The 284,332-nt window shown below is 54.1% G+C and overlaps 3 protein-coding genes across 3 annotated transcripts in view; 1 reads left to right on the forward strand and 2 right to left on the reverse strand.

Moving 5' to 3' along the window:
• Positions 1–834: 834 nt before the first annotated feature.
• On the reverse strand, positions 835–149,394 carry Celsr1 (cadherin EGF LAG seven-pass G-type receptor 1). The gene is made up of 34 exons (XM_004650392.2): positions 145,812–149,394; positions 83,752–84,390; positions 64,318–64,540; positions 62,686–62,801; positions 60,344–60,432; positions 43,435–43,592; positions 42,130–42,293; positions 41,545–41,670; positions 38,923–39,089; positions 33,524–33,709; positions 32,495–32,608; positions 31,593–31,767; positions 30,775–30,916; positions 29,587–29,707; positions 26,614–26,797; positions 26,187–26,288; positions 25,480–25,574; positions 24,844–25,053; positions 24,270–24,453; positions 22,725–22,868; positions 21,113–21,317; positions 20,283–20,450; positions 18,125–18,251; positions 17,225–17,425; positions 9,070–9,244; positions 5,802–5,914; positions 5,367–5,446; positions 3,748–3,874; positions 3,219–3,344; positions 2,714–2,808; positions 2,347–2,450; positions 2,010–2,159; positions 1,374–1,607; positions 835–1,100 (listed from the first exon to the last, which is right to left on the reverse strand). Exons 1-34 carry the CDS (start codon positions 149,392–149,394, stop codon positions 835–837), a joined length of 9,093 nt encoding a protein of 3,030 aa, XP_004650449.2.
• Positions 149,395–191,546: 42,152 nt separating this feature from the next.
• Positions 191,547–278,942, forward strand: Gramd4 (GRAM domain containing 4). Its single transcript, XM_045153181.1, has 19 exons — positions 191,547–191,601; positions 228,660–228,870; positions 237,659–237,779; positions 256,752–256,872; positions 261,756–261,829; positions 263,649–263,781; positions 264,380–264,405; positions 264,837–264,928; positions 266,450–266,541; positions 267,614–267,662; positions 268,551–268,622; positions 268,998–269,041; positions 269,108–269,217; positions 271,700–271,854; positions 274,158–274,302; positions 275,072–275,165; positions 275,834–275,918; positions 276,944–277,012; positions 277,366–278,942. Exons 1-19 carry the CDS (start codon positions 191,573–191,575, stop codon positions 277,468–277,470), a joined length of 1,827 nt encoding a protein of 608 aa, XP_045009116.1. The 5' UTR covers positions 191,547–191,572; the 3' UTR covers positions 277,471–278,942.
• A 2,965-nt stretch (positions 278,943–281,907) lies between these two features.
• The window catches only part of Cerk (ceramide kinase), a 45,857-nt gene continuing 43,432 nt past the window's right edge, over positions 281,908–284,332 (reverse strand). Inside the window, exon 13 of the mRNA XM_004650641.2 lies at positions 281,908–283,928. Coding sequence (XP_004650698.2) covers positions 283,856–283,928 — 73 coding nt within the window. The 3' untranslated portion in view covers positions 281,908–283,855. The remainder of the gene's footprint in view (positions 283,929–284,332) is intronic.

Raw genomic sequence — 284,332 nt, forward strand, 5'->3', positions numbered from 1 at the left:
GTTGATGCATTCCACATTCAAGCACAACCATGTAATCTTCCGTAGGCAGAGCAGCGAGACCATTCCACAACCCTCCCTGTGTCAACAGTCAGCACAACGCACAACACACAGCTTCTCATCTCCAAGTCGGGGCAGATCTGTAAGTGTTTACACACATCTCAGCATAGCAGAGCAATTCCCTTTCAGACACAGGGTCCCTTTCAAAGGGCTGTGAGGCTGCTGACCATGGCCCAGTACTGCAGGGAGATGTCCACGTGGGTGGCCTGACCTTGGTCTGGGCCTAGCATCCCTGACCCTTGGTGAGCCTAGCCTGGAGACTGTAGCCAAGGCCAGCTCAGGCTCTGGCTTTTGTGCTGGGCCCCTCCTGGACAGGGCCACAGCATGACTGGGGCTCTGCCTGCAGTCTGAGGACAGAACAGTGCTGGCCCGAAGTCCGTGACTCCCTCGAGACGTGCCTGCAGCTTTGACACTTGTCACAGGGACTGATGGACCCTGAGCCCCAAGAGGGGTCGAGGGTTTCACGTGTGGACTTCCTGCGTGGAGCTCACACACGGGGCCGGCTTGGCTCTACAGCAGCAGCCCCACAGCCTCCAGGTCTGAGGGCTTGACAGCTGGCTGACGGCCGTGACGGTGCCTCACGATTTCCTGATGATTCAAATTGAAGTTTCGTTACTGCCTCTGTGTGTGGGAAGAATTACCAGGTGGGTGGAGGGTCAGTGAGGGCAGTGGCTGGGTGGGGTCCAGAAAGTGGTGCAAGGGCACCCCCCCACACAGGGAGGCCATGGGCTCCAGGGGCCTCATACAGGAGGCTGAGGCCCTGGAAACCGACGCTACTTACTCGGAGTCGGAGCCGTTGGCCTGGGCGCTCCCTGTGCGCACGTTCATGGCCATGCCATTGAGATGCTCACGGCCAGCCTCCCTCCGCGGGGTCTTGATGGTGATGACGCAGTCAGCGGTTCGGACCCCATCACCAGAGCCCAGGGAGGATGTGCGTGAGGACGCGGGGCTCTGCTCACAGTCAGCCAGCTTCTCCCGCAGCCGGCACTTCAAAGGCTGCTCAGGCAGCGGGGGTGGGTAGGTGACTTTGTTTTTCAAGATGCCTAGGAAGAGAGATGCGGCTGTCACGTCCCTCGAGGCGGCCACTGGTGCAGCAGGCTCAGTGAGGGATGGATGGTCCTGGTGGCTTGGCCAGTGTCCTTCCTTCCTGGTTCTCAAAGGCGGCTGGGCTGACCTGCCCAGGTGTCCCCCCCCCCCACCCGCCGTATCCTCCAGAAGGTCTTGCCCCTTGCAGGACTGCACCCCACGTTGTTCCCCCCTCTGGACAAAGGTTTGCTCCAGGGACAGCAGGAACCCCCACCACCACCACCAGGTACCTTTTCTTTGCTCTGGGGGCTGGCTGCTAAACACGGCTGCAGACTTGGCCAGGACCCCACTCTCTGGGTCGGGGGTCCGGTTGCCACAGTGGTTGACTTGCTCCTGCCGGTGCAGCTCCACGCTGACCCTGGTCTCCACTTTCAGGTGGGGCTCAGTGTCCGGCTCCTCACTGTCACTTCCAGCTAGGCTCTCCTCCGGCCAGCCAGCTGGGATGTGGTTAGCTAGAGCATCCGCTAAGATACGAGAATGACGCTTAGCCCGGCCTCTCTGTGACCACACACCTACACTGTCCAAGGTCTGGTGGACTCAGAGTGTCTTTCACCCTCTGCTCTCTGATCTGAGGGCTGGCAGGGCTGTACCCTGATAGGGACAGTCCTGACACTGGCAGTCTCCCACTGGAATCCCACCGCTGTACCCAACGCTGGGAGCCACGTGCTGGCTGCCCTTTGTCAGTCTTGCCTGGCCCTTGAGCGAATGTAGAGAAATTCAGAGTTCCAGCTTCTGCCCAGCAGATGGCATGGGAGGGGCATGACTTTCTGGAGCCTGAACTCCCTCTGAGCTGTCCTGTGTGTCTGGGCGGGTCCTGGAGGCAGAGGCCGCTAGCCATGTCACAGCCTAACCTGCCCGTTGCTCACCTTTGGGGGTGCTATGAACGGGGCCCCCAGAGGGGTCCCACTTGTCCTCAGCCTCCGCAGCGTCGTCCTCACTGTCTGACGAGTGTGATGACGCGTACGAGCTGCTCTGGTCGTCCAGGGACAGCTCACTGTCCGAATCGGAGTCTGGGCCTACGGGGCGGGGGCCAGAGGGGACAAGGAGCGCTCAGGCCCACGGCCACTGGCCCTTGGGCATGACGAGGCCACCAACATTTCCTCCCGGGTGTGTTTTCCAGTGCCCTAGTAGACAGGGATGGGGAAGGGTGGGGGCCAACCAAAAATGGTCAGGGGCTCCAATGCCCGCCAGGGTAAACCATACCATGGGGCTTCTTGGAGCTCCTAGGGATGAAGGACGAATCTGGCTCCCCGTGGCCACCACGTGCTGGCCCAGAGGACACACTGAGCTTCTGGACTCCTTCATCCCTAGATCGAAGGGAAACGGGGGCTCAGGACTATCTCTCCAAGACAGTGATGGGCCATAATGTCACAGAGCACCCACCACAGCAGGTCACACACGGCTCTGGAAGATTCCCTACATCCACCTCAACCATACTCTAATTAATAGCACAGAAGAAACAGCCTCCCAGCACATGGGGGAAAGGCTGCTTAACCCAAGCAGCAGGACTCACACCCAGGGCAGCTGGCCACCCCGCCCCCTAAGAGCACCACGAGCATGGCCGCCTGACCTGGTGGTGCTGTCCAGCGAGGCCGTAGACTCCCCCAGGGCCGTGCGCAGCATGTCCGGCCCTTCGCTGTACGTGTGGTTGCAGTTGAGGGAACGCTACGGGAAGCAGAGGGTCGCTGGTGAGCACAGGCCTGCGTGACGGCTGCAGAGGTCTCTGTCCCCTCACTGTCCCCGGGCTGGCACCGACTCAGCCCATGCATGATGTGGAAGGGGCCACGCAGGGACCCTGTGCTGCACCCGCACCCCTGAGCCTGGCCCGCACGGTCGTCACGGCCCCTGTCCTAGTTCCAGTTCCTCCACACCTCGCGTGTGGGACTGTGTTGGAAAGAGACCCCGCTGGACCGATCTGCTCATGTTCCCAGAAGACATTAGGATCCCTGTGACGCCATGGATGGCTCTGAGACATGAAGACTGCAGACCCCATGTTTGGCCCTCAAAGCCCCTCCCCCCGCCCGTGAGCAGTGTCGCCGGTTCCCAGGGTTAGAGCGGTCCCTTCCGCCGCCTACCGTCAGCAGAGTGGCCCTCGTGGTGGCCGAGTCGTCCAGGTGCAGCCGCTTCCCAGCCAGCACGGCCCTCAGGCGCTTCCGCACCTCTCTGTGGAGCACACAGTGGAACAGGAGGACGAAGACGCCCTGGAAGGAGGTGGGCGGTGGGGCGCCGTGACTCTCAGGCCCCGACACTGAAACTCCAGGCACAGGGCTGCCAGTGACAAGGCCCATCCCAGGCTTCCCCTCCTGGGGCTGCTGTCTGCTTGCCAGGAAAGACTCGGGAACTGAGACTCTTGGCCAGGGCAGCAAGTAGGTAGCCTTGGTGTGAATTTAAAGGGCCACCTCCCTCTGGGTCACCAGCAGGCTTTGGGCCAGCCTTCAGTGGCAGAGCGGAGCGGCCCAGCCTTGTCCTACCTGAGCCATGGCAAGGCCCCGGCAGACACGGGCCCCGAGGCCGGGTGGGGAAGGGCCGGGCCAGGTGGGGAGCGCCGCTCCGTGGCAGGCAGGACCCCGCACACAGGCCGCAGTGGTCCCGCGGGACACCTACCTGCAAGCAGCTGAAGGCCGCGAAGAGGTAGTGAAAGCTGAGGGCGTCGCTGTTCACGGCCAGCAGCCCCAGCAGCCAGGTGGCGCTGACGAGCAGCAGCAGGAGGAAGGCGGTCCTCAACAGGGAGCTGTGGGAGAGCGGGTGACCGCGGCTCTCCTCCCGTCTCTCTGTCCACGCACACGTGCGTCCATCCGTCCACCCTCCACATCCACCTGCCATCCCACACCCACTCACCCGCTTGTCCAGTACTCGTCCAACTGACCCACCCATCTAACCAACTGCCCACATCCCTGCTTCAACAAGAAACATGCCAGGCAGAAGTCATGCTGCTGGGAGTGGGGGCAGGAGAGGACAGTCGAAGCACAAGCTGACCGGGCGTGGGGCGCGCGCCTTGAACCCCAGCACTCGGGAGGCAGAGGTAGGAAGATCACCGTGGGTTCGAGGCCACCCTGAGACTCCATAGTGAATTCCAGGGCAGCCTGGGCTACAGTGAGACCCTACCTCAGAAAAACAAAAACCAAGCTAATAAATGGGCCAGTACCCATAGCACTACCTAACATGACCCAGGTCTGCCCTGGTATCTGCTGTACGAGGCTGAGCTACTGTTGTGAAGTGAGAAAGTGAGAGAACACCAGAGAGGCCGGTGGGGGGGTCAGCGCCTATGTGAGGGCACATGTATGTGCGTGTGTGTGTGTGTATAAACTCGTGTGCCACAGGCAGTAACTTTCCTGCTCTGCGCCTCAGTCTCCCCACTGCTAAAAGAGGACAACATCCCCTGGTCGGGCTGTGGAGGGGCTCTGTGTCCATCTGAGTGAGAGTCAGGGAGGGACCTGGAGACAGAAGGACCAGCTAGCCATCGCCTTTGGGCCTGGCATCTGCCTACCCTCTTTGCCTTTCCACTTCAGAACCTGCTCCCTTCTCTCGGCTGGGAGGCTGGTACACTTCTGCTGCCCCAGGGTCCTCCTCCACCATCCCTTCACCTCCCCCTGGCCTGGTTTCCTGTCTGCCAGCCCCTGGCCACCTCAAAGACACCCTCTGTCACCCTCCCCTGACCCTCTTGCCCCTGGATACTCTGTTGGTCCTATCATTGCTCCCTTGCTCCTTCGGGGCATGGTGGTCCTCTCTCTCTCTCTCTCTGCACCCCTAGGATCCTGGACATCCCCTTCTAGGCTGCACTCTCTCACTAGGGGTTCCCTCCACTACTAAGGCCCAAGCATCACTGACACTATCAACCCATTGCAGCCACCTGCTTGATTCTACCCCAACACGGACCACGTGTCTGATTCGCAGCATGGGCCCCTTTCTTTCCCACTCCATCCCTTTTCTCCAGTTCCTGTGGCCCGGCCTGTCCCAGAGCCTGAATGTCCTGCCCCCCCCCCAGCTAATTCAGCGGGGTGCCTTGCAGATACACGCCAGTAGCACCCCTGCAGGTCCTGGGGTGGCCCTACCCCGGGCTAGCCCACCTCCCTGGTGGGTGAGCAGGGCAACAGGCTCTGCTGAATGCATACTCTGGGCATTTGACAGGGAGGGGGAGGGAGGGTCCCGGGGTCCAGCTGAAAGACTGGTTGGATAGCTCAGCACTAAGTCCCACCCACAGGCCAGGTTCAGCCCCAACTTACACAACCCCTTTTCTTTCATAATAATGGTGCTTTCTTTGGCAGGAAACCTTTGCAGACAGGACAAAAATGGCCGTGTTGATCTGGAAAGCAACAGTGAGAGCGTTAGGGCGCAGACTCTTCACCTGGGCCTCGCTGTTGTCTCAAGTCAGATGCTGCTGCGGGCCCGCATCTGCGGCTGGTCACGAGGCCTCAGCCCAGGACGACCCGGCCGGCTTCCGGGCTGTCTGTGCACGGAGGCTTCCTAGTGCATGTAAGGCATGCCCCTGGGATCTGAGGATAAGACTGCAAAGCAAGCTGCAAGCTCCAGTGGCCATTACACAAGGTGAGTGCTTCTTGCCCAGCCTGGCCACCCTGCTGACCCCATCCAACTTGTCCTGGGCCACCTGTGTCCCTGTGTTCTGAGAATGAGAGGTCTGGGAAGACCCTAACACTTACTATTACAACCATTCCGACGGGGCCAGCAAAGCTCCAGATCAGCGTGTCGTGAAGGGACAGCCAGCAGAAGTCGGGGTTTCCGTAGCCCTGTGGGTCCAGGCCAACTGCCAGTCCTGCACAAACCAGTGAGGCAGAGGATGGTGTGAGCCACAGGCCTGGATGAACACCCACCTACCCACCCTGGAGGAGAGCTAAGGCCAGCCAGGCCAGGCCCCAGGGCCATCCTCCTCACATCAAGGAGGCTGAAATGCCAGCGAGCTCCTCAGCTAACCAGAGGCTGGCTACTCCCTGCCACCTGGACAGCAGTAGCCTCACCCACCACGAGGGAGTCCTGCCAAGGAGGGCCAGAGACGCGGGCTGCGGTGGAGGAGCAGGAACAGGGACAGCGTTCACTGAGGAGGGCCAGATGGCCAACCCCACTGACCCAGGGGGCAGGGGAGAAGCGGCTGCCCGGGACAGTGGGTGGATATCTGTGCACACACGGATGGCACATACACGGACGGGCGTTCACACACTCAACTGCCCATCTGCATCACACTTGGGATTGCTGTGCACATGGGCATCCTTGTGTCACCCAGGAGCAACAATTTCTGTAATGACTGGGTGGTGACAAGCTAGATGGCTAGGTGAGGACCACCTGTTCGCACAGCACCAGAAAGGGGAAGTTTGAGGGAATGTCTTCAGTGCTGATCTTGTTTAAGACAAACGGGTGGTCTGGCCACTCGGGTGTACCCTGCTGGCTCCTTCCTGTAGCTTCCTTGACTCAAGCCTAGATTGTTTCAACCCCTGCTGTCCCTACTTAAATCTTTAAAAGATTATGTTCTCTGCTGCTTAAAATCATCCAATAGGGATCTGGGAAGATGGCTCAGAGATTAAAGACATTTTTTTTTTCTTTTTGGTTTTTTGAGGTAGGGTCTCACTCTAGCCCAGGCTGGCCTGGAATTCACTCTGTCGTCTCAGGGTGGCCTTGAACTCATGGCAATCCTCCTACCTCTGCCTCCGGAGTGCTGGGATTAAAGGTGTGTGCCACCACGCCCAGCTCTTTTTTTTTTTTTTTCCACAAAACCTGCTGGCCCAGGTTCCATTCTCAAGCCACCCATGTAAACCAAACACAAAAAGTGGCCAAGGGCTGGAGAGATAGCTTAGTGGTTAAGGTGCTTGCCTGCAAAGCCAAGAACCTAGGTTCAATTCCCCAGGATCCACACAAGCAAGATGCACAAGGTGTCACATGTGTCTAGTCTAGAGTTTGTTTGCAGTGGCTGGAGGCCCTGGCGTGCCCATTCTTTCTCTCTCTCTCTGCCTCTTTTTTTTTCTCTCTCTCTCAAATACATAAATAAAAAATAAGATACTTCTTTAAAAAGTGGTCAAGTGTCATTTGTTTATAATGGCAAGATGCCCTGGGTGACAATACACATAAAAATATATGCGCAAGTAAATAAATATATATATATATATATATATTTTTTTTGGTTTTTCGAGGTAGGGTCTCACTCTGGTCCAGGCTGACCTGGAATTAACTCTGTAGTCTCAGGGTGGCCTTGAACTCATGGCGATCCTCCTACCTCTGCCTCCCGAGTGCTGGGATTAAAGGCGTGCGCCACCACGCCCGGCTTAAATAAATATTTTTAATTTGTAAAAGTAATTAAAATGTACCCTTTGATAACTTCCCACCACTCAGTGAGTGGCCTCAGGGGACTGTGCAGTGAGACCCTGGGAGGCTGGAGCCCAGGCAGCGCCCCAGCACTTGGCTCTAAGGACGTCCCAGCTTGCACACTCTGCGCAGGCGCTGGCACCCCACCACTACACATCCTGGCCCTCCAGGTCAGGAACAAGTGGCATTTTCTCTGAGGAGCCCCCTGCCCTGCTCCAGGTGACAGCAGGTCTCCCTGTTCACCCTCGCACCTCAAGCTCACTGCCCCCTTCTATGCAGATTGTCACCTGACCCTGGAGCCAGGTGGGCCTCTGTTGAGCAGCCCTCTGTCGTGAAGGGGAGATTCCCTGAGGACCAAGGCCTGGCCACCCTCTGGCTGTTCTGACCCCAGGCTGACAAGAGGCTGGGCATAAAGGGGCACTCAGCCAGTGGGCGAGCGAATCAATGAGAGAAAGTGAGTGCGCCCAGGTCCTGCAAGGTGCCTGGGCAGCTGAGACTTGCAGGGACTGAAAACTGAGTGTAGAAAAAGGCCCAGAGGTGGGGCTGGGGTCACCCTGATATAAGACAGCCTGACAAGGTGGCTGTCACAGACCCAGAACTTCATCCACCTGAGGTCCTTGAGCATTTGCAAAACCAAACAAAACTTTTTAAAGCAAGTTATTAATATGGACTGTCTGGATCTGGGCTGTGATGCCTTCAGGAGGCAATGGTATTTCCCATGTGCAACCTGACAGAGACCATAAGGAGACCTCTGAGTGAGACCCCAAGACGGCGTCTACATCAAGAAGCTCATAAACGCATTCCAGGGAGTGTTCCTCATTCAGTATTCCCAGCATGATACCTGACCCACACCAAGATATCCGTCTCAAGAGATAGGAAGGTGGCTGCCGGGGGGGGGGGGGGGGGGCATCTGACACACATCACGGTCGCCAGCCTCTGTGTCTCCACATGAAAGTGCAAACATCCCCCCCCCCCCCGCATCCCTTGCAGTGAGAGGATGTGTCACATCTGAACCCTGGGGCCCCAGGCTTCTGTGAGGGAGCGCAGAGGGCAGTCAGTCACCAGTGACATTGCAGACACTGGTGACAGCAGCCTCCTGAGTACCTCTGCCCTCAAGCTGTCTGGTCCCTGCAAGCCAGCGGCTGCCAGGAAGGGGTTTTAGTTCTTCCTGGTGAGAATAGAAGTGGGATCTTCCTCAATAGGAAGCAAACAGCGGCTTTCTGATATTTAACGAAGTGTGCTGACAAAGTTTGTGTGGACAGGTGGTCCTCACCGAGCTTGTTATCCAATCATTAGAATAGATGTATTCACTCACCCACCCACCCCCTACCCACTCACCTCACTCACCTATCCATCCCCCCATGCATCTACCCACTCCCCCACTGGCCCACCCACCCATCCGCCCCCCACTTAACTGCCCACCCCCCATCCACTAACCCACCCTCCCATTTGTCAGCCCACCTCCCTGTGCAGAAAGCATCGCCTGGGTGGGCCCAGAGCAGCTGCCCATGTGTGCACAGGCCAACATGCAGGGCCAGGAGAGAGGGAAGGACGGCCGGCCCAGGGAAGTCTGTCTTTCTGCAGAGCACCCCGTCAGGGCTGCCTGCGTGTCCTCACCTGTGACGACGGCCGGGATGCCCCAGCCCACCACGTGGTAAAACCTCATGGGGCCCGCGTCGATGTTGCGCACCTCGGTCAGCATGCGGTACACGTGCAGGTTCTCCACTAGGGTCCAGGCGAAGGTGCTCATGGAGACATAGTGCAGGAGGATGGCCACCACTGTGCACAGGAACTGGTGGACAGAGGTCAGGGCTCAGAACACCCCCCCCAGGGCGCTGGGACCCAGAGAGGGGGCTTGGTGGTGGGGGACAGGATGCCAAATGGGCACCGAATCAGGCCACTCAGCAACAGGTGGGTCTCTTGAGTGGGTAAAAGGCAGCGAAGCAAGTGCTTTGCTTCCCCCACGTGACCCACCAGGAGTGGCCGAGTGCCAGCGAGCAGAGCAGCTACTGCTACCAACGTGGATGGTAGAGGAAGGCACCTGGGGGCTGTGCCCGAGGCCTCCTCCTCAGCCTGAGGCCCCGCCTTGAGTGCATACCGCTCAGGGACAACAGGTGGGCAGAGCACCTAATTTTGTTGAGAAGTTAGAAATATGTATTTTTGTAAGATGGCTCCAAATTTAAAAATATTAGCATCCAATTGAATTAAAAAAAACCAGGGCTGGGGAAATGGCTTAGCGGGTAAGGCGTTTGACTATAAAGCCTAAGGACCCCAGTTCGATTGCCAGGACCCATGTAAGCCAGATGCACAAGAGGGCGAATGCATCTGGAGTTCGTTTGCGGTGGCTGGAGGCTCTGGCATGACCATTCTCTCTCACTGCCTCTTCCTCTCTCTTAAATAAACAAAGTATTAAAAAAAAACACCATGGGGGGAGCCACATCCCTGATACTGAAAACTTAAAACAGGGGTAGTGATGAGTCCTAGGGGTGTAACATCTGCTGATGTCTGGAAAAATGTATATACTATGCTTATCAAACTGCCCAGTAAGCACTTCTTTTAATATTTATACCCTTATATTAACACTACTCTCACTTTGGGTAGAGAATCTTCTCTTTTCATATGGCAGTGACTTTGGGATGACTCAGAAGGTATCACAATGCTGGAAAGAAGTGACTGGAGTACTGAGTAACATCTTGATCACATCTTCCAAGGCTCAGGGTCTAATGCGGAAGAGGTGGCGGAAAGAATGTTAAGAGCCAAAGGAAGGGCAGGACTCTGTACAATATGCTCCCTCCAGACACAAAATGGCCTGGATATCCATGACCTCACAGTGCCTGACACTACATACACAAGACCATCATAAGAGGAGGAAAAGATCATGACATCAAAATAAAAGAGAGACTGACTGAGATGGGGAGGGGATATGATGGAGAATGGAGTTTCAAAGGGGAAAGTGGGGGGGGTAAGGGTATTACCATGGGATACTTTTTATAATCATGGAAAATATTAATAAATATTGAGAAAAAACCCAGTGCTATGGAGGTGTGTCTGCTCAGGCTGTGGCCTGTGGAATGAAGGGAGCTCCCGCAGCGACCTCACTGTCCTGTAGGAACAAGGACTTTATATTTTCTGCTGATGTAAGAACCGGGGGGAGGGGGGAACGTGGGGCTGTTTGCTCTGTCAAATGTCAAGTGCTGGGAAGCAGACCCTCAGCACCCACAGGTGGCTAAGGGAGAGCTGCCTTCCTCTGAGGGTGCTGAGCCAGCTGGGTAAGCCATTCCTTTCTGTCTGGACACAGGGGCAGGGCCTGGCCCTGAAGAGAGGCAGGGTGGGAAGGGCCGCTCTTCTCCCAGTGTCCAGCCCCTGCAGCCATTGGTGTTCCGGGATGAGACCTGTGATGATGTGGCCCAGAGCAGCTTCTGGGAGGACCTGTCCCAACCAGGACGCCCGGCCAACCAGCCGTAAGATGGCGACAGGTGGAGTAGGAGATGGGTGCACTAAAGGGGGACAAAGAGGAAGGCCCTCACCCCACCCTCAGGTGAGCACCCCTCAGCCACCTCCCAGTTGGGCCATGCCCACAGCTGACTTCGCCTGACCACACCCGCAGACACCCGCTCTGGCCCCACTCTCAGCCGGGCCCTACCCTGGCAAGTGCTCTGCGGCCGTCTATCAAGGCCAGCTTCCGGGGAGGGGCCTCATTTTCTTCCCCAGGGAAAAATCTCCCCAGCAGGTGCTCAGGAGGAGAGCCACCTCCCGACCCCATCCTCCACCGCCGGTGTTCAGGAACCTGGTCACTCCACCCTGAGGGGAGGTCACCAGAGCACAGGCTGGAGGGAACCCTGATGCTCCCAGGTCAGCCAGAGCTGGAGGGGACACAGATCACCATGGCCAGGTGCTCGCCGTGAATCAAGCCCTTGCGTGTGTGAGGGACCCTTGAACATTGACGCCTGTCACATGCAGCATGAAGCAGAGCCAGGGCAGAAGGAAAAACAAGGCATGGCTGGGACATGGCCTTGGCTGGTGTCAGGAAGCTCTGCGAGGGGCGAGTCTGGGCTGGGTGAGCCCGCACCGTGTGCCCGTTTCCTGAGTGGAAAGCTCTGGCTGGGTTAGAGGAAGGGGCGAGAAGGCTGGCTGGCTTGTTGCTGTAAGTAATGCAAATATAAACCTCACAATCACCACTGGAAAGGAAAGTACTAGAAATACAGCTTCTGAGATTTGGAAAGGCGTGAGCTCTTCTCCACGGAATGTTTTCCCAAGCACAGAAAAGACAACAGGGGCAACAGTAAATCATTTCAGCCTGTCAGGCTTCGGAGAGATGAAGAACCTCGCCCAGAGGTAGCACTGTGAATTTGGGGGGGGGGGTGGGGAAACCCAAACTATAAAAGCCAGGCACAACGCCCAAGCTCCTAGAACGACCCCCCTTCTGTTCTGTGTGCGTAAGCCTAGTCTGTGCCCACCGGGCCGGGGGAGCTCCACCAGGCCGGCGCTGAGTCCCGGGCGAGCCGATGGCCTCTCGGTGTGTCGCACACTGTACTTAGCTGACCAGACGGCCCGCGGCAGCTGGCTCTGCTCACCCTCGCTGCCCACCCTCAGAAGCACGCTTGCAGAGTCTCATCCGAACCTCGTAGTCTCCAGTGTGTTCCAAACATGCATGTGGGGGAAAGGGTAGGCCTGAAAAAGTGCTGTCCTGATTTGTGGGTGCCGGGAAGTAGGGCCACCCCTCAGGAGACCACGCCAGTATCTGGCCTTAAGAAACAGCAGGGACTTTTGGTCCCCACCCACAGCACATAGGCCCAGGACTTCGGTGGCTCTGCATGGAAGCCACTTGGTTCATCAGTGGAAAATCTCAAGGTCAGCCAGGGACATCCTATCTGGGAGGGAGGAGAGCCCATTGTGTCTCCTAAGGGGGGGGTGTCTAGCCCCACTCAGGGGGTTGGGAGGGGTCCCACTGCTTGGTGAGCTCATCTTCCCCTTCCTTCTTCCCAAAGGTTGCCCCCTCCCTAGCTGTAAGCCCAGACTCCATGTCTGCGTTCTGTGCTCTGTGGCCCCAGCGGATGTTTGGCTGCATAGGACGCCACCACTACGGTTGGTGTCCCTGCTGGCCGCTGCACCCTGGGCTGCCCTTAAAGCCACCCAGCCCCGCCTGCTGCTCTCCTCCAGCTTGCTGCTTTCGCTGCCACTCTGGTCCTGGACTTACCTACCTGGCCTGGGAGGAGCACACCTCTCTGGCTCCCTGCCAGCCCCTGTTCCACCCTCACATCTGACCTCCACCTGTCCGCACTGGCGCCGAGCTCTCCAGGGTGCCATACCACTTACAACCGGAAGATGGTGCTCTCCGGAGCTGCTCTGACCTCTTCTGGCCCTGATCTGGATCCCTTCCACTGGGTAGAAAGGCGATCTCTCAGCCTTGCCCTGAGCCCAACACGGCTCCCACCAGCCAGCAAGGGCAGCGTGGGCAGTGTTCTTGAGTCTGAATCTTTACATTTAATCTAAAGTGGTGTCTCTGTACCCAAGGGGTCTGCATCCAAGAGCATCAAACATTTGGGGAAAACGGCCTATATTGAAGGGTACATTCCCATGTCACTCTGTAAACAGTATAGTAGTCTATTTACAGAGCATTTGCATTGTGTTGGGACCAAGGAAGCTAGGGATGATGAAGGGTGCGTGGGAGAAAGCGCGGTTACATGTTGGTGCTACGCCGCCTGACACAGGGACGGGAGCATCTTCTAGAACAGTTCCTCGTGGGTATGGAGGGGCAGCGGCAGTGGTATTCCGTGGGAGCCCAGGGCAAGGCTGAAGCGACAGCCGTGGAAGTATGGGCGCGAGCAGCTGACCTTTCATCTCCCTAGGCCACCAGAGCCACTGTTTAGCAATGGGCTTCACACACGCACGCACGCACGCAGGCACACGCACACGCACATGCACACAGGCACATGCACACTCAGACCTGCAGTAGATTTGGGGCAGACAACCCACTAGGTATGGACAGATTGGGCCCTAACCTCTCAACGTTCAAAGTCTGTGTTGCGGGGAAGATCCATCCTCAGGCTCACAGGGAGGCAGCAGGAAGGGCCAAGTGCCCACCTCCACCTTGGGCAGCGAACTGGCTAAGTGTGGCTTCCTTCACCTTGAAAAAGCCACACTCCCCCTCCCAGCTTTGGGGATATTAATAAACGGATCATGGACTTGAGGCTTCCAGCACAGTCCCCATAGGGAACAGAGCTGACCCTGCCCGCGATCATCCAGTGGGCAGGACCCCTCATGTTGTAAAAGTCCCCCCGTACATGGAAAATCCCTTGCCACCAACTGGGAATGCCCAAAGCTGTGGCCACTGTCCTGGTGTGGGTTTTAGCCTTCCGTGCAGTCATGGTCACTGACAAGGACACTGGCACTGTCAAGAGCAGAAGCAAAGTGGACCTGTGCTGCCTCCTCCTTTCTCTCTGGGGCCACCTCGCTGGCCATAGCCTGTCCCTCCCTCCTGGGCTCCTCCACACCTCCCAGGCAAATATGTCACAACTGCTAGCAGCCTATAAAAACTTGGCCAGCCTCCTCTCCTTCTAGCCCCTGACACATGGTCCCTCTGAGGCTCCCCTGACCCCTTCTGCTCCTTTGTAAGTTATGTTTAGACACACCGGCTGGTGCCCAGGAATGCAGCCAACTGCCTACATGGTATTTCCAGTGGCAGCGGCTACCCTGCCGAACTCCCCGAACTGGTCACGTGATGCACCTCTGCTGTTTTAGATTTTTTTCTGTGCAATCAACTACGTCATGCATCCAATTTAGTAACGGTTCTGTTTATCTTCCAACTTTCACGTCTTTATTTCCTTCTGCATGTGGCACTTGGCAGACCCCCGAGGACCCAGGTGGCTAGTGTGGCAGCCAGGCAGGTTTCTGCCACGAGGGATCACAGCACCCTGAACTCGGGCTATCGACCCTGGTGGTACAGTGTGTCTGTGCGCCGGACCATGACTAGGTTACAGTCCTCTATTTCCAGCTTGTTCAAAGTTGTTCACTCTTTTCTTTCTAATCATGAATGGATATAAATTATATTTTAAAAAGTTTTGGGGCTGGGGAGATGACTCAGTGGTTAAAGGAGCATGCTTTCAAAAAGTTTCAGGCTAGAGAGATGGCTTAATGGTGAAAGCACTTGTGTGCGTAGCCTAAGGACTAGGTTTAATTTCCCAGTACTCATATAAGCCAGATGCCCAAGGTGGCACATGTGTCTGGAGTTCATTTGTAATAGCTAGAGGCCCTGGCACAGCCATTCTTTATCTGCCTTTTTCTCACAGATGAACAAATTAAATTAAAAACATTTTCAACACCTTATAAAAATTCCTTAAATGTACTAGTGATGAGAATGCCATTTGTAAATTTTTGTAAGCTGCTAAATTGCCTTTGCATCCCTAAAACACACGCAGCTGGGCACCATCGTTTATGTAGACACAGATGCCAGTTATTCAGTAGTGCGAGGGCTGTTCAAGATGCCCACATCTTAGATGCTTCGGTGAAACAGATTTATTTTTTCTAGGAATGCACCATTCCCTCCAGGTTTCCATTGCGATAGCCTGGAACATTCACGCTGCACACATCTCATTTGTTCAGCTCCAGTCATTGTCAGCTGTGCGTCTGTTCTTAACTCCATCATCCTCATTAGGGAGCTTCCTTTTAGGTAACAACTTACAACAGTGTTTAGTCTTCTTTCTTATGCACATGCAAGTGCCAAAGGATGACCTCAGGGTCTCTCAGTAGTCCGGATCTCACTGGGTCTCTGCCAGCCCCGTGCTGGGATTACAGGCATGTATCGCCACACCCAACTTTCCCCATGGGTTCAGAGGTCAAACTCAGGACCTCATACTGACTGAGCTATCATCTCAACTTTATTTAGCTTCTATCTTTACTGTCTATTTAATTGATTTCTACTTTCTTCTATCCACTTTTTCTGAGCTTTGATGTTCCCTCTGGAAGTTGGTCTGCCCGTTTCTATCAGCACCCTGACCCCAGCTCACACCCATAGTGTGCTTTAACCACATCCTGAGAGTTCTCATGTGATTTTTCACTAGCATGTGTTCACTGGGATTCCTGGCAATTTTCCCTGAACTTGTGAAATGAACTTGTGTTGTTCATAGGTATATTTTGGGTTCATTTTACGAGTTACCTAAAATTATACCTGGCTTCCCCAAGCCCCCATCTGAGTGGCTTCTCATCATCCTGTGGCTGCCCTCTGTCCCTGGTGTGGCTGTTTATTCTCGGTCATCTCCAAGCTGATCTTCGGAGGCCCTTGGGTTCAGGCTGGTGTCTACCTGTCACAGCCCCTCGCATGACTCTCCATGTTTAAGACTCATGGATGTGCCCACGGGTCATCTTTACTTCAGGGGCAAGTCCACTGCTCACCTTCTCCCACACTAGTTCTGCCTAGACAGGCCTTGCTGGCAAAGACTGAGGGCGCTTGCTGGCCATGGACCCAGCTGTGTGGGTGCAGGACAGGCTTCTCCTTGCTCTACTGTGCTCACATCCTGCAGCCCTGGATGCCCAGGCTCTGCACGCCAACAGCCTCCCACTCAGGAAGTTCTCCACCATGGTCAGAGTACGGCCTCAGCCTCTTGGGGATGAGCCCTCTTCTGCTAAAGAGCCAGGTGGTGACGAGCTGGGCCTTGGTCCCCAGGCCCACATGGGACCCCCGTGTGCACAGCAAGCTTCTTTATGGCAGCTGGAAGCAGTGGCTCTGGAGACACGGGGCAGGCACTTGACACTACTGGTGTGTTACTATTGGAGGCCACAGTTGAGTCCCCATTCCACCCTGCAAATGCCAGCTAACAAACCGGAGGGCACAGAAGAGGCCCCTGGCTGGCTCCCGCTGCTTCAACAGTTCATGTCTGTGTTGTCCCTCCCCGAGGACCTGGTCCCCAGGTCAGAGGGCACAGAAGCTCAGAGAGGAGACCATGGGTCTGGGAACGGGTGGCTTGATCACCACTGCATGGCCAGACAGCTCATTGTTGTTCATGTGGCTATGGCCCCTATGAGCTCCCAGGACCTCTATGAACTCCCTGGACCCTCCAGGAGTGGTCAGGACTTCTGTGGGCCTCCAGGAACTCCCCCAAATCTTACAAGAGTCCTGCAAGTGTCCATGACACTTCAGGAGCCTCTGTAACAAGCCATGGGCTTGCACAGTACCCTAGGACTCCATATAATGCCCAACGATCCTTCATAGCACCCCTAGATTTAATCAGAGGTTTCCTTTCTCCTCTCCTCCCCCTTTCTCCAGTTTGCTCTTTTCTCTATGGGCCCAGGAACCTCCTCCAGCTCTCGGCTTCTCCCTTCCTCCTGGGAAAGCCCAGGGCCATGGCCAGCATGGGAAAAGCAAAGCGCAGGGAGCTGTGCACTGGACACTTGTCAGTCAGTGGAGTCTCCAGTTTCTTCTGGCCATGAAAGCTTCCTTACAGCTCAGGAACTCTGGGATTTGGCAATGACTATGACCTCTAATGGAACCACTGGTGTGGAGGTCAGGAAGGTAGGACTCAATGCGTACTGGGCCTCCAGACTTGACTCCCATAGGTGCCCTTGGAGAGAAGATCCCATTGGAGCACAAAGCTACCTGCTTGGCTTAAGAGCCCAGCTTGCCATGGGCGATCCTGACACTATACTGAACTGCAGTAGCAGGGAACGGCCCCCTCACCAGCCCTAACAAGGCCAGCAGGACAGCTGCTGGGCACCAGCCTCCCTGGGGACAGTGCACAGGATGCCCATGGCCAGGGAAGGAGCCGTGTGGTCTCACCGGGTTCTCTGTCTGGTTGATCCCGACCATGAAGATGAGCTGGGAGAAGAAGAGCGCCCCGGTAAGGTTCTTGTGGATGCTGTGAAGGTTGGAGTGCAGGGTCCGGACCACGGAGAGCAGCACGAAGGCCAGCAGCAGGGCCACCAGGGACAAGGACAAGGCGGCATAGGTGATGATCTTCAGGGGCAGGACCTCCCCATGCTGCAGGCAGGCGAGTGAGAGACAGAGGTCAGGGTGTGCAGAGCTCCGGTCGAGCATTTGCATGACAGCAACACAATGTGATTGGCTGTTAGATGATCGAAGGTGGGAGGAACTAATGCGACTGGGGTGTGGTTCTCAGTGGGGTCACTGAATGGCTGCTCTGGGGTGCTGAGAGAGCTCTGCAGTGGATGGCGGTGACAGCTGTGTGACAGTGGGCTACACTAATAAAGCCACAAACTGCACTGCACTTGCATGGCAAATTCCTGCAATGTGCATTTTACCACACTAAAAACCATAGATGGGGCTGGGGAGATGGCTCAGTGGCTAAAGGCACTTGCCTGCAAAGCCTAAGGACCCAAGTTCAATTCCCCAGATCCCACGTAAGCCAGATGCATAGGGTGGCGCATGCATCTGGGAATCGTTTGCAGTGGCTAGGGGCCCTGGTCCTCTCCCTCTCTCTCTCTAGTTAATAAATAAATAAAAAATTTAAAATGGGACTTGCCACCTCCCCAGCTCCCTGCAACCCTTTCAAGTGTTTTCCTATAGACCTCCTCAGCCATTCCCAGAACAGAGCTTTCAATCGTGCATTCGGTTTGTTCAATAAGCCATGAGCAAGACGGGGTCCACAGAGGTGGTGGTTGGGGACTAGGCTGGATTCCAAGTTGCCACAGGAAGTAGTCCCCAGTCCAAAGGGCCCACCTCACGCCGGGAGATGTCCATGAGCACCGCACAGCTGGCCGCGTGGCTGCACTGGCACGTGACGTGGGTCCGGTTCCTAGACAGGAGCTCACAGCCCTTGGCCGACCACCCTCCGGTCCCACCGATGCTGCAGACAAGAGAGAGAAAGGGGCTAAGCTGGCTCCACCAATGAGATGTGCCACCCGTGCCTCGCACCACACTGAGGATGAGGGCAGGCGTCCTCATAGCCCCCGACACCAGGTGAACATCCTCCCTCCCCTTTCATGGCTGGTTCCGGCTCTCGCGAGCACCTCTTCAGTTCAAGTTTTATATCAAACGGCAGAGAACCCCAAAGAGAGTACATCCCGCAGCCATGGGCCCTGTGGCCAGAGGCGGCAGCCGAGGCGGGATAGCCGCTTTGTTCTGACCCTGAGGGTGTCAGGACACAGTGTAGAGCTTCTCTTCACAACCTCTTTCATGTTCACGTTGCACAACGTTGTATAGGAGCGGCCTGGAAGCCAGGGCCCAATTAGTGGTCCTGTTCCACTGATGGGAAACTCCAGATAACCAGCTCTTACAAGGGCCCTGCCCTCCCCAGCTCTGGGAAAGTCCTGTAACCCCTCTGATCCTCAGTTTATTCATCTGTAAAATGGGGTGTAAGGCCTGGTGAGCTTGCCAGGAGCATTCAGATCTGGGGATAATGGCCGAGACACAAAGCAGGGGCAGATCACTAGAGCCATAGCTAATTGCCAGGATTCAAACAAACGATGAGGGACAGACAGACGTGCCCAGCAGCCTCAGGGCCCACACGCCAGACGCCAACGCCTCCCTCAGGGTGGAAGGGGCCCTTTACTCTCCCTTTTGTGAGCCAAGGGTCTATTATGCCCGAGACACTGTGCCGCTTGCTTATTAACTAGAACTTGGAAAGCTGGCAGGGATACACGCTCTCGCCACTCAGCTGAGCATGCACCTTGGCACCCAGCTCATCCCCCGGGCTATGAGCATACCTTCAATCCACAGGGACCCTGACATGGGGGAGGCCCCCGTGGTAGGATCTCCCAGATGCACAACATTTGGGCCCAGCTCCAGGTATGGGGAGCAGGCAGTGTCCCCTGCCACCCGTCCTAGGCTGCCCTTGCTGTGAGAGACTGTGGACCAAGCCTGGTACCAAGGACTGTTCGGGGATCTGCCTATTCCACCCCATTGCCTTCTACATAATGAGAGCAAAAGAGGGAAGAAAGCCTCGAGGGAGGAAATGCCCTGCGGCGCCAGGGCAGCACCTCACACAACCCCTGCGGCCAAAAGGACACGTGCCATGACCCCACAGGCCTCGGCTACAGGGAGGCGACCAGCCTGTGAGCCCAGCCTCTTAACCTCACAGGGGGAACCCGTGTGCGTCATATGACACCTCCGACAGCCCCAAAACCAGTCACACAAACCTTGCTTGGAACCCTGGGACCAGAACGTCTGTGAGGGCCAGTCTCTGCTTCCCGCCTCCCGCGTGCGTGCGTGCGTGCGTGCGTGTGTGTGTGTGTGTGTGTGTGTGTGTGTGTGTGAGAGAGAGAGAGAGAGAGAGAGAGAGAGAGAGAGAGACCCCAGAACTGGCCCGCATCTTGTCTGTCAGAAAATTGGATGCTCATGTTGGCCAGCAGAAAGGGGGTTCTGCAAGCAAGCAGTTCATCTCTGTTACAGCTTTCTGGAGGGATCCCCGTATGTGACTGTGTGTGTGTGTGTGTGTGTGTGCATGTCTGTTTTTGTATGTCATGTGCACAATGTATGCAGATCCACGTTTCATGTGTATGTCTATGTGCACATTAACATGTCAATCTCCAGATACCAGTGTGCTCACTTATGTGCACACATATCTCCACGCACGTCTCACATATGTACGTACATACCTGACTTAGTGCATATATGCACATGTCTGGGTGTCTATGTGTCACTGTGTGTATGCCTGACTCCCCCATGTGCACAAGGCTATGTGCACGTGTGCCTGCATGTGGGATGCCTGCTGACACTGCTAGGGTCCCTTCACGGAAGGGGAGAAGGCTCATACACCGTGAGGGCTGGAAGAGCAGCAGCAGACCTGAAGGCAGGCCATGCGCTCTGCCCCGCGGGCCCTCAGAGCTCACACAGCGCCTGTGGCGGAGGAGCGCCAGGCCCCAGGTGTCACGCTTACTCGAGGGAGTGGTTCCAGAGCACGCAGACGGGCTTGCTTCGCTCCTCTGTCTCCAACAGGGCAAACTCCACCAGGATGGGCCTCTCCAGGGGGCTCGGGAGGGGAGCTCCCTCACTGTACAGCACGGCGCTCACCACTGGGGTGTTGATGACAGGCCGGTTAGGCAGCCTGTGGCAGAGAAGCAAGATCGAGGGACAAACACGATTAGGTCACATTCCTTCACGACCTGAGGCACAGGCTGGGAGCTGAGTCCAAAGCTCGGCCCTCACTAGGACTGGGCCGCAGCGCCAGTGGTCTCAGGGTGCAGGGGGCCGCGTCACCGCAGAGAAAGGGGACTTCAGAAGCTTAGAGAGAAGGCACAACACGTGTGTCCAAGGATGCTAGCCATGGTGTGCTTTAGCTGACACCGGAACAATGATGTGCCAGCGCAGGGAGCCCAGTGAAGTGACCACAGCGTGACCCCTCTCAGGGACACGAAGCTCCTCGGGCAGCACACACTGTGTCAGCATACCGGCTACAAGCCCTTGACATCGGGCCTGTGGTGGGCAGAGATTCCCACAGGGACCCCCATGACAGCCCGCCGTTGGGATGGGGGAGGCATGACAGGTCCCCAGAGACACAGGTGTGGCAAGTGTGGGGCACTGCGGACAAGTGTGAGGGCTGTCACAGTGGGCCACACCCCAGGGCACGGCACGCCCCGCGTTCCCAGAACCCCTGCTCAGGGGCGAGGCATAATGCTACTGGGAGGCGGTGGGTAATGGGGGCTTTGCCTCGTGGAGGCCTCCGGGCCCCGGGAAAGGACTCCCCACCGTCCCTGCACGGGGCCTCACCGGAGGCTGCGGCGGTCAGGGTCGTAGTGCTCAGGCAGCAGCTGGCCCAGCGTCCGGTAAACAACGACCAAGGCGACAGCAAACTGACCGGGCTCGTCGGGGTGCCTCCTCCGCCGGCTCACTGCAGCCTCCCTCTTGGCCTGGGGCTCCAGGCGCGCGGTCTGCGGGGTGCTCCTCCAGCCGGCCGGCCTCGCCACGGGGCCCTCTGCAATGTGACATGGGCAGCGGGGCTTCAGGCCCGGAGCCTGCATCCCATCGGATGGCTTCCACTGGGAGCGGAGGCTCTTCAGGTCAGACGTCCAACACAGAAGTGCCCTACACTCTAGAAATTCCACCTCTGCGTAAGCGCAGAAGGACTGAACACAGGATCTGAAGAGAAGTCTGTGCACTCACATTCAAACTCACAGACAGAATGTGGGTGGTGGTCACTGCGGGTGGAGGAGTCAGTGTTTAGGGCATTAGTTTCAGATTTGGGGGCGAAGAGTTGGGGAGAGAAATCACCGTGAATGTAGCCATGCCATGGCCCAGGCCACCTGAAGTGGTAAAGAAGTGATTTCACCACAGCTCTATCAAAAGAATTAACGGGTAGCCTGGAGAGACGGTTTAGTGGTTAAAGTGTTTGTCTGTAAAGCCCAAGGATCTAGGTTCAATTCCCCAGTATCCAGATGCACAAGGTGTCACATACGTCTGGAGTTCGTTTGCAGTGGCTAGAGGCCCTGGCGTGCTCATTCTCTCTCTCTACCTGCCTCTCTCTCTCTCAAAATAAAGTTAAAAAAGAAAGAAAGAAAGAAGTAGCAGGCACTGTGCAGTGGGTGGCTGGTGCCCATCAGCCCCCACGCTGCCTGGCACACCAGGGGCTGTGCTAGGGGGATGTCTGGTGGGCCTGAGCCCGGTGCTTTCTTCCTTCATGCCAAAAGTGCACATGTTTCCAGCTGCACATGAGAAAGACCATGTGTAGACCACACACAGTTCTATGCATTTGGGGGTGGCCACGCCTGAAGTGTCTTGCCACTGCTTGAAGCAATGATGATGGAGGTCTCATTGTCCCAGATTCTGAGCTAGGTCGGGGAGGAGGCAAGAGGAGGGAAACTGCCATATTCCCTAGGTCAGGATGCCAACTGGTGAGTGTGGCACTGAGCATCAGGCCTGGTGTTCCAGCAGGTAAGTACCACACTGGACAGACACCATGCGGGCTGGTGGCAGTCCCCAGGAAAGGGAGGTAGGCACCGAGCTCCTTCCATAAGGAAGCTCCATGTTTAGCTGGGTTCCCGCATCAGCGCAGACACGGGACATATCCATGTGCACAGGGAACTGTGTGTGTGTGTGTGTGTGTGTGTGTGTGTGTGTGTGTGTGTGTGCACGCACACATTCACTTCTATGGGTATCCATAAAAATGTGTAGACAGCATGAACCGTGGAAAGCTGGACGCATAGCTTGGCCTGGCCCTGCATCAGCGATACCTCTGTTGGCGGGATCAAGATGCCTCAACGCGCCTGGCAGTGGCTTGCTCACTGCGTCTTCCTCAGTGCACCCCCGAGACCTTGTGGAGGTCACCCACACCCTGGAAGGGTGGGGACATCCCAGACATCAAGGGGCTTCTAGGTGGCTTTACCTTTTTTCTCAGCTGGCTTGAAGGTGTCAGCTGGGAAAGACACGGAGGATTCCAGTTCCCTTGGGAGCTTCTCCTGGATGTCTTCAAACCGTGGTACCCTGGCACCCGTGAAGTTAAACTTGTTGAAGATGTCCACTGCAAGAACTGGGGGACAGTGCCTTTAATTACTCCTGGCTGCCTGAGGTTGAGCCCCCATCCCAACTACAGGCTGTCATGGCTGATACATGTGGGTACTTCTGTCCATTTCTTGAACCCACACTGTCTTCAAAATGACCACTATGCCATTCCAACGTGGACCATTGTCATTAGAACAGAACCTACTTCTATCTTTCCAAGTCCTTTAGACCGACTGAAAGTTACACAGCAGAACGTCTGAGGATGACGTGAGACCCTGCGGTGGCAAGCGCGTATGGTGGCACCCAGCATGGTTCTGCCCTCCTCTGAAGGTTGGCATCTGAGGGGAAGGCCGGCAGTGTGGGTGTGACCCCGAGCAGGCACAGCAACGGCCCTACCCGTGGGCCACATACCTCCCCTGACAAGCTGTCACAGAGACAGAGACAGAGAAACAGCAGCTCCTGCTCTGCCTGCAGAGCCACCTTTGAGGCCTCCTTAGATGGCATGCAGCCAGGCCACCCTTGGTTGGTGCTGGCCACCACAGCTTGGGGGCCTGGGCACAGTGAGGCAGCGCCATGCCTGCACAAGCCGGGGTCCTCCACAGCACCTTGACTTGCTCAGGCTCCCCGCTAGGACGGGGCCCCTCACGTTCCCTGCAGGAGTGAAGGGAGGGGTGGGAGGAAGAGAGACCTGCAGCATGGGGGGACCCTGAGGGGCAACGTGGCTTCACACACGGTTGAAGTGGGAACCCTGCCAGTGGGATGGGGACCCCCAGGGTCATGGGGACTTTTGTCAGCTTTGTCTGGACAAAGTGGGACTGGTTTTCCCATCCTGGGTTACTTCTAAAGGAACCAGGTCTGCTACACCCCCAAAGCCAAAACAGCGTGTGTCCCTATGTCTGGGGTGACAAGTGCCACAAGCAGTTGGCTGGCCGGCTGGCCGCTACGGTGTACTGACCCAGGATGGCCCCTGCAGCTCCCACTGCTGTCCAGGTACCTGTCAAGGGTGGGGAAGCCTGTGACCACCCTCCCCTCATGGCCCTTTTGTGTCCACCCTCCTCTGTGGTGAGCACAGGACACTCTGCTGTCTTGGGCAGGCTGCGCTGTGGAAAGTCCCCAGCATCCAGCGCTGCTGGATCCTCCACACCGGGGTGTCTGGAAGGCCTGCCGGAGCCCACAGGCCACAGCGCAGCCCCTCCACAGAAGAGCCCAGGAGTAACACGTGAATGATAGCCCGGCCCTAAAGCCCCATCACTACAGGTGATGTATCCCATTTTACAGGTAAGAACATGGAGACTCATTTGTCTAGAGTGTCAGGGTTGGGCCAGTTCCCTTCCCATCGCGCCTCCCAGGGTCAACTCCTGGCCCACATGCCCAGTGGCCCTGGGGTCCTGCCCTTAGGCACCTCTCCCAGCCGGCTCGCAGCCCTTACTCATGTTGGCAGAGACGATGACAAAGGGCCTCAGGTAGGTCCTCCTCACGTTGCGCGCCACGTTGCTGAAGTAAGCCTCGAAGCGTCTCAGCAGCTGCGCCGCCCCGCCCTCGCTCCGCTGGATCTGCTCCCACGCGGCCCGAGTGGCCGGGGCCAGGAGGGCACTGCCCGTGTGGACAACAGCCTGGCCCGACAGACAGACAGACAGATGGTGCTCAGCGCCACAGAAGCCTGGTCATGTGATGGAAGCAAACTGGCTTCTAGAGAGTTGGCCAGGATCCAGCAAGGCCAGGGGCAGGAAGAAGTTCGGGGTTGGGGGAGTCAATCTCAAAGGCCAAAGGCTCTGCCAGGAGGGTGCCCTGCTGGGGCCTCACGTGCACACCTACCCACAGGTACCAAGCGGGAGGACAGGCAGGGTCTCCCTGGCTTGTCAGACCCTGGGCCCCATAGTAAACCAGGCAGAGGTCTGCCTGCTTCTCACTTGAAGAGTTTCCATGCCCACAGCAAACACCACAGCTTGCACCGCCTAAGCCCCGGCTCCTCACCAGGCTGGGCTGCAGGTCTGCCCTCCTACCTCGTGGAAGTCCGCGTCGCGAGTGGCTGCCAGATCGAAGCCCTGCTGGTGGCTCTCGTGCTGCAAGATGTGGGCCAACAGCTGGTAGGCCGTGCGCACGTCATTGCCGAAGAGCGCTTTGCTGTGCCGCGTGGCGTTCTGCAGCGCCCTCACCAGCCGCAGGGACCTGTCGCCGTCCATCCACGTCTCGTTGCGGCTCAGCTTCTCATTCTGGAACAAGGGAGGGAATGGCATCGTTTGCAAACAGATTTTAGTGGCTTTAGTCCTTCTTGTCCTTCAGAAAATCTCTACTTTCTAGTGACATCCCAGATAGGGCCTGGGGTTGACAATGGTGGCAAGAAATGGGAAGATCTGCTGAGCCAAAGTGTGTGGACAAGACACCATGCACTCAAGGCAAGCAACAAGACCCGGGTCAACGAGTGTGCAGAACCAGAGGCCAGAGCCAGGCCCTAGGAGCCAGGAAGCACATGTACTTGTGTCCAGCTTGGAGGCTAGCCTGCCCCTCCCCTGGCCCTCAGTGCCCCTCCCCAGCAGACCTCTGTCTTCAGACTCACAGTCCCACAAGAGGCCTGCCTGATTCAAACTCAATCCCCACACCGCACACTCTGAAAACACATCTGCGAGGCTACGACCTACCACGGCCTTGAGGTCCAGGAAGGATCCAGCGGTACAGTTGAAGAGCTCTGGGGGCAGCCAGCCCTTCTCCCCGCTGCAGTGCCGAATTGCATTTCCTAGGGAACGAGAACGCGCGTGTGTGTGTGCGCGTGTGCGTGTGTGCAGTGTGTGTGTTAAGTGTGGACAAACTCCTGGTCTGCCCCATCCCAGATAATCTTAGTCGATTCTAGCAGGGCCAGGCAGGTCCACAGCTCTGAGGCCAACACACCCTCCTGTCTCCAATGCCAGTGGCCACGTCCCGGCTGCTCTGGCATTTAAAGCCATGCTCTATGGGTGTCCAGCAATACAAGCAAACATTTGGGCCAGTCTCTGGGGAAAGAATTCCTTGCCACCCCTTCCAGCACAGACACCAGTACTGCTCCATTTTACAGTGAACGCAATGCTAAAAACAGAAGAGCGACTTGTCTGGTGCAGGCAGGAGGAGCAGAGCCCCGAGTGCGCCCAGGCCGGACAGAAGCACGCTGCTACCAGCCGTTTCCGCCCGTCAGGCTCCTCATGTGCTTTGCCACTTTACTACTCAGGAAAACTATCTTATTTCTCCCAACACTTTAAATAAAGACTTGTAAAAACTATAAGCCAAGAGTTTCGACACCCAGGTCACTTTGCAGGAAGAAAGCCATCACCAGTGCAATTTCATTCCCCAAGCATGCCCTGGCCATGGCACTCACCCACAGATCCCTTGGGACATGGTACAGCTGCTGGCTGCCCAAACTTGGTCTGTGGCCACCAGATGCCAGCCTCAAATGCTCTGGGACACCCATTGTAGATCACTGGGGACACAGAAAAGAGGCTGCTCAGCCCAGCACACTGCGCCCATAAGTGCACAAGCACACATTCCTCTTGCACACGAGGCCCCTCTAAGAGTGAGCCCCTTACATCTACCACTGGTGCAAGAACAGGATCTGGCCCAGTGCCTCATGGAGGCACCTGGGTTTCTAGAAGGCCAAGAGAACTCAGCACATGAGGCTCCTAGGGCTTCCCCAAACCCCAGGCATGTGCAGAAACATGCACACACACACACACACACACACACGGATACACGCACACAGTCTGTCCTGCAGTGTGACTACAGAGGGGCCAAGGGATAACAAAGACCTTCACAGCCCAGGGAGGTGACCTCGGCGAAGGGGTTGTCACAGCGGTTACACTGGCGGCCAATCACGCCAGGCTTGCAGGAGCACTGCCCGGTGTCCATGGCGCAGGCGCGGCTGTGCGAGCCGTGGGGAAAGCAGTCGCAGGGTAGGCAGGCATCCCGGGCCGGGGGCTTGTAGTAATTCTCCTGGAAAAGCCAGAGGTGGCACTGGTGACGTGGGTGCAGAGGAGGCCTGCCTCTTGCAGGGTAATCTTGTGTGACGTGTGCCCTAAGGCACGTGGCGCCCCCAGCCTGACCACTGGACACTCACTGCTGTGCAAGCCCATGGCTCTAACCTAGGGGGGTTACTTCCCAGGGACCCGGCCATGATGCCAGACCCAGGGAGGTACATTTTCACAGAAAGCACCTCTCCCCTTCTTAGCACATCCCATCGCTGCATATTTACTCTTAAAAGAATCAGTTGCAAGTGGAGGTTAGCATGTCAGGGTGGACTGGACCTTGCAGTCTTTGCAATAATTGTGATGAATTCGCTGAGGGTGGTACAGGCCTACAATGCCCTAAGCAGAGTGTTGAGGCCTAGTCTACACATCAGAGCCCTGTCTCAAATAAAAATGAAAACAGGGAACTAGGGAGGAAGCTAGAAGCCATGTATGCATCCACGCTGGGGCCATCCCAGGGAGGCCAAGAGCACGCGCCTCAAGTTCCCAAACAGCTGCTGCTTTCTGGCTATACAACCCCTGGGGGTCCACTCGGCTTCCCCAGGCCTAAGTGTGGTCCCCACCCCCAACACTGGGAAGTGGAACTGCCTTTGACAGGCAGACTGAGGGGCTAACATTCAGGGTCTTGTGTCAAAACAGGGCAGAGAAACCCCAGCAGAAGGACTCCGACTGCAGCAACAGTCCTGGCAGGGAGCCAGTAATCACAACTAGGAGACGCAAGTGGTTGGGAACTTCTAAGCTACTTCTTGAGATTCCTATATTTTTTTCCAGTACTAGGAGTGGGGTCAGTGCCTCGCACAGTGTACTCTTGGAAGGCGTTCTAACTCCGAACTGTACCACAGTCCTTAAAAAAATTATTTTGAGATAGGACTCCCTCCCTGGCTCAGCCTGGCCTTGAACTTGTGATCTTCTTACCTCAGCCTCCTGAGTGTTGGAACAAGTGAGTAATACCTAACAAACTAAGCCAGTTATGTCTGACTTCCATGCGTGTGGAGAGAGTGGCAGTGTTTCTTCGTGTCGTTGTGAAGGTTGGCTCTAGCTTGTGTTTTTATGTTTTGTTTGTTTTTCTTGCTTGTTTTGGGGCGGGGCCTCACTCTCGCCCGGGCTGACCTGGGGCTGACGCTGCAGCTCTGGCTTTGAACTCATAGCAATCAGCTACCTCAGCCTCCTCAGCGCAGGGGTTAGAGGCATGCACCAGCATGCTGGCTTGCCCTCGCTTTTGATGGGACAAAAGCTGCATGCATGCTACCTCCAAACACGGCGCACACCACGTCCTTTCTCCTGCCACGCGCAGGCACTATGTGCCCCATCTTGCCATGGCCAACCCTGATGCAGAGCCATTTCAATCCAACACAGTTTCAAGACTCAAGACCTGCTGAACTGCTGGGACCACAGCCATGGAGCGCTTCAGGCATGACTGACACTGGGAAGCCTCACGGGGCGCAGGGTGACAGTCTCTCTCCCTGACAGCACAGGACCTTGCCAGCGTTGAGTGGCTACTGTTACCTCAGATCTGGAACTGGGTTTCCTCCACTGACAAATCTGAAGGTATGTGACAGTCCCTGAGGTTGAGGTGGTGGGGCTTCCAGTAATTTTGACCGAGCACACGTGAACAGGGACCCTGTGCTACACCCATGCTAGGGCTGGACCCCCAGACAAGAGCATGACTTCAGCTCTTAATTACTATTATTATTATTGTTTTGGTGGCACTGGGGAACCAAACCCAGGGCCCTACACATGCTAAGTGTGTGAGCTCTACCTCTGAGCCACATCCCTAACTCTCAATAGTTTTAAAACTTTTGTTATCATTGACTGTCAGCTTGGTAAAAGACCAGGACAGGGCTGGAGAGATTGCTTAGTGGTTAAGGCACTTGCCTGCAAAGTCTAAGGACTCAGGTTCGATTCCCCAGTACTCACATAAAGCCAGATACACAAGATGGTACATGTGTCTGGAATCCATTTGCAGTGGCTGGGGGCCCTGGTGTGCCCATTCTCTCTCTCTCCCTATCTGCCTCTCTTTCTCTCTCTCAAATAAACAAGTAAACAGACAAATCAGTACACAAAGTGAAAAAATCACCAGGACAGTGGCTAACTAGGAAACCATGGTTGCTGCTGAGAAGAAGATGGGCTCATCTTCACAGAAGCTGCTCTAGCTTGTTACCCACTGGGTGTTTGCCTGAAGACAGACACTGCGTGGATGCTAGATCCCATGGTGGGGCGGTCTGAACCAGTTTAGATGTAAGACGCAGTCTTGATGTATTCACAGAGCATGGACAAGTGGTCCAACATTTACACTCGTGTGCATGTGTATGTGTGTGTGTGTGTGGAGATAGATAAAGTATGTACACAGGCATGCGTGTACTTATATAGGGGTATATGTGAGTCCATGCAGATGTGTATGAAAATGCATACCAGACGGCTAGAGAGATTGCTTAGTAGTTAAGGCCTGCAAAGCCTAAGGACCCAGGTTCAATTTCCCAGTACCCATGTAAAGCCAGATGCACAAAGTGGTACATGTATCTGGAGTTGGCTAGAGGTCTTGGCAGGCCCATTTTTTCCTCTCTCTCCCCCTCACTCCCTCTTTGCAAATAAATAAACAATTTTTTAATGTATGATAGATGGCTGGATGCATGCATATGTGCATACAGGTACAAGTGTTTGTATGTGGAGCTCTGCATACTTGAGCACGCACGATCACTTTCCTGGCCTCAGACTCAGGGTGGGTTGGGACTGGCTGGTCTCCACAGGGAGCCTCACCTTGCACTGACACTGGCCACTGGTCTTGTTGCAGTCAGGATCGAAGCCTTGGCTGACGGCGCAGTGGCAAGGGCCACACACAGGGTTCCCCCACCAGCCTCTGGGGCACGGAAGGTCAACTCTGATGGGAAAAGAAGATGGCAGATGGGAGGTTTCTGGAACTGTGCTTCTTGGGCAGAGCAGTTGGCTAGAAGCTGGGTAGAGAGAGTCGACCTCCCCCAACTCCTCTCCCTTGCTGGCTCAGTTTCTCCCCTGTTGGCTCCCACATTTAAACCCTGACCTTATCGAGACACTTAGACTTCTATGCCCTATTCCCAATCTTTAGGGGCCACAATCCAGCCAGATTCTATCTCAAAAATGTTATGTTAGGCCTGGAGAGATGGCTTGGCGGTTAAGGCGCTTGCCTGTGAAGCCTAAGGACCCATGTTTGACTCTCCAGATCCCACATAAGCAAGATGTACAAAGGTGAGGCAAGCACAAGGTCGCACATGCCCATCAGGTGGTACAAGCACCTAGAGTTTGATTACAGTGGCTGAGGCCCTGGCATGCCAATTCTCTCTCTCTCTCTCTAAAAAACTTTTTAATTAAATTAAATTAAACATAGCACACAGAGTCCTGAGCTCACTGCCCAGGCAATCTTCTCCCAGGGGGTGCAGATGTCTGACAGGCAACAGGAGACTGGACAGCGGCTTTGACTGCCCAGTTCTCCTGAACGCTAACCATGGCCTCCATGGGTGCGTCCTTTGCCCAGACGTGATGCATCCTCTCGTCAACAAGGCACAGCCACATGCCAAACGCTGTGAATGAGGGGCTGGGTAAGACCAGCCCTGCCCCACTGAGCTGCTGCAAACGCCAGCAGATCCTGACCACAAGTGCCCGATGGCAGGGGCCAAGGCTCCCTATGAGGAACCTACCCGTTTTCCATATCTCACAGGCCTGCTTCCTGGGGTGCAGTGGCAGCCCCAGAGACATGAGATGTGCTGTGGCTTTCTAGGGGAACGCCCACTGAGATCAGGACAAATATGAGAGAAGATAATAGCTGCTCTCATTCCCCATATGTGTGTCTCAGAGAAGAGGAAGGGGAGGTCTGGGGAAGGGAGGAGAAGGGAGGAGAAAGAAGTGGGGCAGGAGGAGGAGGAGGAGGAGGGCCACAGGAGGGCCGCGGGGCTGCGCAGGGGGCTCGCCTACTTGTTCTCGCAGTACTGCCCGTAGTGGCCAGGCCCGCACTCGCATGCGTAGCCTCGTGGGGTGCTGGGGGAGCGCACGCAGGCTGACACATGCTTGCAGGGGTTCAGGAGACACGCGTCCACGCACTTTCTCCCAAAGTACCCTGCGGGGACAAGGCCACCATTACTCCACATTCCACTGCTTCTTGAGGGTGACAGCTTCTGCCACTGGACAGAGGAAGTGGAAGGCCTGGTTCCAGGTCACAGGAAGCTGACGTTCAAGGACTGGGGACACCTGCCTAGGGAGGAGTGCGGGCAGGGATCCTGGCTGCCTACAAGACGCGTGGGAAGCGGGCGCCAGCAGCTCATGGCTTCAGCATCTCCCACATTCAGAAGTGACCAGGGAAAGCCTAAGTTTAAAAATGCGCCATTTCCCACCAATTCTTTCATTCATCTCACCACACCACGGCATTAAACTCTAGAATATTCCCTAGGCTGACTCAGAAGAGGTGCAGGAGTCTGTTTTAAGAGGCGAAATCTTTTTGGGCCAGGGAAGTAGAATGCGACAGGGTCTAACTGTAGCCCCGGCAGGCCTGGAACTCTCCGTGTAGCCCAGGCTTGCTCAAATTCATAGCAACCCTGCTGCTTCGGCCTCCCAAGCACTGGGATTATAGGTGTGGGCGATGATACCCATCTGACAGACCCACTTATGGCAGAGCAATCCAGGGCCCCCTCGTCCTACTGCGTGAGCCAGGGAAGCCACCACACGGACTCAGCTCCCCCCGCTGCACCGTAAGCACTGAGGGTCCCTCCACCCCGCGTCCAGGCTGAGAGCCCCACCTTTGTCACAGACACAGGAATAGCTGTCCCAGGAGTTGTGGCAGCGGCTGTGCGGAGGGCAGGGGCTGGAAGCGCATGGGTCCTCCACATCACAGCCATCCTTCACCCTGACCTTGAGGGCATCATTCATGTTCAGGGTGGCGATGTTGGTCGAAGTCTCCCCCATCCTCACTCCCTGCATTAAAAAGTAGGGACAGGGCTGGAGAGATGGCTTAGCAGTTAAGCGCTTGCCTGTGAAGCTTAAGGACCCCGGTTCGAGGCTTGATTCCCCAGGATCCACGTTAGCCAGGAGCACAAGGGGGCGCATGCATTTGGAGTTCATTTGCAGTGGCTGGAGGCCCTGGAGTACCCATTCTCTCTCCCTCTTTCTGCCTTTTTCTCTGTCTGTCATTCTCAAATAAATAAACAAAAAAGTAGGGACAGCCAGACTCAGTCCCAGGGCAATGAGTGGGGTGGGATGAACCCCAAAGGTTAAGTGGGTGCTCTCTCTATCCTTTGTAAAACACTCCATAGGCTGAACTGGGTGGACAACTCTTGCCCCATGGCCAGGGGAGAGACATGAGCACTGTTGGGTTATGCAGGGGGACCAGCAGCAAAAACTAAACTTGAGGGTCAAGCCCTGTGTAGGGCTCAGGGAGGGAGATATGGCCAATGTGCTGCCTCAGCAGCCAGGAGGACCAGGTGGCCTTGGCAGAAGCCAGAGGTGGCACTCCAGGGCGTGTGGTGGAACCGGGAAGCCTTGGCATGAGGGGAGCTGTGGGGAGGGTAGGCATAAGGAGGAAACAGGAGTTAAGGTTGGGATGCCTACTAGATGGACTGTTGCTGTACTAAGCCAACGCGCCTCCCAGTGCAGCCTTGGCAGCCGAGCCAACCAGCAGGGGTGTGCCCTGGGCATGCCCTACCTGCAGGCAGCCCCGGAAACCGCTGCGCACGGAGACCTTGTCTTCAGACACGCCCCCGACCACGATGCTCCGCATCTTCAACCCCGGAAGCTGGTTCCCGATCTGCACCGTGCTCTGCGTGGAGAGAATGGGGAGGGCATGCTGGGCACATCTTTCTGTGGGGAAGCATGTGCTGAAGGCCAAAGCAGGGTGGTAGCTCAGCCTTCTGGGGCACAGGAGGCTGATGCACAGGGCACAGGACCCAGAAAGCCAGTGGGAAGATGTGGGCAACCCTGATGTGCCGTGATGGGCACAGCACCACAGAAGTGCAGGAGTCTGGGCCAGTGAGGAGGCTGTGAGTAAAAACGGTACGTCGGCACGGGGGATCTGGCTATGGGTGAAGACAGTGCGTTGGCACGGGGGATCTGGGCGGCCGGTGGCTCCCAGCCCCAACAAGGCGCATGTATTCTCTGCTATGAATCCTCAGAATGCGCACAAGGCAAGCGGAGACTCTAAGGATCTGGTCGGTCCCTAAGTACGCGGGCCTCTCTAAAGCGCCTCACGTTACCTGACTGGGAATGGCAGGAGACCCAGCACAGCTCAGGGAGCATTGTGTCTGGAGCCAGCTGCCACCAGGGCAGGCGTGGCTCTATGTCCCCCAGCACCTTCAGGACCTGGGCCCCGCCCACTGTCCCCCTATCCTGGCCTGGAGCACTTTTATCTCTGCCTGCACAGAGACACCGTGCTAAGCACAGAGTTGTTGCTCAAGCCAGCCTTGCTAAGAGGAAGCCCATCGCCATGGTGGGAACTCACACGGGCGGAGTCCAGCTCCCAAACGCAGTAGCTAACCATCCTGTGTGGTAGAGGGGACACAGGTGTGGTGTCCTTAGCATATAGGGAGAGGTGGGGGGACCCAAACTGAGGGGCCCCTGCAAGCACCTCTCCAAATCCACAGGGCTCCAGCGGGCCCTGGCTTGCTGAGGGATCGCTCTGCTTTTCCGTGGCCTCATGACAGTCTATTCCACACAGAGGGCGCAAGCGCCCACGCACCTGATCCATCCCGTAGTCCAAGGTCATGACTGCCAGGTACTTGATGTCCTTGCCCTCTTTAGCGCTCTTCAGTTCTATTAACAGATGATGCCACTCCCCGTCGGTCACACGGGACCTGGACAGCTGCATGGATGCCACGTCAGAGGGACCATGGGACACCTCAAATTGGACATAACTATTCAGGATCTGCAGGGCAGAGAGAGTCACCTACTGGTTGGTTCAATGACACCAACGTGGAAAACATTCTGCAGGGACCAAGAGCACAGCCACACAAACAGATTCACATGGCATCAGACTGAAAATGGCCTTAAAAACTGGGAGCCAGGCATGGGGATGTGTGCCTCTAGTCAAGCACTTGCGAGACAAGGAAGGAAGATGTGAGTGCGAGGCAAGCCTGGTCTACACGGAAAGTTCCAGTCTAGCCTAGACTCTGCAGTGAGGCTATCTCAAGGAAAGAAAAACAGACATGGCTGGGGTGTAGCTCGGTGACAGAGCGCTGCCTACCACACGAGAAGACCTAGCTCGATCCTCAGCACTGGGAAGAGAGAAGGCTAGGCACGGTTTCTATTGTCAGATCTGATCCTTCATGTTAATAATATGCATGCAAAAGCAGGAATGGGCACTGGACTGGCCTGTCTGGGGCAATGTTCTAAGTTGATGCAGCCAGGGGTCAGGGAGATGGCTCAGCAGTCAAAGGAACTTGCTTGCAAAGCCTGCTGCTGGTTCAACTTCCCAGTGCCGACATAAAGCCAGATGCACAAAGTGGCTCATGTATCTGGAGTTTGTGCACAGTGGCAAGAGGCCCTGGCATGCCTATACATACACACACACACACTCTCTCTCTCTCCCCCTTAAATAAATAAATATTTAAGCTAATGCATTTGGGATAATAATTTGTCTTAGCAAGAGACAGGCACGGGTGTTGAAATGACCCTTCTCCTGGGCCACTCTTCCTGCCACTCAGCCTGCCAGCAAGAGGTCTGGTCACAGTCCCTGGGCCCCCCACCCCCCGGAGCTGCCCTAGGCCACACTCAGTCTCAGGGCTGCTCCTGCTGGCTCACGGTGGCCGTTTTTCCTAAAGGTCAGCCATGACCGAATCACCTGGATCCAAAACAGCCAGTGTGATGTGTTCCGACAGAGAAACACCCACAGAGAAATGCCGCCCTGGGCAGAAGGGTGCATCCAAGTTCCACCCAGAGTGAGCTTCCTGGGGCCTATTAACTTGTGGGATTACAGCTAGTGAGAGAAGCACAATGACAGCTGAAATGATCCCTGACACAGATGCCTCCAGCGGCTCCGAGTGGCCACACTGGAAAACACAGCTGGGCCCTGGCCCGGGTGAGAGGGGCAAGTGGAGGGCAGAGGGAAGCTTCTGCCCAGGCCCTAGCCTCTGCCTGCCTCCTGCCAACACTAACAGATCTGTCAAGGGGCCCTGACTCCTGGCCTCTAATGGGGAGCTTGAGATGAGGTGGCCCTGGGCGTCTGTCCCCTCCCCACTCTCTGATTTGAGCCCTGCCCCATGCCGGCCTTTCCAGAGAGGTGGGGTAGGAGGAGTTCTCTGGCTGTCCCAGGAGCAGGTACCAAGTGAACCCCACGGTCTGGACAGCACAGCCTCTGGTGTTGGCACCCCCACGCCCTCTTATGCAGTAGGGGAACTCGGTGCAGACACGTCTAGGATCCATTTCTCCTGTGACTATGCCCAACCTTCTCCAACCCCCAACCAGGAACGAAGGCCAAGGGCCTCCAGGCACGGGGAATGGAAAAAACAAGACACACCCAGGAGAACACAACGTGGGGACAGCACAGGGGACAAGCGCCAGTTCCAGGAGGAAACCCACCACCCCTAGAGCTGTTATCCTGGGACAGCAGTACTAAGCGTCTGATGGGGCCAGGACCCCAGGGAGAGAGGTGAGGTGAACACAGGGCAGCAAGTGCACAGGAGGCAGGGGAGCCGCGGGCTCGTGCTGGGTAGCGATAGTGAGTGGACTGTGGGGAGGAAGCCATGGGCTCCCGGGTCATTTCACACACTCACACATGCACACACGCACACACACACAGGCACCATGCATACACACACGCACACGCACACACACACACAGGCACCATGCATACACACACGCACACACACACACACACACACACACACAGAGGCACCATGAATACACACATGTACATGCACACACACACACGCACAGACATGTAGGCACCATGCATACACACACACACACACACACAGGCACCATGAATACACACACGCACACGCACACACACACACGCACAGACATGTAGGCACCATGCATACACACACACACACACACACACACAGGCACCATGAATACACACACGCACACACACACACACACACGCACAGACATGTAGGCACCATGCATACACACACACACACACACACACACAGGCACCATGAATACACACACGCACACACACACACACACGCACAGACATGTAGGCACCATGCATACACACACACACACACACACACACACACAGGCACCATGAATACACACACGCACACGCACACACACACACGCACAGACATGTAGGCACCATGCATACACACACACACACACACACACACAGGCACCATGAATACACACACGCACACACACACACACACACGCACAGACATGTAGGCACCATGCATACACACACACACACACACACACACAGGCACCATGAATACACACACGCACACACACGCACACACACGCACAGACATGTAGGCACCATGCATACACACACACACACACACACACACAGGCACCATGAATACACACACGCACATGCACACACACACGCACAGACATGTAGGCACTGTGCATACACACACACACACACACGTAGGCACCATGCATACACACACGCACACGCACACACACGCACAGACATGTAGGCACCGTGCATACACACACACACACACACACACACACACACACAGACATGTAGGCACCATGCATACACAAACACACACAGATGGACAAACATACACACACAGAGACATGTACACAGATGTATACACATGTGCACACATGGAGGCATGAACGCATGCATAACGACATACACAGACACATGTGCCCAGAGATCACACACACAGAGTTACACACAACATGCTCTCTCTCTCTCTCACACACACACACACACACATGAAAGCAGACAGAAGCATATGCAGGAACATGCGCATAGAGATCACACACAGAGATACATACAACATGCTCACACAGACACACACAGAGGCAGACCCAAGAACATGCAGGGACATGGATACACATGCATGTGCTCACATATACATACTTGAAACAAGCCTGGAAGGAACAAAGAAACTACTGTTCCTAAGTTTCTGCAAATCAAGGCATTGCCCCTGTTTGGGAACCATTCCCCTAGCCATCCCCTGACTGCCGAGTCCTCTAGACCACCAACTCTGGGGGCCACACATCTGGGAGAATTAGGTCTAAAGAGAGGGTGAGCATCCTTCACCAAGCCACCAATGAAGAGGGCAAAGGCATCCCAGTGAGGGAGCCCTGGGAGCTCCTCACAAAGCGGTAACTCCTCGCTTCCCAGTGGAGCACTCTGCCTTCACTGACCTAAGTGGAGACTGTTTGTGATGCAAGAGGGGTGAGAGTGAGGTGCCTTAAAGCTTATTATTAAACTCTTATCTGCAGGCTGCATGATGGCTCAGTGTCAGGCACTGCCACGCATAGGCTGGAGCCCTAAGGAGAGGGGCCTGAGCTTCCAGACAGGGCTAAGGATCCCCAGGCTAAAGGAGGCCACTTCCTCTCCAAACCCAGCACACCTGAACTTAGGCTCTGCCCATAGCCCTGTAACCTTTGGCCAGCTGCCTAGGAAACTCCTTACCAGCCTTCCCACAGTCCTAAGACCCTAGATCATCTGACCCCGCCCTCCCATTGCCTATGTGCTGGAATGAATGTCCCCATATGCGAATTAGGCATCAGAAATGAACTTGGTGCGTCCAGTTGCCTTAGGACCCTTCCCTCCACCTTCAGATGCTTATAAACCCATTTCACTGACAATAAACTGAGAGAGCTGTTCAACTTTCTTCTGGGAGTGTTTCTATCATCATGCGCTCACCTACACCTGGGGTGCCTGGATGCCTTTGGAGGGTCCAGGGTTCAGGTCACTGTTTGGGCGCCAGCTGTGGGTTCCTGGATTCTTGCTCCAGGGGCTGGCCACAGTTCCCCCCAAAAGGCATCCAGGCAACCGGGGGTGGGTGAGCGTGTGACGAGAGAAAAGTGGTTAAAGGCAGTCACTTGCAATCCTGTTGGCCCAAGGTCAATTCCTCAACACCCACATAAAGCCAGACACAAAGTAACACACATGTCTCTAACTCTAATATGCCCTCATCAATGAGAGATGGAGCTGGAAGAATCCAGAAGCTCATGAGCCAACTAGACTGGCACATACTCAATGGCAAAAACAAACAAAACAAAGATGGCTTAGCGGTTAAGGCGCTTGCCTGCAAAGCCTAAGGACCCACGTTCTACTCTCTAGATGCCACATTAGCCAGACACACAAAGGTAGGGCAAGCGCAAGGTCACACAAGACCTCTAGGTGGCGCAAGCATCTGGAGTTTGGTTGTAGTGGCTGAGGCCCTGGTGCACCAATTCTCTCTAAGATAAAACAATAATAATAAACTTTAAAGAAAACCAAAGGAGATCCTGTCTCAAACAAGATGAAAGAAGAGGACAAATGTCCTGAGGCTGTCCTCAAACATCTGCATGTGAGCCATGGCGTATATGTACACACACACACGCACGCGCGCGCGCACACACACACACACACACACACACACACACACACACACACACACACACCTTATCCAGTGCTTCAAATGAACCTCACAGAAAAGACCTGAAAATGAGAGCTCGCATGCTGTAACAGGTCCTCAGCAGCCGCTCGGCAGCACGCCTCCGAGACGCGGCAGAGGGAAGCCTGCTGGGTCAGCACGGGCTGGCTCCAGGTTGACGCCGTGGAGGCCCATTCCTTTCACTTGCTACAGCCTCCACTTCCGCTCTGAAAGGCTAACTGCCCAGACAAGAGGGTGCACCCTGGGTGGGTTCCACGGGTTGTGTGCTCCACGCACCGGCAGTGGGAAGGGAAGCAGATGCAGGACAGGCGCCCCATGGGCGAGCCGCGGCTGCCCATGACCCTGTGCTTCCCTGCTGTGCGGGGGGCACGGCGGCGCCGCAGCTCAAGAGAGACGCTCGTGTTTCCCTCCCGCGCTGTTACTGGCAGCACAGGGAAGGCACAGGAGGAGGCGGGTGACAGGTGCCCTTCTGAGGCATCCTGGGAGCCCCGGTACCGAGTTCTGTCTCTGAGGTGTCCGTGTCCCCCAGGGATGCGTAGATGACTTTGGTCCCGCTCACCTGGAGAAGAAGCTTGGAGGACACACCAGCAGTGGCCTCCATCAGCACGCCACCCTCCTTGCGTGTCCGGAACATGAGTCCCAGGTACCAAGGCACAGAAATGGTGATGTCCAGGTCACTCCAGGATACGACACTCTCGCCACTGAAGCGCTGGGGGTGTGGCATGACTGTGGACAAAGATCGAAGACCTCAGCACGCCCCCAAATCAGGTGACCTCTGAGCATCTTTTTCAGCGGCCATGGAGGGTGTCAGGCCTAGGGGAATCCTGGGCCTTTTCCTTTTAACTCAAATGTCACTCTTAGGTTTATGTCTGGGCCCGGTCTTGTAACCCAGAAGTGGAGTGTTTAGATTACTACTGTGGGAGCCGTGCCACCTCAACCCTGGTGTGGCAAGCGGCTCTCCAGAGGGCGAGAAGAGCAGCAGGAGGTGGCTCTGCGGGGCTGAGGGCCTGGGACAGGTGCAAGGTTCAGCTAGGAGAACGAGTGTGGAGACCTAGAGTAAGTGGGGCCATGCATGTTCATGTGCACACACCACAGCAGGCAGTTGTGGTTTCGGGGGTTTCCACGCTTGGGGTGCCTGCCACCTGCCGCAGTGAGGCGGGGAGGCTCCGGAACCCAGGCCGCCCTGTCTCTACTTCCAATAGACTGAAGAGCTCTGGCTGGCCAAGGGTGACTCGGTGGGGGAGGGGGGGCTATGGAGGTGGGGATGAGGGACAAGCAGCCTCAATGGCCTGTAAACACTGACAACCCCGGGGGCAGGACAAAGCCCAAGACATGGTATGATAGAAGGTCAGACCCCACGCCAGGCCAATGACACACAGTCAGCAGTTGTCCTGAAGTCGCACCCTGGACCCAGCTGAGACTTAACAGCGGCACTGTCACCTTGGTGACCACAGCAACCCCACACTCGGCAGCCAGGGTAGTTCAGCCTTCTGAGCAGCGGCATCTATTTCCCGCTCACGTGAGCCCAAAGTGGACGGCTGCGCTCTCTGGCACAGGAACTCTGTGATTGGGCCAGCCACGCTGGGCACAGTGGGCACACAGGCCACTCGACGCCATGCAGTAAAATTTCTGGCACTTCTGGCATAGCAGAGGGGCCTGACCCTGTTGAAGGTCGCCCACAAAGCAGCGGGTCCCAGTGTCCGCTGTCCCAGCGCTCACAACGGCTGAGGCAGACAGCCGACTGACCGTGCGGTCCTCTGTCTGCTTCTGTGTCCCACTGGCCTCCTCAGAGCAGACATGGCTACCTCGCTCTACAGGGTGCACGGTAGGTAAGGTGAGAACACGTGGTTTTCTAGGGACTCAGCTCATCAGCCCAGGCAGCCCCAGGCAGGGCGAGGGCAGAGGCCCCCCCGCCCAGTGGACTGGGGCCAGTGGGTGGCTTCTGTGTGAGACTCCTTAGAGCCTCCACTTTGCTGATAGGCGCTGGGAATCTTGGGAGATGGGCAGCCACATATGATCTGGCTCCACCCTCCCCTTCTGGCTTCTCTTCAATTTTGTGTCAGTGATCACAAAAATGAGGGTGCCAGGGCTGGAAAGACTGCTGAATCAGAAAAGTGCTTGCTTGCAAGTGCGAGGACCCCAGTCCAAAACTCAGAACCCACATTAAAAAAAATGTCTGCCGGGCGTGGTGACGCATGATTATAATTCCAGCTCTGGGGAAGGAGAGACGGATCCCTGAGGCTCGCCAGACAGGCAGTCTAGCTTGATTGGTAAGTAAGACCTTGTTTAAAAAGAAGGTCGACAGCACCTCAGTTTGTCCTCTGGGCTACACATGTGCACTTGTCCACATATGAACACATACATGCAGATTTAAAAATAGAAAAATAAAAGAAGGCCGGGCGTGGTGGTGCACGCCTTTAATCCTAGCACTTGGGAGGCAGAGGTAGGAGGATTGCTGTGAGTTCAAGACCACCCTGAGATGACATAGTGAGTTCCAGGTCAGACCCTACCTCGGAAAACCAAAAAAAGAAAAAGAAAGAGGGTGAACGCTATGGCGGTTTGAGTATAAAAAGTCCCCCAGAGCCTCGTGTGTCTGCGATTGAGTCTCATACTCAACCCCCAGCTGGCGGAGCCTTGGGGAGGTGGTCTTGGTGGGTAACCCAGCCCCACCTGCAGGGCTGGCCAGCTCGCTCTTGCTTATGAAGTCAGGAGCGGGCTGTCTGATCTGCCATGCTCTGAGCTACCACGACGCAGCTTCCCTTTGAGACTGAGCTAGGGATAAGCCCTTTCCTTCCGACTAGAAGCAACTCCTGGTCGGGTGTGGCGTCCCGGCGACAAGAAGGTGACTGCTTCAGCAATTTCCCGCCGTGTGCTAACCGCTCCCGCCCCCCACAGCTGTCACCGCACACAGATGGGGTGGGGGCTGGCCTGTCCTTCACACCACAACGAGGTCCAAACAGCAGCATCTGACAGGAGGTGCGCCCTTGGGCGAGGCTGGAGCGCTGTGCCACGGGGCGCCGATGCACCGCCACAGCCCCCTTGCTCTTCTGACCCTCGAGGCCACCTGCCGGCACGCCCTGCAGACACGGTTCCAGGCCCTGTGCCCTCCGCTCAAGCCTCTCGGCCCACAACCCACCGGGCTGCTATGGTGGGCGGGGCGGGCACGGAGCCCGGCTCTCACCTTGCTCGCAGTTCTTCCCTCCGAAGCGGAGCGGGCACGTGCAGAGGTACGTGTTCCACCTGTTCACACAGGTGCCCCCATTCTGGCACGAGGCCCCTTCACAGAAGTCCCTCTGAGCGGCACAGCCTGCAGGACAGAGGGCGAAGCCTGGCCTCGGTTCGAGGGGTATGGGGGATCCTCCCTTGAGGAAATTCCCTGGGCTCCTCGCACTGACCCCACTGTGAGCAAAAGTAGTTGGAGTCAGCCATCTTAGAACATGCTGGCCATGGTCACAGCCCCCCGGGGTGGCTGGGATGCTCTGCTCCACCCATATCTGAGACAAGGTCTCCAGACCACCTCAGCATCTGGCCTGTCATCCGGCAGCACACTCAAGACCCTGGGACTGCGTGTGACCCAGTCCGGCCATTACAGGCCCAGCAGGAAGCACGCAGCAACCCGCAGCATGCTGGGAATCAGTGCATCCAGCATCCCACTTCCCGTGCACTCCCCGGAGGCACCCACGGCTGGTACATTTCCGAAGACTTCCCAGGAGGTGAAAGTGGCAGGTATCTTACCTGTCCCGTACAACCAAGCAGCCTCACGTACCTGCCCGGGTGCCATTGTTGGCAATGAATGAGGCCATGTCCACGTTCCTGCCATCGACAGACAGGTTCCTCATGCAGCCCACAAATTGCCGGCTATGCACGGGGAAGTCTTCTGGAAGGTTGGGGACTCCACCCAGGAGCAGAGGGCCGGTCAGATCCAGGGACCTGGGGAGGCAAAACCGTCCTCAGGCATGAATCTCGGGCTGGTGACCAGAGATCGGAATAAAAGATGGCCCTGTTTCTGGGCCACCAGTGGCTCCTCAGGACCTCTGTGTACCTCGTTTTCCTCATATTGCATTATCTCCTGACAAATGGGCTATTTGGGGATAACCACCTATTGAATCCCACCTATTTGCAGGTCTAGCCCAATTGCAGTTGGATGGGGAGGGAAGCATGCCGTGTGCCTCTGCCCCCCAGAGAAGAAATGCAAAGAACAGAACTCTGGCTCCAGCAGGGGCAGCTGAAGGCTCTGGCACTCTGGACCTGAGGCTGATTACCCAGAGGCGGGGCCTAGGGGAAAGGGTCCCCACCGTTAATCAGATCACAGGGAAACATCAATTGATCTGAACCCGACCTTCAAGGGGCACTCAGGGCCATGTACAGCGTGCCTGTAATCCTAGCGTTAGGGATGTTGAGGTGGGAGGATTACAAGTTCCAGGTCAACCCAGCCACAGAGGGAGGCCCTAGTGCACAACACAACCAACTGATGCTGCACAGCCCGCCAAACACCAACAGCCTGTAGCCTGCGGGAGCGCGTACTTGCCTCCTAAGGGCTGGCATCTAAAAGAACATGTGAGCCTGTTCACTGCATGTCTGTGTTGGAATTTCAGCCTTTAGGCTATCAAGGACATATGGCTGCTTCCATCTCAAGGAGTTCAGGGGTCAAGGGACAGACGACCCCAGGGAAACAAGGCTGGGACGGCTTCTGGATCAACAGGTCACCATCACAGCCTTGGGCTCGACTGACCTCTCCCGTGACAGGCTCTTGCTCGACAGCCTACGCTGGCTTGGAACTTCCTACATGGTACTGTTTGTCCCCAAACTCCAGGTCCCTAGGTCTCAGCTTCAGGATTATAGGTATGCACCACCATACCTGGCCTGACAAACACTGCTAAGGGAATTTAGTTTAGAAGGTTCTATGGATGGAAACTGCCCATCCATGGGGGGTGAGGGAGCAGATGTCAGCCTACGTGGGGGATTCTAAGATACCCTGCATCAACCTGCCCTGGGTGGGCCCGTGTGACCCTTGTTTGGAGCAGGGCCTGGGTGGGGGGCAGAAGTCTGCAGGTCCCTCCAGGAGGCTCACTTCTTAGAGCCGCTCTGCGTGCCCCGGGCAGCACAGCTGTAGTTCCCAACGTAGCTTCCAAAGTGCACGGCCACGGCCGCATCACAGTCGTCCACGGTCACCACGGCCACCTTCTCTCCCGACGGCCCGTGGGGCAGGCCCAGGCGGCCGATGTTGGGCTGTGGGAACAGAAAGGGCAGACCGGGTCAGCTCTGGCTCTCTCCACACCCCGGGCGGGTGTCCTGGCGGTGCAGACCAATTGTGCAGGGTGCTCAGTCCACAAGGGATGAGAAACCCCGGGCTTCACTCTTTTTATTTGTTTGTTTGTTTTCTGAGGTAGGGTCTCGCTCTAGCTCAGGCTGACCTGGAATTCCCTATGTAGTCTCAGGTGGCCTCAACCTCACGGCGATCCTTCCACCTCTGCCTCCCGAGTGCTGGGATTAAAGGCGTGCGCCACCATGCCCGCCCCTGCCTACGCCTCATCCTATGTCAACCCCCCCCCCCCAGATCTACGGCATGGTTTGCAGGAAGGCCTCCACAGAACACAGGCCTTGTCCAGGAGCTCAGAAGAATGGGACCTTGTTGGAAGCGGGGTTGAGTGAATGAGTTAAGAGAAGCCCAAGGTGGAGTGGGGGGAGGGGGAAGAGCCTGAGCCAAGATGACTGAGGGGCATAAGAAAAAGACAAGGCTCCTGCCTTTAATCCCAGCCCTCGGGAGGCAGAGGTAGGAGGATCACCATGAGTTCGAGGCCACCCTGAGATTACATAGTGAATTCCAGTATGGGCTAGAGCAAGACCCTCCTCGAAAAATCAAACAAAACAAAACAAACGCAAGGACTTAGGAGCTCTAAGCAGAGACAAGGCTGCACTGACTGACTATAAGCCAAGCATGCCGTGAATCACAGCGGCAGCTCAGGAGCAGCTCAGAGATGGTAGGTCACCCCTGTCAGAGTGAAGATAAGGCCCCTTGACCCCACCTAGTCAGGCTGCAGCCCAGCCATCCCCTGCACCCAAGCACTTTAGCATCTGCTCTGGCCTCACTCTCAGATGGCCTGCTTGCTCCCTTCTCTGGCCTGAGGTCAACCTCCTCTGCGCCCTCAGAGCAGAGCCACCCCCCAGGAGCCTTGGCCCCTCAGCCCCTCTCACAGCTTCACACCTCTACACCTCCTCTGGCCCCGCTACTGCCTTGAAGCAGGGGCAATGCCTCGCGCCCCCTCCAGTTTGCTGTGGCTGCCAGCCAGGGACAGCCTCTTTTTCCAGAAGTCCCCATGATCTCAGGCTGCCCCTGAACACACCAACTGTTCACCCAAACAATCCTTGACATCCTTCTAGCAGGAAAAGCAGAGCTGACTAGCATCCATGCCAGACTGGGTATATAGTCCAAAGTCAGCCTGAAAAACATAGTGAGGTCACATCCCACATCTCAAAGAAAAAAAGGAAAGAAGAAGAAAAAAAAAAAAAACTAAGCTAAACACAGTGTGCCTTCACTTGCTAATGCTGGGATCCGTTCGTGTTATAATGATGCAACTGTGTGCTTCTCTATACTATTGTAAACAGCTATAAAACAAGACTGTAATTAAATCATCTTCAATGTGTTTTAATAGGGAATGACTGTACTTTATTCAAAAAGAACTCTCAATTTTTTTTTTTTTCCACAGGAACAAAGCCTTTGTTTGGTGAGAATACTGAGCTGCAGGCAGGACGTGGAGCTGCTGGTCAAGCTGTGTGTCCCCAAGGGTCTATGCACCCACGCAGCCTCCCCTGGAGTTGTGCCCTGCGCAACCCTGACGTGTGGCCACCCCAGGCAAAGCTTCCACACCAACTCCTCCAACCAAGGCCCATGGAAATAGCTGCTCTGGGTATAACAGTCAGGGCTTAAGATGGGGACACCTGTCCCGTCTGTTACAATGACTGTACCCCACAAACCCTTCTGAGGTAACTCAGGAGGCGAAGGTAGCTCAGGTAACCTGGATGATCTTTCACATCACCAGTGAAATCACAGTGTTTGATAATCCATTTCCGCAGAGAGTCCACCTCTGCCTCAAGCAGTAGTTAGATGGCTATGGAAAATCATCTGGTTTCTCTCTCTCAATAGCAGCAGCCTGCTTAGGAAAACACGTGAGGTGCCCATTAGGGGTGCTTAAATGTTAGGTGCCATCCCGAGAAAGAGGGACCATCCCCAGGCTGCGTGAGCCCCATATTATCTCCACAGCTTGTAATTTACATTTCTGGGGCTGGGTGTGAGACTTTCAGAGGATGGATGTAAACAGCCTTTACAGGCTGGAGGCTTTAATGAAACTAAGCTGCTATTTACAAAACTACAGTTGTTGAGTACAGCTGCTTTAATCAGCAGCTCAGCGCTACAGGGTTCAAGTGCAAGAAAGATGGGGAAATAAACCCAGGTTATGTCCAGAGCAGCTCCTGCTGATGTGGGGCATCTCTTGCCAATCCCTGACTCCAGTCTGGGGCTGGGGAATCAGAGCAGACAGCTGGGTCTTGGGTACCAGCCACCGATGACCGCCACCCAGCACACACTCTTCCATCCCTCTCCCAGACAGGTGTATAAGTGATGGCCTTTTGGACAAAGATCTAAGCCCTTGTGGGTCATGGGCAGGAAGGAACTGGGTGAGGAGAGACGATTCAAGGTGAGGGCGGGAAAAGCCCTGGGCTAGGGCTGGAGCGGCCAGGGACAGCAATCTCAGAGTCCCGCCTTGGCTCCTTGAAATGGGCCAGTCATCCACCAACAAGGATGGGAAAGGCAACGGGTGGCAGGAAAGCCATGCAAGAGGTGACCAGGATGCACACGGAGCTCCCCAGTCCAAACAAAGGGCACAGTGTGCCATTCCCAGGGAATCTGGGGACTCAGATCACAACATGTTCACACACATTTATGGCAGCGCTCATCACAATTTTGGCAACACACTGTGGCCTATTACCCACTGGACTATTACTCTGCCATTAAAGGGAGTGACACGCTTTCACTCTACAACCTGGATGAAGCCTGGGGCTTGTGCTGGGTGCAAGGCCCACATACTACATGATACCATGCAGTCCCGGTGCCCCGAAGAGAGGCAGATGGGTGGATGCCAGGGCTGGGGAGAGGTTGGGAGTGACTGCTGATCACTAAGGAATGTCCCTTGGAGCGTGAGCATTCCAGAATGTTCACAGGTAGTGGCTGCCACACAAGCTGTGAGTGCACACACTGCCACCTCCATGGATCTCACCTCAGCAGGGACTGGTGCTGAGTACTCTCGAGCAACCCCACTGTGCTCTACCTGGACAACCCCGTCCCGCTATCACCTGTGACTGAAACCAGGTCACAAGTTTATTTGGCGGCTGCGAGTGTGAGACGTGGTGGGAAAGATGAAGGTTCTCCACGAGGGCCTGTGAACTATGTGGAGAACTGCACAGGCGACTTGAATCAGGAAGAGTTTAAGGAAGACAGGGAGGGGCTGGAGAGATGACTCGGTGGTTAAGGCTCTTGCTTGCTTGCTAAACCTGAGGAGCCAGGTTTGATTCCCCAGTGCCCACGTAAGCACGTGTGCACAGGTGGCACATGCATTTGGGGTCCATTTGCAGTAGCTGGAGGCCCTGACACCCCCATTCTCTCTCTCTGCCTCTTTCTCCCATAAACAAATGAATAAAATGAAGCAGACAGGATAGAGGTTGAGGGTTTAGCACAGTAGCAGAGCCTGTGGGTTTCAGCCTCAGCACCACCACAACAAAAACCAATAGTTTTTAAGTGGGGGGTAGCCAAGGCACGATGGTGCATGCCTGTAATCCCAAAATTAGGATGGTAAGGACAGGATGATCAGAAGTTCAAGGTCACCCTCAACTACATAGTGAGTTTAAGGCCATCCTGGGTTATATGAAACCCTTTCTCAAAACAAAACAAGAAAAGAAAAGCAGAAGATAAAATGTGTCATGGTTGGGCTGGAGAGATGGCTTAGCAGTTAAGCGCTTGCCCATGAAGCCTAAGGACCCCAGTTCAAGGCTTGATTCCCCAGGACCCACGTTAGCCAGATGCACAAGGGGGCGCATGCGCCTGGAGTTTGTTTGCAGTGGCTGGAGGCCCTGGTGTGCCCGTTCTCTCTCTCTTTCTCTCTCTCTCTTTCTCTCTGCCTCTCTCTCTCTGTCTGTCGCTCTCAAATAAATAAATAAAAAATTTAAAAAACTTAAAAAAAAGTGTCATGATTGAAGCCAACATGCAGAATGAAAAGCCACCAGAGTACAGTGCCCAGTGCCTAGCCTGCTTCCAAACTAAAGAAAGAGACAGCAATTTAAGCAAACTGTTCAGAGACTGGCATCTGGGGCCATTTTAGGTAAGGAATGACACGGAGCAAGACAGAATGAACTGCTTTCTAACGTTTTCAGAGTGGGTTTTAAACTCTGACACATATTTACACAAAAGAGCAACACTGTCTGATTAAAAAGTCAGTTTTGGGGCTGGGGCTTAGTGGTTAAGAGCTTGCCTGTGAAGCCTAAGGACCCCAGTTCGAGGCTCAATTCCCTAGGAACCATGTTAGCCAGATGCACAAGGGGGCGCACACGTCTGGAGTTCGTTTGCAGTGGCTGGAGGCCCTGGCGCGCCCATTCTCTCTCCCTCTCTCTCTCTCTCTCTTTCTCTGCATCTTTCTCTCTGTCTGTCACTGTCACATAAATAAATAAAAATGAACAACAAAAAAGGGGCAGTTCCAGAAATCCAAATGTCGCATGTTCTCTCTTGCATGTGGATCCTAGCTACAGATGATTGGACTTCCATGTGAGTAGGAAGAAAACTCAGTAGCCAAGGCCAGTAAACTAGAAAAGAAAGATAAAGAGAAGAGAAAGGAAGGGAGGAGGGTACTTAATAGGGTGGTATTGTATATATGTAAGTAGAAGAATAGATTAATGGGGGTGAAAAGGCCCAAAGTGAGGTCAGGGAAAGAGATTGAGTAAAGGAAAGGTGGAGGGAGGGCTAATCAAAATCTAAGAGGATATAAATAAATGATATGGAATCCTACTTTTTTGGACAATGGAACCGTCAGGAGCCATAGATTGTTGCTAGACAATATTCTGTGCCAGGGATGGGATACCTTCCAGTGAGTTGTTGGCCAGGGAGGTCCCTGATACCCCCAAAACATTATAGACCATTGCCGAGGCTCTTGGTTTCCCACCAGGAATAGATGGTAAGACCCTATTGCTGAAGACTCCACATGCTTGGGCTGCAAGACCACTGAGAAATCCTGCTGGAACTGAGCTGAGAACCTCCTCCATGTAGACCAGCTGACAGAAAGCTATAAGAAGCCATTCTGCATGCAGTTCAATAGGAGAAAGAAATCACCAGTGAAGATACTCAACAGTGGACCCTGTAAGCCTTATATTTGGCCAGCCAGGCCAAATGAGCCAATGGGTGCAATAGTGGCACATCTGTCATGGTGGAAACCAACTACCCTCTAATTGGACTGGAGGCCTGCTCCATGGGAGGGAATACATCCCTGATACTGAAAACTTAAAACAGGGGTAGTCATGAGCCCTAGGGGTATAACATCTGCTGCTGTCTGGCTAAATGTATATACTAAGCTTATCAAACTGCTCAGTAAACACTTCTCTTAGTTTTCATACCCTTATATTAATGCTACTCTCACTTTTGGTAGATAATCTTCTCTTTTCAGACGGCAGTGATCTTGGGACAACTCAGAAGATATCATGGTGCTGGAAAGAAGTGACCAGAGTGCTCATTACTGTAATATCTCTATCACACCTTCCAAGGCTCAGGGTCCATTGCAGAAGAGGTGGAGGAAAGAATGTAAGAGCCAAAGGAATGGCAGGACTCCTTACAACATGCTCCCTCCAGACATAAAATGGCCTGGATGTCCATGACCTCATAGTGCTTGACACTACCTACACAAGATCATCATAAGAGGAGGAAAAGATGATGACATCAAAATAAAAGAGAGACTGATTGAGATGGGGAGGGGATATGATGGAGAATGGAGTTTCAAAGGGTAAAGTGGGGGGAGGGAAGGTATTACCATGGGATATTTTTATAATCATGGAAGTTGTTAATAACAATTTGAAAAGTAAATAAATAAAAATAAAAAGGGGCAGTTTCTGACCTTTTCTCTGTCTTATATAGAAGGGTGCCAGATATGAGATACGTGGAGGACCTGCTTTCCCAGGCTTGGCTGTCTTGTGTGGTAGAAGGGGACACACAGCCAGACCTGGAGGACCCCCACCCATCCACCAGGTGCCCTTCATGGAGGCCATTGAGCCCCATGCCTTGCCCAGGGGACAGAAAGCTCAGCCATGGCCAGGTTGGACATTCAGGAGCTCCGCCCTTGGGGTCTGTTCCCCTGGCCCTCGCCAGCACAGGCTGCTCTGAGAACCTCCTGGGGCAGGTGGAGATCAAAGTGATCAGGACCACCATGGGCGCTCTTCCCTCAAAGAACTGCCAAGGACCACTGTCCATTTCAAGGTGAGGCCCCTGCCAGGCCCAAACTCTGCAAATCTGTGCATGTTGGGATTCCTTAGGCCAAAGCATCACTAGGCTGGTCCCTTGTCATTTTTCTTCAGCTTATTTTCTTCCCAGTGTGGGGACCCTCCCCACTGGCTTCCACTCAGATGTCCCAAGTGGCTGCTGGGAGCTTTTGTGCACACACAAAAGCCTTTGGTCCTCCGATGTACTCACATTTCTGCAGCCTTTTAACCTGCTGCAGACAATTCTGTGTGGGAAGGCTGATGGGGGTTCAGTTTCAGCTCCAGGGGGCGGAGCAGGGAGCCCGTGAAACCAGACACCGGGAAGGCGAGGCTCAGACGTGAATGGATTCACACTCAGTGTCAGAAATGATTAACCTACGATCATATCAAAGAATTCACAGATGGCTGGATCTCAGGAATGCTTGCAAGGAGCCAAAATGTGGTGCTGTCATTTCTCAGACACTGAGGTTCAGACCTGAATGCTGACGACCACCCTGGAAGACCCCGAAGCAGCTCTGGCCCCCAAGTCCAGCAGCCCCGCAGCCCACCTCTCTGATTAAATTAGGGAAATCAGTGGGCGGAGTCTGAAGAGAACCGCAAACTGGCGTCAGGATTTAAGCCCCTCACTCCTGGGGTGGCTGCCACCAGACCACAAAGTCCCACAGTTGGGACCTCACCTGCTCTGTACAGCAAAGAATTCCCATAGTGCGGGTCAACTGGTGAGCCAGCAGCATGCCTGCCTTGGCACCGCTGTGCCACAGGTACTCCATATTGGGGAAGCCAAAGAAGCTTCTCCACATGCCCGGCTTCTCCACAGAAGGACTGCCTAGACCTTTCCAGAACCTAGCCCAGGGCAGGGTCTCTCCACCAAGGCAAAGCTGCCCACTGCTGAGTGGCCTGGGACCAGGAGGTGTCTCTGCAGCCATAGTGCAGCCCCGAGTGACCCTGCCACATCTGCCTGTACCCTCAGTAGTAGCTTCCACATCTAGAGTCTCCTCCATCAGTGCAGGTGGGTGGCGCACCTGGGACCAACCCTCTGAGCTCAGCCACACAACGAGGCAACCTGGGATACCAGAAAGTGCTTTGGGAATGAGAGAGGCAGACCAACCCTTGTCTCTCAGAACTCCCCTCCTTCCAGCAAGCAGGGACACCTGCGAGAAATGTGCCCACTCACACTCTCTATCCAGTACATACGAACACCCCCACCTCTAGCCCGCACACACGCTCATCCTGCATGATACTTTTTTTTCCCCTCAATCTTTATTAACATTTTCCATGATTATAAAAAATAGCCCAAGGTAATACCCTCCCTCCCCCCACTTCTGCATGATACTCTTCACGCTCCCTGATTTATATATACTCACACTTGCAATGCACACCCATTCAGGCTCATCTTCCCGGGCACACTCATGTCCACTCACACGCATATGCACACACACTCGCCAGACCTCACCCTTTGTGCACACATGCACAGATCCCTACACGCTCTTTCACCCACACCCACTCGTCACAAAGCCTGGCCCACTCCTGCTGGGCCCTAACTGGCCACTCTCTTGCAAGCCCTGCCAACTGCCCCCCAGAGCAGCCCCTTTCTTCTTGGTCAGCAGGCTATGGAGCGCCGATAGGCTCAAATCTGTGTGGTGTTGAACTGGTGGGGAAAGCATGAGCGTGCTGGGAAAAACAGAGTGTGGAAGAGCAGGACAACGGTAGCCAGACAGCTTGTAACAAGTCTGGAATGACGTGTCTGAGGGCCACTGACATGAATGGATGAGAGACGCTGGGGACACGGCTTCGTCCAACCCCCCAGCACCCTATTGCATAACTTCGTGCTTCAGTTCCCTCATCTTCCAGAGCCATGAAGACCACATGGGCTTACACGTAGGCACCAGGAGGGATTTGGCCCCAGTGCTGGGGTGGGTTACCAAGGCCAGGCCAGCCCAGAAAAAGAACAAGGTGGCCACAGTATCCTACTCCACAGTATCCTGCACCTCAAGGTGCCAGAGTGAACGGAGGGGTGGGCTACATGCGGGTGAGGGAGACAGAGGGTGGAGGGAGAGTGGCCACTCACCTGAAGGGACACACCCGAGTGACAGTCTCCCACGGCTTCCCACACCTGAGTTACAGAGCGCAAGGCCCAAGGGGGCGTGGTGCTACAGCATGTGACTCTCCGCCACCCGACCAGCCTGGGCTTAGGAAAGGCAGCCAGGTCTCCTATCTCCCAGCCCTGCCACCTGCCAGCAGTCCGGGAGCGTCCTGCCACCTGTTGAAGCCCCGCTCGGCAGCTCCACAGAGGGGCACCCTGTCACCTCTCTCACGGGGCTCGCTGGCCACTCTAGGCTCCTCCGCTGGCTTTTATTACCCACTGTGCTAGGCTTCAAGGTAGGCATCTAACATTCCAAGGCCGAGATGGAGGATAAGCGTGGTTTCAGACATCGCCCTATGGCCCAGGGGGATCAGGGAATGCACCTGAATGGAAGTGTCGCTACTCGATATTTGCGGAATACCGTGTGGGCCAGAGGGGAGCGCGCTGCGTGAGCAGGAAACACTGCCGGAAAGAAACAGCCCATTCACACTCCAGGCTCCTGGGTTCCTGCACAATGAAAGCTTTTATCGTAACCAAACGCCTGGGGTGCCCGCCCATAGGCTCATATTAAACACTGCACTCCCCGACTGTTGGCGAGAGGACCTGTGCAGTGGGAGGCTAAAATAACAGCTCACTTCGCTTTGCCTTGGTCATAAAAAAAGGTTGTATGTATTTCACAATGCTCAATTAACTTCATAGGAACTCGGCTTCTTTATCCTGCTTAGTCTTCAAACCTAATGATTTGTTTAGACAGAAAATGTAAAAGATGAAAACCAAGATTGGTTCCTATGCCACTGGCCCAGACGGCTGCTGCTCCCCGATAACTCAGGCATGTAGATAACGACACGGAAGCGGGCACAGGGGCGCAAACCCACCTGAATTCACAGCCCTTATCCCAAGAATGCCGCCATGCCACTCTGATCCAAGGCCACAATAGTGCCTCTCACACCACGTGTCCTCATGTTGCCTTGGGACTGTTGCCTCAGTTGATTTCTGTGGCCTAGAGGCTGGCGTGGCCGCATGGCTGAGGCAGTGACATCAGAAGGTCTGGGCAGCAGCTGTGCATACAAGTTGAACTTACTGGATGCTGAAAACATATGGCAGCCATGTGAACAGATGAGCTAACCTACCAGAGGATGACAGTCCCACAGCCCACCCGTGGCGAGGCTATTCACGGGCCCTGCTGGACTGCGCTGGCCTGAGGACTCAGCGGCCAAGCACAGCAGCACGAGGAACGGTTAGCCTGATGGGTTTGACGCTGTGCTCTGGGGTGGTGCACGGTCCCATGGGTGCTGCCCATAGGCCTCACTCTAGTCCAGGCTGACCTGGGCTTCACTCTGTAGTCTCAGGGTGGCCTCGAACTCACGGCGATCCTCCTACCTCTGCCTCCTGAGTGCTGGGATTAAAGGCGTGCACCACCATGCCCGACTGTCTTTTCTTTTTGGAATAAGCGGTGCTACCCTTCAGAAAAATAATGTAACTGGATGTGCATTGTGTGTGTGTGTTCATGTAGGCACATATATGTGTGCAGGCCCATGTGTTCATGGAGGCCAGTGGATACCCTCAGGTGTCATTCTTTGGGAAAACCATCACCATCCACGTTTTTGAGCCAGTTTCTCACTGGCCTGCAGCTTACCCTGTAGGCTAGACTTGGGTGGCCAGTGATTCCCAGGCATCCACCTCTCTCTACTCCCCAGCATTTGGACTGCAAGTGTGTGCCACCATGCCCAAATTTTACTATTCACATGGATTCTGGGGATCAAACTCTGGCCCTGAGCTACCTCCCAGCAGCCCCAGCCATATGTACCTTTCAAAGTTCTTGTCATTGCTATGGTATGGTGACAAACGCAATCCCAGCACTCAGAAGGCAGAGGCAGAAGGATGGAGTTTAAGGCCAGACTGAGTTACATAGAGAGATCGGGTCTCAAAAGAGAAAAAAAAATATATCTAATTTGCCATAGCTTTGTAAAGAGTAACAGAGTGAGAGAGAGAGCCTCACACCTTCGCTCACTTTCCAAACCACAGCGTGATATCACCACCGGGTACAAACACTAAAGGAATCGCCTGTTCTCTTACAGCCTGACCCCTCCCCTGACAGCCCCTCCCACTCGCGGACACCCCTCTACCGAACCATCACTTTGCTCTGTTAAGGTTATGCTAATGGGCACTCTCTTGAGGTTGGAGGCTCCATTTTTCCATGCAGCCTCATTCTGTCCCTGTGGTTAGCAGTGTCCACAGAACACTGCCTGTCACTGCTCAGTGGTGCTTCCTGTCCTGTGACAGAGAGACCCCCGAGTTCCTGCATTCGGCCACTGAAGACCCGGGGCTGTGTTCAGCTTGGGGTCACTGAGTCCAGCTTCCCCATGAGCTTGAGTCACCGCTATACTCAGGGTGGGGGGTACTGGGTGGGCGTTTTCTCTGTTTTGAGGAGAGGGGTGAATTTTGGCGAAAGCCCTTGCTTTTCTCATAAAAACACACTCTGTACCAAGACACTCAGGCCATCTCTGGGACAGAAGGAAGCTATGTCAGACCAGGAGAGGCCCAAGCACGGCCCCTTCTGCAGTAGATAGCTTGACCCAGAAGACTGCACAGGCTTCATTCAGCACTGCGTGGCCAGCATGGGAATGCCCACTATGATGCAGTGGTGTCCCTGGGCCGGACGTCCCCAAAGGCCGAGCATCCCCAGAGACGACCTGTCTGCCTGCCGCTGCCCTCGTGATGTCCAGCCCCAGCCTCAGCTTCTCTCTGTTGCCACCTTAGCTGGTGCAGCTAACTCCCTTATCCCTACCAGAGGCTCCCAAAAGGATAGCCCCACTGTGAGTACATTTGGCAAGAATGAAGACTTTTGGGTCTTTACTAGTGCTGGGCTCCCATGGCATCTCACGGCTAGTGGCCAAGGACACTGTAGGACACAGCCTACTCTCCCACAGAGTCATCAAACCCCAGATGTCAGTCATGTCGGGTGGAGCAACCCCACTGGCCCATCTCACCTCCTATGAACAGCTTTTTCACACAAAACCTCCCCATAGACTTGACAACCCATCCCGACCTACTCTCACCCTGAGCACGTGCCGTGCCCCGTCAGAATGCTCCAACCGTGTGCCCAAGTCTGGCAGACAACCCTCCCCACACACCCATGCTTCACCACTGGGCTAGGAGTCATCCCGGGAACTGTCTGGAATATGCCCATGGTGCCCTGGCCAAGGCAGGCAGGAGAATCCTATTAAATGGCTCCTCCTGGACATGTCTACACCCTCAGCTCCTGGTAAGGCTTGTTGAGACATGCGGTGTAGACATAATCCTTTGCAGGACACTAAAAGTGCTCAGGGGAAACTAACTAAAGAAATAAATAAAATAAAGCAAAAGCCAGACGTGGTGGCTCACGTCTTTAGCCCCAGCACTCGGGAGGCAGAGGTAGGAGGATGACTGTGAGTTCGAGGCCACCCTGAGGCTACATAGTGAATTCCAGGTCAGCCTGGACCAGAGTGGGACCCCACCTCGCAAAACAACAATCACCACAACAAAGTGCTCAGGCAGGCCTCCTGTCCAGTGGCAGCGCGCATAGTCCCTCTATCCCAAAGCCTGTCCCCTCTGGGAAGAGCAGCCAGATGCCACTGCAGGGCTAGAACACAGGAATGCGCCTCTCCCGCCCCACGAACACACGCGATGCGGAAGGGCGCCGTGATGGTGGGACAACAGACGAAGAAAGAAACCCAAAGCTAAAGCCCGGTTTGCAAGCGCGAAGAAGTAATTTCCAAACGCTTGGCAGTGAAAATCTCTATGAGGCATGGACGGTGGAAACGTCTGACCACCCTTCCCTAAGCCTCATCCAGAATGCGCAGGTCAGTATGTGGCGACCATAGCCTCCCCCCACCGACCTCCAGCCCCCCCACAAACCCCTCCCCAGCCAAAACTTAGAGCGGCAGCTGCCCAGGCAAAGCCTTCGCTGGAACATCATGCTCTTTGGTTTCGCTGAAGGTAAATTTGATCAGTAGATCCTCTCACTTAAAATGTCACCCATGCCGGGCGTGGTGGCACACGCCTTCAGTCCCAGCACTCGGGAGGCAGAGGTAGGAGGATTGCAGACAGTTCGAGGCCACCCTGAAGACTACATAGTGAATTCCAGGTCAGCCTGAGCTAGAATGAGACCCTACCTTAAAAAACAACAAAAAAATGTCATTCAGCCAAAAGAAAAAGCCTGTCCTCACTGGGGAGGTCGGTAGAAAAGTTGCTGGTCTCTGTGTGGCTTCAGTCCACGGGGTACCGAATCGGAGGTTGAAGGGAAAGTGGGGCATGGAGGCTACCTTCAGCTGGCCGTGTCCCTCACTGGCCATGGTCACCGCTGCCCTCCTCAAAACGGATTCTAACCACGGTGCTTTCCTCCCAGGTCCACCTGCCCTCAGCCCTTGTCCCTTCAGGATTGAAGGCCATGTGGCTTCTCTGCCATCTGTCTGAGACCTGTTCTCCTGCGGCTGTCCCATACCTGGCCCAGCCCTTTGTAAACAAACCCTCCTGGATCATCCTGCTTGTGTGGGCCACCTGCTTACCCTGCGGACCCACACGATAAAGCAGCCTGGTGATTCTGAGGACCCCACAGGCCAACAGACCTGGAAAGGGTCCCTAGAAATTTCCCATGCAGTGCACAGCTACTCTGTCAGGCCCACCTGGAACCAAGCCCGGGGAGAGTGTGCTGAGGGGGACGGCTCTCCCCATTCAGGCGGTGGTGATTCCAAACTCATGTTCTCTTGTGTGTGTGTGTTATGCATGTGTGTATGCATGTGGCATACATGTGGTGGAGATGTACATGCATGTAGAGGCCAGAGGTTGGTATTGAGTGTTCCTCAGTCACTCTCCACCTTTTTTTGTGTGTTGTTGTTAGTTTGTTTCTGGATTTTCAAGGTACAGCTTTGCTCTAGCCTAGGCTGACCTGGAATTCACTATGTAGTCTTAGGGTGGCCTTGAACTCAGAGATTCTCTTACTTCTGCCTCTCTAGTGCTAGGATTAAAGAGGTGCACCACCATGTCTGGCCTACCTTGTTATTATTATTATTTTGAGACAGGGTCTCTCACTGAAACCTGGAGTTCACACACTCAGCTAGACTAGCTTTCCAAGTGCTGGGATTACAAATGTGTGCCATCATGCCCGGCTCAAAGCTTACTAAAACCTACTTGTACAATACTAAGGCCCAGGCGCCCATCTGCATCTGCCTGCCCGGGCTGGGATTACACGCGCACCATTATGCGTGTTCTAGGGATCAACTTTATCCACTGAGCCATTTCTGCAGTCCCTACATTTTCCAAGTAGCCCCCCAACACCAAACCCGGATGGGGTGAGCAGAGCGAGCTAAATGTGTGCCAGAGGAAAGAGGCTGGCGCAGCCGGTGGGGAGGGGTGTGGAGAAGAGCGCCCCTCAGTTCTGAACTCAGTGTCCACCTTCAGGGCACAGCTCTGGGCCCGCCCTGCCCATCATCCTGCCCCTTCCCGCAGGCTCCTGCCTCTTGGCAGAGCCATCTTCGTCACTCTACCTTTGCTACCAGAGGGTCAAAACAGAGAGGGCGAGGGTGATAATGCAGAGGTTGAAAGACTGACTCACCCTGGCAGGTCAATTTCAGTCTTTTTTTTTTTTGAGGTAGGGTCTCACTCTAGCCCAGGCTGACCTGGAATTCACTATGTAGTCTCAGGCTGGCCTTGAACTCGTGGCGATCCTCCTACTTCTGCCTCCTGAGTGCTGGGGTTAAAGGCGTGTGCCACCACGCCCGGCTGGCTCGTCTTTGTTTCTTATAGTTAGGCGTGTCCTGACCCCAGGTTGCTCTCCTTCTATCCCAGAACACTCCCAGCCTGAAGCTCCAAAGCACATCCACCCCCACACCTGGACGGGGAAGGGCCGCCAGCTCAGAGGCAGAAGCAGGTAGAAACCACAGGGCTCTCCACAGACAGATGCATGTAACCTGTTGTGTGGCCTGATCAACTCACACAATGCAGGCTTAAAGATATAAGGGAGACTGGTTGGTTTCCTCCCTAAAGTGCCCTCTGGCAAGTGAGGGGGACAGCTAAGCAGAGGCCTAATCCTGCACTCAGGACTCTGTTTGTTCACTGGGGGCTGCTGAAAGGACCCCACCCTGAGAACGGAAGCCTGGGTTCTAGCGACCCGCTTCCACTCCCATCCTCCAGCACGGGGAGTCTCTCTCTGCCCCAGGATGTTCGGGGTGACCACGCACAAAACAAGTGAAGTTCTCTGAGCCGCCTCCAGTGTGGGATACGCAGCCCCGTGTGGTGCTCCCCGGTTCACGGCCAAGGCCCAGGAAGGGGAATTAGCAACTGGACGAACAGGCCAATGCTGGGCAGTGCTTTGGGTCTGTATTCAATTATGTGGTCACAGCAGGTGGATGCACCAGCGCTCTGATGGAAGCCAAGACCAGCTCAACCCCCAGCAGCACCCCCTTCCACCAGCTTGTGTCTCCCACACAGGCAGGAAGGAAAGGGTCTCTGGACGTCCCAGACCCGCCTGTGGACCCTCCCGACAGGCCAGTGTTCCCTGGAAGCTCACACCACCAGGAGTGTCCACCTTGGGAGTGAGGGCCTAGATGGCTGGAGGAGCACCGAGGGAGGGCCAGGGGCTGGAGCTAAGTGTGGCCAGGGGGCAAGCTGATGTTTCTGAAAAGTGGCAATGTGTGCCTGGACGCAGGGGCCAGCAGCAGTATTCCTGCAGGGGGTCATCTGTCCTGCTGTCCCCTCAGAGGAGCGCACCACTGCCACCCGGATGAAAGCCAGGGCACATGTAGGTGTGAAACTATGGCTCCTCGTCCACCAGGCTCCTGGAGCTCTGCTGCCTACAGGAGTCCTCACTGGCTTCGCTGTCCAGATGGAGTGGACAGAGCAAGTGGGGTGTCTTGTGTGTTGTCTGGGATGCTGACTGAAACAGACTTGGGCCCCAATGTCACACTGAACAGTCACAAGCTCAAGGGGGCTATGCCCCTTGCCATTGGCCACAGAGAACCAGCCTGTGCTCCAGGGGCTTCCAGGGCTCCAGACACAGGAGCTCAGCCCTCCCCTGCGGGCCAGGGTGCACAGCTATCCCTTGCCGGTGTGGAGGGAGAGTGGCTTCAGGCTGCACCTCCTTTTTTTTGTGGGGGGGAAGAGGTTTATTTTGGCTTACAGGCTCGAGGGGAAGCTCCATGCTGGCAGGGAAAACGATGGCATGAGCAGAGAGTGGACATCATCCCCTAGCCAACATAAAGTGGACAATAGCAACAGGAGGGTGTGCCAAACACTGGCATGGGGAAATTGTTTATAACACCCATAAGCCCGCCCCCAACAATCCACTCCCTCCAGGAGGCTTTAACTTACAAATCTCCATCAGCTGGGAACCTAGCATTCAGAACACCTTAGTTTATGGGGAACACCTACGTCAAACCACCACAGACAAGTTCTCCTCTAATGAATAGTACCAGCGCATATTGGTGGAGGTCAAAGGCCAACGAAGACCAAGTCAGGCGGCACCTTCTGTGGGGCAAGAGTAGGATGCGAACCCTGTGAGGGAGTGTTCATGTGGGGGGGCATCCTGGGGAACACCCCAAAGAAAGAGAGCTGAGACAGAACAAGGCCCTCAGGTGGCCCCTGGGGAAGATATGCCATACTGATTACAACAATGGAGCAGAGCCTCGAGCCCCAGGAAGAGAGCTGGGAGCTACCTCCATTCCACTGTTTCTCATGGGGCCACTGGAGGATGTGCAGAGGGCACCTTTGACACTGGTAATTAGTGCCCCTCACCTACAAGGGTCACCACTTCAGACTCAAGGCTCTGAAACAGAAAGAACACTGCGACTGACAGAGGCTCCTTCTCCTCTCTTGAGGCAGAGGGACAGTAACGACGGACAACAAGAATGAGAGGGAAAAGACAAGGACAGCCCAGTGCCCTGAGGCCCCAGAGGCAGGAGATGGATGCCATCCCAGGGAACCAAAGGCCTGAAATACAGTGGATGGAAAGTTTGGAAAATGCCTTCTCCATGGAGCGGCTCTTACAGGAGCCCCTCACTTCTCATCTAGTTATTCCATCCTAGACCTGGACCTTGGGAAGCCTGAGAGAGCTATAGGTGACCTCGGTGAGAAGTGGGAGAGATCAATGCAGACCCTTGGGGTGGGGGTGGGGGAGGAAGCTACAGCCCTGTACCCCAGGGAGAGGAAGAGTGGTTTGGGAGAGCCCAGCAAAGGGTGGGTTTCACAACCCACCCTCACCTCCACAGCAAAGCTGATGTTTCCTCATAGCCCTGCCTTCAGCGAGCTCCCCTGGGGAAGGCCCCGGCCTCCGGTCCCAGCCCAGGACCAGTGGGCAGCTCTGACTATGCCTGACCAGCCAGGAATGGCAGCCAGCAAGGACTCTAGCTCCTACCTTGTTGTAGTAATGCACCAGCACCGAGTGCCACCGACCGTCACTCACGCCTCCAGGAACCTGCGGGGTCACGGTTGTCGACGTCTCGCCTGTGCGGTAGGAGGGAGACCCCGAGAGAAACAGGTTAGTGGGGCTGGATGGGGGCTTCAGACGAGGCTTTGAGGCTACATGACAGACAAGCTACTCAGAAACTTGCCCAGCCACCACTGTTGGCCCCTGTCCACATGGAGGGCCCCAACTAGAAAGGCATTACGGTTCTCAGAAGCCCTCTCCTACTCAGGGCGTGGAAAGCACTCCAGTCCCCTGTGTGGCTTTTTCTGTATGCTCCCCAAAGGCTTTCCGAGTGCTAGAGCAAGGCACCCTGTGCCAGGCCCCAGCCACAGAGTACTGTTTCCCCAGTGACTCCTGCCTGAGCTTTCCCATTCGTACTATAGAAACAATCCTTGTTCAACTCTTCTAAATATGGCAAGTGCAAAACAGGACACTGAAGGGACACTCCTCAGTGAAATCTGCAGCCTCGTGCCTCCTGGGGTCAGTTGCAGGGTTCCCCCACCCCCTGTTCTGTGCACTGCATGACACAGGCCCCAGCACCAAAACCCACACAGACTGTCTCCTCCTGAGCCACTCTATGACCCACTCCATGTTTTCAGGGCCCTTGTGACCACAGCACACAGTGGGTTGTTGCTGCTTGTGTATCTTGGCTTTGAGGTGTTTAAGTCATTTCTTTTTCAGGAGTTCTTGTTCTTTGGGGCCCAGGTGGTGCTGGACACTGTCTTTTCTGAGCCTCCTAAGGGGATGGGGGTGGCTTTGTGCACAGCCCTGGCTAAGCAATAGCTGGGAAGAAGGCACTTCATATACCAACAGGACAGGGTCAGCTGAAGCCAGGGCCCAGGCAGGGAGTGCCAAGGCCGGGGATCTCTCAGGACACTCTGGAAAGGAGGAATGTGGCTCATGGATGCATGCCTGGGGAAGGCAGGAGCCTGGCAGGCTGTGCCGCTTCCCTTGCCACCATGGAGACGTGTTAGGAGTGTTCCCATTTCTTCATTCCATATGGAAAACCAGGTCCCAACTTCAGATCTTGTACACATGGACACTGGGGCCAAGGCTCTGGGGCAAAGAACACCTCTGGGCCACCTGGGTGAGCTTCTAGGTAAAGGACAGGTTGGCATTTTCACCCCCGGATCATCTGCTACAATTGCCTGAAAGGAATCCCCTAAGGCCCACTGCTGAAGGCTTGGTCCCCAGCCAGTGGTACTACTGGAAGGTGCTAGAACATTCAGGAAGCAGGGCCTATTGTGAGGAAGTTGGCTCACTGTGGGCATGACCTTAAGGGGGACCTTGGGACCCCAGCCTCTTTTCTTGATTCCTGTGGTAAGCAGTCTCCTCCACTAGATGCTCCAGTCATGACACTGCTGTGCTCTGTCCCACCAGCAACAAACCAATTCCCCCATGGACTGAAGCCAAAATAAACCCCTCTGCTTTTTAAGTTCTTTGTCTCAGGTAGTTCGTTACAGTGACAGAAAGTTGACTAATACACTGGGTCAGGTAAGCATCATTGAGAATCCAGTGTGGCTGCATAGCTTTGCCTAACACCAAGATGATATATTTAATGGAGATACATATATATATTTGGTTTTTTGAGGTAGGATCTCACTCTAGCCCAGGCTGGCTTAGAGTTCACTATGTAGTCTCAGGGTGACCTCAAACTCATGGCAATCCTGCCACCGCTGCCTCCTGAGAGCTGAAATTAAAGGTGTGTGCCACCGTGCCCACCTTGGATTTTTCTTTCTTTCTTTCTTTCTTTCTTTCTTTCTTTCTTTCTTTCTTTCTTTCTTTCTCTCTTTCTTTCTCTCTTTTTTTGAGGTAAGGTCTCACTCTAGCCCAGGCTGACCTGGAACTCACTCTCTAGTCTCAGGCTGGACTTGAACTCACAGCAATCCTCCTACCTCTGTCTTCTGAGTGCTAGGATTAAAGGTGTATGCCACCGTGCCAGGCAGGATTTATCATTTTTAAGTTACAGGACCGGTGGGGGGAGGGGCTGAATGGTAGAATCCAGACCTAGGATGCAAAAGGCTGTGGGGTTGACTCCCAGCAGGAAAACATTAAGCTACAGGCACACTGCACTTTACTTAGTGTTCCCCAACTCTGGGAAACGGAAGCTGTGTCCTGTTTTCAGCCCAAGATACACCTCTGCAGTGAACGTCTTTATGCACTTTGGTCTCAGCCAGAGGGCAGACTCTTGGACATAAACAGTCAGGGCTGGCAGGGCAAGCTGCTTGGAGGCGGACAAGCCTGAAGGTGACTTCATGCCCAAGCACCGGAGCCACGCCCGGAGGTCCCACCTGCCGAGAAGGTGAGCTGCACCTGCTCCTCCACGATCTCCAGGGCGATGAAGTCGTGCTTCTCGTTGAAGCGGCCGTTGTAAAGCAGCAGAGCGTTCCTGTCCTGGGTGGCAAACCTGCCAAGCGGAAGGGAGCATGTCACACAGCCAGGACCCCCAGGGCCACCAGGATGCCCAGGAGTGACAAAGCCAGCCAAGGAGGTCGAGTCATGGGGCTGGGATTCAACAAAGACTCTCAGGCTGGAGAGATGGCTTAGCAGTTAAGGCGCTTGCCTGCAAAACCAAAGGATCCTGGTTCAATTCCCCAGGACCCATGTAAGCCAGATGCACAAGGAGGTGCATGTGTCTGGAGTTTGTTTGCAGAGGCTGGAGGCCCTGGCATGCCCAGTCTCTCTGTCTCTCTCTTTAAATAAAATAAAATATATTTAAAAAAAAAGAAGGGCTCTTGATGCTGCAGAGATGATTGCTGAGGGTTAAAGAAGGGCTTGTAGGAGAGACCCAGCTACTGTGTGCCACCCAATTCTCTGCTGTAGTTTTCACTTCCGTGTGTGGCCATTTGGTCTGAGTCGGGAGCTGCTTTCTGTGCCCAGGTTCACCAGCCCTGCCCGGCGTCCTCCCCGCCTCGCCCCCACAGCAAGCACTGGAGACAGAGAACTGGAGAAGGGGCCCGAGGCTGAGGAGACAGTGGGGACGACGTGAGTCCGATGAGGAAAGATGGAAACAGAAACCGAGGCTTGGAGGGGCCGGGGGAGAAGGCGTAGAGAACAAAGAGGGGATGAGAGGCGGCTGGGAATGGGGCCACTTGGGAGCCCAAGCGCTTGGCAAACAGAAACTAGAAAGAGGAGAGCGGCCGTGACAGAAGCCACCTGAAACAAAGACGACGAGACTGGACTGGGCGACTCCCGGCGGCAAGAGGCTTCTGGGGTTTCTGCCCCAGGGCCACCACGAGCCTGGGGGACACTGATCTTCCATGAACATTCTGGGGAGACTTGCTCTGACTCTGTATTTGAAGTCAGACATGTCTAAGGGATTATCGTCTATAAACTCATCCTGTAGTTGAATCTTGCAAACCGAAATGTGATAAGCAAACAGATACCACACTGGGTTTTTCAGACATTAATTAAACATTCTTATTTTTCACTTGTTCTCTGTGCTAGGAACCAGCAAAGTTTCCTTGTTGGCTTCTAGCGTGTTCTGGCCTCCAAGCTCACCCTCCGCACCCTCTGGCACTGTCGGCCAGCTTCCGCGAGGCATCCTCCCTCCCTCCCGCAGCTCACTGGCTTCCGAAGGGCGAGCTGAGGCCCCGCCCACAGCCAGACAGAGGTCAGCCCCTTCCAAACTCAAGCCTTCAGCTCACGGCTTGTCACCTGCTACTGATGCCCTGACAAGAGACACCAGGCCACAGGGGATGTAGAGTGGTCAGGCCAGCATCCATGGCCAGGACCTGGGCCGCCCACCCTCAGAAGGCCGAGTATAAACGCTCTGCTGTCTCAGGCTGCAATTATCGCCAGTTTCCAGCATGGCCCGGGGCCCACCACTGAGCAGGTGGTCCTGCAGCCATCCGGTGCCTAGAAGGATGGGGACACAGACTGGACGCCTGGCCCAGGGGCACCCGCCACCCCGCCGCACTTACGCGAGGGAGACGGTGAAGTGGAAGCGCTGCCTCAGGCCTCGGAAGGTGACGAAGGACTGCGGCGGGAAGCTCCTGGTACTGACCTCACAGTAGGGACGCTCGTACTCGCCGGGCGGGCACACGCAGTGGAAGCCGCCGATGAGCAGGTTCACGCACGTGCCCCCGTTCTTGCACACTCCGCTGGCGCAGCGGCCGGAGCGGACATTCACCTGGCAGTGCTCCCCTGGGGATGAGAGCCAGAGGAGGTCACGCAAGGTCGAGGGACAGCCAGCAGGCTGGGGAGACCCCCCGAGCCACGTAGTTGGCTGCTGATGAAAGTCACCAGCTACAGATCCACAGGAGCTGGTCCCCACAGCACCATCCCTGCCTGAGACCCAACGACAGTCAGTCATGGGGCTTCCCTAGCGTGTCCCTGCGGAGGTCCCCTCTGCTGAGTATGTCTGGGTCAAGTCCCTGGTCTGCTGCCCTAACTCCAGTGGGCAAGATTGCTCAGCTGTTGGCACTCGGAGCTCCCAATCCTGACACACTCTGTGGGCTGTGCCTGACTCCCCCTTCCAAGGGGACAGCCTAGAAAGTGGCCAGAGGGCTTTCTACCTCTCCCTATGCCCACACCATGTCAGAGCTTCACCAAGACTCAGGAGCACACCACGGTACTCTGGGCGGGGGGCCTGGGCGGTGCCCACCTTTCCCGATGCCTCACACAAAAGTTCCTTGCACAGTATGACCAACGGCCAGCGCTGGATCCTCAGCGCTTCTGCAATCACCTCTGTGTCTCCCACAGCTCACAGCTTCTGTGGTAGACACTCCTTTACTGTGGGGCGATCCCCACCGTTGAATCCCTCCTACAACAAAAGGTTCTAGAAGCCTTCACCAGGAGCTGGTCTAAGAAGTCTGAAGCCTACCTTTCTCTCTAAGGTCCCAGAGCAGAAAGGATCCAAATTTCGTTCACTAGGAAGGTCCTGGGCTCCCTGGCAGGAGATGCCCTCAGTCTGGGCTATGGTTTGGTTGAGCAATGCCCACCCCTCAGCCCCCAGTGCACAAGGGTCTGACACCTGCCCCTTCCACCTCTGATATGCAAGAACATGCCAGCCAAGCCCTGACAGGCCTTCCAAGTTCCTAACACCCACCCTGACAACATTCTTTTCCAGTTACTGGTTTTTTGATTTTAGGGAGGGGATCAAGGGAAAAACAGGGCTTTTTTGAGATAGGATCTCATTTTGTAGTCCAGGCAAGCCTGGAACTTATCAGCCTCTTGCCTAAGTGTTGGGATTACAGGTGTGCACCACCACACTCAGCTCCTAGCTACGCATTTTTAAGTGGATGTATTTTATTTTATTTTTTTAAAGTTTTTATTTATTTTTTAAAGTTTTTATTTATTTATTTATTTTAAGAGAGAGAGAGAGTGAGAGGGAAAAAAAGGGCAGATAGAGAGAGAGAATGGATGTGCCAGGGTCTTCAGACACTGCAAATAAACTCTGGAAGCATACACAACATTTTGCATCCAGCTTTCATGGGTCCTGGGGAATCGAACCTGGGTTACTTGGTTTTGCAGGCTAGCACCTTAACTGCTGAGCCAAGTGGATGCATTTAAAATAACAACGTCACATCCACCTACTCTAAACACCTGCGCAGGTGAGTGCGCATGAAGATCTCGTCGTCACAGCTTCACGACTTACTGCAGAAGATGACCTGAGCCGCCCGGCCCGGCTGGCACTCCCGGATCTTTGGGGGTTTCCTGTCCCCTGGTGATGGATGGATAGGCAGTTTATAGTTTTTGTTCATGGTAGTAACTTGCCAATAAACGTTTTTGTGTGTAAACTTTCATGTTTTGAAATCTTCTAGAGAAAACTCCCTCTCGATGCTGGGTCAAAGTTAGGCGTGATGACATTTTAGGACACATTTCTGGATTGTCCCTTCAAAGTGCTGGCACAAACCTACAATGCCACTAGTGAGGAGCAGCCCTAGCGGGAGGTGTCCAGGCCTCTGGGAACTGTGCTTGGTGGTGGTGGGGGGGGTTAACATCTGGCTGTAGGAGTGGGCTGGGGCTCGAGGAACTGGATGCAAGAGTGGGGCGTTATCAGCTGGTCCAATGCTCTCTTGGCTTCCCTTCACCATGCAAAGCCATCAGCCAGGCTGAGACCCAGCCAGGTCCTCACCAGAGACAGTCAGGTCAGAGGCACCCAATGTTGGACTTTCAGCCTACAGAGAGGTGAGCTAAACAAACCCTTTTCCCTTATAAAGCACCCAGGTTTGGGTGTTTTATTACAGCAACACAAGTCCCATGTCTTAACTGCCTGGGCAGATGCTTCAGGACAAGAGGCCAAACAACAGACAGGTATTTCCTACGGCTTGAAGGCTGGCAGTCCACGATCAAGGTGGCAGCTAACTCCACTTGTGGCACAGGTGCTCAGCCTGGCATGCAGAGGGCAGCCTTACGGTTGTGGGCTCATACGGCAGGAGGAAGAGACGGAAAGGAGAAGGCAAACGCTAACTCATGTCCCTTCCTGTCAGGACACTAATCCCACCCTGACAGGTCACTTTAACCTTAGTTCTCCTCTCACAAACATGCTCCACCAGAACTAGGGCCACAACACGCAGGCCTCGGTGAGGCATGGAGCTCGTTCCACAGCGAGCGCAGAGAAGACAGGGCCTTTGAGAAGACTGGATAAGGATGGCACTGACTTTCATTGCCAACCTTTCTAAATGGAAAGGGGGACTCTGAGGTCACTGAGGAAGAAGCCGCCCTGAAGCCCTAGTGTCCCTCCAGGACCGAGGCTCGGGGACACTGGCTGCTGATGGCTCACAGCTGACAGCCCCTTTAATGTCCCTGAGCCCAGGAAGCTACCTCACCCAATGTGACAATGCCTCTTCTTGCCAAAAAACATGTTTTTTACAAGCTTCCTTATTTTAAGACTTTCTAGGGAAAATCCCTCACAGTGCTGGGTCAAAGCATGGTGCAGTCCAGGGGTCCCTGGTCCAGTTTGGAGGAGCCCGTGTGAAAGGGCGCGTTTGTGATCACATGTCAACCAGCAGAGACAAGCAGGCTCCTGACAAAGCCAAGGTCAGCCTTCTCCTCTCTCAGTCCTACCTAGGCTAAAGTACCCGGCTGAGGCCTCAGGGAACCTGGCTCAGCAAAGGTGATTCCAGCGTGAGCCTCCCGAAGACAGAGGGGAGGGCAGTGATGGCTGACCTGCCCGGGAGCGCCACGACTGTGTAGGGCCAACATCCCAGTGCCACAGGGGCTCAGGGGGTACAGGGGGCGACTTGGGCCACAGTGCATTCTTGTTCACTCATCTGTCTTTCCCTGGTGGGGTGGCCCCCAGGGAAGCAGGAACAGAGAGTGCAGCAACCACACAGCCCTCACCCTCACCCCAGTTCTAACCCTCACCCCAGTTCTAGCACGATGGATGCTTCTCATCTTGCCCCCACTCCCGGTTTCCAGGGTTCCACCTGCCAGAGCACTGGCCTTGCCACCCTGCAGCTCTGTGCGTGCACACACAACCTCTCAAACACACTTACACACTTGAACTGTCCCCCCCACGCACACAGTCCCCCCACTCTCACCCATAATTCACATATTACACACACACACACACACACACACACACACGCACACACACGCGCGCCATCACATACACACCTGCTCACTCATAGCATCACCTACATGCACACACCCTGGCTCACAAGCTCGCACTGCCACACGCTCACATGTACATATTTGTTAGTATATTTTCACACACAATGCTCACACTCATGGTGTTAGACAGTCTCATTCTTATACACACATTCACACACCTGTTCCTGCACACTCTACTTCAGAGACCCTGTCATACGTGTACCTCTTTGCACATCACACACACACACACACACACACACACACACACACACACACACGCAGCGTCCTCTATAGCCCTTGTGGGTCTCAAGCACTAATCTGAAGTTTTTAGCTTAAGATCTATTTCTCCTCCTTCAGACACTTCAGATTCTGTCATTTCTACTTAAAAAGTATGAGACACGGGAGTGTTTGGTTCACAGTGTTCTGTTAGCCTGTCAGTGGTCAAACACAGCACTTTCTGGAAGAACAAAGCATCCCTGAAAGGCTTCTGGCTGTGTGCTCACCAAAGCGTGAAGATAAATAAAGGGAGGTTCAGCCCGCCTCCCCTCAGCTCTGGCCTGGGGAGTCCTGGAGCGGCTCCCAGGAGCGTTCAAACGGCCAGGTGAAGAGACAACTGGGCCCTGCCTTGCCCGGCCCCCGGCTTCCTGTCCTGCTGGAATGCGGGACTCCTCATCCCGCTGCTCCGGGTCCTGGATGACTTCCCTCTAGTGTGCTCACCGCATCCCAGTGAGGCCACAGCTTGTGCCCACGTGGACAGGATTTGGGGAACTGCTACTTAACCCACAGCATTGCCATTGGCATACAGTGTCCTCTGCAAACACAGGGCCCCGAGACAATGCTGGACCTTTCTCCACGGACACCACTGCCCAAGATGACTTCCCTGGTTGTAATCCTCCCCTCAGGGGAAGGTCCTCCGGAAGAGTCTCCTCCCTTTTCAGCCAGAAGGAGGAACATCTCGGGAATGCAGGGGACCCCCTCCCTTGCCCACACACCCCGAAGCTCCCCAGCTCCCTCCCAACTACCCACTCCTCCCCCATTGTCTCCAGGCGCCTCCAGCCCAGACTGCTCCCCAGCCTGCTTCTCTGAGTTTTCCATCTAGGGTGGGGTTCCAAAATCTACCCCAGGAAGAAGTCCTTGCGCTTAGAGCCACCAGCACCCTCTGTTTTTCGTCCCTCAGTGCTCCCCTGCCATCTTCCTCAGTCAAGTGCTCCCCTAGTGGGCTCTGTACTTGTTCCACTGCCCCTCAAGCCCACTGGTCCGCCAGGGACAGTGTAGACGGCTTCTCACAACGCTGGTCTCTGGCCACGCCAGACCCCCTGTTGCACAAAGATGCCACCTACGACACGCCTGGCCCAGCTCCTCACACCTGTGGACGCCACACTGGCCTCAACGTCTCCTCCACCCAGGGCACCAGGACCCAGCGCGTCACCACTGCAGCCGTCCGTGGTCGGCAGTGATGGGACCCAATGGTGGCCACCCCAGGCACCCTCCCCTTATCTCTAGAGGCTACCCTGTGTCCCTTCCTGAACCTGTACTTGTCTGTGGCTCACCCCACAAAGTTTCACTGCCTCCTAAGTGGGTCCAGGACACAGAACCCCCCCTACTGTGGGCGGGTGGGGTGCAAAGGAGACAGCCACAAAGTGTGTGTTGGGACCAAGTCTGAGAACATAGGGCACACAGTGGGTGCCTTGTGTGTGAGGGCTCTGCACAGGCGCCCACGGTGGGGGGGGGGGCGTTGGAGCAAAGCCAGGTACGCAGCTGAGTGCTTGTGGGATGAAGTCATGCAGTGCCTGGGCTCCTCGGATGGAGGCAATGATTCACACTGGAACCTAATCCATGCAGTTACAAAACCGACATAACTCATCTACTGGATCCAACCCATGTGGGAAGATTCTGGCACGATGGAAAATTAACGTTACAGTTAAATGTGCCATTTTTAAATTAAAAATATTTTTATTTAGGTGTATGAGAGAGAGACAGGCAGAGAGAGAGAGAGGGAGGGAGGGAGGGAGAGAACGGGCACATTAAGGCCTCCAGACACCGCCAACGAACTCTAGATACTTGCGCCACTTTGTGCATCTGGCTTTACGGGGTGCTGGGGAATCAAACCCAGGTTGTTAGACTTTGCAGGCAAGCACCTTAACCACCGAGCCATCTCTCCAGCCCCCAAACATGCTACTTTCATGTAAGGCAGTGTGAACTGTGATCACTGTGCTTCAGGTGAACAGGGCCAGACCGGGATGGAGCCGCATCTGCGGCTTCTGGGACTTCCCCTCAGGCTGACTCCAGGTCCCAAGGGCTCCGCGCAGGGGCTGCCCTGAGGTCCACACGTGAACGTGAACATGAACATGAACGTGAACGTGCCCGCCGTGGCCGCCACTCCGCTCCTTGTGCTGCTCTGCCACGTGGTGAGTACGCAGTCCCCAGGGGACAAGGGTTACCGGGTTGCAGGTGACCACTGTTGCTAACCGGACCACGCAAACTGGAGAAGACATGAGCTGTGTCTCTCTCATAAATGATTTGTGTCAAACTTGTTAAGTCCTGTGTCCTCAGTTTTCTCCTATCACAATGCAAGGTACTGTTTTTGAAAGACAGGGGACAGGATTTCTATTAATAGCCTAGGCTGGCCTGAAACTCTCCGTCCCCTGCCACAGCCTTTTGAGTAGTGCCATGACAAGCATGCACCACCACGCCCAACAAGAGACGTACTATATATATGTAAATGAAGTTTTAAATTCTTTTGAGGTAGGGTCTCACTCTAGCCCAGGCTGACCTGGAACTCGTTCCATACTTCCAAGCTGCCCTCGAACGCAGTGATCTTCCTGCCTCCACCTCGCTAGTGCTGGGATTAGAGGTGTGTACCACCATGCCCAGCTGACACTATTTTCCAGCAGCGAGAGGGGCAGGGAGAGAAAGCATGGGCATGGCAGGCCTCTTACACTGCAAACAAGTTCCAAACACACACACCGCATTGTGTGCCTGGCTTCACGTGGCTGCTGGGAAATCGAACTCCAGCTGACAGGTTCTACAAGCAAACACCTTGAACCACTGAGCCATCTCCCCAGCTCAAGAGACACTACCTTAATGAGATGAGTCTTGTAGCAGCTGATTAGTATTTCAGGATTTCACTCTGCCCCTTTCAAAGATGTCTCATCCAAACTGGCATTCCCCTTAACATCATGGTGTTTGGGAGTTAAGCGCTTGCTGAGTCGCTCTCAGCCCTGGAGGACGCCCCACCACCCCCCGCATCCCCACTACGGCTGCCTCTCTACACACGCGGAGGGTAAAGTTTGCCCTCCCGGGCAACCCGAGCTCTGAGCTCAAGAATGCAGGACGCACACCGCAGAGACTGCCGAGAAGCGACCCTGGCGAGCCTCAGCCCTAGGAGCGATGGCAGAGGCAAAGAACCCACAGAAATGCTGGAAAGGCTCTGCAGAGAAACAGTGTTCACACAACGCTCAGGCCCAGGAGTCAGGGCCAGTCGGGGCCCAGGCCTCATGCATGTTCCCTTCACTGAGCAGCTGCCCCATGCTGGTGTGAGGAAGGGACGCTGCTCTGTCTGCCCAGACGCCGAAACTGGCATAGTCAAAACCTGAGAAGAGTTGGGAGATGGCTTAGCAGTTAAAGGTGCTTGCTTACAAAGCCTGATTGATGGTGCCAGCTCAGTTCCCTAGTATCCACGTGAAGCCAGATACATAAAGTGGTGCATGCATCTGGAGTGCATTTGCAGTGGCAAGGGGCCCTGGTTCCCTGATACACTCTCTCCACCTCTCTTCACAAATAAATATATAAAAACATTCCAAAAAATAACCTAAGAACAGCTCCGGCTTCGCAGGGCTTCAGCAAATGGCTTACTTGTCACAGGTGGAAGCCAGGCAACGGGCGGGGCAGCCAAATGGCTTTGACTTCATGAAGGTTCTAGCAGGAGGTCCCATGGCAGAGGGCTGCAGACCCAGGGAAGCCAGAAGAGATGGAAACACGTTAGGTCTGGGAGAAGAGGTGGGGGTCTGAACTGGGGAGCTGTGAGCCCAACTTCCACCAGCTACTCGCGGGAGGCGGCGAAGAGAGAGCTGCTTGGCCCGGCCAGAGAGGGCACGGCGCACCGAGCGTCAGGAGGGCAAGGAGGGAGGGTGTGCCTACTACAGGGGAAGGGTGGGTGAAGGTTTGCCAACTTAAGTTTATAAGTAAATAAAGAAAATTCTCTTTTTATTTAAGAAAGACCTAAGGGCTTTAAGCTAGAAAAACTAGAATTTCCAGAGGTATCAAGATTTGGACTCAAGGCACACATGGCACTTTCTGAAGCCTGAGGCTTAAGTGGAATTAAGGATCAGTGGGAAAGGCAGAGAGCGCAGCTGGGACGGCAGGAGAGGAAGAACCCTGGGGACACAAACGCAGGACGACCCGTACAAAGCCAGGTCTTCACCACAGAGACCCTCAAGCCAGTCTGAAGCCCCAGCCGAGCCCACAGACGGGAGCGTCAGGTTCAGAAAGGAGTCACGTGTCCTTACAAAGAAGATGTGACCGCAGTGCATCTCAGTGCAGAAGGCCACCACCATGGGAAGACAATGCGGGCTGTGGGAGGGAGGGTGCGGCCGAAGTGAGGGAACACTGCGCGCGTCTGCCCACCCTTCCCTGCTCCCTCGTTCCCCGTATCCTTCCGCTCACTCGCCCACCCACCTACCTTTCTACCCACGCATCCACTCAATCACCCACTTAGCCAACCATCCTCCATCCATCCATCTTCTACCTAGTCATCCACCTATCCAGTCACTCATTACTTCACCGCCCAACTACCGTCTCGTTATGTGTCCCTCCATCTGATTGTTGGCCATTCATCTACCTACCTAAGAATCACCCATCTAACTTTCCATCCAGCTATCCATCCCTCCACCACTCATCCATTATCTAACCATCCATCTAATGCAGTGCGGGCATGGGCCACTTTTAGGCACTGTAGTTATGATAGTACACAAACAGCTACGTTCTCCTGTGTAGTTTCCATCTGGATTCAACATGTCAAAAATTCCAAGTCTTGGAGCAGATGGGGAAAGTTCAGGGAAAGCTGAGAAGGGTGGGGGTGGTGAGCCTATGGGGCTCAGGTAGAGGAGTCCACCAAGACACCAGCCGTGGGTACAACTGAGAGTGAGTCTTGACCTGGGCCATTCATTGCCCTCCCCACAGGCTCCCCCATACCTGAGAAAGAACATCCAGCCCTCACATGCACACACCCATGAACAGCCGTGTGCACCCGTGCACACACACGGAGCAGCTGAGGCAAAGCCCCGCCCCTCTCCTGGGCTGCCACATAGCAGCCGCACCAGCAAGGCGCCACCTCACCCAGGGTTCCGAGTGGCCTATGGCAGAGGGCCACAGGACAGAAGCCAACAGGGGCCCTTAGTTCAGCAACAAAGCTTCAGAAGAGGGCATCCCACAGGCCTGTTCTGCAAAGCAACTGTTTAGACAAACAGACGGACACACAGACAGGCACAGGCACGCACGTACACACAGAGCTCGTGGGCCATATGGCTGCACCAGAGCCCCCGTGGCCCTGACTGATGCCCTCTGTGTCTGCCTGTCACTAGGGTCACAAGTGAAGGCTCAGGAAACACTTTGAGCACTGTGGCCGTAGCCCCCCCCCCACCCCGCCAGTCCACACGCAGCCTCCCTACCAGGCAGGTCTCAATGTGTGTTTGAACAGATGAGTAAACGCCGGCGCAGAGTGTAAGAAGTTGTGCTAGAGCACACAGCAGTGAGGAGAGGGAAGTGTGAAGCCCACACCTGCCCCAGTGTCCCTACAGAGCCTGAAGTGACCAGCCCAGGGGGCATCAGCATCCAAGCCCGGGCCCCTCCAAATGCACCATAGGAGGGACCCACTCTAGGGAGTCCACTGTATAGGGCCTCAGCCTCTCCCACCAGCCCCCAAGGAACCACCACTACGGACAGAGATTCACTGAACAAGGAACCAAACAGCGACTCAGTTTCCCTGGCCATAACTCCATCCTGAAGGCAGAGGTTCCTGTTTCTTCAGCGGGAGGGTGGTGGGGAGCATCCCCAGCTCCTGAACTGCTTCTGCTGGGCCGGTGAATGGACTTACTCTGCAAAGGTCCTGGACTGCCGTGGTCCCTCTGGGCCCTGCCCCACCCCCAAGGCCCTCTCCCCTCCCTCAGTCAGTCCAGACCTCTCGCTCTGCTCTCCCTCCCCCTGGGGACAGGTGGGTTTTGTTTGACTTTCTCACCTCCTGGTAAAGGAGCCCAGTTTCCCTGAGCCACACCCCCAGGCAGCCCAGCGCCTCCCCACCTGGACAGGTTAGCAGGAAGCTTGGTTTCAGTTTAAGTTTGCGCTCCCCACCCCACCCCCACCTTAAAGGGAGGGAAGGTGGGAGTGGGAAGTCCCAGGAGAGGCCAGAACCCCGAGCTTGACTGCTTTCCTCCTGCACATGACTTCATTGTCTTTGAGGCAAATTCCCAGAACTCCAGACACACCCATTTTTAAAACATAAATTAAAAAACGCATTCCAGTGGCAAAGAATCAGGTCCCACCCACCTTGTGACTACTGAGAGGAGCCACCTGCTCCTGAGCCTGAGGGAAAGGGGTGTTGAACTCTTTCCCCTGGATGCAAAGCAGCTGCAAAGAGAGGGTCCACTATTGCAGTGACATTTGGGACAATGTCCGTTTCCCCCCACCCCCAGAAGGGCCACCTCCCCATCCTTGCAGCCTTTGTGGAGAGGGGAGACAAGAAAATAACCCTCTACCTGCAGGAGTGCTAGGTGTGCGGATTCCACATTCGGGGATTCTCCTCACTCAGCAAAATGTGATTGTTTTTTAAGGTCTGGAGACTGGCTGCTGGGGAGACAGCTCAGTGGTTAAAGACGCTTGCTTGCAAAGCCTGCTGGTCCAGGTTCAATTATGCAACATCCACAGAAATCCAGATACAGAAAGTGACACAAGTATCTGGTGTTCCTTTGCAGCAGCAAGAGACCCTGGTGCACACACATGAGCCAGTAAACAAATGCTAAAAAGATCTCGAGGTGACCCTGGGCAACCACATGCAATGAAACTTTAAACACAATCTATCTAATATTGCTGGTTGGTCAGCAGAGCAGAGAGGCAGAAGTGTGTGCACAGAGATGCAGACAGAGAGGGAAGAGGAGAGACGGGAAAAAGGGGAGAGAGGAGGTGAGACCTGGAAACAGAGATGAGACAGAGGAACAGAATGAGAGGGGGCGCGGAGACAGAGACTGGAAGGCCTTTGTTCCGTGAGAGTGGGGTCTGGCTGGCAGTAAGTACACAGGCCCAGGTTCTCCACAGACAGAACTGTCCAGGTCAGGCCAGGCCACAGACACAGGGTCAGTCTTTCGCTCTCTTTATCTCTTTCTGTTGTGTTCTTTCTTTTTTAAAAGGTTTTATTTATTTATTTATTTGAGAGAGAAGCAGAGAGAGGGAAAATGGACACATCAAGGCCTACAGCCACCGCAAACGAACTCCAAATGCGTGTGACACCTTGTGCATCTTGCTTCCGTGGGTCCTGGGAAATGGAACCCAGGTCCTTTGGCTTTGCAGGCAAGCGCCTTAACCGCTCAGCCAGCTCTACAGCCCCTGTTGTGCTCTTTCTGAGCACAGAAGAGAACCCTAGGGAACAGACAACTGGAGCCAGTGCCAGGGACCCCACAGTGGCTGCATGCCCAGCCCCATCTGAGATGAGACCCCTGCCTGAGACATCCGTCCGTCCGTCATGGCACAGCCCTTTCTGAGCAGTGGCATGGCCAGGAGCTCCTCCTCAGAATAGGGAATGTGCAGTCAGGCCCCCGGACCTCGGTGCCGTCACCCTTCCTGGGGTTAAGTGTGACCCTTCCCTGCCCAAGGGCAGGACATAGGGACTTTTTCGGAAGTAGAAGCTGGAGGACATGTTCCTGAGATCCTCTGGGGTCACCACATCTCCAGCAACCCTTGATGGCCTAAGCCCCACAGTAGCCCACGAAATAGCAGGGCAATTGAACCCTGACTGCTCAGTCACTCCCTTCATCAATTAGAGTTTACTGAGCACCCAGTAGGTACCAAACACATAGTAGGTGCTGGGCACCCATGGGGCCAGAATGATGAGCTAGAAATCGACCACCTTGCCTGGAGGCCTGAGAACAGGACCTTATGCTATGAAAGGCTTCTGTCGATGTGCTATTTTGAGGATCATAATGGGGAAGTCACCCTGAAATGGGGAGGTGTCAAAGTCACCACAGGGTCCTGTACCAGGCAGGTGGGACATCCAAGTCTGGGATGGAAGGGCAGGGGCAGAAGCTGTCATGGGTTGAGAAAGGGGCAATGTAGATGGCTCCTGAGGCCCGGAGGAAAGCAGATTTCCCTGGGCTTCCTAGCGGAGGCGGTTCTGCCCATGTGCGTAGCTCGGGACCTGGTCCCCACTCCCGGGCTCCAGAAGTCCATTCTTGCTGAGCTCCAGCCCTCCAGCCCATCAAGGCTCCAAATGCAGATGCCCACTACCAATATGAGCCCGACTCAAAGCAAAGAAGGAAACCCCTGGGAGCTACATGTTTTAGATTTCAGATTTTAGGATGGGGTGGGTGGAATCTTTGCATAGACCTAATTGAGATCTTGGGGATGGGTCCCAAGTCTGAACAGAAAATTCACTGATGTTTCAAAGATACCTCTTACCCATAGCCTTAAGGTAATTTTATACAAAATCTTCAGCACACCTGCATCTTGACTGCAACCTGTCACGTGGGGCAAGTGTGGAATCTCCCACTTGTGGTGTCATGTTGGTGCCTACAAAGTTTTGGATTTTGGAACATTTTGGATTGCAATATTTGGCTTAGTGATGTTCAACCTGAGCTATGTTAGGAGCAGCCAAGGCAGCTACGAGAAGCCCGGAGGAGAATATGCGGTTCAATCTGAGGACCACCCTGGCCCCCCAGTGATGGGTCAGCTGTGCCTGACGGGGTCAGCTTGAGGACCATCCTGGCCCAGGTGCTCATTCTGTTCATTCTCAGGCCCCACTTTGGGAAAAAAAATTCACGAAGAATAGGAGGTTCCTGGCTGGATTTACCTCCACCTGGGCCTCTGAAGACATGATCTACTGGAAAGCCAGGTCCGCCAGAAATGCATCAATACTTTCGCTTTGTGACAACACAGTAGAGGCCAGGTAGGTACCACAGCCAATGTTCAAGGAAAGGGGGGCTCCAGAGAAAGGGACACGCCAACCACCCCCGAGTCTGAGAAGTGCACTGTCCACAGAACATTCTGGAGCTCCTGCCTCGGAGGCTTAATTACAGGCTGGGCAATGATTCTCACTTGCCTGGTGATTAACCCTCAGGCTTAATGACCAAATTCAGGTTTGCTGGGAACAGCTAGCTCGCAGACCAGCGCGGTCTGTCCTATAAGCTGGGGGGTCCTGGGCTTGCAGACGTCATTCTACAAGGCCCCAGAGCAGCTCAGCAGACCTCACACAACAGTGCTAAAGTTTTGGATAGAAGCACTCGGTGGGTTAGTGTCATCCATGGTGATGGGACACCCACACTCTATCCCCGTCAGGACCTAGAGCTAGAGTGACATTTTTTTAAAAAATTTTTTTTTCATTTTATTTATTTACTTATTTGAGAGCAACAGACACAGGGAGAAAGACAGATAGAGGGAGAGAGAAATGGGCGTGCCAGGGCCTCCAGCCACTGCAAACGAACTCCAGATGTGTGCGCCCCCTTGTGCATCTGGCTAACGTGGGACCTGGGGAACCGAGCCTCGAACCGGGGTCCTTAGGCTTCACAGGCAAGCGCTTAACCGCTAAGCCATCTCTCCAGCCCTAGAGTGACATTTGTATTGACACCAGGACCAGAGAAAGTCTGGGTTGCGGGAAAGCCAGATGCTGTGGCAGGTGACTACAATTCCAGCACACCTACTGTGAGAAAGGCAATGGAGACAGCACAGTCTTCTGGAAGCTGCAGACCAGCTAGCCTTGCAGGAGCAGTGGTGAGCAACGGGAGACCCTGCCCAAGTGGGGGGAGGGTTAAGACTGACACCCGAATTGTCTTCTGACCTCCATACATCCCCCCCCCCCATGAACACACACATACAAAAAATTATTCCCACAGACAGGTGACTAAATTCTTTCACCAAAACCCCTGAGGACCCTGAGGCGTAGGGGTCACGTCCTGAGGAGCTGGTGTCAAGCTCAAAGCTGGCACCACCGGGGTCCTCGAAGCACCGCCTCACACTGTCACACCCCTCCTGACGAGCACCAGCATGACTCCAAGTCCAGGGTCGGACAGCAAGGCCCAGGGCGGGGCCAGGGCTCTGTGCCCGCGCAGTGGAGAGAGCACCGTTAGCCGGGGTCTGCTGAAAAACGCTCTCCACCGGACAGGCAGCCTAGGGGTCAAGAACGAACTTGACCGTAACCAAGCAGTCCCGTCACGAGCACCTCCAGGAGGGACACCTGGGCGAACTTTACCAGCAAGTGGCTGCCCCTTTCTTTCCAGAACCTGAGACATCTGAGCCAAGCTCCTCACGATACCAGAGCTGTCATTCAGGAATGTACCCCAGGGGAGACGCTGACCTATGATGATTAGTTACCTGCTCCTAGGTCTCCCTAAGGTATAGGTAAGAGGGGGAGCCGCCCGGGAACGCCCAGGAGCCTGCAGCAGTGAGCTCCAGCTCACCCCCGAGCCTGGCTGGCTGCAGGCCTGCAACACAGGTAGAAGGGAAGGGGGGCCCTCCGCGCCCCAGGAAGGACGGCAGGAGACGGGCAGCGGTCCTGGCCCTTTCGGCTCAGCACCGAAGAAGCAAAGGTGTCACTGTGGCCACAGACTATGACGAGTGGCCGGCTTGAGGACACATCTCTGAGCACACAGGGACGGGCAGCTCTCCCCTGCCTCGCTGCCCCGGCACAGCACCTCCTGGGCGCCCGTGCCACGCACACTGTGGGCTCACGCTCTGGCTGACAACACGTGCCAGCATCTGCCCTCAAGGAGCGTTCAGTGCACAGGGGAGGAGGTGGCCAGTGCCGAGGGTGGGGGCAGGGGACACTCGGGAAGACATGGGGAAGAGCACACTGGAGATGAAGCGGGAGAAGCCAGTGACACGGAGTGTGGGGAGCAGTGGGACCACGGCGACTCGGACCCCGGGGGCCACAGCCCTCGCAGCGAGCAACCGGACTTTACGCCAGGGCGCCTGGCAGCCCAAGGAGGCCGGGTCTGGCCCTGAAGACACCTGGTGCACATTTCACCGGGTCATGTTGGTGCTGTGAGGAAGGATCGTAGGGGCCGCAGGGAGACCAGTAAGGAAAACGTCTACGCGCCACGGCTGCACTGTGGGGACGGACTCGTCAGGGCATGGTGAGGGTTCAGCACAGAGGTCAGCATGAATGAGACGCCCAGTGGGGCTGCAGCACTAGTTGGGGTGCTCCTCTCTGGAGCAGTGCTGAAAGCTGACCTGTCCAGGCTGAAGGACAGATAAATGCACATCAGATCCCAGCTTTGCACCCCAGTGTTGACAAGTGTGCGATGGGATGGTGACGGTCCCAACTCACAGGCTTTGTAGGCCTGTGGGAGAGGCTCCGCCGGGACACACCATGTCAGGCACAGCCGTCAGAGTCACCGCTTCTGCGGGCAGCGAGTGAGCACAGGTGTTCAGCTGGGGAGCCAATGTGCGTAGCGCAGGAAAAAGACTCAAACCCAAGCCTGGCCTTACCGGGAAGAAAGGAAACCCTCCCGTCCACTTTCAGGAAGGACTAATAGCAGAGGAAACCTGTCCCCAGGGCCAGGACCACCTGTCCAACTCACTTCACCTTTGACCCCTAGTGCCCAGCACAAAGGCTACTTTTTACCAAGGGCTGTTGAATAAATAAGAAAGGGATGGATAATCTGGCTCCTCGCTCTCAAGGGGCTCCAGGGCTGTCAAGCCAGGTGCCCAGTGTGAGCGTCCTCAACTCAGAAGTGTGCAGGACAGCGATAGAAGCACGGCCTGCTGGGCCTGGCCACTTGGTGTTTGGGGGCCTGTCCTGTGCATTGTAGGGTGCTGAGCAGCACTCCTGGCCTCCTCCCTCAGGCACTTCATCCCAAGTGACAACCTAAATTACCCATGACCCCCAAGGGGCAAAATTCATACCCAAGACCATCCAACAAAATGCTTTTATGTTTGTAGCTCCGTTTCTTGAGTGGATGCGAGGATATTAGTAGAATCATCTAGAACAGTCGCCAGCACAACAAAGTGCTCAGAAAGCGTGACCACTGCTGTCCCGAGTGACACAGACAAGAGGACAAGTGACTCCACCCAAGGGGAAAGCCAAGATGTGAAGAAGCAGGGCACATGAGGAGCTTAAGAGCACAACCACCATTGAGGTGCGGAACAATCTTCCAGAGCCTTCCCAGAGCAGGGAATAGTGGGTCTGCGGAAGAGCCATACGATGGACACATGGGCCGGGAACTACACTCAGACAGAGGGACTAAGGATGACAAAGGCAGGAGGCAGGACAGTAAAGCCAGTGTGAATCAGAGGAGCGAGGAGCGAGCCCACTGTAAGGCGTTTAACAAAACCTAAAACTGTAGCGTTCCCCAATGAAGATGGAGCACAGCAGCACGGAGGCAAGCGAGCCTGCTCGCCCAGTTACATCTGTGGGGTTGAGAAGTCGGGACAGTCCCCAGTACACATGCAGTCTGTGCTTTATGTCTTTCTGTGTCCTTCCTTCCAGGTATGGGACAGTTGCTGGCTCCAACCGCAGTCCCAGCGCAGCGCTGGATTTGCAGGGACATGCCGTGAAGCCGGCGAGCTGTCAGAAGTGCTTTCCCCGGGAATCAAACTCCGTGAGCTTTTCCTGAAATAACTGACGCCTTCCTTCTGCAGGCTCTTGCTGAGCCCCCTGTCCCCCACACAGGAAGCCAGGGGTTCATAGCACCACTTGGGCCAATTCCAACCTCTCCACGGAGAGGCCCAGAGCTCGGCTTACCGGGCAGCAAGTAATAAAAGCTGCATGACGACAGAACCTCTTTCATCGTGAATAAATGAGCACAATTACCTCCCCGCAGAAAAGCCAGCGCTTCAAAGGCAGAAAGGAGGGAAGGGGAGGAAGAGGATGGAGGAGAAGTAATCAGTCTTAATTAGTTTTATCTCAAGGGAAGTATGTATGATTCTTTCAGTACCCAAAGAGATTCAAATTAGCTCCTGCCAGTCACCGTGTCTCGAGGTTCTCATTGAAATGACAGATGTGGCCAGTTCTCATCATCACCCTTCTAGACATGACTCTGCCAGGGAAGAAGAAATTTGAGAGCCTCAGAAGTCAGTGGCTGCACCAGATGGGTCAACCATCTTTCAGAAGATCCGAGGGTCCACGGGTCCCAAGTGGCTTCAGTTATCTGCCACAGCACAATATCCCGCTCACCACAGCCTGTATATCTCCGGCCCTCTGCGTGGCACCTAGTCTTGACACTCTGTTAGATGCCACCCTACTGGTGAGGGTGGTGGTTGGAAGGGTCCCCTTGACTAGTGAAGATAAACATTTTGACTCGGGTCACCCACATGCACAGGCAGGGTGAGGTCTGACTGGGATCCCAGGGATGGCACACAGTAGGCACTCAGTACAAATTTGTGGCAATGGGTAAGATGAAGACTGCACACTTGCCCACCCTGCAGGGTACCGACCCTACTCACGACAGAGGTCTTGGCCTCTCAGTCTGAAGCAGAATCGGCAAAGGGCCCCGTGGCAAGGAGGCCAGCCATGAGGTGGGCTGGCACATCCTATTGGGCATCTCAGAGGAGAGACCATCTTGGTAGACACTGAAGAGACTCCAAACTCATCAAAGCTGAAAATAAGAGGCTTCTGAGAGCTCAGTACTAAACAAGACCCCTCCAACACCCACGTAACACTGCAGAAGGGGGGGGCAGAATGTAAGAGCCATGGGGGGTACTTTGGGAAACATCCTCTAGACACGAGCTGACTGGTGCATTCATGACTTCACAGTCACTACCCCCACAAGACCTGCACGGTTCTAAATCCAACATGTTGACATGAGGACAGAGGACAAAAGGAATGACATACTGAAACAGAGGGAGGACAGCGAGGAAGGAGAAGGGCGCTCCCGGGAACGGGGGGGGGGGGGGGCGGGGGGCGGGGAGGGAGGGAGGAGCTAATGGGATGGGAACATGATCAAGTTACACCATCTTTATGTATTAAGTTCTCAATAGAAAAAAAAGAAAGAGATGCCATGGCTGAAGATTGGGGGACAGGAAGGGACACGGCAGTCATGTGTTGAAAGTGGCATAGAACAGACCCCACTACTCAGAGCAGGGGGAGGGGAGGGAAGAGGAGCCCCCCCCCCAGCATCTTAGGTGTGGGTGGACGGCCGAGGCTCTTCCGCGCCTCTGTCTTCCTTCCTTCTCACCCTGGCGGACTCAGGTGAGCCAAGAATGAGACAGCAGGAAGAGCTGCCCACATCCCACTGGCAGCCAGCCACAGTGGGCGGGGGGGGGGGGCACCGAACACAAGTAAGCAAGCAAACATCTTTCTCTATCCCAGATAACCAACCCGGTACGCAGACGGGCCAGGCTAGCCCAGCCACTGATCTCGTAAACTGCACAAGCTGCCCTGGGTTCCCGCCTCTTGGGATGCACAAAATCCTAGGCACTGCCCTTCCCCTCTCACTCCAAGCCTGGCTGTGCTCTCTCTTCCTGCCCCCAAACACCTGCTAATGCCTCCAGGCCTTGAAGTAAGCTCCAAGACTCCCGTTATGAGCCTGGTAAGATGCCTGCTCTCACGGAGAGCGATTCTGCGGGTGTTTACCCTAAAGTCGTTAATCAGGGATGGAAGGATCTCAAAGTCATCTCCGGTGTACAGCAAGTTCCACCTAATCCTCAGGGGGAGTTCTAACAGGAGAACACGGAACTGGTTTCCAATTTGGCTACAATTGTATGTAACAGGCCATCGTTGGCCAGAAGGAAATTTGTGGGTGCAAAGTAGTATTTTTTTAATATTTATTTATTTGAGAGAGGGAAAGAGGCAGACACACACACGCACACACAGAGAGAGAGAGAGAGAGAGAGAGAGAGAGAGAGAATGGGCATGCCAGGTCCTCCAGCCACTGCAAACTAACTGCAGACACATGTGTTCCCTTGTGCATCTGGCTTACGTGGGTCCTGGAGAGTCGAACCAGGATCCTTTGGCTTTGCAGGCAAAGGCCTTAACTGTTAAGCCATCTCTCCAGCCACAAAGTAGTGTTCTTAACCTCTCTTGCCTGGCTCTTTGTTTTGCAAGCAATCACCGGCTGCATCGAGAGCGGTGGGTGTCTGCAGTTGTCAGGTGCACGGGGTAAGAGCACCTCAGAGGCAGAGAAGGTGAGTCACCCGCCACGGCGACAATGAGGCATGAAGAATACTGGCAACTGCTTCAGAGCTCAACGGTTAGAGGCTCCATTCTGCTATTTTGGGACAGCTGAAATGTGGATGAAGGGCTGTAACTGTAACTCCACGTATAACCAGCACTCAGGGGACAGGCATAAGGGTCACTATGATTTCAAAGCCAGCCTGGGCTACAGTGCAAGACCCTGTCTCAAAACAAAACAGCCATCTGCTGAGAAGCCACACAAGGTGCCCGGTGAGTCTAGTTACCGCAAGCGGGTCTCACCCACAGTCCCCTCCACGGCAGGTGCATGCACCGAGGAGGAAGATCGACAGCGAGTGGCGTGCTGCATGCCCAGAGCTGACGCCTGCACCCAGCCCCTGTCCTCTGACCGCTTCTCTCAGGACAGCCTCACTCGAGGGCACTGGGAGCCTCTGGATAGGGCAGCACTGAGCCCCTGGCATCTGCCCAAGGTGCCCTGGACACGTACCTGTGAAGTCCTGCAGGCACTCACACGAGTAGCCGCCCTCGCGGCTCCGGCACCGGCCGTTGGCTCCGCACGGGCTGGAGTAGCAGAGGTCGATCTCGGTCTCGCAGTAGTCGCCGGTGAACCCGGGCGGGCAGCGGCAGCGAAGGCCGGTGATGGGGTGGATGGGCCGGAAGAGCACGGTGGTGGAGCTGATGAAGGGCGCCGAGCTGTCGAAGCGGAGCACCGACACGCACTTCATGTAGTTCTCGCACGGCTCGCGCAGGCAGATGTTGTCGTCGAAGGGCAGCACGCGCTGCGCCGAGATGGTGGTCAGCAGGGTCCGGTTCAGGTAGATCTGCTCCTGCAGGTCCTCGGACGGGAAGAAGCGACCGCGAGCGCCCCCAGGCAGCAGCGCAGAGAAGGTCACGTTCAGGATGTTGGAGCTGACATCTGTGTCGTTTTGGATGTTGAAGACGAAGATGTCATCCTTGGTGGTGGACAGCACTGTGGCCACCCCTTCCACGAAGAGGGACAGCAGCGGGGACAGGAACTTCTCCTGAGACATGTTCTCCAGGCGGACAGTGATGCTGTTGGTCAGCATGTCGTCTGTGATGATGGTGACGCGCAGCGTGCAGAGGGCTGTGACAGTGTGGACGCCGTCTGTGGGGCACAAGGAGACCTGGCGTCACTAGAATGCTCACAGCAGCCGTGTCTCCTGCAACCACGCCCCAGGAGCAGCCTCAGATACACTCAGCAAAGGAGGTCAACTGGGTACCCCCATTCCCACTCCCCACCCACTCCTTCCCTAACCCCACTCTCCTCCCTTTCTTTGCTGCCCACATCCAGCTTCCCAAAGAACAGCTCCCAGCATGCCTCTCTCTTGCAGAAACCACCAATGGTCCCAAACCACAGAATAGGACAGAATAGGACATGACCACCATAGGTCAACCCCTCACCACACAGGGCGCCCCAGCTCACAAACTTCACTCCAGCCAGAGGAGATTCAAAGGCCTGGCTTTCCCCTCTGCTCCACCTCAGCCATCTGGACATCCATCCCACCTCCACCTCCCCTCTATCACAGTTCTTTCCACCACCCCCATCGAGTTCAAACCCTACCGTGTTCAGCAGGCCCACACCGGTGCCACCAGGGAACAGCCCCACCCATCACGCCATGTGTAATAGGTAAGTTTTGGTGTCAACTTGATCTGTTTACGAATCCACAGACATTCCTCTTGAGTGGGTCTATGAGGCTGCTTCCAGGAAGAATTAATTTAAGGAGGAAGTTCTTCCCCTCGGGTGAACCCTTCTCCCAGAGGGGGCCTTTATCTAAGGAAGCTCTGGGAGGAAAGAATCCCTTCCTCCCACCTGGCTGCCGGGGTTGCTGGCTGCCTTCCGGCGTGCACTGGAGACCAGCGCAGACTGAAGAGCAGGGCTCTCCACGACGCCTCCTGGCCTTCCGTGCTGGGTTGGGACTGCTGAGGCAGCCAGCCTCATGCACTGAGCAGCTACGAGGATCCTTGACTCTTGGGCCTGCAAACTGCTATTGTTGAACTACTGTAAGCTAATCCAATAAATTCCCAATAAATTTCCCAATAAATTCATTCGATTGTTTCTGTTCCTCTAGAGAACCCTGATTAATATACCGCGTCACTGTCTGATGTCTCTCAGCCCTACCCAACCCATTGTTACACATCAGCATGTAGGGTGCTTGGTCAACACTGCTTTTACAAGGCCCACAGAGGTGGGGACAGGGCACTGTTGGTAAGGCGCTGGCAGCGCAAGTGTGAGAGCCTGAATTTGAATCCCAGACCCATGGAACATGCCAGGCGTAATGGCATGTGCTTAGAACCACAGTGCTGGAGAGGCAGTAACTGGATCTCTGCGGCTCACTGGCTAGCTAGTGTAGTCAATTCGGAGCTCCAGGTTCAGAGAAAGACCCTGCCTTAAAGAATAAGGTAGCGAGCTGGGTGTGGCGACACACACCTTTAATCCCAGAACTTGGGAGGATCGCTGTGAGTTCGAGGCCAGCCTGAGACTACATATGAATTCCAGGTCAGCCTGGACTAGAGTGAGACCCTACCTTGAAAGACCAAACCAAGCAAACAAAACAAAGAATACGGTAGAGAGCTACTAAGGAAGACCCTGATGTCAACCGCTAGCCGACACACACTGTGTGCTCACCCTCACACACGTGTACACACACATGCTGCATGCCCACCCTCACACACATGTACACACATACTGCCACCCTCACACACATGTTCACACACACACACTGTATGAATCATGCGACTTGTCCATATGGTGAAAAAAGGTAACTCTCCACAGTGACAAATAAGTCCAAGCCCTTTGGCCACCACAAGCCCGAGGTTCCACAGCACCGTCCCCATCCCCATTTGACGTGTGAAGAAACTGAGGCACAAGGAGGGCAAGTTCGCATTCAGGAGCCCAGCTGCCCTGGGAGGAGACCCAAGTTTCCCTGCAATAACCTCAGATGCTTGGCAGGTGGCAGCCAGGCATGGAGGCCAGCTCCCAGCTCCCGTCAGTTCTCTGGAGAACCTGAGGCTGAATGAGGAAGTGGCGCGGGTGCGGCCTTGATGTGGGAGGGCAGCCCGCATCCCACTGAACCCCCACACGTCTCCAGAGGTGAGGTGGCATCAGCCCAGGGCACCTGCAGCTCAGAACAAAGGGCCAGGGAAGGTACCAGGAATGAACGAGGATCTGCAAACATAATGAAGATTGGGTACGTAGGAGACCTCAGGGAGGCATCTGCTTCTCCTTCCTATTCACAGGTGGAAGTTATACCCTGGCCCCTCCCAAGCCTTGGCCAGTCCAGAGATTGCTTCATCCCATACAGCGTTCCAAAGGACATGGCAGAAGAGATATCTGGACTCCTGGTTCAGGCCCCACGAGGACCAGAAGCGTCTGCCTCTTTCCTTGCTGTGTCCAGCCACCACACGGGAGCGGCCATGTGGCCCTACGCACATGGGAGAGGTCCCACACTGGGGAGGACAAGCCACGATGGTACACAGCTCCAGATAACCAATGGCCAGGAACAGCCCCCGCCAGGCTTCTGCCGCTGGAGATAGCCGAGTGGAGGGCCCAGACCTCGCAAAGCAGGGACAAGCCACCCTGTGAGCCAGCTCACGATGAGGACAAACAGGTCACCCAGAGTGGGGAAACAGTACGTTCTGGGCTAGCTACGCGGACAATATACACTTACAAGCCGTTGACTCAGGGAGACAGTGGCTCAGGAACTTTTATTTTTGTGTTAGGGATTAACACAGGGCCTTGTGCACCCTAGGCAAGTGCTCTACCCCTGCGTTACCCCCAGCCCAGCCCCAAACTTTATAGTAATGTACTTAACCGCATAGCCTAGTAGGCTCAAAACATCTGCACAGGCTGAGTTCCCTGTCCATAAAGCTGGGATATGTTTTGATTTTTAGATTTTCCCCCCAGATTTTGTAATATTTACACATTTGTAATATGATATCCTCGTGTAATGGGTTGACTATAAAATGTCCCCTGGAGTGTCATATGTCTGTGACTAAACATCACACTTAGTTCCCGCCTGGTGTGGCCTTTGGGAGGTGGAGGTGCTCCAGGAGGTGTCACCTTGGGGCTCACTAGCCCAGCCCCCCTGCGTTCAAAGCTGGCGCCCGACTTCCCTCTGGTGCTACGTGATGATGTGAGTCAGCTTCCTGCTCCTGCCACGCATCCCCCGCCACGACGAAGCTGTCCTCTAAACGCGGCTGGAAAAGTAAACCCTTTCTTCCCGTAAGTGGCTTCTGGTAGGGATGTGTCCCAGTAACAGGAAGGTAAGTGCTCTACTTAGGGAGGGAGCCGAGTCTCACCATGAAAGTTACGTTTCTTGTTCACCCCTTACGCAGAGCCTGCAGGGATGTTAGACCGTATTTCGGGGTGTGGCTGGGTGCTTACATTTCTCGCTCACCCGTACACAGAGCCTGCAGTGATGTCAGACCATATTTCGGGGTGTGGCTGAATGCTTACATTTCTTGCTCACCCTTACACAGAGCCTGCAGTGATGTTAGACCGTATTTTGGGGTGCGGCTGGATGCCGGCTCCTACCTGTCACACAGGTCAGGTGTGTGATTTTCCCACTCATGGCACTCAAAAGGAACCAGTCTTTGGAGTGCTCTGGATTTCAGATTTCTGGGTCAGGCAGTTCAGCCTGTATTTTATTGCCATGGACTAAATTGTGTCTCCCAAAGTTCCTACATCACAGCCACGGGCCCGGAATGGCAGCATTTGGAGGTCACGAGAGCGGGGCTCTGCAGTACAGTTAGTGTCCTCGTAGGAACTCCAGACAGCCTGGTTCCCTCAAGGTGAAGACATGGAGAAAGGAGCCACCAACCAGCCCCCAGCCTGCCAGCACCCTGACCTCAAGCACGTGTGTGCCGTGTAAGCCGAGTCAGTGGTCACCTGCTCTGGCAGGCCTTGATGACAGGCTCGGAGTTAATCAGGGTGCCAAGTCACATGGCAAACAACCTGAAAATAAGTCTATGCCTGCCTTAGGCATTGGTCATTAGACACTAGTTTGCTATATTCCTCTCTTTATTCTTTTTCTAAGAATAAATCTAAAAATTCAGGGCTGGGCAGATAGCTGAGTTGGTAAAATGCTCATCTTGCAAGCATGAGGACCTGAGTTTGAGCCCCAGCGCCTGCTTTATAAAAAGCTATGTGTGGGGCTGGAGAGATGGCTTAGTGGTTAAGGCATTTGCCTGCAAAGCCAAAGGACCTTGGTTCGATTCCCCAGGACCCACATAAGCCAGATGCACAGGTGGAACATGTGTGTGGAGTTTATTTGCAGTGCCTGGAGGCCCAGGGGCACCCATTCCTTCTCTCTCTGATAAATAAACAAGTAAATACCCAAGGATTGAGAACTTGTAAGTCTTTTGCTAGAACAGTCCCCAGAACTCGAGGGCTAACTGCCCTCACACATGGCTGGAGGAGGTGGGCAGGGACGGAGGAACCTGCTGCCAGCTCTTCCTCCCCGCCAGTGGCACACGGAAAAGGTTCTGTTTTCCACAAGCAATGTTTCTGTAGCTGTTTGATTTGGTTTTCTTTATAAGGCCTATCATAATAATTCAGGGAGTATAGTATTTGTTTCTTGGTGGCAGCCACCATGACACGCCCTTTACCACACAGGGAAGTGTTTATGCTGGCCCCATGTTAAAGCTATTCACATGTTAATCTAAAAGCCCACATCTTTTCTGGGTACATTGGGCTAAGCCCTCCCACAGGCAGCTCAAGAGGGCACGGCACAGAAGAATACCTGGGAACAAGGAGCCACAGTCTAGGGACACATTTCCTCAATCGGGGACAAGGCAATGCCATGCCCGCAGGAGACAGCATTGGGTATTAGCTCCTGGCCTAGAGAACCCAGTCCACGCCTCCACGTTCAAGGTGCGGCCGTCCGGGGCACCCCAAGACATGGAGGATTGGTTTGGCCACAGTGATCTGAGCTGAGTTTCTCAGCCAGCCAACCTGCAAGTGACCAAGCCTTCAGGACAAACCAAAATAAATGCCTGTCACCAAGGTTGTCACCACTGAAAGGAAGGGACACTCCGCGGTTACAGCTGGGCTAACAGGGCCGATCCCAATACCACGACCTTAGGCAAAGAAGACACTCTGTCTTGTTTTTGCTGCGTGACTTGTGTGTGGCCGACGCTCATGCATGTGCTGACACAGCGCCCTGTGGGCTCACCTAGCGCCACCGGAGAACAGCATCAGGCGTCCCCCATCCCATCAGTTACCCGCTTGTTTTGCCCTTGGAAGAAGTCTCTTACTGATTCAGGGACTTTCATCAAAAACCCCGTAATTCCAATCTCCATTCCCCACAGGGCTGGGGTTACAGACGTGTGAGGCTATGCCCAGCTGTTTACGTGGGTTCTGGAGATTCAAAGTCAGATGGTCTTAGGTCCCCTCGGGCCCTCACACTTGTACAGGAAGTGCACTTAGCCACTGAGCCATCTCTCCAGCCCCAAGAAAACACTTTTTAAAAAACCTTATTTTATTTTATTTTTACTTATTTATTGAGAGAGAGAGAGAATATGGGTGTGCCAGGGACTCCAGCTCCTGCAAACAACCTCCAGATACATGTACCACCATGTGCATCTGGCTTATATGGGTTCTTAGGAGTCGAACCTAGGTCCTTGGGCTTCGCAGGCAAATGCTTTAACCGCTAAGCCATCTCTTTATCCCCAAGAAAACGCTTTTAACAAAACAAAGCCCATAGACACATGAGTGCAGAGAGATTTAGCAAGGGTACTCTGTGTGGACGCTAGTTCTGTCAGCATCATTGGCTTTGTTTTACGTAAACCCTTTGCTTTAGAGCAAAATGTTTAAATAACCCCTTTGTCTTACCTTGCAGACGTGAAGTTCCCAACCACAGACCCACTTTCTCTACCATCAGCACTGGTGCCTTAGGAGGCACAGTTGCTGTTGACAAGCCAACGGTACCTATTAGCTGCAGCCCACACTGTCCTCAGGCTCCTGTGGACTCAGCCCACTGGTCTTCTCCTGTCCCAGGCCCCCATCCAGTTGTCACCGGGATTCTAGGTGACATTCAGGTGTCCAATCTCCTTGGGTCCTCTCATGCGCTCTGTGTCCCAGAACAGTGCAGGACCCGCTGCTGCCATGGGCCCAGCAGCGCCCTCAAGCAGCCCAGCTCAACTTCTGCAGCCTTCCTCGGGAGACATGAGTCACTGCACCATCCTACACAGCAGGAAGGGGCAGAACGGCTGGCAGTTCAAGCACGAGGCTGCAGGATGCCCACCAGAAGGGGCTTTCAAAGCGTGAGAGAAACTTCTAGGTCTTGGGGAGGGTGGAGGATGTCCTTGGGTCCTTGGACCTGGATCAGACAGCAGTGGATGGTGGGTGTCCATAACCATGTACCCAGTGGCAGGACCAGCCCTTGGGACACTGGGGGGAGAGGTCACACCAAGGGAGAGGTCACACTATAGCCTCCAAGGAGCGGTGCTCTTCCCAGGGTAGAAAGGGACAGGGAACAGAGGTACCTCTGAGACCCAGTGGCAGGAGACCCCACTGAGGGTGGCAAGCAGAGCGACCCCAGGAGGCTCAGGGAGGTGGGTCTCCCAGGATCCCAGGAGGGTTAGAGTCCCTGCCCTCACCCCAAAGTGGACAGGAGGAGCCTTTTGGGTACCAGTGCAGGAGAGACGGAGAGCAAGCCCAGCAAGTCAAGGGGAAGGCACGGGCCTGTGCAGGGGCTGCTGTGACCACGTGACGAGTGAATGGGGACTAGAGTACGTGCCTGTCCTCTTGGCTACTTTTGGGTAGGGCCAGTTTCCATGCTCCTCTATAATCCCAGAACTTGGCAGGCTTAAACAGGAGGATTGCCACTAGTTTATGGCCCACCTGGCTACATAGCAAGATTTTGTCTCATTAGATAGATAGATAGATAGATAGATAGATAGATAGATAGATAGGCAGACAGACAATAGGGCTGGAGAGATAGCCCAGCAGTTAAGAGTATCACTGCACAAGCACAAGGGCCTGAGAATTGCAGACTTCAGATCTCCAGGTCCCATGTAAAGCAGCCAGACGTGGTCATGCGCCCCTGCGGGAACACCCCAGTCCCACGGGGGCAGGGCCAGAGACCCGAGAATCTTCAAAATCTAGCAAGCTCTGGAATTAGTCACAGGAAACCCCAGCTTGAAAGAAGACCAGGAAGAAGAGTGGTGGAGGTGGGGCGCCCAACGTTTGAAACAGCTGAGGTGATGCCATCTTGTCCTTATCAGGCCCTGACTCCATTTTGTGCCTGTCCGGGCCCCTGTCAGCCGCTGTCCTCCCCAGGCCGCCTCGCCCACACTGGCAGCACAGTCAGGGCTTTTCCTGACCCTGACCCTGACCATGGCCCTGACATAATAAACCCAAGGTAACTCCAGCAAGCAGAACCAAAATAAGCACAGGTGCACAATCCAAACAACGGCTGTTCCAAGGCTACCCCAGCCTACATCTGGCATTGATGTCACTTTGGTTCTTGCCTTTAGAAATGCTGTGCCCTTGGGCTTTGAGGCCGAGCGTTCTTTTCTGGCATTTGCCCCTCTCAGCTGCTGGCTTAATAAAAAGGACCCTCGACTAGCCTAAGAAGCACCGTGGTCTGGGATTCTCTCGCGTGAACAACAGCTTCCCTCAGGCCGACACCGGCGAGCTGCCCTCCCGCCCCCACCACGGGTGACCGCATGGGCCCTGCCGCAACACACACACGCGTGCAGAAAAAAATTAAAAGCAGTCATTCATAAATAAATGAACAAACACATAAAACAAAACCCGGGCTGGGAAATGGCCACACAAGTGCGAGAACATATTCAGACCCTCAGCATCCGCGAAGGGGGGTGCAGATTTGGCTCAGGGGAATAGCTCTTGCCTAGCAAGCACAAGGCCCTGGGTTCAGTCCCCAGCGCCCCGAAAGTAAAGAAAAGAAATCCTACACTCACATAGGTGTCGGGCGTGAAGGAGGTGGACACAGGTGGATGCCGGGGCAGCTGGCCAGCTAGACCAGCGGCATCAGTGAGCTCTGGGCCCAGGAAGAGATTCTGCCTCAGTAGGTAAGTGGGAGAGCAACAGAGGAAGACATCCAACACCCGCCTCTGGCCTCTACATGCATTTGTACTTGTTTGCATGTGCGCCCACACACAACTGTGCCCATACGCTGCACATGCATGTACAAACAGCCAAAGGAGGCGTCAGTCACTGACCGACAGGTTGTGTCCACCACAGAGCCATCTTTGCACTCGCCGTGACCCCATCTGCAGGCCACTGCCATGGGCCCCACATTCTGAGGCTCCTGGACATGAACTGGGGAGGCACCATCCAATCCAGGGCAAATGGGAATTGTGGGGTGGGAGGAGGTCGAGGCCACAGAGGTGGAAGGTCACCTGGCTGCTGTTGGCCTCATGCGTTCTTGATGTGAGGCACTGGGTGTGACCAAGGAGACATGTCCTCACCAGTACAGATGGAGTCCCTCACCAGCGTGGACACCAAGGCACAGAGAGCTGAGCAAGCCCAGCAGAGCCATTCCAGCCATGAGCAGCAGGCCCAGATTCAAAGGCCCCACCCAGGGTGGGCACAGTGGACAGAAGTCCAGGAAGAACACAGCGCTGCCTGCTGGCGACTCAGAGAAGGAGCGGCCAGCTCTGCCTCACCACACACTGGAGCCGTGGGGACTATCCAGCAAGATGGCGCCATGGGCAGCTTGAGTGGGAGCTGGTGCCAGGGGGAGTCAAGGCCATTTTAACACTGGCTCACGCATCTGTCACCTCTGGGGGCAGGGCCTCATCCCTCTCCCATCACTCACTCTTGATGGCCTTGGCAGGTTGCAACCGAGCCTGAGCTCCTGTCCCCAGCTCCTGCCTCTCAAAGACCCTCACCACATCAAGCGGAAACCACACCTCCAGTTCCATGCCCAGCGAGGTGACTGGGTGTGGTTCTCTGCACAGGTTCCCAGAGTGGGAACCTGGGTGCGGCTGTTGTTTGAGGCCAGACTGAGGCCAAGCAGCAGGTAGGATGAGTGGCTCCTGCCCTGAGGACAGTCTGGCTTCTCTTTTCTGTGCAACAAAGGCTGAGCAGCCCAGGGCTCAGGGCTCAGTGACAGGGGCCTTCAGGGAGGGGCTGTGCTCTGACTGAACAGGAGCCAGCACAGTGGCTGGTGATGGCGCTGCTTCTGCTGCCCCTCTGTGGGAGTGGAAGTGGCCTTCCAACTCAGGACAAAGCCACGGGCCAGCCGCTCCACACACGCAGTCCTGAGAGCCTGGCCCACCTGTCCTAGGATGGGAGCACATTAGCTCACCTTGCATCCCGTGCTGCAAGCGTGATCGGCAAGCACTCGGCCTGCCTGAGACACTGGGAGCCCACCGGCAGTGCCCACCCAGCTCTGCTTCCTAACCCCATCCCTGCGTCACGAGAGCATCCACTAACATAAATCCTCGTTCCAATGCAAAAGCAGAGACTGGGCAGATGGCTCACCACGCTGAGTCAGATCCCGGGCACCCACATAAACTAACAAAATAAGGTAGTGTGAGGCTGAGGACATCCAGCCCCAACCTTTGACCTATACACACACATGCACGCACAACACATGCAGAAACACACACACAGACCCCCCAAAAAACACTCCAGACCACATGGGAAGCTTGCTCAGCACTCATCACTACTGTTGATTTTAAGAAAACAGACCTATCTGGTGTCTAGAAGGACAATGCTTTACCCCTGAAGGTGTCAGAGGCAACTCTGTACATGTCCAAGACATGTCTCCAACAAAAGGGGTGCAGAGCAACCGAGGAAGACCCCTGACCTCTGGCTTACAATCAGCACATACATACAGATACACATATGCACACAAACACGTGCATACACACCCATGCACACACACACATATACTCAAATACTACAATTCTAAAAACTCTTCAAATAAACATTTCACTTGCCTCATTGCTTCATTCTGTTTCCAAGATATTTTTATTTATTTATTTTTATTATTGGTATTCTTCTTCTTCTTTTTTTTTTTTTTTTTTTTTTTGAGGTAGGGCCTCACTTTAGCGCGGGCTGACCTGGAATACTCTATGTAGTCTCAGGGTGGCCTCGGACTCACGGTGATCCTCCTACCTCTGCCTCCCAAGTGATGAGATTAAAGGTGTGCACCACCATGCCCATCTTTCCAAAATACTTTTAAAAAATTGTGCAAACTGAGCACAGTGGTGATAATCCCAGCACTCAGGAGGCAGATGCAGGAGGACTGCTGTGAGTTCAATGCCAGCCTGGGGCTACAGAGTGAGTTCCAGGTCACCTTGGGCTAGAGTGAGACCCTATCTTGAAAAAAGCAAGCAAAAACATTGTGCATGCATGCGCACGTGTGTATGCGCCCACACCGCTGTGCGCCTGTGGAGGTCAGAGGACAACTTTTGGATCTATCCTGGCCATTCCCCCTCATTTGAGGCAGGGCTTCTCCCTGGATGTCACTCTGTTTGCTACTGCTATCCTTTCCTGTTGCACTGGCTGCAAATTTTGGGGAAATTCTCCTGCCTCCACCTCCCATTTCTGAGAATTGAACCCCCAAGGCACATTTTTAACCTAGCTTCCTTCCTCCTCTTTGGAACTGTGAAATGGTGGCGATGACGAGGAATTATCCTCATACAAGTCTGAGGGAAAAACTATGACCCCAGACTGTCAGTGTCGAGACAGACCTTGAAGAGACTCAGCCTCGGGCAGCACAGGAACCAAGGGACCAGGGAAGCTCCCGACCCTGTGGCGGAGTACAGAGGGACCCGGGTCCTCACGCCTGGGGAAACAAGCCCCAGGCAGGTGAGACCCGCCGAGGCCACCCACACGAGGTCCTCTGAGGAGCCAAATGCCACAGGCCAGGGAAGCTTTCCATCTGACAAGATGAAGGTGAAGAGCTGTGGAGGCAGACGTGCTGTGGTTCGCACAACGGGAATGAGCTCGACACCACAGAACCGCCACTTCAGATCGGTCCAAGGCAGGGTCCATGTCAGGTAGAGCTCACCACAGGCAGTGGGTAACTACCTGGAGGGAGGTGAGGAGAAGTGAAACAAAGATATCTAAAGCTCTCTGCTGCACATCACTCCGCACTGATAACGTGCAGCAAAGCCATGTGGCTTTCAGTAAGACTGACTCAGAAATTCTCTCCCTGAAGCCAGGCGTGGTGGCACATGCCTATGACCCAGCACTCAGGAAGCTGAGACAGGAAGATTGCTGTGAATTTGAAGCCACCCTGGGCTATGTAGTGAGCACCTGGCTAACTAGGGCTACAGAGTGAGACCCTGTCTCAAAATGAAAGGAAAGACAAGACAGAGAGAGGGAGGAAAAGAGAGATCATCTCTCCCTTTCACATATAAAAAATAAAGCTCTAACCCAAAGGTGGAAGGTAGCATCTAATTCAAAATTTTGAATCATCAATTATTACATTAAAAACAGTTTGTTGGGTCAGGCGTGGTGGTGCATGCCTTTAATCCCAGCACTTGGGAGGCAGAGGTAGGAGAACTGCCATGAGTTCAAGGCCACCCTGAGACTACATAGTGAATTCCAGGTCAGCCTGGGCTAAAATAAAGTGAGACACTTCCTCAGAAAATAAACAAAACAAGACAAAACAAAAAAGTTTGTTGTATCCATGTTTGATGGAACCTTCTAGAAACCTGAAATCATAACACAAACCTCTGCCCCACAGTGCCCTGCCCAACCCGAGCCCCAGGAATTAGAGATTTAGACATGGGGCAAGTGTATTCTTGTCAAAAGAAAGAACTCTCATTGAAGTGTTAATAGCTGGTTTCTCAAAAAGCAAAACATAGAATTAACATGTGACCCAGAACTCCACTTCTGTGCATGATTCAATGTAACTAAAAATGTGTGGACCCCAAACCTTGTACCATGAACGCCCACAGCAACACTATTCATAATGGTCACAAGTAGAAACCCCATGACCTTCCAGAGAGGAATGGACAGAGTGTGGTCCATGCCACAAGGGAATATTACTCCACCATGAAAAGCAGGAATGTTGGCATACCCTACAAAGGGAAAGAGACTCAAAGACTATTCTGCATAGGGAATGCCAGACACAAAAGGCCATATACTGGGACTGGGGTGATGGCTCAATATTTAAAGCCTGCTGGCCAACATTCTCTTCCCTAGCACCCCCATAAAGCTAGGGGCAAAATGGCACATGAGCCTAGAGTTCATTTGTAGCAACAGACCCTGGTACCCACCCCCAACACACGCACACACACACACAAATTTAAAAAATTATTTAAAAAAGGCAACCACCCACTGCCTGATTCCATAGGTACAAAATGCCCAGGCTGCAAGTCCACGGCAGCAGAGGCACAGTGCCGGCTGTCGGAGCTGGGAGGGGGCAGGAAGTCCACGCTCCACGGCCGGGACTCCGACAGTGTCTTGGCCCTGGAAAGAGGCGGACACTACGGATACACCACGTGCCGCTGCACTTTTCAACGTACACGGCTCATTGCATTTTCTGTGAATATTACAACTTTTTTTCTTGAAACAAGTTCTCATACAGCCCAGGCTGATCTCAAGCTCAAACTCTGAAACTACATACCCAAGTGTGATGATCTTGAACTCCTGATGCCCCTGCCTCTACCTCCCCAGCTCTGGTATTACAGGCATGTACCACCATGCTTAGTTTCATGTCCATCTTTTTAAAATTTTTGCCATATGTGTGTGTGGTATGTACGGTGTGGTGTGTATGTATGTATGTATAGTGTCTGCCTGTGTGCATGCTAAGGCACATGTCTCGTGTGAATGCATTCAGAGGCCAGAAGAGAATCTGGGTCCCCTCCTCTACTGCTCATGAGACAAAGTCTCAGTGAACCCAGAAGGTTTTTATTTTGGTCAGGCTGGCTGACCTGTGAGCCCCAACCATTTTTCTGTCTCCGCCCTGCCCCCACAGGACAGGGTTACTAGCGTGCGTGGCCCTCGGCGCTGTCCATGTGAGCACTGGGGATTCAACTCAGGCTGTCTCGCATCTTTGCGTGTCTCGCAAGTGCCCTTACCCACCGGTCCCGGCCTCCACATCCATTTTTCAAAGGCTAAAAAGATAAAAGGAGATAGCCTTGTGGCTCTTAATAAAAATTGGTTTTATTTTTGCATGGGATTACCCAAAATGAGAAAGCTATTTTAAGAGGCACTTTAATTCCTCAAAATCCACATGGCAAGTGAAGGGAGGGGAGACAACGGCATTTGTTGTAAGAAGTAAAGCCCTTTCATTTCAAGAGCTGGTAAGCGCCTGCTAACCTTGGGGTTACGAAGCCCCTCAAAGACCGTTGAGCGACTGCTCTCGCCTAGCCAAAGCCTGGTGATGTGTATGCAACCCACTGAGCGCTGCGGAAGAGACCGCGGGTAGGTGGACGCACCGCCCACGGGGAGCCACGACTGCAGTTGGGATCACGCTGAAAGTGGGTGTCCTGCTTCTTTGTTTTACTTCAGGGGCTCGAGAATAACACACAGGATCCAGTCTGAACGCCCTGCATTTCCTGCTTGGGGAATCCAATGCCGCAGTCGCAGGCAAGCTGTGTTGGCAAGGGTCAGGAGAGCAAGCAGACCGAGGCCAGAGCTGGCAGCTGCAGGCGTGGCTCCCGTGTGAGGCTAAGTACCTCTGCCCTCACCCACTCAATGCCTCCTACTTCTGCCCGCTCACCCTGGGCTGTGACAACCAAAACTGTCTCCATTGTCCAATATCTGTGGGCACAGAATTGTCCCCAGCAACCACTCTGCCCTGGGAAACGACACAAACATTCTGGACACTTCTAGCCAAGGCTCTGGGCTAGTACCCAGTGCTTGGGAAGCGGCTAGGCTGGGGGCTCCTGGCTCAGCGCACCAACTGTACCAGGCCAGCCCAGGGTACCCCATGTCTCCTGGGCTCCCTCTGCCAGCTGGGCCCCAAAATGACACTGGCTGGGCCAATGGGGAGCCACTAAGCTTCACTCTTCCCTCCACAGCCAGGAAGCCACCTTTGGGCCCCTCCTAGAAAAGTGAGTGGCATTCCCCCAGGCAAAGATTAAACAACAATAAGGACTTAAGTGAATGCCTGGTGGTGAGCCAAGTGACGCCATCCGGCAGGACAAGGTGCCTGAGCACCTGCCAAGGGACAGCCATATGCTCTCCAGCCCCAGACATACCACAGCCCAAAGGGGAAATCTACAAGGGACGAGGGCTTTTAACCACCCCCACCCCCCCCCCCCCCTGCTCAGGGCCCTGAGTGACTTTGTTTCCTGCTGCTGAGGAGCAGCTTGGAGGCCAGGAACACTGGAGACAGGATCATTCTTGGCTTCAGCGCTCAGATCTTCATCCAACCACCCACACGGGTCCCAAATCCTTCATCCGAAATCCATGGGACAAGGTGGAATTCGAAAGTCCACGGCTCATGTGATGAAGGCTTGATTCCTCAGAGGTGACTGGTTCATGAAGGCTCAGTACATTAACCCACTGATGGAGTCACAATGTTTTAATTGATTAATTAATTTAAGAGAGAGATAGAATGGGTATGTCAGGGCCTACAGCTACTGCAAACAAACTCCAGATGCATGCATCTGGCTTATGTGGGTCCTGGGGAATAGATCCTTGGTCCTTTAGCTTTGCAGGCAAGTGCCTTAACTGCTAAGCCACCTCTCCAGACTCATCATTTTTTTATTTGTGTGTAAATGGCATGTATGTATGTCAGGTGGTGGGGGGCAAACACATGCCCTGGTGCACATGTGGTGGTAAGAGGACAACCTACAATGTTGGTCCTCACCTTCCATGCTGTGTGAGGCACAGTCTCTCTTGCCCACCACTGCATGTGCCAGAGCAGCCAGCTCACAGGTCTCCGGGGTTCTCCTGTCTCCCTCTCTCATCTTACCAGAGGTGCTCTGGGATCGTAGACGCATACTGCTGTGTCTGGCTTTACGTGAGATCTGGGGACTGAAACTAAGGTTGTCACCCTTGTGCAGCAAGCACTTTATGTGCGCCACCATGCCCAGCTTGGTAAGCAGCCTCTTGCACTATAGGTTCCCACCACCACGGGGTTTCTGACTCGCCTCAGGTCCCCCAGAGATGGAGCCAGCTGGCTCTGAGCTGAATCCTCTAAAACCAGGAGCCAAACTAAATCTTTCCTCGTTATTTATTAGTTATGGATATACTCAGCATATAAACAGCACATGTTGGTACCATCCTTACCCTCATCCCTGCACTGCCTCCAAAGGGACCCTTCTCATGACATGATGCTCACACAAGTGCAGCAGTGGCACACAGCCACGGTGGGTGACCAACTGCTCTTGGATTGGCTAACGGATCCACTCAGTGGAAAGGAACCCATATCTGGAACTGGGAAACAAGTCAGAACCCTATCCAGATAACGAGTTTGCTCTCCAATATCAAGCTCCCAGCAATCTTTCCTCTTTTTAAGGTGTTTCTCTCAGGTCTCTGTCACCATGACAGGGAGCACAGAACGTCTGCCACCCAACACAAGGGCACAGCCCACGGCCAAACGCTAACCCTCCTGAGGCAGCACTAGTGGATTTCACACTGAGGTGAAGTTCGCTCTCGTTGGGGTTGGGTCACGTTTTCCTGCCAAATGAACTTTGCAAAACTCGCGTTGGTTTTCAGAGCTGTGGGTTTGAAGATAGTGGCCAAGGACTATGGGCCAGTGTCTCTTGGGAGACAGCACCATGAACGAGCACCAAAACAAAAAGCAAAGGAAGGCCCAGGACCCAGAAGGGCCTGTAGCATGAGCCAGCCCACACATTGGCTGCTGTCATTACGCCACATGTTTGTCATACTATTTGTTGGGTTTGGACTACTGCAAAACAATAAAAACCCTTTTGATGTAAAGGTGGGATGGAGGATGATGGAGGGAGACGAGGTAGGGGTCAAATGATGACTTCTGCCTGCAACAGGGGACACTGTTCCTGGACTGGAACCTGGGGAGGGAGGGGGGCTAACACTCTACCTGGAGAGGGCATGAAGAGTTTGCAGCCTGTGGTGGCTCCAAAACCAGCTAGGCATGCTTTGACATTCTACCAACAGGGGAAGTTGTGTCCTTTCTCTTTCTTCCTTTCTCCTATGCTTTAGTTATTTATGTTTATTTTATTAATGTATTCACTTATCTATTTTTAAATTTTTTAAAGATATGCTTATTTGTGAGGGGAGAAAGAACAGGTGCACCAGGGCCTCCTGGTACTGCAAACACCAGATGCGTGTGCCACTTTGTGCATCTGGTTTCACCTGGGTCCTGGGGCATGGAACCCAGGCCATTAGGCTTTGCAAGGCAGCGTTTCAACTGCTGAGCCATTTTCCCAGCTCTCATTCATTTCTTTGTGGTGTCAGGGCTCAAGCAGAAGGCTTTGTGTGTGTTAAACAAATAGTTTACCACTGAATCATATCCCCATCCCTTAAAAAAATTTTTTTGGATTTTTTTTCTCAATTTTTATTAACATTTTCCATGATAAAAAAATTTTGAACCAGAGTCCCAGTTATTCAGGCTGACCTTGAACTCACTCAGAAACCCAGGATGGCTTTGAATTCACAATCCTCCTGCCTCAGCCTCACAAGCTGCTAGGGTGATACAGGCCTGGCCCCTTCCTCTTGAGTATGGGGAGGAGAGGTACATGCCACCGTCCAACATGAAAAGCTGTCACAAGTAGCCATTCGCTGTGTAACTGGCCCTCCAGACACTGGATTCTAGGATGCCACCTGGGAAGTCTGAAACCAGACTTTAAGAAGCCCAGCAACAAGAGAGGTCACATGGGAAGACCCAGCCCAGGTTCCAGGCGTGTGAGCCTGAGAGAATCTAAGGTTTGCCAAACACTTCCTGTAAGGATTAGACTGGAAATAGCTACTAAGACCTGTAGGCCCTGTGGTGACACTTTACGTCACAGAGGTCCCCGGTAAGCCAGTGGGCAATGTCACTGTGCCCAGGAGGACAGACAGTATGCCAGAGTTGATTCGTGGGCCAGAGTTCATCAAATCCTGTTCTAGATTCTTCTATCCTAGCCACTTGAGTTCACTCATTCAAGACACACCCAGCTAAGGCCCCAAATACCATGCAGCAGAAACAAGCCAACCTAATGTAATTGTAAGTTCCAGGCAGAACGAAATGGTAGGGCTTCCCACCATGAGTCAGGGTGACTGGGTTTGATTCAGGCGTCCCCCATAAACTTAGGTGTTCTGAATGCTAGGTTTCCAGCTGATAGAGATTTGGGAATTAATGCCTCCTGGAGAGAGTGTATTATTGGGGGCAGGCTTGTGGGTGTTATAGCCAGTTTCCCCATGCCAGTATTTGGCACACTCTCCTGTTGCTATGGTCCACCTTATGTTGGCCAGGGGGTGATGTCCACCCTCTGCTCATGCCATCGTTTTCCCCTGCCATTGTGGAGCTTCCCCTCGAGCCTGTAAGCCAAAATAAACCTCTTTTCCCACAAGCTGGTCTTGATCAGGTGATTTCTACCAGCAATGTGAACCTGACTGCAATTGTGACACACAGCGCTAAGTAGATAAAAACATTCTCTGTGGAGATGTGCTTTTGACTTCAGAGCCTGACCCAGCCAGAGACTATACTGGGAGAGGGAGGGCCGAGGTCAAGAGAAGGAGTGGGGAAGTTGGCATGACAGAGTCTCAGCATGGAAGGGCAAGGAGAGCTGAGCCTGGCATGGGGCCATCAGGAGTTACACAGGGCACTGGGCTGGAACGAGAAGAGCTCAAGGGCAGGAAAGAAGAGAAGAGGCATTTCAGGAAAGAGGGCAATGCCAGAAACCTGGGGTAGCCCAGGATACCCCATAAGGTGTTTACCAATGGTCCAAGGGGTATCAGATGACAAGGTGTCTTCCATGAGGGACAGTCCCACAATGCCACTCTAAGGTTTACTGATGAGGAAACTGAGGCACAGAAGAGTTTTAGCAGCTTGCCTAAGGTCCTGGCATCAGGAAACCTTAGAGGCTTGGCTTTTCTGCGTCCTGTGAGGGCCGCAAGGACCACGTCAGGCTCCGCTCCTGCTTCTGCTCCTCTGTAACCCGTGAGGTACACAAAGCAGGCTGCCTACTGCAGAAAGCAGGCACATGAGGCCCAGGGACTGGGAATGGTGCCCGGGGGACGCAGCCGTCGCGGATACAGGTCTCCATGTTCCCAGGGCCAGTGAGGCCTGGCAGTATCCACTTCAGCTGTCTTACACCAACACGTTCCAGAGAGAGTAAATGTCGGCACCAGCCACCATGACTGCGGAGCGCGGCGCTTTCCAGTACCAACTTTCGGTGGCTATCTCAGTACCGACCAGCAGCGGCTGTTTAAGAGCAGAGACCGCAACGGTGGGCAGCACTGCAGGGCCTCCGTCCCTGAAGGCCAGAGGGAGGGTGCGAGGGGGCTGCTAGGGACAGGGCTGGGCTTGGACAGGGCACAGAGAACCACGGTGCACACACACCCCTGCAGCCCAGGATGCTCAGCACACATGGCCTGCAGGAGACAAAGTCATTCCCAGGGGCCCTGCTCAGCCCATGGCAACAACTGGCACACGTCCCAGCCTCCTCCAGGAATGGTGGGCAAGGCATATAATGGGGACGGGGAGAGACCGTTCCTCATCACTCCAAGCACTTCTCCACTAAGGAGCCCTCAAGTGGCTTCCAGAATACTTTGATTGAGCTCTCTTTTGAAATGCAAAGACCACTGAGGATGGTAAGTTTGCAGCCCTGGTCCCTGGGTGGGTCAGAGCCCCAACCGCGGGCCAGCCTCCCAGGACACACATGAGCGCCCACCCACTCCCTGTGGCACTCTGGGTACCCTGGCTGTCAGAAGTACTAGAGTGCACACTCACAATGACCTCATCAGGTGCTGGGGAGCCGAGCACCCTCACAGCATCCTCCATCACCAAGAGCACACAGATTACCTCCCACCTCTCCCACAGACCCTATCCTCCAATTTAGTGAGAAGCCCACACATGATTTCCTCCTGGGGAGGAGATCAAATATTGGCCCAGACGTCTATTAATTTGCAACTCTTGCACTATAACTGCTGAGCACAGAAAGGTAGGGCCTTTTTATCCTAGTTAAATATTTGCTAACGAAATTCCAGGCCTTAATTTCAAGAGACGGATTTAGCATAACGCTAGAGAGTAAGACGCAAGTAGTTCTGCACTGCTAACTGGAGACTGCTGGAGGAGTGAGAGACAAAGGACGGGCCTCACCCCGACAGGGAGTGAACTTCAGCGTCCTTTCTTTGTCTTTATGAAGACATGGCTGGCTTTCTGTGGCTTTCCGAGCACTTTAATGTACTTCTCTCAGGCCTCTTTCTCCTCCTCCAGATGGTGGAATTAGTCTCTGGCATTCAAAGGCAGGAACAAAAGCCTTTCCCACCTCAAACTGGTCCTATAGCCAGACAAGCCCCACATCACAAGGGTCCCTTGGTCCTCTTCCCTGGCCTTTGTTGGCACTCAGCTCCTTCTCCTGAAACTAATAAGCAGGTCCTATTCTGAGGTCAGCCAGCTCGAAGACGCAAGTGCATGCTCGGACCCCCGTGCATGGGCAAGCGGCTGGGATGGGCAGGCTGCCCACGGCTGAGCAGTGGCTTTGTCCGGCTCATTATCTGGGAGCCTAAGAAGGGCTCAGGAAGCTGCAGGCACAATCTGGTGACCAGCCTGTCCCCATCCTCAGCACAATCTACCTCCAAACACCTCCAGATTGCCAAGGACAATATGCATGGCTCAAAGACAGGCGGCCAGCAGGGCTCCACCTCTGCTCCCTCCGCAGGCCTCTGGTGCCCTTCCAAGGTCCCAGCTACCTGTTGGCTTTGGAGCGGAGGCCTCCGTGCTGCTTGAGGGATAGAAAGGGGAGTAGAGAGGATAGACCATGCCCTGCTTCTGTGGCCAGCTCTGGCCAGCATTTTTGCTCGTTTTGTCTTGCTGTGATCATGGCACTTAGGGCCTTCGTGACACTCCAGCACCCCAATGCGATCTGAAGTTGCACGTGAGGTCTAGAGATGGCTGAGTGGTTAGGGTGCTTGTCTGTGAAATTGCACAGAGGGGCCAATGTCAGCTGTAAACCCCTCCAGCAGTGCCTTAAGGCTGGCTCTGAACAGACAGAGGAGATTAATCTAATAGCCAATATCCTCTTATTAAGTGATTAAGGGAGGACTTAGCAGTAACAAATTGGCTTTCCTTCTCAGAGCTCCCCAAGGGTCCTGAAAAGGACGCCTAAGTTCGCTTGGTAATTACCGCAGCTGACCACAGGTACAATTCACTCGCAATTAAAAAGTAGTTGGCATAGTCGTTTTAAAGATTCTAATCTGCAACCTGAACTCAAAGGAACTCTAATTAAAAATGTCGTCACTCATTAATTCAGCGCATGTCTGTGGCGCTCTGCGTGCCAGGTGGAGACGTCAGGGTGCCAGGAGGGAAAACCTAGTCTTGCCCTTAAGGTGGCCTCTGCCTGGTGGAGACAGATGGGCTACACAGTTGCCCTGTGGGAAGTGCCTTAGCGGAGGGGTACACAGGGTGGGCTGTGGGGGAATGGTGCCTAGGGTGCTGGTGGGGTGTGGGGGGAGGAATCTAGCGTGCTTGCTAGTGGAGCATAGGGGAGGGGTGCCCAGGGTGCCAGTGGGAGGCAAGGAACGGGTCTACCCTTGGTTTCCGTTCAGTTGCGTGGAAGGAGCCCAGGGTCTGGGAAGCAGATGGGTGAAGGCGGGAACCCACTGTAGTCAGTCCCTACTGGTACAGAAGCCCATCATGTCACCTCTGAGCCTAGTGACAATGGGGGCTGTGGGTGTCCCCCAGATGGTACCAGAAGCCACTGGAAAGCCCACTCCCCCATTCATCCTGGCAGGGACACGGTGGTGGTCTTGGAAGGAGAGCTCCACGAAGAAGCACGCGTTGTGCTTCGAGCCGTGGGTTTGCGGCTCACCCACAGGCCCAGGAGAGCGCAGGGCGCAGCGAGAGGTGTGCGTGAATGGATGCACACTGGTACTTGCACGCGTGTACAGCTGCGAGGTGGGGACTGTTTGGTTGGAGATGGCTTGTACCGCGCTCACCACAGTCAGGACTCTGCTCGGCCTGAGAATCCAGGCAGCGCCCCACGGGCCTGGCCGAGGGCCAAGGTCCCTGAAGCAGATTGTTTTTTCTTTGCTTGTTTTTTGTTTTGTTTTGTTTGTTTTTTTTTTTTTTTTTTTTTTTTTTTTTGCTTTTCAAGGTAAGGTCTCACTCTAGCCCAGGCTGACCTGGAATTCACTATGGAGTCTCAGGGTGGCCTCGAACTCACCGCAATCCTCCTACCTCTACAACCTGTGTGTTGGGATTAAAGGCGTGCACCTCCACACCCAGCCCCAGAAACAGAATTTTCTGCAGAACAGCGGTGAGCCTCTCCCTGTAGCACACAACACGCAGGGCCATGGGGGGGAAAGGGACAGGTCAGCCAGGCCCACAGTGCCCATACCCACGGCCACGCCGGGTCACTTCCCTCTAGTTGCGATTGTGCCCAGTCTTTGGGCAGCCCGAGCACATTTTCACTACTCAGGGTCTTAAACCAACAAATGTCTGTTTTCCCCAGTTCCTCCAGTCGCCACGGTCGACGTGAGGCTGGTAAGTATTGTGGATGCACTTCTTCCTGGTCCAGTGGTGCGGGGGGGGGGGCACCATGCCCGCTGGCCACAGGGGTTTACATATTAACTAGAGCTAGGCTTTCCCACCCTCTGCTCAAGGTGGAGGGCAGTCTAGTTTAGCAGTGCCAAGCATTTGCTGAGCCAGGGGAGGAGGTCCTTCTGCCCACTGCAGGGGCAGCTGCTGCTGGTTGTATCTCAAGGGAGCACGGGGCTTCAGGCTGTCCTCAACTTTAAGATGGGGCAGAACCAGCTTGTAAGCAGGCAGCCTTGGCTTTGCTGGGAAAACCCTTTCATTCCTCTCAACAGCCTCTAGGCTCCAAGGACAGCTAGCCCCCAGGGCCGGGAGCACTGCCCAGCCCAGCCCAGCCAGTGTGCAAGCTGGCCCTCCCCCAGGGCCTCAGGGTCCTTGCCCTGCAGGGGTGCCCGTCACACAGGGATGCAGGGTCAGTGGGTATCTCTCTGAGAACCAACCTGACCAAGATTTGCATGAGTCCACTGGCAAGTCCCCCTAGTATGTGGTCAGGACCTGGACAAACCCCAGCCTCAGACTCACATGGTCTAGCGCCGTCATTACATCTGACAGAATGGAGCAGAGGGAATGTCCCAGGCCCCCTGCAGAAGTTGCTGTAGGTACTGGGGGGACACAGACCCTAGAAGTACCTTCTGTGGCTTCCTGTTGAACTCTACTACTCTCGATGTCCTTTGTTAAAATAACAGAGAGACAGGGGCTGGAGAGATGGCTTAGCAGTTAAGGCACATGCCTGCAAAGCCTAAGGACGCGGGTTCGATTCTCCAGGTCCCACGTTAGCCAGATGCACAAGGGGGTGTATGTGTCTGGAGTTTGTTTGCAGTGGCTGGAGGTCCTGGCTCGCCCATTCTTTCTCTCTCTCTTCCTCCCTCCCTCTGTTTTAAATTTTAAAAAAAAAATTTTTTTTAAACAGACAGAAGGCCAGGCGTGGTGCGCACACCTTTAATCCCAGCACTTGGGAGGCAGAGGTAGGAGGATCACCATGAGTTCGAGGCCACCCTGAGACTACATAGTGAATTCCAGGTCAGCCTGAGCTAGACTGAGACCTTACCTCGAAAAAACAAAAAAAAAAAAACAAAAACAAAAACAAAAAAAACTAACTAAATAAATAAATAACAGACAGAAAAAAAAGACAGTCACCTGTATACTCTAGGGCAATAATTATGGTACTTGTTTGTGCGTGCGTGCGTGCGTGCATGCGTGCGTGCCTGCGTGTGAAGGCCAGAAGAAAACCTTGGGTAATGTCCTCAGGGTCCATCCACCTTTTTATTGAGGCAGGGTCTCTTAGCCTGAAGCTCACCAGTTAAACCAGGATGGCTCACCAGGGGCTCCCCAGGATCCCCCTGTGTCTGCCTCCCAAAGCTGGGATTACCCGCGCCACCACACGACCCCCAGCAGACACTGCGCCAGCCACCTCGAGCCCAGACTGGGGCTTCTGGTGTCAGTGCTGTTCTCAAGAGCTGCCTGCCACCTGCTCTGGGAAGCACAGGCTAATCCTTCAGGAGATCCAGCGAGCAGGCGTCACTCTCCCCACGTCACAGACCTCAGAGGACCAGGCGGTAATGTGACTTGCCCATGGCCACCTGACTGGTTAATGACCGGCCAGCATCGACTCATGTCCACTCTGGGACTCTGTTGTACTACCTCTTGCATGCAGGGGCTTTGGTTGCTGGTACCAGCCACAGATCACCACTGCAGGGGAGCCCCACACTCACCAGCAAAGGAAGGGAACCTAGAGGACACCCCAGAGCAGCATTCTAGTCCCAGCCCCGGGGACAGTTAAGGGATCAGGTCTTCACATAGACAGGTGTTCTGTGCACTACAGGGCACCAGCAGCGTGCCCTGCTCCACTCATGAGGGGCCAGCACACCCTTCCAAAGATGTGACCGTCAGAATGTCTCCAACCACTCCTAAGTGTCTCCTAGGGACACTGGCTAAAGATACCCAAGCAGAAAATAACTTTGTTTAGTTTTTCTTTTAAACTAACAAAAAGGAAAAGAAACAAAAGTCCCTCTCTTCTTCTATTTGCAGGAGAAGGAGGTCTCTCGAGGCTTCCCTGGTCTAATGTGCCTGTACCCAGGATATGCCCAACAAGGAGACAGCTGAGCCTGAGCTAAAACACACAGGGAGGGCTGGAGAGACAGTTCAGTGGTTAAGGCGTTTGCCTGCAAAGCCAAAGGATCCCCGTTTGATGCTCCAGGACCTACATAAACCAGATGCACAAGGGGATGCATGCATTTGGAGTTCGTTTGCAGTGGCTGGAGGCCCTGTTGTGCTCGCTCTCTCTCTCTCTCTCTCTCTCTCTCTCTCTCTCTCACACACACACACACACACACACACACACACACAGGGAGGCTGGGCGTGGTGGTGCATGCCTTTAATCCCAGCCAGAGGTAAGAGGACTGCTGTGAGTTTGAGGCCACCCTGAGACTACATAGTGAATTCCAGGTCAGCCTAAGCTACAGTGAGACTCTACCTCAAAAAACAAAGAATTAAAAAACAAAAACAAAAACATGGAGGCTGAAGAGACTTGCCTATAAAGGCTAAAGACCCGTGTTTGATTCCCCAATACCCACATAAAGCCAGAGGCACAAGGTGTTATATACATCTGGAGTTCATTTGCAGTGACTACAGACCCTAGTGCACCCATTCTCTCTCTGCTTCTCTCTCACACATAAACAAACAAACAAATAAATAAAATGTTTTAAAAATAAAACACACCAGGACTTCCTGTCAAGATGGCATCCACACAACCACGCTTCAGCTTCAGGGATGGCAGCGAGACCTGAGGAGATACCCCCCTCGCGCCTCAGCCTGGGCCCAGCTGAAACCACCGAGGAACTGAGGAGAGGAGCAGGAGCGCTGCTTCCGCGGTGAGCCTGACAATCAGCGCCAGGGTGGGGACACAGACCCCCAGGGCACGCAACACCTACCAAAGCAGAGATCCAGAGGCTCCTAAGAGCTCATCACCGAAGCAGATTTAAAACTCACCCACCACGGCTCAGGGAATTTCATGGAAGAGGGGACAGATAGCTTGTTAGAGACACAAGTTGGGACATCATGCCCAGAGACACTGCCTCTCCCCAGTAACTGACGCTGCTCCCACAACCCCACGGGGAAAACCTGCACCCCCACAGAGGAGGGCCCAGCGGAACAGGGGCAGGGACGAGGGAAAGGATGGTACCAACACCTGACGTATCCACACGTAGTAGGCCCACAATTAATTTTTAAACGGGAGGGGCAGCTGTTGGGGCAGCAGGTCCAGCACTGGGATGTGGAAGGGCCAAGGGGAGGACTATGGAGACACTGTGACCCGCAATGGCTGGAGCTAGCTTAGAGCTTAGGGTGCTCCCCAGCCTTGGTTACGCTCTGGGTATTGTTTTCAAGGATGGTGACAGGGAATATAGAGAATGTGACTCAGAAACACAGTCCAGCTGCCACTGCCAGCTCAACATCTGCCTGACCACAGCCCAAGTGTGGACAAACGTGACCCCTGCAGCCAGGCGTGGTGGCGCACGCCTTTAATCCCAGTACTTGGGAGGCGAGGTAAGAGGATCGCCATGAGTTTGAGGCCACCCTGAGATCACACAGTGAATTCTAGGTCAGCCTGAGCTAGAGTGAGACTCCTTGAAAGACCAAAAAAAAAAAAAAAAACCTTCATTTCTTTTTTCCCTAAAAACTTACCCCCCCCTTTTTTAAATATCCAATTGTACTATTTCAACCTAGATGTATTTTCTTCCAGGTTAGAAACCAATGCTCGGTGATAAGACAAAAGATTGAGAAGGGCCCTGAAAGCAGCCAGGTCCCTGGAGTATTGACACGAGGCGTGTCAGGGAAGAGTCTAGGGCTAGGGTGGGGCTCAGTGGGAGAGGACTTGCCCAGCATGCATAAGCTTGCCCAGCATGAACCTGGGGCTCAATCCTCAGTGAAGAGAGGGGAAGGAGGGAGGGAGGGAGGGAAGAGAGAGAGAGAGAGAATCGTACACCACCTAATCCCTTTTGTCCCAGCCAGGGGCCTGTGGACACATCGTCTCCTTCTACATGCACTCTCCTGTTCACAGGAGTGGGTGGCACCTGAGCTCCACCGGGCAGACAGTATGCTAGGCACTAGCACCTGTTCAAAGAGAGTGCCAACCTTGGCACAGGGGACAGGAGTCATCCCCTGAGATCTAGGTACCCAAGTACATGCAAATCCACCGGTAACTACCAGTGGAGACCCCACTGTGGGTACAATGTCTGGTGGTCTGGGTAGGGGTCACTCTCTGCTCCTCTGAAACGCTCCACTGCATGTACCATAAAGAGACGGGGCATGGGGACACTAAAGCGTTGCTTCCCTTTTCCTAAGGAGTGGCTTCTACTTTCCAGAGTCTCAGATCTGAGGTAGAAGAGACGGGCAACAGCCCCCCATCCTCTAAGCTGGCCACTGCCATCTCAGGGAGACTGCATGTTCCGGCCAGGTGGGTCCCACCTTTCGGCATTGCAACCCTTGGTCAAAGTTCATGCTAGAGAACAGCATGATCGAGTACCAAAAAAAAAAAAAAAATCTCATAATGTTCTAAGTAAGTTTACGACTTTGTATTGGGCCACATTAGTAGCTCACAGGCTGGGCGAGGCTGGGAGAGTCAAGACCCTGCCCCCTCCCATACTCTATTGGTGCAAAGTTGCTTCATACTTTCAAAAGATGCGACCTGGGAACTCTGCTGAAGAAGACACAATCAATTCGACAGAGACACAGTGTCTGAGGCCTGCCAACCCATGGCATGTCCAAGGCAAGAGAGGATTAATTGGCTACAAATCACAGCTCAGAAGGAGACTTCAGCCTCGCAGACAAGTTATGAGAGCACCAGGCAGAGGCCATGCCATGCTCGCTGCCATGGCAACCTGAAGCCAAGGAAACTGAGCCTCTCCTGGTGTGTGGTGCAGGGTGGCGAGTGCCAACAAGAGGCGCTCTGGCATCTGTGAGCTGTGACTCATCTGAGACACCGTAAGACAACTGCTGCAGCCTTTGTTCCGGACGTCTCAACACCCTTAATCCTTGCCCATTAAAAATGAGCCGCAGGGCCGGAGAGATGGCTTAGAGGTTAACGCACTTGCCTACACAGGCGGAGGACCCGTGATCGACTCTCCAGATCCCACGTAAGCAAGATGCAACTGCAAGCGCAAGTCACACGTGAGTGCCAGGTGGCACAAGTGCCCGGAGTTCAGTTACAGTGACTGAGGCCCTGGCATGCCAGTTCTCTCTCTCTCTGTGAAAAACAAATAAAAATAAAATGAGCCGCAAGTCACAGCTCAGTGACATCGTGTGTCCTGGGCCTTCACAGTGCAGGGGCTCTGATGTTCCCAGAACAGCCCTCCTAACCACGTCAAGAGCAGCTAGGATCCCAGTGAGCTGGAGGAAACACGTAGGCCCCGGCTGTTGCACTGGCCAACAGGTTGACAACAAGAGGGACTCAAGAAAATCCACTGCTTCCCTTTCCCCAGAAAATGCATGTGGGGAACCCCTATGCACAAGCAGGTTGGAAAATTCCACAATTCAGACCACATTTTGTGGAAGCCATATGACCACACACCCACCACTGACCTACAGCAGGCTTCTGTGAGGAAGCAGGGTGGGAGGGTGCATCAGCAGACAGTGGGACATCCGTCGTGACAGGTCACCCACAGAAGGAGGGCACACCAAGGGCCAGGCATGTAAATGTACCCTGACCACAGCCCATGTTACACCTGCCATTTGTTGGCCATTACTAGGAACAGTGGTCAGTCCCTAGCGATGCAGGGGAACTGAACTCCTTAGTACAGCTGGTACCCGGAAGAACCCGACACAGACCTCTCTAGGGGGCTTCATGGTATGCCTACAGTGGTAAAAACACAGTGCCCAGCACATAAAAATAGTAATCCGGAGAGCACCCAGACAAACAGCCTGAATGACAACCTACAGGACAGACATACAAATCCTAGTAATGAGCCTAAAACAAGATCTGGTATGGAGAGCATGATTAATCATGTTCAAGTACAGAAGAGATAACCTAAGGAAAAGAAGACACGTAGCTTGATTCTAAACAGAAGAAACAACACAGCATCTTTGGGTAGAGGCCATTTCTTCCCAAGGGGTATTAGATACTTATGGCTGCTATAACAAATTGCCAGGAACTTGGTAGGATAGAGCAGTAAGAAATGATGCTCATCTATGGAGGTTAAAAGTCTGAAATCAGCGCTGCAGAGATGGCTTAGTGGTTCAGGCACCTGCCTGCAAAACCTAAGGACTCACGTTCAAATCTCGCCAGATGCCCAGTGGTGCAAGCGTGCAGTGTCGCACGTGCGCACAAGGGGACACGTGAGTCTGGAGTTCATTTGCAGTGGCTGGAGGCCCAAGCGTGCCCACTCTCACTCTCCCTCTCTCTCAAAATAAATAATTTGTAAAAGGCAAAAAAAGTCTGAAATCAGAATGTGGGCTGGCTCCTTCCAGGGTCTCTGAGGGAGAGTCTTCCTGGGACTCCCCAGTTTCTGGTAGGGATCAGCAGTCCTGGATGTTTTGTGGCTTAGGGGTGCATTGTCCTAACTCAGACCACTTGTACACATGCTGCCTCTTCTCCTTCCTCTCCTCTCCTCGCCCCCCGCCCCGTGTGTGTGTGTGTGTGTGTGTGTGTGTGTGTGTGTGTATCAAGCATGCTGTATAAGTACTCTACCACTGACTCACATCTCCCACAGATCTCTTCTCTTAAAAGGCCTTGCCATTGGATTTAGGACCCACCCTAATCCAGGATGGCCACTTTTCTAAGACCCCAGTCCAAACATATCGGTAAAGATCTCTTTTTCAAATAAAGTCTCATTTACAGGCTCTGGGTTATATCTCTTGTGTAGGATGCTCACTGTTCAACTCACTACCCAAAGTAATTCATAACCCAATGCAATTTTCATCAAAGTTCCTGAGCAACTTTGTATCTGAGTCCAACAGACTTTTAAAATGAACTTACGAAGTTCACAGAGAAGACAGTGACCACAGGACCAGCCCCAGAAAGCCGCGCTGAGAACCGCAGAGGGACCGCTCTCTGAACCGGCTGGAATGTGCTCAGTAACGAAGACGGCGTGGCTGTGTGGGTTCGGAACAAACGCCTGCATGGCACTCATCATCTTTGGTAGCTGTGGAATGTCATTTGCGATAAAGGTGGCATTTGTCGGAGGGGGAGGGGGGACTCTTCAAACAGAACGCAGGGGGAGGAGGGAGGAAACGGATGCCTCGCCGCTCGTCAGTCCACGCTAACGCCACCGGGAAAGTACGCGGTGCAGTGGAGAGACAAGCCCATGCAGCCATCCCTATGGGGCACGGGAGGAGTGCCACCCGGACTGAAGACCCCCAGGAAAAGTGAGGCAAGCCCAGCACAGGCGGACCCCCAGGACAAAAGACTGGAAAGCACCGGAGGCAGACAGGTCCATCCCCATCCCACAGAAATGGCACACCTGGAGAAGATGGCCCGAGTGAGTTTGCCTGCCCGTAGTGAGAGTGTGGTTCATGAAGCATTTCGGAAGACAATTTGGTGCGTTCATCAATCTAAACATGAGATATGCACACAGGCAGCCAACACACTTCATCCATGTATTTTAAGAAAACCTGGCACATATGGGCTGGAGAGATGGCTTAGTGTTTAAAGCCTAAGGACCCAGGTTCAAGTCCCCAGGACCCACATAAGCCAGATGCACAAGGAGGCACATGCATCTAGAGTTCATTTACAGTGGCTGAAGGTCTTGGTGTGCCCATTCCCTCCTTCTCTCCCCCCCCCCAAACAAATAAATAAAACAAAATAAAATATTTTTAAAACCTGGCATATGAACATGTAGATCTTTGTCCCAGGCAGAGTTACCACTTAGGACAGCAAGAAACAACGCGAGCCAACCCTCCATCCGTCCTGAGCACAAACACGAGATACTTGGTGGTAAATGCCATGCTATACCATGTCAAGATAGCTCCCCCCACATCCTACTCCCAGCTGTTCCCAGAATCCCCTGCTTTCAGCTGTGGGACCACAAATACCAAGGGCCAACGATCATGCCAGCTGCTGGCTGATCAGAGTTCTGGATCCTTCTGACATGCAGAACTACACTGCCTGAAAATCCATCCCCCCAACCCTCCAAACCATCCCTCCACCTCTCCAAACACACCAGTCCCAGGAGCGACTGTGGTCACCAATGGGCTCCCTGCACCTCCTGAACATTCATCTCACACCCCCCCCTCCACATTCCTGAGCTAAAGTGCACTTGTGACCTCTCCCAGTGGGCTGGTCAATAGCTTCCCAAACCCATGGCTTCACCCGGGCTGGGCGCAGCAGAGAGCAGGGCTTACAGGCCCAGGAGAAGAGGGAGGGACACCACACACAGGGAAGCCCTGTCTGCTCCTGCCCCCTGCGGCAGGCGACCCTTCACATGTAGCTGCTGACAGCCCCTGCCCCCAAGCCCCAGATTCCATTTACAGCAGTGGCAGTAACCATGGAAACTGGCAGCCGGTGCAGGCAGTGGATGGTTGATGGGTAACCATGGGACAATGACAGCAGCTCTGTGTTCCTTCTGATGACCCAGAGCTCAATGGGAGTGTGCACAAAGGCCAGTGGCAAAATGACAGCGGCTCCAGGAGTTTCCAAAGAGGGTGTAAATGACACCCATAACTTGTCACAAAAGAACAGAGGCCTGCGCTGGCCCGCACCTGTGCTTTCTGATCTTTTACAACAATGACTCAGCAGGCCTTTGACAGATGCCATTTTTTAAAAGTGTACTTTATAACATTTATCTGGTCAATGTCCTGGGTGCCTTGTGGCCCTTCAGGGGCAGTCTCAGAATTAAAGTCACAATGTGTCCTTCAGCCCTGATTTCTGAATATGAATGACTACTGGCCATGAAGCCAGTGGCCGGCCATTTCACTAGGTCATATGTGTCACATGCACAATCTTGCATTCTATGAACCAAGCTGCCCTGTGGACTCCAGGGCTATAGTGGCCAGTGGGAACTGACAGCCCGTCTGGCTACCTGCCCCACAGCTACAGCCACGTTCTTTTGGTTTGTTTGTTTTTTGAGGTAGGATCTCACTTTGGCCCAGGCTGACCTGGGATTCACTATGTAGTCTCAGGGTAGCCTCGAACTCACAGCAATCCTCCTACCTCTGCCTCCTGAGTGCTCGGATTAAAGGCATGCACCACCACACCTGGCCCAACAGCCACATTCTTTCACAGCGCCAGTGGTGGGACTAAAATGTTAGGTTTTTTTTGTTTGTTTGTTTTTTGTTTTTCGAGATAGGGTCTCATTCTGGCTCAGGCTGACCTAGAATTCACTATGTAGTCTCAGGGTGGCCTCGAACTCACAGCGATCCTCCTACCTCTGCCTCCCGAGTGCTGGGAGTAAAGGTGTGCGCCACCACGCCCGGCAAATGCTAGTTTTAAAATCATACACCACTTCCTCTGACACTGGGTATATACCCACTGTGAGGGAGAAAGGCTCAATACGTCTCCCCATAGCCTCACTTGGTAACTCCTCCAAAAGGAGGTCAGCTTATTAATCCCCTTGGCCTGGCTCTGAGCTTTGGCTGGAACCGGAGAGCCCTATGTGGTCAGAGCTGGGAAGGTGGATCAGTGGTGAAAAGCCCTTGCCTTACAAGCACAAGAATCTCACTCAGCCAGAGCTCAACTTCCCAGCATTCATAGGCAGCTGCCGTCACACATCCCTATAACCACAGTCCTGTGCGCAGCAGAGACCAAAGAACGGCTTGGATTTGTGAAAACTGCAGCTAGAGGTTCAGAGAGACTCTGTCTCAAGGAAATACGTGGACGGGCTCTAGAGGACAGCGTCTGGCATTCTGCTCTGTCCTCCACATGTGTGTATATCTGCACACACACTTGCATCTCCTCCCTCCCTTCACACACACAGAGTGAGAGAGAAAGAGAAAGGAGCCCAACCTCTCTGGGTCTAAGTGACTACACCTTGAGGCCTCTCCAGTGGGACCTGCAGCCCATGGTACTCCGTTAGCATCTGAAAATCTACTGGGCTCTGTCCAGAGCAGCTGTGCCTCACCTCATCTCGGCCCCATCCACCTAGGAGCCTCTGTCACTCAAGGTGATACAGGATCCCTGGCCGGAGGGGGTCTCAGCAGTACCACGAGGGGAGAAACAAGCCAGAAACCCAGAAGCAGCCTCAGAGCCTTCGTCTCTGGGAACAGTGGTTGCTCAGGAACCCAACATGCCAGGGGCGTCAAGTAGCCAGACACTTTCACTGTCTGTGCAGCCAGGAGATGGTGGGGGCCTGGGCCAGGAAAATGCTTCTGCTTCTAGACCCCCTTTCATGCCAGACATCATGCAGCCCTTAGGACAGGGGCCACTACCAAGCTTGTATCTGCTTCCTAAGGAAGGGCAGCTTGGATGGAATTAGCTGGAGGCTTCTCTGCCCTCTGTCTCTCATGGTGGGAATCCCCTCGTATGATGTGCCCTCCATGGCTGCTGGAACCTATTCACAATGAGAACTGAATTGACCCCTAGGGCAAGCAAACATGCCAGTAGCCAAGTAGAAGTGGGTGGAGATATGATTTAGTAGTTAAGGTGCTTGCCGGCAAAGCTTAAGGACTCATGTTCAACTCTCCAGGTCCCACATAAGCCAGACACACAGGTGACACATGCACCCACGGTGGCGTGCAGGTCTGGAGTTCAATTGTGGTGGCTGGAGGCCCTGGCACACCAGTTTTCTCCCTCCCTGTCATAAAAAAAAAACACTGCTGGGGGCTAAAGAGATTGTTTAGTGGTTAAGATACTTGCCTGTGAAGCCCAGGGATCCAGGTTCTATTCTCCAGGTCCCACATAAGCCAGATGCACATGGTGGCACATGCATCTGTAATTCCTTTGCAGTGGTTAGAGGCACTGGTATGCCCATGCCCATCCCCCCTCTCTCTCTGTCTCTAATAAATAAATAAAAATAAAAACTTAAAACACTTCTGGGGCCTGACTGGAGAGATGACTCCATGGTTATAGGCATTTCCTTATAAAGCTTTACGCCCTAGGTTCAATTCCCCAGTACCCATGGAAAGCCAGACGCACAAAGTGATGTTTCCATGTGGAGTTCATTTGTAGTGGCAGGAGGCCCTAGTTTACCATACTTACTCACTCGCTCTCGCTCTCGCTATCTGCCTCTGTCTCTCTCTGTCTCAAACAAATAAATAAAAATAATTTTTAAAAACACTTCTGGGGGCTGGAGTCAAGGCTGAGCAGTTAAGGCACTTGTCTGGGAAGCCTAAGGACCCAGGTTTAATTCCCCAGGGCCCACATAAGCCAGATGCATAAGGTGGCACATGCATCTGGAGTTCATTTGCAGTGGCTGGAGGCCTTGGTATGCCCATTCTCTCTTTCTCTATTTGCCTCATCCTCTTTGTTCTCCCAAATAAATAAATTTAAATAAAATTTAAAAGAAAAGTCTGAGTCTATGGGGCCATGCATTCAAACACAAACACACACACACACACACACACACACACACACACACGTCCACTAGAAAACAAAAAAGGATGAGAGCGAGAGAGTTGGCTTAGTTAAGGTACATGCTTGAGAAGCCTAAGGATCCAGGTTCAATTCCCCAGGTCCCAGGTAAGCCAGATGTACATGGTGGCACATGCATCTGGAATTTGTTTGCAATGGCTAGAGGCCCTAGCGTGCCCATTCTCTCTCTCTCTCTAACAAACAAATAAAATAATAATGATAAGAGGACGAGACTCACGTCTCAATGATGAGGAAACCGTGGAGGTTCTCACCCACGTCTGGCTCTGAATAGACTAGCACAGGGGTCCCAAGGCCGCCTGGGCAGGGCCACTCGATGGAGGACGCCAGCCCCTTGCCTCCACCCCCTTCGCTACTGCGTAGGAAATGCTCAGAACGACCCACACAATGCGTTACGCGCACGTGCCCGCCGCACGTACGTTCGCTGCAGGAAGCACGGAACAAGCACACCGCGGGGAGGACCCTGCACGTCGCGCCTCACCACCATGGCCAGTGGGGGACCGAAAGCCAGCCAAGTGCCCCCGAGCTTACACACAGAAATCCGCATGCGAGGAAGCCCACAAGTGCTGAATTCTCCCTTGTGTGAATTTTCACAAGCTTGCTTTATTGATTGATTTTTACTAAGATCCTTAAAGATTCCCAAAAGTAAAATGAAAGTCAGTCATGGTGGCGCACACCTTTAATCCCAGCACTCAGGAGGCAGAGGTAAGAGGCTCACCATGAGTTCAAGGCCACCCTGAGACTACATAGTGAATTCCAGGCCAGCCTGAGCTAGAGTGAGACCCTATCTCAGAAAACCAAATAAATAAATAAATAAATAAATAAATAAATAAAATAATATTATTTTTTGTTGTTGTTTGTTTTGATTTTTCGAGGTAGGGTCTCACTCTGTAGCCCACACTAACCTGGAATTCACTATGTAGTGTCAGGGTGGCTTCAAACTCACGGCAATCCTCCTACCTCTGCCTCCTAGGTGCTGGGATTAAAGATGTGCACTACCATGCCCGGCCTCTCTCTCTTTTCTTAAAAGTAGGGTCTCACTCCAGCCTTGGCTGACCTGAAACTTCCTCTGTAGCCCAGGCAACCCTCAGACTCACAGTGATCCTCCAGCCTCAGCCTCCTGAGTGCTGGGGCAAACCACCATGCACAATTTTTTACCACTTTTTTCTTTCTTTCTTTTTATATGTATTTTAGCCAGGCGAGGGTCACATGCCCTTAATCCTAGCACCTGGGGAGGCCAAGGTAGGAGGATCGGATCGCTGTGAGGCCCAGGAGCTGAGAGAAGCTGAGATCTGGGGCTGCAAACCCTCCAGGCCACCACTCAGAGTTACACCGTGCTGCGATCTCTAAGAAAGGTGCCTGCTGGCGGGGAGCAGGGCTCCCACCATCTGCCGTCCAGTGTCTACCCGAGCTGTGTGCCCACTGAAAGCATGTTTTTCCAACCCACAGACACAAAGGTGGAGTTGGTCATGGGGTCGCTGCGCTCAGTGACAAGTCACAGCTGAGCCTGCCTCCAGTCAAGACGGGAGACGCTGAGGGCCACCACCAAAGTCCCCAGCTTCCTGTCCTGAGCAAATGTGACTGTAGGACGGGGCAGATGTCCCGGCATCCTTCCACACAGCACTTCAAATCACACACGGACCCCGGTCCATCTGCCAAGGAGAGGCCATCGTGTCTGGGAGTTGTTCTGACCTGCAAGGAGGCGGCGTGTGTGAGGACCTCTGGGCCAGCTCCAGCCTGGGCAGCTCGCAAGGTGGGCCCTCCCAGCACCAGGGTGAGGCTTGGCGTGACAGCCTAATCACCGGAACAGTGTCACGGCGCCTGGATGCCTGCTGGCCACACACCACCTGGCCCAGCAGAGCAGGGCGCAGCCCTCCAGCTACCTCCGTGAGGGTCACCTCCCACGCCCAGGTGAAAGCAGTGCAGGGCCGAGCCCTCCATCCCCTCTGTCCGATCACCCCGCACCCCTCAGGGTCTGGGCACCTGCAGGCAGTGCACGGACACTTGAGGTGGCGGCAGTCTGCTCCCAGGAGGCCCTCTCAGCTCCCAACCAGCATGACCAGACTCTACTACCTGGCTTTTGCTCCTGCCATCAACTAGCCCCCAGCTCAGGCCGCAGTACTGAGCTAACCTGGCTCCCCGGCTGGGGGAGGCTTCCAGCAGCTGGGCCGGCTACGACTCGCCATGTCTGCGAGGAGTGGTGTTTTCTCCCAAGGATGGATTCAGAGGAGCCCAGCAGTGGGGACAGGAAGAGGGGCTCCAGACTACTCGGGTGACCCTGCTTCTCTCTTTGTCCCCACATCATCTGCCCAGCCAGCCCTCAGCTCTCCTGCAAGAACCTCTTAATTGTGTGACACTTCTCACAAGCCTGGGTCCCTCTCCCCACTCAAGGACACCACTCACCAAATTCCAGCTGCCCCACAGGTCCTGCCAAGTGAGCACCTGCCACTGTTACCCCCGACCACCCTGGGAGGCTTCAGAACCTGACAGGAAGGTCCAGTAGTTTATTGTTCTGGCCCAGCCAGGACACTTCAGTGGGTCTCTACTGTTTAATGTAATACTACCGGAATTTTGGCTTCCTGTCCCTGGCGGCCCCAGTCCCCCCTACCAACAGTGTCCCCTGGGCCCGTTCTGGGAGAAGGCTTGGAAAGACACGTACTTATCCCACTGCTCACCTGACCAAGTCCTAGATGGGGACCTAAACTGGCCAGGACTACAAATGCCATAGAAGGGGGCTTGGGAAATTGCTCAGTTGGCTAAGCACTTGCCACACAAGTATGAGGATTTGAGTTAAAATCCCTAATACTCATGTTTTTTTTAAAAAAGGAAGCCAGGTTCAGGGTGTGCAGGGTGCACGCAGTCAACCAAACACTGGGGACACAAAGATAGGTGGGTTCCTAGGGCTCACTGGCTAGACAGCCCAGCCAAATTGGTAAGCTCTACGTTCAGTGAGAGATGCTATCTCGAAAAATAAGGCGAGGAAGCCAGGCGTGGTGGCGCACACCTTTAATCCCAGCACTTGGGTGGCAGAGGTAGGGGATCGCTGTGAGTTCGAGGCCACCCTGAGATTACATAGTGATTTCCAGGTCAGCCTGGGCTAGAGAGTAACCCCACCTTAAAATAATAGTAATACTAATGTGAGGAGTGACTGAGGAAGACACTGGCATCAACTTCTGGCCTCCACACACAGGCGCACACAGATGCACACGCATGCACCTGTACATATATAAGCACACATATACACGTGTATACACACTGCACCCGCTCACACACCACAGGGAGAAGACAGGAGTGCCCATCTGCAATGGGGCTCCGACTCCATGTGCCTCTGCACCCACAAGGGAGCTCTCATCACTTTTCTACGGGTGCAGATATGGAGCTGGGTAGGGTTAGACCGAGCCAGCCTTCCCTTGACTGCAGACCCATAGGCTTTGGCATCCCTGATCATGTTGGTCACTCTATGCTCCCACAGTGTTCCCAACCCAATGCAAGCCCCCTGGCCAGCTGTTCTGGGGCCTTCAGAGATCTCAAGGCTGCCTGGGCTCCAGGACTTTGCCAGGCACAGGAGTTGGCTCCTCTTCCAAGTGGCACCCCAGCTCTGGCGTAGTTATCTCGATATGGGGAGTGGACATTCGGACCCATTTGGATACACTGTGGGCTGCCTGGCTAAGGGACAGGTGTTGCTGGCCTCTACAATGAGTAGGTGTGGGTCAAGATGGTGTTAGGTACCCTCCAGGGTCCAGGACACCTCTCCTCAGAAAACAGCCTGGCATCAACAGTGCTGAGGAGAGCCCAGCCGTCAGAGCACACAGGGAGGGCCAGGGATGAGGGGCACCAGTGAGCTCTTAGGGAGACTGGGAGCTGGGAGGAGGGTCTCCCCAGAGAAAGTGTGGAATCTACATGTTACAGCCCCCACAGAGGGCTCAGTCCAGTGACCTGCAAAATATAGACCATTTAATGAACACATAATCCATTCAGTAAGGAATGGCCCTTCTCCATTCACCTAAGGCGGGAGGGGGGGGGGAGGGTGCAGGTGACAAAGCTGGTGTCCACTCCTCCCAGGCAAAGTCACGTTCTGTCCGTCCAGCACAGATGGCTCTGGGGTTGTGGAAGAAGCTGGAGAGCAGGGTCGTCTTCAGGCTCTTGCCGTGGAGCGAGAGGTGGGGCATGTGTCCATTTCCGGGGCAGATGGGGACAGACGAAGAGGACAGGCACAGAAGGCTGGCTCTGGAACTAGGGAGCTGGGCTAGCTCGGAGTATTGTGTCCAGGACAGACAGACAGCACCCCGCCCGTCCGTCCATCACACAAGCAAAGGGCTTCTGGTGTGAGATGATGATTCCTTTAAAAGGAAGATTCCCGAGCTCAAGCATTTCAGGAACCCAAACAGGCTCGTTATGAAGCTTCCCAGTGCTTCCCCTGCAGGTAATTAAAGTAAGCCTGACACACAAACAGCCCTTCAGGGCCCATTGTCCCTGGACAAAGGACCTGATCTTCAATGCGAGGGCCCCAGAGGCTCAGGAAGGTCTATCACCATGACAACTCAGGCCTCCAGAAGGCAAGTTTCAGAGCAGCGAGGAGTTGCCAGCATTAGACTGGTCCATAGCTACCACCCACTCCAGGACCTAGGACAGGAAGGCCGCTTTCATCTCACAGGTAGCCACGTGGCCCTAGAACTCTGGAAGCTGGGGGTGAGCTGCAGCTGACACAGACCAGGGCTCCCCTCGGCGCTCAGTCGGAGAACTTCCTGCTTTCTGCTTTCCAGTGCTGGCAGCGTTTTCTAGAGCGAGCAGGCTTATCTTTGCAAACAGAGTAGACCAAAACTATTTTTATCTGAAGAGAAACTTCCAGGGCCACAATAAATCTCTAACACATCACAAACAGGAAGCGCTGGCTCTCGCCTGTGGTGTTCACGGTCCCACTTGCAGGAGGGGCAGTGGGATGGGCGATGGAGATGGGCAGATCCCAGCCCAAGGCTCACTGAGGCCACGGAAAAGCACTGGGTGCTGCCCTCCACGGTCCAGTTCCAACCAGCCCCCCTGTACCAAGGCATCGGAACCCCATTCTCACTCCAAGGCTCTAAAATCCCACCCGAGACCACGGTATTCCAGAAAGCGCCCTAGCTCTCTCGGAGACTGGCACAGAGTAAACCTTCTCTTTGGTACTGATAACACAATATTGACTATGCTGTTTTTTTCCTCTCGCTTTTTTAAAGACAGGGTCTCATGTAGCCCGGGCTGGTTCAAACTCACTATATAGTCAAGGAGAACCCACGTCCTGGTCTTCCGGCCTCCACTTCTGAGCGCTAAGATTACAGGTGTGCACCACCCACCCAGTCTTGTGGTGCTCAGGATTAAAAACCTAAGGCTTTGTGCATGCTAAGCAAGTAGTTCATAGACTAGCTTAGATCCCAGCTCTGCTATCTTTCTTTGACACGTCATGCGTTCACTCAACCCACACTGACGGCACCTTGACCTTGGGATAGACAGCTGCCCAGAGAACCATGGGATGCTGGGACACAAATGGCTGGCTCTAGGCAATGATGCCAGTACTCCACAGTACCCCCAGGGCTCCTCTGGGGGCCTCCGCGATGATGCCTTCCAGCGGGTGAGGTGCTGAGGGCGCATGGAGGGGTCAAGGGCAGAGACGGAGCCTCCCAGGAATGGGCTGCTCCAGGACCAGACGCTGCTTCCACTACATGCCTGAGCAGCTGTCAGTAATCTGACAATCATCTGTCTCTCCTTCTCTGCCCAGCTGGTACAAGCAGGATTGTCCCCAGCCCAGGCTACATTAACTTCAGGACTATCACCTCAGACATCCTGCTGCCTCTAGAAGGGGCAGCAAGTCTGGGGTCCTCATTGCCACATGTGTGGTTTAAATGTAAAATGCCCCTTTTAAGCTGGGCATGGTGGTGCATCACTTTAATCTCAGCACTTGGGAGGGAGAAGCGGAAGGATCATTGTGAGATCGAGGCCACCCTGAGACTACACAGTGAATTCCAGGTCAGCCTGGGCTAGAGCAAGATGCTCCCTCGAAAAACCAGCAAAAAGGGAAAATATCCCTTTTAGCCTTACGTGTTTGACTGATTAGTCCCCAGCTGGTGGTGCAGCTTGGGAAGGCCGTGGAGCCTCTGGGAGCAGAGCTTGTCGGGCACCTCTAGGATGTGACCGGCCAGCCTGCTCGCTGCCCTCAGCTCGCTGCCCTCAGCTCGCTGCCCTCAGCTCGCTGCCCTCAGCTCGCTCTTGCTACTTCCTCTTGCCGATGTGAAAATATGATGCTCAGCTGTCTCTCCTGCCACTCTTTACCCGCTGTGATGAAACTTCTCCTCTAAACTGTAAACTGAAATAAACCCTTTCCTCCCATAGCTGCTTCTGGTGGGTGTTTTGTCCCAGCCACGAGAAATAACTGTTTACACCACGAGCCCCTCCCCTCCACACGCAGCCCAGGGGCCCCAGCTGCCAAGAGCCGGGCGTGGAGGGAACACAGTAGTGAGAATGCGGTGCACACTCAACCTCCTGTCGCCCCGCTGTCCAGTGCCATTCACTGAACTTCCCCATGACCCTAGAGAGGGAGCTCCTTCCTCACCAGCAGGTGACCCAGAGGTCACCAAGACAAGACGACCTCCTCGAGCTGCATCCAAACTGGGGTCTCTGCACCTCCGCAATCACAGTGCTCAGGCTAGCCCACCTGCGGGCTCTTCCTACAGGACTCAGAGCTGCGGGAGGGAGGCCCTGGGGGTCCTGCCGGATCTAGCAGCCATCTTGTTCCTCCAGACACTGTGAAGGGCAAGAGTGTTCAGGAATCCCCCAAAGGGCCTAAAACCCAGGTTCAAAACTACCCCCACTCGGTGCCCTGAGTTTTACAAAGCCTTGTCCACACCGAGGTGTCCAGTGAGACACAGTGACATAAAATTATTCACACCAAAGCCTCCAGGCTGAGCCGCATCACTTAAGCTTCAGCTGGAGGATTTGAGCTTCATTATCTACCACAGAATTTTAGGGGCTACGATCAACTGGGGGATCATGAGCAGACACTGCCCACGTGCTGTTAAAGTGAAAGACTGGCCCCATGCAGTGCACCTCACCTGGATGGCTACTCTCCATCTCCAAAGAGGGCCGCCCAGTGAGCACGGGCGCACTAGGACCTGGAAGTGAAAAGCCACGCCAAATAACACGCTGTGTAAACGTCCTGCTTACAGCTTGGTGAAGCTGCTGTCTTGGTTTGTTTATGTTCCTGTCACCTCCAGGCCCCTGTAGGGAAAGGCTATTGAGGCTGGGATCACCTACAACCTTGACTTCGGGTCTTTTCTTGCCAATGGGCCCTGACCAGCCCAGAAGTGGTCTGTGGTACCCACCCTCAGACACAAGAGCTAGACAGACGGCAGATGCATCTGGAGGGAGGGCCTCAAGTCCTCAGAATGAGGGCACCAGGGCTCTGAGGCCAGGGCCTTGAGACTGTGCTGAGTAAGTTTTCCCTCCATTACAGCCTGCCTGCCACAGCGGCCCTCAGGCCCTACCATGTGAGGAGCCAAGGCCCAAGGCTGCGGCTAAGGCTCCCGCCTGTCTGCTTGCCACGCAGTCTGATGCAGTGCAGCTGTAGTTGCGGGGCCCGGGGGCAACAAAGGGCATGGCAGGAGGGCATCGCAGCAGTGTCTGCCTGTGTGTCATCGCCAGCTCCCTGCCGGGAGACAGGAACAGGGCAACGGAACTCCCAGCTCGCCTCAGGAGATAGCGGCCCTGAGGTCCCTCCTCCCGTGTCAGAGGTCAACGGAACCTCCAGGCGGGTTTCTGGGCACCAGGGGCTTGGCTCACAGCTCCCCTCGGCAGCAAAAAACCTTTTCTGAATACCCTCTGGCCCCACCCTCCCCCTGAGTTATTACAGTACAAGTCACAGCAAGAAAGCCTGGGGCGTTTCTTCTTCCTGTGAGGGTGCTTCCTGTACCCTAATGGCCCAGCCCTCAGAATGGGGGGCCTCACGCCTACCCTGGGCCTCCTGACATGATTTCAAATTCCACACCTGCCCACGGCCCCACCCTCAGGCCCTGGCAGCCCTTCCAGACTGCCTCTTCTTCTGCAGGTTGTGCTGAGCCACAGCCGCCTGGCCACCTCATGGGCATCAGCAGACCAGGTATGGAGCCATTTCACCTTCCAGTCAGCCCTCTAGCCACACCGTGAACCCCCAGGCCTACCCATGTCTGACCTGGATGCAGATAGGCAAGAGCCCTGAGATCTATAGGCTCCAAGCAGGGTTCTCTGGGGCGGGGAGCTGAACAGCTAGGACCATTCCTGCCCAGCAGCCTTCCGATACAGATCCCTGAGGTGCGAAGAAGGCATCTCCCCTCACATACAAACTTCTCCCAGGAAGCCTGAGTTGCTGGTAAGGCCACAGGCAGCAAGCCACCCAAAGCTAGAAGCCGGGGAGACCACGTGCTAAGCTCCCACCTACACACAGGCTATAGTGAGGCCGGGGGGACTCAAGGCACAGACCCTGGCCATGCTTTGTAAGTCCTGTTGGGGTCTGCCCCCTCACACACACACCAGGCAGGTTTGATCTGTACAACAACCAAGTTCCCAGCAGCCAGTGTGGACTGGCCAGCTCCTGCACCAAGACTGGCCAGACCACCGGCCGCGTTGCAGCCCACCACTGCCTATCTTCCACAGCACAGCCCCTGGGTTAAGAAAGAGAGAAAAGAGACGCTTGGGAGGCACCTGAGTCTGTAAAGCGCTTGCCATGGGAGCACAAGACCCACATAGGAAACCAAGCATGGTGGCACACACTGGATCCCAGCACTGGGGAGGAAGAAATGGGGGTCCCAGGGGCTTGCTGGCAGGTCTAGGCAAACCAGTGAGAGAATCTGCCTCAAATAAATAAATAGGTAGATAGGTAAATAAATAAAATAAAGATGGAAAACAACTGAAGAAAATGCCCAAAGTCAACCTCTGGCCTCCAAATGCATGTGCAGACATGTGTCACACACTACACATACCCACATACACAAAAGCAAGCAGGAATGGAAAACCTTAAAGATAGCCCCATCCTCTGGTCCATTTCTAGGAAGTACCTATGAAGGTAGGAAAGAAAGACCAGATCACCACAGAGGACAGGAACCCAGGCAGCAGTTAAGAAATCCTGGTACGGCCAGGCGTGGTGGCGCATGTCCTTAATCCCAGCACTTGGGAGGCTCATGCAGGAGGATCACTTCAAGGCCAGCCTGGGACTACAGAGGGAATCCCAGGTCAGTCTGTGGCTGGAGTGACCCTCACTCCAGAAAACAAAAACAGCCACGCGTGGTGGCACACACCTGTAATCCCAGCACTTAGGAGGCAGAGGCAGAGGCAGGAGGATGACTGTGAATTTGAGACCAGCATGAGACTACATAGTGAATTCCAGGTCAGCCTGGGCCAGAGCAAGACCTTATCCCCCCCCCAAAAAAAAAGAAAAGAAAAAGAAAAAGAAAAAGAAAACATCTTGGTACAATCATGCAGCCATGCCATTCCGCCATTTTAAAGGCTAAGGTCATTAAAAGCCCACCACAGAGTTCAAGGGAAAATCGCAAGTCACAAAACAGTTTGTGCAAGATAATGTTTTTGAAAACACACACTCACAGGAATATGTACCTATGAAAGAATCGGCTGAGATACTCGATATTCTTAATGATCACTCCAGGGTGGCAAGATTACAGGCTCTCTCTTGCTTGCATGCATAGACGCAGAAAAGTTAGTATGTTATTACTGCTGCCAGCTATGACTTGATGTTCTCTCTGCCTGCCCTGCGATTTCTTCCCAGGCTGGAAGTCTGCAAGCCATGTTTCCCAGGCTCCTCCCTGGCCTGCAGACCCCAACCAGTTCCTTCCAGTGGGGGCACTGCTACTCCCGAGGAAGAGGAGGAAGAAGAGGAGGAGGAGGAGGAAGAGAGGAGGGAAGCCACTCTGATGTGGCCGTGGCTCATGTTGGTGGTGAGAACAGGTTTCTGAGGTCTGTCAGGAAGTGGGGCCACAGGCTTCAGGTGGGCTACTGCCCAGGGGCCAACAAGGGGGGATTCTGAGTCAGGTCCTGCAGTGGCAAGGCAGCAAGGGAGCAGTGGATCCCTCCCACAGGTCCAGTTTCAATTCCTGCATTAACCCCTCTCTGCTTGAAATGATCTACAGAGGCTTATTTCCAGATTGCCTCCACTCGGTTCATCTGGTTAATAAAACTGGTTATTTTAAGAGCAGGAAATTGTAGAGAAAACCTTGGAGAGTAGGGTTTGCTTCTGAAAATCTGGTCCAGCCTGATCCATACACCCCCTAAGGGCACAGGCTCGCAGACAGGCCAACAGGTGTGATGCTGAACTCTCGAGGAAGGGTGGGGTCAGGAGTCCTAAGAAGGTCAGATGGAGGAGGCTGATCCTGGGGCTGGACTACAGAGGGGGTTCTAGGTCAGTCTGTGGCTGGAGTGAAACCCTACCTCAATAAAACAAGAGCAGCCAGGCATGGTGGTGCGTACTTTTAAGCCCGGCCCAGTAGAGATAGTTGGTGACACCGAGGCTCCCTCAGCTAAGCCGGCCTGGCAACAGGAGCGACTCAGCCTCCAAACCCAGGCCTGGGTAAGGACCACCAGGCATGAGGGTTCAGGTGGAATCCATTGTGGTTATGCAGAAGTCATCACAAGGAGGGACATGGGCTGCATTTAGCATTGCAGGCCATCCTCATACAGCCCAGTCTTAACTCACAGCCTCCCTCTTGCCTCTGGTCCCATGCCAACACAAGCAACCAGTCACTACAGTAGCACAGGTGCATCTTGAGACTTAACAATGTCACAGTAATGCTTAACATTCAGTTTTAAGTATACAATACCGAAAAAAGGGAGACTGGAGAGATGGGTCAGCAGATAAGGTACTTACTTGCAAAGCCTGATGACTCAGGGTCAATTCCCCAGTACCTACATAAAGCTAGATGCACAAAGTGGTGAAAATGTCTGGAGTTCATCTGCACTGGCAGGAGGCCCTGGCACACCCATTAATGCTCATTCTCTTATTTTCTCCCCACCTTCATCATAAATAAAGATAGTTTTTTTAAAAAGTATACAATATCAGGGCTGCAGAGATGGCTCAGCAGTTAAGGCATTTGGCTATGAAGCCTAAGGACCAGGTTCGATTCCCCAGTACCCATGTAAGCCAGATACACAAGGTGGCATATGCATCTGGTGTTCATTTGCAATGGCTAAAGGCCCTGGTGCACTCTCTCTCTCTAACAAATAAAGAGAAAATGAAAAATAATTTTAAATGAGCATACAACATCAGAGCCAGGGAGATGGTCCCACGGGGATAGCAGTTGTCACACAGTGCAAGCTCTGGAGCTCAGGTCTCTAGAACCCACGTACAGGCCAGAAGCCTTTGTGGGTGTCTGCAGCCAGCGTGTCTATGGTGAAAAGGGAGACAGAAATAGAAGAATCTCCCAGAAACGTGAGAGGCAGGTAGGCTGCTGAATGCAGCAGTGAGCAGCAGAGACCCCACTTCAAACAAGGTGGAAGGTGGGGACGGACACACGAGGATGTACTGTGAGCTTCATGTGTGCACTATGGAACATGCGTGCCTACACTCACACACATGAACATGCACATGCGTACACACCAAAACAAGTGTACAATCTCATGGTGACAGAAATATCTAGAGTCAGAAGGGGTGAGTACAGCTCCCGTGGGTATGCTAAGTGCCACCACACTGCCCACTGTAAATTGGCAGAGATGTGGACTCTGTCGGCTGAAACACAGCCTAAAACAGAAAAGTAAGCCAAACTGCCTCAAAAATCAGAAATTCAGGGGCAGGGGATGTGGCACAGTTGACAGGGTGCTTGCCTGGTGTGCATGAAGCCCTGGGCTCAGTCCCCAGCACATCATACAGTAATGGGCAGTGACACACACTGGTCATCACAGCACCGCACAGGTGTGACCGGAGGGTCAGAAGGTCATCTTTTTTAATTAATTTATTTATTTGCAAGGAAAGAGAGAGAGAGAGAGAGAGAGGGAATGGCCATACCAGGATCTCTAACCACTGCACAGGAACTCCAGACACCTAGGCCACCTTGTGGATCTGGCTTTACGTGGGTACTGGAGAACTGAACCCATGTCATCAAGCTTTGTTGTAGGCAAACGCCTTAACCACTGAGCCATCTCTCCAACCCCCTCAAGGTCATCTTTTACTACATGGCAAGTTCTAGCCTGAGATACATAAGACTCTGTCTTTATAAGGAGAGAATAGGGCTAGAGAAATGGCTCAGGAGTTAAGACACTTGCCCATAAAGCCTAATTATCTAGGTTTGATTCCCCAGCCCCCACAGAAAGCCAGATGCACAAAGTGTCACAATGTATCTGGAGTTTGTCTGCAGCATCCAGAGGCCCCGGTGCACCAATTCTCACTCTCTCACTCTCTAAATATCTATCTCTATCTCTGCTTGCAAATAAATAAATAAAATATTTTTTAAAAGAATAAGAAAGAAAGAAATGCAGGCAGTGAATGGATCCAACCTGAGAGGAACTGGCAGTGCCAACATGAGCATCCTAAACATGCTGACCTAATGAAGAGGCCGTGGGCAAGGGCACGCTTGAAGAGCTCACTTCTCGCCTCCCTGGCCCTCAGCCCACCAGTCACAGGTCCTATTGTCCCCACTCACCAGTGTATGTTTTAAAAGTTATGCTCAGGGGCTGAAGAGATGGCTTAGTGGTTAAGTCACTTGCCTGCAAAGCCCAAGTACCCAAGCTTAATTCCTCAGGACCCACTAGTGCCAGATACAAAAGGTGGTACATGCCTCTGGAGTTTGTTTGCTGTGGCTGGAGGCTATGGCACTGCCATTCTCTCTCTCTCTCTCCAATAAGTAAATAAATAAATAAATTCTTTTTAAAGCTACATCAGGCAGCACCGAGGTGTGTCAGGAAGCTATAGTCACAGCCATGGGGATTGGCCGGAAAGACAGGCTGACCCCTCAGTGAGCTGTGACAGCTGGCTAAATCATAAGGCCTGGGAAAGGAAGACCCAGAATACTGGGTGTCCCCCGCCCCGCATCAGGGAGTGCAGGCACAGAGACACTCCGGTGGCACGGAGACCAGTCCAGAGCCGGGAAAGTGGCTCCGTGGGTAAGGATGCTTGCTGCACAATCACAAAGGCTTGTGTTCAAACTCTAAAACCCACGTACAAAGCTGGACCTGGCTGCATATACCTGTAGCCCTGACTGGGAGGGGAGAGCTGAGGCAGGAGGATCGCTGGAGCTCCCAGACCAGCCCATCTAGCTGAAAAAGGCAGCTCCAGGTTCAGAGGAAGATGCTGTGGCGTCTCAAGGAAATAAGGTAGAGGAACAACAGATGACACCTGGTGTTGTCCTCCGTCTCCCGCATGAGTATGCATGCATACACACACGTGCATACCACGCACACATGCATGATACCCACACATGTACACACACACTTTTTTTTTCAAGGTTGGGTCTCACTTTAGCTCAGGCTGACCTGGAATTCACTATGTAGTCTCAGGGTAGCCTCAAACTCATGGTTATCCTCCTACCTCTGCCTCCTGAGTGCTGGGATTAAAGGCGTGCACCACCACACCCAGCTCACACACCAAAAAGTTAGAAAGCAGAAGAGTCCAGAATGGCCTGGCAGCTGAGGCAGCTCTCAATTCTCTCCACTGGTCACTATGCAGACAGGCCCACACCCGCTCCCTCCTCCCTAGCCCCGCCGCTTCACTTCCCGGCTCTGTCACCTACAAGTCCGTCTGTGAAACACCCGCCTGGTTTCCATAGAATTCTGAGGCCAGGTCTCTGAGCAACAGAGAAAATGGAAGAGAAAACAGATGGGACCAGGGTGACTGCACTGGCCCTAAAGCCACCAGCTTCCGGCCTCCTGGGGCCACCTTGCCCTGGCCTCCTCTGAAACTCCCTCGGGAATCATGATGACCCCTTTAGCACGGGCATTTTCCAGGAGGCAGACGCAGTCGCTGCTGTGCCCAGCCTGGCTCTCGGGTCCTGCCTTCCCAGGCACATGTGCTCACCCCGAGGTGCCCATGCAAGCACGCTGTAAATCATCTGTCCCCCGGCAATGTGCCCCCTGACCTCTGTCGGCCACGTGCCGGATGGGCAGGAAGTGTCTGAGAACAATACAGCTTCATATTTTCCATTGTCTCTGCTTTGAAGACCTGAGGCACTTTCAATTTTGCATTAGAATTTTCCACGCCTGGGAGAGAAGGCTGGCTCCATGGCGATGTGCTTGGCTTTGGCACACAGGGAGTGAGCGCACATGACTGTCCCAAGCTCTCCTCTACACCCCACAGCCGTGCCCTCCATCCACCATGCACCCAGCATCGGCCGCGATTTAAAGGACACTTGGAATCACCGTGCTCCCCCAGTCCGTGGGGACCCAGCCAACAGGTCCTCATCCTGCGAGAGACTCATTCCAATCCAAGGACAAAGGAACTGGCAGCATTTTAACCAAGTGAGGAGGGGGCCTGGGGAGATGGCTCAAGGGGTACAGCATTTGCCAGGCCATCGTGAGGAGCCAAGTTCAGACGTCCAGCACCAAGGACATGTCATCCCGGCACTCAGGAGGCAGAGCCAAGGGAGGCCTGGGGCACACGGCTGCTAGACGAGTCGGATCACAGAGCTCTGGGTTCAAGTGAGAGCCCCTGACCCAACCAACAGAGAGAGTGACGGAGGATGACACGGGTTCAAGTGAGAGCCCCTGACCCAATCAACAGAGAGAGTGACGGAGGACGACACGGGTTCAAGTGAGAGCCCCTGACCCAATCAACAGAGAGAGTGACGGAGGACGGCACGGGCAACAGGCTCTGTTCTCTCCATGCAGATGCACACACGTTTAACCGGGGGGGGGGGGCAAGAAAGGAGGATTTCAGCTCCTGGCCTGCACACTCCTCTATTCCAGGACTCTTTTCCCATCCCTCAAATAACACCCACCCGTCTCCATCCTGAACCAAAATGTTTGAATGTTTCAAAATGCCAATCAAAACATGCCTGGCTCGGGAGATGACTTAGGGAATAAAAATGCTTGCTTCTCAAGCCCAAGTACCCAAGTTTGATCCCAACACTGTGGTGGGCTTCTTGTAGCCCCGGATCACCGATGGTGAGATGAGTTCTCGCTTGCTCATGTGAGTGCAGCAAAAATAGAGAGAGATCCAGGGAGAGAAATCCTCTTCAACTAAGTGGGAACGCAAGGACTCACCCAAAAATTGTCCTCTGAAAGCCACACGTGTGCCACGACGTGTGCACCTGTACTCTCTCATGCACATAAACACGAGCACACACAAATATATGCACACATACACACACACACACACACACACACACACACACACACACACAGCAGAACCAACCCACTTACCAGGTGGATTGAACCTAAGACTTGGTCCCATGGAGACGGAGAGCGGAGACAGGCTATATGGAACAGAGAGGGCTCAGTCCGGGCATCCGCAGGGCCACGGCTGGCTCAGAGCAAGAGCAACAGCCGCCACCACCCATCTCCACTCCCTGAGATTGGGGATTTAGGAAACAGCCTGGAGGCCCAGCTAGTCTCCCTGGGCTGCGCTAGGCACTTGGGACACCAGGGATCCAGGTCCCCCACCCTGCACCTAAAACGGGAGATCCCAGACTCTGAGGAAAACCCAGAAGCCCTGGACCTACTAAGGTCTCTTCATACCTGACTCCTTCCTCTCCCAGGACTTTCAAACAAGGAGCCCGCTCGTAGGAGGGGCCTTTCGCACGCAGTTAAATAACCAAAGACGTCTGACTGTGTCCCAGGCATAGGATGCTCTCAGAGACATCCACCACAACATCAGGACCTGGGCTCAGAGTTTGGGAAAATGCACAGAATGGAGACACGTGAGCCCGACAGGAAGCAGAGCCAACAACCACAGTAGTGACAGTGGCTCAGGGTCTCAGGGCAGGAACCTGCAGCCTCTGGGCTCAGGAGAAAAACTGCACGTGCACCACACATCGAGGGTCCTGTCCCTCACCTCTGCCAACTAAGGCCACAGCAGTGTCACTCTGGGTTTTTTTTTTTTTTTTGTGGGGGGGGGTGGCTGTTACTGGTTTGTTAACCATTTTATTGAGGCAAAAATTCATCTAACATAGAGCCCGTCACTCTGCCCAGGCTAAGGGCGCTGTCGGATCTTCCCCATGGTCAGGCATCACCACTGGCCTTCTCTAGAAATTTTTCAGCTTCCCAAAATAAAATTCTAGGGCTGGAAAGATGGCTTAGTGGTTAAGCGCTTGCCTGTGAAACCTAAGGACCCCGGTTCGAGGCTGGATTCGGGTCCCTGGCATGAAGCCAGAGCTCACTGATCCTGCTGGTGTAGCCAGCTAGCCACAAGGACCCCGTCTGCCTCCCGAGGTCTGAGATTGCAGATGGCCTCCACATTCCCTCAGCATCTGTGAAGGTTCTGGGGATCTGAATTCACGCAGGTCCCCTGTTCTAATTTTTAAAGTTTCCTTCTTTCTTTATTTGTGTATGTGGGTGGTTGCACTTCCACAGTCCGTGTGAGGGTCCGAGGACACACTCAGGGTGTCTGTGCTGCACCTCTCTGAGCAGGGCCTCCTGCTACTGCCAACAAGCTGCCAGGCTGCCAGTGAGCATTTGTCTAGCGGGCTCTGGAGCGTCAGGTCCTCCTGGTTCCCCCTCCCATCGTCACATGCCCCTGGGAATTACAGACGCATCCTGCTTCACATACATACTTAAGAACTGAACCCCGGGCCAGCAGCTTCGCAAGCAAGCACCTTTAACTGCTGAACCATATCCCCAGGCCCCTATTTTTAATTTTTTTATTTTATTTACTTACAGACAGAGAAAGAGAATGGGCACACCAGAGCCTCCAGCCACTGCAAACGAACTCTAGACACATGTACCACCTTGTGCATCTGGCTTACTTGGGTCCTGAGGAATCGAACCTGGGTCCTTTGGCTTTACAACAAGCACCTCTTCTGCTAAGCCACCCGCCCAGCCCCTTACCTCCTACTTCTTTTTTATTTTATTTCTTTTTTATTTTAAAGTAGCTCCATGCTCACTTTGCCCAGCCCTCCACAGCCCCGCCAGTGGCCACATGGGGCGCAGCCGTCCCAGTGTGCACAGGTGCTGATCACGTCCCCTCAAGTTGAGCGACATAAACATCCGTGCTCGTACTTCTGGACCATTCTGGTTGGTGTTTTACTTTGCTTTTGTTTCCTTCCTGGCAGTGTTGGGGACAGAACCCAGGCCCATGAGCATGCTGGGTGACGCTACCTGAGCCACATCCCAGCCTTGGCCCCTCAGTAATTTTTGGAGAAACGTCTATTTAATTCTCGTGTCCAGTTTTGAATCAGTGTTTCCTGGCTAAGCTGGAGTTCTTCTCACACTCTGGATATCAGCCCTCTAGCGGGTATGTCCGTTTTGAGTGCTTAACAGTTTTCCAAAGAGGTAGGCTCTCAGCACCTGTGACACACGTGACTAAAAAGGGACGGTGTCCCAAGTCACAGCCAGCGCCCTGCTGGACTCCTGTTCTGCCAATCCTTACCATAAAGAAAGGCAGGAGAGACTGGAGGGGGACCTGGAAATGACCACTGTCCCCCATGAGGTCCAGAGGAGAGGCATTGGCCCAGCCAGCATTCAGCAGAGCAGGGAACAGAGAGGAGACCCCGTGTCATCTCTGGAGAACCTCAAGCTCTCTCTCCCACGCAGGAGGCGCAGCCGTGCACTCTGGCAAGCCGCCCCACGAGCAGGGCATCGCACCGAAGGCTCCATGCTGCTAACTCCTACCTGCGAACAGTCCGCTCCCTGGTCTTGCTTTATGGCTCTGCAAGACAGCTCTTATCTCCAAATGCTCACGGTTTGTTTGCGGTAGCTGTGGTTAGTTTACCTTAACCAAGTGTCATTTAGATTAGATATGAAGGATGCAGAACCACCTGGGAACGGAAGCAAGTGTAAAGGGAGAGCTGGGCACAGTGGTACCCGTGTTTAATCTTAGCACTCTGGGATGCATGAGTAGGAGGATTACTATAAGTTCAAGGCCAGCCTGAGTGAATTCCAGGTCAGCCTGGGCTAGAGAGAGACCTCACCTCGAAAAACAGAAAGAAAGGAAAAAAGAAAAATGAAGGAAGGAAGAGAGGGAGGGAGGAAGGAAGGGAAGAAGGAAAGAAGGAAGAAAAGAAGGAAGGAAGGAAGAAAAAAAGCTGGGCATGGTGGCTTATGACTCTCGTGCCAGAACTTGGGTGGCTAAGGCAGGAGGACTGCCTGAAGTTTGAGCCAGCCTAAACTACAGTCAGTTCCAGGGAAGGAAAAGGGAGGAAAGGAGGGAGAGAGGGAATGAGGGAGAAAGAGAAGGAGGGGAGGAAGTGGGGAAGGAGGGAGGATCTGGTAGAAGGACAAATGGAGGCAGCAGTCAGGAAAGGAAGGCTTCAGTTCTGGGAACTAGGAGGTCTCTGAGGTGGTGCTGACAGGCCCCTCACGTGTCTGCCGCCCTAGGCCCTAGAAGGAGTCTCCCAGCCCCACACTGGGGAGCTGACCTCTTTGCCCGTTGCTGACCCCTCCCACACAGGAGCCCACAGGAACCCGGAGCCACCTCCCCAAGGACTCTCCCCAGCACCCAGCCTGCCACACCCTCGCATAGCGGCCTGGAGGAACTGGGTCTGGCATGAGCAGAACAGCCAGCCCGCCTGTCGTTGCTCACACTGAGTCCTTCCCTGGGATCGCCAAGCCTGCCCCGTGCGTACGCTGTCACAGAAGCCCCTTTGGGGGCTAGATGCCTGTGGGGATCAACAGGGCAGTGGGTACCATGGTTAGAGCACTCAGACCCTGTTGCAGGAGCAAAGCACACAGCCACAGGCAGCTGACGGGGGAGTTTTCATTTTGGCTTGTGGTCTTGAGGGGAAACTTCAAGATGGCAGGGGAGGCATGGCATGGGCAGAGGCTGGGCATCACCTCTGCCACAGCCGGTGGACAACAGCAGCAGGAAAATAAGCCAGACTCTAGCAAAGTGGAGCTGGCTATAACATCCCCAAGCCTGCCCCCAGCAACACACCTCCTTCTGCAAGGCGACACCTCCCACACTGCCATCGACTGGGGACCAAGCACTCAGGCCACATGAGTTCATGGGAGACATCTAATTCAAACCACCACAGACTGCGCATGCTTTCTATAAAAATATATTTATTATTTTCAAGAAGAGAGAGACAGAGAAGACAGGGAGAGAATGGGCATGCCAGGGCCTCCAGCCACTGCAAACAAACTCCAGATGCATGTGCCCCCTTGTGCATCTGGCTTTACATGGGTACTGAGGAATTGAACTCAGGTCATTAGGCTTTGCAGGCAAGCAACTTAGCCACCAAGCCATCTCTCCAGCCTACCTGCATACTTTTGTAAACGGTCTAGCCTCAGTTCTCTACCTCAGAAAATGGGGAGCCTGTGAGATGATGGTGGCAGACCCCAAGCATGCGCCATCATAGAGGGCAGACCACAAGCTGGGCAGACAGTAATGAGACTGTTGCCATTGGGTCACGTCCCTCACTGCAGCCCTTCTAAGACCATCAGCCTTCGCTGAGGACAGGCACTGACCACATGGCCATGGAGTCCCTGGGGACAGGGGAGAGGGCAGGGGGCTGGGAAAAGTAAGGTAAAGGAGGGCAATACGGTGCCAAGGACAGGACAAGCCGGAAGGCCCAATGAGGAAAAGGCAGAGGCAGCCACTAGACACCTGTGATGGAAGATGGCCTCCCTCAGAGCCCACAGCCAGGTCTTGGGGTGGCCAAGAGTAAAAGCGGGTGGCTTGTGTGCTAGCACAGATGGCCCATCATCCCCGCAGCGCTCTCTCTCTCTCTCTCTCCCTCTCTCTCTCTCTCTCTCTCTCTCTCTCTCTCTCTCTCTCTCTCTCTCTGTGTGTGTGTGTGTGTGTGTGTGTGTGTGTTAGCTCAGTATAAGGGAACGCTATCAGGCAGGGTTAGAAAGAGGACAGGCTGGTGCCAGGGGAAAGAGCCAGGGACTGGGGTGGAGAATGTGGCTTCGTGCACCTATGACCTTCTGAGAGCAGGCAGACATACAAGGCCACCCTCAGCTGGACCGCAGTCTCCCCTCAACTTAACATAGATATTTACAAGTCCCAGAACCAAGCGTCCTTCAAACCTGCGCCAGCCAACCACTTTCTACAGCCCATGGACACACACCTGCCCAGGGGATAGTAAGGTTGCCCAGAGCTCCTGCTGACCACCAATGAAGCCCTCACAAGTGGACAGGCAGCTCCACTGTCCTCGCATGCTGGAGGCAGGAACAAGAACAGACAGACATGAAGACAGAGGAGACTGGAAAACAAAATGGGCGCCTCACAACCGGCTCCATCTACCCAGTCATGTCCAGGCACTCTATTACCCGCAGTCTCTCCAGTGCTGCCATAGCTTGGGAGACGCCACCAGCCCTCAGCACACCTCTGCAGATGGCATCTGTCAGCCCTGCTCCCCTGGGGAAACTGAGGTACAGAGATGGAGCCATCACAAGAAGATGGACCCTGCCCACCCACGGAGCCTAGAAGGTCAGAATAGGGCCCGAAGGAGAGGCCCTACCATAACTGCGGGGCCACCCACCCAAACTGCGAGTGACTCCCCGTGAGCTCCATCCAGGTGCCGCGCCCTGGCCTCAGGTCTGGGGCGAGGTGACAAATGCCATCCGTGCCCCGAGCCCCACCCCGAGCTCCATGTTCAGAAGGGGAGAGGAGAGAAAAAGACTGAGGTCTCAGAAAGCCAGTTCCTACCCACCCTAGGGAGCCACGCTCCCTGGGAGCCATAGGAACCTCTTAGTGCCTTCTCCCACTGACTAAGCCCGAGCCAGGAGCCAACGTGATCTCACAGTGGCGGGGCTCTGGCAACACCCCAGCCCCTCCAAAGGGCAACTCTGGGGCTTCCAGGAAGCCAGGCGTGAAAGCCGGTGCAGGGATGGAGGGCAGGTGAGGTTCTGTGTCGGAAGCCCTGGCTGCTGGCCTTTCCCCGGGCTGTCTCCTTGTCTGGGGAACTGTTACTTGCATGGAAAAGCCACAGGAGCCCAGGGCTCGCCTGCTCACCCCAAGTTCACCTTCATGTGCAGCACGCGAAGAACACAGCTGGAAGTGAAAGTTCCCTCCCTCCGTGACAACACGCCCTCCCAACAGCTCCACCTGCAACTGGCCGCTCTGCGCACGCCTGACACTCTGCTGTTTGCTGGCCACCCCTGGGAGGCAAGGGCCAGCATGACTCCTCTTGTAGATGAGCTGGAGGTGCCTAAAAGACACGCAGCTCCCAGGGTCCCTCTGTGTCCTAAGGGATGTTTCCTACTGCCACAAGAAGGAACTAAGAGTGTTGGAGCTGGGCCTGGTGGCACACGCCTTTATTTCCAGCACCTGGGAGGCAGAGGCAGGAGGATCACTATGAGTTTGAGGCCACCCTGAGACTACATAGTGAATTCCAGCTCAGCCTGGGCTAGAGTGAGACCCTACCTCGAGAAAAATAAATAAATAAATAAAGTGTTGGAGTGGCTAAAGGAAAAATGCTTTCAACGTAATTGCCCTAAAGGTGTGTGTGTGTGTGTGTGTGTGTGTGTGTGTGTGTGTGTGTGTACACGAGGGCCCCTGGCCTTTCTCCAGGTCAGAGAGACTGCAGTGACACGGCGCTGGTGCTCAGCTCTCCTGACTGTGGAAGGTCCCCTCGAAAGGTGAGCTGATTATCTAGGTTTCTCTAGGTTTTCACCAGAAGTGAAAGTGTGAAAATTCAGCCACAGTTTCCTGACAAATGCCTGCCCTTCCCCCTCCCCGACCCGGGGCCAGACCTCCTGTACACACGAGGGGCTGAAGAAGGCCCGGAGGTGTCCTCGGCTCTGCCCTCCCAGGCGGAACAGTGGCTCTCTGACCCCTCAAGAGCCCTTTGACCTTGAGCCCCTGTGAGTGCCCTCTGGCTCATTCTCAAACAGTCCAAAGACACCGGCTGAGTGGCTGGTCCCTCAGGCCCGCCAGGCAGGACAATAAGCCTCTGGGCTTCTCAGCTGACCCTCGCAAAGGCAGCAGGAAGCCGAGTAAAACAAGGCCGCTCTCAGCTCACTCCTCCCACACCAGGAATTGAATGCTGGGCATTTATGTGAACCTGTGTTCAGGTTACAGGACAACAAGAAAAACCGTAGAAAACTTCCCCCAAGGCTATGAGCTGACAGAGTCATGCCAACCTGAGAAATATTTTCCACATGCTCTACCCCTCAAGATAAAATCTACCTGTTCGAATCCCAGTGCTGGCAGAGATGGAGGCATGGCATGGGGCCACACACCACACCCTGGGCACAGACACTCCTGCCAGCAGCCCCCACCTTCGCCCATCCAGCTCCCCAACAGGTTTCTGCTGTAGGATGCATCTATGCAAACTCAAGCGGTCTCCTCAACGGTGAGCCAAGGCCCTACGTGGAGGCATGCATCACCAGGCACGTGGGCCACATTCTGGTCATGATGCCAGAAACCTCTCGGATTGGTTCCTGGCAACAGCTATGAGGTGTGTTCCCTGAGTTTCACCTGTCCACCACTTTACCTGGCGCTGAGGCAGGTGTCCTGGGGAGTCCAGGTGGCTGTCCCAGACCCCTCCTCCTGGTGCAGTGACCCATAGAGACGCGGTGCTACTGTCCCCCGCTGCACCTACCCAGAGCTCAGCCACCTGAGCGTCTTCCCGGCACTCCAACTCCCAAGGCCCCTGAAGGTGCCAGGGCCCGTGCCAGGCGAACACCTGCTTGTACATGCTCATGTGCCTTCCTCACTTGCCATCCCCTTAGTCTTGCTCACCACAGGCTCCTCCTGAGCCCCGGCCCTCTCTACCCTCAACATATGCTGGCAACTATGTCACCCAATCTAGTTCTCAGAGTCATAAGCACTGACCCTGGGTTGACCCAAATCACACTTTTGACCTCGGCTCCCCGATCCCATAGAGTGTTGATCACAAGTGACCTCCTAGGGGGACCCTGACCCCTCCTCTCCTCCAGCTCACTCAGTCCTTTCAGCCGCCAGTCCACTCGTGCGTGGTTCCTGTCTTGATCTCCCTCATCCCTGTATCGTACCCCATTGCTGCCCCAGCTAGGCGTCCTGTGTGCGCTGCCCGTCTGGGAAGTGGAATGACAACAGCGCCGTTCATACCGTCAGGCAGAAGAGGAAGAACTGAGTGGCGGCGCTGGGCAGAGCCCTCAGTGCAGAGCAGGCTGCCTGTCACCCACCCCACGTCTGCAAGCATCTGCCCACCCAGGCTGGCCAATCTGCCCTGCCCACCACATGGCATGCCACACCCACAAGAAACCAGGACTGACCTCCAGAGTTCCCTGGACCGTTGCTTCTCTCCACTCAGCACGATCCAGAGATTGGTCCCGGCCTGTGCCTCAACCTCCTCTAGCAGGATCTACAGAACTCCCCAGTCATCCCTCTCCTCATTCGGGGAGCCTGCCACCCCCGCCAGGCACCTGCCGCCCAGCCCCCACTCCCATTGCTCTGTCCTCCCTGCCCTTGAACTCAGCCCTGTGCCTTTGTCGTGACGCCACGTTGGCTCACCGGGGGCCCCGCACACAGTGGGCGCTCAATAATTAAATAAGTACACCTCTGTTTCAAGGATCACGAGCAACTATGCTCCAGTTACGAGAGCTGTTCAACAGTTAAGTACTTGCCCAAAGCGCCTAACTCTTCCGGGTGGTGTGTGGCACCAGGAAAAAACCAGCTCGACCATGGGAGTAGTTTAAGCTTGTTGGGTCCTCGGCTGACTGTGATTTTCAGAGGAAATCTAACACCACACGCCCAGCCATGCCTGGCACAACGGCCAGCTCGTTTCCTTGTTTGTACTGTTCCGCTGAAGCGTCGCTATGATGTCCCGTACTTATCGAGGCAACCGCTTTCTGAAACTCCATCAAGGCTGGCTGACTCTACAACCCCCATTCCAGCCCTCGCCCGCAGAGCAAACAGAAGAGGGAGGCTCAGCCTGTGGTTTAGCTGAGTTGCACTGTCTTCCGCCATGTCTGAGTGACTCACCGACCAATCACTTTCACCCCACGCATGCTCTCCACAGGTCTGAGACACGCGTGACGAGAGGGGCAGGGGCTCGCCTTCCTGCCAGCAGCCATGGCCCCTAAGGTAGGGCCTGAGGTCCTGAACGCACAAGCCAGGCCCCCACATGTTCCTGGTAGATTGAAAATGCCAGTGTCAATGACAGATCCATGTGGAGGAAGTCCTCCGCGCTTCAGTGCCCCATGGGGTTGCCAGGGGCTGAGGAGATGTCTGGGGCAAAGTGCTTGTTAAGCGAGCATGAGAAGCTGACTTGCTCAGCATGGAGGTGCATGCCGAAACCTCAGCTGGGGGTACAGACAGGAGGGCGCCCGGTGCTTGCTGACCAGCTAGTCTAGTGACTCTGACTCCAGGCTGAGACCCTGTCTCAAAAAAGGAAAGTAAAGAGCCTTTAATCACAGCACTCGGGAGGCAGAGGTTAAGGAGGATCGCCGTGAGTTCGAGGCCACCCTGAGACTACATCGTTAATTCCAGGTCAGCCTGGGCTACAGTAAGACCCTACCTTGAAAAACCAAAAAAAAAATAAATAAATAAAATAACTCAAAGTGAAGAATAATTGAGGAAAACATCTGACATTGCCCTCTGGCCTCCATACGCACCTGCCCACATTTGCATGTGTGCCCAGTACATGGGCACCATAACACATACACACGGATAAGAAGCTACTCATTAAAAAAATTCTCAGGCTGGGGAGATGGCTCAGCAGTTAAAGGCACTTGCTTGCAAAGCCTGCTGGCCTGGGTTTGACTCCCTAGTACCCACATAAAGCCAGACGCACAGAGTGGAGCGTGTGTCTGGAGTTTGGGGTGGCAGGAGGCCTGGTGCACCCACATTCTGTCAATCTCTCATCCTCTCTCTCTCCCTCTTCTCTGCTTGCAAATACATACTAATTTTTAAAAATAATTCGCAGCCAGGGCTGGAGAGATGGCTTAGCGGTTAAGGTGTTTGCCTGCAAAGCCAAAGGACCCAGGTTTGATTCCCCAGGACCCATGTTAGCCAGATGCACAAGGGGGCGCACACGTCTGGAGTTTGTTTGCAGTGGCTGGAGGCCCTGGCGTGCCCATTCTCTCTCTCTGTGTCTCTCCTCTGTCAAATAAGTAAAAGTAAAATATTTCAAAAAAAGAAAGAATAATTTGCATCCAGGTATGGTTGGACATGCCTTTAAATCCCAGCACTCAGGAGGCTGACGTAGGAGGATTGCCAAGAGTCAGCCTGCGCTAAAGAGTGAGCTCTATATCATCCTGGACTACAGTGAGACCCTGCCTCAAAAAAAAAGTCCTGGGCTAGAGAGATTTTTCAGTGGGTAAGGTGCTTGCCTATGAAGCCTCAGGATCCTGCTTCTATTCCCCAGTACCTACATATGTGTCTGAAGTTCGTTTGTAGTGGCTAGAGGCCTTGGAACACCTATTCTCTCTCTTTTTCTCTCCCTCCCTCTCTCAATTCCCCAGAACCCACATACATCAGATACACATGATGGCACATGCATCTGAAATTCATTTGCAGTGGCTAGAGGCCCTGGTAAGCCCATTCTCCCTCCCACCACCCTCTCCATCATAAATGAATTAAACATTAAAAATATTTTTAAAGGGAGGAAAATCTCCCCATAACAGACTTGAGAAGCTCACTCAAACACCCTCACAGACAATGAGCCTCTTCTATGACTAAGTGGCATACAAAAGTGACAGTTATTTGAATGACCATATTCAAACTTCAGATATGCTTTCAAAAGTGTTTGGTCCTTGGAGGTCATCGACACCGTCAGCCCTGTCTACTTGTCAGAATGACCACAAAATGACCACGGGGACCTCAGGCTGAAGAAGCCACCTCCTCCCAGACATACCCGGGTACCTCTCACGTCCTGTGGGCTCCCAGCCCTCCGGGAAAGGCTTCCAGGAGCTCTAATCACCATGGGCCGGGCATGCCGACCTCCAGGGCAGTAACAAGGCATCAAAGGCTCTAGGGCATGGCTGTAAATCTTGAGAAGCCAATTACTTCTCATTGAAGACGGACAGGGGTGGGGAGGATGTCCCACACAGTGCCTTCATAAAACCTGAGTGTTGCCCCGGGGCTCCAGGCCAGGATTGGCTTTGGGCCTGGTTCGGTTCTGCCTGGGCCTGCTGTTCGGACCTGCGACCTCACAGTCACAGTGAGCGTCGTCCTCAGAGAACTGAACGCTGTCAATGGTCTGAGCACTGTGGCACTGCAGTGTGAGTTTCCTAAGGGTGCCTTGGCAGTGGAATACTAAGATTAGCTAAGGACTGATTCGTCCCTCTCCCTTAGGTGGGGTGTGTGAAGGGAGGGCTTGTTTCATCATGACTCGGAGGAGGGCTGTGCACTCCTGGGAAAACGATCTCCCGTTTGCGTCTCAGTGTCTTCATCTGGAACCCTCCAGTTGCCGGAGGAATAAATGTGAGACTTTCAGAAGCTGCTCAGAGTCAGCACCCGGATAGCGATCATCACATCACGAAGGGGGGAGTGCATGACTCCCCAGATTTACAGGACAGTGTGAGAGCTGAGGGTCCACAGACCAGAAACAAGTCACTGAGCAATTCCATTGCAGAGCAGAGCCCCCAGTCCCCTCTGTGGTCACACTGTGTGTCTCCCAGGACCGCTGTGAACCAGCCACCCATAAATGGACGCACCCTGAACCTGCCTGGGGCACATGGGCACCCACGCCATGCCCGCTGCAGGCACACAAATGCCTGTGCCCCTCCCTCCCAGCACGTCCCCGACATGCTGTCACTAAGGCACCGTGTCTCCTGAAATAGCTAAGCCCTACTGTGTTTGCCAGGTTACTTTTCTACAGGCCAAACGTTAGGCTTTACTTTAGGTAGCAGATGAAGAGGCATAGGAAACAGTAATTTACCAGGACTACACATAACCCCAGTGAACCATGTGTCCTAAGAAGCTGTTCCATAGCATTCTCTACCCATTCTCACAACTCCACACAAACTAACTTTCACCAACTGGTACATTAGGACTCAGCCCATCTTGAGTTGCTACACTTCTTCAAAACACAGCCCTGGACCTCGCGACACGGCCCAGTGGTTAAGGCTCTTGCCGGCAAAGCCTGACAACCTGGGCTCGATTCCACAGTATCCATGTAAAGGCAAATGCACAAAGTGACACATGTGTCCGGAGTTCATATGCAGTGGCTGTAGGCCCTAGCGTGCCCATTCTCTCTGTCTCAGTCTCTCTCTCTGCTTGCAAATAAATATGTAAGAAAAAGTAATGTTTTAAAAACAGAAAGAAGCAGAGCCCTCATGTTTCAGATCACATCAGGAGATGACTGGAGATAGGAGCTGACTGTCACCAGCTCCCAGTACATAAGCCAACGGTGAACAAAACAAGGAGAAAATCAACCTTCGCTTCTTCCCGGCTCCCATGGTGATACCACGTTAGCAAGCTCAGCATTCTCGCGACTCATGGACTCAGGCCTGCCACACCTCTGCCACTCCCTGGCATTTGATCTACTGCCCGCACCAGCGGGCTACATCCCCAGACAGCAGGCCCCTTGGCAGAGTCACTTGAGGTCCCTTCATTGTCCCCTATCCCTTGTCAGCCCTCTCCTCTGGATCTCCTAATGTCTCTACTGGTCCCTGGGCCAAGCACAGGGTGGACAGCAGGACAGAGGACCCACTCTGGTGGCAGTCTGTGGTGGCTGACCTGACATTTCCTCTCCCCTCTGCTCCCCCAGCCCCAGAGCAGGCACACTAGGCTCTCACACAAGCTCTGCCACTACGTTGGGCGGCTTCTGAACAAATTCCCAAATTATAAGCTGGTATCCAGGGACAGGAGCTGAGATCAAATAGGGCTGTGCTTTTCAAAGAGCCACCCCAGGGGCCGCACACACGAGCCGACCGTTGTTATTATGTGGAGGAGACAGAAAAGCCAGACCAAGGGAACACCAGCCATATTACAGGGTGACTCAGGGATCATCCGGCAATTTCCAACGGTCCCACCCGGGAACTAATTGGCACATGGAGCAGGCAGTGACCTTTGATCCTTCCAGACAGCCGGGCTGGCAGCAAACTGACTCAAGAGCACCACTGAGCAAAACAGACGATACCCGTGGCCAAGTGTGCACAGCAAGACTAGGGAAAGGCACTAGGGAGCCTGCACGTGAACTTGAGGAAGCCCGGGCCAGCTCCCTGCAAAACTGCTGAGGACAGCAGAGCAGGGCCTCCTTCTGGATGGGCGGCCGCGGTGGGGTGGGGGGGCACCCCCACCATGCAACCAAGCACGGCAGCAAACTCCCGGAGGGTTGCCTGGGCCGTGCCTGAATGTGCCCCAGCATGCCAGGCAGGCCCTTGGCAGGTCCCAGGAGCAGCTTTCCAGCATCCCCCCACCGCCCCCCTCAAGCCGCTCACCTGAGACAGACACCTCCATGAGCGCCTCCAGTGGCCGGTTGTTGTCCAAGTCCCGACTGAGCTGCAGCTCTCCCGTGGAGGGGTCCAGCAGCAGCAGGTGCAGCTCGTTGCCCTGCACGAAGGTGTAGTTGAGGCTGTCGGACAGGTCAGGGTCGTGGGCCGGGATGCGGCCGATGACGCCGCTGGGGAAGCTGTTGGACTTGTTGGTGACGTAGTTGTTGAAGAGGATCTGGAAGTCCGGCAGCTCGGGCGCGTTGTCGTTCTGGTCCAGGAGGCGGATGTGCACTGTGGCCCGGCTGACCAGAGGCGCCGACGTGGCCTGCACCACCAGCATATAGTCCCTGCGGACCTCAAAGTCCAGTTCCACCAGGGCCCGCAGGTCCCCGCTCAGCAGGTCCAGTTGGAAGACCTCGGGCACGTTGCCCTCCACGATCTGATACATGATCTGGGCATTCGGACCCTCGTCAGGGTCGTTGGCTTGAATCCTCGCCACCACCGACCCCACAGGGCTGTTCTCCTCTACAAACAGCTCCAGTTCGTCCTTCTCAAACACGGGAGGGTTGTCATTAATGTCCAAGACGGTCACCTGGATGTCCACCGAGGTACTCAGGGAAGTGGGGCTGCCCCGATCGGTGGCCAGAGCCCGGAGGTTGTACACTGCCACATTCTCTCGATCCAAGCGGCGCTGGGTGCGGATCACACCCGACGTGGACTCAATGTAGAAATCCCCGTCACCATCACCCCCGCCCTGAAACGTGTACAGAAGGCGGCCGTTGGGGCCCGAGTCCCGGTCGGTGGCGGAGACCTGGAGGACACTGGTAGACGGGGGAGCATCCTCAAAGACGGAACCCTGGTAGAAATCCCGCAGGAACCTGGGCACATTGTCATTGGCATCAAGGATGAGGATCTCCAGGGAGGTGGTGTCTGACTTTTGGGGGATGCCATTGTCCTGGGCAGTGATGGCCAGAGTGTAGGCGGCCTGGTCCTCGTAGTCCAGCTCCGTCATGGTGTAGATGGTGCCTGTGTCGGGGTCAATGCGGAACTGTGGCACAGGGTCCTCCAGCACGTAGGTGATACGGGCGTTCTCCCCCGTGTCCTCATCGGTGGCACTGATGGTGGCAATGGAGGTGCCCGCGGGCCGGTCCTCACTGACGCTGACTGTGTAGTGGGAGCTCTGGAAGACAGGCCTGTGGGTGTTGGCATCCGTGACGTTGATAAAGACCTGTGCAGTGTGGGAACGCGTGCCATCCGATGCGGTCACGGCCAGCACGTACTGCCGCTCCTGCTTGTAGTCCAGCGGAAGCGCCAGGGTGATGAGGCCCCCGCCACTTTGGCTGCTGAGGGCAAAGCGGTTCCGAGTGTTGCCACCCGTGAGCTGGTAGGTGATCACACTGTTGACATCCCGGTCGCGGGCTCTCAGGGTCAGCACACTGCTCCCTACAGCAGCGTCCTCATTCAAACGCAGTTCATACACGGGCTGCGTGAACACGGGGTCGTTGTCATTTACATCCAGCACCGTGATGGACACGCTGGCCGAGGAGCTCATGGGCGGAGAGCCGTGGTCCACTGCTTCCACCCCAAAGCTGTACTGCTCCACCTCCTCCCGGTCCAGCTCCGCACACACCGTAATCCACCCAGAGCTGTTGTGGATCTGGAAGGGGAAGTCCGAGGAAGAGCCAGGGTCCTCAAGACCCGCACTGCCGCCCCCCAAGGCAGCAGAGGCCGTGTCCACCAGGCGGTAGCGCAGCCGGGCGTTCTCACCTGCATCCGCGTCCACCGCCTGGATATGCAGCACTGAGTAACCGAGGGGGACGTTCTCCAGCACTGCGGCCTGGAAGGGACTGCTCACAAAGATGGGGGCGTTGTCGTTCACGTCCAACACTTGCACTGAGACCAGCCCTGAGGAGTTGATAAGGGGAGGCCGGCCCCCATCCTGGGCCTTGATGCGCAGGGCGTACTCCCGGATGGCCTCAAAGTCCAGCGGGTTGATGACGTCCAGGCTCCCGCTCAGCGAATGCAGGTAGAACTGCCCCTTCAGGTTTCCACTCACGATGCTGTAGTGAATAGCTGCGTTCTGGCCCTGGTCCCGGTCGGTGGCCTGCACGCGGAGGATGGCGGTGTTGACAGCCACATCCTCGGGCACGCGGACCACGTAGCGCTTCTCGCTGAACTGCGGGTAGTTGTCGTTCTCATCCTCCACCACGATGTGCACGGTGGCTGAGGCGCTGAGGGGGCCTGGATTGCGGCCCTGGTCATTGGCCTCCACGAGCAGCTGGTACTCAGCCGCCTCCTCCCTGTCCACCACGGCCCGGGTGCGCACGACGCCGGAGCGAGCGTCAATCTCAAAGACGCCGCCTGCCCCCTCCAGCAGGCGGTAGCGCATGTTGGCATTGGAGGGCGCGTCGCCGTCGGTGGCGCGGATGGTCAGCACCTCGTAGCCCACCTCAAGGTTCTCCCGCACGCGCTCGCGGTACTCCGACTGCTCGAACACGGGGCTGTGGTCGTTAGTGTCGCTGACGGTCACAGTGAGGTAGGTGGCGGCTGAGCGCCGTGGCGTGCCATGGTCCACGGCGCTCACCTTGAGCACATGGGTGTCTTTAGTCTCGCGGTCCAGCTCGCGGGCCGTGATCACGGCGCCCGTGGCCGAGTCCACGAGGAAGTAACCGCTGGAGCGCTCGTCAAACAACGCCTCCATCTGGTAGCTCAAGCGCCCAGCCTCGCCTTCGTCGGGGTCGTGGGCGTGCAGTTCAATGACCGCGGTGCCCGCCGGCTCGTTCTCAGGCACCGACACCTGGTAGCTGGGCAGCGGGAACTGCGGGGTGGTGCTGCCGCCCGCGCCTCTTCGCGCCCGCCGCGCCGCCCCCACCCGGGCCTGGGGAAAACTCCAACCCGGTGGCGACGGCGACGCGGGGGGTGTCCCTGTAGTGGCCTCTAGCGCCAGCTCCACCCAGACGGCGCCGGTCGCGCGCTTCTGGGCGCACAGCAGGCGCAGCTGGGCCTTGCCTCCGGGCGGAAGGCAGATGGGTCGGCGCGGGCAACAGGACTTGGGGTGCAGTGGGCAGCTGCAGGTGGGGACGATGGTGAGGGCCGAGAACGCCTTGGGCAGCGAGGCTGCGCCGTCTCCAGGGGCTGGAAAGCAGAGCGCCTCACCGAACCCAGGCACCGAGATGACGGCCCGCGAGCGTGCCTCCGAACTGGGGGGCGATAGGCGCCGCAGACGGGCTCCACGGCAGGGACCGAGAGCGCGCGCCCTTCGTACCAGGCTCTGGGCTGTCGGGGGACCGCGAGCGGCCAGGCGGACCTGCAGCGGCCGTCCCCCGAGGCACACGCAGCCCCCCCGAGTTCGGGCGCCAGGCCCGAGCCGCCGTCCCACCAGCAGCCCTTCGCGGCTCACGTCCAGCAGCTCCCGGGGCGTGCGCGCCGCATCCGACCTGTCGGTCCAGCGGGTCCAGAGGGCGAAGGCGCCGACCCCTCCGGGCGCACGCAGCTCCCAAGCGGCCGCTCCTGGCTCCAGAGCTGGCAGGGCGGCGGCGGCGGCCAGGAACACCAGCGCGGGCAGCAGGGACGGCGGGGATGGCGCCATGGCCCGGAGCCGGAGCCCGAGCCGGGCGCCCGAGCACAATCCATGCACCCGGCGCACCTCCGCATCCACCCGGCGCGGCCGGGGGGCGGCTTCCGCGCGCCCTGTGCCCGGCCCTCGGGGCGGCCCGCGCCCTGTCTCCCCGGGGACCCTGGCGGGGACACCGGGGACCACGCGCCCGGCCTCCCGCGCAGCTTCCACTTCGAGAGCACTTTGCAAAAGTTTGCTAAGTCGGTTTCAAGATGGCTCCTCTGAGCGCGCGTCCCGGGAGGGCGCCGCGCATCAACCTGCGGCAGCGGCGGCTCCGGGCGGCTCCAGGTGGCCCTGGCGCGGGCTCGGCCGGGAGGGCGTGGGAAGCTGGGCGGGCCGGGGCGGGGCGGGGGCTGCGCTCCCGGAGCGATCAGCGAGGCGCCCAGATCGGCAGACCCTGGCGGCCAGCTGAAACCCCGGCGGTGCGCTCTGCCCCCTCCGCCGGAGCTCTCCCCGCCCCGGCCCGGCTCCGCCCCCGCCCCCGCGGCTTATTGTTCGGTGGGGGGGCGGGCACTGAGGTGCGCGCCTCGATGATCGCCTTGGAGACGCGGGGGCGCGGCCTGGGCGGGGGCAGGGGTCCGACCCACTCCCCTACGGCCTCCCCACCCAGCCTGCCCCGGAGGCGGGGCCCCGGGAGCCGGCGCGGAAAGACAGGGCTGGGGCCTCGGGCCCAGGCCACCAGTGAGCTGAGACTCGGTCCGTCGAGGGTCCGGACGGTGACCGAAGCCACGCACCTGGCAGGGTTGATCCGCGCGGACAGCCGCCCTCAGCGCCCGGTGGGTTGGACCCAGGGATTAGGGGACAAGAAACTGGCCGAGGATTTCCCCCCCTCCCCGCCCATCGAGTCGCGGCGGTGACCGAGGATGGGAAACAATTCCATCTTTACCGGGAGACGCACAAAGGCTCGTGTAAAACTCCAATACAAAGTTTCCTAGACACTAAAATCCAATGAGCTAGAGCTAACCGGATTAGGGATCCACTGAGCTTAAAGCACAACTTTTAGGAGACCAGAAAAATAACTTGGTTTGGAGATTACAGTGGAAGCGACGTGGCCCCTTGCCCAGCCGCGGGCCCTGAGAGCTGGCCGAGGGGGCGACCTGTCCCCTTACATAACTCGGGCAATGCTGGGGAGATGCTCGGAGCCGGGAGCGGCCGGGCGCGAGCAATCACCTGCAGCGGAGTGAGAGGCAGACCACAGGCACCGGCCCCGGCCCGGGAACTCGGGGAGCGCGGGAGTGGGAGGCTGTGGACACGCCCACCCACGCCCGAGGGGGGAGGGGGGCTTTTGATCTTGGGGACAGCCTCCCGAGGAGCTCCGCTTGGAGATGGAACTTCAGCGCCTGGGGGCGGGGTTTGCGACAGGTCCCCCTCCTGTGAGCGATGTCCCGGCCCACTGCAGCCTGGGACCACTTGAAGCGGTGGGGCTTTGAGGGCCTCGGGGTGACTACCAGAGCCCCGCTTTCTGACCAGCCAGAAACTCTAGAGGCGGCAGCTCCACAGGGCGGTGGTACGCACACGGTAGCTTTAAAGAAACAGGGTTCCGTCCTCCTCTCCTCCCCACGCTGCCCCTTCCCCAGCCCTTTATGATATGTATACATCACATAAGCTCCAACTATGTTACTCAGAGGGCTGCAAATGCTGTCTTTCTTCCCCATTGGCTGAAAATGTTACATTGGCCCAAAAGGAAGAGTTGCTTTGGAACCTGGTGATTCTGGGAGTTTCCACTGGCAAGCCCTGTTTATGAAATGTGTATCTGTCCCCTAAGTGTGACTGGGCCAGCAAACTCCCCCCCCCACCCCCCCATCCCCCCGCACACACACACCGCTCTTGTGCGCTTGGGCCTCACTGGAAGGAGTTGTTACCTGAGGAGGCTCCCTGACCAGGCTGAATGGGGATCCGGGAAGGAGAAAGCTGGAGAACCCCAGGAAGGCGTATTTTGCAGTAGAGCTTTAGATAGGGTGGGTTGGGTTTAAATAAACAAAGTTGAATGCAATGAATGCGTTGGGTGTGGGCCTACTCTCCTGGAACCTGACCCCCATAGCTGGGAGGTAACTGCTGGACTTCTGGGCGCTTGACTGTAAGCGCAGGGGCCAGGCGGATCCCCATAGGTGAATCTCACTGACAAGCTTTCTACAGGAGCCAAGACCAGATGATTCTGATAGGCCGCAGGCAAGTCCAAGCCCACCATTAAAACCAGTATGCTTAAACGCCCACACAGACAGGAAATGTCCAGGGGAAATGAGGACACTCAGAAGAGGCTGGGGCCCACCATGCCCTGCTGCAGTGACGGTTGGCTTCATGAGCTGCTGTCCACTGACCCCACATGCACGCTGCACTCATGCTCAGTACACAGTTTTAAGTGGGGGGGGATACAAAGACAGGCTGCAGCTTGCAGTGGAGCCTGCAGGTGGCCCAGCTGCACCCACTGGACAGTGACAGAAGGCTCCCCTAGCATGCTTGAGGACCTGGTTTCCAGCTCAAGCAAGTAATATAACATCATCAACGTGCAGACGCCTGATGAAGACCCTCGGCCTCTGTCAGGGACGGGGCCAGGTGGCCGAGCTAGAGTTCCGTGCGGGCTCCATCACATGTCCACGCTCAAGGAGACGTGAGGGCTGTGGCTTTCAATTTTCATGCCATTTCCCACAGGGTCTGGGCTAGGTACTGATCAGGTACCAGCCGCCATGCTTACTTATAGAAAGGAAGAGGCACACCCGGAGGAACATGGCCGTGGGAGGTGACCTACACCCGCACTGCCTGAGGGCTGCTGTCCTGGCCTGTGGCTGCCACTGGCCAACTTTCTGCTCAAATGCCCTTCCTGCATGAAGGGGCTGCAGTGGGGAGCTCCTTCCTTCCCTTCCTCACATGCCCACAGCCTGTGAGGCTCAGGGGCTCGCTCGCTCATTGACTCGGGGCTGTCTCTGAAAGGTCACATCACAGTGAGGAGGGGTTCTGGAGCACTTTAGGCCATTCCTACACCCTGCTCCCGGAAGTCCTTGGCTGGATGACACTGTCCTGTCAAGGACACATAATGTGTTTGCAGCTGCTGCTGCGGCTCCCAGGGGCACAGGGGCTGCATGATGTTTCTATTTTGCGATCACCCTGAATTGTTTCACATGAACACAAGGGTTTTAAAAAAATAAACAATCCAAAAATGAAGCTACAGATTTCTAGTGTTGCATTTGTGTTAAAAGTGCTTGTTGCTGGGGGTGGGGGCTTGAACCAGGACACAGGTGGATTCTGGAATCCATTCCTTACACATTACAGTCCTGGGTCCACCTCTGAACAGCAAGAAGCCCAAGAAACCAGCCAGCAGAGTGACTTCACACCCAGGTTTGGCGGGTGCACTCCACTCTGTCATTGGACTTCAGAGGAAGGACCCCTGGGGAGCAGAGCTCAGTCTACCCCCCCTGCCCCCAGCGCCCATGTTTGATGGGGCATGACTGGAAAATTCTGAAAGTTGGAACATGGAACAAACACGGGGATGCTAACGGAGGCAAGAGAGCAAACAGCGAGAGTGTAGATCCTCTCAGCCGTGTCTTCTGCTCCGGCTCTTCTGAAAGACCAGGATAGCTTAGGACAAAAAAAGGAAAAATGTTTTTGCGCTAGGGAGGTGCCAGAACCCGTCCAACCCGTCCAAATGCGAATGCTGCCATTTCAGCCTCGGCACATGGTGTAGCTACCCTGGGCCCCCGGCAAAGGCCCCTCCTGTAACTGACTCTCAGGTTTGCTGTGAGAGGCCTGCCTCTGACCCGGTGCCACTTGGGGGGAAGTCCTAGCTCCAGGAAGGTTCTAGGATGTTATAGGAGAGCACCTGGGCCAGAACCAACCTTGGGTCTCTCTGGGCAGCACGGGTGAAAACAAAGAGCAACTCGGTTCTTGCCCCTGTGGTGCCCACCTTGCCTCACCCTTTGCAGCAGGCACAGCTCCCTGGCCCATCTCCAGGCTGCACTGGCCCCTAGTGGCCAAGTGAAGTCTCCATCCCCACGGAACGCCCCACAGAGGCATAGGCAGAAGGTGGGGACAGTGAGCCCCTGGCCGAAGTCCTCTGGGCAGAGTGGGCACAGGGAGGTACACAGCCTCTGAGCAGGCCCCCCTAAGCTCTCAACCCTGCTCTGGGGAGGCTTGAGTCCTTTGCTCGTCTGCAGGGCACGGGTGCCCACCTCCACTGCCGACAGAGCAGCAAACAGAGGCCCTAGTGCCCATCGGCTCACCTCCTGTCAGGATTGGCCTCATCGGCACATTTCGTAGCAATCACGACACCAGTCCTTGTGCACCTGCCTCCCCTGCACTGACATCAGCTGTTCCTTCTACGTGTGTGTTCACGTGCGTGTGTCATGGGGGATGCACACATGGAGGAGAGGGGACGCTCTCAGCATCGGTCCTCGCCTTCCACCTTGCTTGAGAGCGCTCTGCATTGTTCTCTCTCCACTGTGTGCCCTGCTCTCTGCTTCCTTTCTCAGCGTGCATGTGCTGCCTGCCACTGGAGGCTCTGGCCACAGCACCCACTACCCACCCGTGCTTGCGTGGCAAGTGCTTTGTCTGCTAGAATCCCTGGCCAGTCCTATGTTCTTCCTTTTCTAAAATAAGATTTTATTTACTTATTTGAGACAGAGAAAGAGTGAGAATAGGCGTACCAGGGCCTCTAGCCACTGCAAACAAGCTCCAGACACATTGTCACCATGTGCATCTGGATTATGTGGGACCTGGAAAATTGAATCAGGGGTCCTCAGGCTTGGTAGGCACATGCCTTAATTGCTAAGCCATCCCTCCAGCCCCTATATTCTTCCTTTTAAGACCAAATCTCCATGCTCTGGATGGGCCACAGTCCTATGATCCAATGAGCAGATTTGGGGTTGATTTCACTTTTTCTTTTTTTAATTTTAATTTATTTATTTGCAAGAGAGATATACAGAAATAGGCAGCTAGAGAGAGGGGAGGAGAGAATGGGCACCCCAGGGCCTCCAGCCTCTGCAAATGAATTCCAGATTCATGCGCCCCTTGTGCATCTGGCTTATGTGAGTCCTGGAGAGTCGAACCTGGGTCCGTTGGCTTTGCAGGCAAGTGCCTTAACCACTAAGCAATCTCTCCAGCCCCAATTTTTCTTTTTTTTTTTCTTTTGACTATTTGGAATTCCTTTGTTTCTCCCACCTTCCTTAACAGGGTCTTCCTGTATACCCGGGCTGGCCTCAAATTCACAGTCATCCTCTCTCTGCCTCCAGAGTGCTTTCTCTTCTCTTGGAGCATAGCAAAAGGAACGAGATGCTGTTCTCTGTGCAAACCTGCACAAGAGCTCTTGTTTTTGTTGCTGCTTTTTGTTGTTATTGTTTGTTTTTTGAGGTAGGGTCTCACTGTAGCCCACGCTGACCTAGAACTCATCCTGTAGTCCAGACTAGCCTTGAACTCAGTGATCCTCCTACTTCTGCCTTCCAAGTGCTGGGAAAAAAGGCTCAGAACTCTTCCTTGGATTTTAAATTTTTTCCTATTTCTACTTTATAGCTACAGGGCTCTGTTGTCAGCAGTGACCCATCGGGGACTTGCCTTGATCTCAGCTGAACACAGGGAGCGACACTGAAGCTCCCCTGAGGCAGCTGTTCAGGAGCAGCAGTGTTCGGAAGGAAGCCAGTGACCACCAGTCATCCCTGAGGCTCAGGGCTGGACAGAAGGACACCTGCCCCAGCAGCCAAGTGGCATCTAACACTCCGGTGACTTGAGCCTGCCCTCCAAGCTGGGCACTGTGTTCTGCCTGGGCTGGGTTGGCAAGGAGACGTAGTGGCAGAGCCCCTAACCATGACCCCTATAGCTGGTTCTGTTCCTCCTTTCTCCCTTGTCCCTCCCTCCCTCCTCCCCCTCTTCCACAGTCACTCAACAGCATGGTGAACATGCTTAGCACCCCTGTCTTCTGGGAGATCTCTCTCTCTCTCTCTTTCACACACACACACACACACACACACACACACACGGAAGTAGACATCAGAGAAGACTGGAATGAAGACAGGAGGAGAGGCTTCTTGGGAGGCAAATCCATAATGCCAGGCGAATAAGGGCCTAGACTGAAGGGCAGCAAAGCTGGGGCAGCAGGCAAGATGCCAAGTACCGAGGGCCTGGGGCAGGACTGCGTGTGCTGGAGGAGCAGGTGAGGTGGACGGAGAATGAAGAGAGGGCCCCATGGGCTTAGCCGTTAAGATGTTTGCCTACAAAGCCAAAGGACCCAGATTCGATTCCCCGGGACCCACATAAACCAAATGAACAAGGTGGCACATGCGTCTAGAGTTCGTTTGCAGTGGCTAGAGGCCCTCGTGGGCCCATCCCCTCTCTCCCTCTCTGCCTCTTTCCCTCTCTTTCAAATAAATTAAAATGTTTTTAAAGGGGTGGGGCCTGTGCCCTTCTTTGTGTCTCTGATGGGAAGACACTTGGCTTCTGGGAGCAAAGTGCTGAGGTTTATGCACCCCACAAAGTGCCCTGACAGAAAGTGGATGGAGAGGCCATGTCGAATCACACTCAGGCACCCTCATGGAGACTGATGAGGTCATGGATGACAGAGAAGTGGTCATATGTAGATGCCAGTGGGACCTGTTTATGAAATGGAAGGGAGGAGGTGAAGGAGACATTAAGGGTCCCTTGCTATCTGGTGACCCGGGCAATCAGGAGGTGGCACCCTGCTGCCCTCCCTCCACACCCAAGACCACCTGACACTGCTGCTTCTGTCAAGAAGCTTTGTCACTGCAGAAGGCCTGAGGGCGGCAGGTGACAACTTAGCCAGGAAGCCAATTCAGAAGAGCCAGGCTGGAGCTGTGGAGGAAGCCGAGGCAGAGGGGCCCAGGCTCCCCTCACCCGGGGCGCTCCGTGTGCCCACTTCCTTCTGGAGGGAAGAGCTAGCCAAGTCACCACCCCTCCTTGTTGATTTCTCTAGCTCAACTTGCAAAGCCTTTCTGGGTTGTGGGTGATGAGCCAGGAATAATTTCCTTGTTTGTCTGTTTTGTTTTAAGCAGAGCAAAATTGTATTCAAAGCTTAAGAAAAGAAAAGAAGGCAGAGCCCCTGTAAAACAGGGGGAGTTCCAAACAGGTAATCCCCATACATCATGTGTGTGTGTGTGTGTGTGTGTGTGTGTGTTATAGTCTTGTATCCCCTTACCCCTAGTCCCCATTTCCCTGGGGGCGCTCCTCAGAAGCAGGGTCCTTGGTGATCACTGTGGGGTAATAAGGGCTTCGGTTGGTTTCTGGGAGGGCTATCCTCGGGATATTTCGGCCTACCCTATGGCTCTTACAGCCTTCCCACCCCCTCTTCCACAGCAGCCCTGAGCCGTGGGCATGGTACCAGGTTGTATTACTGTTGAGCTCTCCGTATTTCTGTTAGGATGTTTCAGTTCACCTCCACGTTTGTTGCTATGGCAGAAGTAACTTTCTTAGTGCTTCTTCAGAGGGAAGAGAGGCCCGGGGAAGACAAAGACAATGACACGTCCTCTTTAAAGGCTCAACTTCAAAAAATATTTTGAGCTTGGTGGCACAGGCCTGCAATCCCAGCTACTTGGGAGGCTGAAGCAAGAAATCATGACTTCAAAACCAGCCTGGGTTACAGAGTAAGAACCTGTCTCAGAGATAAGAACTAAATGAAAGAGTTGGGGATATAGATTGGTGGTAGAGCCCTTACCTAGTGCAGGAGAGACATTGGGTTAAACCCCAAGTACAAAACAATATAAAAAGAGGGCTGGGGAGATGATGGCTCAGTGGATAACGGTGCTTGCTTACAAAGCCTGCTGGTCCAGGTTCGATTCCCCAGGACCCACATAAGGCCTGATGTACAAAGTGGTGAGTGCATCTGGAGTTCGTTTGCAGCAGCAAGAGGCCCTGGCACACCCATTCTGTCCATTTTTCTCTCTGCTTCTCCCTCAGTTTCTCAAATAAATAAATGAATATTTTTTTAATGTGAAAAGAGGGCTGGACAGATGTCTTAGCAGTTAAGGTGCTTTCCTGAAAAGTCTAAGGACCCAGGTTTGATTCCCCAGTACTTAAGTAAGCCAGATGCACAAGGAGACGCATGCATCTAAAATCCATTTGCAGTGATTAGAGGTCCTGGCATATCCATTTTTTTCTCTCTCTCAAATAAAGAAGGAAATAAAATAGTTTTTATATGTGAAAGAGGATAATAGGGCCGGGACTATTTCTTATTGGCCAGAGTGTTTGCCTAGTGTGGTGGTTTGATCAGGTGTCCCCCATAAACTTAGGTGTTCTGAATGCTAGGTTCCCAGCTGATGGATATTTCGGAATTAATTCCTCCTGGAGGGAGTGTATTGTTGGGGGCGGGCTTATGGGCTTTATAGCCACTTTCCCCATGCCAGTATGTTTGGCACACCCTCCTGTTGCTGTGGTCCACCTTATGTTGGCCAGAGGGTGATGTCCACCCTCTGCTCATGCCATCGTTTTCCCCTGCCATCATGGAGCTTCCCCTCGAGCCTGTAAGCCAAAATAAATCTCTTTTTCCCAGAAGCTGCTCTTGGTTGGGTGATTCCTACCAGCAAGGCGAACTGGACTGCAACACCTAGCCTGCACAAAGTCCTGGGTTCGGTCCTCAGCACAACATAAACCAGGTATAGTGGTACACGTCTGGAATCTCGGCATTCTGCTCAGGGAATAGAGACAGGAGAATCCGAAGTTCAAGGTCATCCTCAACTAAATAGCAAATTTAAAGCCAGTTACGTAAGAACCACAGCACCAGGGGCACACAGGCTGGGAAACCCAGCCCTGTGGCCTCCCCCTTTCTTTATGAGCCACCTTCCTGGGGCCACCATGTGTGCATCCAGGAGACTAAGGTGGAATTCAGGAAGGGCATATACCTGTGACGCTGAGTTCAGCGAGCGGTGGCCGACTCCCGGCTATCTGTGCTTCTGTGCAGATGGGACGCCCCCGCCCCCCACCTCTTTCACAGCTCTTAGGGTCAGAGTCCAGGGGCGGTGCAGGGACGTGTTGAAGACACAGCGCAGGCCTCCTGGCTGGAGTCACAGAGCGGGGTGGGAGGGACACCTGCTGGCTGGGCACTCCAGAACGCTAAAGCAAGACGCGGGCCCAAGCCTGGCTGGAGGCCTGGCCCTGAGTAGGAACACACTGGCCGCCCCTGTGCTTAGCCCAGGACCCGAGGAAGGGGTCCCCTGAAGGAAGCTCAGGGCCCGGGGAGTGGCCACGTGAGACCTGTACAGCTTCCTAGCAGGGAGCGCCAGCCCTGAGAAGTCACCAGTATGGCGTGTTCTGGGACAGCAGTCCCCCAGGGAGAAGAGGCAAGCTAAGGCAATCCCCTTTCTCCCAAGGACTCTGCCTGGCAGGGTTTGGCTGACGTCGCTCCAACCCGGGCAGTGGGGGAGCTCCAGGCCCCTCCTGGCCTGCTGGCAGAGGCAGCGGCCCATGGGGCAGGAGTGGTGAGTCAGGCCGCACTGGAATGCATCAAGCGTGCTGAGATCTGCAGCTTCTCTGAGGAGCCCAGAACCCTGCCTGGATCAAAAGGGAAAAAGATGGATGAGGTTGCTCTAAATAGGCCTGAGCCACCAGCTGGCCCCAGGAGGCAGTAGCTACATGTCCTGAGTGCCCGCGAAGCCAGGGCTCCACTTCCAAGTTGACACCTGTGGCAGGCCACCGCCTGCTTTGCAGGGATGATGGGGACACAAGGAATCACTGGCACAGCCTTCGGTTCCTGCAAGTTCTGACTTCTGCCGGAGCTGGTTGATTGATTTCTTCACATGAGCCAGGGCGCGCGGTTTTCCTGTCCATACACCACTCCAGGAGCAGATGTGGCTTGTTTTCCCAGCCTCTGGCCTCACAGGCCAGTAATGGTCATGTTGGCTCGGCCTCTGTCCCTGCCTTCTGAGGCGAGTGGGCCTGGGGGGAAATGCTGGCAGTGTGTAAGAGGTGAGCTCAGGTAAGTCCTTTCTCTCTGAGCCTCTGTCTGTTCTATGAGATGGAGTGACTTTGTTTCTTGTGTCTGATGTAACAAAACTCCACGGTCCTAGGAAGCCTCCTCCCTGTTGACGAGCTGTCAGGAAGCTGGCAAGAGCCTTGCAGCCTGTTGGGGAAGAGCAGTCGTCAACTGGCTTAACCAGCAGTGGACGCTTGTAAGCTTTATGGTTGACCAGCCAGGCCACATGTACCAAATTGTGCAACAGTGGCATGTCTGCTGTGGGGGAAATCCACTGTTCCCTGAGTAGACTTGAGGTCTACTCCATGGGAGGGAATGAATATCTTCCTGCTCCTAAAAAACCTAGTCAAAAGCCTGGGGCTGGGGAGGTCATAAGCCCTAGGAGGGAAACTACTACTATTGTTTGGCTACATAGACATATAATGCCCCCCAACTGCCCTCTAGATACTTAGGTTCATACCCAGGTATTAACGCTTCTCTCACTTTTGGTTAGAGAAACTTTTCAGATGGTAAGGATCACTGGAGAGACTCAAAACTCATCAAGGTGCTGAGAAGAAGTGACAGAGGAGTGTTCAACACTGAGACATCTCTATCACACCCTCCAAGGCTCAGGGTCCATTGCGGAATTAGTGGGAGAAAGAATGCAAGAGCCGAAGGAAGGGGAGGACTGCTTATAATGCTGTCTTCCAGACACTAAGTAGCCTTGAGATTCATGACATCAAGGTGGCTGGCACTACCTACACAAGATCTGCGTAACAGGAGGGGGGAAAGACATCAAAATAGAAGAGAGACTCATTGGAAAGAAGATGGGGTTCAGTAGAGGGAAGATTTGGGGTTGGGGAAGGAGATTGGTGGAGGGGATCGTGATCTTGGTGTCTATATGGAAGTTGTCAAAAAGAAGATTTTTAAAATGAATGCAGATATTAGACACTTGTGACCCTCCCTTAAGCTACCAGGCTACTTAAAGAATGATTCTAACAAAATTTGGAAAAGCTGGAGCCTGGTGCAGCCAGACGGGGAATTGTCTCCCGGGAGGAGATCTCACGCAGTCTGACTACCTGTGAGCCCACCTTGACGGGGAGACTGGAGCTGAGACAACGGGTCAGCAATGGGCAGGGCCAGGCCTTGCCCAGGACACCTCTTGTTTTCTCTTTGAACCGAAACCTCATGTCAGGACCCCAAACATGAACTTGGGGAGTCACTGGACGTCTCTGTGCGTTCCTTTGCCCAGTGTGGCCACACTGAATAGATTTGCTTCCTCTGCCTTTTACTCATTCTTGTCTCTGGTGGCGAGGCCTTGTTGGGGTGGCCAGGGTGCAGGCTGTGACCCTAACAACTCTGGAAGCACTCCCAGAGGCAGACATCCCCTCTGCAGCAGACACCTGCTCCTGGAGCCCTCTGCCCACTGGGGAGTCCCACCTGCAGCCCTGGGGTGCTATCACAGGACTCTGAGGCACAGCATGGCATGGCCCAGCCCTTGCCCTGGATGCAGGAAGGAGTTGGGACCTCTGGGCGTCCCCAGGGCAGAGGAGCATTCTTCCGGCTGTCTTTCAGGCTCGTCCTCCAGGGCAGGGCGGGCCAGGGCTGTCCTGAGCCTTGGGTACCAGCAGGGGTTGAGCGAACTGCTGACGCTGAGGATGGATCGGCATCAGCGCAAACCACAAGATCCAACCAAGCCCAGCCTAGCCGGTCTTCAAAAGGCCACCCCTCCATTTTGATAACCTTCTTAAAATTACCTGGGTCTCAGAATTTCGACTTTTGGTTCTCTAGAACAATGGCATCTATCTGGGGTAGGGCAATCAGGGCTTTGAACATAGACCCAGAGCTCGGCCCCTCGCTGTGGCTCAGATGCCAGTTGCTTGGGGACGCTGTCCCACACTCAGCAGGCTCTGCACTATGTCCTTACACCCTGCCCTCTTTGCAGCCTATCACTCAGCTGCTCCCCTAAGAACAACCCCTGAGGGCAAGGAGCAGCTCCTCCTCTGGCAAAGCCTTGAGCAGAAGAGAGTGTGGACACGGGTCCAAGCACAGCCAGGCTGGGAGAAGCGAGCATGGACATTGTGTGCCTGTGAGGAGGAGGTGTGGGATCTGGCGCGCTCAGGAGAAACAGAGTTTGGGCCTGTCCCCAACGGTGAGTGGCTTTGTGTTCTATTGTATCATGGTATTTCTCCAAAGGAGGTTGATTCAGTCATCACCAGGCTGCCTACAACAGAGGGGAGAGCGGTCTGGTCTCTAGGCAGCATCCGCACCATATTGCGTGAACTTACAACTCCCTTCACTGCCGCCCTCACACCCCTCAGTGCCTCCTCCACACATACCCACCTGTCATGCCATCCTTTCTGGTGCCCTTCCCAGCTGCCCCCAGCCATCCTAAGAAATGCCCACCGCGTGATCAGGAAGGGTTGCCTGCAAGCCTGAAGCCTGGGACAGCCTTTCCTGAGCACAGGCGCCCAGGAGAAAACAGGCGTGAACCATTTCACAGGGCAGCTTCCAAAACTCACATCCTGACTTTGGGGAAAATGTCTGCTGCAGGCAAGGTAAGATCTGTGTCAGCGGCCAGGGGTGCCCGGTCACCACGCCCAGAGCGGTCATGCGAGTGACTTCTGGCAGTGTGGTGAGAATATTCCTCCACCCCTCTCTACCGCCTGACCTTGGCTGAGTGTCTACACAGGTAGCTTACTGCACTGCCAAGCTCAAGAAAAGCTCGCCTGAGCACTAAAGAGGTAGAGGCAGGAGAATCAGAAGTTCAAAATCAGCGCTGGGGCTGAACAGATGGCTTAATGGTTAAGGTGCTTGCTGGTAAAGCCAAAGGACCCAGGTTTGATTCCCCAGAACCCATGTAAACCAGATGCACAAGTTGGCACATATGTCTAGAGTTCATTTGCAGTGGCTAGAGGACCTGAAATACCCATTCTCTCTCTGTGTCTGCCTCTTTCTCTCTATCTCTCACAAATAAATAACAATTTAAAAAATCAGGGCTGGGAGATGGATCAGTGGGTAAAACTCTTAACATGCAAGCGTGAGGACTGAAGTTCAGATCCTCAGTCCCTACACAAATGCCAGGTAGGCATCGTGGCTGGCCTGTAACCTCAATGATCAGGAAGCAGAGAGAGGGGGTCCCCAAGGCAAACTGGCTACTTAAACTAGCCAAACTGGTGAGCCTTGGGTTCAAGTAAGAGGCAGCCTTGCCCAGTAAGTAAGGTGGAGAGCAGTCAAGAAAGACATTCAACACCAGCTTCTGGGCTCCACATGCACCCCACATACCTACACACATGTGACATGCACCCACACCTACACCCACACGTGTGTGAACATACACACACACATACACACACAAAAATAAATAATTTGGGTGGGAAAAAGTTCAAGGTCATCCTTGGCTACATAGCAAGTTCAAGTCCAGCCTGGGCTACATGAGACCGTGTCTGAAAAATAAAAAAGAGAAAGAGAAAAAAGAGAAGAGCCCACCTTCCAAAAGGGCACAGCCAGTGAACCTGATGGGGCCAGACATGAGCCATGGGGGTTAACTTTGGCAAAGCAATGCTGAGCAGTGCGTGGTAGAGATGTAAGACCCTATGTCAGATTCTCCAAGGGGTCATCTTTTAAAGAGTTGTTGGTTCCAAAAATCTTTCTGCCTGCAAAGAGAGCACCCTGGGAAATGTGGGTAACTGCTTCAGAGCTCTGCTGGGAACACTGTTTTGACAGTAAAATTTCCCTCTTAATGACTGCGTCACTATCAGCCTGCTCTCTGTTCTCCCAGTGGGAAGTCAACTCCTATGTCCTCAGAGACAGGGATATCTCAGATCAAGAAATTAAGTTTTGGGGATGGGGAGATGGCTCATATGTTAAGGCACTTGCCTGCAAAGCCTAAGGACCAAGTTTGACTCCCCGGTACCCACATAACAGATGCACAAAATGGTGCATGTGTCTGGTGTTCATTTGCAGGAGCTAGAGGACCTGGTGCATCCTTCTCTCTGTGTGTGTTTGTCTATCTCTGCTTGCAAATAAAATAAAAAATTAAATTTGGGGATTGGAGAGATGGCTTAGTGGTTAAGGTACTTGCCTGCAAAGCTTAAGGACCCAGGTTCAATTCCCTAGTACTCATATAAAACCAGATGCAAAAATTGGCACGTTCATCTGGAATTCATTTTCAGTGGCTAGAACCCATGGAGCACCCATTCGCCCCCCGCCCCTGCCTCTTTCTCTTTCTCTCTCAAATACAAGGAAACAAACAAATACAGTATTTTTAATTAAATTTCAGTGGTCCCAGATTAGGCACATCCGATTTTAATGTACAAACACAAACAGGAATCCTTCCTGGAGATCCCAAGAGGACCTGGATACCTGCAAAGGAACTGCAGCCCAATGCGAATTCACATGAGAAATAACGATCAAGTTCAGGGAAACAAGCCACCGGGAGGTGAGAGTCAATGAAAATAACCGGTCTGGTCTCTGGGGATTTCATCTCTGAAATAAATGAAGTAATGGAAATGGACTAGACAGCCAGGTGTGGGACACATGCCTTTAGTCCCAGCCTTTGGGAAGTTGGGTAGGATTGTCATGAGCTCAAGGCCAGCCTAGGCTAGAGTGAGACCCCGCCTTGAAAAAACAAAAATTGGAATAGGGCAGAAGATTTTAAAAAATAAATAAAAGAAAAAAAAAGATAAAAGTAAGCCAGGCATGGTGGTGCACGTCTTTAATCCCAGCACTGGGCGGGCAGAGGTAGGAAGATCACTGTGAGTTGGAGGCCACCCTGAGACAACATAGTGAATTTCAGGTCAGCCTGGGCGAGAGACCCAACCTCAAAAACCAAACAAACAAACAAAGCACTTGCAAGCCGGTACAGTGGCACATGCCTTTAGTCCCAGAACTCAGGAGGCTGAGGTAGGAGGATTGCCATAAGTTCAAGGCTACCCTGAGACTATATAGTGAATTTCTGGTTAGCCCAGATTAGGGTGAAACCCTACCTCAAAAACCTGAAAAAAATGCCCTTACTTGCAAAGCTTGACAGCTCGGGATTGATTCCCCAGTACCCAGATTTTTACAAATGTACAAAGCAGCGTATGCATCTGGAGTTTGTTTGCAGTGGCAGGAGGACCTGGCACACCCATACTCTGTGTCCCTGCCCCATCTCTCAAATAAATAAATATTTAAAAAAAGAAAAAAAAAAGAACCCAAGAAGAAGGGGGTAGTATAAGAGAGCCTGAAGTGTGCCCACGCACCTACAGAGTGAAAAAGGACAAAGTGCTGCTCCCACAGAGGGGGTGGCACCTGCTAGGTACTGGTTCCTTGCTTTGCTCTGGCCTTTTCAGGGCAATCCGGGGGCACAGTGTCTCAGGCACTGTCTGTGAGGGCTAATCTCGGTTGCCAACGTGATTGGATCCGTCATCAAGCAACCCCTTGGGCACAACCTGAAAAGCAGCGGAGCAGCTCCACTCTCAGCCGCCGGCTGGAGCTCTCCTCCGCGCTCAGGCCCTGTGGCCCCGGTACCTTCATGCCTCGGTGGTGGACATGTGACCTCAGCCAGGCCAACCGCAATAAGGCCCAATTTTGAAACTGGTTTAACTGCTGGCAAGAGGAAATCTCTGCTTCACTGGGCTTGCAAAAGGCGGAGACTGTTACCCCAGCCCTGCCACCAAGTAAGACCAAGGCAAAGAGAGCCTGAGCCCTTCTCCCCTGCCTAGAGCCAGCCATGTCTGAGGCACACCCTGACCTAGCAGTTATGTGAATACAGCCTCTTTTTTTGCTGGAGCTGGTCCAAGATGCTTTTTGGCCACATGTAACTTCTTGGTTTTCTTTTCTTTTCTTTTCTTTTCTTTTCTTTTCTTTTCTTTTCTTTTCTTTTCTTTTCTTTTCTTTTCTTTTCTTTTCTTTTCTTTTCTTTTCTTTCTTTCTTTCTTTCTTTCTTTCTTTCTTTCTTTCTTTCTTTCTTTCTTCCTTTCTTTCCTTCTTTCTTTCTTTCTTTTTCAAGGTAAGATCTCGCTCTAGTCCAGGCTGACCTGGAATTCACTGTGTAGTCTCAGGGTGTCCTTGAACTCTCAGCAATCCTCCTACCTCTGCCTTCCAAGTGCTGGGATTAAAGGCATATGCAGCCACTCCTGGCCATATGCAACCTCTTCCTCCACCCATGAAGCAATGACGGGCCCCAAAACTGGAGGTCCCAGGAGGATCCGCCCACCTGGAGGTCAGGGAAGCTGTCCACGGAAGGGAGCAGCCTGGCCTGTCTTGCTGGCTGTTGTGCTGAGCTGGGGCCGAGGGTGAACACAGCCGAGGGGTGCTGGCTGTCTTCCTGGGAGCTGGTGCGGGAGCTGACTCTGGGCCTAGTCCCTGCCGGGCAGCCCCAGGGCCCACACGGCTCTTAGCAGCAGTTTCTGGCGGCCTCAGGCCTTGGCAGGGGCTGACGGGGTAACATCTCAAAAGCATTGTATGGGGGTCCAGGCAGAGTTCCAAGGGACATGTGGGGCTCAGGATTCTGAATTCAGAATTCACTAAGAGGAGCAGCTCAGGGAAGTTGTTCTCTAAGCCTGTCCTTCCCTGGCCCCTGCATGGCTTATGCCATGAACACTGGCTGGGACATGGTACTTGGTGCATGTGAAGAAAGTCTCCAAACCATGTGTCCTTAGTCTCCTTTCTGCTCTGCACAGCCACCTTGGGTCCATTCTCCCTAGCTGATTCACTATGCCATGGCCTGGGAGTCCTGGTCCTCCCTCTCTGTGATGGGAAGGCTCACAGACCTACCTCAGTCCCTACCTCAAAGCCATGCACCCATTCTGTTTTTTTCAAATATTTTTTTTACTAACAACTTCCATGATTATAAAAATCATCCCATGGTAATACCCTCTCTCCCCCCACTATCCCCATTGAAACTCCATTCTCCATCATATCTCCTCCCTCTCTCAATCAGTCTCTCTTTTATTTTGATGCATTATATTTTCCTCCTATTATGATGGTCTTGTATAGGTGGTATCAGGCACTGTGAAGTCATGTATATCCAGGCCATTTTGTGTCTGAGGGGAGCACATTGAAAAGAGTCCTTCCTTTCCTTTGGCTCTTACATTCCTTCTGCCACCTCTTCTGCTATGAACCCTGAGCCTTGGAAGGTGTGATAGAGATATTGCAGTACTGAGCACTCCTCTGTCACTTCTTTCCAGCACCGTGGTACCTTCTGAGTCATCCCAAGGTCACTGCCATCTGAAAAGAGAAGATTATCTACCAAAAGTGAGAGTAGCATTAATGTAAGGGTATGAACACTAAGAGAAGTGATTACTGGGTGGTTTGATAAGCATAGTATATACATTTAGCCAGACAGCAGCAGACACTATACCCCTAGGGCTCATGACTACCCCTGTTTTAAGTTTTCAGTATCAGGGATGTATTCCCTCCCATGGAGCGGGCCTCCAGTCCAATTAGAGGGCAGTTGGTTTCCACCATGACAGATGTGCCACTATTACACCCATTGGCTCATTTGGCCTGGCTGGCCAAATATAAGGCTTGCAATGTCCACTGTTGAGTATCATCACTGCATGCACCCATTCTTTTTGGGTCCCTTGACTCTACTCTCAGGCCGCAGCTCCCCTTGATGACTTGCCACTCCTCCAGGGGACAAGAAACCTTAGAAATGGACTTGTGGACTGCTCGTGATTGGTAGGGGGTAGCAGAAAAGATGCCTGCATGTTCTGAGACGCCCCAGATTAGTTCAGAGTTCACCTCCCCCCCGTGGATGACATGCCCTATGGTGGAACTGGCCCTTCTGAATGACAGAGGAGGATGGGAATGCCAAGTGGAGTAGGGTCTTGGTGACTGGCTGGAGGTCCTGTCTATGGTCCATGCTCTGTCCATGGACCTGTGACCAGGGTCAGGCCCTAGAAATGATCTCAAGTTGGTTCTTCTGCCTCCTCTGACCTCCTATCCCACAGCAGCCCTTGACAACACTTCAGAGCACACAGTCTTTCCAAATGTCCCCACTGTCCCCACAAACATTCCCAGTTGGCCCTCTGTCCCTGGCCTTGACTTTCCCACCTATGCCTCACCAGGCAGCCAAGCTCTCCCCTCCCCCACCCACCTCTGCTGTGACATCCTCAGCAAGAGCCACCACACACAGAGACCCTTGGCAGTGGCCCCAGTGCCCCCATCATTTGGGGAGCTTGGCCTCCCTACAGAACTCTCAAAGTGGGCTAGGACTTTCTGTGGGACCTATTTACCTTAACTGGTCATGGTGGCACATGCCTTTAATGCCAGCACTTTGGAGGCTGAGGAAGGAGGATTGCTGTAAGTTCAAGGCCACCCTGGGACTACAAAGTGAATTCCAGGTCAGCCTAGGCTAGAGTGAGACCCTACCCCCCTGTGGAGGTTTGAATGGAATAGATGGCCCCCAATATATTCAGTTGTTTATTTGTTTGTTGTTTGCATCTGCAGCTACCTGGCTGGAGGCAGTGTCACTGGGTGGATCTTAAGGTGTGATGGTGGGTTTCAGATTTCAATCTAAAGATATGCAAAATGTGCCTAGCTGGAGTTCCTGAAGTGTGCTGTGTGGTTTTTAACCTTTTGGCTTGTACTTCTCTCTCTCTGCTGGGTCCTGTGAAGGCAGGCCAGCTTCTTCTGCCATTTATGGAATGTCCCTGGATCTGTAAGCTTCAATAAGTATCCTATTCTCCATAACTGTGCCTGGTCTGGAAGTTCATCTCAGCAAACCTGAAGCTGTCTGCTACACCCCCACAACCAAATAGTGACTACCTGCCTTTCTCTCGCAAATAAATGAATAAATAAATAAAATATTTTTTTTAAAAAATGGCTAGAGAGATGGTTTAGTGGTTAAGGCAATTGCCTGCAAAGCCAAAGGACTCAGGTTCAATTCCCCAGTACCCACACAAGCCAGATGAACAAGGTGTCACATGCATATGGAGTTTGTTTTCAGTGGCTAGAGGCTCTGGAGTACCCCTTCTCTCTCTATCTTTCTCTTTCTCTCTCTTATATTATATAATATTATTATATAATATATTATATAATATATGTAAATAGATATTAATATATTATATATATGTATATATATATTAATATATATTAAGTGAGCTAGAAACCCCTTGCCCATGGCTTCCTTCACCATGCCTAACTCTGGTTCTGTTGTGTTCTCTACCCATCCAAGGGCAGCTCTGCCACCCTAAGCCTCTCCTCCGTCTCTGCATCACACTTGGTGACCAGAGTCTGTTGGTCTGGCCAGTGTCACTGACCCAACTAGAAGCGAACCATGAGGGGCTGGCACTGTGTGGGTCCTCTTACCCAGTCCAGTGCTGACTTGTCACCAGACACACTGGTAGGAGGACAGGAAGGAGGGAGTCAGCTGCCGTCACGACAGGAAACCAAGGCTCCCCAGAGCACGCTGGGTGTCAGGCTCAAGGGCCATTCTTCCTGCCTGCTGCTCTTTGCAAGGTGCCATGGGTTCATTGGGTGTGACCTTGTCCTAAACCGAGGAGCACTACAGAACAAATCTCAAACATCGTGGAAGTCACTCAAGTAAACATTCAGAACACACTTAAGACCGTCACAGCACGGCAATGGTGTCCTAACTTCTTTCTCTTTCCCTGTCATTCTCTCTCCTCTTTTCTCCTTCCTTCCTTCCTCCCTCCCCCATCCCTCCCTCCCTTCTTCCCTCCCTCCCTTTCTTCCTTCCTTCCTTGCTTCCTTTTCTTTCACCAAGGTCTCATGTATCACAGGCTGGCCTTGAACTCATGTGGTAGCTGAGGATGACCTTCAATTCCAGTCCTCCTGCCTCCACCAGCAAAGTGCAGAGATTCCAAGTACGTGACACTATGCCTGGCCTTCTTGTGTTTTTTAAAAAATTCCAGCCAGGTATGGTGGCTTATGCCATTTAATTAATTAATTAATTAGACAGGTGAGAGAGAGAGAGAGAGAGAGAACGGGTACACCAGGGCCACTAGACACTGAAAATGATCTCCTCTTTGTGCGTTTGGCTTCATGCTGGTGGTACTGGGGCATCCCTGGTCATTTAGCTTTGCAGGCAAGTGTCTTATCCACTGAGCAATCTCTCCAACCCCGCCTCTTGTATTTTAAGCCATTTTTTCCCCATCTTTCATCATCCATGGTGACACGTTGATGGGCTCAATATGGTGCAGGTCTTGTGCGGCAACGGCAGCCACGGTGAGGCCATGAAGGCAGTGACCACTTCGCGTCCAGAAGACGGCGTTCCCAAGCACTGCTCCCCGTCCTTTGGCTCTTGCACTCATTCTGCCTCCTCTTACACAGTGGAACCTGAGCCTTGGAGGGTGTGGTAGAGATGTCCGCTGAACACCCCATTGTCACTTTTACTCAGAACTTTGGTGAGTTTTGAGTCTCCCCAGTAATCAGCACCGTCTGAAAAGAGAAGCTTCTCTACCCAAAAGTGAGAGCAGCACTAATATATGGACATAAACAGGAATATCTAGAGGCTGATTTGATGGCCACAATATAGCCATTTAGCCAAACAGTAATTCCTTTCTTCCCAGGACCTGGACCTTCCCAGCCATAGGCTTTCAACTGGGTTTTCAGTACCAGGCATGGTTCCCTCCTGTGGAACAGCCATTGGCTGCCACCATCACAGAAATGGCACCGTCGCACCAGTGGGCACATCTTGCCTGGCTGGCCAGCTGTGTAGCTTGCAGGCTTCCCTGCTGGCTAAGACTGTTGATGACTCTCCCCTGCAGGCTTTACAGCCCAGTGATGGCTAGTCAGCAGGCAGGAGGCTTCCAGCTCAGTCCCACCTTGATTCCTCGGTTCCCTGCAAAGGCAGCATGTGGCGTCTTTAACAACGGGGGCTCATCTTCCAGTTCTGCTGGGCAACTAAGAGCATGGACAGTAGCCTGTATCGTTTTGGGGCCTCTCTAACCAGCACCTCACTGGGAGTTATCCTACCCCTGGCCCTAGGATTTTCCTCTTACAAACTAAGGCCTTTGGGTTCAGTATTATTCATCCTTGCAGGAAATTTTGCCCAGACTCTCTCTTCCAATTATGTTTTAATTAGCTAACAAAGAACTGGGTTTCCATGCAGCTTACTCATAACATTTTTAGTTTTGCTTAACCCTGTCATACTTCTCCTCGTCTCTACCTCACTGCCCTGACTCCATTTAGACCATTTCACCCCCAGAATTCTGTACCTCTACTTACATGTCAACTATGCCCTCCCTCCAAGCCTTCCCTCTTCCTCTCCCCTTTGAGCCCCTTTCTAGCTTTGTGGCCTCTACTACTGGCTCTTTTTTTTTCAATTGTTTTTGTTTATTTTTATTTATTTGAGAACAACAGACAGAGAGAGAAAGAGGCAGATAGAGAGAGAGAATGGGTGGGCCAGGGCCTCCACCACTGCAAATGAACTCCAAATGCATGGTCCCCCTTGTGCATCTGGCTAACGTGGGTCCTGGGGAATTGAGCCTCAAACCGGGATCCTTAGGCTTCACAGGCAAGCACTTAACAGTTAAGCCATCTCTCTAACCCACTACTGACTCTTCCTCCAACTTACATACAGATTTATGAGAGAGATCACCTGGCCTTTGTCCTTCTGAACCTGGATTACCTCACTTAGTATATAATATTTTCCAGATCAATTCTTTTTCCTTCAAATTTCATAATTTAAATTTTCCTTACAGCTGAATAGAACTCCATTACATAAATGTACCACATTTTTTGTTATCCCTTCATCAGTTGAAGGGCATCTGGGCTGATTCCATCTCCTAGGTACTGTGAATACAACATGGCTGAGCAAAAATCTCTGTAGAATAGTGTAGAGTCCTTAGAGTATATGCGTGGGAGTGGTATAGCTGAGTCATATTTTAGCTATTTGAGAAACCTCCACACTGTTTTCCATGATGGCTATACCAGCTTACATTCCCATCAACAGTGACCAAGGTGTCCTCTCTCCCCACACCCTGACCTGTCAGCACTTGTTGTTATTTGATTTCTTTTTTTTTTTATCAATTTTTATTAACATTTTCCATGATTATAAAAAATATTCCATAGTAATTCCCTCCCTCCCACCCCCCACATTCCCCTTTGAAACTCCACTCTCCATCATATCCCCTCCCCATCTCAATCAGTCTCTCTTTTATTTTGATGTCATGATCTTTTCCTCTTATGATGGTCTTGTGTAGGTAGTGTCAGGCACTATGAGGTCATGGATATCCAGGCCATTTTATGTCTGGAGGGAGCACATTGTAAGGAGTCCTACCCTTCCTTTGGCTCTTACATTCTTTCCGCCATCTCTTCCGCATTAGACCTTGAGCCTTGGAAGGTGTGATCGAGTTGTTACTCAGTACTCCAGTCACTTCTTTCCAGCACTATGATACCTTCTGAGTCATCCCAAGGTCACTGCTATCTGAAAAGAGAAGATTATCTACCCAAAGTGAGAGTAGCATTAATATAAGGGTATAAATATTAAGAGAAGAGCTTACTGGGCAGTTTGATAAGTATAGTATATACATTTTTCCAGACATCAGCAGATGTTACAACCCTAGGGCTCATGACTACCCCTGTTTTAAGTTTTCAGTATCAGGGATGTGTCCCCCCCCCCGCCCCATGGAGTGGGCCTCCAGTCCAATTGGAGGGCAGTTGGTTTCCACCATGACAGACATGCCACTATTGCACCCATTGGCTCATTTGGGCTGGCTGGCCAATTATAAGGCATGCAGTGTCCACTGTTGAGTATCTTCACTGGTGGTATTTCTTTCTCCCATTGAACTACATGTAGAATGGCTTCTTACAGCTTTCTGTCTGCTGGTCTACATGGAGGAGGTTATCAGCTCAGTTCCAGCAGGATTTCTCAGTGGCTTTGCAGCACAAGTATATGGAGTCTTCAGCAATAGGGTCTTACCATCTATTCCTGGTGGGAAACCAAGGGCCTTGGCAATGGCCTATAATGTTTTGGGGGCATCAGGGACCTCCCTGGCCAACAATTCACTGGAGGTATTCCATCCCTGGCACTGAAAATTTTCTAACAACTATGGCACCTGAGTTTTCCATTGTCTGAAACCAGAGGATTCCATATGATTTATTTGCATCCTCTTAGATTTTGATTAGCCCTCCCTCCACCTTTCCTTTACTCAATCTCTTTCCCTGACCTCACTTTGGACCTTTTCACCCCCATTAAACTATTCTGCTACTTACATATATAAAATACCAACCTATTAAGTACCCTCCGCCCTTCCTTTCTCTTCCCTTTATATCTCCTTTTTAACTTACTGGCCTCTGCTACTGAGTTTTTTCCTTCTCACACAGAAGCCCAATCATCTGTAGCTAGGATCCACATATGAGGGAGGACATGTGGCACTTGGCTTTCTGGGCCTGGGTTACCTCACTTAGTATAATCCTTTCCAGATCAATCCATTTTTCTGCAAATTTCATAACTTCATTTTTCTTTACCACCAAGTAGAACTCCATTGTATAAATGTGCCACATCTTCATTATCCACTCATCAGTTGAGGGACATCTAGGCTGGTTCCATTTCCCAGCTATTATAAATTGAGCAGCAATAAACATGGTTGAGCACGTACTTCTAAGGAAATGAGATGAGTCCTTTGGATATATGCCTAGGAGTGCTATAGCTGGGTCATATGGTAGATCAATCTTTAGCTGTTTCAGGAACCTCCACACTGATTTCCACAATGGCTAGACCAGATTGCATTCCCACCAGCAGTGTAGAAGGGTTCCTCATTTTCCACATCCCCACCAACATTTATGATCATTTGTTTTCATGATGGTGGCCAACTGACAGGAGTGAGATGGAATCTCAATGTAGTTTTAATCTGCATTTCCCTGATGACTAGTGATGTAGAACATTTTTAGATGCTTATATGCCATTCATATTTCTTCCTTTGAGAACCCTCTATTTAGTTCCATAGCCCATTTTTTTGATTGGCTTGTTTGATTTCTTATTATTTAACTTGTTGAGTTCCTTGTATGTCCTAGATATTAATCCACTATCAGATATATAGCTGGCTAAGAATTTTTACCATTCTGTAGGTTGCCTCTTTGCTTTATTCACAGTGTCCTTTGCAGTACAAAGTCTTTGTAATTTCATGAGGTCCCTGTGGTTTTATTGCCTGAGCAATTGGGGTTGTATTCAGCAAGTCTTTGCCAAGACCAATATGTTAAAGGGTTTCCCCTACTTTTTCCTCTAGCAGTTTCAGAGTTTCAGGTCTGATGTTAAGGTCTTTAATCCATTTGGACTTAATTCTTGTGCATGGAGAGAGAGAAAAATCTATTTTCACCCTTCTACAGATACATATCCAGTTTTCCCAACACCATTTGCTGAAGAGGCTGTCTTTCCTCCAATGAATATTTTTGGCATTTTTATCGAATATCAGGTGGCTATAGCTACTTGGGCTTACATCTGGGTCCTCCATTCTGTTCCACTGATCTACATGTCTGTTTTTGTGCCAGTACCACGCTGTTTTTGTTACTATGGCTCTGTAGTATAGGTTAAAATCAGGTATGGTGATACCACCAGCTTTATTTTTGTTGCTCAGTATTATTTTAGATATTTGAGGTTTTTTGTGATTCCAAATGAATCTTTGGATTGTTTTTTCTATTTCCATGAAGAATGCCTTTGTAATTTTGATAAGGATTGCATTAAATGTGTAGATTGCTTTTGGTAAGATTGCCATTTTCACAATATTGATTCTTCCAATCCAGGAACAAGGGATGTTTCTCCACTTTCTAGTGTCTTCTACAATTTCTTGCATGAGTGTTTTAAAGTTCTCATTGTAGAGATTCTTTACTTCCTTGGTTAGGTTTATTCCAAGGTACTTTATTATTTTTTTGGGTGCAATTGTGAATGGGAATGATTATCTGATTTCATCCTCTGTGTGTTTGTTGTTAGCATATATGAAGGCTACTGATTTCTGTGTGTTTATTTTGTATCCTGCTACATGGTTGTAGGTTTTGATCAGCTCTAACAGTTTGCTAGTAGAGTCTTTAGGGTCCTTTATATAGAGAATCATGTCATCTGCAAATAATGATAACTTGATTTCTTCCTTTCACATTTGTATCCCTTTTATGTGTGTCTCTTGCCTCATTGCTATGGTTAAGACTTCCAGTACTATATTAAATAAAAGTAGGGACAGTGGACACCCTTGTCTTGTTCCTGATTTTAGTGGAAAAGCTTCCATTTTTTCCCCCTTTTGTAATATGTTAGCTGTAGGCTTGTCATAAATAGCCTTTATTATATTGAGATATGTTCCTTCTATTCCCAGTCACTGTAGGACTTTTCTCATAAAGGGATGTTGGATTTTGTCAAATGCTTTCTCTGCATCTAATGAGATGATCATGTGATTTTTGTTCTTCAATCCATTTATATAATGTATTACACTTATAGATTTGCATATGTTGAACCATCCCTGCATCTCTGGGATAAAGCCTACCCATTGGTCAGGGTGAATGATATATCTGATATATTCTTGTATTCTGTTTGCCAATATTTTGTTGAGAATTTTTGCATCTATGTTCATGAGGGAGATTGGTCTGTAATTTTATTTTTTTTATTCTATCTTTGCCTGGTTTTGGTATCAGGGTGATGCTGGCTTCATTGAAGGAGTTTGGTAGAATTACTTCTTTTTCTATTTTATGGAAAAGCTTAAGAAGCAATGGTGTTAGCTCTTTCTTGAAGGTCTGGTAAAATTCAGCAGTGAATCCATCTGGGCCTGGGCTTTTTTTAGTTGGGAGATTTTTTTTGATAACTGTTCAGATCTCCATGCTTGTTATAGGTATATTTAAGTGACTAATCTTATCTTGATTTAATTTAGGTAGGTCATATAAATCAAAGAAATCATTCATTTTTTTCAGATTTTCATACTTTGTAGAGTATATGCTTTTATAGTATGTCCCTATGATTTTTTGAATATCTCTGGAATCTGTTGTGATATTACCTTTTTCATCTCTAATTTTATTAATTTGTGTCTCTTCTCTCTTTCTTTTGGTCAGATTTGCTAAGGGTTTATCAATCTTGTTTATCCTTTCAAAGAACCAACTCTTTGTTTCATTAATTCTTTGGATTTTTTTTTTTTTTTTGCTTCTATTTCATTAAATTATTCCCTAATCTTTATATTTTCTTCCCATCTACTGATTTTTGGTTTGCCTTGTTCTTCTTTTTCCAAGGCTTTAAGGTGAAGCATTAGGTCATTTACTTGCGACCTTTCTAATTTCTTAAAATAGGCACTTAAAGCTATAACTTTACCTCTTAGAACTGCCTTCATTGTGTCCCAGAGATTTTGGTATGTTGTGTTCTCATTATCGTTTGGCTCTATAAATTTTTTGATTTCCTTCTTGATTTCTTCATTGACCCATTCATCATTTAGTAGTGTATTGTTTAGTTTCCATGATTTTGCGTATGCTCTATAGACTTTCTTGCTATTGATTTGTAGTTTGATTCCATTGTGGTCAGATAGAATGCAAGGAATTATTTCAATTTTAATAAATTTGTTAAGATTTGCTTTGTGTCCTAATATATGGTCTATTTTAGAGAATGCTCCGTGTGCTGCTGAAAAGAATGTATGTTCTGCAGCATTTGGATGAAATGTCCTGTATATATCTGTTAGGTCCATTCCTTCTATGACCTCATTTAGTCCAGATGCCTCTCTGTTTATTTATTCCTGGGATGACCTGTCAATTGATGAGGGTGGGGTGTTGAAGTCACCCACTACCACTGTGTTTGGTGTTATCTGTGACCTTAGTTCTAATAGCGTTTGTTTGATGAATTTGGGAGCCTCCATGTTAGGTGCATATATGTTTAAGATTGTAATGTCCTCCTGTTGCAGTGTGCCCTTAATCAATATAAAGTGACCTTCCTTATCTTTCTTGACTAACATTGGACTGAAGTCTACCTTGTCAGTTATTAGGATAGCAACCCCTGCTTGTTTTCTAGGCCCATTTGCTTGAAACACCGTTTTCCAACTTTTAACCTAAGATAATGTCCATCCTTTGTATAAAGGTGAGTTTCTTGGAGACAACAAATTGTAAGATCCTGCTTTTTAACCCAGTCTGCAAACCTATGTCTTTTGGTTGGGGAATTGAGGCCATTGATACTAAGTGATATTATTGAAAGGTGTGTATTTATATTTGCCATTTTTTTGGTAGTTCTGGTTCTACCTTTGCTCTCTTGTGTTAACTAGTATTTGAATATTGTTTGTTTTTTCCAGGTTCCTTATATGTGTGCTTTTCCTTCTCTTTGGCATGGAGGATTCTTTCAAGTATTTTCTGTAGAGCTGGTTTTGTCTTCAAATACTCCTTTAGCCTGCTTTTGTCATGGAATGTCCTTTTTTCTCCGTCTATTTGAATGGATAGCTTTGCAGGGTAAAGTAACCTTGGTTGATAGTTGTTATCTTCCAGAATTTGGAATACATCACTCCAAGCCCTTCTGGCTTTTAAAGTTTGTGTTGAATAATCTGCTGTAATCCTGATGGGCTTGCCTTTGTAGGTAACTTGATTTTTCTCTCTGTTTTCAATATTTTTTCTTTGGATTGTATGTTTGGTAGTTTGATTATAATATGGCTAGGAGAGGTTCTTTCCAGGCTTTGTCTGGCTGGGGTTCTAAAGGCTTCCTGTATCTGCATTGGCATCTCTTTCCCACTTTGGGGGAAGTTTTCTTCTATGATTTTGTTGAAGATGCCTACTATGCCTTTGGAGTGAAATTCTTCTCCTTCTACATTGCCCTGAATTCTTATGTTTGATCTTTTCATAGTGTCCCAAATATCTTGAAATTCCCACTCATACTTTTCTATTAGTTTGTCTTTCTCTTTGTTGGACTGTATTAGATCTGCCACCTGATCTTCTAGCTTAGATATTCTATCCTCTCCTTCATCCATTCTACTGGTCAGATTTTCTACAGAGTTTTTTTTTATTCATTTCATTAACTGTGTTCTTCATTGCTAATTCTGACTGGTTTTTCTTTATTATTTCTATTTCCTTATTTATGTCTTGTATTGACTTCTTTATTTCGTTAAGTTGGTGTCCTGTGTCTTCTTTGATTTCTTTGATTTCCTCTTTGAGTTCCTCTTTGACTCCTTTGATTTCTTCTTTGACTTCTTTGAACATATTTACAATCATTCTTTTGAAATCTTTCTCAGGCATTTCCTCTAACTCGTTCTCACTGGAGGTCATTTCTGATACATTAATACTTTTTGGTGGATTTATATTGTCTTGATTTTTTGTGTTTCTTGTGTTATAATGTATATATTTTTGTATCTTGGATTAAGTTAATGCTTGGATTTTCTAGTTAGCTGGATATTCTTAGCTGTATCAATTGATCTGATGTTATATATCTTCTGAGTAGGAGATTAAGATGTTAGATGTGGCTCTTAACACTCTCAGAGTATCTACCAAAGTGTTTCTAGGGGTTGAGTTTGCCTGATATGGGACTATTAAAGTAGGCTGAGTAGAACAAAATACAGGTACATTCTAAAATTTAACTAAATACTGTACACATTCAATCAAAAACAGCACTGAGTATTTATGCAAGAGTAGGTATTATAACAACCAGATCCTCTATCAACAAAGAAGTTAAGATTTCTGGTCTGTTGAGGATCAAGTCAGCTTGTGACCAAGTGAGACCCTTCCCTGGTGCAATCCCAGTTACCTTTTGGGATGATTTTGGTCTCAGTCAAGTAGGCTGGCTGGGTCGCTGGACCGCTGTTCTGATTTCTGGAGCTGGGCACTGGCTTTTCCTGCAGAGCAAACTGAGCCTGGCAACTGTGGCCCTGCAGACCGGCACCCCCACTGCTGGAACCGCCACTGCTGCTGCTGAAGCTGCTGCTGCTGCTGCCGCTGCTGGATCCACTGCTACTGGAGCCACTGTTGCTGGTGCTGGAGCCGCTGGTGTTGCTGCTGGAGCCAGATCTGGAGCCACCGCTTCCACCTGGAGCTGGAGCCGCTGCTGCTAGAACTACTTTGGCCTGCCTGTGTGGGCTCTGGATGCTCTGGGACTCTCCCACTTCTCTGTTGCCATTTTAATTTCTTATATGCCTCACTTTTTAGTAAATGTGTGTATTTTGCTGGGTTTTCTTTGGCTTTTTCTCCCCTAGGCTTCTTCGGCATGGTTCGTATGCTGCCATCTTAACTAGAAGTCTTATTTGGTTTCTTGATGATAGCCTTTCTGATCCAGGTAAGATGGGCAGGGAGGTAAAACAGAGGGAAGGTCCCCCATTGCTGAAGACCCCTCCTCCTCCCAGAGCCGGCACCAGATGGAGAATGGACTGCCGAGCATGTTGTCAGCTGCTGCTGTCTCCTCTTCATCTGTCTGTACTGTGGATGAACTGCAGCGGGGCGGGGCTGCCTCTTGCACATGCTCCTCGGCTCCCTTCACCTCATGTGTGGTTTCATCGTCAGTGTCTATCTCATTTCTAGTCAATGTCTTCACATTGATTAGTGTCTTCTGCCCACCCCTTGGACCTTAAAACACTACATAGCTGCTTATCTTATGTGCCCATTCCCATCGCCTTCCAGAACTTTACCTCCAGAAGACACTTCTGCTTCTTGCTCACTGTCTGGATCCGCCTCACCTTCCACGGAGCTTCCAAAAGAACCATGCTGTTGTGTTTCTTTCCAGCTTTGTTAGAGCTCACACAAAGCCTCTGCAATTCTGGTCATTTCCAGCAAGCCAAGCTAGTGCTAGCCCCCAAATTAAAATACAGGAAAAGGGCTGGGGAGATGGCTTACCAGTTAAAGGCTCTTGCTTGCAAAGCCCTGCTGGCCTGGGTTCTATTCCCTAGTACCCATATAAAAACCAGACAGAAACAGTGGTGCAAGCATCTGGCATATGTGCAACATACATGCAAATAAATAAATGAATGTATGTTAAAAACTAAATGAAATGCAGGGAGCTGGAGAGATGGCTTCGTGGTTGAGGTGCTGGCCTGCAAAGCCCAATGACCTGAGTTTGATTCCCCAGTACCTAGGTAAAGCCAGATGCACTGAATGGTGCCAGTATCTGGAGTTCTTGCACAGTGGCTGGAGGCCCTGGCATGCCCATTCTCTCTGTCTATCTCTCTTTTACCTCTCTCTGTTTGCAAATAAACAAACAAACAAATAAGGGCTGGAGAGATGGCTTAGCAGTTAAGACATTTGCCTGCAAAGCCAAAGAGTCCCTGTTCCATTCCCCAAGACCCACGTAAGCCAGGAGCACAAGAAGGCACATGTGGCTGGAGTTCGTTTGCAGGTGCTGGAGGCCCTAGTGTGCCCACTCTCTCTCTCTCCCTCTCTTCCTCTCTCTCTCTCTCTCTCAAATAAATAAATAAATAAAAATAAGTTTTTAATTTTGTTATTTTAATTTTTATTTGAGAGTGACAGAGAGAGAAAGAAACAGAGAGAGAGAATGGGCCCACCAGAGCCTCCAGCCACTGCAAATGAGCTCCAGACGCATGCACCCCCTTGTGCATCTGGTTAATGTGGGTCCTTGGGAATTAAGCCTCAAACCGGGGTCCTTAGGCATCACAGGCAAGTCCTTCACTGCTAAGCCATCTCTCCAGCCCTAAAAAATAAGTTGAAAATAAACAGGGCTGGAGAGATGGCTTAGCAGTGAAGGTACTTGCCTGCAAAGCCTAAGGACCCACGTTCTATTCTCTAGGTCCCACATAAGCCAGAAACACAAAGTGACACAAGTGTGCAAGACCACACATGTACACACGACGGTGCACGTGGCTGGAGTTCAATTGCAGTGGCTGGAGTCCCTGGCGTGCAGATTCTCTCTCTCTTTCGCTCTCGTTCTCTCACATAAAAAATTCAGTCTGTTGGGCTTGCCTCAAAGTAAATAAAGAAATAAACTATATTTTTTTCAAGGTAGGGTCATGCCTAGCCCCAGGCTGACCCGGAATTCACGATGTAGTCTTGAACTCACATACTACTCCTCCCTCTGCCTCCCAAGCACTGGGATTAAAGACGTGCACAACCATGCCTGTAATCATTTTTTCTTTTTTTGCGGGGGGAGTATTCTTTTACACTTATATGCATAGGTACGTGTGTGTGTGTGTGTGTGTGTGTGTGTGTGTGTGTGTGTTTTGCTAGAAATTGAACCCAGGGTCTCATGCATGCTAAGGAAGCATTATTTATTTATTTATTTATTTATTTGAGAGAGAGAGAGAATGAGTGTACCAGGGTCTCTAGCCACTGCAAACAATCTCCAGACGCATGTGCTACCTTGTGCATCTGGCTTATGTGGGTCCTGGGTAAATGAACCTGACTCCTTTGGCTTTGCAGATAAGTGCCTTATATGCTAAACCATCTCTCTACAGCCTGAAAAAAATTTTTTTAGAAAGAGCAAGAGAAACAGAGAGTTGGGGGAGAGATAGAGAATTGGCACCCCAGGGCCTCAGCCACTGCAACCCAACTCCAGACACTTGTCCCTAGTGGGCATGTGCATCCTTGCTTGTCTCACCACTGTGCATCTGGCTTATGTGGGATCCAGAGAGTAGAATATGGGTCCTTAGGCTTCATAGGCAAGCACCCTAACTGCTAAGCAATCTCTCCAGTGCCTGAAAATATTTTTTAAAAACAATGAAATACAGGGAAAATTAGCTGCAGGTTTGTGGAGCTAAGTGTCCAGTGGCTTCTTGATAATGTCTCCAGAATCTGGCAGTAGGTGGTCACTGACGGCGCTAAGGGGTCACTTAACACACCACCACCCGCAGGCTTCTCGTCTCCACGTCCCTCATGTGGCTCTGAGGTTTCCTGTGACCCATGTGGCCCTCTGTAGCCCTGTTTTACTAACCTTTATTTGCTTTTTTTAAAAAGAAAAATATTAAATTTATTAGAACATATTATAATTAGCCAATGGCTATTTATTTTATATATATATATATATATATATTATATATATGCATATATGTTTTATTGACGCCCTCCATACATGTATGCAATGTACTGTGAAGGTCTTGTGCAGAACCACAGCCACCGTGAGATCATGAATGCTATGTCCACTTTGTGCCCGGAAGACATCATTCCAAACACTCCTCCCCATTCTTTCTGCCGCTCTCCTACGATGGCCCTTGAGCCTTGGCGGGTGTGAGAGAGATGTCTCATTTTGTGTTGAACACTCATCTGTCTCTTCTCAGCACTATGACAAGTTTTGATTGTCCCCCATACTCGCCCCATTGTCTGTTTTTATGAAACGGCCCAGAGACCTGAGAGACTCCACAGTGCACACCACAGGCCGCAGCGCTGAGTGTGGCCACGACTTCTCCATTTCCTGCTGCCAGAGCCTCGTCAGCATCGTGGCGAGGACACTTTCTGCCACCTTTGCTGTCCGCCTCTGTGGCACTGGCCATGCATGAGGACTGAGCACTGGGAACAAAGCAAGGGTGAGGAGGAACTCAGCTCTTCATCTCATTGAGTCCTGATGGATTATAGCTCCTTGGAAAGAGCCACGTGGGCCAGCACCTGGCCTATTTTGAGTCTTGGTCAGACTCAGGCTCAGTGTTTGGTGAGAGATGGCTTCGTGGAGGATGGTAGGTCTTCAGTCCGATGTCCTTGTGTCGCGTTCTCCCTCTCTTAGGGAGTTAGATGTGCTGATGACCGCGTGCTGGATCCCGAGGGACAAAGTGGTGATATGCTGGGACAGGCACAAGCCTGTGTTCAACAGCCCAATCTTAGCCTCATACTTCTTCCTTATAAACAAGTTTATGTGTAAATTTAGTCAACGTACATAATTGACCTAAAAACTTCAATATGATAAATTTGAAAGCTGCTTGGGGCCATCTCTATAAAAAGAGTCCCCCTCCCAGGACAGTAATTAGATACAACCTAATCTGTTACCATCATCGCTGGCAGAAGTCCAAGAGTTGGAGCCATGGCCCTTCCCCACGAACTTTATGAAACAAAAGCCACAGGGAAAGAACAAACCTTCCACTGTTTCCTCCTGGAGAAAAAAACCCACCTGCTCATGAGGCTGACCACAGCACTGTGGAAAGCTGCGCTTGCTGCTGTAAAATATCAGTAACTCAGGGTTCGGCTCCAAATAACTTGTCATTTCAGGCATAATGGTGCAAGTCTGTGATTCTAGCGCTGGGGAGGTGGAGGTAAGCGAATCCTGGGGCTCCACGCAGCCAGTCTAGCTTACTTAGCTGAGACCCAGATCCTTGTCTCCAAAAAGGTGGACAGCAGCTAAGGAATGATACCTGAGTTTGTCCTCTGGCCTCCTTGTGCACATGATGCATGTGTGCGTGTGCACACACAAACTGTCTTATGCCCAAACCCTTAGAAATAAATCCCTGTGGTAGTGTGAATGACACACCACCCATAGCCTCTTGTGCTTATAACTGGGCCTCATATTTGACTTCCAGTCGCAGCCTTGCCAGGAGAAGCCTTGCTAGAAGAGGTGAGTTGCTGCGGGCAGACCTCCGGTTTCATAGTCCAGCCCCACTGGCCAGTGCCTGCTCACTCTCACTGCTCACTCTCACACTCAGCGCTCACTCTCACTCTCACTGTTCACCCTCACTCTCACTGCTCACTCACACCACTCACTGCTCACTCTCACTGCCTGCTCCCTGATGGCATTGGTGCCATGAGCCACTTTCCCCCACCATGGTGGTGCATGCCTTTAATCCCAGCACTTGAAACACAGATTAAGAGGATCACCATGAGTTTCAGGTCAGCTGGGCCAGATTGAGACCCTACCTCAACCCCCCCCCACACACACACAGAAAAAGAAATAAAGTAGAAGCCAAAGTGAGCCTTTTGCTTCCATGAGCTGCTTCTATTCTGAAAGATAACAGCTACCCTGTTGTTGGTGTTGGCATTTCACTAGAGGGTGTTCACATGTAGTAGAAGGAAGATTTATGCTTTTTACCACTATGAAGACAAGGCGGTCCCGTTAGGACTCTCAGTTACACACACCTCAATGACAAGACTCCTCACTGCTTGTGAGCGTAGCATCATTTAATTTAAGATGTTGACATTACAAAACATAAACTAGCCATTATAAACGCACATAGTCTATTCTATTGCTGCCAGGTTTACTTGTTTTATGGTCAAATTTAACAGCCATATTAGATTCAAGATTCTAGATTATAGCTGGTTTTATTGAAAAGGACCCTGTACCTTAATAGCTACCCGACAAGTCACTAGCAAATAGAAGCACGCATCATGAGAAACAAGTAGTGTCACCGTCTCTTCCGCACGCCGGTCACTTGTCGTTTCTGAGCCACGGTGCTCACGCTGCGAGGCTCTGTGAACACTCACTTGTCACCTTCATCCAGACAGAAAGACGGAATGATTTCACTTTGAACACAACACATTACAAACGTTTCTTACCAAAAAGTTACAAAGTAAAATGTAAACATTTTGCAAAATTTACTATGAACCACTTAGAAATCACTTTTAAAATGTCGTTGAGGGCTGAAGAGATGGCTCAGCAGGCTTCCTGGCAGTACTGGGGACCCGTTGTCGGTGGGGTGTGGTGGGGCTGGGGAGCTTTCCCCACAGTGCATTTATAGCAGTCTGTTTGGTGTAGGACATTTTCTTTTCTCCAAAGCCAAAGTCTTAGGGTGTCTCTGATCACTGCTGTTGGTGCTCAGTGAAAGTCGCAGTTGCCAGGCTGAGGAAGGACGCTATCCGGGAAGAATGGGCCAGAGGCAGACTCGGTCCCGGGAAGAACGGGCCTCTCTGTGCTGTCCCTTCACTTTTTTCCTGATATCCAGAGGATTTCATTTTCATTCTCTTTCAAGTTTTACACAGCATGTCTCAGTCTTCCAACTGTGTTCTCCCAACACAGTATGTTCCTGCAGTGTGTGATTTCAGGGTTGTTTGTTTAAATGTAGCATGCTCCTCTGGTCTGGTGTTGTGATTCTGTATGAGATCCCAGCTGAACGGAAATTGAGGCAGAGGGTGAAACGAGACCAGCCTAGACAGCTTAGTGAGAGATCTTGTCTCGAAATAAAAACCAAAAACTTAAAAAGCACTGGGATTATAGCTCAGTGTTAAAGTGTTTTCCTATGAAGCCCAAAGCCCTATAGCTAATCCCTGGTACAGAAGAAAAGGAAGGTCTCCTCAGTTCTAGTTCCTTTTTGGTTCTGGTCCTTTGAACCTCCCCACCCCCACTGCAACCCACCTTTGGTGAATCCTACGATCAGTGTATCACTGCTTTGGGTTTTTCTTTTGTATCACTCACTTTTTTCTCTTTCCTTCCTTCTTTTATTCCTTCCTTCCTTTGACAGGGTCTCATGTAGCCCAGGCTGTCCTCAAACTCCCTGTGTAGATAGGGATGACCTTGGATTTCTGATCTTCCTGTCTCCATCTCTTGAAGACTGGTCTTTTATTAAACTGTTATTTTTTTATTGACAGCTTCCATAATTGTAGACAATATCCCATGATACTTCCCTCCTTCCCCCCAACTTTCCCCTTTGAAACTCCACTCTCCATCATATGCCTGCCCCCTCTCAGCCTCTCTTATTTTGATGTCATGGTCTTTTCCTCCTATTATGATGGTCTTGCGCAGACGGTGTCAGACACTAGGTGCTGGACTTCACGGTGTGGTGGTGGGTGTCAAACCCAGGGCTTTCTGCATACTAAACAAGCACTCTACCAATGGAGCCACAACTCCAGCCTCCACCTCACTCATTTCTCTTACAGTCCTTTGTTCTTGAGAGCTTGTTTGGAGTTCCGAGCAGGGGAGCACAGCCTCTCGTAACCCTTGACCGAAGACCCGTCCTCCTCTATTCGGGGAAAGTCGTCCTCTGGGACCGAGCACACGGCTTCAGGAGAAACGCACATGGAGCAGTGAGGGAGGTTGAGGACACCCTCCTTACCAGCCAGATCAGCCGAATCAATCTATGGATCTTTATAAAGTCACAGAAATGTCCTACAGCAGCCAGCACTGTACTCTACAGAGCTTTCTAGAGTTATGACAATGCCCTACAGGTAGGCCACCCGATATGGTGGAGCCACTGAGCTCATGTGGGCACTGAACAACTGCAGTGTGGCTGGAAAAGGGAACTTGTTTGTAGATCTGTTTAACTGACTCAAATGCAAGCGGCATGTGTGGGTAGCTGAGGCAGTGAGCTGACTGCCAGCCACAGATGCGGTGCAGAGCAGAAAGAGGGGCCGTGCAGCAAGGGAAACCGAGCCAGAGGAAACCAGGAAGATGATGAGGCCATGAAGAATGGCCTGGCTCAGTGAGACAGCAAGTGAGACGACTAGAGAGACCCAGAATCATTAGAAACAAAAGAAAAATCACTCAATAGATGAAAACAGAGCTACGGGGACACAAGAATGAATAAAAACTCCAGATTATATGGATTAAACCTTAACATAAACAAGAGGCAGAAGGAAGTTTTTAAAATCAAGAAGAAAGGAGCTGGATGTGACGGCGACAGATGTCGCAGCCAGATTTCCCTCCCATCTAGGTACCCCCATGAGCTCAGTGGCTCCACCATATTCGGTATCCCAGCTGTAGAACATTGCTGTAACTCTAGAAAGTTCCGTAGAGGACAGTGCACGTTGAGAAGATCCTAACTCATTTCCCACCCAGGGACCCACCTCTACCCTGCCTGTGGCTCATGTCTACATAAGATAGCTTTCCCTGTGTTCTCAAAAACCGTGGGGACCAGGAGGGCTGTGCTGGCCACTGACACCTGACCTTACTTTTCCTGACCTCTGTGGTCTCTTACAGGTAACAGGCAAAGCAAAAAGGCCTCTTATTTCCCGAGCTCTGTCTCTTTTGCCCACTTCCCCCTCCATCAACCCTTGCCCCTCCACAGGGACTGGCCTCAGAGGATTTAGCCTCGGGGTAGGGATGTGTCTATGGAAAGGAAGCCCAGACATTGTGTATTGCCAGGTCTTCCTGTGTCCCCTCGCCCCCCAGCTTATCCTGAGAACTAGAGGCTATGATGTCCCTGTCAGACCCCATGCAAGAGGACTTCAACACCTCAGCTTCCGAGAGGACCCTCCATCTTTCCCTCTCATGATCCCTATGCAGAAGTCCCCTCCGTCTGCCTCCGTGTCTCCGCTCAGGGCGCTCATCCCCTACACTGGCTCACTGTCCCCCAAAGCCACGCCCCCACACACCCACATGGTGCTGGCTATTGTCCACAGCTCCACCACCGCCCCATACCAACTCACTGCCCTCAATTCCCTGACCCCACGGCACCAACTCACTGCACATCTCAGCCAGCTCCTCACCCAAGGCTCACTTGGCCCCCTGGGAACACAAGGCTCCTCCTCTGATGATTTTCTCCTCAGATGCCTTCCCAGGCTTTAAAGTCCCCTCCTCTGATAGTGTCCAGGCTCCGCCAGGACAAACCCTTCCTCCATTCCTGTAACCCCAGTGACCATATGGGCAGATGGTTTAAGCATGGGTCTTCTATCCCTAGAAGGCCTTTGACAGCCAGATCTGCTGAGCTCTGGCCTCCGTACACGGCTGCAAAGGGAGCAGGTGGGAAGGATGTGGCCCACCTTCAAAGTAAGGCAACCAAGGCCCTGAGAGATACAGGGACTTGCCAAGGTCACCCAGCAGGTGAAACCCAGAACCTAGACAGGAACGGGAGCCAGAAGTCTATCCCCAAGGCGGCGTGACAAAGTAGTGCGTGAACCTAATAGGCTGCTGGGAAGGAGAAGAAACAGGGGTGACATGGACTCCAGTGGGCAGTAGTCCATGGGCATGGCATCTGATCCCTCGCAGCCACAAGGTGGAGCTCTCTCGGGTTCAGAAGCCAGAGCCTCTAGTTCCTAAGGCAGCTCCTTAGGCTGGCAGATTCAGGGTCTGCTTTCTGTTAGCACCCTGGGGTGGGCGGTGGGGAGGAGCCCGGCAGATCTTCAGAAGACCTGATGTCCCAGGCACATAGCCTCCGAAGGCCCCAACCGTGGAGGGGAGCCTGTGGTCTGCGGCCCTCTGCAAGTCACATCACATCTATGCTCCCTCCCGCTGAGATGCCCGTGTCATTGCTGGTCATTGCCGAGTGCTGACCAGCACAGCTCCTACTGGACATGTCAGGGCTTTGAGCTTTTCTGAAAAGAAGCTGTTTGGTTATTGGGGGCCTTTTGCTCCCAATGGCAATTTATTTTTTAAACACTTAAAATATTTTCTTTCTTTCTTTTTTTAAATTTCTTTTAGAGAGAGAGAGAGAAGAATGGGCATGCCAGGGCCTCTAGCCACTGCAAACAAACTCCAGATGCATGCGCTGCCCTGTGCATCTGCCTTATGTGGGTCCTGGGAAATCAAACCTGGGTCCTTAGGGTTCATAGGCAAGTGCCTTAACTGCTAAGCCATCTCTCTCCAGCCCTCCTAATGATGTTTTTTGGGAGAGGTATTTTTTTTTAATTTTTTTGTTTTATGTTTATTTATTTGAAAGTGACAGACAGAGAAAGAGGCAGAGAGAGAGAAAGAGAGAGAGAGAGAGAGAGAGAGAGAGAGAGAGAGAGAGAGAGAGAGAATGGGCACGCCAGGGCCTCCAGCCACTGCAAACAACCTCCAGACGCATGTGCTCCCTTGTGCATCTGGCTAACGTGGGTCCTGGGGAATCGAGCCTCAAACCGGGGTCCTTAGGCTTCATAGGCAAGCGCTTAACTCTCTCCAGCCCATGGGAGAGGTATTTTTGAGGTAGGGTCTCACTCTAGCCCAGGCTGACTCGGAACTCACACTGTACTTCCAGGCTGGCCTCAAATTCACAGTGACCCTCTTTCTTCTGCCTCCCCAGTGCTGAGATTAAAGGTGTGTGCCACCATGCCAGCTCCTCATGGCATTTTAAGTTAAGAGAACATGTGAGTCAGGTTTCTGGGCATCATCTTACTTTACAATGTCTATAATGGACAGAGATTTATTTCCTATAGTTCTGGAGGCTGGGTAGTCCAAGGCTCATGACCTGAAGTTGGTGAAGGCCTGGTTGCTGCACCATCTTCATGAGGGCTGTGGGGGAGACATGGGCAAGGGGCTCTGTCACCCTTTCATCAGGAGCTCTGCCCTCAAAGCCAACATCAATTTATTCTGAAAGCAGAGTCCTCCACAGCTCCCACCTCTGCACACAATAGCACTGGAGGTTAGGTTTGCAGTACAGGGGCTTTGGGACACATTTAAACCCCCACAGGGAAGGACACCCACATGAATGTTTTGGGCATTTCTTTGTAGGAGCCGCCTAGCTGAGTTCATGGGAGAGTGGGGAGGGGGTCAGAGACAAAGATCAATTAACAAATTAGCAATCAAAACTGTAATCTGTGGCTAGAGAGATGGCTTAGTGGTTAAGGCACTTGCCTGAAAAGCCTAAGGACCCAGGTTCAATTCCCCAGTACCCACGTAAGCCACGTGCACAAGGTGGCACATGCATCTGGAGTTTGTTTGCAAAGCCTACGGGCCCTGGCACACCCATTGTCTTTATTTGCCTCTTTCTCTCTCCAATAAATAAATAAATAAATAAATAAATAAATAAATAAATAAATATTTGAAAAAAATTTTATTTATTTATTTATTTGAGAGCGTCAGACACAGAGAGAAAGACAGATAGAGGGAGAGAGAGAGAATGGGCGCGCCAGGGCTTCCAGCCTCTACAAACGAACTCCAGACACGTGCGCCCCCTTGTGCATCTGGCTAACGTGGGACCTGGGGAACCGAGCCTTGAACCAGGGTTCTTAGGCTTCACAGGCAAGTGCTTAACCGCTAAGCCATCTCTCCAGCCCTAAATAAATATTTTTAAACCCTGTAATCCGGGCTGTAGAGATGGCTTAATGGTTAAGGCACTTGCCTGCAAAGCTTAAGGACCCAGGTGAGACTCCCCAGATCCACTGTAAGCCGATTATGCACAAGGTGACACATGCATAGGGTTGCACGTGCACACAAGGTGGCCCGTGTGTCTGGGGTTCAATTGCAGTGGCTAGAGGCCCTGGTGTGCCAATTCTCAATCTCAGTAAGAAAAAAGCAACTGTAATCTTTTGAAAGAATTTTTAAAAACTATTTATTTGAGAGAGTGAGAGAGGGAAAGAGGCAGAGACACAGAGACAGAGAGAAAGACAGAGAGAGAAAGAATGGGCTCGCCAGGGCCTCCAGCCACTGCAAACGGACTCCAGACGCATGTGCCACCTTGTGCATCTGGCTTATGTGGGTCCTGGGGAATCAAACTGAGGTCCTTTGGTTTGCAGGCAAGCACCTTAACCACTAAGCGTCTCTCCAACCCCACCAACTGTAATCTTTGTGATAGGAGCAGAGGTGGGTGCCACAGGGACTCTTGAGAGCTCTGGCTGGCCAAGGGCTTTGCGGAGCAGAGGCTATGGGGCTGGCCTGGCAGGCTGGGTAGGATCAGAGTGGGGACTGCCCCATCCCGGAGGACAGTGGTCTCAAAGCAGAAAAGTAGAGTTCGTGTTTGGGAGAAACGGAAGTCCTGTTTCCCTGAAGGGTAAAGAGGAACCAGCGCAGCTGCTAGCCAGAGCTGGTGCTGGGTACAAAGGTGACTCAAATGAGGTTCCTGCCCAAAGTAGCTGTCCTCTTGCAGACCCAGGCTTGCAGGCAGCTCACTGTGGCCCCGCACGTGTCTACAAGGGCCATGAAACAGCCCCGACATTGTGTGTACACTGCCATTGCAGAGCCCACAGGAGCTCACTGAACACTGGCCCCTGACTGGATATAAAAGGCTGCCTGTGACACGGGTATTTGGGATGTCATTGAGAGCGGTGAAGCCATTCTTGGATCTTGGATGGACTTTTGACTTGAGTTCTGATGCGGGGACACTCAAGGTCACACGAACCTTTCACTGAGTCACTGGCCTCCGAGTTCTTGTCTCACTCGGGATGAGGTTTAGAAAGACTATTTCATACTCAGAAGAGGGGGAGAAGGTGCGGCTCCTGCATGGCAGAAAGCTTCCCCATGATGGGAACCACTAAGCAAGATTTAAGGAAGAAAGTACAGCTGAAAGCTCGCGAGGTGGGCAGGATGGTGAGCAGGTCTTCCACACACGGCGCCTCAGGTTTTTGTTTTGTTTTGTTTTGTTTTTTACAGGAATCAGGCTTTACTGGCTGGGATGGGCTGGGGGAAGGGGTACGAGCTGGTCAGTCCAGTTCCTATGCCAGGTGTCTAGGTGACTTGCAGTCTTGGTCTCACCCTTGCCTCAGGTTTTTAGGAAAGTCTAACTCCTTTAGGGAAAAGACATAAGGAAAAAGACCAGACCCACCCTTTTGGCATTTCTGGCCTCTAGAAAGAGGTTGCTGAGGCCTCCTTTAGGGAAAGGAGATAAGAAAAAACCAGGTTTCCTCTCCCCACTTACATCGGGGACATCTCCCACTTTTAACAAAGTGGGGAAAACATTGTTCACTTTCTGAGCTGTTACCCTAAATTCCCTAGTCAATGTCTATCCCCTGTTCTTCGTCATGTGGAAGGGGAGTTACTCTGAGTGTGCAAGGGACCTGGATTCTTGAGACAGAGGTAGGGCCCAGGGGCTCCATTCAGACCAAGGAGGATGGGTGATGGTAGCAAGCCCAGGCCCAGTAGGTGGGGACAAGACTCCTGGGAGGAGCTGGAGGCCAGGCAGGCAGGGGCGCTGAGCTCCCTGTGCCCTCCCCTCCAAGGGGCGCAGCTGGCCTCCTGGATCAGATCTCTAACTACCTCCAGCATGCTTGTGGTGGGTCTTCCAACCCAAGGCAGGGCAGGGCGCGGGGGTGGTCTCAGAGGACGCTCTCCGCTCTCTGCCTGCTCTATTAGCTGGGACGACCCTTGGTCTTGAGGGTACGATACTTTTCTAATGGAGCCCAGCTGCCAGGGGCAGTGCCTGGGGTGATGCGGGTGAGGCAGGGCTTGGCTTCTCTTGGCGTAGGTGAGATTAGAAATGTGCGTTGGGCGTCAGTACCCAACTGGGTACCGGGGGATGGGCAGAGGGAGGCAGTGCGCACAGCCGGGCAGTGGTCACTAGATGCACGGTCAACCGACCAGGCGCACACACCCGGCGCGCGGTGACAGCGGCGTGCGTGCTTGTGCGCGGCGGTGTCCGTCCGCGCGTGCGCGTGGGTGCGGACGGCGAGGACCCACGTGGGTCACCCAAACAAAGGCGGCGCCGCGTGACCGGGCTCTGGCGCGCCCCCGCGGGCCGGTGGGCGGGACTGCGGCTGCGCAGGCCGGGCCGGGAGCGCGCGGCCGGCCGGCGGGTGGCGGGGACACGCGTGCGCGCGACCCGGCGCCGCCGCCTCCGCGCTCGTGGCCGGGACCCGCGGGGGCGCCTCGTGCCCGCTCCCCGGCGCCGCTGGGCTCCCGGGCGGGCGGCAGGTGCAGCGCGGCCGGCTGGCCGGCGAGGGCGGCGCCGCGGCGGCGGGTGGATGAGAGTTGGCCCCGATCTCCGCGCAGGGTAAGCGGCGCGCGCGCGGACCCCCGCCCGGACCCCGGACCCCCGCGATCGCCGCGCTCCGTGCCGGGGCCGGTGCGCCCCGTCGCCTGCAGACCCGGGGTCCCGTCCGCACACACACGCGCGCCGGGCGCTGGCTACGCCTGGCCCTGGTCCTGCCGGGCGAGAGGGACACGTCGCTGGGGCGCAGGGCCCAGGCCGCGGGGAGCGTCATTTGGCTGGGGGGTGGTACCGAGGCTAGGCCGCTAGGGGCACGGAGCGCCTGTCGTCCTACTGACCCACTCTTGGCTGGCGGGCGGGAGCGGCTGGACAGCAGAGGAGAAGGGCACCCCAGGGTCCGTGTGACCCCAGGCATGACCTGGCCAAAAGTTGTGTGTTGCCTGTGCCCCTCCCTGCACCCTACTCTCTCTGTGGCTACCCTCCTCGGGGCTCTGCTGGGGACAGTCGACACTGGGTTGGAACCTAGGCCTGTGCGCGCGGGGATGCGGTGAGGCGGCCCTTGGCCAAAGGCCTCCTCACCTGTCCACTGGACTCGCCCCGCTGAGCGGTGCTGAGGGGCCCGAGGAGTGGCGGCGGCGGGAGAGGCAGCCTGTCCCTGCCGGGCCGGTCACCCGAGGAGGAGGAGCAGCAGCAGCAGTAGCAGCAGCAGGCCCCTGGAGCCAGACACCTGAATGGGCGCCACTCCAGAGTTAGTCCACCCTGTGGCACCTCCATTTCTAGACGCAGGAGAGATTCAGTGTGGGGGGACCTTTTGCAGGGTGGGGTTCCCTTACCGCCTGGTTCCGTGTGGGTTAGGAAATTCAGGTTCTGAACTACCTAGTTCCAGCCTGCCCAAGCTGGGGTGGGCAGAGGGGTGAGCCTTAGGCCCAGGCCCAGGAGGAAGGTGTGATCAGGGCTCAGTCAGGACCAGAGGGCAGTTGGAAAGGTGCCTTTCTCGCACACCTGCTTTGTGACCTTGGGCACGGCGGTGAGGTATAACCCTTGCCTCAGTTTCCTGAGCAGGGAGTGGGGATGGAGCCCATGAGGGGATTAAATGAGGTGATACAGGTGCCCACTGGCCAGGGGTCAGGGCAAGTGACCATGGCTGACCTGCAGAGCTCTGAAGAATTTTCTCTGGTTTCCCTGTCACTGCCCCACCTGTTCCCTGGGCCCACTTGAGGACATACAGTCTGGCCCAGGGAGGCTGCAGGTGTTTCAGTTGTCGATGAAACCACATCCCGCAGTCACTAGGTGGGACCCCCTCCTCCACTCAGGGAGGCATCAGCCAGTACGTTTGCTGGTCTTCGCCTGAGAGCCCCTGTGCCTTGGTCCTGGAGATGACGGCATGTTTCATTCTTTGACCCCAGAGCAGGGACAGTGAGCGTCTACTGTCACCACCCGGACGTTGCTGGACTCCACTAGGGGTGTTGGGGTTGGCTGTGGTCATGATGATTAAGAGGTGGGTGCCTTGGGGTCATCCTCGGCGGGCCACCATCTCTCTGCCCTGCCCATCCTTCCTTAGCGACTGATGCTGGGGACCGTGGCTGTCCCTGTCGGTCCGTGTGATGTCTGTGTGCATGTATACTGGAGACCATTTCCTGGAAACAGCATGGGAAAGCATCAAAGTTGAGGTTTGTTTTGACACAGCCTGGGTGCCTGTTTATTCACGCCTTCTACCCAGGAAGGAAGTTAAGCCCCCTCGGCCCCATCTCTTATCTGTGGAGTTGAGCCTGAAGTGGTGCCACGGGACAGCGTGGCCACCATTGTCAGTGCCAGTAGCAGTGGCCTCTACCATTCTAGTTCTTTCTGGCTGGAAGGAGAATCAGACCTGTTTCCGGGATCACCATTTCTGTTGCACATTACAGTGCCTGGACACAATGGAAGCAGAGTGTTTTTAGAGTCTGTGAGACTCTCCTGCCAGCGCTGGAGTTCCCCACCGCCGAGCTTTCTGTCAGGAGACCACAGCAGGGATGTTCCAGTAACACCAGTGCTGGCTCTGGCACATCTGGATGGAATCCATGTCCAGGGTTCCTGGGGGACTGACGTCCCACAGTGGGACCCATGATAGCAACTGTGCCCTCCATTATCCTTGCCCACCCTAGAGGCATGTGGAAGCCAGTTTTCCTTGCTCTGCCATTGGCAGTTCCCTCTGGAAGCTGGATTTATGGAGTCCTTTTGAAAAGATTGGGGTGTACATTCTGGAGCTTTTGTCTGAAGGCCACTCCCCGTCTCTGGGAGGTGGGCAGGTCCCCCTGCCGTGGACCTCTGGCCTCTCCACTGCGGGTTTGTGTGTCAGGATGGGACGGCCTGCCTGCTGGCTGTGAGAGCAAGGTGCCACAGGCCGTTTGAGGGAGAGGGTGTCACTGGCTGTGTGGCAGAGGTAACCTCCGAGTTCCCTCAAGGCAGGCTGGAGGGCGCAGCCGGTCAGCAGAAGTCAGTCGTGTCTGTGGGCTGCTGGTGCAGGTGGCTGCCGGGGCAGTGCGTGTCAGCGTGTCCTCCTCAGGGACACATTAATAATGAATCCAGAGAGAAGATGCGGGCCAGGCAAAGCGAGGAACAGGCAAATGCAGATGAACTTGCTGCGAGGCAGCTCCCCTTTCCCTGGCCCCAGGGTGGCCATCTCCTGGGAGGCCAGTTTGACCACTCACATGGCCTTCAGAAGGCCTTGTGAGCTGGCCTGGGGCTCTTTGATTCCACTGGCTTCAGGGTTGCTTCCTCCTTGGCTCTGGCTGGCAGAGTGGTGGCTTCCTGTTCTGTCACCTGGCAGAAGTTAACCAGCAGTCTTGTAAAGGAGATGAGCGTCCGGTTCTCTACAGCCAGTGTGGGAGGAGGCCTGAGCTCCTGAAGGTGACTGGGTGAGGTGGAGGCCCTGCCCAGCCCAGGAGGGTGGGGCTCAGGGTGGCTGCACCTGCTCCGAGCCTGTGGCTGGTGGAGAAATGCCCTTGTAAAGCAAGGCGTGTTGACTTCTCTGACTTCCCTAATTGAAGAAAACTTTGTTCTTTTCCCCTGGGGTGTCTGCGTGTGGCCTGTATTGAAGGCCTGGGAGGGGACTTTGGGTTGTAAGTCACCACTAATGATGCTTGACATCTAAAGGCCATTGTTAAGACTATTTGGCACTTGAGTTATAACCAGGGTTGTGATTATGCTTAAGCCCCGTGATTAAAGTCCCCTGCGGTTACACAGGAAGACAGGAAATATTGGCTGATCAAAAAAAAAAAAAGAAAATCTGTAGTATAGTAAGAGAAATCACTCAGTTTACACAGTGCACATTGTACTGCCTTGCCAATCCTCACTTTGCACTTTCACCCCACTCTCCTTATGAAGAAACTGAGGCACAGAGAAGGGCACAGCTTACACGAGTGCTGGCTAGTTAATGGCAGAGCTGGGATTTGAACTTGAGTTGTGGCTGTGGCCATTGCAGCCTTACCACCCTCTAGTAATCTGGAAAGCTCCGCCGAGTTAGAGGTGCAGTGTGCTCCCTGGGCCTGTCAAGTGTGCAGGGACAGCAAGACGTGGCAGTGTCTCTCACAGGGCCTGGTGGGAATCTGAGCACTTCACATGATTTGTCTTTGTGACCATAGTAGGCTGCATCTCACAGCAAGGGAGCCCCAACAGCATTGTGGGAACCCTCTGGAGACACAGGCTTGCTCATGGGAGAGCTCAGCCTGTGCCAGTGGGCTGTGCTCCTGTCCAGGCCCTGTGCACAGAGGTGGTCACGTGGAGAACGCCCCTGTGTTGTACTGTGTTTTTGGGGTGTGCTTAGCTTCTCTGTGCCACCTGTGAAGCAGGTAGAGCCTTGGCCTAGGAACAGAAGTCAGAGCCTGATAGCTGGCCCCTGGCTTGTGGTGGCTGTATCCACATTGCCTCCCACAGGAAGGCCATGCCGCTGGTGCAGAGGTTTGGCTGCCACATCCCTGGTAAGGAAGCCTGCTGAGAGCTGCTCCATCCCCTCCCCCCCCCCCCCCCCGTGTGGGCTTCATCTGGGATTGAGGGAGCAGTAGGGGGGCCTAGGAGTGAAGGCTTCTGGGATAGCACCTGTCACCAGCTGCTGAGTGGCTGTCCTCTGTGCAGCTTGCAGAGTGTGAGGTCTCTGGGCACTGTAGCACTGTGCCCAGGGGGCTTACTAGTTCCTTGGATCTGGAGGTAAGGGTACTCTACCGAGACCCCCAGTGCCACTGAAGTTGGGCTAAAGAGAAGAAATCAGACAAACCTGGAGGCTGTCCAGAGCACTCGAGGCCGGAGAAGACACTGAGCCACTCCAGGCTGGTTCCTGGGAAGTTGGCGGGACGGACCTCTGAACCTGTCCACCCCTGTGGGTAGGGCTGTGTTGCAGTTACCTTCCCATTGCTGGGAAAAACACGTGACCAACAGCAAATGGGAGGGAAGGACTGTTTTGGCTTATTGTCGTGAGGGGAGGTACCATGGTGGCAGGGGAAAGCATGGCGCAGGCAGAGGCTGGACATCACGTCTACCAGCGGCAAGAGAGAGCCTAACTCTGGCAAGGCGGAGGTGGCTGTGGCAGCCCCAAGCCCCCCTCCCCACAACGCATCTCCAGTAAGGCTCCGCCTCCCAAACTTCTGTCGGTATTCAGAACGCATTAGTGGAGGATATCTAATTCAGACCACCACAGTTTGGGCAGTATGGAATGGACACTCAGGGCGTGCAGTGCAAGGGTGGTACTGGGACCACACCCCACCCTCCCTGACTGGTGCCACCTCCCATTACCAGCCCCACCCACCCTCCTAGGCCATCCTCAGTGGCAGACTTCTGTGTCTCTGTTCAAGGCCCCGGGTTTGCCCCTCCTGTGAGCACCCACCTTTGTCCTCCCTGCTTTCATGTTCCTGCAGACGCCATGTCTCCTTCCCTGTCTGTTTCCCCCCTTCCAGAAGGTGGGCCCTCCACACCTGTAAGCACCTTTTCCCTTGTATCCAGAGCTGCCTCCAGTGACATGCTAGCTAGCCCAGGGTTGCTCCTGTCTCTGCCTCAAAACTCCCTGTGGGAATGCTGGGTTACAGATGCGCACTGCTGCCCCTGGTTTTATGTGGGTTCTTGGGATTTGAACTGCAGTCCTCATGCTTGTGCTTTGTTCTCTGAACCATCTCCCTAGTTGTTCTTTTTTCTTTTTAAAAAAAATATTTATTTATTTGCAAGGAAAGAGAGAGAAGAAACAGAAAGGCAGAGAGAATGGGCGTGCCAGGGCCTCCAGCCACTGCAAAAGAATTCAGAACTCCAGCTGCATGCTTTGTGCTTCTGGCTTTTGGGGAATTGAACCCAGGTTGTTAGGCATTGCAGGCAAGTGCCTTCACTGCTGATCCATCTCTCCAGCCCTCTGTTCTTTTTTTAAAAAATATTTATTTGTTTGACAGAGAGAAAGAAGCAGATAGAGGAGAGAGAGAGAACGGGTGCATCAGGACCTCTAGCCACTACAAACAAACTCTATAGACGCATGCACCACCTTGTGCATCTGGCTCACGTGGATTCTGGGGAATCAAACCTGAGTCCTTAGGCTTTGCAGGCAAGCGCCTTAACCGCTGAGCCACCTCTCCAGCCCCCTCTCTGTTTGTTTATACATATCTGTCTTGAGATGCTGCCCACCCTTTCATGGATGTCTCGCTGCCTTGCAGTACATTTGCAGCCTACAGGATGCATAGCCATTACCACAGTCTAATTTGAGAGTGTTTCCAGGCTGGGCCTTGAATTCAGCAGTCCTCCTACCTCAGAATCCCGAATGCTGGGATTATAGGCATAAGCCACCATGCTTTGTTTTATAGCTCATGTCTTAAGCTGGTGTGGGTCACCCACGGCTGTCACAGAAACCCATGTTTATCAAGTTTCCGTCATTTTGACCTAAAATCTTTTGTCCCAGGATCCCATTCAGGGTCACGGGTCTAGTTGTTACTTGTCAGACGGTGACAGTATGTCAGACCTCTTTTTATTTTCTTTCTTTTTTTATTCGAGGTTGGGGGTCTCACTGTAGTTTAGGCTGACCTGCAATTCACTCCATACTGTGAGGATGGCCTCAAACTCATGGCAATCCTCCTACCTCTGCCTCCCAAGTGCTGGGATTAAAGGCATGTACCACTGTGCCCAGCCTACTGGATTCCTTCTTAAAGTTCTTTTCTTATTTTGCCAAATTCCCAATATGTAATGTCACATATATATATCTTCCTCCCAAGTGCTAGGATTAAAGGCATGTGCACCACGCCTGGCTGTCAGACTTCTTGCTGGGAGAGCCCCAGTGACTGTCGAGCCTGTGTTGGGACACTTGGAATTCCTCTCTTGGAGTTGGGTGTCGCATGTTTGTCTCTCACCTATCTGGGTGACAGGTTTAGGAAGGACCAGTGTTCTCACTCTCTGGGAACCTTCGGTAACTGACTCCGTTGCTGGTGTGAAGTCAGCGCCCTGCCCGCGTTGTGTTGGTGTGATGTCCCACTGCCAAGGCCCTTCGGCTCTTCTCTTCGGAAGGAAGTCACTGGCAGTCCATAGCTCGTGAGGGGGATCTGTGCTGCTCCTGAGCTGAGTAGCTGAGTTATTGGGCATTCTGTATGGATAGGAGGATGGTCTCTTCACCAGCACTTATCCATTTACTCATTGACTTCTGTTAGTGTGGGCTCGTGGGTACGCATGTTAAGCTTTGGGATACCATACGTTAGTGTGGACTCGTGGGTACATATGTTAAACTTTGGGCTACTGTCCAATTCTGCCTCAGGTATTTCATCGCTTCATTGCTCTGCTTCAGACCCTGGGCCCCCTAGACGCCCCATCCCTGTGTCTAAGCATCGTGATGTCCTCCGGCCCACAAGGACATGTAAACTTCAGTCCCAGTGTCTGCCACTTCTCTAAGGAGCCTTGATTCTTTCTATTGGAAACGGATATCAGAACCCAGATCTGGGTATGTGGGTGCTAGTAACTCAGCAAGAAATGTACGCATACACTGTGACCCGGTGCTCTTGCGTGTTCACAAGATGAATGACCAGCTCCAGTCCCGTCACCCCATGGACAGTTCTGGTCTCTTCCACTTATGGATGGATACATTTCCATCCCAGCAGTGTGGAGCCCAGTCCCCTCCCTTAGTCACCTGTGTGACTCAGCCTTTCCTGCCAGTGTCCGCCCTGTGGGATCCGAACTGCTGTCCTGCAGTCCTCCAGAAGAGCTTCAGCACCCTGGCCCGTGCCGTGGGTGTGCCCAGCTGGCCTGCAGGCCCTGGGGAGGGCCGGCTGCCTCCCAAGCAACACTTCTGTGACTGGTGATGGGACAGGAGAGAGAAGAAATCTGGGAGACTGAGGAGCCAGGGACTTCCCTGCTGTGTTTGCCAGTCTGGCTGTGGGATGATCACAGGCTGGGGCATCCCTTTGAAACTCAAGGGTGGGGCCCGGCCTCGAAGGAGCCCCAGTGGCCTGGCTTCATCAGGCGGGAGAAGGGCTGTCAGAAGGCTGTCGTGGAGTTCTGTCTTGGAACTCTGACTCTGATCCCGGCTGGCCCGTCTCTTCTCTGCCTCTCAACTTGCCGCTGCAGCCGGAGCAGCCTTGGAATTGTTCTCTGAACAGCGAAGACACCGTGCCTGTCACGTGAGCGGTGCCACACAACGCACCGTGCCGTTCATGGCAGGAAGAGGGATCAGGACGGCTGCTCCGTTTCTGCTGACGTGGCCTCTACCTCTTGGCTCTGTTTGTGGATTTGATGGCAGCCGTTGTCCTGCCCAGCTGTGCAGGCCTCAGCAGCTGCTACCTGGGCTGTGTGTCCCCTCTCCAGGAGGCCTTTTTCATGGGGTTTCTTTAGACAGGAATCTTGCAGGTAGCAGGTAAACTGGGTGCACGGGCCTGGGGGCCTGGTGGAAGGGTAGGTGAGGGGAAAGTGGGTACTCAGTTCCTGTGTGGAACCTGAGATGGGGTGAGGGTATACTAGGTTGGCATTTCAGAAGGCAGGTTCAGGAAGCACTGGGGTGACACCTCTCCTTTGTGCTTTGGTCCCTCAGCTGAAGTGAGGCAGCGTGCTGGGAAGGCACTAGGCTGGGCTCAGGGCGGGTGGGCGGGTGGCTCAGTGGCTAGGCCTCTGTTCACTTTGTGACGTAGACAGAGCCCAGAGTGTCCCCAGGTAGGTTCCAATCCAATCCCCAACGGCCATGGCAAGGATGGAGGGCAGGGGCTTTTGGTCTGTGCCGTCCACAGTCATGGGCAGGGACACTGCCATTTTCTGTGCAGGCTTTTTGGAATTCAAGAGGAGCATCTTGCGCTGTTGTTTTTGTTGGGTTAAGTTCTGCTGTGGCGAGAGGGCCCCCACCCCGAAGACCCCGGCTTACCTGCACGTGTCTGAGCACATGTGTACCAAGGACCTGCTCTGTACTAAGTATGGACAATGCTGAGTGTCTCCGCTGTCTTTGGGGCGCCTGTGGAAGGGAGGCCTGGCTTGATGGGCAGCTCAAGAGAGACCCTGACTGGTGTGGGACAGGCTCTGAACCCATGGGGCTAAGAGAAGGGCACAGAGGCAGCTGGCCTTGGACCACATGCCTGCTCCCTGTGGCTCGTGAGGTCCGATGTTAAGACCAGCTTCTGTCACTGGCTTCTGGAGATCTAGCCAGCAAATGCTCATTTCTTCCAGGCTCAGGGTGTCACGGCGCTATTGGACATTTAGTCCCAGGGCATCTCGTGGCTGCATGCTCTGTGATGGGGCCTGGGCCTCCCGTCGCTCCTATGTTCCCCTGGTCCTGTGGGGTATGCCTCAGGAAGCTAGTGGAGCCAACCCGGAGCCAATGGGTATAGAAAGGGGGCCAGTTGTGTCCAGCTTGAGACCCAAAACAGGCTATTTGTGAGCCTTCCTGCCCTGAGCTGCATGCTGCCTTCCAAACAGGCCCATCCACGGGGAGCAGAAGGGGCAGCCCCACCTGTCCACAACCTGTCTGGGGCCAGGCTGCTGGAGGCTTGCCGCCTGGCTTCCCTGAGCCCTAGCTGGGCTGCTGTCTGGCGAGGGGAGTTTGTGCGGCCGCCCTCCTGTGTGCTGCCAGAGGAGCTCGTGACCGCACTGCCCGGGTTCCTGGTGACCGCCTGGGTGCGCAGAGTAGGGCGCCCGCCTCTAGCTTGAGAAAGCCGTACCAGTGGCCGTGATGGTGAAGGCGTGTGCTCCTCCATCCTGTAGCTTAGCCAAAGCCCATGGACCCACGGCATCGGGAAAGCACCCTGCCACTGGCCCCTGGGGGAGACAGCTTGACATGTAAAACTCCAGAGTTACATGAGTCCTTAAAGGACACGTAGCCTGGTGGGTCTCAGGAGATAGAGGCAGGAGGATCTCATGTTTTTGTATAGCCTGGGCTTTGCCTAGCATGTATGAGGCCCTGGGGTTCAGGCCTCTAAACAGCAACACACACACACACCCCTCCAATGTCACTAAAAAAAAAGGCCTGGGCCAGCTAGCTCCCCAAGGAGTGGCCACAAAGGTCACAGCCTGGTGGTGTGCTGGCTTGCTCGGTGCCCGGTTGCTCTTATTGTGCATAAAATCCTACCAGGATGGGTTGGGTTCGCACCTCGGAGCAGCTCTCAGCCAAGTGTGTGACCCTGTTGGTCTGTGAGGGGGCAGGATCTGGGGTTCTTTTGTCCCCAGTCACTTCAGGGAATAGCAAAGTATGTAGTCATTTCGCAAGTCCTCCAACAAATGGTACTGTGAGGTTCGAGTGTCTTTGGGCAGAGTGGGGAGGCCCGCTGACAACCCCGGTGTCTAGACTGACTCTCGCTCCCCCTCCCCCCCCAGCGCAGAGCAGGAGGCTGGGCTCTCTGTGTCCTAGAGAGCTTCCTTGGAACGCACTGGCTCCAGTGGCTCGGGTCTGCAGCCTGCCTCTCCTGTTCAATCTAGAGGGCACAACCAGGGGTCTGATAGATAGAAAGAAAGGGAGGGAGGGAGAAGGGTGGTAGGCAGTAGCGTGGCATTCTCCAGCAGGGTGCCAGTCAGACCCTCAGGGATGAGAGAGGGCGGAACAGGGGTCAGGGTCAGTGGTAGCCCAGCCTGGAGGAACATAGTACAGACATGTGTTGCAAATCCTGGATCGAGAAGGAAGGTGACATTTTGTTCAGAAGCCTGCCAAAGAATGCAGGGGGTGTGTGTGAATCATGTTGAGATTCCATCAGAAGGTTGAGAAAGAGGGAGGGAGGGAGGCAACAAGGGAAGGTGGTGGAAAGAGGGAAGAGGAAGAGATGGTGGGGGTGGATGCTGTGCTGGGCCTGGAGGGAGAATTTAAGGGAGTGACATTCTAGTGGCCGTTGCTGGTCCTCAGGGACTGCTGCCAACTGTGGGGGTGGTCCACGGGGGCCTCATGCTCGGTGTTGGTTTTGTGGAGAGGAAGTGGAGCATGAGTCAGCGCCCGCCCGCCCGCCCGCTGTGCCAGGGTGGAGCCCCGGGAAGATGGCCACCGAGGGTGGGCTCCGGGCTCTCCGCGCCGCAGCTCTGAGCCTGCTGTGGGCCTCTCCCTGCTGGGAACCTCACTGGATTGGTGGCCCAGGGGCAAAGGACCAAGGCCTGATCAGGAGGGGACTGGAGTGAGTGGCATCTAGTCGTTTATGCTGGACTTGGCCCGGATCATCTTGAACATCCTGTCTGAGACGGACATCTAGAATTAAGAGTCACAGGGTAGGCCAGCACTGGGGACCAGCCCCTGCAGCCCCATCTGTTGCTGGAGGGGTATGCCGCACGGAGGAATAGATCTGGGGTCTGGGTGCTCATCATGGCCTCCCCTGCCACCACCTGCCTAGGACCAGTGAGACCCCCAGTGACAGGTTCCTTGGGTAGCTGTTATCTTTCAGGGTTGGGGAGGCTTGCGGGCCAGCACTATGGAAGGAAAGGCCAGCATGGCTGTATGAATGAGGGACAGGCTGGCTGGCTCAGGATGACCATGGGCCAGTGCCCTGTTCCTACTGGTATCTGTGGCACAGAGCTGGCTGGCTGCGACCCCAGCAGGAAAAGGGAAGCTAGGCCCTGCCCAGCCACGATGTTGAAGGCCCAGCTGACCTCCTGCAGCCACGTAGCCTCTGCGCTTGCAGGAGTGGTCCTCTGAAGGTGGGCCTAGGTTGTTGGGGTCCTCAGAGTTGCGGGCTTCCTGTCCTTCCTCTGGTCTTTTGCCCAGATCTGCTTCAGGCACACCAGTCCCCTGCCATCTTGCTTCTATAGTAGTGAAGCCCTGTTCAGCCTCACACCTGTGTCACTCGAGCCCGGCCTTCGGGGTCATGTGAAGTGTGAGGAACAGCCTGTGTGTATTGGAAATGGAGGGGGCGGGGCAGAACCTACTGGTCCATGCTGGCTAGTGTTAAAGCCAGGTCTTGTCATAGAGCTGGTGACAGAGCCTCTCTGAGCCCTCTCCTCCAATGTGAGGGAGTGCTGGAAGCTCTTGAGATGCCATGTGGAAAGTGCCCATCCAGTAGTGACCACAGCCATTAGCCGTCAGGCTGTGCATGGTGGGTCTCAAGCACTGGTGTAGCCTGTGGACGGAGGAAGACTCCCACTAGTGCCCCAGGGCGGGGTCCTTCCAAAGCTGGAGACCTTTTCATGTCCTCAAGCTACCGTCTCTCAAAGCCCCAGATCTGCCATAAAGGAAGCAAGTCCTAGATTTGAGGATTGCCCTGGACATGCAGGGAGCCCTGAATGCTAGGGCTGGCTGCGGGTGTTGAGAAGCCCTGAACGGTGGTCCAAGGGAGGATGGCGCTGTGAGCTCTGGGCTGAGGGGCTCAGGGAAGGCTGGCTCACACTACCCCAGGAGGATGGTGAGTGGGTGGCTTCATTTTCAGAACAACGACACAAGGTCGCCATTAGGAGATGTGTGGGAGTGGTTGCCATCCTCCATAAAGACCATGTGGTCTTTATGGATGTGACCAAGTGGTCACCATACTGCAGAGGAGGAAGTGGGCATTGGAGGAGTCCTGGCTTGTCTGGTGGCAGGGCCCACACCACCGTCACCCCACAGTGCTCTCTGGTTTATGTTTCTAAAGCTCAGTGCCATCTTACTCACTTAGTCCTGAGCACAGGCCTCGTGGGCTGGCCTCTGTGCCTTCCCATGGTCCTCTCCCAGTCTTCTTGGAGACGCCCTCCACCCTTAAGAGTCCCGTATCTGCCTGAACCTCTGGTCCCCCCACAACCCTGGTGAGGGTCCCAGGGGACAACTTCTACGTGGCAGACCGACTGCCAGACTGCCAGCTGTCTTCCCAGCCCCTGCCATGACACTTCCCCGCACGTGTCATGGTGTGTGTGTTGTTGGGGAGACCCTGCTGTCCCAGCTAATGGCCTCAGTGCTAGCGAGACTGACTCACAGAAGCGAGGTGTCTCCTCCAAGGACACACCACCAGAAAGCTGGGAGGCTGGCACTTCTTCAGTGTGTGCTCCCACTGCTGGCCTGGACATGAGCCGTGGAAGGACAGACAACTTGGTATCTGCATGAGACTCTGGGTGGGTGAGTGTTTCCCACCATGCTTCCTTCCAGAGACGGTGGGAGCCTAGCTGGGTGTGTCCGGGCACACGGCCCTCCTGGTCATGATTCTTCCTGGGATGGGTTCTTAGAGGCTGAGAGGTAGTGCTTAGTGTGGCGCCTTCTCATGCAGCATCTGTGTGTCCTCTAGAACTGGAGAAAACCTGGTCTGTGGCAGAGAGCTGGGAACTTGGGGGTGGGCAAGGACTCGTCCAGGGAGGTGGCCCTCCTCCAGTGTGTGTCCATGTGTAATCAGGTCCTGCTTGCTGCCTGCCACAGGTGTCCCAGTCCCTGTGTCTGCTCATGACCCGCCTTGCTTTGATGGTCTGCTTGTGAGGCAGAGGGGAAATCCCAGGGCTGAGGCTAAGTGGGTGCCAGCAGCTGCGGCGGAGAGGCCGGGCTGCTGGGAATGTCAGCGGGATGGTAAGGCCCACAGCACAGGGTGCAGACTCGCACCGAGGCCACGGAGGCCAAAGCCCTGGGATGGTCCCCGAGGGTGCTGCCCTTCCCAGCATGTGTCCTCTGCTCCCTGGGATCCAGTGCTGGACTGTCACCTCTGAATTCTTGCTACTGCTGTGTCAGCCAAGTGTTCCAGTGGGCACTGACTGCCAGTGCTGAGAGCCCCACCCCTCTGCTCAGTCTGATGGGCAGCAGCTGAGGTCACTGCTGGGCAGGCACTGTCCACATGGCTTCTCAAGAGCCTCCAGCAGCCCTCACTGTGGAGGGGAGGCCAGGAGAGGCTCTCGTGCAGACATGACCTGGGGCAGAGGGCCGGCACTGACTTCCACCTGGTCTATTCAGGCTTCACGACGGGTGCCGACAGCTGTGGGTTCTGTCCCTTGGGAGGGTCTGTTCATTCCTCCCCACGTCCCATTCCTTCTCCTCAGTTAGCTAGGGACAGTCAGAGATGTCAAGGGCAGTAACAGGACAGCAGCCCTATCCTAACGGCTGGCTAGGATGCCACGCCTTCCCCAGCAGTGGGCTCCACAGAGGCAGGAGCCAGCCCCATCCTTCTGTCTCTGGCTTAGGGCCTGGCACAGACAGCGAGGGCACCAGTGTGTCTGAGGAGAGCCCGTCGGTGTCAGTCACCTGAGTGCCAATAATGTCCCCAAGGCCTGGATCAGCAGGGTTGCTGGGGCTCAACTGAACTGTGTAACAGGCGGGGTGCAGTCTCTGTAGGGTCCCATTGCCAGGGCAACTAGGCAGGTCAACCTCCCCAACCCCCGCTCACTTAATTGACAAATAAGTGTTGTTCCTTCAAGGTAGGCAAGGGTGTATTTTTTAATAATTGACTACTTAATTGTAGGACTGAAACAGTGCAGCGCAGTGCCCGCTGATTCAGAGCGCCGCGCAGCGCCGGGCCCCGCGCGTCCGCCCGCGGCTGGCATCCGCCGTCTGACGGCTTGTGCCCGGGGAGCCTCTGGTTCACACAGACGGGGGCTCGTCCTGTGGTTGGCTTTCAAAAAACTACTCTAGCACATCACCAGGCCCCACATTTGCAGGACACCCTGGTCCCTGAGGGGCGCTGCTGGCTTCTTGCCTTGTGGCCAGTCCTTCCATGCCTAGAAATTGACTGTTGCATTGGGTGTGAAGAATTTTAGCAATAAAAAAGTTTATTATGACCTATTTATGAGGTATTTCAGAATCACTTCCACGAATATTTTGTCCTAAATTCTATATAATTAGAAGTTAGAAACCCTACTTGGTGATTATTTTTTGCTCACCAACATAACCTAATTTAGAGATAGCTCCATGTGGGTTTTCTGAAAAGAAACATTTGAATGAAAATATAAAGGGAATTGATTTTATCTGCCCTCTTCTCATGTGCTTGAGAGTAACGTGACCACTTAGGTAGCTGCGTCTGTTATCTGATCCGTCTGCCTTTTCTCTTTACCAGCACCAGAAGGCAAATCTTCCTGACCTGTTGTTGTTAATTCCAACTTTGAGGCCGTAAGAACCATTGCTGGCCCTTCCTTCGCCTGGCCTGCCTGTTCTTTCTCCTCCTCAGACCTGAGGTTAAAGGGGAAACGGCTGCAGGCCATCTCCACAGAGACGTTCAAAGTGAGTCAACAAAATGAGGAAAGGTGATGTGTGGTTCTGTCCACTTAACCAGAGTTCTCAGTTGCCTCATACCGGCTGAGATCAGGGCAGGTGGCAAATCCTTTCATGCCCACTGGGGAATGCCCTTGGGGAAGGGGGTGCTGAACTCGCTTTGCCTGGAGTGGTGGAACAGGCTAACTCTTCCTTCTTGACTGTTCTGGACCTCAGGTTCAGAGGGCAAGCCACTCCCAGGCTGGTCCAGCATGGCCTTCCTTTGTGTTTATCGAGTTATTTTTAATATACTGCCTACCCATGAGCTTGCCTTTGGAACAAAAGCTAGGGCCTTATAATGCCCACAGTCCACCCATGTTCTCTCAGCCTCCAGTGCCCAGGACTCCCTCTCCCCCATCCCGGTGCTCATCTCTTTGCCTTCGGTGGTGCCATGCCACACTGTCTTTACCACCACAGCTCGCCCAGAGAGCCTCGTATCTGCTGGTGCTCCTTCCCCCTGCTTGGGGCATGGGTTTCTCTTCCTTGTGCAGAAGAAGGACCAGCAGGTGTGGTCTGATCAGCGAACACAGGTGGTTGGAGGTTGAGAAGAACACTCTAGCCAGGCAGGTACTGAAGCACATAGGTAAAGGAACTGGGCATGCTCAGGACTGCTTGTGGGGGGTGGTACAAGGCAGGCAGGCCAGGGTGTAATGGCGATTTGGGGGGTTAGGGGCAGTTCTTAAACTCCAAGCCCTGGGTTTTTATGTTTTTAACAAAGAATTGAAATAAATAGATCAAGGAGGACAGATTATAGACTATTACATTTATTCAGAGGAGTGAGGAGTGCTCAAGGGGGTCCGTGAACCAAGGGAAGGGTCTGGATACACCCACATGATCCGGGAGCCCATGTAGGAGCTGAGCATGGGCCTGGAGAGAAACATGAAAGGGAATTTCCCAGGGAGATTTAAAAGGCCAGAGCTTGGGGAAAAAAAGGAGAAGAAGAGAAAAACCTAAAAGATAATAAGGAAATAGGTAAGAAATGTCCCTTCCTACTCTGGCAGACAGCTACTGGGAAGGACATGGTCTTACCAGTGTTGGGTCCCCCAGATGCAGACGTGGAGACTCAAGCAGCCCAGGAGAAGAAATAGGTAGAGGAAGTTACCGCCCCCTAAACCTCTATTTATAATTTATTGTTGTGGGCTGCCTGAGAGAGAGCTGATTGATCTGGGCTCAGGGGGCTGGATGGGGAAGAGGTCAACACCCCCGAGTAGGCGGCAAGAGAGAGCTGATTGGGTGAGCCGGGATCAGGCGCTGAACTCCCCTTCTGCTGAGGCAGCCATGCTGTGACGTCTCTCCTGTTCCCTCTTCTGGGCCCTTCCCTCGCTGCCTACCTCATAACAAGGCTGTCTGACTAGTTTCCTCTCAAGGGGTTGCAGAGAGATGGATGGATGGGGAAGGCTCCTGCTTCTTGGAGCTCTAGGCAGAGGAAGAGGCACCCTCTGGCTGGGGAGGGACCTTGGGGAGTTGCTCTAGGTAGGGCAAGGATCCCAGGAGATACCTGGGGGAAAAGCGGAGCTGGTCCTAAGACAGGTGGTCCCGCAAGAGGCCTGGGATGGAGTGGGAGACCATGTCTGATCTGGTCCCTCCGGAGGCAGCACCTTCCTGGGAACTTTCCCTTTTGAGGGGAAAGTTGGAGCCTCAAAATGCAGGCGTGCAAGGGCAGCACAGGGAATCAGGCTAGGAGGGAGCGGGCAGGTTTACAAGCTCCCTGCCCTGTGTGGCCCAGGGTTATTCCTGCTGTCTGTTCAGTATTTCCTGCGCTGGCCTGCTAGGCTGAACAGCCAGTTGTGAGGAAGCAGGGATCCGTACTCTTCAGCACCAGGCCTAGAGAAGTGTCCTTCTCACCTTTTCCTGAGATGGGGGTCCTCTAGGTGATGCAAGGGGAGGGTACGTGAAAGAAGCTTCCTTTAGCATCAGGGCGAGGTGGGAAACTTACCAGAGGTGGAGCCCAGGGCACAGCCTTCCGCAGAGCTGGTGGGGTGTTCTTGGCATGTGAGGAGATTGACCATGGGGGCTTCCGTCTGGCTGTTTTCCAGGGGATGCTGCTTCCCACTCTGGTTTCTTGGGCTGTGACTCCCCTGCTAACGCTGCTGGGGAAGGGGCCCTCCACTTGTGTGGCCCCCATCTTAGAGTCCATGGCTGGTTGTGTATCTGGAAAGTGAGGTGATGCCTGATGTTTGGGACCAGTGGTCACCAGGGATGCCAAGGTCCTAAGGCAGAAAATTATAGAACCTTTTAAATGTTTTTTTTTTTTATTTTCATGAGAGAGAGAGAGAGAGAGAGAGGTGGTGTGCCAGGGTCTCAGCCACTATAGTCAAACTCCAGATTCATGTGCCACCTATGAGCATGTGTGATCTTGCGTGCTTGTGTCACCTTTGTGCATCTGGTTTATGCGGGATCTGGAGCGTCAAACATGTCCTTAGTCCTTAGGCTTTGCATGCAAGTGCCTTCACTACCAAGCCATCTCTCTCCAGCCCCCAGAATCTTTTCAATTTTTAACTTTGACTTATTTTTCCATGAATGTGTCTAGTGTGCATGTGTGTGAGTGAGTACGTGCATGTTTGTGTATAAAGGCACATGGGCGTGTGTATGGAGGCACCAGACATCAGGCATCTTCCTTAATTGCTGTCAACTTCTTTTTTTCTTTGAGGCAGGGTCTCATTATCTCAGGCTGACCTGTAACTCCCTCTGTTGCCCAGGTGGGCCTTGAACTCAAGTTGATCCTCCCCTACCTCAGTCTCCTGAGTGCCTCCACCTTGTTTTTAGAGACAGGATCTCTAATTGAATCTAGCACTCACTGATTCTGCTGGACTAACCAGCAAGTCCCAGGGACCCTCCTGTCTCCACTTTCCCAGTCACTCTGTTGCACCTGGAGTTTACATGGCTTCTGGGGCTGTGAACTCAGGTCATTTTGCTGTGTGGCAAACACATTACTCACTGTGCCATCTTCCCAGCTCTGAGAATTCTAGATTTTAAGAGAAAAGGGGGCTCTTGTGGAGCTCTGATCTGTCCTGGGCAAAACCGTGGGAAACTCTCTTCCTGCCTATACTTTGGTGGCCCCCTCCCAGAAACCAGGGGACTAGCTATGCCCAGTCACTGAACTAAGATATGATCATGCAGAGAGCCATAAAGTTCTGGCCAGTGGCCAAAGTGGCCACCCTGTCTGGTGAGTGCAGGGCTGACGTAGGACCTGGACCTTCCAGGTCATTGGTCTTAAAACCAACACCCTTTCCCTTCCTCACCATCCGGTCTTCTAGGGGCTGAGGACCTGGGCATCAGCGAATGGGCAGGAGCCATCTGTGGGCTGTGCAGAGAGTGCGGGGTGGCCATGCTGAGAGGCACTGGTCAGACCCTGGACTGTGCCCAGGGAAGGTGGGCCTCTGCATGCTGGGTTTTCCCTCTAAGTTCACTCTGTGGACACGTTGTCACAGTTGTTTGTCACAGCCCCAGATTGGTACTGCGATGGAGGGCAGAGGCCAGCTGACTGCAGCTTCTGTCTGCTGCCTTTGCCTCCGCTGACCTTGAGGGCACATTGCCTGCTCCAGTGTGGTGCCGCCTGTGAGGAGGTTCATGGGCCGGGCTCTGGCAGCCCACGCGTGGTCTTACCTGGTCAGCTTGCATTTCTGAGTCAGACAGCCATCAGTTTCTGCAGCTGCGCGTGTGGTACAATGACAGGTGTCACCTGGTTCTGCTGCAGTGGGGTCATTGACACGGCACATTGTGAAGCCTGACGTGGCCTGATCCCTGTCCCCTCTGTGGGTGGTGACTGGCGCTTGCGGGCTTCCGGGCGTGTGTGCCGGCCAGCTTTGGGTTTCCCTGTCTCACGTGACAGGCGGGAAGGAATATTTTTGTTCTTCTAAATTAGAGATTAGGCCCTACAGGTGTTTTTCTTTTCTTGGTCATCCTGGACTTTCCCCCGACTGGTCTCTGAGACGCCCTCCTCCAGCCTCCACAGCTTGGATGGAGTCGGCCACCATCTGTCTCTAGGACCGGCGCCTCCCTTCTCCACGTTGCCGTGAACCTGTTTGTCTGGCCCAGCCAGGTCATCATGCCTGCTTTCTGGAGTCCTGCCCTCCCCTGGGAATTGAGACGCGACCTTTGGGCTCTGGGCCCTTGGCCTGGAGGGCTGCAGAGTGGCTGTGTGGCCAGAGCAGGAAGGAGCCGGGCCCTGAGCTGCTGGATGGCAGAGCAGCAGGCCAGACCTCACCGGGGGCAGAGACAGCCTTGGAGTGGCCGGGCGGTTCTGGAAGGAGGCCTGCCAGCAAGCAAGGCTGCTTCGCGGAGCTTGGCCTCCGTGTCCCAGAGCTTGGGTTTACCCAGAGAGAACATGCTCTGAAGCCCTGACCTTGGCAGGAGAGAATGTGGTAAGTGGGGGTCTTCATGGAGAGCTCTCTCCCTCTCTGTGCCCCTCCCTGTTTTAGGTGATTTTCTTGGGGGGCGGTTGTTAATTAGGACAAAGACAGCTGAAGTTTCTACCTGAAGTTAGTACTTGGGACATGTCTGGTCGAGGTCAGGGCTGCTTTGGCTGCTGCCTGCTCCGTTTCCCGCCTTATCTACCTGCAGACTTGCCTGTCGCAGCAGAAGGGGCCGTCTGATTAGCCGCCTCTTCTTTTCTTCAGTCCATGAGGGTTTGGCAGTGGCCGCCTTTCTCTGGTGAGATGCTTTTGGGTCCGTCTTGCTGCTCTGGTTAGTGGAGCTGGGGAACATGGCTGTTGGAAGGAGGGAGGGAGGGCTGGGGGGTGGGAGGAGGTGGAAGGAGAAGGAACGGAGTTGCAGAGTTGTCAGCTTGTGTTGTGGAGCTTGCAGGACGTGGCCCGGTGGTCCCGGCCTGAGCCCTCCATTGGCAGCCCACCTCGCTTTCGAGTGTGCTTACAGCTCTGGTTCTTGGTCTGCAGGTTGCTGGGTCTTGCCTTGTAAGACGTCCTGGTCATGGGTTGAGTTGGGAGGGGTCTGTCCTAGCAGGTGCCGTTCCACAGGCAGTGGCGGCCCTCCATTATCAGGCAGGGGGATCCCGTGGTGAGGTGACCACCGTGTAGCTCCGAGCCCGGGAGCAGGGACACCTGATATGGAAACCTGAGCTGAAAGCTAAGCCCACGGCTATGTGGGCAGAGACAGGGGACTCAGAGGTCTTTTTGAGGTGCCACCCTTGTCAGCTATAAGATTGATTTTAGGCTGGGGAGTTGAGTGGAGCAGAGATGTGAAGTAGAGGAGGTATGTGTGGGAAAAAGCTGGGGACAGGAAGTGATGGAGGGTGCGGGCTTGGCCATCGGCATACTTTGATGTTTGGGGGAGGCCTGGCCGGTCTGTGGGTAGGAGGCCAGGTCAGGAGGTGGCCCAAGTCTGAGAGGACCCTGAGCACACCGGAAGTAGAGCCTTGGGGGCCTGTGTTAGCACAGGGGAGCGCTTCTGTGGAGCTTGGGGGCTGTGTGTGCAGGGGGCCGTGTCATGCACTGTGGGGTGCAGAGACAGCTCTGGGCATTCCCACCCCCATGGCCCCATAAAGCAAGATAATGTCACTCGCTCAAAGGTTCTTTTCGGTTGCCCTTGCCAGAGTGACAGCCAGGGCTTCCCCATGTGCTGCTCCTGTTGGGAGGGAGCTAGTGAGCCCCAGCTGGGTTACCCCGGTGGTCTCGGCAGCTCGCTGTTCACCGTGCCAAAGCCCTGGTGGGACCCGAGAGCGTGAAGAGTGGCACTGTCTTGTGCTACGGGCCGTCACCTGTTGGACTCACAGAGTCAGTGTTTCCCAGGCACGCGGGAGGCGGAGGTGATGCTAACCCGCAGAGAAGATGGACTGGACATCAGTCAAAGAAATGGACCTGGGGACAAAGCACGCTGCCACACTGACAGTGACTGCAGAGATGGCTCAGCGGCCAAAGGCACTTGAACCTGATGGCCCTGCTCTGATTCCCCAGCACCCACATAAAGTCAGGAGCCCAAAATGGTGCATGCGTCTGGAGTTTGTGTGCAGTAGCAAGAGGCCCTGGCTTGCCCATTCTCTTGCTCTGCCCCCCCTTAAATAAATAAATATATTTAAGAAAACTGTCACTGTAACAGAGAACAGAGAGATGAGGAGGCAACCTGGAGTCCAGGTCCTCTTTCCTTCAGGAAAGGCCTGGTGACCCTATCTCAAGCCCAGTTTACAGATATTCTGGCCTTTGTCTCATGGCAAATTGGGGGGGGGGGGGTGGCGTAGTAGGCCTCTTCCTTTTTATTTTTATTTTTTTTCCTTGTGTATAGTGATGTGTGTGTGGGTGTGTGGTACTTGCACCTGTGTGTGCCTGTGTGGCAACTTATGCCCTTGTCTGTGGCAGGGTGTGCTTGCCTGTAGCGCCCAAGCAGAATGGCACATGCCTTGCTCCATCCTTCTTCTACTCCTCTTGGAGCCAGAGTCTTCCTGATCCTGGAGCTTGCTGTTTTTTCCACAGGCTGCTAGCTCTCTGCTCCCCTGTGGACTGATGATGTGTGTGGCCAGGCCCAGCTGTTTATGTGGGTCCGGGGGATTGAACCTGAGCCCTCTCACAGGCCCCTTCAGTCCCTCAAGCTTGTGCAAGAAGTGCTGTTAACCACCGAGCCATCTCTCTGACCCTGGGTTTCTGTCTTTCTCTCCCAGGGTTTTAAACAATGGACCTGTTTCCCTTGACCAGTCTCTGTCTCCCAGCTTGCTTGGAGCCCAGGGACGCTAAGGCAGCAGCTTCGTGAACCTGGGTGTCCTGTGATAGCCAGCGCTCTATAGAGGTGTCCTGCCCTTCAGTCATAACGCGCTTCACAGTGATCTGTTTTAGTTGACAATTCTGAAGTTACTTAATAAGGCTGGCCCTCCCTTGAGAGAGTGCCACCCTGGATCATTACCAGTTCTCGGGGTTGGCCTTGGGCGGCTCAGGGGTGGGTCATCATCCAGGGCCTTCCCAGAGCCCACTGCAGAGGGCCGCGGCAGAGGGCAGCTCGGGGCGCTGCGTGGGGTCCCAAGTGTCCTCGCCACCTGGTGGCCTTTCTGTTATGTGTCCCTCTGCTTTACCTGGGGCTGCTCCCCTTGGCCTCCCAGGACGGCTGCGTTCTGTGGCCCTTGGATTGCTTTGTCCTCCTTCCAAAAGGCTGCCCTTCATTCCGGAGTTACAGTTGCTGCTGTCCCCATGGGTTGGAGTGGGGGCAGTGAGGGGCAGCCCCCCGTGGTGGGTCTGATAGTTCCTGATGGAGTCTGGAGTCGTCACTAGAAGAGAGGAGGTGCTGGATGTGGGGTCCCAGGCAGGTGTGTGCTGCGGGAGAGCAGGCATGGGGGAGGGCACCATGTGTGAGCCCACACAAATGTATGAGCGTCGGTGGCTCAGGACTGCTGCGTACTAGGGATGGAGAGGGTCCTGTGGACCAGGAGTCAAGAGGACTTCCAGGAGGACACTTCGTGTGGCTCCTGCAGGGAGGGGGCGGGTGCTGTGCACAGCAGGGCCTGGGAAGGGTGTGTTTGGGAGGCAGGGCTTGCAGAGGACTGTGCGCGCCCTGTGAAGGTGGTGTGACAGTGACCATGACCAGGAGACTGCCCAGAGGAGCCCCGCCCCTGGCCTGATCATGCAGGAGGAGCGAGGACACGCCTCGTTCAGGATGGCAAAGGTTTTGGTGTCAGGGTCACTGCATCACAGACCTGTGGCGTAGAGCCTCGAACGCTGCTCAGGAGTGAGGTGCTACCGTTGTCTGGCTACCCGTTTCTGCCTCAGTTTCTCTGTAATGGCTAGGCTGGTGATTTTCATGTGCTAGATGTATGAGGATGAAGCTGGGTCACTGAGGTCTCCACAGGGCTGTTTTGTCCCCCAGCTGCCCTCACCTCATGTCCGGGTAGGATGGGGCCGTGACCCCTAGCTCCTCCTTCACCACCGTGTCCCCTGCCCGGCAGCATCTGTCCTAGCACTGGGCCTCATACTGGCTTCCAGGTACTTGTCTTTCCTTTGCCTGCTTCCTGGGCTCACGTCTCTCCCAAGCTGTGCCCCCTGGCAGGACTTGTAGGCAGAAGCCACTTGCTGGCCCAGCCTGAGCCGCGTCCCGCTTGGCTGTCTCCCACCAACACCTGGCAGTGGGTATGCTAGTGCCCCATAGGGTCCTGTGTGACAGGATGGCGGGGAGGCCCCGTGGGAGCAGCGGTGCGCAGGCGGTGGAGGCCATGCTCCTAACACCCTTGGGCATGGACCCAGGAGTAGGTTTGTGGTCACAAGCGGATTTGGACTTGTTTTTAGTGGAACCTCGAGGCTTCTCCATGGTCCCTTGGAGCTATGACTGTGGTGGCAGTTCCCACCACACCTGGCCCAGCATGGGTACAAGAAGCCAGGCCAGCATGCCACTCAGCCCCGGCTCCCCTCTGGGCTGGATGCCATGTTCCACCTCACGACGGCTCTGCCTTTCCTTCCTGACCTCCAGTTCCTCGTCTTCTCAGAGTGGGGATACGAGCGGGGCGTGGTGGCTCACACCTATAATCCCAGCACCCAGAGGCTGAGGTAGCAGGTCACAGCGAATGTGAGGCAAGTGTGGGGCCACAGAGTGGGTTCCAGGTCAGCTTAGGTCGCCTCAGAAAGGGGAGAACAGCAACTCGGGGGTAAATTGCTTGCCATGCAAGCACGCCTACCTGAGTGCAAATTCCTAGCACACACCCTGACAGGGCATGGTGGTGCATACCTGTAAGCCCAGCACTGGGGTGGAGACAGGAGGCCCTCCGGGACCTGTGGACAAGCTCGTCCAGCTGACCTGGTCAGCTTCAGGTCCAGTGAGACTCTGTCTCCAAAGAGGGGAAGGTGGAGAGCAAGTGAGGATGACACCATGCATATGCATACACATTCATATGCATGTGCACAAACACATGTACGACACACGTGTGAACACACCTACACATTCATGCAAAAAGGACGTGGGAGCACAGTAATCGCCGTGGACAGTTCCTGTGCTTGCTTGTGTAGCAGTTCCTGACCCAGAGACGAGGGAAGCAGCAGCTGGGAGCCTGGCTGCCCGCTGGCTGGTGTGCAAGGCGTCACACTGCGCATGGCTGCAGGCAAACTGCCTCGGGCTGAGTGGGATGGATTACTAGTGACCATTCCCTGTCACCTTACCAATGCCCTGCCACCTGGCAGGGCCTCCCAGGTGAATCCCATTGAGCTCTGTGTCCACTGTGTCTGCATTGAACCCACAGGTCCCGGTCAGTGCCCTCTCTCCCGTGTAGGTTGCACGTGGGTTGGAGTCCCACGCCGTGCTGGGAACAGAACAAGCCCCTCACCAGGCTTCCTCCATCCCTGCCACTTCCTTTCTGGTTTGTTCTTGCTATAGGACTCTGCCCTGCCGGCTGCACCCTTTCCCTGTGGTCGCTTCCTCTGCAGCAGGGGCTGGCTCTTACTCAGTCCCCTGGCGGGACTCTTGCTCCAGGGACAGCCCTCCTGGGCTATTACTGTCTGTCCCTCAGGGCTGGGCACTTGTCCCTGAGCCAGAGGGAAGCGCCAGCTGTTGTCAGCCTCACCTTGCTGTGTCCCCGCACCAAGAGTCTAGAAGCCCGTCTGAAGCCGCACAGGGGACGCGTGCCTGTAATCCAAGCACACCCTGCAGGCTGAGGCAGGCGGATTACTCCTCCTGTGAGGCCAGCCTGGGCTACAAAGTTCCAGACCAATGTGGGATACTGGGTTACGGTATGAACCATGTCTTAACAATAACAAAGCCCCGGATAAAATAGGCCAGAAGTTTCATGCTTGGCCCGTGGGGAGGGAGCACTCAGAGCATTGGTTAGGTGGCTGTCCTCAGTCTTCCTGAGCCCTGCGCATACATCTTATTTTTCTTTTCCACCCAATGGGAACCACCCCCGTATCCAGTCAGTCTCAGAGCAGACGTGTTGCCATCAGGGCTGCCTGTAGCCTTCTCCTGCCTGGACTTGGGGTGCCAGGTAGGTCTACAGGGTTTTTGCTTTGTAGGTTTTGTTCTTTCATTCAGGGACTTGAGTTTTGTACCAGGGCACAAAGGGTGGTCTGCTGCGTGGTCCTGGGCTTGGGCTGTGCGTGACCCTGTGGCTAACTGGGTAGGAGCCTTCTCTGAGCTAGTGTTTTGTTTTATTTTTCATTATTAATATTGCTCTTCTTTATTTTTTTATTGATAACTTCCATAATTATAGACAAGAAGCCATGATAATTCTTTTCCCCTTTCACAACTCCACTCTATCACATCCCCTCCCCCTCTCAATCAGTCTCTTTCATTTTGATGTCATCATCTTTTCCTCCTGTTATGAGCATCTTGTGTAGGTAGTGTCAGGCACTGTGAGGTCATGGATATCCAGGCCATTTTGTGTCTGGAAGAGTGCATTACAAGAAGTCCTACCCTTCCTTTGGCTCTTACATTCTTTCCACCACCTCTTCCACAATGGACACTGAGCCTTGGAAGGTGTGAGAGAGATGTGTCAGTGTGGGGTACTGCTCTGTCCCTTCTTCTCAGCACTATGGTGCCTTTTGAGTCATCCCAGAGGTCACCACCATCTTAAAAGAGAAGCTTCTCTAACCAAAAACAAGAGTAGCATTAATATATGGATATGCACATTAAGAGCAGTGCTTACCGAGCAGTTTGGTGAGCATAATACATGCATTTAGCCAGACACCCGTGTAGTGTTTTAAACAGCAATCACTGGACGACAACCATGCTGGCAGCCACGTTGACTTATAAATACCTAGGGTTGGCTTGTGTGTGAGGCTGTCATCCGGATGAGGTCCCCTGGCTATAGCTGAGCCGAGTTAAGAAGACAAAAGTTAGCTGGGCATAGTGGTGCACACCTTTAAATCCCAGCATTTGGAAGGCAGAGGTAGGAGGATCGCCATGAGTTGGAGGCCACCCTGAGATTACCTAGTGAATTCCAGGTCAGCCTGGACTAGAGTGAGACCCTACCTTGAAAAACCAAAAAAAAAAAAAAAAAAAAAAAAAAAGAAGAAGAAGAAGACAGAAGTCACTGGATAGAAAGAGGGGGTTTGGTGGCTTCACCTGGGGGTGGGGGTGCTGGTTAAGGTTGAGGGTTAGCTCGGGGGGGGGGGGTGTTCTGGTTCGTTAGGAACAAGGGCCTTCTTTGGAATCTGTCTCGCTCAGAAGTCACTTGGTACCAGGTCATGTGCCAGGCCTTGGTTTTTGGTGTCTTTTCCTGGGGAGATATGAACAAAGGCCTGTTCACCCCACACGGGGCACCCATAGCACATCAAAGAAACAGTTCCACCCAAGTGTAGCTTCGTGAACCAGTGAGTTTATGGAGGTTACTCACAAGAGTGTGAGGAGTTACTTACAGGAACATGGGTGACTCAAATGAAGCTGTCTCAATGAGCAACCACCCTAGGAATAGGGCAATTGGAGGATTTCCTCCCCAGCAGTTGCCTTATGGCTTTTGTAACTGGAGGAGGGAGCTGTGAATCTGACAACTTTTTGAGCTTTGTGAGTTTCCTTAGCTTTCCTCGTCTCGAGAGCCTTCCTCCAGGAGGGAATATTGCAAAGAGACACAACACCTGGCCATGCACAGCCTGGAGGTCGGCCAGAAGACCCGCAGGACACTGGATTCAGTGGTCTGGTGGGCGTGGCCTGGGATGTGGAGCAGCCTATGTGGAGGCTGGGAAGCTCCTGGGAGAATGGCTTAGGGACTTCAGGCGGTGGCCTGGCTGACCACTGGGAGCCCAGTACTTGTGTATTTGGATCCTGGCACCTGCCTGGCACCGTGACTAGGAACCAGATTGGTCTCAGAGAACTTATTGACCAATCCCTGGGCAGACCAGCCTCTGAGAACCCAGCGTAGGCGTCTCGGCATTTCCTGTGTTCTTCCTCACTATGTGGTTAGTTTGGAAATTAAGGGGCATCCCCTGGCACTGACAGGCACCTTGGCTGCTGTTAGATGCGGACGGGGCCAGTGGCTGTTGGGAGCTGGCTCTTCTTCCGGCGCCCATGGGTGCTGCTCTTCTTGCAGGCTTCCCTGATTAGGTAGGTATGTGCTGGGAAGGGGAGCTCCACCCAGGTGGGACGAGAGGGCAGGTGGCATCAGGAGGCTTCCCCCACTGGGTTCTGGCGTTGGGCCGCCTGGCCTCACGTGGATCGTGACTAGTTCTTGCTCCTTTCCTTCAGAAGTCTCATGTGTACAAAATAAAAACGTGATGGTCTGTTTTCAAGACAAAATGCCCAGGTCAGTGTAGGCTCAGTTGTAGATCAGCAAGAGACACTGGGCACCTGCCAGCACCTGCTTGTCGGGTCCTCTTAACTCCTCCTACCAAAAAAAAAAAAAAAAAACAAAACCACAAAGGTTTGTAAAAGAGAATAATTAACAGCCCAGCAGGTAAAGCCCATGGTCCATGTTGGGGGGGGGGGATAAACTCAGATAAGGTCATTGTTGGAAGTTGTCAATAAAAAAGAGAAGAAGAAACATAGACACAACGTCCAGGAAACACCGCGCCTCCCCAAGCACCAGCCAGTGAGGAAGGACAAGAAGAGGCCGCGGCCCTCAGGGACTAAAGTTGCTTTCTGTGCTCAGACTGCAGCCACCGTTTTTCCTTCTGGGCTGTGTCTGACCCTCTAAGATGGAAAACAAACTGCTTCATGTTCGCTGCTCTGGAGTCCCTAGTCTCTTCAGTAAGAGAGGTGGATATTTCCTACACATGGGTGGTGGGTCACAAGTGTGTATTGCTTGGGCCTCCAAAAGTAGTACCGTAGTGTTTGCTATGGAGCCGAGGTTTATTCTGACACACCTGACGCCCAGCTCTGGTTCGTGGGTCAGTAAGTTTTGAGACTCTTTTGGGAGGCCCTGGTCTTCAGTGTATCGGGCTAGGACCAGAGGGTCACGTACAGCTTCTGGGCCAGTTCCCTGTCCATTGCTACCTGTTGGCACCTGCTTCCATAAATATCTCAGTCCCACGCAGCCATGCCCATCATGCGCTACAGGGAGAACAGGGCAGGAGCTGCCCGGTTCCCAGCCTACCTGGCCACCTGGCCTTGCGCAACACCTGTCTGTGGAGGCCTGCCTCTGCATAGTCTGCTTTCAGACCACCCACTGCTCTCGTGTTCTGCCTTCTGGAATGTGGGCCAGGCCCACGGCAGGCAAGCAGGTTGATCAGGGGCTCTGGAAGGTACTTTCTTCCAGTTGCATTATTGGCTATCTCTTCCCCAGTCCTGATTGCCTGGAGTGATGGAAGGAGTTGGAAGAAGAATGCTTCTGCCCAGAAGGAGTTTGTGTGTGGGTTTCCTGTTGCCTAGCCTATTTGCTTACACAACGGAGGCTTTGCTTAACTACCTGTCAAAATTTAGGTTTTCCTGCTAATTGGGCTTTCTTTTTTTAAAAAAAATATTTTATTTATTTATCTATGAGAGAGAGGGATTGAAAGAGGCAAATAGAGAGGGGAAGGAGAGAATAGGCATGCCAGGGCCTCCAGCCACTCTAAATGAACTCCAGACACATGTGCCACCTGTGCATCTGGCTTACATGGGACCTGGAGAATTGAACCTGGCTCCTTAGGCTTTGCAGGCAACCACCTTAACCGCTAAGCCATCTCTCCAGCTCTAGTTTGGTTATCTTAAATGAATGTCTGTGACCACTCTGCCAGGCTCCTCACCAAGTACGCAGGCCGAGGAGCTTGTAAAGGAGATAGTGAGGGTGTACCAGGGAGGGTGTCTGAGGGTGGTGGCTCTGGGGGGCTTTGGAGCTAGGTTGTATCGCTATGGTAGCATCTTTCTCTTACCTCACCTGCATCCCAGCCTTGGGTCTGGTCTGCCATCTGTCAGTTGGCTTGACGGTAGTTCCTCAGAGTTGTGACTCCTGGTGAGGGAAAGATAGTGGCTGGGGAGCCTGCCCTGCTTCCTGACCCCCAGAAAGGCTCAGTGGCTGTCTTGCTGGCCTTGGAGCTTGAGAAGGGAAGTACTGGAATCTTTATGCCCATGACCAACTGACTGACTTCCTGACCACTTCATTTTGGGCAGAAACTTGGCTGGATGAAGGGTCTTTCCTAAGCGTCACTACCCTTGGGCCTAGAATCAGCTTTGGGTCCCATGGAGGCCTGGGGGGGGGGCAGAACACCCGTCTGGAGTCTCCAGGACCCCTGGGAGCCAGTCCTGCCTGCCTTATTCAGCTGGGCTTTGTCCCAGAGCCCATTCTGTGTGAGTCCGGATGGAGGCTGAATACCTGGAGATGGTTCTTAGGGGCAGAGCTCACATCTGATCCAGGACCCTTTCTTCCTTAGAGATCAGGAAACTGAGTTGTAGGAGGCCAGGCCTGATCTCATCCTCAGTCCTGCAAGCTATCAAAAGATAGGGTCAGAGGGCGTGGAGGGGTTTGCCCAGGATGGGGACAAAGACAAGTGTGGTGGCTGGCTGAAGTGGCTTCCTGCTTCTAGGGCCTCCCAGGTGAGCCTTGTTTTTAGTTTGGGCATCAGAGTCCTTCCTTCCCTTTGCCTGTAGCCTCTCACCCACAGGCCCTTCCAGTCTGCCCTGAGGACCCCAGGTTGGGCCTGCTCAGAACTCGCAGGCTCAGGGGCTTCCGGTAGTCTCAGAACATTTACTGTGCTTCCCTTGCCTGCCCCATGGTGGTGGATCACAGTGCCCAGTGGTTATGTGATGGTGACACTGCAGAGCAGTGTTTGTTGGGCCCCATTTTGGAAAGGGGTTCTGCATCTTTGCCACTGCTGCTGCTGGCCAGGTGAGTTTCTGGGTCTTTCTGACACACTGTCACATCATCCTGCACAGCTCTGTGAGTCAGGATTCAGCTCCATCCCCTTAGCAGAGGAAGCCAGGACAGGGGAGAGGTTATGTCATACAGCCAAGGCTACCGGGTCTGCCTCTGGGCTGCCGCCACCCGAATACCACAGGCCTTGGGCCCGTCAAGTGTAAGCTCCTGTCCCCTTCCCACTGGAGACTTAGGGGAGATGTGGCCTCGTCCTGCTTGGCTTTGCAGAAACTGGAGGGTAAGATGCACTTTTGGAATAAGCAAGTACCCCTTACCACCCTTCAGTGCTGTGGTGTGGTATGGTGGCCCTAGGTTGCCCTGTCAGGTGACATGATTGGTGGCATAACTTGGCCTTGGACAATAGTTGAGCTCAGGTGGCAAGCGGAGAGGCGTAAGAGTCCAGGGAATGGCTCAGGTCATGTCCAGTGGTCAGCAAGGCCCTTGCATCAATCTCTGTGGGACCCACCGTGGTCACATGCCCAGGGAGCAGGGTGAGGTCAGAGGCACTTGTAGCTGGCATTCCTTAGGCTGGTCCTGTGGCTCCCTGCCACCTTGCTCCTCTCCTCTCTGACCTCTTTGGGCCTCTCAGTTTGCTCTTAGTTTGCTGGTAGCTCTCAGGCCATGTCATGACTGTGCCCCCGGGTCCTCAGGGAAGGAGGCAGGCGCAGTGTGGCCGCACAGTTTGAGAGGAGCCCTGCCAGTGGCATGCTGGAGCTGGGGGCCGGTTCACAAGAGCTGATTCCTGGGCTTCGGGGGGAGTCCTAGGAGTTGGTTATCCATAGAAGTAAAAGCCACAAACTTAAAATTGGCTGGTAAAATTGAATGCAAGGGCTGGGGGTGGGGAATGGCTCAGTTGGCACAGCATCTACCTTGCCAGCATGAGGACCTGAGTTCAATCCGCAGTACCCTCGCAAAAATACTAGGTATGATGGCGCGTACCTGCAGCCCAGCCTGGGGAGGTGGGCGGAGGTGGGTTCCCGGGGCTCACTCGCTGGCTGACCCAGCCTGACCGGTGAGCTCCGGGCCAATGGGGAGCCGCGTCTCAGAAGCGGTGGCATTACTGAGGATGACGCTGGTGCTGTCTTCGGCCCTCCCCATGCATGCACACACACGTAAATGCACACAGTGCATTAAAAGGAACGTAAGTGGAGGTATGACATCCCCAAGTCTCATCATTTCCAAATCATTTCACTGAGTTTTGTCCTGGCCCGGGCTCCTGGGGCCTTCTGGGGCTCTTGTGTCTGTGGCGGGCATACTGTGTGGTGTAGCGATGGAGGTTTTGTGCAAAGAGCGTGGCGGTACGCGCTGTGGGACGGTCTCGCTTCTCTTCATTGTTTGCAAAGTGGAGGGGAAGTCTTAGTGTGCCGGCAGGGCTGGGCAAGGCCCGTGCGCACCTCCAGGGTGTTCCGAAACGGGAGCACGTGGGTTCTGTGCGCTGCCCAGCCGAGAGACCGTGGTGTGGACTGGGGTGAGGGAGGTGAGGCACACACGCAGGTCATCAGGTGCAAGCCAGCCTGGTAAGCCTGATGCTGGAGTGGCAATAGCCGAGCGCAGAAGGAAGAGCGAGGACGAGGTCCAGGGCACACCACAGGGGCCTCCAGCTTCTGCGGTCCGGATTGGCCTGGGGAGATGGACTGCTTGGGAACTGTGTGCACTTGGGAGCTTGGGTCTCTCCCTGTAGGGCTGGTCATGGGTGGGGGAAGGCTGGAACTGTAGGGTGGGGTGGGGTCTCGGATTTGAGCCTGGCTTTAGTGGCTTGTCCCTGTCCTTCAGGCTTTGGGTCCACATTCCCCAGAGGACCGAGACTCGGCCGAGGGCCAGGTGGCTGTGTCTTGTTCCACATCTGGAGGACCTCCTGGGAAAGTTGTTAGGGAGTGGGGATTCATGTGCTGTGGGAAAGGAGAGGTTGTTTATCTGGGGATCTGTGGGAGAGCCGCCAGAAGAAGGCAGGGCAAAGGGGACAGCCAGGCCCCGCTTGGCGGTTGTGGGCTGCAGACCTATAGACCTGAACTCAGACCCACAGTTCAGAAAGCAGCTTTGGCCTGCAGAAGGTGTGGCGGAGCTCCCTGCAGAGCAGCCACTGGAGATTGGAAGCCACATTCGTTTTTTCAGCCTTGAGCTTGGAAAGGGAAATGAAGCCGCCTATGGTTTCCAAGTCCGGGGTTCCCAGACACTGCCTCCTTTGTGTGTCCGGAAGTCATTCAGTGTGTTTCTAGAGCAGTGCTGTGTGCTCCAGGGCCAGCGGGCTGGATTGTGTCCCGTTTGCACAGAAGGACTGGGAGCCTGGAGGAGCACCTTCTGAACTGGGGGAGCCTAGAGAACGGTGAGCACCTGCCCTCTGTCCCTCTAGGAGCCTGCAGGCCCAGGATCCTTGAAACCTGCCCTGGGCCTTCAGTGCCTAGCTGGATCTTAGACATGTGGGGACTGCATCATTGAAGCATGGCCCAGAAAAGTCCCAGCTGGGTCCCTGTTCAATCATGTCTGCTTCTGGTGGAGGTGCAGTGATGGACAAGGTCAGGGGCATTGCTGGGGACTTGGCAGATCACACTCTTAAACAAAAAGAAGATGTATACACATATATCTTTTTTTGTTTTGTTTTGTTGTTGTTTTTTGTTTTTTGAGGTAGGGTCTTACTCCAGCTCAGGCTGACCTAGAATTCACTATGTATACTCATGGTGGCCTTGAACTCACAGTGATCCTCCTATCTCTGCCTGCTGAGTACTGGGATTAAAGGCATGCACTATCATGCCTGGCTTAAAATATATTTTTATTTATTAATTTGCAAGGAGGGTAGAGACAGAGAAAGAATGAGAATAAATAGGTGCACCAGGGCCTCCTGCCACTGCAGATGAATTCCAGCTACATGTGCCACTTTGTGCATCTGGCTTTATGTGGGTACTGGGGAATCAAACCCAAGCCATCAGGCTTTGCCAACAAGCTCCTTAATTGCTGAGCCATCTCTCCAGTTCGCAGATCACACTCTGGAGCCTTGAAGGAAGCTGCTGCTCATGTGGTCATCGGGTTCTGGGTGGCACCTGCTCTTTGGGAGCCACCTGGATCCTGAGAGAAAGACATGCTTCTCTGTAGGTCTGGCGGCCAAGCTGGGCCCTGGTGTGGGACAGAGTGGGAGGCTGTCCATGGGGAAGGAGCTGTTCCCTCTCAGGAGGTGCTATTGTGTGGAATTTGACAGGACAAGAGAAAGAGACGCTTCAGTCCAAGTGTTAGGTGGGTGCAGGAGGTTCTGGGGACACAGGTGCACCAGGTGCTTGTGTGTGTATGGGGTGGCTTGTTCTTGGGCAAGTAGACAAACCACAGGCTGGAACTCACTTTCTTCCATGGCCTGGGGGTGGTGGGCAGCCGGATGTGGAGGGACATGGTCACAGTGACCAGGGTGGTGGGTGCCGGTGAGGCTTGGACGTGATGTTGGCTTGGTGGGCAAAGCTCCTGTTGTGAACTCCAGGGCCCACGCTGGCTTTCTGTGTCTAAGTCAGGGGGTGCTGATGCACAGTGTCCTCCCCAAGTCCTGCCATCTGGAACTTGGCTTCTTGCAGCCGTTGTTGGATGCAGACACCCTGCATGGGTAGAGCTCTGTTCAGCTTGGCACAGAGGTTACTAATGTGCACGTGGATGATGTCCCTCCCTGGTGCATGTTTGGGCAGATGCACAGCCTGGACTGATCCCTAGTGGCCTTAAATTTGGTCCTCATAGACTGTAACATGAAGCGTTCATCCTTGAGAGCCCTAAGGGTTTTGAGGAGGTGACTGTAGGGTTGGGAGGGGCCCTCCAGGACCTCTTTCTTGGATGGTCTGTGTGTTCAGGTGCTCTTCACAGCACCTGGTGAGAAGCCCGAGAGGACTCTGGGTTTGGTGGTAACGCGGGTGCCTGGGAGACTGAGCCGCTGTCGGTAGTCAGCGCGCCTTCCACTCAGGTGGCAGTGGGCTGGACGCTGAGCCCCTTGTCCCTCTCCCATTGCTTCATTTGCTTGCCGAAGCTTAACTGCAAAGGAGAGAAGGTGGCCCCAGCTCCGAGGAGCTCCAGGTTCCCAGACAAGGGGACCGTCTTCAGCACGGAGCCCTCCCTCCGGGAGTCAAGCCCTCCGCTAAGAGGGCGTCTCCCTTCCCTCTGCCTGGAGCCAGGCAGGGGCCTCCCCGGTGTGCGCACTTCTCCTCCAGCTGCCCACCGCTGCCCTCAGCGGCCTGCCAGGCCCCGGCCCCCTTCTGTGTCCAGCAGCAGGAATCACGAGTGACGTTTCCAGAACAAAAAGAAGTAGGGTCTTAGGTCACTTACTTCCCGTACCACTTTTGTTCTTACTTTTCTGAATTCAGCCGTAGACATGGCTGCCCGGGGCTGGGTGGAGAGGGGGAAGGGAGGGGAGCTGGTGTCTGATGAGTGTGGATTTTCACTTTTACAAGGTGAAGTGCTCCAGGATGAGTGGATGAATGTAGTTAATACCACAGAACGCACCCTTAAAAGTGGCTGAGTTGTGTGCTACCGCGATAATACACTGACATAAGGCAAGAGGAAAGCACGAGGGGCATTTGGACAAGGACTGAAGCCACTCAAAGCCGATACCCTCCTGTGGAGTCGCGTGCTGTCCTGTCCTGTTGGCACGGAGTGACAAGGGGAAGTGGTGCTCTGTCCGTGGTGTCTTGTGTAAGGACTAGTGACATTCTAGCCCTGCGCATCACAGCTGGTGGCAGGCAGGAGTGACTTGCCCATGGTGGGAGGAGTGTTTCCGCACCTGAGATGTGCTCTGCATCTTGGATTTGATTCTAAGGTCTCCTCTCAAGAGCTGCAACCACTGGCTCACGGAACATCCATGCTCCAGGTCCTGAAGCATCTGAGGTATTAATGTGTGCCACTTTCTTATTTGGTGGCATCAACATCTTTGCTTGAGTTAGGAAATGGTCTTCTCACTTGTCCCCATTTATTCAAGCACCCTTTAGAACAACGTCGCATACATTTCATAGATCCCATTGGCTGCTCAAATACCCTATTATTGCTTTTTAACTTTTTAACACTATTTATTTATTTTGTTGTTGTTGTTTTTCAAGGTAGGGTCTCACCCTAGTTCAGGCTGACCGGGAATTCACTATGTAGTCTCAGGGTGGCCTTGAACTCACAGCGATCCTCCTACCTCTGCCTCCCGAGTGTTGGGGTTAAAGGTGTGTGACACATGCCCGGCTGTATTTATTTATTTTAAATTAATTAATATATTTATTAGAGACAGGGAAAGCAAGAGGAAAAGTGACAGAATGGGCATGCCAGGGCTGTAGTCACTGCAAACAAACTACAGACACATGTGCCACTTTGTGCATCTGGCTTACGTGGGACCTGGAGAATTGAGCCTGGGTCCTTAGGCTTCACAGGCAAGTGCCTTAATCGCTAAGCCATTTCTCCAGCCCTTTAAAAAATTTTTTTGAGGCAGGGTCTTGCTCTAGTCCAGGCTGTCCTAGAACTCCTGAGGGCTGGGATTAAAGGTATTCCTCTACATCCATAACATTCACCTTTTAAAAAATATATAGTTTTTCTTTTTAATATTTTATTTATTTGGGAAGGGGGAGAGATATGTAAGGAGATATAGGGTGCGCCAGGGCCTCAAGCCATTGCAAATAAACTGCAGACACATGTGCCACCTTGCGCGTCTGGCTTAGATGGATCCCAGAAAATCGAACCTCGGTCCTTGGCTTCACTTTTACCACTAAGCCATCTCTCCAACCCAACTTCCGCTTTGTTATTGTTGTTTTTGTTTTTCAAGGTAGGGTCTTGCTCTAGTTCCAGCTGACCTAGAATGCACTCCGTAGTCCCATGCTGGCCCCAGTGATCCTCCTATTTCTGCATCTCGAGTGCTGGGATTAGTGTGCGCCACCACACCTGGCTCAACCTTAACTTTTTAACCAGTGGAATTTCTTTTCATTTCTCTGGTGGTTATCTGGTGCCCTTTTTTGCTTCCTGTGAGTTTTTCAGTCTCTCAATACAGATTGTTTTCTCCTTGGTGGGATTTGTTTAGTGTGAAATTATCTAGTTTTGGTTATTTTTTTAAAATTATGTGCATGTACACGTGTGTATGTGTTCATGTGTGTGAGCGCAGGCTTGTGCAAGCCATGGCATGTGTGTGTGGAGGTCACGGGGCAATTTGCAGGTCTGACCTCACGGTCTGCCTCACGTGAGGCAGAGTTGTTCCTGGGTCTCGTGCTGTGCGCTGCGCTTGCTGAGAGCTTCCGGGAACTCTCCAGTCCCCGGCTCTCATCTGCGGCCCACGGGGTTACAGAAGCCTGCCCCGGACTTCCTCCTTGTGACGTGGGGTTTCAGGATTGAATCGGGGTCCCAGACGTGAGCAGTGACGTCTTTATCCACTAAGCCATCTCCCCAGCTCCGGTTGGTGTGTTTTTAGGCTTACTGATGGTCCCTCTGGAGTTCGTAGTTACTGTGTGTATGTTTTCCATGTGGCCATCATGTGGCCCACCCTCTCAAATGTGGCCTTCCGCCCCGCCCCGCCCCCACGTTGCCCGTCTTGGGCTCCCAGGGGCTGTTTGGTGTGTACAGGTTCCATTTCCTATGGGATAGTTCTACACCATGGTGTCTCCAAGAGCTGGGCGGGTGACAGCTTCTTCCCTGACAGGCTGTGGTCCATGGGTTGGCAGTGTTCTGTGTCCCGGCTGAGGTCTTGGGCTCTCACTGTCAGTGAGTGCAGCTGTCAGGCCTCGTGCCAAGGGCGGCCGAGGAGCCTTTGGGCCAGCAGGCAGGCACATCTGCAGAGGAGCCTCCCATGCTGCTGCCCCAAGCCGCACGCTCTTCCCTCCCCGCTGCATGGACTCTGCCCTGCATGCTCCCCTCTCTCCTTACTTGTAAACAGTCCAGTGATTCACTGGGGTCAGACCCTCCTCTGTGTCATCCCACATTCCCAGGATACTTTTGCCCTGTCAGGATCCTTTCTGTTACAGAGGCAAAACCCTCAGTCCAGAAAGGCGGTGAGCAGCCAAGCAGGCTGATGTCCAGGTGTGTCCAGGTCTGCCCATGCTGGGGCAGGGTCTGTGGGAAGGGCAGCCTGTGGGCGCTAACCTTGCACCCCAGCCCTGGAGCTGCATGCCTCAGGGCCCAGCTGGCCTTGCCTTGCCAGTCTGTTGTGGGCTGAGACCAGCTGGGCACTGGGAAGACCGCCCTCCCCCCGGCCTGCTGAGTTTTCAGGGCTGCTTTGGGTCTCCTGGCTGAGTTGGGGCAGAGATGTGGGCACCAGGCCTTCCCAGAGCATGCCCATTCCTTGTGCACATGTGTGTGCATTTATATGAGCCATGTATGTAAATAGCACAGGCTTGGCCTTGGGCCTTTGTCCTGTTTGTGACTCAGCCCGACTCTGGGAAGGCAGTGAGGCCTGAGCTGAGTCTCCAAGGCCAAGCTGAGGTTGGGTGATGAGCAGGACGGTTGGACAGATGGAAGCTTGGGCAGAGGCCCTGCTCCCTTTCCCCCAGGTCCCACTGGGCAGATGGGGCAATGCTGGGGCCCAGCCCCAGGCGTGTGTGTAGCCGGAGTCCACCATTTTCCTGTTAGCATTTTGGAGAGTGGCCAGCTTCCTTTCCCATTCCCAGCCACTCTGTTTCTAAACCCTTGAGGCTGTGACACCTGGTGACACAGGCTGGCTCATTGGTATGGCCGGAGGCGTCCTGCTGAGGAGTGGGGCTGTTGCTCCAGTGGAAGTGGCTGAGGGAACGTCAGAAGCTAACCAGGCCGGCTAGGTGGGTGCAGTGGTGGTCCGCGGCCGGCCAGCCATTTACCACAGACAGGAACTTACTTTTAGCCCAGGCATGGGACAGGAAGTGAGTGAAGCAGGGACAGCAGGCGGTGGCAGCCAGTGACGCGCCCCTTCTCTTGCAGGGAGTCCTCCCGTCATGTCCAGGTGAGGCCGAGGAGCGCGCTGCTGAACATGCTCAGGAGGCTGGACCGGATCAGGTTCAGAGGCCACAAGAGAGAGGACTTCCTTGACCTGGCAGAGTCCCCGAATGCCTCGGATACTGAGTGCGGAGACGAGCTCCCCCTGAAGACGCCGCGGACCTCGCCCCGGGACGGCGAGGAGCTCCGGGACCCTGTGAGTATGCCAGCCTCTTGAGTCCTGGTGCATCGTGTCTCTCGCATAGGCTCAGTTCATCAGCGGCCAGGCTGTGGACGTGGGCAGATCTGAGCCCTACCTGGGCTCACTGGACACGCACAGTCCCCAAACCCTATCTCCTTCCCTTGCTCTCCCATTGCCTGTCTGCTGCCCCTCACAGAGCCCACTGGCCAGGCACTTGCCCCAGGTGGAACTTGGTAACAAATTTTACCCGTGGCTGCATTTCTTTGGCTTCTTTGTTATTTTTTCCTGGGTGGTTGGGAAACTTCTCCTGAACATGATGTTAAAGGCCTGGCCTGACCCTTTAGGGCATTGGCATGGAGATGGGAAGGGCAGGGCTGGTCTGGAAGCGGCTGGCACTTAGCTTGTCTCTGACCATATCAGGATATGTGTTATTGACCTTAGCCATTAGCTCAGCCCTCATCAGCCCACACAGTGACGAGCCGTGGGGAGCTCTTCATCTGGGCCACAGGTCTCCCCGGAGCACCTCAGTCAGGGTTGGGCTCAAGCATCGACAGGTGTGGGTCCCTGCATCTGGATCGTGCGTGTGTGGCAGAGTGGGGTGTGACGAGTAGAGAGGCTCTGTGGCTTCCCCTGGGCGCCCACAGTCTCCGGCTGACTGTGCTGTGCACATCTGCTCACATCGGCTCCTTCCCTCTCTGCCAGACTAGTCTCCGAGTGCGCTTGCTGTATTTGGTGGTCCGTTGCTTTTCCCTCCCAGAGCCTGAGCCAAGTCTTCTTTCCAGATGTGGCTGGATCACTGTCCTTCCCCGACTCTTGCACCGTTAATGCTGTATAATGGAGGGTGACTGTGCATTGCTCTTGACTGGAATTAATAATTTATCAGCACTGCCTCCTAAGAGCCTGGCTGCCTGACCAGGCCTTCCCGTCTAGCCTGTCAGGGTGTTTGGCTAGGCTGTCCCTAGGGTTCAAAGACCATGGCTCTAACCCTTTTGGTTCAGGGGCAGGCTGGGCACCCAGCTTGGTGTGTGTCCTTATGCAGGTAACATGAGAGCAGCGGGGGCCTTTCCTGACAGGAGAGCTGTGTCTCGTCTGCTACTGATGTAGAGAGCTGCAGGCCTCGAGTACGGGAAGAGTGTGTTTGGGTTGAGCATGCGGTGGGCACCTTAGGCACCAGACCTCCTCTCTCCACACACACATGCACACACACACACACATGCACACATGCACGCATGCACACGCACATGCACACGGGTTTCTGAGCTTAGTGAACATAAGGACCCCACACTGGGATATTCTCCTGGCTCCTACTCTGTCTCCCCATCTGAGTGTCCAGTCAGGACTGAGTTGCAGCTACCCTTCCCGAGGTATCATAGAGGTGGGCTAGACCTGGGCACTTCCTTCGGGATGTGTGTATGTCTGAGGTGGGCACGAGGTGGTGTGTGGAGAGGGTGGTACACAGGTTTACAAGGGTAGCCCTCCCCCCATACACAGCCTCTTGCAGCCACTTACCTTGTCTTGAGATCCTGGCTGCCACCCAGTCTGAAAGTTAAGGTTAGTCTGTCATGTGGTCATGCAAACCACAGGTTCTCTAGTGGAAGAACTTGGTCCCAGTCCCCATGCTGCCCCTGCCCCCCATGGCATCTGGCCAGCCCAGGACCTGCCACTGGAGATGGTCTCCGTATGTGGCTGGTGACATGGCTGGGTCTGGGGTGCCAGAGGCTCTGAGGCTGTGACTGACTGGCCCAGGGCCATCTGTGAGGCAGGGGGCCTCTTGGAAGGCTTGGGCTTTGGTATTGGTGGTTGGTGGTTTGGGAACGGGTCACATTCTCCTAGGCTAGGATTCTATGGCCACTTGCGGAGACATTGGACCAATCTGGGATTCCTAGTGAGGGAAGGGAGTAGACAAGCTTGTGAGTTTGAATTGCAGGAATTTTCCATTCTTTTTTTTTTTTTTTTGAGGTAAGCCCAACAGATTGTCTTTTTTGTCTTTTTTTTAGTGAGAGAGAGAGAGAGAATTGGTACACCAGTATCTTCAGCCACTGCAGTCAAACCCAAACATGTGCGCCTCCTTGAACACATGTGCAATCTTGCATGCTTTTGTCACTGTGTGTTTGCCTGGCCTATGTGGGACCTGGGCTTCTCAGGCAAGCACCTTAACCATAAAGCCATCACTCCAGCCCTTCCATTCTTTTATGAGCATTTTCTTTTTGCTTTCTTTCTTTTATTTTTATATTTATTTATTTATTTGAGAGAGAAATAGGCAGAGAGAGGGCGTGCCAGGGCCTCTAGCCACTGCAAATGAACTCCAGATGCATGTGCCACCTTGTGCATCTGGCTTACATGAGTCCTGGGGAATCGAACCAAGGTCCTTTGGCTTTGCAGGCAAGTGCCTTAACTGCTAAGCCATCTCTCCAGCTCCCTTCTGTTCTTTTAAATCTGTAGGTGGGTTTGCTTATCTCATTGTTACAGGGAGAAGATCATGTGCTGTGGTCCCTAGGGGTGCCATGGTGGGTAAGTTGCAGTCAGGCAAAAGGGAGCTGGTCCAGAGGACATAGGTGGTGGGCCGTCTGAGCAGTGGGAGGGAAGATTGAAGGACATGAGGGTCTTTACTGGGGGCAGCGCATCTGGCTTTGGGTGCATTGGGAGTCCTGGCAGGGTAGAACCATATTGGATGGGGTTGCTTTAGGGTAGTTAGCTGGGGCACCATTTGGAGAATGTGAGCTCCTGGGAGTGGCACAGGGGACAGGCCAGGTGCAGGACTGTTGCCTGAAGACAGTGGTGTCACAGGAAGGGCGCTGGTCGTCCAGACCACCTGTGACGCGTGGCTCACACTCCACACGGCAGCGGGCTAGTTACTTTTCTCACTGCTGTGACCAGATGCATAGCAAAAGCAACTTAGGCTTTCAGCTAACAGCTCAAGGGCGCCGTCCATCGCAGCGGGGCGGCCTGGCAGCGGGCAGCACCTGGTGTCGGGTCAGCAGAGAGCGATGAGTGCCAGTGCTGGCCTGCTTTCTCCTTTTGTTCTGTTCAGACCACGGTCCATGGACTAGTGCTCGAGTGGGTGTTCCACTTCAGATGGCCTCATCTAGAAAGTCCCTCACTGACCAGCCCAGAGGTTTGTTTGTAAAGCCCATTAAACTGACCAGATGAACTATCACGGGCAGGAATGTCCCAGGGGAACATGCTGATCTAGGTAGGAGGCCTTGGGCATTAGCTGAGGTCAGGGAGCAGATGTTAACAGACTTGACAAGGTCAGACTGTGCACCTGGGCTCTCACCTCGTGGCAGTCGGGAGCCCTGTGGGAAAACCATTGCAGGGACTCAGATGCCAGAAATCGCAGGGAATCCCCACTGTGAGTTCAGCCCCGAAGGAGAAATGGGCCTGGCTCAGGCCCCATGAGGAGTGCCACACTACAGATTGCAGAGGGCCCAGGGCCAGCTATCTGGCCTTAACTCAACTCAGTGCCCACAGCTTTAAAAGGGGGCACACTGGTGGCCATCTTAGGTCTGCTCTGGGGACCAAGTGAGGTCATGGTGAAGGGGCTCGGCCTTGCCTGTTACTAGGCAGGCACTTGTAGTAACAGCCACCAGCTGGTGCCGCAGAGCCCTTCCCCAGGTCAGGACCTTCCCAAAGCCCTCTTCCTGATGGCCATGGGCCCTGCTCTGGGCCATGCTCCAGTGACCGGGGGTGGGGGGTGGGCTGTAGCTGCTCTGCTGTGTCTCCGGCCGGCCACCCTGTTGTTCTTTCTCAGAGGTGGTGACTTCCCTCCTCTGTGCTGCCTCCTAGAGATGTCGAGAGCCCAGGCGCCAGCATGAAGGCCTCAGTGGTTGGCTGGTTTGATGACATACTCAGGAAGCACGCTCATGGTATACAGGGGCCGTCACCAGTGCATGATCCGGAAGTCTGTCCCTGTTGTGTGGCCCGAGGGGCTCTGCATGCTTTAGTGGTCACTCCTGGCAATGCCCCTGCCTCAGCACCTGCTCACTGCCAGCCTGCGGTGTCTCTGTGACATTGCCCACTTTGCACATTCTTGTAGGAGGGATGGCATACCATATGGCCTATGTTGTCTGGCTTCTCTCCTTTTTATGAGAGAAGAATGTGCCATGATTTGGGCTTGACTGTGGCTCAGTGGTGGAGTGCTTGTCTGGTATGTGTGGGGCCCTATGTTCTGTTCCTAACCACTGCCCCAAATTTATATCTCTGTGTATGTGCATGTGTGTGTGTGCGTGTATATGTGCCTATTCGCTCGATGTGATGGTGTGTGTATGATCCTAACATGGGAGGTTGAAGCAGGCAGCCTGGCATGAGGAAGTAGGAGGCTAGCCGGAGTGCTCAGTAAGACCTTGTTTCGAGAAAACTAAAAACCCTCCTTTTGAAAAGCTCCAAGGTTTGGACGGGCCACATCTGTTGATCCCCGCATCTTCCGGTGGACATCAGGGGTGCTCTCACTTCGGGGCTCTGACATATGAGACTGTGTGTCTGTTTGCATGTAGAGCTGCCAGGTCACGTGGTGGGGGCTGGGCTTCGCTTCTGAGGGATAGCCATGCTCTTTGACAGGAGGCTGCCTATTCCTACCCTCAGATGCAGGGCTGTGGGTCCCTTGGTCAGGGTGGCACAGATGCCCGGCCCTCCCCCACTTGTCCTGACACTCTGTGGAGCTCTTTTCTGAGGTGGCACCGAGCCGGCTCAGCCGGGAGACGCTCAGACCCCCACTGCGGATGCGGTCCTGCTTCTCCTGCCCTGAGGGATGCTGGTGCCCTGTAGCTGTGGCATCACTTACCCTGTGAGCCTTGTCTGTGGGGGCAGTGTCAGCGTCAGGTGGTAGTGCCGGTCCTCTGATGGCTGCTGTGCCAGGGTGTCGGTGCCACTCCGTGGCCATGCAGCTCCTTCGTGGAGGCATTGTCCCCGCTGGACAGATAAAGGGCATTGAGGCCCGGGGTGGTAATTTCACCTGAGATCATGCTGCAGGTACCACAGGGCCAAGCTGGGCAGAGCAGAAGGTTCCAGAAGCCTTAGGTTAACGTCTGAGTACAATAACTCCTCTCCCAGCCCGTCACCCACGTACTTAGGGTTCAGGGGCCACCCCCTACACCCCCTAATGCCTGTGCCATCTAGCTTCCTAGTTATAGGTGAGCACTATTTTGATTTGGGGCCTTGGGTTGTTTCCTATGATTAACAGTTCTATTTAGGGCAATTTATTCCCCTAGGTCCCGTGACATGGCTGTACCTCCAGGCTTTGTCCCTGCTTCCCAGCCGCCTGCTCCTCACGTTCATCCTCTCCACAGACAGGCATGGCCGGCTGGAGGCTGGGTTCCAGCTGATAAAGGCTATCCCTGCTGGGGGACTAACTGCCGCTTGAGTTGATGGTCTTGTGCTGTCTTCTCCTGGGCCTGGTGCCCTTGCTGCAGACTGCAGTCTCCAAGTGGTGTGGGCTGAGGCCAGTGGCAGCTTAGGCCCCAGGCCCTGCCTTGTCATAAGAGGAAGGGAGCCTGTTCCCTGTGCCATCCTGTGAGGAAACCCTGGGAGAAGTGGGCTGTGGGAAGAGACAGCCTCATTTTGGGTGGATGGCTCTGTGGGCTGCCTTCATGTTGGTATGTGCTGGGAAGGGCTTCATTCTTGTTTACAGAGTCTCCACACTAGAGAACTCACAGCAGTTACCTAACATCTGGGCATTCCCCAGGCCTCAGTTTTCTGGTCTGATCTGTGCCCACCCCTGGGCCAGCCGCTGGCCTAACTCACCTGGGACACCTGCTGTCGGGTCTCAAAGATGAGGCCACAGGCAGGTGTGGCAAGTTCAGGTGTTTCTCCTGCTGCGAACCTGCAGGCTTCGTGAGCAGAGCTAGTGAAATATTTAGCACGAGCCCCCTCACGTGCGAGCCCTGCGGTCAGCGTAGACCCGAGGACAGCTGGGCTGGGGGACGACGGCTGGCCATGAGAGCCGGGAGAAAAGCCACAATGTTCCCACGCTGCCCGATCCCACTTCAGCTCAACGTTGGCAGTCTCCTTCCTGAGACAGGCCTTGCCTTACCACACCGAAGGCACAGTGGCTACATGTGACTCAAGCACAGGAAAATGGGAGGAAACTTCTAGAAGGTACCTCAGGGAAGAGGACATGGAACATGAAGAAATCAGGGTGCATGCTCTAGAACGAGTCTGGGGTGGAGGCACTCATGGAACATGCCTACCTGCTCAAGAAGGGCAGGGTTGGTGAGAGGGCAAGCCCTGTGTGTCCTTCACAGACAACTGTCATGACCTCATGGCCATGGGCCACTCCTGCTCCCACTCCTGGATGATTCCAGAGTGGACGCTGTGCATCTAATTACTCATCCACCTTTAACATGTCAGGGGCTTGTCCAGAAGGTCACTGTCCCCGCTGGACAGATAAAGGGCATTGAGGCCCGGGGTGGTAATTTCACCTGAGGTCATGCTGCAAGTACCACAGGGCCAAGCTGGGCAGAGCAGAAGGCTCCAGAAGCCTTAGGTTAACGTCTGAGTACAATAACTCCTCTCCCGGCCCCTCACCCATGTACTTAGGGTTCAGGGGCCACCCCCTACACCCCCTAATGCCTGTGCCATCTAGCTTCCTAGTTATAGGTGAGCACTGTTTTGATTTGGCCCTCAGCTCCTGTCGGAAGGCTGAGTGAGATCCGGTTGGTCCATAACACACGCCAGGCAGGCTGGGCAGAGCGTTACTGCTCTTCCCTTTGATGGCTGAGTTAGTCACTTTTCTCATTGCTGTAACAAATACCCTGACACAGGTAACTCAAGGAAGAAGTTTACAGAGAGCAGGACCAGGAGTGATTCTAGAGAGACAGAATTATGAGGGTGAAGGTCTGTAGTAGGCTTGGTGGCCGCTGGAGCTGGCTCTACAATTCCATTGTTGCTGAGGCTATTAAAGACTCTCCTGATAGCAAGGAAAGCAGTGATAATCCATGGGGTGAACTATTTTAAAAAACACCTGAAATAAACACACTTGTGTCCCTGATTGCCCCTTTGTGGGAGCAAGGAATTTAGTCACTGTGTATAAAACATGGGCAGGAGTTGGCTCAGTGGTTAAAAGGCACTTGCTTGCAAAGCCTGATGGCCTGGGTTTGATTCTCAGTACCCATGTAAAGCCAGATGCACAAAGTGGTGTGTACATATGGAGTTCTTCTGCAGTGCAAGAGGCCCTAGTGTGCCCATTAATCTCTCTTGTTCTCTCTGTCTGCCTCTCTCTCTCTGTGTCTCAAATAAATAAGTAAAAATCATTTTTAAGAAAACTTTTGTGACTGGGTGTGGTGGCACACACATTAATCCCAGCACTTGGCAAAGGAAGGAGGATTACTGAGTTTGAGGCCATCTGAGACTACACAGTGAATCCCAGGGCAGCCTGGGTTAGAGTGAGACCCTCCCTTAAACAAAACAAAACAAAAACCCAAGCAACAACAAATTTGAACAATACTGGAAAAGTAAGGAATATAGTGATGATGACTGGCTGCTTCTGGCATCTCTGGATAAAGCAACTTGAGGGAGGAAATGTTATTTGGCTACAGTTCGAGGGTCCAGTCCACGTGGACATCATGGTGGTGGGAGCAGGAGTGTGGCCTGGTTGCCTAAATTCTGAGCCAGGAAGCAAAGGGCTGAATGCTCTTTCTCCTCTAACTCAGCCCCGACCGTACCCATGGAAAGGCTCCGCCCATAGGATGCTCCCTCCCAGCTCCGTTAATGTAATCTCGAAACTCCCTCACAGACACACCCAGAGGTTTGTTTCTGTACCAGTTACTTTCTCCTTGCTGGGGAAAAGTGTCTGACCAGAGGTAACATAGGGAAGGAAAGCTTTTGTTTTGGCTTAGAGTTCCAGAGGGTAGAGTCCATCTTAGCACAGAGCAGAAAGCCGATGCCATATTGTCACATCAGCCGGGAGGAAGTAGAGAGCGTGAGAATGGCAAGTGGGCCGGGACGAGAAACCTTAGGCCACTCCCCAGTGAAATACTTCCTCCAGCAAGGTTCTCCTCTGAAAGGTCCCACTGCCTTCCAGAGCAGCACCCCCAGCTGGGGCTCAGATCTGAGCCTGTGGTGAGTTCATTTTACATCCAAAGCACAGCAGTTCCCGTGGGGGTCCTAAATTCCATCAGCTTGACAGGTTATCCATCACAAAGTCCAAGGTCAGTATTGCCAACATCAGCAGGCTTAGTGCCAGCCAGGCTTGGTGGTACCACAGTAATCCCAGTGCTCGGGAGGCTGAGGTAGGAGGGTTGTGAGTCTGAGGCCAACTTGACCACACTGGGAGACCCCATCTCAAAAACAAAACAGAACAATAAAAAGGAAACCTATCACCTCATTTAGGGTTTTGATTTTTTCCATTCTTTCTTTCTTCTTCTTCTTTTTTTTCTTTTTCTTTTTGTTTTTTCCAGGTAGGGTTTCACTCCCAGGCTGACCTGGAATTAACTATGTCATCTCAGGGTGGCCTCGAACTCATGGTGATCCTCCTACCTCTGCCTCCTGGGACTAAAGGCATGCATCACCACACCTGGCTGATTTTTGCATTCTTTCTTAAAGTCAACCTCACATAGGTCCCAGGAGATCCATGCCACCTGAGATACCAAAGTGGGTGGCTGTGCAGGCCCACTGATGTGGAGCCCGCCTTTCCTTGTCTCGTGGGTTCAGGAAGACATGGGTGGGGGCCCTACGGCCATTATGCTGACCTCATGTCCTGCAGGCTGTGGTCTCTGTCCCTTTCAGAGTGTCACCTGCTGCCTCAAGGCCCTGGGTCAGCCAGGGTGCCCCAGCATGCCCTTCTGAGTGGTTGATGTTTTTCTTTCAGGCTGGTCCAGGGACCCTCATCATGGCAGCTGGGGTCCAGGACTTCAGCAGGACAGAGTTTGATCGGCTGAACGAGATCAAGGGTCACTTGGAAATAGCCTTGCTGGAAAAGCACTTTCTCCGTGAGTACCAGGAAGTTTTTATAGGGTGGGCACTGGGTGAAGGCTGTAGCTGCTGTGCCCTCAGGATCTGTGATGATGGACCCACGGGGGATGGGCACGTGAAGAGACAGGCACATGGGGTGATGGGTGTGTGGGTGGTGTAGCGACAGGTGTGGGATTGGCCTTTGGGCTCTTTGGACCGCAGGTCCCCACGTGGCCCATTGCTCCTGAGCCTGCCTCTTTCCCTTGCTGCTGCTCGAAGCCCAGCTCTGGTCTGTGCTTGGTGGTGTGATGAGGGAGTCTCAGAGTGAGGAGTGAATTTTCCATGAAAATCGGGCTGATTTTAGTGAATCTGCGACCGGGCATTTCCCACAGTTAAATCGGAACTTCTCACAGTTCTCTGGAGAATCTGAATTTTGTTTGATTGTTACACATTAGGAGGGTGGGAGCACCCTGGCTTGCCCACGGACCTCCCCCTACATAGTTGCTGCTCGCCGGGGTGTGGCCTTTGTGGTAGGGAGAGCGAAGGAGATGCCAGGGCCCTTGCAGTTGGGATCCTGGTGACATCTCACTTTTCTTAATGATAATTTTTTTGTTCATGTTTATTTATGTATTTGAGAGTGACAGAGAGAGAGAGAGAGGCAGATAGAGAGAATGGGCACACCAGGGCTTCCAGCCACTGCAAATGAACTCCAGATGTGTGCGCCCCTTGTGCATCTGACTAATGTGGGTCCTGGGGAAATGAGCCTCGAACCGGGATCCTTAGGCTTCACAGGCACGCACTTAACCGCTAAGCCATCTCTCCAGCCCGACATCTCACTTTTTGATCTTTCTCGATCGTCGTGTGTTCCTGGTATTACAGGTGAGGAAAGTGAGGCATGGCGGCTATGTCGTTGCACCGCTGGGTGAAGTCTCCGGGAAGCGGGGAAGCCCCAGTGCGCATGAACCGTGCCGTCCTGGCTGCTGCTGTGCGGAGTGTGGGCTGTTAGGCCGCAAGCGCAGGGGGAGGCAGCTTCGCAGCTGGGGCTGCGGCTGCGCTGGGACGGGCAGGGCTTGGCCAGGCAGGACATAGGCCGGGCTGCCGCACACGCGGTTCTCTTTGAAACAGTATGAAGCTGGCCAGAGCCCTGCGGCTGGGAACGGAGAGGAAGGTGCTCTCTAGGGCTGGAGGACAGCGAGGCGAAGTGTATCCGAGGCTGCTGCTCTGAAGAACTTCACTGTCCGATCTGTCCTCAGGGTTACCAGAGGAGCCATCGCCTAGTCTTTGGTGGCTCTTAAAGGGAGCTGCGGGGGCAGCTACGGGCAGTGTTTTTAATTACAGAAAACTTAGAATGTATACAAAAATAGAGCAGAGAATGTCAGGAGCTCTGGCTGTCGCCCACACCCGCTTCAGCAGGAGCCCATTCTAGGCCAAGCTCACTTCCCAGGTAGCTTGGACACGTCCCCAACAGAAGCCCATCATTTCATCTGTAAATATTTCAGTAGGTAGCTCGATACATTTTAAAGACAAAAGCTATGAGTCCAGTATGACAAACGGAGTGACAAACAGCTTTCCTTTGACTCTATCAGAGACCTGGCCGGAGCTTGGGTTTCCCCGAACAGGGTCTGTGGTGTGAACGGCCGGTGTGTCTCGAACAGGGTCTGTGGTGTGAACGGCCGGTGTGTCTCGAACAGGGTCTGTGGCTTCTCTCTCTGTAGCTACCTTTGCCCTTGGTGACTGGGTCACCTGATGGCTGGATCCTGGGCTCCTTGTCTGGCTCTGGGCTCCTCTGAGCTCTGCTGACAATCTCTACCCTCCTGCCTGCTCTTTCTTGGTCTTCCATGGTGCTGGAGGTGTTTGGTCTTTGCGGTGGACCTCTTGTGTGTTGGGTGTGTGCTGCCCTGCGGCATGTTGTCCCCCGTGGACAGTCATTACTGGAATGCCAGCATCTCATCATGTCGCAGAACAGTCATTGTCTACTTCTGCAGCTCTCCTTTCACCGATGAACTGGCATGTTTCTGAAAATAAGCTTCCCATTTTACACTGTGTGGTCCACGGGGGAAGACGGACTTGTCCTTGCTTTCCCCGCATTGTGGGCCAATGTTAAAATGGGTTAATTCCTCCACCTAAGAACAGAATGGGTGCTGCGGCCTGATGGTTTTGGTGAGCAGGAGTGCATGAACTGAGCCTCTGCATGCTGCCGTCCCGTGCCGATGACCTGTGGCTGCCTCTGGGCTGTGGGCACCCCCTCACTTGGCTTCTGAGTCCTTTTCACATCAAGACAAGATGTTACAGGCTTGTCCCAAACATTTCTTGCCCCAGCACTGGAATTAACCATTTTTCAAAGCAGCCCTGCTTTGTTTTGGTGAAAAGTGGTCTTCTTAGGTTGTTCATGGTAGCAGGGAGTCCTTGGGTCTTGCCCTTTACGGTGGCCAGGGTCAGGGCAGCAGAAGCTCAGCCAGGTAACTTGGTAGGAGCACACCTTCAGGACGCCTGGGCTTCTGCTCAGACCCTGTTGGTCTCACTGCACCTCGGGCGGTAGCAGACTTACACTTGCATATATGATGATAACACCTGCGACTGTCAGGTAAAAGACAGGACTCGCTGGCCGTGGTGGCTCGTGCTTGCCTTCTTCACATGCGGGCGTAGGACGGGGCGGTGCTGAGGCAGGAGGGCTGCAGAACGTGAGGCCTCTCAAAACACAATCAGCGACACAGCCAGGACCAAGGCCACCGCAGGCTCACTTCAAGTGTGTTTCTGTGCTATTACCCTGAGGAGAGTCCCACGAGAGCAGTGACATGCCTCCACTCAAAAGCCACTGGCCGGGGCTCCTTCCTCTTACGTGGCCCTGGTGTCAAGACAGATCAGGGCTGGCTTCGTTGGTTCTTCTGGGGTTTAGATACTCAGAGATTACCCTTGTTTCCTTTTAACTAAGTTTTCATGTATAATTTCACACTTTCAGGAAAATTAAAAAACTGAGCCCGGCTTGGTGGCTCACTCCTTTAATCCCAGCCCTTGTGAGGCTGAGGTCGGGGGATCTTTGTGAGTTTGAGGCCAGCCTGAGCTACAGGGTGAGTTCTAGGTCAGCCCAGGCTAGAGCGAAATCCTTCTTTGCTCTAAGAATTTCTGTATATTTTTTATTGAGCTATTCTTTCCTTTGCCACATTTGTCTCTCATCTACCTATCCAGTCCACCCATCTATCCATCTGCATATCCACGCATGTATCCATCTACCCACCCATCCTGCCACCCACCCCCCTAACAGTCTGTCCACCCAACTGTCCGTCCACCCATTCACCCACCCACCTCCCTACTCATCTGTCTGACCATCTTCCAGCAACTCATCTATCTGCTCATCCACCCACCCACATATCTGTCTGCCTGCTAATCTCTCCATCCACCCATCAATTTATATTATATTTTCTCTGGGCCTGATAGTCTGTGATAGACAAGGTACTTTGGAGTTCTAAATACTCGGCTGGGCTTTTGAAAAGTTAAGTTAAGCTCTGTCTAACCACTGCGCAGTTGCTACAGCTAGGAAATTAACAGTGAGACCCTGTTGTCTAGTGTGAGACCTTACTCCAAGCACGTCACTATCCCACTCATGTCCTTTACAGCAAAAGAAGGTTCCTGTCATGATTTGACTCAGTAGACTCCTTTCCCCTGGGCCACAGCTTGGCCTTCCTGTCTCCGGCTGCCGGGTCGTCAGGAGCTTGGATCAGTCGGTGGCTGGATGCGCCCGGCGTGTGTTGTTCTGAGTGTCACACGCATGGTGCGGTGCCCCCAGGACCTCTCATCAGAGACGCACGGAGTCGTCTTGTCCTATTTTGTATGATGTGCAGAGTTGGTTTTGGAATTGAATTGAGTTCTTGTAACTGTCCCATACTGGGGGGCTGGGGGTCCAGCGCAGGGTAGAGTGCTCGCCAAGCCAGTATGAGCTCCTCGGCTCACCTTCCAGGCCTGGGAGAACCACGTTTTTTAGTCCCAGCAATACAGAGGCGGAGGCAGGAGCATCGCTTGGATGGAGTTCAACTCCACATTAGGCAACGTAGTATTAGTTATCTTCTTGCTTCTGGGGGAAAAAAATGTTTGACAAAAATCAGTTTAGAGGGGCTGGAGGGATGGCTTAGTGGTTAAGGTGTTTGCCTGCAAAGCCAAAGGACCCAGGTTCGATTCTCCAGCACCCACGTTAGCCAGATGCACAAGGGGCACACGCGTCTGGAGTTGGTTTACAGTGGTTGGAGGCCCTGGCGTGCCCATTCTCTCCCCCCCTTTCTTTCTTCCTCTGTTAAATAAATAAATAAATAAAACTAAAATATTTTTTAAAAATCAGGCTAGAGGAGGAAGGGGTTTATGGAAGCATACAGTCCCGGTCCCAGTCCATCCTGGTGGGAAGACATGGCAGGAGGGCCTTCAAGCAGACCCACTCACATCCAGGAGAAGCAGAGTGATGAATGCCCTGGCTCAGCCAGCTCTCTCCTTATACAGTCCTGGACCCCAGCCCACGGAATGGTGCCCCCCACAGTTAAGGCGGGTCTTCCCACCTCAGTTAATCTAATGTACATGATCCCTCACAGGTGGTTCCAGGTCCTGTCAAGTTGGCAATATGAACCATCACAGACCCCATCTCAGAAGTAAACAAGATAACATAGCCTTCCAGTTAATTTTCCAAAGTCAGGATCTATTCAGAGAACTTGAGTCTCTTTGTGCCCTGTACCCATTCCCTCCCATCCCCATGGATGGCCAGTCTTCTTTCAATTTTACACGTATTCCTTCCACTGCCATATGCATACATACACACGTACATGTATGCACACATGCGTGTGCCCACACAACATATATTTTGTTTTTTTGTTTTTTTTTAAATTTTTATTTATTTATTTGAGAGCGATAGACACAGAGAGAAAGACAGAGAGAGGGAGAGAGAGAGAATGGGCGCGCCAGGGCTTCCAGCCTCTGCAAACGAACTCCAGACGCGTGCGCCCCCTTGTGCATCTGGCTAACGTGGGACCTGGGGAACCGAGCCTTGAACCGGGGTCCTTAGGCTTCACAGGCAAGCGCTTAACCGCTAAGCCATCTCTCCAGCCCTTGTTTTGTTTTTTTAAGGTAGGATCTCACTCTACCCCAGGCAGACCTAGTACTTACTCTGTAGCCTTGGCTGGCTTAAAACTCACAGTGAGTCTCATACCTCAGCCTCCCAGGTGCTGGGTTAAAGGCATGTGCCACCCACCATGCCCAGCTGATTTTTTTTTTTTTAACATAGAAGCAAGCGTATCTGTTTGGTCTTACCTTTTCCCTTACGTAACTATTAGCAGACTCACACTTTCTCCATTTTATCTTGTCATTCACTCCACAATGGCACTAGAGATAGTCCGTGGTCTGTTTTCCGTCTGGGGCCCTGGTTTAGGTGTGGTTTAACCTCTGTTCCCTTTGAATGATTATACAGTCTCCGGCTTTCTGTCCTTGGTGTTCATTACGAGTGGCTCTTCCAGACCGACTGCACTATTTTTATGGCCCCAGTTTGATGTCTTGTGTATAGTGAGTGTTCGGTGGGCGAAGTTGCCAAACAGCCTGGCAGGAGTGGACTTTGCACGGCAGAACCCGTGCCCCACCCCGTCTCAGTTCCCAGGGGAGTGCCGTGTGTGAGAAACGGTGTTATATAAGCCTGGGACCCACAAACATGTCCTGGCTGTCACTGAGCCTGCGGCATGTGCTGGCCTGGCATCCCTCCCTTCCCATCTGCGGTGGGGGACACATGTGAGGTGGGGAGAGCTGCCTTCTGGCCTTGAGACCCAGGCTTCTCGTAAGCTTCTAAGTGGTTGACATTACAAATTCCATTCAGTTCTCTGCAATACTTTGTCTGAAAGCAGGCTGTCATTCTCTATGAAGGAGAGGAAATAGCCAAGGGCCAAGCAGGCTCCTTCTTCAGTTATTAGTGGAGAGTACAGATGTTCCCATGGGACAGTGACCGAAATGAAGGCGAGGTTGCAATGTGACTTAGCCTGGCTGATGGCAGGATTTTAAATTTGTTGAAGAAGAGCATAAATAAATTAGAGGCATCACCCATTTGCAGTGAGCTCGAAATGTGCTTTGACTGATGCTGCTCTGTGAGGACAAATGCACTTTGTTCTGCAGCGTCCACACCTGAGTTTGCACTTACCGATCACCTGCCCCGTGCAGGCGCTGGGAGGTGAGGCTGTGCCGTGTTGTAAGGCATACACGCCACGTTGTAAGTTGTATATGTTGTGTTGTAAGACGTACATTCTGGGTTGTAAGTTGTACATGCCATGTTGTAAGGTGTGCATGCCGTGTTGTAAGGCGTACCTGCAGTGTTATCAGTGTACATGCAGTGTCGTGAGGCGTACATGCAGTGTTGTGAAGCGTACATGCTGTGCTGTAAGGCGTACATGAAGTGTCGTGAGGCGTACATGCAGGGTCGTGAGGCGTACATGCAGTGTCGTGAGGCGTACATGCAGGGTCGTGAGGCGTACATGCAGGGTCGTGAGGCGTACATGCAGGGTCGTGAGGCGTACATGCAGGGTCGTGAGGCGTACATGCAGTGTCATGAGGCGTACATGCAGGGTCGTGAGGCGTACATGCAGTATCGTGAGGCGTACGTGCAGGGTCGTGAGGCGTACATGCAGGGTCGTGAGGCGTACATGCAGTGTCGTGAGGCGTACATGCAGGGTCGTGAGGCGTACATGCAGGGTCGTGAGGCGTACATGCAGTGTCGTGAGGCGTACATGCAGGGTCGTGAGGCGTACATGCAGGGTCGTGAGGCGTACATGCAGTGTCGTGAGGCGTACATGCAGGGTCGTGAGGCGTACATGCAGGGTCGTGAGGCGTACATGCAGGGTCGTGAGGCGTACATGCAGTGTCGTGAGGCGTACATGCAGTGTCGTGAGGCGTACATGCAGGGTCGTGAGGCGTACATGCAGGGTCGTGAGGCGTACATGCAGTGTCGTGAGGCGTACATGCAGGGTCGTGAGGCGTACATGCAGGGTCGTGAGGCGTACATGCAGTGTCGTGAGGCGTACATGCAGTGTCGTGAGGCGTACATGCAGTGTCGTGAGGCGTACATGCAGGGTCGTGAGGCGTACATGCAGTGTCGTGAGGCGTACATGCAGTGTCGTGAGGCGTACATGCAGGGTCGTGAGGCGTACATGCAGGGTCGTGAGGCATACATGCAGTGTCGTGAGGCGTACATGCAGTGTCGTGAGGCGTACATGCAGGGTCGTGAGGCGTACATGCAGTGTCGTGAGGCGTACGTGCAGGGTCGTGAGGCGTACGTGCAGTGTCGTGAGGCGTACGTGCAGGGTCGTGAGGCGTACGTGCAGTGTCGTGAGGCGTACGTGCAGGGTCGTGAGGCGTACGTGCAGTGTCGTGAGGCGTACGTGCAGTGTCGTGAGGCATACGTGCAGGGTCGTGAGGCGTACGTGCAGGGTCGTGAGGCGTACGTGCAGGGTCGTGAGGCGTACGTGCAGGGTCGTGAGGCGTACGTGCAGGGTCGTGAGGCGTACAGGCAGTGTCGTGAGGCGTACAGGCAGTGTCGTGAGGCGTACAGGCAGTGTCGTGAGGCGTACAGGCAGTGTCGTGAGGCGTACAGGCAGTGTCGTGAGGCGTACAGGCAGTGTTGTGAGGCGTACGTAAGGCATACATGCAGTGTCATGAGGCGTACATGCAGTGTCGTGAGGCGTACATGCTGTGCTGTAAGACATACATGCAGTGTCGTGAGGCGTACATGCAGTGTCATGAGGTGTACATGCAGTGCTGTAAGGCATACATGCAGTGTCGTGAGGCGTACATGCAGTGTCGTGAGGCGTATGTAAGGCATACATGCAGTGTCATGAGGCGTACATGCAGAGCCGTAGGCGTACATGCTGTGCTGTAAGGCATACATGCAGCCTGTACCCTAAGCACCTTGGCGTGAAGTTGGAGTTTAGAAGGGAAGTGCTTTGGAGCCCCTCGGGGCCAGTGTGGAGAGGAGGCTTCTGGTTGCTGGGCTGGGGTGGCTGCTGAGTCCCTTGTGGATTGAGGGTCCTTCTTCCCCTGTTGATAGGTGAACTAGAGGAGGTTTCCTGGGGGTCCCACGCCTGGTCTTGGGCTACCACCCACACGGAGCCTGGCACATGCGCATTCCCAGTGGAGGGAGCCAGTTGGGAGGTGGGCTCCTATGCATGTGACTACACCTTTGGTGCTCCTGGAAGCACTCTTATCCCACTCACGGCAGGCCAGGTTGCCGGCCCTTGCCCTGTGGGAGGCCTTCTGCAAGAAGGCAGTTAGGCAAGCAGCAGGCATGAAGGTGTCCCTCTAGATGCACAGTCCCAACAGAGGGACAGACAGGGCAGGGACGTTCCAGATGGCTGACCTGGGTGACTGCAGCTAAGCTCTTCACCATCAGCCCTGGAAAACAGTGAGCCAGAGCTTCCAGAGGCATCCGTTTGAACAAAGCAGCTGGGGGAGATGGGGCTAGAGGGAGGGTTGCCTAGATATCCCCGGACCCACCCCTCCACACCCAGGCCTGCAGATACCATTGTCCTCCTAACCACGCCCCTCCTACCGTTCAGTGCTGTGGAGCTGAAAGATAAGCCCCGGGGACAGAGCCCTAGTGATTCCGCTTCTGTCCTCAGGGTCGGGTGCTGTGAGGACAGAGGGTGGGATGAACAAAGTGAGAAGCAAATGAAGACAGATAGCCAAGACGAGCTAGACACCGGGTCCTATAGAATTTCCTAGGAAAATGAATGAAATTGACTCCTAAGAAAATTAAAGAGCCAGCCGGGTGTGGTGGCGCACGCCTTTAATCCCAGCAGTTGGGAGGCAGAGGTGGATCCCCGTGAGTTTGAGGCCACCCTAAGATTACATAGTGAATTCCAGGTCATTGTGGGCCAGAATGAGACCCTACCTCAAAAAAAAAAAAAAATTAAAGAGCTGACCCAGTGGCTTTTTGATAGGATGCTTAGTTGGCACGCCGAGGTCCTGGATCCCACCCCTAGCCTCCCAGGTAGGAGGCTCAGCCCTAACACCCCTCTCTCCCAGGACAGGAGACCTTCGAGCACAGAGACAAGCTGTTCATGCCCTTGGCTCAGGCCCTTTGCCAGCCTGAGGCTACGCTCAGAGGAGAAGCCCCTAGATGTTCTGTGCTGGCTTCCGGTGCCGCTGCCAGGGCCGGGCATCCTGCAGTGTTGGGTGAGGAGGTGAGGTCAGATGGGGGCTGTAATGCTGTCCTGCTGTGTCACACTAATGGCTCCTTATTCCGAGGGCTGGCATAGCTTCCTCAGGAGTGCTTTGGGCAATGACAGAATCAATTTCCATGGGAAGTCAGGAGCCACTGCCGGGGCAGGGAAGATGGCTCAGTGGTTAAAGTGCTTGTCACTCAAGCCTTAGTGCGCAAGCTGGATCCCAAGGCTCCACGCGGAAAGCTGGGAGCTGTGGTCGGCTTCCGTAGTCCCAGCTCGATGATGTGGAGAGGGGAGGTGGGACCAGGAAGGAAGCTAGTGCAGCCGTCAGTAACCGCAGTGAGAGCGAGACCGAGAGAGCGCAGAGAAACTGCCTCCAAGGGGGCCTGGCCTGGTAGTCGTCCTCTGGCCCCTGGATTTATCTGCACATGAACACATATGCACACAATAAAAAGTGTACTTGTAAAAGGCTGCTGCCTCTGTGGGTGACCTCTCTGTGGACTCTCGCCCTACCCCACAGAGCACAGTACACTCTCAGGGCCAAGAGAGGGTGAGATGTCCTCCCTGCTTCTGGGTGGCATGACTGAGGTCTGTGTGTGGTTGACAGAGAAGTCACCTAGACTAGCAGCCTTCCATCCTCTGCTACTCCTGGAGGAGACCCCCATCCACATGGATGAGGCCACAGTGGCTGAGATGCCTGCCAGTGTCCTGTAGGGGCCGGGGACCAACAGGAAGGGGCAGGGCTACCATGTAGGAAGTGAGACAGGCACCCTTACCTGCCAGCATTGTAGCTGCCTCCTTATCCATGCTTCTCAACTTTGTGGGCCCACAGCCTGGTACCTGCTGGGTGCTCAACCAGTGAACATCTGAGTGTATGGATGGATGGATGGGGGGAGGGAGGATTAATGCATGAGAGGATGGATGGATAGGAGGATGGATGGATGGATGAGAGAATGGATGGGAGGATGGATACATGGATGGATGGATGGAAAGGTACATGGGAGGAAGAGAGGACGGATGGATGGGAGGATGGATGGATGGATGGGAGGATGGATGGATGGATGGATGGATGGATGGATGGATGGATGGATGGATGGATGGGAGGATGGATGGATGGATGGGAGGATGGATGGATGGGAGGATGGATGGATGGATGGATGGATGGATGGATGGATGGATGGATGGATGGATGGATGGGAGGATGGATGGATGGATGGGAGGGTGGATGGATGGATGGATGGATGGATGGATGGATGGATGGATGGATGGATGGATGGATGGGAGGATGGATGGATGGATGGATGGATGGATGGATGGATGGATGGGAGGATGGATGGATGGATGGGAGGATGGATGGATGGATGGGAGGATGGATGGATGGGAGGATGGATGGATGGATGGGAGGATGGATGGATGGATGGGAGGATGGATGGATGGATGGATGGATGGATGGATGGGAGGATGGATGGATGGATGGGAGGATGGATGGATGGGAGGATGGATGGATGGATGGGAGGATGGATGGATGGATGGGAGGATGGATGGATGGATGGATGGGAGGATGGATGGATGGATGGATGGATGGATGGATGGATGGATGGGAGGATGGATGGGAGGATGGATGGATGGATGGATGGATGGATGGATGGATGGATGGGAGGATGGATGGATGGATGGATGGATGGATGGATGGATGGGAGGATGGATGGATGGATGGGAGGATGGATGGATGGATGGGAGGATGGATGGATGGGAGGATGGATGGATGGATGGGAGGATGGATGGATGGATGGGAGGATGGATGGATGGATGGATGGATGGATGGGAGGATGGATGGATGGATGGGAGGATGGATGGATGGGAGGATGGATGGATGGATGGGAGGATGGATGGATGGATGGGAGGATGGATGGATGGATGGATGGATGGGAGGATGGATGGATGGGAGGATGGATGGATGGATGGATGGATGGATGGGAGGATGGATGGATGGATGGATGGATGGATGGGAGGATGGATGGATGGATGGGAGGATGGATGGATGGGAGGATGGATGGATGGATGGATGGATGGATGGATGGATGGATGGGAGGATGGATGGGAGGATGGATGGATGGATGGATGGATGGATGGATGGATGGGAGGATGGATGGATGGATGGATGGATGGATGGATGGGAGGATGGATGGATGGATGGGAGGATGGATGGATGGGAGGATGGATGGATGGATGGATGGATGGATGGATGGATGGATGGATGGATGGGAGGATGGATGGATGGATGGGAGGATGGATGGATGGGAGGATGGATGGATGGATGGATGGATGGGAGGAAGGATGGATGGATGGGAGGATGGATGGATGGATGGGAGGATGGATGGATGGATGGATGGATGGGAGGATGGATGGATGGATGGGAGGATGGATGGATGGATGGATGGATGGATGGATGGGAGGATGGATGGATGGATGGGAGGATGGATGGATGGATGGGAGGATGGATGGATGGGAGGATGGATGGATGGATGGATGGATGGGAGGAAGGATGGATGGATGGGAGGATGGATGGATGGATGGGAGGATGGATGGATGGATGGATGGATGGATGGATGGATGGATGGATGGGAGGATGGATGGATGGATGGATGGATGGATGGATGGATGGTTGGGAGGATGGATGGATGGATGGGAGGATGGATGGATGGATGGGAGGATGGATGGATGGGAGGATGGATGGATGGATGGGAGGATGGATGGATGGATGGGAGGATGGATGGATGGATGGATGGATGGATGGGAGGATGGATGGATGGATGGGAGGATGGATGGATGGGAGGATGGATGGATGGATGGGAGGATGGATGGATGGATGGGAGGATGGATGGATGGATGGATGGATGGGAGGATGGATGGATGGATGGATGGATGGATGGATGGATGGATGGATGGGAGGATGGATGGGAGGATGGATGGATGGATGGATGGATGGATGGATGGATGGATGGATGGATGGGAGGATGGATGGATGGATGGATGGATGGATGGATGGATGGGAGGATGGATGGATGGATGGGAGGATGGATGGATGGGAGGATGGATGGATGGATGGATGGATGGATGGGAGGATGGGTGACTGAAGAGGTGTCTGGTTGTGTCACTGAGTGGTGAGCACATAGAGTAAAGGGTAGTGATGGGTGAGTGGACAGATGGGTGAAGGTTGTTGGGATGCCCTCTAGCACATCCTGGAAGCCCCATGGACGTCCCAGAGCCCGTTCTCCAGCTGCATCCAGCTTTATGCCGTCCTATCTGGTGTTTGGTCCCATGTGCGGTTTTACCTTACCACCTTTGCTCCTTGGCACATGTGCCCACTCTGATTCTAGGGCCCAGCTTTTCCTTGCTGGAGGTCGAGGGTCCCTGTCTATACCCAGCCCACACTGAGCAGGGAGCAGGTGTCTTAGAAAAGAGCCTGGTGGCTTGAGAAAGTAGTGGGGTGTGGCGAGCTTGGGTGTTGGACTCCAGGCTGGAGGTAGGGGTGTAGAGGTTGTGGGGAGCACACACTCTAAACACCCCCAAATCCTGGCCCGGTGTTGTCGAGGGCTCTGGAGCCCATCTCGCCACCTTGCACTGAAGCCTGAAATTAGCGACTCTGGGCGGACGCACTGGACACGTTGATGGGATTCTGTCTTCCCTCCTCACATGAGGAAAATCTTGGCACCATTATAGCCTGAGAATCAGTTTCCTGACACACAGTGGCATGTCAACCCTGAGCAGCAGCCTGTCCTGTTAGAATGTGGGTGATATGCTCAGAACCTGGCTGCTGCCCAGTGATGGGCAGCATGGGGTTGACAGTTTGCCCATGGTGCCATAAATGCCACCTCTAGGCCGAGCAATAAGCAACAGCAGTAAGAAGGTGTGATGAGAAGACGAGGCTGTGCTTGGCAAGGAGAGCGAGGCCCTCCCCAGGCGGGCAGCCTCGAGACGGAAGACGTCAGCAGCACCGGCCTCGCTGGTGGCCAAGGCTGAAGGTGTGCACGGGGCTCCAGGAGCGACCGCTTGGGCAGGGCAGGGCGATGCCCTCAGGAGAGGGGCCGAAGATGCCTGGAAGGGTAAACTGGACCGAGAGAATTCAGCTCAGGCCCCCAAGTGTGCAGCCCACCCTGGCCAGGGCCACCTCTCTACTTCCTTCAGAGCAGCCCCTGAGCCTGTACTCCAGCCGGGTGGGAAGCAGTTTTATTTAAGGATTATCACTTGATTTTTATTTCTGGCTGAGGCGGAGCCTGTTGCATCGTGTGCCAAGAGAACTCCTGTTTGAGAGTTCTGCTTTTGCAGGTTTAAAAATAGCCTCGGAGCTGTTTCCCTTCCTCTGGTAACTCCCCTGCAGGCTGGGTAGTGGGAGTTGCGGCCTGAGCAGCTCCTCTGTCACATGCTGATGCGAGCGGGGGGTTCGCTGGGAGTCAAGGGTCAGTGGGTCCCCTGCCCTGTGCTTCAGGCCCAGGGAAGCGGAAAGTATGTGGACCAAGTGGGTGGACAGGTGGCTCAGCTGTATACCGGAGCTTCCCATAGCGTTGGTCACACAGGCCTGTGCGGCATGTTTAGCCACACCAGGCCCCTCTCCCCACGGCAGGCCTTAGACTCTAGTTCACAGGTGACGGCCAGCAGACGCCATAAGTCCATGGGGCTGCGCCCAGGAGTGGGGGCCTGAGCGTGTCTTCCTGCTTAGCCTGGAAGGTCCCTACCTGAGGGTGATTGGCTTGCTTAGACTGTGGTGGGAGTGAGGGTGTCGCTAGACCCAGAAAGAGTCCCCTGGCTTCCCATCCTTCCTCTCCGCCTGGTTGTATGTTGCTGCCCCCCTGGCTGTTGTGGGGGCTGCAGTGGCATGGACCTCATTCCCGTAGGGACTGCCGTGGGTTCCCTGTGGGGCTGTGCACCTGAGAGGTCTCGCTTGCCTTGTTGGTAATGAGACTGCTGGTTTGCCTACGTGGGTGTTGTGTTTAACAGAAGCTGCAATGGGAATTTCTAAATTGTAGTATATGCTCTTCTTTGGGGTACACCCTTGTGACTTAGAAGGCTTGGGACCAACTTCTCCACCAGCAGACACTTTGACTCCCCCTTTAGAGCCTGATGAAGGCACTGGGGCCATCCCTGGCTGTGTAACCAGGTCAGCTGAGTACTCGGAGCCTGTTGTGGCTGGCGCTGGACCCTGGGAGAAGAGCACCATGGGATTGGTGGCCCGTGATAAACAATGTCTCCAGTCCTCCAGAGCACTAATTTGTGGCCTTAACATCCTGAGCTGTGGCTTTACCTGGGTCCTCACCTGTGTGGCTTCTTCCTAGCTTGGCTAAGCCGTCAGAGAGAGGGGGCAGGTGGCTGCAGCCTGAGCTCTGAGCTGCACACGTCTCTGCCTTAGGCAAGAGTGGCGAGGGACACGGGATCAGGTACCCTCCTGCCCTGCAGCCGGGGAGCATGTAAGAATACTTCTGGTCATGAACCAGTGACATATGTAGCTGACTCCGGCAAAATTCGTCCATCGGTGCTTTGGGCCGCAGGGGTTTTCAGAAGGTCTGTGTGAGCTTTTATTGCCTGGGCTGCCTCAGTGGGGCCCTGGGAAAGTCTGCTTTGGCTTTTTTTGGGGGGGGGACAAATAAAGAAGTGGGGAGAGAGGGATGGGAGGTCAGCGCCAGCTAGGGAGGATTTCTTATACTCCAAGAGGGCTGTTACAACACTGTGCCCGCCAAAAGAGGGTTCCTGGTTTTGTGACTCCCGTGGAATGCTAAGGGATGGGGCAAGCATGCTAGAGAATCTTCTCTGGGCCTCTGGCTACCGGAGACTCCTTTCTCCTGCAGTATTGTCTCAGGAGAATCTAGTGGCCGTCCCACCTGCTCCCCCTGCCCCCAGGATTGTCCACCTCCTAACCCTTGAGCCTGCGTTGTAACTTTCCATGGCAAAAAGGACTTGTCAGGTGTGACTGAGTCACTGGCCAGAGGTGAGAGAGGATCTGGGGCGATCCCTGGGCAGAGAGAAGTTACAGGAGCCATCACAGGAAGTAGGCTGGCAGGTCAGAGGAAGAGAGGGCAGACTGGAATTTGGGGTCAGCATGATGTCACTGCCGCTTGGGAGTCACAAGCCAGGCAACACAGAAGCCCCTGGAAGATGGAAAACAGGACATGCCCCCCCCCCACCCTGCGAGCTTCCAGATAGACTGGCATCTCAACTTTAGCCAAGGAAGGCCCGTTTTGGGCTTCTGACCTTCAAAACTGTAAGAGTGACACTTGCTGTAAGCCACTGAGTATCTGGCTTTTGTGGCAGTCACAGGAGGCCAATGCTGAGGTGCGTGAGGGGCTCCACCACCCTGCACCTTACCACGTGTGTGGCCCCTTGTGGGTAAGCCACGCCTCACCAGCTGTGAGCATCTGGGATGACAGAGGCCAGGGGAACCCCAGGCCACGCTGGTGACCCGGGGTCCAGGACCTGGAGGAGGGGCTTGGACTGTGACGGACAGGTCATGATCAGGCCTCCGAGGCGGAGACCCTGAACATGCAGAGTGGCTGTCATGGCTTTGACAGCCCAAAGGGACTGCTTCCCGGGGGAGGCTGGACAAGGCAGGCAACCTGTCCCGAAGCCAGCTCAGCACTCTCCTGCGCGGCAGTCACCACCCCCCCAGCTGGTCCTCCTGGGGAGGAGAGAGAAACTGATGACTGGGTTTGTATCGCTTTTGTCCTGTGCAAAGTCGGCCGCGCTGCACTGCGTCTGACCTAAATGTGTCACTGCGGGGCGGAGGGAGGCCCACGTTCCCCAGGTGCTGGGCCTCATCATCTCCATCTCAGGGAGGGGAGGCAGAGCACTTGGCTTTGCAGGGAGCCATTAGCTGACAGACAAGGGTCAGAAATCCCGGCTGGTTTCATAGGCTTAGCTCTTCGTCACCAGGAAAGGCAGGAAGGCCTCTTGGGGCTCTGCTGGGGATAGACAGGCTGATCTGCTGGGTTGGCCAGGCAGGTGTGGGCCTGCCGTGGGGGGTGTGGCTGAGCCTGTGGGTGGCTGGGGGTGGGGTGGGCTGTCACTGCAGAGGCAGAGGGTGGATGGAGCCGGTCTAGATGGTTAAGGCTCTCTGGGCCATGCGGGGCTGAAGGGCTCGTCTCAGGGGAGGCTGACAGGTCATGGGTCCACCTCCCTGCTCACCCCGTGTGTGTAGACTGAGTCCCTGGTGTGTGTCAAGCTGTGGGAGGGGCTGGGTGGCGGAGGACTGGGCCTGAGGAGATGTCCTTGGCGGTGTGGATGTGTGTTGTGGGGTGACAGCGAAGTACCCGTCTCAGTTGGCCAGGGCTAGGGGCAGACAGCCCTCATACCCGGGATTAGCGCGGGATGGGTGGGGACCCCAATGGGGTAGGGGCTCATGAAATGACCCCAAAACTAAGGCTGCTCCCCTAATGCCCAGGGTCCCCTGCTTCCTACACTTGGACCTCCTGGCCAGTCAAGTATGAGCAACAGTTGCCACTGGCATTATTCTTAGCACCTTGAGTCCCCAGGGGCAGTGTCCCCAGCCTGAGTGACATTTAGGAGCCCAGCAGTGCTGAATGGTGGGGGTCCTTGCGGAATCCCCCCTTTGCTTCCCCCCTAGCGGTGTCCCCTCCCAGCCTGGGCTCAGCTTACCTTGCTGCAGGCCGCGCTTCGGCAGCGCTTGCCGGATTGTCCCCACCAGCTGTCCCTTGTCCTGGAACCCTGCTGGGCTCTGGATCTGGAGTAGGTGGGCTGGGTCTGCCCCCTGGAGCCTGCGGGGGTTGTGGACAGGAAGTGAGAAGCCTGGGGAGGGAGGTGGACATAGGGAGGCCATGGTTGCTGCATCCTTCTCTGGGGCCCTGCGGTCTCTGAACCCTACTCAGCACCTGGACTGTGGCCTCCTCCCGACGTCATTACCAGGCCGTGACTGCCCCCCCCCAAGCCCCGTGCTTGCTGTGTTCCTGAAGACGGCTGGCGGGCGGTGGGCCGGGGCATGTCCTGAGGTCTGCTGTGCCCTGGCACTTGCTGAAGTCCCCCTTGCTGTGTGCCCTCCTGCCCATGAGCTCCAGCTGCAGAGAGCCTGGGGAAGCCCAGCACAGCCACCGGGACCCAGGTGGCGTGGAGCCGTTCCCTACAGAGCTGTGCTGGCCACCGTCGTTGGTGAGGTGCTGTAGGTGAGGTGCTGGGTCTCAGGGCTTCCTTGGTGTGGAAGCATTCTGAGGAGTCCCCCCTACAGAGCCCCCGCCCCCACCCCCACACTGAAGCTTCTGCTGTTGTCCTTGGCTCCCGGTCTGGGGTCTGGGCTGCAAGCTATAAGCAGGCCGTTGACGCCCATGCTGACCACCCAGACCGAGGCCCTTGGATTGCCTCACTGACTTGCAGCCCCCACTTCATCCTGGCTCCCTCAGGGTCCATCTGCCGAGCGGGGGAGCAGCTTTCCAGGATAGCCGACTTCTTCTCTGACCCCAGCTCACCCCTGTTTACTGCCTTCCCCAGAAAGACCCGTCAACCCCTTGCTGCCGAGCCGCCCTTGCTGCTTCTAGAGGTCTGTTTTCTGTCTGCCTCCCACCTATGGCTTGAGACTCCCAGGGCAGGGGCTGAAGCTGTCACTGTAGGCTCCCTCCTGGCCGAGCCTTGGGTAGTCTGCGGGGTCCACAGTGAGCTGAGCTGGCACAAGTGGCATGCTCAGGGCTTGGGCAGTCTGCGGGGTCCACAGTGAGCTGAGCTGGCACAAGCGGCATGCTCAGGGCTTGGGTCTCCTGCTACCAGAGGTCCCCCCAGCTAGTGCCAACCGCACTGGGATCACTGATCCTGAGTGCAAAGGAAGGGCGCTGCCAAGGTCCCCCTTCTCTTTCGGAGGGAGAGCTGGAGGGACAAGCTCCGTCGCTGTGGGCTGTAGCATGAGTGAGTCCCCACATTCTACTTCAGAAACAAAGAGGGTGATTTGGAAACGATCTTGGCTTTGCGTCTGGGCATCTGAGGCTCGTTGCCATCACTCTTCTCACTCCTGCGTCCGCCAACCTCCAAGCTTCTACGCCTTGTTCTCTTTGAACTCCGCCCCGGCCCCGCGCTCCTCCGCAGCTGTTTGCTACCGCAACCTTGGTTTCATCCAGAGCTTGACGTTGGCCTCTCCTTGGGGCTTCCCAGGCAGCCCCCACTTGCCTCCCAGATCCTGAATTCTTCTCTGCGTTGCAGTGGCTTGAGTGCTGGCTCACCCTACCAGCCAGGCCCTGTGCTCTGCTGCTGGTACCTTCTAGAAGCGTGCCTGGCACAGAAGGGTGACATTGATGTAGGTGGGCCCTGAGTGCCCGCCGGTGTCCTGTGTGTCATGATGGCTTGATGACATGGCTTGTGTGGTTCTACTTATATCATTACCAGTCATAGCAAAGAACTCCTCCTCGCCATGGCTTCGTCCTGGTCATTCTGTGACTGTGTAAAGTCCCCAGTCAGGAGCTCCTTCCCTGCCCTGTGATGTGCAGTCCCTTTCCACAACATTGGAGCTGAAGCTGGGCCTCTGAGTCTGTGCCTGTATATTCCTACGACTTCTCAGAGTCCTGTGAACAGTGACCGATGAGACAAACTGCAGGAAATGATGTAAAAAAATAAAAGGCAGGGTTCCTTCCCACAGTGTGTGCCCCAGAGGAGAGGCCACAAAACTGTCGTCACCCTCACCTGTGGCGGACAGGAGCCAGGGCACAGCCTCCATGTGAGCACTCTGCAAACTTGAGGACGGGCGCTTGGATCCTCTACTGGGCAGGAACCAGCCTAGTTCTGAGATGCTTGTTTTGCCTTGGCATCTCCAAGTCTGAGGGGCAGTGGGTCACCTGGCTGTTCTCTCCACAGAGGAGGAGCTCCGGAAGTTGCGAGAAGAAACGAACTCGGAGATGCTGCGGCAGGAGCTGGAACGGGAGCGGCAGCGGAGGGCGGAGCTGGAGCAGAAGGTGCACGAGGTGCTGAGGGCCAGGTGAGGCCTGTGTGTTGCTGTGACATCATTCCTGAAGCTGGTTCTTACAAAGAAAAGAAGGTTGTTTAGCTCACCGTTCTGGAGGTTCAGGGACCCAGGGCTGGCATTGGTTCAGCTCTGCTGAGGAGTCATGGCATATGACATCATGGTGGGAGAGTGTTTGGGGTTGTAGTAATTACCTTCTCATTGCTGGGAAAAAAGACCCAACCAAAAAGAAGCAGCTTACGGAAGGAAAGGGCTTATTTCCAGCCTGCAGTTTTGAGTGGATGTTTCGTCACGGCAGGAGCAGACAGCCGGGCATCACATGTGCACATCAGCAGGGGGAAGTAGAGAGGGTGAGCCCAGGGCAGCAAGCAGGGCTGGGCTGCCACACCCCAACGTCCACCCGCAGCAACACGCCTCCTCTAGCAAGGCTGAGCCTCCCAAAGGCTCCTCCAGCTGGCGATGGAGTGTGAGGCTTGATTACAGACACATGAGGCCACGAGGCCATTTTACATTCCAAACAGCACAGGAAGAGAGATTAATCACATCATGCCAGGAAGCCAGAGAGGCTGGGTGAGGCAGGCATATTTCACAACTCCAAGTTGTGAAACTCCAAGTTGACAGGGTTCCAGAAAACTACAATAATCCCCTCTGAAGGCTGCCCCTTCCCAAGGACCTCCTTCTAACCCCCACCTCTTCACCTCTTAAAGGTTCCCCACCTCCAACCACACTGAGGACCAGACCTCTAACGCATGAGCCTGTGGGGGACAAACCGCAGCACATACCTCTCCTCAGTGGGAAAGATATCGATCCCTGAGTTGGCCATGGCTCCGTGGGTGGTAGTCTCCACCAGCCCCCAGGGCACCAGAGCATCAGAGCAGCATTGCCCTTAGTCCTGGAAGTGTTTCAAGTGGGTGTGGTACTGGCGTCACTCTGGCTTCCCAGATTCAAGTCCTGCTTGAGCCTGTCCAAGCTGCGGTATTGGAAAGTGGCCCTCTGGGAGAGGGGAGCCCGGCCTGGGTTCCGGGTGCCACCTGGCTTGGACACAGCTGTGATGAGGTGGTCTGGTTGGACCAAGAGGTAAATGGGGAGGGTGCAAAGACCCCAGAACTACCTCAAGCCCTTGTCTAGAAGATTCTCCCTGAGCTCTGGGTCCTGTCCCAACCCCAGTGCCTAGCCCCAGGGGGCTGGGTGGGCCTTGTGGGACCTTCCAGGACCCCGATGCCCTGCCTTGCCTATGGTTTCCCATGCTGACTCTTTTCCCAAGGGCTGCTGCAGTCCACATTCAGGTCCTGAGGCCCACTCAGAGGCCTCACTCCTCTGTGGCCCTAAGTCCAGGTCCTAAACTCCTGGCCGCCACAGCAGTCCTCCTGTGTGCTGTGATCAAGAGCTGCCCACCAAGATCATACTCTCATCCTTGAGGGGCCTCTGCCCGGGTGACAGTGCCATCCCAGGTCAAGCAGGGGATGCTTGAAAGGGACATTGGATAAGGGCTCCGAGCAGGGTTGAGCTGCTCTTGGTTACCTGAGGCTTCCTTCCTCAACCATCTCCCCACCTACTTACATGAGCTGTGGCTGTCAATGGAGCAGTGTCACAAGTTACAAAACCAGTATGCTCCCTGTCCTGACAAACCTTAGAGCTCTGGTCACACTGCCACCAGGAGGATGAGACTGGGGGCCCAGGCCAGGTCCTCCAGACCCCAGCTTCCCCACCTCAGCCTCTCCCACATACACCCTCACTACAAGCCTCTGTCCATGGCTTGGCTCTGCTTTGCCCGAGTGAACAGCTCTCAGTAGTTTGGGGCATACTTTTCCACTTCTGGGCCACCCTACACAGACATGGCTCCTCCATGGAGGGCAGTTAGGTTTTCCTTGTTAGGATTTTGCCACTTCAGCACGAGCCAAGCTGATGGGAATCCTCACAGCTCAGTCCTGGATGACAGGAGTCCTCACAGCTCAGTCCTGGTTGATGGGAGCACTCACAGCTCAGTCCTGGATGACGGGAGCACTCACAGCTCAGTCCTGGATGACGGGAGCACTCACAGCTCAGTCCTGGACGACGGGAGCACTCACAGCTCAGTCCTGGACGAAAGGAGCCTCACAGCTCAGTCCTGGACGACGGGAGCACTCACAGCCCAGTTCTGGAGGACAGGAGCCTTCACATCTCAGTCCTGGACAAAAGGAGCCTCACAGCTCAGTCCTGGACGATGGGAGCCCTCACAGATCAGTCCTGAACGACGGGAGCCTCACAGCTCAGTCCTGGACGATGGGAGCACTCACAGCTCAGTCCTGGATGACGGGAGCACTCACAGCTCAGTCCTGGACTACAGTAGCACTCACAGCTCAGTCCTGGAGGACAGGAGCCCTCACAGCTCATTTCTGGACGACGGGAGCACTCACAGCTCAGTCTTGGACAACGGGAGTCTCACAGCTCAGTCCTGGACGACGGGAGCCTCACAGCTCAGTCTTGGACGACGGGAGCCTCACAGCTCAGTCTTGGACAATGGGAGTCTCACAGCTCAGTCTTGGACGATGGGAGTCTCACAGCTCAGTCCTGGACGACGGGAGCACTCACAGCTCAGTCCTGGATGACGGGAGCACTCACAGCTCAGTCCTGGATGACGGGAGCCTCACAGCTCAGTCCTGGACGACGGGAGCACTCACAGCTCAGTCCTGGAGGACGGGAGCCTTCACAGCTCAGTCTTGGATGAAAGGAGCACTCCCAGCTCAGTCCTGGACAATGGGAGCACTTACAGCTCACTCCTGGATGACAGGATCCTCTGGAGTCATGTGCAGCGACTTTGCAGGTCTTTACCCATAGTAGCAGTTCTGAGAAGCTGGGTCTCTGTCCAGCATTCCTGGCCAAGCCTCTCAGGCTTCCTAGCAGCTAGTAGACGGCCCTATCTCAGCAGCTGGTTCAGCCTGGCCTCTTTGCTCTCTTCCAGGGAGGTGCTCCTTGTGGGGCCTGTTTGAGGAGGACACCACCTTGCTATTCAGCTAGCGCCCTCTCCATACCACCACCTGGAGCAGAAGCTTCGGCGCGTGCTCCCTCCTGGGTTGAACTATGAGAATATAGAAATTTGGAGGTTACGTTACATTTGCTAGTACATGGAGTTGCAGCCAGAAACCTTGTCTGTTGCCGAAGACCCAGGGGCAAGACGGGCTTCCAGGTGCTTGACTAGGTGTGAGGGGCATCTTTACTCCCCTGCCAGGTGCAGCACCCCCAAGATGGTCCACCCCCACTTCCCAGAGCTGCCTAGCCAGCTTCCCGTGGGTGCTGTGCGCCCCCTAGTGGTGGTGGGCGGAAGGCTCCTCCTGCTCTAGCCCCAGTGCCAGCTTCTTTTCTGGCCCACCCCATCCCGTTCTGGGGGCTAGCCCTCCTTTTTTTTTTTCTACCAGCGCCTGATGGTATTGAGCTGAGCAAGTTCTGGGTCCAATGTGAGGGGGGGAAGGAGCGGCATACGCATGTAAGAGACATCCAGATTGTGCAAATTAGAAAGTGGAAATTGAGGGTCTGAAGAACACATTTCCAAAAGAAATGTGGTCACAGTACCCTAAAGTAGCTCTGTTGATCATTGAACCTTAATGGGTTTTGAAGAATCCCCACTGTGGTGGTGAATCTTAATTGTCAGCCTGAGTGGGTCTGGAATTTCCGGGAAGACAAATCTCTGGCCATGTCTGTGAGGGAATTTCTAGATTGGGTTCAGTGCGGAGGGGAGATCCAACCTAACTGGGTAGCACCTGTGTGTTCTGGGATGGAGCTCCTATTCCCGGCCAAGCCGCCTCTTGCCAGGACCTCCATGCGTGGACAAGGGCTTGGGTAGCCCACAGGTCTCAGGTAGGTGTGTGTGTGGGTCCCAGTGCCCTCCTCCATGGCCATGGCTCCCATCTGAGGACACCCCTCCGCCACTCAGTGCCTCTCCCAGCCATTGTTCATTAAGGCTGTACCCCTTGCTTTCACCAGCCGTGCCTGACCTGTCCCGAATGGCAAATCCAGTCATCCTCCGAAGCCGCATGCCCCTGCACAATGTGGGAATTCAGGTCGTAGCAACAGGTCACAAGTGGTTCATGGTGCTATCGGGGTGCGGTCACGTGACGTGAACAGAGCAGAAACGGGCCCCTCCTTGTTTCTAGAGGTGAGGGGGGCACATGCTGAGGGCTCCCGGCTCTGAAGGAGCCTCCTCAACACCCCCACCTGGAACCTGCAGTCCCTGTGAGATGGGCTGTCTGCTGCAGGAGCAGCTGCAGCGTGCCTGTGACCCAGCCGGTTCAGGTGAGGGGACCAAATCTCCTGACACTCCGGTGGAAGGTGCAGCTGATCAGAGAACCAGGACACAGGTGTCACCGAGGGTTGTGGCCCAGGCGGCTGCTGAGGTCTAGCTTCCTTCGCCACGGAGCCAAAAGTCAGGGATGGTCAGAACCCGTCGTGACAGATGGACCAGGAGTCGGCAGCGGGCCGGGGCCTGCTAAGTGCTGTGTGGCTGTGTTTTAGGCCTGGGGACAGAAGCTGGACAGGTGGCTGGCATGGCATAGATGGGAGCCTGCACAGTGATAGAAGTGTTACCACCTGCGCCCTCTTATGATACTGGCTAACCAGGTGTGCTGGAGCGTAGCACGAGGGCATGAGGGGAAGAAAGTAGTCTGGTGGCCACTGGCTTTGCAGGCTTAAGGATGAAGAAGAAGTTTCATTAAAGTAACAGGTGAGGGCTGCCTGGCCACGAGTCGCAGCTTGCTTGCCTGCTGGAGAACAGAAGGTCGCCCTGGGGGAGCACAGCCTCATGGCGGCTGGGCACCCCTCTTAAGCCTCCATAGGACTCTGAAGTGAGTCCCCCCCCCCCCCGTGTGCCTCAGCAGGTGTTCGTTTCCCCTCACAAACTCGTCTCTCCTCTTTTTCCTTTTAAGATCGGAGGAGCAGCCAGCACAGCCACAACTGCCACCCAAAGGGCAGAGCCAGGCCACCAATGGCACAGGCTCAGGTAAGCTCCATGGAAGGCTTGCTCTGCTCCCTCCGCCAGGCCACTTTCATGCGGGGATCTCCTCCCATCAGAACTGGGTTAGTGCCTCTCACTGCCAGTCAGTGAGTCGTCTTACAGACTCAAGCGACTCCGCAAAACGTGGCCTCATTTTCTCATACCAGCGTGATGAGTTGTCTGTCCTGGCCCGCTGATGCGAGTCCGGTTCCTCTGCTTTGACAGAGTAACAGAATGCTTACATCAGGGGGACACAGCTTCATGGTTACTGAAAAGACCAGAGGCTGGGGTAGGAAGATCGTTGTGAGTTCGAGGCCAGCCTGGAACTATGAAATGAGTTCCAAGTCAGCCTGGGCTAGAGTGAGACTGAGCCGTAAAACAACACCGACAGCAGGAAGTTGTCCTTCAGAGCAGGGAGACCCCTTCTCCATTGGGCTTTGTAGACCTTGGCGTGCTCCCTCAGAGGCAGTGTCCCTCCAGCAGGCCAACCGTTCAGAAGGCTTCCTGTCTGCGGTGGAGTGCCTGGAGGGAACCAGGTCTTAGGCCATTGGCTTTAGGCCATCTGCCATTAGGAGGAGGCCTGTGAGGGCTGGTCTCCTAAGGTGTCCCATTCCAAGTCTCACTGCCCACACCAAAAAGGGGAGATGGGACATCTGGATTGTGACCCAGGAGGTGGTCAGATGTACAGGGTGAGGTGGCCCTGAGTCACCTTTTAAGGTAGGGAGGATATGGTGGGGGACCACACTTGGAGCTGCCACACCCAGAGCAAGTGATGGGGTGACACAAGTTGGTCCACACCACCTCACTTTCTATGTTTTTAAATGGTTGAAAAACTCAAAGGAAGATTATTTCTCAACAAAGAAACCTTCCATGAGTCTGAAACGTCCATTGTTAGAGGGGACACAGCTCTGCCAGTCCCCTGCCTGTCCCTAGGACTGCTCTTATCTCTTGGACAAGCTGTTTACCCACATGGACCCACCTGAAAGCCTTGGTGGGCTATGGTGGGCTATAATGGCGCAGAGAAGCTCCTAGGGTCCACCACACCCTGTCCTTCTTGAAGGCTCAGCTTTCTCCATGCCCAAACCTCAGTCCTTTGTGGCCAGTCGCCTTGGGTTTGTCGGCCATTGTCTGCCCACCCTGTCCCACAACACGTGTACATGTTTATGGCCCAGTGGGTGTTTGGTGACCACCTGCCTGCCAGTCCCATGCTCTCAAATTATGGCAGGTCAGTGGCCCCTGCAGGCGACCCCGCAGCCTGCTCCTTGAGGAGGTCGGCAGCCTGTGGCTCTCCCTGGTCTTCTGTCATGGGGGCTGTTTTCTGTGGTCTTAGCTATCCGTACAGAGAGTGAATCAGATGCAGTAAGCCTTCATAAGTGTGCTGGGTTTCTGGGCCCTGCACCCTGTCAACCCCTCTTACCCCATGAATGCCCTGGCTGGTCCTCAAGATATGCAGGGCTTGGGTAATGAACCCACCCAACCACTTCCAGACCCATCAGAGGTAGAGAGGGAGGGACAGCCACAGTGGCCAAGGCGGCTACTGGAGAAGTGGGGGCTGCACATTGCCAGGAGACAAGCACATAGTGGCTCTAGCCTGCGTTTCTTGGTTTGCACCTAATGCCTGCAGAGAGCTGGGCCCATCAAGTGTGGACCCCCCTTTATGCCCGGCTCCACAGTGAGGCCCCTGCCTCCCTGAGCATTCCCTGTGTCCCCACTAAGCTTGGTGCTCGCTGTGAAGCTCCATGGCTGCCCCAGGCCTTGAGACCAGCCTCAGAAGGGGATTGTGAACCCTGGGTGCCTCTTCCTTGCCTCTGCCTGCTCCTCACAGAGCGCCGCAGCCAGGGGTTGTCCTCCCGGGTGCAGAAGTGGTTCCACGAGACGTTTGGGGAGTATGTGGAGGACTTCCGCTTCCAGCCCGAGGAGAACACCGTGGAAACGGAGGAGCCCCTCAGTGCCCGCAGGTAGGTGCCTCCTTATACTAACCGGGGGCTGTGCACCCGCGCCCAGCCCTATCATAAGGCTTCAGATGGCCGGCCAACATTGATATCCTGAAAAATGTGACCGTCACAAGCTCCTTGAGGCCCCCTGTGTCCATGTGACTGGGGCACCTGTCTGGAGAGGACCCCGGGGAGTGACAAATGCCATATGGGGAACGTGTGTACAGAACTTAGTGTCCGCTGCCTAGGGGCTTCCTCATGGAGGGATCGCTGCTGCTCCTGCCTGGTCACAGTGGCTCCCCTTCCAGGCACTGTTGTAGGCCCTGGGAACAAGACTTGCCAGGCCCCCACTCTTGAGGGAGCTGTAACAGACTGAAGTGCCAGTTACCCCACCTTTGTAACTCAGGAGCAACAGCAAGGGCGCCTGGCTCACCTGGGCTCCGTGTCACTAGGGCACTGGTTCACCTGAGCTCTGTGTCGCTCACATGGCGACTCCAGACACTTGAGGGTCCTGGGCACCTGGACCCTTCCTTGCTGCCTGTGTACCAGTATGTGTGGGCCAAGGAACACACACAGCTGGCCAGTGAGTTCGAACTCAGTGTCATCCCTCTCCCTCTCTCAGGTTAACGGAAAACATGAGGAGACTGAGTAAGTACCATGGAGCTTGGTGTGCGCGGGGGGTGGGGGGGGGGGGCGTCTGCCTCTATGGCCCTGAGATAAACAGAACTTTTCTTCAGAGAGGCATTTAAGGGTGATTTCTGCCCCATGATCCTTGAGAAAAAGACTTGTGGAAGTGTGCCTGAAGCCCGCTATATTCAGGGCCGAGGAAGGGCGGAGTCCACTCTGGCTGATTCAGCACTTGGAGTGAAAAATAACACATTTCCCAGTACACCACGTGTCCCAGGGAGGGTGAAAGGCACTCGTCCCTGTCTCCATCCTTCCCTGTTCCCCTGCGCACCCGTGGGCCTGGCCAGGGCAGGTACTTCTCCCCACGGAGAAGAGTACCCGCAGCGGACGGGGCTCTGCTGGGCGGGTCTTACTTCAGGCTGGCTGACTGCTGTGGTCTGCTCTGTCCCCAGAACGTGGTGCCAAGCCTGTCACGAACTTTGTGAAGAACCTCTCTGCCTTATCTGACTGGTACTCCATCTACACCTCTGCCATCGCCTTCACCGTGAGTGCTTCCCACGGGCTAAGCAGGGGGCCTGCGCTGGGTTTACCCATGCAGACCTCCCATGACGGGTGGAGCAAATCCCAGGCAGCTCTTTCCTGAGCCCTGGATGAGGCCTGTCTCAGTTTCTTCATCTGTAATATGGGTGTGCAGAGCGGTCCCAAGATCAGATCAGAGGCAGGTATGGCCTAGGGCTGGCCCCTGGCCCCTGGATGGCATGTGGACACTATTGTCCCTTCAGAGTGTATCCTTCATGGCAGCATCCTCAGGAAGTGCTTCTGGGAGTGCTCCATGTTTGGTGTGTTCAGTCTCGCAGGGAGTGGACAGTGACTATGAGGCATTTGCTCCTCTGTGATTTGGAGCCTCGCCACAGAGGTCCTGGTGCTGAGAAGAGAGCCTTCTGATAAGTGCAGTCTCAAAGGGCTGTAGCTGCCTGCCCACCTGCCTGGGTCTCCAAGCCAGGGGTGACCACAGCCTGAGCACTTTCCAGAGTGCCCATAGATACTGCTTTTCTAATGAGCAGGCTCGTCTAGGATGGTTAGTGAGCTGACCTCAGCCTAGGAGATTCCTGAGGACACCCTGGTCCTGGGCCAGACCCTCTGGTGCTTTCTTGTTGCCTACCAGGGGTACGTCCCATACAGATAAAGCTATAGGGAAGTATGCCACCCTGCGTGGGTCCTGAGGTCCCCTTCTCTTGCCTTCTTCACAATGTCCTCCTGCGAGAGGCTTCCCTGCTTAGTGTCTACATTGTCCTCTCTCACCTGCATCTTACTGCTGAGAGACAGGCCGTCAGTTCAGGCCACCTTGCAGGCCACATCTCTCTCCTGTGAGCATCATTCCAGGCCCAGAGCTCTGTGGCAGCAGTGCCCCTACAGCTCCTCAGCAGCTGGGCCGGGTCCAGGCGGGAAGGCCACGCCAGGGACGGACACAGAACGCAGACAGGTCCATGTTGCTGGGATGAACATCTGGACCCGGCACTTTAGGGGAGGAAGGGATTTCTTCCAGCTTACATATCTGGGGAAGCGCCACCACTGGCAGAAAAAAACTGCTTCCCTCCATAGATCCAAGGAAAGAAAGAGAGGGAGAGGGGGAGAGAGAGAGAGACCACCACCAGCCAGTGACGCAAAAAGGAGCAAGCACAAAACTGGCAGCAAGAGGGACCCGAGCTCAAGCCTCTCCACACCAGGACCTGCCCCAGCGGTGCCCCTCTAGCCAGGAGGCTGGCGACCAAATACCAAGTTCAATAAGACACCTGAGTCTATGGGGGACATACATTTAAATACCACAAAATCCCTCCCCCGTGAGGGTCACCTTCCTCTCCAGATCCCCACGCACACAGGACAGCTCCCTGAATGGCTTCCCTCTTAACCGCAGAGAAACCCTCTTGGCTTCCCCGTCCTCTGGCAGCCTGTGGGGCTATAGGCACCGTCCCCTGCTACGGGCCACCGTGCCGGTGGGAGGTGGGTGGCGCGCTGCTTGTTCTCGACCAGCAGTCGGGCGGCCTCACCTGTCCCTCTCCCGCAGGTGTACATGAATGCTGTGTGGCACGGCTGGGCCGTCCCCATGTTCCTGTTTCTAGCAATCTTGAGGTTGTCCCTCAATTACCTCATTGCCAGGTAGGTGAGCTGGGCTGTGGTGCCTGCCTTCTTGACAACTGTGAAACGTGCCTCACACCGCGATGTGCCACGCGCTGGCATTTGGGGATGGTCCTCTGAAAGGTCTGCAGACACCCAAGCAGGATTGCTACCTTCCTGTTTGCCAGGGCCAGCAGGGAGTGGCTCCGAACGCCACAGCAGGTCTCCCCCAATAGCCATGGACATCTGCTGTCTCACCACCCCTTCTTCCTCCCCACGGTGCTATGTGTCTGTGAGGAAAACCTGGGGGTGGGGAGGTGAAGTCACAGGTTCTGCACCCCACGAGTTTCTTGATGGTTGTTGTTGTGAGAAGAAAGTGCTGAGCAGGGTCTGGGATTTGGAGTGAGCGTGAACAGCTTGCACACTCACACGTGCCTGGCAGGGGCTTCATGCCGGCATTAACGCGGCTGGCACGGAGACCCTCCCCCTCTGCCCTCGCTGAGCACCCCTCCTAGGAAGGGCACACCTGCGTGAACCCCGTCTGCACTTCGGGGTTAGGCTCTACCTGTGCTTATGTGCACGAGCCCCACATTTGTCCCCTGTCTGGAGGCAGAGCCCTGGTTCCAGATTCCTTCCCAGCCCTGCTGAGGAGGCGCCCCGGCCTCCAGCCTTTTGCGTCCTCTCCTGTGCCCGTCTCAGTCGGTTCATCTGCAGATGGGTTTTGTGGCAAAGAAACTGCTGGCAGGGGTGACAAGGTCCCCTTCAGTCTCTGGTTCTCGATAGCCGCCATTCCCTTAGTAGCAGAGCTGTGTGTTCATAAAGCCAGACGATGGGCAGGAGAAGCTCGGGCAGGGGAGCGGGCGTCCAGCAGACCACAGTCTTGGCTCCTTCCTGCTGCCTTCACTGACCGCTGTTGACTGTGCACTCCCCAAGTTGGGGCCCTGCCGGCGACTGGCAGGGCCCTGCAGACAGTGGCAAGGGGCTTTCAGGAGCCTCCTTCTCCCCCTGTGTGGCCAGCACTGGCGGGCAGTGGGCCTCGCCCCAGGCTGCAAACCACAACCCCGACGCTTGCTGGTGACACTGTTTTCAGGTTGCGGTGGCTTCTGTTTTCCAGGGGCTGGAGGATTCAGTGGAGCATCGTGCCCGAGGTATCCGAGCCCATGGTGAGCACTGAGTGCAAACTGTCCCTTTCTGTCTACCAATCGGGCCTCCTACCTGGGAACACATGTGGGCACCTCAGATGACTGTCCTGTCTGGCTGCGGAGGTATAGAGGACAGTCAGCCCAGCCCTGAACCCTGAAGGTCCACCCAATAGGACCCCTCTACTAGGCCAAGCTTGTCTGCACAGAAGTGGATGGCCCTGCCTACCTACCCTGGCTGGCCCTTCCCAGCCGGGATTGACGTGGAGGCAGCAAGGGGTCTGATGTAGTCCCCACAGACCCCCCCCACCCCCGGGTGGGGAGGTGAACAAGAAGCAGGCAGTCTTAGGCTCTGAAACCCGTATCTGGCTCCCTCCTGGTTGTAAATCACGTTTTACCAGTACTCAGTCATGCTGTTCGTATAAACTAGTCTGGGTGTCTCAGACCAGCGGGGCAGCGGGAGCGGCTGCATGTGGCACACACAGAGATGAGGAGGCCCCAGAGGAGGCGGGCCTACGTCTGCCTGGGACCCAGGAGGCCCTTGGGAGGTTCCTTCTGAAGGCACGTGGAGTCACCTGAACTCGGCCAGGCCTGAGCTCCGATCCCCCTGCCTGTCAGGGAGTGGCATGGCAGTGCTAACATGATGCACCACTGCAGAGAGCTGGGAGAAGGGATTGGGGCCTCTGCCACGGGGGGCTGCCCAGCCCACCCACCCTCAGGGGCTGGGGCCGGAAAGCATAGCACGAGGGAGGTTGTGCCGTGAGCCCAGCACGTGTCAGCCTTGCGCCCAGCCCTTGATTGCAGAGGACAGCAACCCAGAGTCCCGTGGGCTGGGAGTCCTCACCCAGTTTTGTTGGTAATTTTCTGAACGGTTAAATGTCAGTGGAGACTCTCTTTCCCCTGTGACTGAAGGAACCTCCAAAGGAAGACCTGACGGTGTCTGAGAAGTTCCAGCTGGTGCTGGATGTCGCCCAGAAAGCACAGGTACCGCTGCCGGGCTCACCCCGTGCCGGGTAAGGGGGAGGAGCACCCCAAAGCCCGAGGCCTCAATGTCTGCCGCTGGCTGGCCTGGGGCCCCACCATGCCCATTCTTTGACAGTTATTCCCAACTCTGCTGAGGCTGAACCTCTTTATATTCTCCACCCTGTATGGAGGGAGCCCCTCACAGCCAGGGCTGGGCACCCCTGAGTTAGAGCTGGTCTGCCCCACCACCGCCTCTGATGCCTGCGATAGAACTCCGGAGCTCTGTTGGTCACGGGGCCATGAGTCCCCCACCTTGTCAGACCCACAGACCTCTGGGCACCTGTGTGACTGGCAGGCCTCGGGCCTCTGATCATCCCAGCTTTCTTCTCCACACAGAATCTCTTTGGCAAAATGGCCGACATCCTGGAAAAGATCAAGAAGTAAGTGGTCAGTGTCCCAGCGAGGGTGGTGTGCGCTGCCCAGCCTGACTCCCGTCTCCCCTCCAGCTTGTTCATGTGGGTGCAGCCCGAGGTCACCCAGAAGCTGTACTTCGCGCTGTGGGCAGCGTTCCTGGCCTCCTGCTTCTTCCCCTACCGCCTGGTGGGGCTCTCTGTGGGTAAGGAACGCGTCCTCCTTCCGCCACGGGTGACACGTGGACCCGTGGAGGGTCGCACGGGGAAAAGAGACAGGTCAGAGTGGCTGCCCAGCATCTGTGTGCCTCGAAGGGTGAGGCTGGGCCTTACACAGGCACTGGCAACCCTGCCCCCTCTTCATGTCAAAAAACAAAGCAAGCAAACAAACTAACAAACAAAAAAGCCAGGAGATGGCAGTGGTCCTGCTGATCCTCCTTCAGACTTCGACATTTGCCTTTCGGTGTTCTAAGAGAGGGTCTCACTGTGCAGCCCTGCCTTTGAACTCAAAATCCTCCTACCTCAGCCTCCTGAGTGCTGGGAGCTATCCTGAGTTACTGGTCAGCAGGAGGAAAAGTCCATGGAAATGCAGTGCTGGGCCCTGGGGCAGCAGTGTCCTGGGGCAGCTCGCCTGCCGGAGCTCTGAGGGTGGCCTACCTACCCTGGTGGCGGGTGTGTCCTTTCCGTAGCTCCTGGTGGACACACATGTTCTGTCTACGCAGTGTAGTCTCGAGCTAGTTCCCCTCTCATCCCAGCACTTTGTGTACCCTTGACAGTCTGGGGTGTTTGTGAGCCTCCGCACCCAGGCAGAACGGATGAGGTCTGACCTGGGAGAGGGCTGGGCTGGGTTAGAGCAAACTTAGTTTGGTGGGGGGCTGTGGCCTGCTCACTGGGCTTGGCCTAGGAAGGAGTGAGCAGTGGGGCCAGGTGTCTTGGTGGCTAGGACCCTTTTGGAAGGCAGGGGGACCCGTAAGCAAATAGATGGGAAGGGGGAGGAGGGAGTTGGAATACGGGGGGCTCTCCCTGACGTGCCAGGTGGGCGATGGTGCCCAGGGACAAGTAGGGGTGGGGTGTGAGAGTCATCTGAGCGTGGAGTGAGACGTGGAGGCCGGGGTCTCGGTGCACAGGACGCAGCCCACCCGGGCACCTCCGGGAGGGAGGGAGGGAGGGGGGCTCTCTGCCCCAGAGCGCCTGGGCTACAGCGGTGCAGGGCTCGGAGCAATTGGGCCTGGGAGGGGTGGGAGATGGGCAGGAGGGAGCCTGGGTGGTCTGGCAGAGGGGGTAACAGGAAGGCAGAGGCCTCAGCGGTGTGCTGTGTGTTCTCTGGGGAGCTGGGAGGGTCATGTCTGTGGGGGACATCTGGCTGCTAGTGGGTCCCAGCGGCTGAGAGTTGAGCTTGGGGTGTCCAAAATAGAGAAGTCTTTGACATCCCAGGTGAGAGATGGATTGGATCCCTGCCCAGTATGGCCCCATTCAGACCTGGAAGGTTCTGAGAGGCTACCACAGGCGAAGGCCATGTCTGGAGGCTGCCCAGACGCAACAACCCGCTGGACACTCAGCTCCCCTTCCCGCAAGAAGCGTCCTCATCCCTCATCCCTCCTGTCCCAGACCGCGCAGCCCTGGTCCTCCCGGCCCTGGTGCCAGCACAAGGCCACCGGCGTGAGCAGCTAGTGAAGGGGGTGGCCACACCACCCAGAAGCCTCACAATCTGGGTGCTTTACCCACCCCGGGGCCCACAGCTTCCTGCCGGGTCCTCAGTCGCTTTTGATCAGGAAAACCAGGGCTGGCAGACAGTGGACTTGGGGAAAATGGCAAAAGCGGATACCAGTATACTCTCCTTGGTGGGTTCCTGATCTCCCCCTGAGACCGAAGCCAGCGGGAGAGCATCTGGCCAGGGGAGGAGCGTGTGGCCTTGAGAACTGCCTGCCCAGCCCAGCCACCGAAGGGCCAGGAGAGTGCTTCCTGTGTCACCCTCAGGGTAGCCATGCTTTTCTCACGGTCCTTTCTGCTTTCTAAGACATGTTTATATATTTTTAAAATTATTTATTTATTTATTTATTTTGAAGTAGGGTCTCACTCTAGCCCAGGCTGACCTGGAATTCACTGTGTAGTCTCAGGGTGGCCTCAAACTCACAGAGATCCTCCTACCTCTGCCTCCTGAGTGCTGGGATTAAAGGCATGCACCACCATGCCTGGCTCTTAAAAAATATTTTTATTTATTTATTTGAGAGACGGAGAGAGGCAGGGAGATAATGGGCACACCAGGGCCTGCAGCTACTGCAAACAAACTCCAGAAGCATGTGCCACTGGTTTAGGTGATTCCTGGGGAATCAAACCTGGGTCTTTTGGCTTTGCAGACAAGGGCCTTAACTGCTAAGCCATCTCTGCAATCCATGCTATATTTTGGTCTGAGCTCCCTCAGAGTGGGAGGTAATGATATACCTTACCCAGGAAGCTTCCTCTGCCCTGTGCTGCCAAGTCAGGGCTTCTGCCCAGGGGTGGGCGTGGTGATCTCCATTGGCACCAGCCTCCCTCCGAGTGTGTGGTTCTGCAGCAGGACCAGGGCCTCACACTGCCCTTTCTGGAGCTCTGAGGGTCTCTAGTGAGGCAGGCACCAGCCATCATCCTGAATGGCTGGCTCGGGCGCAGGACTCTGCATTGACTGGGTCCCTGCTACTCCCTCCCCAGGTCTCTATGCGGGCATCAAGTTCTTTCTCATTGATTTCATCTTCAAACGCTGCCCACGACTGCGAGCCAAGTACGACACACCCTACATCATCTGGCAGAACCTCCCCACGGACCCCCAGCTCAAGGAGCGTGCCGGCGCTACCGCACCACGCAGGGTGAGTCTCCTGTCCCTGCTCGGGAGGGCACAAGGGGAGCCACAGACCTGGTGGACAAGACCACAGGGGCCTGGTTTGCCTCGGCGTATGTGGAAGCTGGTATTTTTCAGGTCTTACCTTTGAGACAACAGAAAGCATTGTTAGGGCTTCCCTGTCACCAGCTCTCCTGCATATGTTGGTGCCGGCAGCCCTGAGGGGATTAGGCCAATAAGCTCTCCTAGGGTCATAGGTGTGGAGGGGAGGGCCCAGGCAGGGCTCTGGGGTGGGTGTCTAGGATGGCTTCCTTGAGGTCACATTGAAGGATAGTCACCGTGTTAGTGTCCTCTAAAGGAAGGGTGCCCTAGTGACTAGTTGCTACTGCTTTAAAAAATATATATTTATTTGAGAGAGAGAGAGAGGCAGATAGATAGTGTGTGTAGGGCTGGAGAGATGGCTTGGTGGTTAAGCGCTTGCCTGTGAAGCCTAAGGACCCTGGTTCGAGGCTCGATTTCCCCAGAACCTACGTTAGCCAGATGCACAAGGGGGGCACGTGTCTGGAGTTTGTTTGCAGTGGCTGGAGGCCCTGGTACACCCATTCTCCCTCTTTCTCTGCCTTTTTCTCTCTCTGTCTATCTGTCGCTCTCAAATAAATGAATAAAAATAAAATAAAATAAAAAGATAGTGTGTGTAGGCATGCCAGGGCCTCCAGTCACTGCAAATAAACTCCAGATACATACACCACCTTGTGCTTCTGGCTTATGTTATATGGGTACTGGGGAATCAAACCTGGGACCTCAGGCTTTGCCAGCACGTGCCTTAACCACTAAGCAATCTCTCCAGCCCCTGATACCGCTTTTTTTAAATGAGTGATGTTTGACTTGGGTCACGTTCTCAAGTTCCAAAATGACAAAGCTTGTTGAGGACCTGAGCTCAGCCACAGGGTGGGCCAGCTCAGCACAGAGCCTGCAGCTTGTCTGGTTCCCCAGGTAAATGTTGCTTAGGAACTAAAGCCAGATAGCCTGGCCTTTTGGAACCAGATAAAGGCCCATCTTGGACCTGGAGTGGCTGGAACAGGGTCTCTGCTAGGGTTCAAGACTGCTTACCACTGGCTACACAAGAGAGAAAAAGGAGCAAGTAGACCAGAGCATCCTGGGGAAGAGTATATCCTTGATGTCCCACAGATCCATGGAGTCTACCTTGGTCATGTCCGCAGATCCAGGGAGAATACCCCGCTCATGTCCGCAGATCCAGGGAGACTACCCCGCTCATGTCCGCAGATCCAGGGAGACTACCCCTCCTCATGTCCGCAGATCCAGGGAGACTACCCCGCTCATGTCCACAGATCCAGGGAGACTACCCCGCTCATGTCCGCAGATCCAGGGAGACTACCCCGCTCATGTCCGCAGATCCAGGGAGACTACCCCGCTCATGTCCGCAGATCCAGGGAGACTACCCCGCTCATGTCCGCAGATCCAGGGAGACTACCCCGCTCATGTCCGCAGATCCAGGGAGACTACCCCGCTCATGTCCGCAGATCCAGGGAGACTACCCCGCTCATGTCCGCAGATCCAGGGAGACTACCCCGCTCATGTCCGCAGATCCAGGGAGTCTACCCAACCTCATGTCCGCAGATCCAGGGAGACTACCCCACTTATGTCCAGAGATTCAGGGAGTCTACCCCGCTCATGTCCACAGATCCAAGGAGTGTACCCCACTCATGTCCCACAGGCTCATGTATCTGTACTAAGCAGTGCTCAGCCCTGTGTGCTTACCACTTCATGTCACATACACCCCCTTTTTCTTCTGTGATGGTCACATATTGTCTGTTGTCTCCTTGCTGGCCAGCTGTCAGGGCATGACAAGGTATGGTGTCTGTGTGGAAGCCCCCCCTGGACCTGCTGTGACCTGATGCTGTGCCATTGCTGTGTTGTGACTCACTTTCTAGGGTTGTTGTAGGTGGCCAGTTGACTTCTGCAATGTCAATCTTAACTGCTTCAGCACAAATCCCATGGTGGACATGGGCTTAGGCTTGGTGTACCTAAGGCTCTGTGTTCTGGAGTGCAGGTGTGGGAAAGGAAAGTTGCAGGGTATCTCGGAGGAGGAGGTCCCCTGCCAGTCCGGGTGGTGAATGGGACTCCTACAGAACAGGGCCAGCACTGGAAGGGCCTAGGGGAGTTGCATGGGCATTTGCAGGAGGGAGAGACTAGGATCTCTCCAGCCTGAGCTTGCAGCTAGCACAGGCAGAGAAGCCTGTGCGATTCCCACCACAGCGTGCCCAGCTGCCTCGGCCCGGACCTGACAGTACTGTGTATTGTTGTTGGCAGCTGCAGACGGCGTCAGCACGGAGCTATGTCTCCAGTGCACCTGCTGGCCTAAGTAAGGACGAAGATGCTGGTCGCTTCCACAGTACCAAGAAGGGCAACTTCCACGAAATCTTTAACTTGACTGAAAATGAGCGTCCCTTGGCAGGTGTGCATGTGATCAGTCTGTGACACAGCCAATCATGGACCAGATGGGGTCAGGGAAGGGTCTTCGCCCGTGCAAGAGGGGTGACCTCACTCAGGACAGGCTGACAGGTCCACATCTGCTTCCTGAAGGAGGCAGTGTAAGAGTTGGGGTTTCGGGTTGTCCCAGGCAGCAGGAAGTCATGTCCGTGCCCCAGAGAAGCATAGACTGTGGGTCTGCTTGGAGGGGGTGTTGTTAGAGCCCAATATTAGCATCGGGGTGCAGAGTGTGAGCCTGAAGCTGTCCCCTCCCCCAGGCGTGTCCTGCAACTTTGGCTTGTGTATGTACAAACCAGTGAGCCAAGTCTCCAGGCAGCCTTCCAGAAAGGTGCGCCAGTAAGCGCCCTGAGCTGCAGACACTCAAGCTTGGCCAGCTCCCTCCAGAACCCTCCTCCTGCCTTGTCTTAGCAAGGAAAAAGCTGCCCAAGGCTCTGCGGGCTGCAGCTTGATTCATTTTGCCCATTGTGAGAAGGTGGTGAGAGGTGCCACCTCCCTCCTGGCAGCCTCCCCTCCTCATGGTGGGCCTTGTGTCGGTGGTCCTGGGAGGTCCTGTGTCAGGCGAGCACTGCCACCCAGCCACCCCCGCCCGCACTCACCCTGAAGTCCAGCCGGGCCTTTCCTGATGGCTGCTGGGGGGTGTGGGTGCATCTTTGACAAGTCAGCACCAACAGGCACTGACATCGGGTCAAGGTCTTTGCAACCGGGAGAAATTTCAGTCCCATTTTCTCTATCAGTGTGTGAGAATGGCTGGCGTTGCTGTCTGATAAACCGAGACCGGAAGATGCCCACCGACTACATCAGGAATGGGGTTCTGTACGTGACAGAAAAGTGAGTGAGGCCGTGGGTGTGAGCGTGACTGTGGTGGGGAAGTGGAGGAGGGTCCTCCCAGGCTCTGGGCTGGCACCAGTCCAGAGAGCAGGCTTTCTAGAACTGCTACCCAGCCTCCTTTCTCTATTCTGCCCAGTTGCCTGCTCTCCCTGACCACATGTGTAGACCAGCATTGTCCTCTCTCTGGTTGATGGGTGCTGTCTCATCCCGGGTGCTAAGATTGTACTGAGGGGAAGGGGCGGAGCCTCCTGGGATGGGTTGTGCCTTATGCCCTATGACCCTGCTATCTGTCTGGGTCAGCCACCTGGAGATACACTGACTTTTCTCCACTACATGGGGCCACACAGCATTTGTCCCTCCCATCCCCCAGTCCCGGTATGGGAGGTGGGGACACCTGTCCTCCCCTCCTGAGCTCCCTCTGACCTGCACTGATGTGTTGCCACAGGAGCTGGCCCAGAATAGCCTGACTAAGCCATAAGATTTCTTGCTGGGAGAGAAAGTTCTAGACTGAGCACAGAGCAGGGTGTTCAGGTGTTTCCAGGTGCTGAGCGTGGTGTGCCACAGAGCATCCCTGGAGCTGTGGAGGTGGTGGTGGCGGAGGACCCCACTCGTCAGAAGCCTCTCCGGCTGGGTGCTATCTCACGCCTGTGCGTGCCTTCCCTGTCTAGTTACCTGTGCTTTGAAAGCTCCAAGTCTGGCTCATCCAAGAGGAACAAAGTGATCAAGCTGGTGGACATCACAGACATCCAGAAGGTGGGTCTGCTCCCCTGCCATCACAAATGGGTCTTTACTAGGTGTGTGTCCGGGGCTGGAGAGGCACTGTCTACAGACTTGTACAGCTGCTGCCCCCCGCGAGCCTCCATGCAGAGCCCTGTCAGCCGCCTGCAGAGCAGCTGTGTACCTCAGGCCATCCCGGCTCAGCCTCAGCCCTCCCACAGCCCTGAGTCGACGCCTGTGCTGCCTACGCTCCGCACCGTGAATGCAGGAAAGGGGACTGTGGTGTCCCCCGCCCCACTGTGCGTCTTCAAGACAGGGCCTGAGAAATTCAACTGTAACACCTTCCACCTCTTTTGCTGAGTCCTTACTCCAAGAAAAGCTGGGCTGTTGCTGCAAGTGCTAGCTTGAAAGTGGGCATAGAGATGTGTGTCCACGGAGTGTGGCTTCTTAGCCAGCTTTCCTTGGATGGGTCAGCATAGGAAGGCAGTGCCCTGAGAGGCCTGTTCTCTGGGAACCACGAGACATGCTCAGCTGGGCGCGTGGGGCCTCCCTGCCCCCCCCCCACCTGATTCCAAGTAGTCTAGGCTCAGGGGCTCCAGGCAGCCTGGCTGTGGGTGGCCCCAGAAGTCTCTGGGGCAGAGTCTGTCCCTCTGTTGCTTTGTCAGGCACACCAGCCCTGGGCTGTGTGGTCACCCCCTGTCCAGAGAACGTGTACATTCAGGCAACTAAAAGGACACAGGCAGGGCCGAGGCCCTCCCAGGCTCTCCTTGGGGTTGGCCTTGCTGACAGGGCTGTTCCTGGAACGAAGCCCCGGGAGTAAGGCCTGCACTTTCTTCCTGCACTGCCTTCTGGCTTCTGGCATCCTGCAGGCTATTGGCCAGCAGGGCTACACTGTGCGTGCCATTGACAGGTCTTTCACCTCTTATGGCTGGGATGTCCTAGACCCCTTTGGGTCTTGCTGCCTATGTATTTGGCAGAGGAAAATGCATTTGGAGGGCTGGCTGGCTATAACCTTGTCCCTGGGAGACACCTGTGGTGATAACCATGCCATTGTCTTTCAGTACAAGGTCCTGTCTGTCCTCCCAGGCTCAGGCATGGGGATTGCTGTGTCCACACCGTCCACCCAGAAAGTAAGTGCCAGGCAATGACCTCCCAGGGATCACCAGGGTTCAGTTCTTGGCCCTCTGAGAGTTTGGTTTCAGTTTGGGCAGCGACGGCCTCTTTGTCGGTAAGGGAACGTGCTTCCTGAAGTGAATTGAGGGCCAGTGGGCTCAGCCTGGGTGTGGGCCATGGAGTCACTGGACAGACAGGGGTGAGGCCCAGGAAGCAGTATTTGCAGGCCGGCTCTCTGCCTCGTGCAGGCTGGTGCCCTCTGGGTGGGAGGGACTTCTGGTCTTCTGTCACGGATGCTCTAGCCTGGGTGGGGTGTTTCCATCCGGGCCCCAGCCAGGCTCATCACCCCCACCCCGTTTCCTCTCCCCAGCCGCTGGTGTTCGGCGCCATGGTGCATAGAGACGAGGCCTTCGAGACCATTGTCAGTCAGCACGTGAAAATCACATCAGCATCAGCCTCTGGTGGTGACAGCTAGTAGTGATGCCAGGGTGTCACTGGAATCTTTCTAACCATTGGGGAGTGGAGCAGAAGAGATGTCCTCGTGATCGTTTGCAATAATTCCCCTGACGATGGTTTGTTATGTTGGCCTGTGTACTGCAAGCCCCTTCACTGAAGGGCTGGGACCCCCAAAGATGGTGCCGGGCTTGCCCCATCTGGGTGTGAGGCACCTTAGTGGTCACCTGTGGACATGGGCGGGCAGAGGGTCTTCAGGGCCTCTCTGAAGGACAGCAGGACACTTGCCCCCAGGCCCTGCTAAGCACAGCTCTGTTCTGCATTGCAGCCTGGGCACAGACCGAGCTCCTGCCCCTGTCACCCCTGTGTCTCCCATGGCCTGTGACTCTGCTCTGGATACAGAGGCTTTCCCCGTCAGAGCCACGGCTGGGAGTGCTGGGGCGCTCTCGGCTGGGCTGGCGAGGAGTGTTGGCCCCTTCCAACAACCGAGAAATGGCCAGTCCTCTCACTTGGCCCTCAGGGAGCCCCTCCCTCAATGTTTGCCCACTATGGGGGCCGTGAGGCTATGGGTAGGGCTTCTCAGGGCCGGGCATGTTTGGGGCACCTCCCTCTTGCCACCCTTGGTATCTGGGCCAGGTCCCACTGGCCCATTTTTGGCCTGACATGCTAGCCACAGGTGTGTGGTGGGCACCCAGTCCAGGGGTATGGAATGGCACGTAGGTAAAAGCACATCTTCTTAACACTTCGCTCTTTGGAAAGGCCCAGGAGGGCCATGGGGAGGCTTTCAGGGTGTGTGAGCGTTGGTCATTCTCAGACAGGGTTCCTGGCAGTCTGGCATTCAGCCTTCAGGCCACAGCCACTCTGCAGTGGGGAGGGTCAGGCAGCTGGCGCGAAAGCCCGATTCAGACGCCGTGCCTGAGGGGCCACCGGGGAGATGTGGGAAGGTCCGGGGCAGCTGTGAACAGAGCCCAGAGGTTGGGGGCCTGGCTGCCCTGCACCCCTGATGTCTGACAGTATTCCCTCTTCCTGCATGCCCTGCAAGGGTCAAGCTGGCCACACCGGCCACTGCCCCAGGGAAGCCCTCGCTGCTGGACGAGCACTGCCCAGGAGGCAGCGCTCCCGTGGGCCAGGGCCGGGATGTCTCACTGGACGGTCTGTTCCAGAATGTCTCCATGTGGTGTCTGACCGCACAGCACCCCGGCAGTCGAGTCCTGGGACAGATCTAGGCCTCTGGAGGTGTGGCCACCTCCTGCCTGCCCAGCTTTGGGGTGGGTTACTCTGGTTCCTTCAGCTTGTCCTGAGTCCTTCAGGGGTCATTGAGATTGTTGTTTTTTGAAGAAACAGAAGATTATATTTTTTACAGAGAGCAAGCTGTTTTTCTTATTTTTGTATCATTTTTCAGATGTAATTTTTACCTTTGCTCCTACCCTCATTTGCTGGTGTGGGTGTGAGGCCCAGTGGCTTGGGCTCATGACGCCCCTTTCATGGGGCCGCAGGGCCACACACCGGGGTGGGGTGGGACGGGGCGGGGCGGGGCGGGGCGGGGCATACCAACCAGCCAGATCAAGCACACATCACACCCTGGGCAGCGAAGGCCGTGCAGTGACATGGACACGGCCATTGGAGGCTCTGTATGAGGAGGCAGAGCCTCCTCCCAGGGCTGTGACTGGGCCTCTCATGTGCTTGTGTTCCCAAGTGCGTGGGGCCGAGCAAGGGGACACCTAGGACCTGGGACGCCCTAGGGATGGCTACAAGGCTGATGCCCATCAGTGATGGCCAAAGCATCATGGTCCCTGGCAGCACCCAGGGGTGGTACGTGGGGCCCAGGTCAGTGAGTGCCACTTCATAGGCACTCGAGGGTGCTGTCCCAGGCGTGCTGGGGGAGGAGCAGGCTTCTGCCGCAGAGTGGTTTAGTTTGAGTCCCTTCCACGGGAAAGGGAGATGAAGACTGACCACGGGCCGGGGAGGTAAAGGGCGGCCCCAGGTGACGCAGCTGCCCAGACGCAGCTCCTTGGATAAAGCCCGAGCGACAGGCTGGCCAGGGCCTGTGCGTGTCCTAGGCTCCTTGTCAGAGGACTGGGGTTCTCACTGCGCGTGTGACTGGGCACATATTTGATTTCTGTGACTAATCACTGAACTAGAATGAATGTTAACTTTCATACGTCCGAAGCCTCAGTCTATTCGGGTCTGTATATAATCGTTACGGGTGTTAACTTTTGTTCTACAAAAGGATCGTACTCTATGAAGAATTGATGAAAAACAATCCTGTCACATTTTTTTAAGGAAACCTTGTTTAAATAAAAAGTCTTGTATAAATTATAATTTTTATTTAAATAAACCTCAAATGCTCTATGCTAAAGCTCATGGCCCGTGTGTTCTTGGCTAGATGCATGTCCTTCCTGGGTAACTGAAGGCTCTTGAGTGGGGTGCTGTGCCCGTGGGTACTGGTAGGGACCAGCTCAGCTGGGCTGTGTTAGAAATTTGGGAGCAAGAGGCAGGCCCTGGGCCCCAGAGAGTGAAGGAGGACGGTACTGGGCAGGGTGGGGAGTCTGGACGACCAAGCAGTGTTGGGCTGTAGGGCGGGTCCTGGCCCCACTGACCTGTGGTGACTCCCTGGCAACTCCAGGTGTTGATGCTGCACCCAGGACACAAGAACACAGCCAGCTTCTAAACCTCCTGGAGTTAAACATAAGCCTGTGGGGGCACACCGATGGTGCCTAGCCCTGTGTCCCAGCTCACACAGCCCCCCAGGAGGCAGAAGCTGCCCAGACCCCATGAGCACATCTGGACATTTGCCCATTCCATCTATCAACCCACATCTTTCTTCCATCCATCCATCTACTCATCCACCCACCATCCATCCACACCTTTCTTCCACCCGTCCAACCATCGTGTTCCTTCCTGCAGCCATCGCATACACTGCTCTGGGTACTGGGACACAGCGAAGAAGGGGTAAAGGTCCTCCGGGACTTGGCACAGCTGCACAGCCTCCCCGAGAGCGCTCTGGGCCGCGCCGCCCGGGGCCTCCTCACCACCTGTCCTCTGCGCTGGCGCTGCAGTGTCGTTCCACGCCTGCCGCGCTTCTCAGCCACACGGCACCCCATGCCCAGTCCCGCCGAAGCCTTTCACCCAGGCCCTGAAGGCAAAGTGGGGTGGATGCGGCATGGGAGCGCCGTGAGGACTTGCCATGAAGGGGCAGCGGAGTTTCTTTGGCTTCGGAGTTCTCCCGCTCTACCCAGCAGTTATGCGGGGTGGGGCGCAGCTGAGCCGGCGAAGGAGCAAGTGGCATTTCCTTGAGACTTGAGGCTGGGAAGGATGGGACCTGGAATCTGAAGTGCTAGTGGCCTATGGGGGAAGTGGGGAGATTCAACAAGAGGCACACAGGGAAGGCCTGGGTGCTTCTCAGATCCTTGGCACATGTCTGTTCATTCTTTAAATATATATATATATTTATGGGGCTAGAGAGAGGGCTTAGCGGTTAAGGCACTTGCCTGCAAAGCCTAAGAGCTCATGGTCAGATCTCTAGGTTCCACGTAAGCCAGATGCAGGGACACAAGCACGCAATGTTGCTCGTGTGCACAAGGGGCGCACATGGCTGGAGTTCGTGTGCAGCACTGAAGGCCCTGGCGTGCCCATTCTCTCTCTCTCAAATATAAAAGTACAAATACATATTTATTTACATATTTATATTTATGGGCTGGGGAGATGGCTTAACAGTTAAGGCATTTTCCTGTGAAGCCAAAGGATCCAGGTTTGATTCTGTAGGAGCCACGTAAGCCAGATGCACAAGGTGGCGCATGTGTCTGGAGTTTGTTGTCAGCGGCTGAAGGCCCTGGCATGCCCATTTTCTCTCTCTCGTGTACCTCTCTCTCGAATAAATAAAATCTCAATAGTATTTATATGTGTATGTATATATACATTTTTTGAGCAGAGAAAGAATGGAAATTGGCATACCAGGGCCTCCTGCCACTGCAAACTAATTCCAACATGTGCCACTTTGTGCATCTGGTTTTACGTGGGTACTAGGGAATCGAACCCAGGCCATAGTCTGCAAACAAGTGCCTTTAACTGCTGAGTCAGTTCTCTAGCCATGTCTATTTTATTCTTGTTCATTAAACTGTCTGTATGTTCTCATGAGAACATTCTGCTTTGAAAATAACAGGAACTAGCTGGGCGTGGTGGCACATGCCTTTAATCCCAGCCCTTGGGAGGGTAGAGGTAGGAGGATCACTGTGAGTTCGAGGCCACCTTGACACTACATAGTGAATTCCAGGTTACCCTGGACTAGAGTAAGACCTTACCTCAGAAAACAAAATAAGAAAGAGAAAGAAAGAAAGAAAGAAAGAAAGAAAGAAAGAAAGAAAGAAAGAAAGGGAAAGAGAGAGGGAGGGAGGGAGGGAGGGAGGGAGGGAGGGGAAGAAAATAACAGGAACTTGTAAAAGAACAAGAAAAAGCCAAATTCTGCCCAAACTAACTTTATTTGTATCTTCTCAAACATATCAGATCAAATATGCCATTTTCCAATCTTGAAACCAGCAAGATCAGAAGGTACGCTTGGCCCTTCTCCACGTCACAGTCTCCCGGTTCTGGGAGAGATTGTATTAAGAAACCAGACAGCCCTTGGAAGCTGCCAGTTCCTACCTGATTCCAACAAACACAGACAGATAAGTTACTGTCCGTGTCTGTCAGCTCGACGCTTTGCACCGACGAGCCACAGAGCTACCATAAAATCTAAGTCACCAGTAGCCATCTTCACTCCTGGGTTTTCTCTTAAGACCCCTAAGCCCAGGGGCTGGCATGCTACGTCTAAGAAGCATTATGGAAATGGCAGTGGGCAGAGCGAGGCAATTACCCACGCCCTCCCTTCAGAGAGCCATCAGTCTCATCCCTTTGGTTCCTGCCCATCCAGGAGCAGACCTGACCTGCTTCTAACCAGTTTTTTCCCACTCAACCGTCAGTGATTCAATGGCTCCACTCAAACAATCACCTTCGATAGCCTGGTCCCTACAAAGGCCACCACCTTTACAGCTGCCCTTTTGTCTGAATGAAGTAGGAAAGTTCATGTCTGCTTCAAAATATAAATCAATGCAAGGAATTGGAGGAATGGGTGCTGTCTGTGAAGTGCGACGGTGACCGCTGGGTCCCTTGTGAGGTCCGCTCCAGCAGCCACACAGCGTGAGAGCCGTCCCGTAACAGTGCCCGCCCCGCCCCGTGCACGTCAAGCTCAAGCCCGCCTGAGTCACATGAAGTGATTTCACACATCTTCTCAGACGCATGAGTCCGGAGACAGCACAGGAAGGAAGCAGTGGGCCTCTGAGGAACCCCTGGGTCAGGAATGCCTTTGGAGAAAACTGGCCACGAGGCCAGGGCTTCAAGAGCAGGAAGCTGCCAGCAGTGCAAGTGTGGACACAGAACCAATGCCCGAGACACTGTTATGCTCTTCAGATCAAGAAGGATGAAGCTTTCAGTGAATGCATGAAGCCCAGGACGGGGGGAAGAGCAGAGGTGGACCACGGAAGAGACTGAGGGCCTGCACCAAAGTAATCCCGCTGCGACTGGGGACGACTTGCCCCCCAGGGGTGATGCTCAGGCTGGAGGATGCAGAAATCACCACGAGCACACTCTCTGTCCCCTGTAACGCCCAGCTGTGTCCAAATACAGCCTTGTTAGTGGGTGCTTCACAATAACCCTGTCCACAGTGTGCATGCCATCAGTGCTAACAGAAGCCACTTCCCAGAGGCCGCTTCGCTGGGTCATCACACAAGACCGTTGTGATGGGAGTGAGTAGAGATCCTGAGGATGAAATGTGGCCCTCAGCGTCTTCCCACAGTGATGTGGGCTCGCTCTGGGCGCGCTGCACCCGGCGACTGTGTGTTTCAGTTGCGGTGGGCAGCGAGGATCACATAGCAATGGCCGGATCATAAATGAAGATGGGGCGACATGAAGGCGGAGAGAATTGTCTGCTTTCCCAACCCTGGGCCCAAACTGTTCCAGAATGTCTTCCATAGCAGCTCAGAGTGACCCAGTAGTTACCTTGTGTCCAGATGGTGTAAACCTGATTCCTGGGAAGTGTATATTATAATGTCCCTAAAATTATTGCAGAGGAGCCACTGTGGGCTGTTCTGATGTCTGTGCTCTTGGCATCTAAGAAGCCAATGCCCCAAACCAGCAAGTGCCATTTGCCAAGAACAATTATATGAAATGCAACTAAAAGTCACATGGAACTTGGGATGCTGGGTATGTACACAGGATTGCCGACAAAGGTGTCTTTCTTTTCTCAAGTCAAGATTCAACTATCAAAAATAAATTTCTACGTTTAAATGGATACATGAACATAACTGGTCTGTCGGAATTTTCTTAATTTTTTTCACTTCCCAAGTACAAGGTCAACAACATGTACCGGCTTCTCAGCTGTGTGACTCTTGCTTAGGATTCTCTTCAATTCCTCGTGCAAAGAGACGCACCAACTGGCAGTGCACCCTGCGGAGACAAACGGCACGTATAAATACCTGCCGTGTCCCCCACCACAGCTGACCTGGAGCCCACACCTGGACCGGGGCAGCACAGGTTCACAAGCCTTCACAGTTCTCCTTCACGTTCAGAATTTGCATCCCCAGACCCGAGTCCAGGCAGCGCCCTTCATATACCAGGCTTCCCTCCTGCAGCTCTCCACTCCCTTTGCTGCTGGCCTTGGGGTTCCCTGCCCAGCCCCTTTGCCTTCTGGGTTCTACTGTCCCTGCCTTCAGAGCAACCAGCCTTGGCCACAGAGGTTGCCTCCTGGGGAACTTGAGGAACACGGGGCTTAGGAAGCACCCCAAAAGCAGTCTCTTTGCTTGCTCTTTTAATTATTTAGCAAAATGGAGGGGTGGAGGATGCCCAGCTCA

The sequence above is a fragment of the Jaculus jaculus genome, chromosome 6 (assembly GCF_020740685.1).
Source record: "Jaculus jaculus isolate mJacJac1 chromosome 6, mJacJac1.mat.Y.cur, whole genome shotgun sequence".
In the NCBI taxonomy this organism is placed as follows: domain Eukaryota; kingdom Metazoa; phylum Chordata; class Mammalia; order Rodentia; family Dipodidae; genus Jaculus; species Jaculus jaculus.

Coding starts and splice junctions, on each gene's coding strand:
- Gramd4 (XM_045153181.1), top strand. CDS start 191,573: ATGAGAGTTGGCCCCGATCTCCGCGCAGG. Junction 275,166..275,833: donor GTTCTGTACGTGACAGAAAA/GTGAGTGAGGCC, acceptor TTCCCTGTCTAG/TTACCTGTGCTTTGAAAGCT. Junction 277,013..277,365: donor CCACACCGTCCACCCAGAAA/GTAAGTGCCAGG, acceptor TCCTCTCCCCAG/CCGCTGGTGTTCGGCGCCAT.
- Celsr1 (XM_004650392.2), bottom strand. CDS start 149,394: ATGGCGCCATCCCCGCCGTCCCTGCTGCCCGCGCTGGTGTTCCTGGCC. Junction 26,798..29,586: donor GTGGCCAGTGTCAGTGCAAG/GTGAGGCTCCCT, acceptor TGGCTTTTCCAG/GAGAATTACTACAAGCCCCC. Junction 25,054..25,479: donor TCCTGGACCTCAAGGCCGTG/GTAGGTCGTAGC, acceptor CCCTTGTTCCAG/AATGAGAAGCTGAGCCGCAA.